The following is a 263,392-nucleotide window of genomic DNA, read 5'->3' on the forward strand; positions in this document are numbered from 1 at the left end:
GTCAAAGTGATCTAGAAAAACAATTCGAACTGTTATCTATGCCGCGATCTCAAAGAAATAAGAGAAGAAAACATATGAAAACTTTAGTATTGCGCTGAAAGTAGCTAAACAGAAAGGACCCAGAAAGGACACTAACGTCGGTTTCTGTGATGTTGGAGAAATCGGTGACGTTATGATTAAGAGGGAACTTGTTGTTAATGGTTGTACGTAAGCACGTAAGCAACAAAGTACATAAATGGCATTAAGGAGCCGAGATACGCAGTTCTTCCTTAGACAAAAGTCGTAGGAAATTTAGGACACTATAATATATAAACGAAAAATATTTTTTTTCGAAAACTGCTATTAAAAGTTGACTTTTGCGTAGTACTTAGCGACCGTCCAGGACGCAAAAGACTTTTTTGTAATTCGCGAGGGCAATGAAAGCTCTAACAGTACTCAAACGGGTGCTGTAATGAGACTCCTTACAGCATCCGATGCTGTAATGAGATTTTAGTAACATTTTATGGAACCAGTTCAAGTTGGTGACATTGGGTCAATAATTTTTCTAGTTGTCAATGTGACAATTTTTGTCTATGTATGTTTAAACACGTTCTTAGCATCGAATACAAGGTCCACAATGATGAGGACATTGAACACTGAGCAATTTCTCTTATTTTGGGAGGTGTACATGAAACATTTTTTTCAGGTGAATACACTTTGTGTTTTGACAGTTTCTAATTGTCAATTCAAATTCCTATTTTCAAGTGTTACGGTGTTACCAACTGCTGCATACCTATTTCCCTACATTGTCAAAATTTATTTTATTTCTGTTAAAAAAAAGGATAAAAACGCGAATTACAAAAAATAGCATAAAAAACACGTTTCATAAGACTTAAAGCACTCATTCATTAAAAAACTCGTGGCTTCGCCACTCGTTTTTCAACTAGAATTCGTGCATTTCAAGCGTGTCTTACGAAACTTTTTTCTAATATACTATTACGTCCAGCTACAAACAAGCTACAACAAATTATAAACACAAAATAATCAACATTTAATTGTTTTATCATTTCATTTCACGTTTAAATACAAATTTATAATAGTACATTTGTTCAATAAGTGAGGTTAAATTGATGTGACGTTAAGTTTTTGACATAACATTAAATGAATTCTAAATGTCATTATACAGAATTTGGTCTTTTTATTAATTTATAACTTTAGAATCCGCAGTTTTCGAAAAAATTTTGTTTGATACACGACAGCGAAATTCTTTTGCATTCTCGAACGATATTTTTTGCTCGCTAAAGCTCACAAAAAAAAAACTTTCGTTCTCGAATGCAAAAATGTCATTTCGCTATCTTGTATCAAAAATAACTATATACATACAGATTGTTCCATAACGACGTACTGAAATAAACATATGTTATTTTTAATGGAATGATATAGTTTTTATTGCGTATTCTGATTCAACACACAAAACTAAGTTGAGTTTGATAAGACATGTTGATACCTAGTGCTTTTAGTTTTTAAGCTATTTTAATTAGAAGCTTTTTTTAGCAATTAACACTGTGCCCTTCAAATCTGAATTTCTTGGCGATTGATCGATCTAGAAAGTAAAAATTTGTAACAGTTGCTGCTTGAATATCCTTAAATAGAGCGCCATTGGCTACATCGGTCTATCTTATGCAGGGTGTTCAAAATGTAACTACTGTTTTACCATATTCAATTGCAAAAAAATCGAAACTTTTAAATGCAACACCCCATATTTGACTAGTTAATCAAATACAGAATTTAATTCTCTCCAAATCTTCAGTATATGTCCCTATACCTATCAGTTGTAGTTTTTGAGATATTGTGGAATTAATCAATATCATGCAAAGTATGGCCGAACTTGTTCATGTTTTCATTAGTAGGCCATGAAATAAGACGATAAATAATTTTCAACCAAACGTTATTTATAAGCGTTCAAATATCTGCCATCTGTGCTTTATGCTTAAATGAAGTCGATTTACGAATTCGGCTTGCACATTATCTAGTGTTTCAGCAGAGATATTTCTAAAGCTTTCTCTTATTCTATTCTTCATATCTTCTTTCGTCGTTGGAATATTAGCGTACCACTTGAGTTTTGACATATCTCCAAAGGAAGAACTCTCGGGGAGTTAGATCAGGTAATCTTGCTGGCCACGGTATTAGACCTCCACGACCAATCGAATGTTTTCCATACTCAATATTTAAAAAGTTTTGGAAAACATCCCTGAAATAACGTGCAGGTGCCCCGTCGTGTTGAAATATCATTTCTTGCCTAGTTTCCAAATCTACATCTTCTAGCAACTCTTCTTCTAAAAAAGTTTTGCAAATTTGTCCCGCTAGTATACAAACATTTAATTATTTACGCGCCTTAGCCATAGAGGATTTTCGGTTGCATAATATGCATTATTATTATGTCGGTTTACTAACCCGTTACTTTTAAACGTAGCTTCATCACTAAATAGAATTGATGATACGAGGGTTTTCATTTATTTCATCTAAAGTTGTCGTACAGAAAGCTACGCTGTTAGCAAAATCATCACCATGAAATTCTTGATGGTAATTGTGAAGCTTTATAATTCAGTTTAGAGAGCTTTTACTCATATTTGTTGCTCTAGCGATCTGTCTAGTTCGTTGTTTTCTTTTCGAACTACATACGACTTTTTTCGACGTTTAGGTATGTCGACACTTCCAATATCTCCAATCTCCAATATCATCGTTCATTATCGAAACATCGCCTGCTCGGAAGTCGCTCAATTTGAGTATCTTTCACGATATACTCTTTGAGCAACACGAGTACAATAATAATAATAAATGCCTTTATTAGAAAATAAGCTTAATTGTACAAAAAAAAAAACATACAAAAGAAAATAGGCGAGTTCCAGCTTGTACTAGTTAGTACAGCTGCTCTAACTAACCTAAGAAACAAAAAAAGAAAAACATGACTCGGCCAAAAATTACAAAGCAACAGCTAGATACAACAACAAGATTGCAAAACATGTCAGATCAGCGTTTGCCCCCATGTAGACATTGTTCAAGAAAACAAGAATATTTCTGTGTAAATTTAAACCTTCGTAGTGAGAACCCCTTGCAATTATCGTCCACCTCATTATATTTCGAAGTTATTTGAAATAAGTATGATCTCTGAAACAAAGACAAACGATAGAAGGGTGGCGACAGTCTTCCGCGAAATCGCGTATTTATTCGGTGGACATCATTTCGGAAAGTTATCAGTTGGTAGAGATACTGTGGTTCCTTGTAGTTTATAATTTTATGGTATAGGCACAAACACTGCACTTTCCTACGATGATACATACTTATTTATTTCTTTGACATTGTCCCAAAATAAAAATCATGGTGATAAATTCGGCTTTTGTGTAATTCATAATCAAGCATTAACCAATGAACAACTGGACTATTAATAAAAATATGACATTTAAAAATTTGTTTAATTTGTCATCGTTAACTTGTTTTTTTCTTAATTTGGATCAAGTTAACGCTTACCACCTGTGAAATTACAAACATTTATGGCGGCACCACTTGAAAGCTGACAAATGCATATATTTCATGGCCTACTAAGAGAAAAAATAAATATAATCTGCCAGTCTTTGCATGATTTTGATTCATTCTGCTACATGCTTCTTCGGACATGTACTGAAGATTTGTAGATAATTAAATTCTCTATCTGATAAGCTAATCAAATATAGGGTGTTCCATTTTAAATGTTCGACTCTGTTGCAATTGAATATGGTAAAACAGTAGTTACATTTCTGGACAGCCTGTGGAAGATAAACTGATGTAGCCAATGGCGCTCTATTTAGGGATATTCAAGCAGCAACTGTTACAAATGTTTAACTTTCTAGCTCAGAAAGTCGCTAAAAAATTCAGATTTAAAGGACAGTGTTAATTGCTAAAAAAAGTTTCTAATTAAAATAATTCAAAAACTAAAATACTAGGTATCAACATGTTTTATCAAAGTCAACTTAGTTTTGTGTGTAGAATCAGAATACGCAATAAAAACTATATCAAAGCGTTTAAATAACATATGTTTATTTCAGTACGTCGTTATGGAACATCCTGTATGTATAAAAATATTTTCTATTTATAGTGTGATAAACTTCCTACAACTTTGTTTTGAAAAGTTCCAATATTAGACGCTATTATGAGACAAAACATTTTTTGAAATATACCCGATTAGAAGTAACGTCGGGAAATATAAAGTTCAGACTGTACAAATAAATGTTCAGACCCCGCATTACTTTTAGTGCTTAGTGACTTCTTGGACTCTGGACAAACATATGAAGATACAGATGCAGATATTGTCAAAGAGTGGATGCTGGAAGGCAAAACGCATACAGCTTAGCTAATTATTATGTGCGCTACTTAGATTGAACCTGTGAGCAGTTTTTTGAAGATGTCAGAAGAGGATTTGAACAAGACTATTGCAGAGTATTTTAACCAAGCTGGACATGAAAAAAGTTACACCGGTAATAACAAACAGGGCAGATATATGCAATCCAATTTTTGTCTTGATGGATTCGTCGCTAACGTCTATTTCGGATAAAGGCTATGATGATAAACGGCAACTGGTGAGTAGAGTTTCGGCAGCTCGAGATTAGTCTTTATGGTCTAGAAATAAAGATAAGTCCTTTCTTGGCAAGGTTCACAGTGATAGAAATTCGGAAGAGCAACAGGTCGTACTAAAGTTATTAATTCCTATTGCCATTATCAGATAGGCATCGGATCTGAGATGTTAAGGATTTTTGAATGTAACTCTGTAGCTACTGCATTTGAATGATAAAGATACAATTCCGTATCTTCAATCTGTTTGTAAAGAGGTCTTGAATTTTGAGTTTTTTAAATAGTTTTCAACCGACATTCCGCTAAAAAGCAGTTCACGCGTATTTGCATTACTTTGGGTTCTCTATATCAGACATTGAGAAGCCGTGTGTGTCTAAGTTATTTTGTAATGCATGCAGAACAAAGCTGTAGAAGTGATCACTTGCTGAAAAAGTGTACTTTTTATTTTCATTGCCAATTCTATGGAGAGAACCAAAAAATCATGTAGATGTATGAACGTCGTCAGTATTAATGCAAGAAAACTAGTACAATACAAATATCATGATGTATATCACGAGTAGTGACCCATTACCGAGTGTGTCCAGAGTGCCCAGCAAGATATCTCCGTCAACCAGTGATAGTAGTAATTTCGTCATGGAAGGAAACTATTTAATAACGCAAAGTGAACTGAGTGATTGGTTCCGTGATTTGAGCTTTTGGAAACAAAAGGCAGAACAGTTGCATGAATGGAAATATCTTTTCAGTGGAACACGAGTCACTGTATACAGGAAAAGAAATGAAACGCTTCAACAATTCTTCAAGCAAAAAGGAAACGTGTTTCTGCAATTACATCAAAGGCTTAATTGATGCCATGAATACGTAGTATGATGGAAAGGAATGGCGTTTGTTCATCGATGGTTCAAAATACATATATAGGCAGTTGTTGATGCAGTACAAAGGTGTCTGTGGGATAACCATGTAACTGAACATCATTATGTGAGAAAAAATTGGCCAAGTCGTAATTGTTATAAGCCAGGAAAACAGAACGCCTCCTCTGTACCAAATGTAAAATCACAAGATTCCTGCCACCACTTCAACTCAAACTTGGCCTTATTAAGAACGTATCGTAATGGTGAAGGACCGACTTTTGAGTACTTAATGATTTAGTTTTTCTAAATTATCATACACTAAAATCAAATTAATATTTGTCGGATTTAATATTGGAAAGATAATGGCTGATGGAAACTTTAAAAAATGTTTAACGCCCGATGAAGGATTTTAAAGAAAATTGGAAACTCGCATGTCTCTCAAGATTAATTTCTTGCATTCCTATCTTGATTTTTTTAAGACGGCGAAAATCGAGGATTTTGAGATGATGACATGATAAGCGATTATTGTTGAACTCTAACACGTGGATCCTAAAGAATGACTTCATTTTTGATTTATCACATTTTTTATTCAATCTTATTAAAAAGATTATAATTAATTCATTAAATATTTCAAAAACTAAAACCAATCTTAAAAAACGGGAGATTCGAATTCAGCGTTGCTAATTACCTCAGAAAGAACATTTGGTTGTTCAGGTCCAAAACCGTGTATACTTGTGTAATAAATAATAAATAAAGAAGTGAGGTTGTGGTGTATAAGTTAGACAACTTAATATACATATCGTCGGTATACAAGAGAATGACGTGATCAAGTCCAAAATTTTAGATTTTTAGGTTTCAATGCTCATGTACCGGAAATTCAATATTATTTTTCTGGAAAAAATGAACAAGTCCAAAAATGCCATAATAATGCTTATAATTTCAAATTCCATAATGACCAAGTCCATTTTGTAAAAACCTGTACAGGAGAAAATGACTAAGTGGACTTAGTCATGTCTTAGTATGGACTTGGTCACTATCTGCACGTATTACAATAATTTTGTTTTTCGGATATTTAGTTTTAAAAAATAATAAGCTAATGCAATAATACCTTATTTTAGTGGCAAAATGAGTTGTTAAAAAAAAAATTATTATAACAACGCACAAGAAATTATTAATGATCTTAGGGATGTTCCGGTAGAATTTGCTACTAATTCTAGTAATACAAGCCCTACGACTTTAATAATAAATGAACCACTAGTAAATCCTACGCAAGTTATAGAAAAACGCAGATGGGTAATAAAAAATCCTCAAGGAACAAAACGTGAGAAAAACAAGTTATTAAAAAAATCGTGTTTAGCGTATATTAATACTAAAGGCAAACAAATGCCTGCAAAGTCCCCTACAAATGTACAGAAGTATTTCCTGCAGATCGTCGACAAGATATCTGTAAACAGTATCACAGTCTATCCTATGACAGACAAAAGGACTTTATAATTAATACCGTTGCAACTTCTGAATGCCGAAGAAAACGAACGAGGGACTCTGGTAGACCTGCAAAAAATGTCTCTAAAATTTATACATTTGTTAAAAACGGAGAAAAGAAAAGAGTTTGTAAAAATTTTTACTTAAAAACCTTGTCGATAAGTCATGGAATAAATCATAAATCATAAATGGAATAAATCATTCAATTCAAGATCGACGAGGAAAAAGTTTCCCAGGAAATAAGACTAAACCTGTCATTTTGAATGAGGTGAAGAGACATATAGAATCATTTCCTGTGATGGAATCACAATATTGTAGACGTGGCACTACACGGAAGTATCTTGACTCTACCTTATCCATTCTTAAAATGTATGAATTATACAAAGATTTACAGATCAGCAATCAAAAGGATTTTGTTTCTCCAATAACATATAGGAGGGTGTTTTGTACGCAGTATAACTTATCTTTCTTCAAACCAAAGAAAGATCAATGTTTGCTGTGTGTTAAAGAAGCTAAATCTTTTTGAAAAATCAGAAGAATTTCTTTCTCACATAAAGCGAAGGGATGATGCTAATAGAGCAAAAGATTTAGATAAACAAAGAGCAATTCATGACAAAACTTTTGTATCAGTAAGTTTTGACTTACAGAGTGTCCTGCAAATTCCATGCTCCGATGTATCACCTCTTTACTACAGTCGAAAGCTATGTGCATACAATTTAGCAATTGATGAAGCAGCTCCACCAAATAAGGGATATTGTTACCTTTGGTCCGAAGTTGATGGCCAACGAGGAAGTTGTGAAATAGGTACAGCTTTATTGAAGTGGTTTAAAACTTTACCTGATACTGTCAAAGAAGTGTCACTCTTTAGCGACACATGGGGCGGCCAAAACCGAAATAAATACATTGTGGCTCTTTTGTTGTTTGTAGTCAACCAGTTACCTATAGAGATTATTACTCACAACTTTTTAGAAAAAGGTCACTCGCACATGGAGGCCGATTCGATGCATAGTGCAATTGAAAGTGTAAAAAAATACATTTCTGTATTTTGTCTTAATGATTAGAAGACAATTATGACACTAGCAATCGATCCAAGAGAGGCAAAAATAAAACTTCTGGTGCCTACATTGTAGAGCAAATGACTTACCGTGACATTATTGACTTGAAAGCACAATCCGGGATGAAGGGGGAGAAAAAATAGAATGGTTAAAGATCAAACAATTAAGGTACGAAAAAGAGAAAAAAAGTTTATAATGTTCCGATACAACTATGATGAAGAGTATAAAATGTTTAACATTAAAGGCAAAGCAAAAGGTAGGCCCAGTAATAATATTCCAAAAGAAACTGAGTTAAAGAAATGTTATACTGAACCCTTGCCTATATCGATCAAGAAGAAAAACGATTTAATTCAACTTTGCCATAAGGGGGTAATTCCGATCGAATACCATGGTTGGTACTTTTACATGACAATTCCTTGAAAGACAAGTGTCCAGAACCCTCACACAATGAATATAGTGATGAAGACATATGAAGTTGAAACTAGTTACTACTACTTGTTTAATTATAGTCTTTTTTAAGTTTAAATACATATTCTAGAATCTGCATTGTTCATAGAAACCATTACAAACCTATGCAGTTGAAATGAGTTACTGGTTTAGTATTTGCTTAAATTAGTTATAGACTTTTTTAATTTAAAATACATATTCTAAAAACTATATTATTTATAAAAATCGTTATAAACTAATCTCACGTAAAATAATTGATTTTATAATAAGAAGCAAAAATTAGAATACTAATAACTCAAAACCACTATCTGTGGACTTAGTTACTTTCTCTTGTATACCGACGATATGATAAGTTTAAAAATTAATTTTGGTAAAAAATATGTTTGTAATTTTTATTACAAAAATTACAACATTAAATAACAATAAATCTAATGCATTTTTTGTTTCCCCGAACTATTTCTCTTAAAACATTTTGATACAAAACAACAAACTTTCTTAAAAACATACAAAGTAACAAAAAGAATTACTAAACAAAACCCGAAAATATCCCAATTATCTACTTGGTACCACTTCATATACCTCGCTGAAACCGAAAGATGATCCAAATGACCATTTTTCAAAACGTAATCAACCCAAATCAAAAATTTATCAATCGGTTTTTGCGGTTGATTTTTATACAAATTTGACAACCTCATCATATTCTCCTTATATTCTGGATTCGATAAAACTTCGTTAACACCATCGAAAATAATATCGGCAGTTAATTCGGAATATTTCAAAATTATCCCACTTTTTGTCGCTTTAAATTTAGCTGCTTTATTGTATTGATCCATAAATAAAGGAATACCAACAACCGGGACGCCTCTAACGATAGTTTCTTGAGTACTAAGTCCACCACAATGAGTTATAAAAAGTTTTGTGTTTGGATGGGCTAAAATATCTCTTTGAGGGAGCCATCTTCTTAAATAAACATTTTTCGAAACTTTTAATTCATCTTCAAATTTCCATAAAATTGTTAATTTTAACCTAGAGAACGCTTCGATTAAGGCTGATTTAACATCATCACTGTAATGATCGGCTTTAAAATTAGAACCCATCGAAACTAAAATCACTCCATTTTTAGAATCGTCCATAATTTTTTGGAGATCACCTTCGAGCTTTTTAGGTTCTTTTAAATGAACCCCGCCGATGGGGATTACATTAGGCGGGAAAGCTTTAGGATAATCCATTATTGGATCGTCGTTACTAAATATTAAAGAAATACTTTTTTCGTATTCATCTAAATTGAGAATGTTTTTACCAAAAAATCTTTTCGATTCTTCAGTAACTTCTTCTAAATAATACCATTTACTTAAAAGATCTATTTTTTGATGAATGAAGCTATAAAATCTCTCAAAAAACGTCATTTTGTTTGTGTAAGGTAAATTATAATATGGTGAGTAAGATTCTATTCTTTGTCCGATTATATCGCTTATGTAAGGTTGCATTCCAAAAGCTGTGATTCCAATTACTGGTGGTTTTCCGAAATAATCGATTAGAGGAAAGAAACAGTGCGCGAAAGTAACATCGAATACTAAAAGATCAAAAAAATCTTTTGGGTAGTTTAAGATCTTTTTGTATTCGTCCGATTCAAAACAATATCTGCACATGAATGGTGTGTATTTCCAAGGTGCAAGAACTGCTAATAAGGTTGAATCTTGAGATACCTCTTTTATAAAATTTCCATCCAAATATTCCAGAAGAAGATTTGCTAAAATAGAAAATTCAAAATTATAAATTAAATAAATAAATTATTGTTATATTTATTATAGAAAAAAAATAATACCATCCACATGATGTAAGGTATAATTTTTGTGCTTTATCGTTTCATGAAAATAAGAAAACATCGTTATGTTATAATTATTTTTTAATAAACCATCCACTAAAGCTTCGTTCCAAATATGATGACTAGGTGATACAACCATAGTTACGAATAAGATATTTGTGGACGACACAATTTGTGAAAATAAAATTAATAAGAAAATTTTTAACATTTTAAAACTATTTCAAAAAATCAAGTCTGTTTAACTAAAGACGACGTTATTTTACAACTGAAACAATGTTCTTTAATGTATTATCTTTATCAAAAAATATTATCTGCGATTAGTCTAAATTTAATACTTTGTTATGAAGATAGGAGAAATTGTAAAATTCCGAAAAACTAAATTTTTCAATAAATTGGAGTCTACTGAATCATTGATGGTGTTAGAAATTTTAAAGGATTAAAAATCTTAGCAATAATTTCGCATCAAAAACTATAGCAGTCTCTCAATTATTGGAAAAGCTTCGAGCAGCTCCTACATACACTGACGATCTCCTACATATAAGGCCTCATATTACTCAACAAAACTTATAACTACAGTAAAGTTGCACGTTTTTATATGAAGTCGAAAAATATAAAAACGTGCAACTACCAAAATTTTTGTGAGACATTGCTCTACTCTGTAGAATCTGCTCCAACACCGTTGACCGAATGGAAGGTTCTTTAGTTAACTATCAGCTAGTATTAAATCATCTAACTATTACCATTTGGGTACATCCAAGAATATCTGTGGAAATAACAAAGAAAGTATGCCTTCAAGAACAGGGTCTGCCTATATGTATATGGTAAAGTAGTGACACTATTTTTGTGAAAATTTGTATACAGGATTTATCCGAGGAGCTCGTTTCAGCTAAAATATTTTCAGTTCGTTTTTTTAAATGGAATATCCAATTTTTATTGAATTTTCGAGATCCCCACTAAATTTTAATATACACTGTTGCAAATAATTCACGAGCACACCCTATATAATCTGAACGCGTGAAGATAAATCTATAATATTTGCGGAGCACAAAGATTTACTGTAGACGAGTTTATTCAGGGAGTTTCAAGTTGTTCCGTCGCGGCATTGTTGACTGAGCCGCCCTTCCAAGTGGAACATTCCGTCGCTATGGAGACCGAAGTGGATGGAAAATACCGGTCGTTTTTAGTGTGGTGTGAGGGACCACATTGTTATCGTACTCTGTGCGCAATGGATGGACGATCGCGTTACTTAAGCGAGTTTGAGCGAGGAATGTTTGTGGGTATGCACATTGAGGGTGTATCGTTCTGTGAAATTGCGCGTCGTCTCGAGCGATCGTTATCGGCATTGCAACGAGCATGGCGAGAATGGTCTGAGGTAGGACATAGGTACCTTCAGCCGCGGCCGGGACGGCCCTGCGCGTCCCCAGCACACGAGGATCGCGCTCTTGTGCTCAGCGCTTTAGCATCGTGTGTGTCCTCCTCAAGACAACTTGGAGCTGTTTTGCCACCGGCATGGGAAGGCGCACTCACTACGCGAACTGTCCGGCGTACAGTTGGCGTAGTTTGGTAGATAGTGGACTGCGAGCGCGTCGTGCGATACAGCGGATTCCAGTAACACCCAAGCACCGCAGCATACGTCACGAGTGGGTCGACGCTAGGCATTAGTAGGTTGCCGAGTAGAGGGACATTTTGTTTTCCGACGAATCAAGATTCGAATTGAGCACCGGTGATGCGCGAATTTTAGTTCGTCGGAGCCGTGGTGATCGTCTACTCGAGCAGTATGTGCAAGAACGCCCTATCCACCGACAACCGAGCATTATGGTATGGGGTGCGATTACATATGGTGGACGTACACGTCTGCTGCGTGTATAGCAGACCATGACGGGTCAACGATACGTAGATGAGGTGCTACGGTCCGTTGTGCTTCCCTACGTTCGGCGGCTCCCACGCCTGCTATACATGCACGACAACGTACGACAGCACATCGGGCGTGTTGTACAGACCTTTGTGGAAGAGCACCATATACGAATGCTTCCATGGCTAGCTCGGTTTCCGCATCTGAATCCGATCGAACATGTTTGGGACATGACTGGTCGGAGACTTCTACGTTATCCGGCTTCCTTGGCTAACGTTGAGGAGCTATGGAGGTGAGTTGAGGCGGCATGGTTGGCCATCCCTCTCGCTACAATACAGCGACTTATAGACTCCATGCCACGTCGTGTAGCGATGGTACGCGAAGCTCACGGGGGATACTCTCGCTATTGATGTTTCTCCTCCCAGCAGAGTTATGCCGCTCTCCATGTGAGAGTAAGTTACACTACTTTAGTACTACTTCCATACCAAATTGTATTGCGCTAGACACACGCGTTCAGATTATACAGGGTGTGCTCGTGAATTATTTCCAACAGTGTATATGGTAAACTAGTAACACTATTTTTGTGAAAATTAGCATACAGGATTTATCCGAGGAGCTCGTTTCAGCTAAAAAGTTCGTTATTTTAAATGGAATGTCCAATTTTTATTAAATTTTCGAGATCCCCGCTAAATTTTAATATAATTTGATATAAGTTATCATATCTCTAGATTCATCACAATAAACATAATTTTTTGATAAAACTAGACAAACACTATCACTAGACCTAGAAACTTTCGGCTTAAGCCGTGAGTCTTTCGAAAAAATTTTTGACGTTTGAGATGCCATATTGCAACCTTCTTCAGAAACAAGTTCGAAGTGTCGAAAAAGATAATTAATAACTAATTACTGTCTAATTGACAACCACGTTGTTTTTGTGAAATCCGGGTGAAGGTTTCGTTGAGTTCACTAGCATCTTTCATGTGCGGCTGACTTCCCAACCGTCTTCTCTATACATGTTATTCTCATGTTGACGAATCTCTTTCGCCTCTCTCGTCAATCTTTGGAAGTAATGTTCGTTTCTTGATAGTACTTTGGTTTTGTCAAACTCTATGGTGTGACCTCCTTTGTGGCAATGCTCTCTGACTGCAGATTGTTGGATTATACTCACTCTGACATCCCTCTCGTGTTCCTTGATGGCATTCAACGACGGCAACGATTTTGGCCAAGGTAATATTTCCTGCAACTGCATGATAGCCGATAGACTCCCTCTCCCTTTAATGGGGTAAGTTTGTCTTTGGCTATTCTTTGGTTTTTTGTATTTTGCCGACCGTACTGTATCATACCACGATACCATTCTTCTTCAGACATCTCGCAATTCGCTCCGTCACACATGAAACATAAGGAAGGCTCCTAAAACCATCCTTCTGCAGTACATCTTCTAGGAATCTTTCTTCTTTCCTCAGGTTTCCTTTAACATATATGCTCTCTGCTCGCTGGAATAACGCTTGAATCACGGACCTATTCGTATGCGTCCATGCCCCACCTGTCTTTCTAGTGATCAACACATCCAAGAATGCCAACTGTTTTGCTGTTTCTATTTTTATGGTAAATTTTATTATGGGGTGCTATGAATTGAGGTGGTCTAGAAATTCCTGGAGTTGCTCCTTTCCATGTTGCCAAATCACGAAAGTGTCATGGACGTAACGGAGCCGTAGTTTCGGTTTCCAATGACTTTTCTTTACCGCTGCCTCTTCAAACATCTCCATTTAAAAATTGGCGATCACAGGTGATAGAGGTGATCCCATGGATGCCCCTTCGCATTGCTCGTAGAACTCTTCCTTCCAGCTAAAATATGTCGACGATAGGTAATACTCATGGGATACACTTTGGCAAACCTCCCGGTCTAAGTTTCTGGCAAGACTATCCACGGCACCTTTGACTGGTACTCTGGTGAATAGAAATTCCACGTCGAAACTTATCGGGATATCCTGAGGTTCTAGCTTCATACTCCTGATTGATTCTACAAAATGTGTGGAATCTCTGACATATGACTCTATTTTACCTGTAAAAGGAGACAGAATCTTTACAAGGTGTTTTGTTAGCTGATAGGTGGAAAATTTATGGCACTGACAATAGGGCATAGTAGAACCGCTGGGTTATGGATTTTAGGTAATCCATATATCCTTGGGGGTACTGGGGCCTGTACGAATAAGCTTTTCTGTTGTTCTGCCGGATTTCCTGTGGCTTTTACCAGTTCTTTCATCTTCCTTACTACCTTAAAAAATTTGCGCCAAATTACCCTATCTCGAAAAGTCGAAAAGTTAATTTTTTTAAATGCCAACTTCACTCTTTTCCTTCACCAGCGTATTGTATGTTAAAAAATAAGGAGACTTTGTGATTGATCCCTATATGATAAATAGGGCTCGGATTTTATGCAAAATGCATCTTCTTTATTTTCTGGAATATTTTTTTCAAAATTGATTTCTGGGCAAATTACATAAAAATAAGGCAGATGATACAATAAAAAATTGCATATTTTGCATATTTTTCCAATTTTTTTGATTGTTGCATAAATTGGCCTTTTACTTTTTAATTGGACTTTGATTTGTTCTTGTTGCTTAATTAAATAAATATAATGACTACGTGATTTTTAAATATGCGAACATACCTTTTAGTTTAAAGCACAATACAGGATATTTTTTGATTGCGGGTTGATTTCTTGTTTACAACGATTCACAGAAACATGCGGGAAATCCCTAGCGTTGTTGAGTTTAAGTTTAAGGAAATCCCCAACCATAGTTACTGTGGCTGTGTTCAGTGTGAGTGAACATTAATCTACCAATCTATAACAACAACGCCTAAAGTGATATCGTGTCTTGTGTCCCAGTGGATAAAAAGTTATCCCGAACTAAATTTAATTAATGAGGAATTATTTTGTATAACTTGTGCCAAAGTTGTAAGTATTTTTTTAAAATTGTCATAGCGTTTTAGCCAAAGATTTAAGTTAAAAATTAGAGTTTTCAGAGGAGTTGCCAATGGTTTGTTCCGAAATTGTATTTCTCATAGACTTTTAAACTAGGAGTTAAAAAAAATGGAAAACTGTTAAATTAAAACTAAATAAAACTATATTAAATTTGATGTCCCATCTTCTTGAAATATGTTTTTACATATGTTTCTAGACAATGAAAAATACGAATCTGTTTTATAGGCTCAGAATTAAATTTTCATCTGTTAGTGTATCTATGGCAAACTTTTTTAATTATTCTTTTTTAAGATAACGTGTGAGAGGAAAAAAATAAATAGAACAACATGTGAAAAGTGCAAAACATATACAAAAATGTGATAGAAAGGTATTTGCATATTTTTAATAAAAAGCTTGCATATTTATGCGCATATCTCCTATAATTTGACTGCATAAAAATCCGAGCTCTAATGATAAATGGTTTTTGTAGAAAATTGAAAAAGCTGATATTTTCGTGGTTATTTGAAAATTTTAAATTATCAGTTGCATTTGGTGTGAAGGAATATGAAACAAAAGCTATTCTACGCTAGAAAGTTAGGAGACTTTGTGAATAACATCAAAATGAAGGAGTTTGCAACTGTTGAAGATACAGGCCATGGATGAGGTCTGCAACCAGAAACTCTCTTCAAAACTCGACGTCAACACATTTTGTAATTTTCTTAATTGAATAAAAACTTATAACAGCTAAAGAAAAATTAAGGTACTATATTTAAAGAATTTTTCTCGAAATCTATTTTAATTATATAATAAATTTAAGCAACTAAGAATATAAATGAAAAGTCAGAAAACAAGAAGTTAATAGAACTCATACAACAAAAATATTCATTTTTTTAAACTCCATCGACACTAAACAACGTTTTGCCTGCATTTTACACGGTGGCTTACAGAATCGCGATATTTAAGAAGTCATTATAAAAAAACTTATTCTACCGGCTATATCAAGATTTATAAAAAAATCAATTATTTTTCATTTCTTCTTCTAGCAGAACTTCTCTGAAGCTTACTATACTAATATACTTAAAATATATTAGTATAGTATATATACTTAATATACTATACTACTTACTAATAAACTTACTTAACCCTTTGTGTCCCAAGAAGTCAAACATTTTGAAACTTTGTGACAGAATCAGACAGAATTAAAACGCTATCAAAATACACTCACTAAAGGCCTTTGGAATAAAATTTTAGCAAAATATGCAATCCCCCTATTTTCGCATAGTCTAAGTGTCAAAAAAGATGCTAATTCAAAAATTCCTGGAAACCGTGTTTATTGAAATTAAGAAATAAAACTTATTTTAAATTGAAGCTTGAAGCTTTCTGTTTAAACCGATGTATAACAATCGATGGGTTGAATTAAAAAAATATTGAGAAAGAGAGTATTGAGTAAAACTCAATAAAGTAAGTAAAGTAGTAAAACTAACATTTTCGTATAACCCAAAAGTGTCAAAAAAGATGCTAATTTAAAAATTCCTGGAAGCCGTATTTATTGAAATTAAAGAATGAGACTTATTCTAAATTAAAGCTCAAAGCTTTCTTTTTAAAATGATGTATAATAATTGTTGGGTTGGATTGGAAAAATATTAACAAAAAACATGTTGAAACAAAACTAACATTTTCGTATAACCCAAAAGTGTCAAAAAAGATGCTAATTTAAAAATTCCTGGAAGCCATATTTATTGAAATTAAAGAATGAGACTTGTTCTAAATTACAGCTCAAAGCTTTCTTTTTAAAATGATGTATAATAATTGTTGGGTTGGATTGGAAAAATATTGACAAAAAACATGTTGAAACAAAACTTACATTTTCGTATAACCTAAGAGTGCCAAAAAAGATGCTAATTTAAAAATTCCTGGAAGCCGTATTTATTGAAATTAAGGAATGAAACTTATTTTAAATTAACGCTCAAAGCTTTCTCTTTAAAATGATGTATAATAATTGTTGGGTTGGATTGGAAAAATATAGAGAAAAAAAAAGTTGAAATAAAACTTACATTTTCGAATAACCTAAAAATGTTAAAAATATGCTAATTTAAAAATTCCTGTAAGCCGTATTTATTGAAATTAAGGAATGAAACTTATTTTAAATTAAAGCTCAAAGCTCTCTCTTTAAAATGATATATAATAATTGTTGGGTTGGATTGGAAAAATATTAAGAAAAAAAATGTTGAAACAACACTTACATTTAAAAGAGTCAAAAAAGATGCTAATTTAAAAATTCTTAGAAACCATGTTTATTGAAATTAAGGAATGAGACTTATTTTAAATTTAAGCTCAATGTTTTCTTTTTAAAATGATCTGTAATAATCACACTTAATAACCATTTATCAAAGAAATACCTTCTTGAACAACAAAATTCAACAGCACCACTTGACGATATTATTTTTTTTGTATTATTTTTGGTTTCGTTGCTATGGTAACCAGCTATGGCTATAAGAAAAATTTCATTTTCTAAAAATACTAAATCAGTAAATTAGAAATAGGGCCCTTTGATGGACTAGGGTCCTGGACTGCAGCCCATAAATAGGCTTTATGGTTTATTTTGTGGTAGCCTTCGTACTTGTATTTATTTAAGTTTATTTATTTAATAATTCTTCTAAATTGTTTTTAATTAAAAAAAAATAATATTACCATCAACATGATGTAACGTATAATTCTTGTGTTTTATCGTCGCTGGAAAATGAGAAACCATCGTAATATTATAATCATACTTTAATAAACCATCCACTAAAGCCTCATTCCAAATATGATGACTGGGCGATGCCAACAAAGTTACGAACAAAATGTTTGTAGATAAAACACTTTTCACAAATAAAATTAAAAAGAATATTTTTAGCATTTTCAAACTAAAACAAATTTCAACTAATTGTAAGTTCGACTCAAACCAAGGTTATTTTACAACTGCACTAATATTGTTGAATTTAGTGTTATCTACGATGATTACTCTAATCCACAAGGTCAAATCAGAACAATTCTTTACTATAAAGATAATGGGAATTGTGAAATGAAATTACAAATAATTTGAAATTTAAAAAACTAGCGTAAAAATTGTGTTAAACTTTCTAAATTTGTCCTCGACAATCTCTTTTTATTTCAGTCATCGCGTGTTCATCGCCGTCGAAAAACGAAATGTTGTTTAAGATATTCTTAATAATCAATGTACATTTCGTTTTAGCGGAAAATATTTTATTTGTGAATTTGGTGCCATCTCCGAGTCATCATATTTGGAACGAAGCTTTAATTGAGGGTTTGTTGAGTAAGAATCATAATGTTACAATGATTGGTTTTTATCCTGCGAATATAATAAGTAACAATTATTCTATTTTACAAATAAATGGTGTGTATATATTATTATTAAATTTATATTATGCAATTTATGTGTGTAATTAATTATTTTAGATGAAAAATTTACTGAAAATATATCATCAACATTAAAAAATGTAATTGATGAAACTAGTGTTAAATCAATTTTATCGATGTGGGAGTTTATTCAGAAATCGTGCGAGTTTAACATGAACTCAGAAGAATTTAAAGCACTTTTAAATTACCCAAAAAGCTTTTTTAATTTATTAATTTTCGATATAACATTTTCAGAGTGTTATTTACCCTTAATCGATCATTTTAACAATCAACCCGCAATCGGAGTAACAGCGTTTGGTTTACAAACATATTTAAATGATATCATCGGCGAATCAATCCAAATTTATACTCCTTATTACGGTTTACCTTACACCGACAAAATGAATTTATTTCAAAGATTTTGTAGCATTTTTTACACAACAATCGAGCGCTTATCCAGATTTTATTACCTCCCAAAATTAGATGAAATAAATAAAAAAGTTTTCGGCGAAAACGTTCGAAAAATTAACGAATTAGGAAACGAAATATCATTAATTTTCCCTAATGATGACCCAATATTAGATTACCCAAAACCAAACGTCCCAAATGTCATCCAAATCGGTGGGGTTCATTTAAAAGAAATAAATCAATCAGCAACAAAAATCGATGAAGATTTAGAAAAGATTTTAAATAATTCTGTTGAAGGAATCGTTTTTGTTTCATTAGGTTCAAATTTTCAACCGAAATTTTATAAAGACCACGTAAAAAGTGCTTTCATCGAAGCATTTTCGAAATTAAATCAAACTATTTTATGGAAATTTGATGATATCGTAACTTCAAAAAATGTTATCATTAAAAATTGGTTCCCTCAAAGCGATATTTTAGCCCACTCGAATACAAAACTTTTTATAACCCATTGTGGTGCTTTAAGTTCCCAAGAAACTATATTTAGGGGAATTCCGATAATCGGAATACCCCTATTTCATGATCAATATTATAGAAGCGCGAAATTTGAAGAAATTGAAGCAGGAATTATTTTAAACTATAAAGAAATTACAGCGAATAAACTTTATGAATCAATCAATGAAGTTTTGATGAATTCAAGGTTTTAATTTAATCTTTTATTGAATTAAATTTAATTTTTGTTTTTTTTAACAGATATAAAGAAAATATGATGAAGTTATCGTCTTTGTATAAAAATCAGCCTCTAAAACCGCTTGATAAGTTTTTAATGTGGTTTGATTATTTATTAAAAAATGGTGATTTACGTAATCTTTCGGTTGCGGGAAGAAAAATGAGTTGGTATCAAACGAATAATTATGATATCTTGGGATTAATTGTGGTTATTGTTGTTGTGGTAAAAATGTTGGTGAATAAATTGGTTTTTAACGGTGGAGATAAAAAAGAAAAAACTGATTAAAACGAATATTTTTTTATGACGAAAAAATGTAAATAATAAATAATCTCATTATCATTTCATTAACTTAAATCATTTTATTCACCAAAACTCCAACATTCCCAAAATAACCGAATTACAAACATCACTTAACTTAATCACATTCCATCAGCACAGCTAATTGCGTTATTGGGTTATCATGTGTAACGCCGAAATAGATTTAGAACTTCATTGGTTTTCACGGCCAATGAAGGCCAAATTTCTAAATTATGCTAAAAATTTGAAGAATTTTAAGAGAAGGACTACTAAAGTATGTATTTTAGCCATTTCTCCTCGTGAAGAAGTAGTTTTGGTGCGTGCATAAATAGATCAGGATTCGCAGGCATCGTTTATCAGTGAGGACTAGATTTTACTGTGCTTCGGATTTCGAAAAGCATAACTTCCTCATAAATAGCACCGTTTATATATAGCACTATCGAAATTAAAATTTCTTTTCATGGTATTCGTTTGTGCCACGTTTGTGCTGTTTTGTGCCGTAAACGCGGTCGTTTGTGCTGCTTTCGTTCGTGAGATATTCGAGTTTTTTGTAGGTGGGGCTGGAGACATGAAATTAAAATTGTTCCCTATGCCGCCCCTCTTGTACTGACATAAAAATGCCCTAATAGTTTTCGTTTGTGCTTCGTTTGTGCTGGTTTGTGCCGCAAACGCCAAGATTTGTGCTATTACGGTACGCCAGATATTAATTTATTTCTTATTAAGGGTGCGCGGAAATCGCCTCCGTTGCACTGATATAATATGGCCCACAATTCTTAAGAAGGAACCAGTTTAAAAACTTCCAGTTAAAGAATTCTACTCTAGTATCTGAAGTTTTTAAATAAAATAGGTCAACATCATTAATTAAGAACTGGCGATTTTTTTTTAATATTATTGTAGTAGGGTTATTTAATAAGGCCCATTGAAGCGGCTGTTTAACAGTGGGTTTTTTTAAAAAACTCATTGATGAGTCAAATTTTGTTTTTCTACTTTTTCATACACAATTTTATTACGGTTTGAAATTAAGTGGACCTTATTTGCCGCAGGTACCTTACATTTTGCAATTAATTTTATTTGACGTATACGATGGTTTGTACGTTGTTACACATTTTCTTTTTAATTGATGAGCTTTTGTTGTTTAAATCATCGTACTTTTGCCAAACACAATTTTTGTGACAATAAGACACGAAATGTCCAACACTTTTGGCTGATACACCTCCAAAATAGTTTACTAGACCCTTCAAATGGTACCTGATATTTTCCATCACAATAACTTTCGGAAAAATTTCAAAAGAAAGTTAACATGCAGTGAAGGTTTCAAAAATTATATATGGGTAAGTTACAACCGGCACTTTCATAATTTTTTCTCCACAGCAATAGTTGACCACCACAGGTTTAAGGGATTCTTGCAGAAGTTGCCCCAACTTGTGCTGAGTATAGGTGTCTGACGGTAATAATAATAACGCATTTTGTGTTTCGGTAATGTTTTTTTCGCATTTGATACATTTGGTAACTACCTTCAATGATTTTGGAAGATAATTGTCAATATTGTCTAATAACTGGGAAAGGGTATACGTGGCGTCATATAAGTAAATTCCCTGGGGTTGAGGTTTGGGGGTTAGCTTTTCAATTAATATTTTTGAATGATAAAGGTAAACTGTCTTGGAAACTCCTTCTTTCACAAGCTTTTGAAGCAACTTCATCAACAAATTATCAGTTTTGTCAAGTAGAGTTTGGAAGGAGGTACTATCACAGTATGACTGGTAAAGTACATTACATTACATTACATTACATTACATAGAATACATATCGGGTAGGCGGACCAACCAACCTTGCACCGCGACCCTAAGGATCTATTGTACCCCGATAGATATCGTTATCAAATTTCACCGTGCAGTCCAATGCTCTTAACGAACATTAATACCTTGCTCGGCGAAAGGTCATTCAGATCTTTTGAGGAGATAAACTGCGACCCAAAAATCGAGAATCTGATACGGTTAACGGCAGGGCAGTGACATAAAACATGCTCAACCGTCTCTGCTTCCTCCGCACATAGTCGGCATTCAACATCGTCGGCTAAACCCAACAAGTTGAGGTGTGCTTTTAATCGGCAGTGCCCAGTAAAAACACCCATTAGAACTTTTATGCTACTACGGACAAGTCCTAAAATATTCCTGGGTTTGACAGTGGCGATGTTAATAAACACCTTAGCATGTCTCATTCCAGGAGAACTGGTCCACAGTAGGCGAAGTCTCTCTTCAGCCCACAGTCCAATCCTATATTTGGCCATCGCAAATGATACACCAACTGCTGGTTCCGGCCCCACAAACGCTTCAGCGCTGCCATCTCGTGCTAGCTTATCTGCCGCTTCATTACCAGCAACCCCAGAGTGACCCGGGACCCAGATCAGAGAGACTCTGTTATCACAACTCAGTGTGTTTAATGTTCTCTTACAATCATTAACCAGAACCGCCACCGTTTTCACGGCTTGCAGCGCCTGGAGAGCGGCTTGACTGTCTGAGAAAATTCGTACTGTCATGTTGAACATCAAATCTGACGGCATTGATAGCACAGTATCAGTGCTTATAATGTCTTCCGCAGCCCATTGGTAGGACATGTCGGAACAGTTTTGAGCATATTGCTTAAATCTGTAAATGGTTGTTCTAGCCACTTTCTCTATATGCAAATGCAGTGGAGATAGGCCAAGCAGAACCTCCATTGCTAGAGTTGGCGTTGTGCCTATCGCACCAGAGATTGCCAATCCAGCTACTCGTTGAATTCGTGAAAGTTTACAGATAACTGAAATCTGTCGGACTTTCCTATACCAGGCTGCTGCTCCGTATGTGATCATAGGTCTAACCACAGTCACATAGAGCCAGTACAGTCTTTCAGGGGTAAGACCCCAATTTTTTCCACAAAGACTGCGACAAGTCCACAAGGATAGTCTAGCTTTGTGCAAGACTCCCTGCAAATGTCCATTCCATGACAGGGTTTTGTCTAGGATTACTCCTAGATATTTGACTTCCTTTGAGAAAGGAATTTCTTCACCTTGGATAGTTGGGCGGATTAGTCCATCCAACTTTCGCTTCCTGGTGAAGGGCACAACAAGTGTCTTTTGCGGGTTTATTGAGAGGTTCTCTCCCTTACACCAAGCGCAAATGGTATCTAGGGTCACCTGGAGGACTTTAGATATCCTCGGCAAACAGGTTCCTTTGACCATAACGACAATGTCATCAGCATAAGCTTGCATTTCCACACCAACGGCTTCGACTATCGCAATCAGATCGTCAACTAGGATGGACCAAAGCAGGGGAGATAACACCCCTCCCTGCGAGCAGCCACCTCCCGGCCTGAAGCGTATCGTATCACCGTGGAGTGAAGTAGAAACTATTCTACTATCTAGCATATTGCGGATCCAACCCGCTATAGTTGCTTCCACTCCCCTGTCAAGAGCAGCTCTTTCAAGAGATTGTGGTATTGCGTTGTTGAACGTTCCCTCTATATCCAGAAACGCACAAACCAAGATTTCTTTATCCTGCAGCGTCCTGGATACTCTACCAACTAAGTTGTGTAGAGCCAATTCTGCTGATTTTCCCGCTTGATAAGCATACTGGTGGCGACTTAGTGGACCAGATACCAATGGCACCGTACGGATATACCGTTCCAGAACTTTTTCAAGGGTTTTCAGCAGAAATGACGTTAGGCTGATGGGTCGAAAGGCATTAGAAGTAGGGACCGAACGGCCCGCTTTGGGTATGTAAGATACCCGTACCTTAGTCCATTCTGCCGGCACATATTTCCAGGCGACACTCGCTGTGAAAATTTTTACCAAAATTGGCAACAACAAAGACCTCCCCATTGCAGTTATGTCAGCTTAATACAGATACAAATCTTGGCGTTTGCGGCACAAACCAGCACAAACGAAAACTATTAGGGCATTTTTATGTCAGTACAACAGGGGCGGCATAGGGAACAATTTTAATTTCCATGTCTCCAGCCCCACCTACAAAAAACTCGAATATCTCACGAACGAAAGCAGCAGAAACGACCGCGTTTACGGCACAAAACAGCACAAACGAATACCATGAAAAGAAATTTTAATTTCGATAGTGGGGGAGCTGGCATGTCTCCAGCCCCACCTACAAAAAACGTAAATATCTCGTGAACAAAAGCAGCACAAATGATCGCGTTTGCGGCACAAAACAGCACAAACGTAGCACAAACGAATACCATAAAAAAAAATTTAATTTCGATAATGGGGGGCTGGCATGTCTCCAGCCCCACCTACAAAAAACGCAAATATCTCATGAACCAAAGCAGCAATGTGGCATTTTCACATTTTAGATATGCTGAGGTTGGCGGGCTGGGAACATGGAGCCCCGTTCGCGAATTAATACTTCGAATCGTGTCGTTTCAATTAAATTCATTACAAAAAGAGAAAACGTTTCTTTTACTTCATTTCATTTACTTGCCACAAAAATAAATTAAAAACATTCCATTGGAATCAGAAGATGTAATAAACAGGGTCTTTTCATTTGAGGGTATAACATATTTGATTTTATTCGTGAAATTTGCGCAAGAAAGTTTAACGCATACACGATAGCACAACAAAGAATAATCGGATGGATCAGTTCCCTTCTTTGGTACATTGGGTCACATTAAGTCTGCTATGAGCTCTATGACAAGTATGGAGGTTGGATTCACCTCATCATAGGGGATTTTCCAAAAGAGTTCTATGACTAAATTGCGAGTTGTGTTTAACCACCTACGGGACATCGTTAAATTAATGTGCGCATGTCAGACTTTCTTCTACTTCTGCTTTTTCTTTGAAGGAGCCGTAGAAGCTTGTTCTATCCATTCTGTTCTGCTTACATTTCTTATGATGAGGACGAGCTATCTGTTTCAAGGACAGACATGCACAAGTGACATCGGAAAGAGTCACTTTGACTAGGGGTGTTCCACAGGGTCTATCCTTGGTCCTCTTTTATTTTTGATGTTTTTCAATGACTTTCCGTGACAGTCTTATTTTAGGGACATTGACTATTTATTATATGCTGACGATGTCACTTTGATTATCCGAAGCGATGAAGCTAAAGAGGTCATTCAAGGATCAGAATTGGTTCTAGATAGAGCACGTAAATGGTGCATCGCGAATGAGTTGTGTTTGAATGATGGGAAAACAGTCAGAATAATATTAAGTCAGAGGAATTTTAATTTTACTAATTTTGGTAATCCGTTGTTTGGTAAATTCTTGGGAGTTTACATAACCACTCATAAGTAAGAAAATTTCAAAAAACAAATATGTACTAAAAGAAATTCACTCAAATGAGAAATATGCCAAGGAATAAAATAATATTATACATTTTTTTATTATACAGGATGTCTCACGTAACTGGTTCGTGAGATAGTACTATAGTATATCAGTATACTATAGCATTACATTTAAAATAACGAAGTTATGGTCTACTTCCGGTAGACCGGAAGTGGCAGCCATCTTAAAAATATGTTAAATCGAAAGATTCGAATGAATAACACATGCTACCAAAATTTCAAAACAGTACGAATAGTGGAACCTGAAAAAGTTCTAACGAATCAGTTCCGTGAGACATCCTGTATTAGTAAATTGTACTTATGTGGAAATTTAAAAAATATATTACGATACTATTTTTCACGATCAATGATGTTCCGCTTTTCCAATGTTAAAATCTGGTCACCTTACCATTTGGATGCTGATATGCAATTTTTGTAATCGTTAGAAGTCTATTCATTTGGATTCATGAAACATTATATTTCGTCGTTACTGCTTCCCTAATGGGTCACTTGTTGACCTATTTTTCAGGTTGTTCAGGTGTCCATAAGATGATATACTTATGGCCAAACAAGTGTAATCTGTTACTTCTTCTATTACGTGGTCGTTCAATTCTAGTTTACATCTCTCTCGCTAGATTCTCTAGCTATTACCATAGTTTTTGTTTGGTAACATGTTTTTTTTTCTGCTTGAATTCCTGGTGTAGCCATTATAGTCCATTCTCCGTGTTATGGTCAATTAATGATGCACTATCCGCGTGGTATATGACTTTTACTTCACCTAATTATTTTCTATTTTTCTTCTCTCCTAGTTAGTTAACTAAACCGTAAACCGTAGTAGACCGCATTGACCATTGACCTGTTTTTCAAACACCCCTGTTGTTCCTAGCATGTTGTTATATACTTCAGAATGCTGTTTGCAGGAGACGGAGAACAGCTTCATGGATATGTTTAGAAGGGAAATTCCTCGGTAATTCTCTTGGTATGAGGATATTCTTCTTTTAAAAAATGAAATAGTGATACTGGTTCTCCAGCTTTCTGGAGATTATACATTCTGCAGTATTTTATCATACAGCTTCATGATTTGTTCTGTTAGTTCTTCTCGTCTCCACTTAAGCAGCTCATAGAGATCCACACCTGATTACTTTCACTTTTTTTATTCGTCTTATCGGCAGCAAAACTTCCTCCGCTGTGAATTATTCTATTTTTTTCTCAGCATCTGCTCTCTTCATGCTTGATCTTTCGGCGAAGGTTACATACAGGTGGAGAATGAACGAATGAATTTTTAGAAATTAGGGAAGATAACCGAGAAGATATAAAAGGAGCGGATTCGTTGTTTAGAAGCGAATACTATGTCAAATATGATTCATACTCTTGATCAATTGCCTCTATATTACTAGAAATGCGACTGATTGGTGAAGATAAGTCTCCTCGTGTTCTCAGATTGATCTGCAACATCGAAATAGATTAGTTACTATTTGTAAGGAATAAAGTAGATGCAATAAATAACAGGTTCACGGTGAAGATTTTCTTCGAGGAGCATTGTCCATCCAGGGTTCATTGTTGACTCGGGATTGATTAGTGCATTCGGAGAGATGGGGCATTTTCGTCTTGATCACCTTTGGATAGTGCAAGTAGTATTAACAACTTTAAAACTCGTGTTTCCTTTTGAAACTGATTTCGATGCCGTTAAGGTACTTGTGCACTTCGGTAGCGACGTTTTGATTTATAACTGGATCGATTCAACGGTAACTATCGCGAAAATTTGCAGTCATTCAAGAAAATTAAAAGATTTTCTCCGCAACATGGTCGTAATGGTTTAACAACTTCAGAACTAATCGATGTGGTGATCTGATCCTTCTTTAAATATCACTAAATTCCCGGAATCAGCTTTGAACCAGTTCTCAAGTATTTAGAAAAGTATTCAATTATTTCCAAACATTGAAATGACTTTAAATCAATTCTTAACCATTTAGAAAACTTTTCAACGATTGCCAATCAGTTTTCTATTTAAGTACGAATGCTTTCACGGCCAGTATTAATTGAACTAACACCAGCACTATCACTAGAACTAAAACTTGACCTAGAACTAGAAACTTTCTGACGACGCACGGCTTAACCCGAAAGTTTCTAGTTCCAGGTCTAGTGTTAGTTCTAGTTATAGTGCTAGATATATGTCAACTGTCAATTATTTAAATAAGTTTTTAATGATTACTAACCAATTTTCAATTATTTTGAACAATCTTGCAATACTAGAAACTTGTACCAATTGTACTGTGAACCAAATCTTAACTATTTAGACAACTTTTTAATGATTACTAAGCAGTTTTCTACTATTTTGAATAACCTAGTCTAATTAGTTTTAAATAATTTAGACTAGTTTTCAATGAGTACCAACGAAACTTCAATTATTTGAACAACTTTGCAACACTATAAACTTAAATTAAAACAATAACTTGCAATATGGATCATTTGGATAACTATAAATTACTTTTAAACAATTTTAGACAACATTTTTAGTCAGTTTCAACAACCTGAAATAAATTTAAATCAGTGTTCAACTATTCAGAGTTTTTATTTATTTAGACAAACGTCAAAAGATTACCAACCAATTCTCCATTAATTTGGATAATTTTGCAATACTGTAAACTTGTCTTGAACAATTTTAGATGCAGTTTTCAAACAATTTAACAACATGAAATACCTACGAACCAGTTCTAAGCCATTTAGACAAGTTTTCAATAACTAGGAACCAGTGTTCGATCACTTTGAACCACCTGGAAATGGTTTGACCACTTCTCAATCACTTGCACAATTTTGCAACACAATAAACATATTCTGAACAAGCTGAACTAGTTTTCAATCATTTAGATAAATTGTTGAAGTATACCAAGCAATTTTTAATCATTTTGAACAACTTTGCAATGTTATTAACCAGCTTTCAATCATATTGTATTATCTGGAATCGATATAAACCATTTCAAAATCATAGATTTTGAATAAGCTTCCATGATAAGGTTACAGAATGATCATCACCACTAACTTGTAAGTGTTTTCTTAATTAAGAAATTTCTCGAAGCCTTAAAGGAGTCATTCAAATTCTTTTTAACACTAATTACATTTACAATTAATTAAAGATTTGTATAACTCTTTAATCTTGAAGCAGAGCTTAATATCATTCTTGAACCATAGAAGATAGTTGAAAGTAACGATTATCAATCTGATTAAATATTATCCTATTTAAGATGTAATTAAAAAGAACATTATGATAACATAATTATAATTAAAGAAATTAGTTATTAAAGATTAAAACAATAAAAATGCAATAGTTATTCGATAAGGTCTAATCCCGCATGAAAATGAATAAAATTGAATTGACCTTAAAAAGATTAGATAAATAGGTACCCACATTACACAATATAACTCTACGTTTTAAGTGCAATTATTTCTCAATGTTTTTCTATTGTATTCAGCATAGAGAACTACTCTTATAATGTTAAAGTTTTTCCTCGTTTTAATTTCAATTCAACAAATAACTTGCAAACATATTTTATTTATAAATTTGGTTCTATCTCCAAGTCATCATGGATGGAATGAAGTTTTAATCGAAGGCTTATTAAGCAAAAACCATAATGTTACAATGATCGGATATTATGAACCCAAAATAAAACATCCCAATTATAATGTTTTACAAGTTGATGGTAAGTTGAGATAAATTTAAATAATCATTTTTAATTCTTTTTATGTGTAGTGAAACCATTTGCGCAAAACGTTGATGCTATATATGAACAAGCATCAGCTGATGGTTCTGCAAGTATAAAATCAATATTCAATTTAGCAACATTTGTTGAAAATGGTTGTAAATATAGTTTAAATACGCAACAATTTAAGCAACTTTTAGGTTACCCCAAAGATTCGTTTGATTTGATTATTTTCGATATAACACTTTCAGAATGTTTTTTACCTTTAATAGATCATTTTGGGTTACCCCCAACTGTTGCTGTAACTGCTTTTGGAATGAACACTTATTACAACGATATTGTTGGCCAATCAACGGAAAATTATATTCCATATTTCGGTTTACCCTACACGGATCAAATGAGTTTTTTTGAACGAATGCACAACTTATTTTATTTAACCATGGAAAGTATAATAAGAGTAAATTCTATTAAGAAATTAAATGTTATCTCTAAAGAAAGTTTTGGAACAAAATCTAGAAGCATTGAAGATTTATTTAAAGAAATCTCATTAATTTTTCCTAATGATAACCCGATTTTGGATTATCCCAGACCAACGGCACCAAATGTTATTCCAATCGGTGGGGTTCAAGTTAAGCCACCGAAAAAACTTGATAAGGTAAGATTAGAAATTTGTTAAAAATATTCTTAACTAATTTAGTAATTGATTTTAGGATTTACAAAAAATTTTAGACGATTCCAAACAAGGTGTAATTTTCGTATCTTTAGGTTCAAACTTTTTACCAAAATTTTACGGAAAACACGTTATAAAAGCTTTCAAGGAATCGTTCTCAAAACTAAATCAAACCGTTCTATGGAAATTTGATGATGATGGTGATCTTTCTAAAAATATTATTACTCGAAAATGGTTCCCTCAAAGCGACATTTTGGCCCATCCAAACACGAAGCTTTTTATAACTCATTGTGGTGGACTAAGTACGCAAGAAACTATAATTAGGGGTGTTCCAGTTATCGGAATACCGTTATTTGCTGATCAATTTAACCGAGCCGGAAAGTATCAATCAATTAATGGAGGTGTAATTCTAAAATATTCGGAATTAACGACCGATAAAGTTTATAATTCAATTGTGGAAGTTTTATCTAATCCTGTGTAAGTTATTTTTTTTTTTAATAAAAATATTTATTAAATCACTTTTTGTAGGTATAAAAACAATATGAAACGATGTTCCATGTTGTATAATGAACAACCGGAAAAACCAATGGAAAAATTTTTGATTTGGACCGATTATATTCTTAATAATGGTCATTTAAAACATCTATCTCTTGCACGTAGAGAAATGAGATGGTATCAAGTAGATAATTGGGATATTTTTGGGTTTATTATTGGTGTATGTTTATTTTTGTATGTTTTATTAAAAAAAATATCCTGTGTAATATTAAAAATGTGCAAAACAGATCGAAAAGAGAAAATAAATTGACCTAAAATGTAAAACTTTATGTAAAATTTCAAGAATTTTTAAAATGATAGGACGTAAGAAAATTAATGTTGATGATATGCCTTAGTTTGTAATAATGTGTTACAAATGTTGTTTTCAATTTGTTGGAAACTAATTTTCAATTAATTTTGACAATTTTAGACAGGTTATCAAAGATCATCAATAAATTTAATCACTTTGAAACATGGAATATGTGAACCAGTTTTCAATCATTTAGACACGTCCTAAAAGATTGCCAACCAAATTTCAATTAATTTGGACAATCTTGCAACACCATAAACTTATTTTCAACTTTAGATACAGTTCTCATTTAGACCATTTAGATTTTTAAACAGTTATTAATTATTTTCAAAAACACGAAATAAATTTTTGAACAAGCTGAAATAGCTCCGAGCCAGTTTTTAATGATCACAAAGTAGTTAATGATAAAATATGATAAAAGGATAAATGAACAACTCAAAGATAAAATCATGAAACACAAAAAAGAATAGAGATCTTACGAAGGTGGTGAGGGCGAGAGAGAAATACTGGAAAAAGTTTCTAAGCGACAAGAACAAGATCAATATTATAATAATAATAATAATAATAATAACTTTATTATCCCAACAGAAATTTGTTTTCCAAAAAGAGAGATAATGTTATAAACAACAAAATTAAGCCTAAGAACGTACATTAATTGACATAATAAGAAGTAAATATATACAAACAAAAAGAAAAAGAAAGAAAACATATTCAATGAAAAATGAAAAATCAAATAACAACAATTTAACAAACTGCTAAGTTAAACATCGAAGAATGATACACATTCGGTCGTATTAGCAGCTCGCATTAATTTGTTGAATGGGGAATTTAAATGAATTAAATGAATGCGCGATAGGCAGTCAGTCCCAAGTTCATAATCAAAATTGATGGTGTTACGTTTCTGGCTATATGTCATTACCTGACATTTGGAAGTATTCAGAATCAATCTATTAGTAGTACACCACGAGTAGAGTTTATTTAAGTCCAACTGAAGTGAAATGCAATCCTGTTCACTACCAATAGTAGTAAACAACTTCAGATCATCTGCGTACAATAGGGCATTGGTGCTAAAGCTCATTGGTAAGTCATTCACAAAAATATTGAACAGTAGAGGGCCAAGTATGGATCCTTGTGGTACGCCACTAGTAACGCTTATTTTTCTCGATTTAATACCAGACAACTCGACGTATTGTCTTCGATTTGACACATAGGATGACAGAAGCCGTATAAGAGAACAATCACACCCAAACTTCTCCAACTTTTCCGTCAACAAGAAGAGGTCTAAACAATCGAAGGCCCGTGAGAAATCCGTGTATATGACATCCACCTGTCCACGGCGATCTAGTGCCCTAGATACGTATTCGGTAAAACTCAACAGGTTAGTGGCTGTGGATCTACCTTTGCAGAAACCATGTTGATGTTCAGACATTCGTGCTTTGGTGTAGAATTCCATCTTGTATGCTACGATTTGTTCAAACAGCTTCGCGAAGTTATTTATAATAGCTATTGGCCGATAGTTCATCACACAGCACCTATCACCTTTTTTGAAAACAGGACAAATTCTGCTCAATTTCTAGGTTTCCGGAAAATCAGAGTTCCTTACAATTAGATTGAAAATATGTTGCAGTGGTCGCAGAAATGCAGGTGCACAGTCTTTAACTATAAATGCAGGAATACCATCTGGCCCGGTTGTATTTTTTGCCTTAAATCTATTGAAGGATTCCACCATTTCGCCATAGCTAATTTCAGAGATACCGAAAGAAACCCCAGTCATAACAGGATTGATATGGTGACTATTAGAGGCAGCGAATGAGGTACGACTATACATACAATATTGATGACATTGAGAAAATATAAGGATCATAAATATATTTATCCACGAAGACTTTACTAAGGAAGGCAGGAAAAACGAGAATTTAGGTACATGGAGTAGAAGCCTAAAAGAACAAGAATTGGAGGAAGAATTTGTATGAGCAGACTTCAAGTCCTAGAAGTAAAATTGGAAAATGTCACTTCATATGGAGGAAAGTGGGCGAACACAATAGATCGAATAGGTTCTATAATCCAAAGAACCACTAAAGAAACAGTAAGACAATGCAGAGCACTATCGGAAAGAATACTGAATATAGACTTGAAAAACATGACAAATACAAAAATCATAACAGCAGTATAAGAACCAGATGAAGATAAAGGGCAAATAATAAAGAAAACTTCTGATATTCTTTAAAGTAGTAGGAACAACCAGAGACATCATCATATCTGAAGATTTTAATGGAAGAGTGGGAGTAAGAAAATATAATAATAATGGAGCTAATAGCAAATTTAAGAATAGCTGAAGAGGAAGCTCAGAAAAATGAAGTAGCAGCTTAAGGAAACACATGTGAAGAAATTATAAAATCGTACACACAAAATAATAGTAACTGGATATGAACAAAAAATAGTCGTAAATTTAATAAAAGAAATGGAAACAACAGATAGCCCTAATATAGAAAAATTATGGAAAGTATTAAAAGTGTTATAATCGGAGCGTCACATAATGTATAACAAACAAAGAAGTAAGAATAAGGGTGAAGATACTAGTTAAACAATCAAAACGAATAACATGAGAAGAATTTGAGAGAAAATTAGAGAAATATAGGAAAAGTAATCAAAAGCTGTTCTATAATGTCCGAAAAATTTGCTTTGAGAATAGCAAATGAAGTAGGCAAAATACTGACAATAGGAATATAAATAATGGAACGCTGAAAATGCAAAGATAAAGCAAGGAGCAAAGAGAAATAAATGATGGACAAGAAACATATGGGGAGTTTATTGCCTTTGATATGTTTTTGCCCTTTTGTAGTCGACTTTGTATTTCCGCCCCACATATCTTTGCATAGTTTGATTATGATGTAATCGCTCACAACCAGATCTTTTTTTTTTAATTAACAGATGCACCTGTCGTATGCATCTATTAATTTCCTTGTCATATAGTTACGGACATCTTCGTCCTCGGCCACTGCCACTTGGCCATCTGCAAAACATAGCTATACAGCGTTATCTGTTCTGCACATATATATGAAACAATGCGCAACCTTGTTCCAACTTTGCTTTTGCCCCTTTGTATAGTTCTTGTACTACCTTACTTAGTGTGTCATTTATTGATGTTTATGATAGAACTTGCCACAATTTTTTTTGAGTGATGACCTTGGTTAGATCAACAAATAGATGTATTGCTCTTTTTGCAGCTACTTTCTATTCTGAGATTTGATTTGAACTGAAAATATTATCCACGCATGTTCTTCCCGCTCTGAACCTCGCTTGTTCCTCTGTTTCAAATGGCGCCAATTCTTCCTGTATTAAGTTTTTCAATACGACTGTTAGACATCGGTAATTGTAACAGTTTTCCTGTCGCAACTTTTATGGATCGGTGTTATCCATCCTTCTTTCCAAGCCTCCGGAGTTTCTTCGCCATTCACAAAATTTCAAAAGATGTCTCTCAGACTTTCCAGCAATGCGTTGAGCACATTCTTTATTAACTCCAAGCCGCTTCCCTTGTTGTTTTTCATTTCTTTCAGTGTTTTTTATCAAGTCTACAATTATTTCTGGCGGAGGCTCTTCTAATTTATATGTTGCTGGTGATCGTATTAGGAACTATGGTCTTTGCTTTGTCAATTCCCTTTCATACTGTTCTTGTCAACTCAATACAGAAATAAGTGGTATACTTAATTTTTCATTGATGTTGTTTTTTAAGGATCGATCATCATGGTTGTTTGTATAATTAATTAATATTTTGACAGATTTATTAATATTTCATCCGATACTCGATCTTGTTCCGTATCTTGATGTAACCGTTTTTGATATGCATTTTATTTTATATCCTTTTGGTTTTGTAGGTCCTCATTTCATATAATTTTTTGTTGTTCTTTTGTGCTCTTGGTTTTTCGGCTAAGGCTTTCTTATCTGCTTCATGTATTACGTTGAGGAGTTCAGAGTACGTTTGTATTACGATTGTCCTTCTTTGCATGTTTTGTATTTCTTTGTCTAGTCTTTTTTGGTATTTTTTGTTCTTTTCTTTTGACGTTATATTGTTTGCAGGTTATTGCTTAGGAAGTAATGGTTTGATTCGTATTCAAGACTTCTAGAGACTATTTTATTTTGGATTTTTAATTTAGTGCTTGTATTTTGATGTCATGTGTATTTATGTATGTTTTTATGTTTCAAGAAGTCATTTTATGTTCTCATTCCTTTTGTTGTACATAAGTCTATTAATCAGTGCCTGTTATCGTTAGCTGTTTTTCCTCCAAACTTGCCTACAGCTTCGTTGTTTATTCTTCTATTTGTTCTTGCGTTTAAGTCCTAAAAGTAAACATTCTCGCCTAACGTACTTGCGATAGCGTGCAATGTGTTATATAAAATCTCTTTTTCTGCGGCCTTGGCATCTTCATTTGTATAATTTTTTAGGTTTTCATTTGTCAGTATGAACTTTACATCAAGATGTGCTTATATGTCTTTGAAAATGTCTTTGAAACTTAAAGAAGGTTACTGAACGACTTATTATTTATGCATTGGCTTTAATTACTGAAGCAAAGCTTTAATAATTCACCAGAAAGAAAATAACAGACCATCACCACTAACTTGTAAAGGTTTTCTTAATTGAGAAATTCCTCGAAGCCTTGAAGCAGTTATCAAAATTCTTTTTAACAGTACTTACATTTACAATTAATTCATTTCGATTTGTTTAACTCTTTAATCTTGAAGCAGAGCTTAATATCATTCTTGAACCATGGAAGATAGTTGAAAGTAACGATTATCAATCCGATTAAATATTATTCTATTTAAGATGTAATTAACAAAAACATTATGATAACATAATCCTAATTAATTATTAAAAATTAAAACAAAAAAAATGCAATTATTAGCCGATAAGGTCAAAATAACAAAATCTAATTCCGCAAACATAACGAAAACGAATAAAATTGAATTGACCTTAAAAAGATTAGATTAATAGGTACTCACATTATATAATATCACTGTACGTTTTAAGTGTCTCTGTACAATTTCTCAATACGGTCTTTTATTGTATTCAGCATAGACAACTACTCTTATAATGTTAAAGTTTTTCCTCGTCTTAACTTTAATTCAACAAATAACTTGCAAACATATTTTATTTTTAAATTTGGTTCCATCGCCAAGTCATCATGGATGGAATGAAATTTTAATCGAAGGTTTATTAAGCAGGAACCATAATGTTACAATGATCGGGTATTATGAACCCAAAATAAAACATCCCAATTATGATGTTTTACAAGTTGATGGTGAGTTGAGATAAATTTAAGTAATCTTGTTTAATTTTTTTTTATGTGTAGTGAAACCATTTACTCAAAGCGTTGATACTATAATGGAACAAATATCAGCTGATGGTTCTGCAAGTATAAAATCAATATTCCATTTAGCAACATTTGTTGAAAATAGTTGTAAATATAGTTTAAATACGCAACAATTTAAGCAACTTTTAGATTACCCCAAAGATTCGTTTGATTTGATTATTTTCGATATAACATTTTCAGAATGTTTTTTACCTTTAATAGATCATTTTGGGTTACCCCCAACGGTTGCTGTAACCGCTTTCGGAATGTACACTTATTTCAACGATATTGTTGGCCAATCAACGGAAAATTATATTCCATATTTCGGTTTACCCTACACCGATCAAATGAGCTTTTTTGAACGAATGCACAGCTTATTTTATTTAACCATGGAAAGTATAATAAGAGTAAATTCTATTAAGAAATTAAACGATATCTCTAAAGAAACTTTTGGAACAAAATCTAGAAGCATTGAAGATTTATTTAAAGAAATTTCTTTAATTTTTCCTAATGATAACCCGATTTTGGATTATCCCAAACCAACGGCACCAAATGTTATTCCAATCGGTGGGGTTCAAGTTAAGCCACCGAAAAAACTTGATAAGGTAAGATTAGAAATTTGTTAAAAATATTTTTAACTAATTTAGTAATTGATTTTAGGACTTACAAAAAATTTTAGACGATTCCAAACAAGGTGTAATTTTCGTATCTTTAGGTTCAAACTTTTTACCAAAATACTACGGAAAGCACGTTATAAAAGCTTTCAAGGAATCGTTCTCAAAACTAAATCAAACCGTTCTATGGAAATTCGATGATGATGGTGATCTTTCTAAAAATATTGTTACTCGAAAATGGTTCTCTCAAAGCGATATTTTGGCCCATCCAAACACGAAGCTTTTTATAACTCATTGTGGTGGACTAAGTACGCAAGAAACTATAATTAGGGGTGTTCCAGTTATCGGAATACCGTTATTTGCTGATCAATTTAACCGAGCCGGAAAGTATCAATCAATTAATGGAGGTGTAATTCTAAAATATTGGGAGTTAACGACCGATAAAGTTTATGATTCGATTGTGGAAGTTTTATCTAATCCTGTGTAAGTTATTTTTTTTTAAATAAAAATATTTATTAAATCACTTTTTGTAGGTATAAAAACAATATGAAACGATTTTCCATGTTGTATAATGAACAACCGCAAAAACCAATGGAAAAATTTTTGATTTGGATCGATTATATTCTTAATAATGGTCATTTAAAACATCTATCTCTTGCAAGTAGAGAAATGAGATGGTATCAAGTAGAAAATTGGGATATTTTTGGATTTATTATTGGTGTATGTTTATTTTTGTATGTTTTATTAAAAAAAATATCCTGTGTAATATTAAAAATGTGCAAAACAGATCGAAAAGAGAAAATAAATTGATCTAAAATGTAAAACTTTATGTAAATTTGCAAAAAATTTTAAAATGATAGGAAGTAAGAAAATTAATGTTGATGATTTACGATTCAGAGCGTAAAAGTCACACAATTATAAATAGAGCTTTCAAACATTTTAACAAATCTGAAATAGCTACCAATAATTTAAGCAAACTTTTAATGACTTGCAACCAGTTTCCAATTATTTAGACAAGTTTTCAATTTGTTGGGAACCAATTTTCAATTAATTTTGACAATTTTAGACAGGTTTTCAAAGATCATCAATAAACTTTCAATCGCTTTGAAACCTGGAATATGTGAACCAGTTTTCAATCATTTAGATACGTCCTAAAAGATTTCCAACCAAATTTCAATTAATTTGGGTAATCTTGCAACACTATAAACTTATTTTGAAAAACTTTAGATACAGTTCTCTATTATTTTGAATAACCTAGAATAGCTATGAACCAATTCCTATCCATTTAGGTTTTTAAGCAGTTATCAATTATTTTCAAAAATACTAAATAAATGTTTGAACAAGCTGAAATAGCTGGGAGTCAGTTCTCTAATTAGACAAATTTTCAATGATCACAAAGTATTTAATGGTATGAATGAGATAAAAAAAAATAAACAACTCAATGATAAAATCAAGAAACAGGAAAAAGAATAGAGATCTTACGAAGGTGGTGATGGCGAGAGAGAAACACTGGAAGAAGATTAATATTGATGACATTGAGAAAATTTAAGCAAATAAAATTTTTAAAATAGCCACAAATATATGGATCAACGAAGAAGACAGGAAAGCCCAGAATTTAGGTACATGGAGTATTAGAAGCGTAAAAGAACAAGAATTAGAGGAAGAATTTGTTTGGGCAGATTTGAAGTCCTGGAAGTAGAATTGGAAAATCCATGATGGACAAGAAATAATAAGATAGAAGAAATAATTACATCACATATGGGGATTTTATTGCCTTTGATATGTTTATAGTCTAGTTTTTTTCCAAGGTACATATTATATTCTTTACATGCTTTGATTATGATGTTATCTTCTTTTTTTCAATTAACAGATGCACCGTCTATTAATTTTCTTGTCATATACTCAAGGACGTCCTCGTTCTGGGCCACTACCACTTGGTGATCTGCCAAATATAGGCTATACAGCATTATCCATTCTGCACGTATATATGAAACAATGTGCAGTCTTGCTAGAGGCTTTTTGTGATCTTAAAGCTTTCTGAACTTGCAACAACTTTTTTTAGTGATGGTATCGTATGCCTTGGTTAGATCAACAAATAGATGTGTTGCTCTTTTTGCAGCTACTTTCTATTCTGAGATTTGATTTGAACTGAAAATGTTATCCACGCTTCTTCCCGCTCTGATCCTCGCTTGTTTCTCTATTTCAAATGGCCCAATTCTTCCTGTATTCAGTTTTTCAATATGACTGTTAGACATCGGTAATTGTAACAGTTTTCCTGTCGCAATTTTTATGGATCGGTGTTATCCATCCTTCTTTCCAAGCAAATTCACAAAATCTCAAAAGACAGTTCCCGCCCTTTCTAGCACTGAGTTGAGCATATTCTTTATTAACTCCAGGCCGCTTAAACGTTGTCTTTCATTTCTTTCACTGTTTTTACTTTATTATGGCTACAATTATTTCTGGCGGAGGCTCTTCTAATTTATATGTTGCTGGTGATCGTATTAGGTCTTTGTTTTGGCAATTCTCTTTCATACTGTTCTTGTCAACCCAATACAGAAATAATTGGTATACTTAATTTTTTATTGTTGTAGTTTTTTAAGGATCGCACTGCCTAGCCCGCCATTAAGACTAACGATCCTCATGGTTGTCTGTATAATTAATTTATTTTTTGACAAATTTTTTGATTTAAGCGTTTTTGATATACCTTTTATTTTATATCATTTTGTTTTTGTAGGTCTTTGTTTTTCGCCTAAGGCTTCGTTATCTGCTTACTGTGTTACGTTGAGGAGTTCAGAGTACATTTGCATTACATTTTTCCTTCTTTACATTTTTTGTATTTTTCCGTCTAGTCTTTTTTGGTATAAGTAGTTCATGCTGTCTTGTAGTATTCTATAGGTTCGTTTGATTTTTTCTCTTTTTTTGACTTTATATTGTTTGCGAGTTATCGTTAGCTGTTTCTTCTCTAAACCTGCCTACTGCTTCGCTGTTCTTGCGTTTAAATTCTAAAACTATTTATTCTCTGCCATAACCTAACGTACTTGAGATAGTGTGCAATGTGTTATATAAAATCTCTTTTTCTGCGGCCTTGGCATCATTTGTGTGAATTTTTAGGTTTCACAAAAAATTAAATTCCAAAAGTCCAGGAATATTATCATCGTGCAGGTTCTGACTTCCCAAAGATTCCTTCTCCATTCTACATAGGCCGTGTCTTCGATACATATGTACCTGGTGGTCGATCCACTTTGCTATCCCTAATAGCAAAGTTTCTTGGTCTTAGCGTTGAAAAGAAATTCTCATGAAGTTTTCGATTTTATTTCCAATGAAGTCGCCTTCATCCCTGTTATGTACCTTACACCCTCTGTAAATAAAATTTGTTGCCGAATAGCAAGAATCAAGTAAAATTCGACTTTTGTGCAAATTCAAGAAACCCTAATTTTAACCGAGGTATCCACTTGCAAGAAATGCTCTCGAGAGAAGCTGTCGAGAGTATTTTTTTTGGTGGACACGCATTTGAGAGTAACTATCAGAGAGTCCTCACCAACTTTCGGAGACTGAACAGGTTGAGACTTGTACTCAAGTGGACACGCACAATTTATCTATGATGAGAGTAACTGTCAAAAAACGAACAAGGTTCGAATTTTGCTGCGAGTTTTCTCAATATAACACGTTTAAAGATGACGCTTAAAAGAAAATAGTCCCAAGAAGACATATTTGAAATAATTGAAGTGTATGAAGAAAAATCAGTTCTTTGGAATACCAAATCTAAAGAGCATAGAAATCGGAAAGCGAGGGATGCAATTTTAACAAGTATTGGACAGAAATTTAAACGGGATTTATACCATTGGTAATATTTAGTCTTCTGACAACATAATTTGGTCTTCTGACAGTAAAATTAAGTCTTCTGCTAATAGTGTTTGGTTTTTTAGTAGTAGTGTGTAGTCTTCTGTAACAATATCTAGTCTTTCACTAGCAATACTTAGTCTTTTGCCAGCAATATCTAGTCTTCTACCAACAGTATTTCGTCTTCTGGTAGTAGTGTGAAGTCTTCTGGTTGCAACATCTAGTCTTTCATTAGTAATACTTAGTCTTCTGCCAGCAATATCTAGTCTTCTACCAACAGTATTTCGTCTTCTGGTAGTATGAAGTCTTCTATAATTCAATTTTCTAACACAGCAAATATATTTTGTAACTTCGACATGCAGTTTTAGCTTTCCCCAGCAAAGTTATTCATGTCGACCTATAGCTAATATAAAAAATTACCTACTAAATGCACTTGAATTAAGGTTATACACATTATTATAAAGAACTTTTGTAAATACATTTAAATTTTTATAATTACAACATAATTAAAACTATTTGAATTTGTTTAAATAAATAATGATGTGGCAACTGGATATTGTGGGAGAAAAATAAAACACCACTTTTGGTTAAGAATCAATGTCTCTCTCTCACTGCTAGTTACACACTGCCAACTCTCACATGAAACACTCGCATCCCCTCTTTTTCCGCTCTCTTCTAGTTCGTAACCGGTAGTTAGGGGAATTTGATCCTACAGATCGGCCATTCCTGATTTGGGAATCGCCCTCGATCCCATTTTGATTTTTTTCTAAGTCGTTCATCTTCGTTCCATGGTTTTCTTGTTCACTTTCATCTTGATCTTCATTGCTTCTTCCCTCTTCATTTTGAGACAACTCATAAATTTGATTTTCATTTAATTCTACTGTTTGGCCTTCTTCTTCTGATGTTACTTCATCCAAATAATCTTTCCAAGGTTTCATGAAATCCGCAGCGGTTGAAGTCTTCTTTGGGACTTCTGTCCTACCAACTCTCTCAACATCATATCGATCATGGTTTTTAACGGTTACAATCTTGTAAGGTCCCAAGAATTTTGATTTAAACTGACCGCAATTTGCGAATTTGGTTCGTTTTATAGCAATGAGATCACCACACTTGTACTGTGTTGAAGATTTTCTCTTTTTATTAAATTGTTTTCTGTTTTCGTCTTGGATCTTCAGTATGTTTTCCTTTGCTAATTTTCTGGATTCTTCTCGGGTTTCTACAAAAGTTTGTAGGTATTCGTCCTCGATTATTTCCTTTAATCTGATATCGTCTTTGTGTTTCAAAGGTACTCCAAATAGGATTTCACCTGGACTAGTTCGAATACTTCTCTGATACGTTTTATTTAAGAATAGTTGCACTTTACCGACATGTTTAAACCATGTTGACTCGTCATTGACAGTTAATTTAGTTAATATCGGTATTATTATACGGTTGATCCTCTCAACTTGTCCGTTGGCTCTTGGAACACCGGTAGTTATGTGGGTTAATTGAACATTTTCATCTCGACAATAAGCCCTGAACCTTTCTGCCGTGAAAGCTGTACTTTTATCGGTGACAATATGCTCGGGATTACCAAATATCATCTTCTGTTGTTCCAATTTGCTAATAGTTTTTTCTGTTGTAACAGTTTTGGTAGGATATAGCCACACAAATTTGGTAAAACTATCAATGAATACCAGCAAATACGTGTAGCCCTTAGCCGTAGTTTCAAGTGGTCCTAGATGATCCATACGATAAGTTTGTAATGGAATTTCCTCTTTTGGGATTGGGTTTAAAAAACCTTCTTGCTTTCCGTATTTTCGCTCAGCCAGGATACATCTGATGCAGTTTTTAATACATTGTTCAATTTTTGATCTAAGTTTTGGAATCCAAAAATCACGTAAAATCATATCTTCAGTTTTTCTCATGGAAAAGTGCCCGTTATCTTCGTGCGTTCTCCTTATTATTTCCATTTGCATCTTATTTGGTATTACAATCAAATCTATTCCCTGTACAGTTTTATACAATATTCCGTACTTCAACTGATAGTCTTCGTGTGGTTGATTATTTTCTAACAATTTCATCACTGTCCTGACATACTCATCATCAGTTTGAGCTCGTTTCACCTGCTCTATTAATTCGGAATTAATGGTAACAGTTAAAATATTCCTTGAAAGAGCATCACAATGCGCCATTTTTGTACCTGGTCTATGTTCAATTTCATATTGAAACTCTCCCAAAAACGTAGCCCATCTCGCTAGCTTAGGTGACAAATCATTTTTCCGCAAAGTCATGGATAACGCTGCGCAGTCAGTTAGATCCTGAACTTCTTCAAGGCTGCTATCACAGCTAATGTTTCAAGTTCGTAACTGCAATAATTTTGTTCTGCCGGAGTTGTTTTCTTACTCATGTAGTAAATAGGATGCATTTTGCAGTCTTCACCTTTTTGCAGAAATACTGCTCCATAACCAAGTTATGACGCATCCGTGTGCAATTCAGTTACCGCTTCGGGATGATAAATTCCCAACACTGGTCTGCTAGACAATACATTTTTCAACGTTGCAAATGCAACCTCCTGTGGTGTTTCAAACTTGAATTTAATATTCTTACGCAGCAAATCGCTTAATGGTTTTGCAATGTATGTATAATCCCTAATAAATTTACGGAAATACCCCGTCAAGCCGAGAAAACTCTGTACCTGTTGAACAGTTGTGGGTTTTGGAAATCTTTGGGCAGCTAACGTTTTCTCCTCTGATGGTCTGATAAGGTTATACTCAATATAATGTCCCAAATAGGTGATGTCTGTTTTGATCAGTTGACATTTTTTCCAATTTATTTGCAAACCATAACGTTCTGCCGTTTTTATTACACGGGTTAATCGATCCATAGCTTGCTCTCCATCGGATGCCACTATTACAACATCATCTAAATAAGTTAGTACTTCCCCTTCTCTGATGTGTGTCCTGAAGACCGCATTGTTAAAGCGCTGAAAAACGGATGGGGAATTGCAGAATCCAAAAGGAGTTCTCAAGAATTTGTAATGGGCATCTGGAGTTAAAAATGAAGTATATTTCCTACTTTCTCGTTCCAAAGGTACGTGGAAAAATCCATTTTTTAGATCAAGTGTGCTAAACAGCATATCTCAGGTTATCCAGTTGGTACTCTAATTAACCCGAGGGGTAAACCGCTAGTTCAAATTTTGTACACCTACTTCCCCTTTGACAAATTATTCCTTATACTTCCTACTTATATTCCTAGTATTTCCCTGTACTTCCGTGTATTTCCTCATAATTCCTTATACTTCTCGATACTTCCCCGTACTTCCGTGTACTTCCCCGTAATTCCTCTTACATACTCGTACCGCCTCTCCCTTCGGACAGCATATCCACGTGTGTATTTAAGTAAAACACCCAAATAAAAGTCAATAAAAATTAACATATATTCTTTGGCAAATAAAAACATTGAGTTTTTCTATATAAAAACAGAAAATAATAATACTGACAAAACAGATTTAAAGCTTTTTATCATTTTGTTTGAAAGCTTTGTATAATTTCTTTATTTCTACATCATCATGTCTGCTAATTTGAAATATGCCGTTACCAAGTAAATTAATGGGACCGTAAAATACATACTCTTCATCTACAACCGCGATGTCTGGTGTTTTCGGCCATACAAAAAAATCCAGCCACGGACAAATAGCCACGGACAAAACATATCAGAATGAAAATTGTTACTTCGAAATATGCATACAAGTTTTATCAAATAGTGTGCATTTAGTTCTACACAGAGGTAGGCGTTTAAAGTGATGAAATTATCGGTTAGTTTATATGTTTTGTGTTCTTTTATCCAATATCTCCATATGCGGAAGTAAAACACAGCGTACCAAATATAATACAGTCGTTTTTCTAAAGATATGTTTTTATTTAAGAATGCGTTTAATATGTACACAGCGTACCAAATATAATACAGTCGTTTTTCTAAAGATATGTTTTTATTTAAGAATGCGTTTAATATGTAACTGATGACTTTCAAATACGAGATTGTGCCTTCTGAACCTTCTACGTTCTTCGGCAATTCCAATACTTCTAAGGATGTAATTTTTTCCACTGATTTGAAGTTCATTCGGTCTGTTGGATTTAGATCGGAAATCGTTAAAAAATGTTTGTCTTTTGGTTGATTCTTCACTAGTTCTTCAATATGCGTTACGGATATAGTAAAATTTCCTATCTGCAAATAAATGTTGGCTTTAAGTAGGGGATTTCGTAGTTTAGTTCCGATATGAACTTCGTCTTGTGTAAAACATTACCAGTTTTCAGGGTTAAATTCATTGTCTATGGGTATTTGAAACCACAGCCAATTAGGCTCCTGCGTTTGTTTGAAAGGAAGTTTTGCTCTTATACGCATAGACTTTAGAAGCCGCGTATCTCCATCAGAGGAGTAACCCAATATTTTTATTCCATAACGACTAGCTTCCTTTTCTAAATATTTCCATCGTTGAAGAACGTCTTTGTATATAAATGTGTTGTCAGTGCCATATACTGATAAACAATAAGCTGGTGCGTTTTGACACAGCGGTTGCGCCATTATCACGTAGGCGCAGTTGCCCTTAGGACAATTTAGGAAATATTCCTGCATAACTCTTGATGAAGTCGCCAAATATGCATCTGTTACAGGCAAACCATTTCTAAGTGGCAGAGAAAATCCCATCACCGTATTGTTTCTAGAATTGTATTCAACTTTTCCCGTTATTCTGGTGGCGTCTTCAGCAATCCAAACAATCGAGGGAAGATTCCTTTCGACCAGAAAAACTTTAAGATTGGCAAAGTCGAAACTGCCTTCATCAAAATACTTATTCTGATTGTTAACATATCTATTCAGGGTCGAAATTCTTGGGAGTGCGCCCTTTAAATTTGTATAAAGGACTTCATACAAAAGTCTACCACCAATGTAAAATAAATAAAGACTAAATTTTTTAATAACGTCGTCAAAAGTGTGTTTATATTTTGAACGTTTTGTATTTTTTAGGGAAATTTCACAAAGAATTTTTAGCAACCCTGTCACACTCTTTCTCGCATTTTTCAATGAGAAATCGCTTTCCCCTCTAATTTTAAGAGTATCATCGATCTGATTAATTATTTCGGGATTAGCAGATAAAACATTTGTTGCGTCGTTTAGTAAAGAAAAAAAGTCTGTTATAAACAGTTGATTATTGTCAATATTGTCTCTTTTGCGTTTAGATCTTTCACTTCTTCCGTACTTTTCTAATTTCCATTTTGAAGAGCTAGTCTGGGGAGAATTATTACGAGTAACAATTTTTCGTGTAGGAACTCGTGTAAGGGTGTCAGTCGAGATTTCGGTCTTTGTTGGAGTTACACACTCGGTTACGCCGATTGATACTTCCTCGGATACTTCTGAAGAAACATTTTTTTATCGGTTTCCGAGGCGGTTTCATTAAAGTAAATATTTTCAATACTCTTCAGACATTCATGATGAGATGTGTCAGTACGGTCAACAGGTGTTACGGAAATATTTTCTAGTATAATAATCTTTTGTGAATTATTTTCAACTGAAGAACTTGCACGTGAAGAACACGGATTTGGGTTCAACGTAAAATAATCAGTAATTGATGTTTCCTTGCGTTTACTTTCAACAATAGTTGCCGGTGCATTAATTTGATCGTTCGTGCACGAAAAATGTATATCTAATCCTTTTTGAATTTTTAGGCTTATACCATTACATTTTGATTCACATATTAACCATTTTGTTCCTGACTAACTTTTGTTTTAAGCCAGCACTTAAGAGCTTTTAATATAACGCACTTTTCTGTTTCCTGATCTGTAGCTGCAGTCTCACTTAATGGTTGTGCTGAGGGGGGTGGTAATGTCTGCTCAGAAATGTTTTCAGTTATGTCGGTTTGCGTAGACTGAGTCTGGAAATTTGGAAATTAAAACTATTTGTTTTTTCGTGCCAGATAGCAATTTAAATTGCTGCGGATTATTTTTAAAAATCCCGGAAAACAAATTTTTTTCTTCCAAAGTTAGTAATTCATGGTAGTCATTTCTAATAAATGCTTCTATTTTTTCTAGATCATTTTCGTCAATCGTGCCAAGCAGCACCTCATTATCAAATCCGCTAATAATAAGAATTTCCTTAACATTTGCATTTAATTGAAATTGTAGAAAATTTTCGGCCTCTTGAAAACAGCGATAGCGATTTGCCGTCATCCTGGCGCCTAATATAAAACAGAATTTACGAGCGAATTTAGTACCATCGACTCTTCACGATATGTTAATATAAATTTAAATTTTAATATGATACTCATTCAATCTTACCTTTGAATGAAAACGATGCTTCTACTAGTAACAATTCACACACCCTTTATGAAACAGAAACTGCGCACCTAATACTAGATCTAGCTTGTTTATGGAACATCGTAACTTCGATCGTTAGATATCGTGTTTAATCGTGTTCGATCGTGTTTCAATATATCCCCAAATTTCCCTAAATAATTTCCCGTACTTCCCCAAACTTCCTCGATAATTCCCCGTAATTCCTTGTACTTCCCCGTAATTACTCGCATCTCCCCATAATTCCCCAGACTTCCCCGTAATTCGTCGAACTTCCCCATAATTCCTCCGCATTTCCCCTATTTTGTACACCTACTTCCCCAGCGGTTTACCCCTCGAATTAACCAGAATCCCGGTTGAGCCCCCAAAATTTGTGGAAACTGGATATTGTGGGAGAAAAATAAAACACGCACACACAATAAATCGATATTTAGTTCTTTACTATAACCTCAAAAATACACCACTTTTGGTTAAGAATCAATGTCTCTCTCTCACTGCTAGTTACACACTGCCAACCACAGAGTAATCTGTGCTGCCAACTCTCACATGCAACACTCGCATCCCCTCTTCTTCCACTCTCTTATAGTTCGTAACCGGTACTTAGGGGAATTTGATCCTACAATGATGTAAGTGTATCATTGCTCGAAGGACCAGAAAAAATGTTTTTAATTCACTCAATAATGAATGTCTATTGTAACGAAGAAATAACTTTTAGGATTTTTTTGATAATGAACAATCAATAAATGTTGTTTTGTTTTTTACAATTCCAATAAGCACTCTATTTTTTAAACTATTAATTTGAATAATGATTAATAAGTGAAATATAAATTTTTAAACATTCCTTAATAAATGAAATATGAATTTTAAACAAAATGAAATATGATAAATTTCATGATATTTAAACAGTTAGAATACGTATAATTTCGCATAATTGGTTGTGCGTTTTTGTGCGACACGTGAAACATTGCATGTCTTATTAATTTTCTCAATTGACGATATTACATAATATCACTTCACTTTTGCAAGTTTATTTCTCAATTTCTTTCGTATTGTATTAAGCATCCGAATAACAAGCAGCTCTTATAATGCTAACATTTCTTCTCGTTTTAATTTCATTTCAACAAATTACTTGTAAAAATATTTTATATGTTGATTTGGTTCCATCACCAAGCCATCATGGATGGAATGAAGTTCTAATTGAAGGCTTATTAAGTAGAAACCATAATGTTACAATGATTGGATATTATGATTCAAAAATAAAACATCCCAATTATGAAGTTTTACAAATCGATAGTAAGTTAAGATAAATTAAAAATTATGTTAAATTTAAACACTTCTTTTTGTGTATAGTTAAACCATTTACTCACAGTGTTGATGCAGCATTCCAACAAATGTCAGCTTCTGGTTCTGCAAGTATAAAAGGAACATTAGGTTTAGCAGCATATGTAGAAAATAGCTGTAAATATTGTTTAAAAACCCAGCAATTTAAGCAGCTTTTAGATTATCCCAAAGATTTATTTGATATGATAATTTTCGATGTAATATACGCTGAATGTTATTTACCCTTAATAGATCATTTTGGATTACCCCCAGTTGTTGCTGTTACCGCTTTTGGAATGTATTCTTACATTAATGATGTTATGGGGCAAACAACCGAAAATTATATTCCATACTTCGCTTTACCATACTCAGATCATATGAATTTTTTTGAAAGAATACACAGTTCATTTTATTTAACCATGGAAAGCATAATAAGACTAAATAATTTGAAGAATTTAAATGATATTTCTAAAGAAACTTTTGGACCAAAATCTAGAAGCATTGAAGATTTATTTAAAGAAATTTCTTTAATGTTTCCCAACGATCATCCAATTTTGGATTACCCCAAACCAACAGCGCCGAATGTTATTCCAATCGGTGGTGTTCAAGTTAAACCACCAAAAAAACTTGATAAGGTGAAATTAGAAATTTGTTAAAAATATTCTAACTAATTTAGTGATCTATTTTAGGATTTGCAAAAAATTTTAGACGATTCCAAACAAGGAGTAATTTTCGTATCTTTAGGTTCAAACTTTGTACCAAAATATTACGGAAAACATGCTATAAAATCTTTTAAAGAATCGTTCTCAAAACTAAATCAAACCATTCTTTGGAAATTTGACGATGATGATCTTCCTAAAAATGTTATTACTCGAAAATGGTTCTCTCAAACCGATATTTTAGCGCATCCAAACACGAAGCTTTTTATAACTCATTGCGGTGGATTAAGTACGCAAGAGACTATAATTAGGGGTGTTCCAGTTATTGGAATACCGTTATTTTTTGATCAATATAGTCAAGCTGGAAAGATTCAATCGATTAATGGAGGTGTAGTTCTAAAGTATTGGGAATTAACGACGGAGAATGTTTATAATTCTATTTTGGAAGTGTTGTCTAATCCTGTGTAAGTTATTTTCTTTTAAATAAAAATATTTATTAAATTAGTTTTTGCAGGTACAAAAATAATATGAAACGATTATCTACATTGTATAATGAACAACCAGAAAATCAATTGGAAAAGTTTTTACTTTGGGTTGATTACGTGCTTAAACATGGGCATTTAAATCATTTATCTCTTGGAAGTAGAGAAATGAGATGGTATCAAGTAAATAATTGGGACGTTTATGCATTTGGTGTTGGTGTATGTTTATTGTTTTATATTTTGTTTAACAAATTAAGCTGTGTAATTTTGAAAATGAATACAACAGAGAGAAAAGAGAAAATAAATTGATCTACAAATCTTACATTTTCTTATACTGTCTATTAATCCATCCAATCCCTAAATTGTACCTCTGCTTCTCCTAACTCTATACTGAGCCGCCGCTAACCAACCCTTACTCTAAACGAAATCTATCAATCCAGCCGGAATAACCCTGCCCAAAGCTTCACCTACCACCAAAGATATATAGGCTTTAGCAACCAAATCATTTTGGGTATCTTCCTCACTTCCCGATTAATTACATCCATCAAATACCTATGAATCATGTCTAACCATTCCTTCCTAGGAGAGATATTCCACGTCTTTTCCGCAACGACCACAAACATCCAACCTCACTCTGGGTCTTCAACATCCTATCCCACTTCATTCCTTGTACACTCGCCCATCCACATGGTCACATTCCTCCTTAATCTCTCCTTCTTCTCGATATTAATTGTTGATCTTGTCGTGGCTGTCCAAGTCGTTAGGGACACACCTCCGGGATTAGTGAAGATGATATCAAAAAAGATGCTAAAAAAACGCAACATAAATTGGTAAAGATGATGTCAAAATTGATACTAGAGAAGGTAAGACAGAAATATCCAAAGATTATGTCAAAAACGAAATCATGGGTGATGTCAAGATTGATGTTAAAGACGATGAGACTAAGGTTACCAAAGAAGAAATCAACAAACTTGATATCAAAAAGGATGCTAATGAAGATGTAACAGAAATTACCAAAACAGATATCGTGGAAGATGTCAAAGAAGATGGCAAAGAAATTAGCAAAGATGACAACGAAAAGGAAGTCAACGATGTTAAAAGCGATACCAAAGAAAAGGAGACAAGAGTTAGTAAAATGTAAAATAGTGGTAAAATGGATGTCAAGGAAGATGACCAAAAAGATACCGAAAAAGATGTGATGAAAGATGTCAGACTTGTTGCTGCTCTTATTCATATACAGTATGTCCGTAAAGTAGCGAATATAGGTGAAAAATCATTATAAATGGTTTTATGGAATAAAGTTTTTGCAATTTATTGATGTAGATTTTAATGTTTAACGTTTAAAAATGCCGAAAAAAAAATTAAAATCAACACCAAAAGATTGCAACAAATTTAAATCTTTAGACCCGTTTCAGGGATTTTTCCATAAACAGTTTATAACGATTTTATTCTGCTACTTTACGGATAAAGTGTATAAGCAGACAATTACCCTTATTAATTGGAACTCTCCTAAATGTGGTCCCATTTGAAGTTCCTGATCGATAGCCTCACATAAACGATTTTAAAATTGATCTTGTACGGGCAATGCTTGTTGCGGAAGAGGACTTTATGAATTTACCAGAATGTCTTACGGTTTAAGAAATTCTGCTCAAACATTCCAACTATTATTATGAAAGATAGAAAGTTGCGGCTTTCGCGAACCTGGGCTACTTTTTTGTGAAACTTACAATGGCGCAAACCAAATTTTCATAGCCCTCTTCGTTTTTGATATACAGGGAGTGTTTCAAAATTTACGATTTTCAGACACCTCCTGTATACTCCTGTATACATTTTATCTTAATCAACTTTTGTTGTACATTGCTCAGAAAGGCCACTTTACCTGCAACGGTTAACAAACTTCTTGCGTTAACTTTGGTACTTTCAGAATATTTGACGTAAAACTTGGTTATATTTCGTTTTATGACATCCAGACTTTAATTGCAAAAGATGGAATTTGAATTCAAAAATTTATCGTCAATTATACCTTACGGGGACACAATCCGGAGACACACTGTATACAGGCTTACAGTGATCGAACGTTTTACGCGTTGGCCTAAAGTTTATCCTGTCAAAAATTACTTTTACAATCGCTATTTTCTACACAATTATTTTTCGAGGTTTGTAACAAATGATCAGGAAAGGCAATTTGAATCCAAACTTTTTCGGCAATACAATAGCCTTTTAGGGACCAACCTAATTCGAACTTCCTCTTACCACCCTAAAGTAATGGTATGTTGGAGAGATTTCATAGAATTCTCAAAACAGCCATTATTGCCCGCGGAGCTGGTAACAGATAGAATAACGATCTGCCCATTATTCTTTTAGGGTTTCGGTGCTCTCTAAAAGAAGATCTTGGTTGCTCTTCTACAATGCTATTGCATGGCATTCCTCGGCAGAAATTGAACCACTCCTTTCTAGTTTACGCCTATTCAACCTATTCCATTATCCTTTCATTCTTCTTCAAAATCGTTTATTCATAAAGATTTATTTAATTCTAATTACATTTTTCTCAAAATTGAAGGTTTGAAACCTACACTTAGTGTACTTAGGTTACTTGCAATGTATCAACCTTCAAATCTGCATTCTTAAAACAAGAAACGCAATTGCCGTCATTCTTAACCCTTCAATTATATCAATCATTACACGATCCTACTATTTTCTGAAAATTCAGGAATTATGGCAACCTGGAACAACATTGAATTCCAGATTTTTGTTTAGGAACTGAATATTTTAATTTTATTTTTAGTACTAAATTTGCAATTTGTTTTCAGGAACCAGAAACTGCGACATGTTAGTAGTATCCTAGAACATTCAAATAGGGTTTATAATTATAATAAATTACTAATGGCATACACTAATGGCATTATATGTTATGTTAGTGCAATATTTTTAAAAGTAAATGTAGAATTGACTTTTCAAGAAGTAGAAACTGTATCACTCTGAAACCTAAATAAGTCCAAAACTTACAATTAAAGTTCAATTGATATATTGATTAGTTATCTGGTAAACTATAATTATATGAATCTGATGCAGATTCGAATATCTTTATCACTCTCTTAACTCACTATATTGCATCATTTTTAGATATATGTATATGCCGGAATTGTGAAAGATTTTTGGAATATCACTAAAATACAAATAAAAACAAAAATAAACTCTTTATTTATTCGGATTTATTATTACTTAAAGCATACAAACAATCAGTTTCATATTGTATTTCACTTAACTCATTTCGAAACTCTAAAATATCATGTACTTTTTTATCTTCTTTTCCATTCGAAAAATATTTTTTAATTATTGAAATCTCTCGACGTAAAGCTTCCGTTAAAGAATCATCTTCTAATTCTAAATTAATAGTTTTCGGCAAGATTTGTATTCCTTGAATATTTTTATAAAAATAATGTAGCAATTGTAATAATACTTCCTCATCTTTACATACAACAACAAATTGAAATTCATTTTCGTTCGTGGTTAACATCTCAATCAATCCACCATTTAAAACTGTTGATATGCCATCGATGTAAAACATTTTTTTATTATTTTTTAAATTAATCTCTCGAAACATACAATCGATTCCGAAAATCGTAGCAATATCTCTTTGCATAAACGAATTTAATTCGCCTTTTAAATAAAATCGTTCATAACACGAATACAAAATCAATAAGTCTTCGTAATTTCCATTCAAAATTTCGGTTGGTTTTAATTCTAATAAAACATCGGAAAAATCATTCGATTCAATTTTAAATTCGGGGATGTTTATTTGATATTCAACGCCGGTAATTTCGTAGATTAGGACAGCGTCAATTTTAAATAAGAGTTGTTTTAAAAAGTTGGGCTTCTCAATCGATAATACCACAATTCCTTCCTCATCAAACCCATTATTCACATCAAAGTTATCTTCATCGATTTTAAAAACGTTTAATTTATAAGTAATCAATGAGGAGGAATCCCAATTTAATAAAATATTCGAAACACGCATTGGTCTAAAAAAAAATAATAAATTAAGATAAGCAATTATTTATCTATTATTAACCAAAAATGATCTTTTAACATTTTCGATAAAAATCTTTGATAATCTTGTTTGATACACTTTTTTTTGATGAGTAATTTTTTCGATTTCAGATTATGAAATTTTTTTTAAAGGCGTAGTTAGTAATCCATTAACGAGTTCGATGTTTTCCTCGTCGATATGCAACGCTACACAACTAAACTCTGACGTTACCAATCAATTAATAATTTAAAGTGGTATAAAGTAGGTCGTTGCATATTAAAACAAGACGGAAGATCTTTAGGATGCATTTTATCGAAACGTTAGTATTAAGTTATGTTAGTGAGTGACGGAATGATGTGAATGATATGGGGAATAAAAAGTAAAGGATTTTTTTAAAAGTAAGTAAAAAAACCTTTTTAAATCTAACATATTGAATTTTGAAATTGGATTTTTCATTTTGATTAAATTAAAAGTAGTTGGTAACGCAAATAATTACTTTAGGTTTTTTATGAATGTGAAATAGTAATTATTAAGTTAAATTAGAGCTAAAATGTAGTAGTTTATAAATATTTATTGCAATTGACCTTTTTTAATAATTAATTTGTGTTAAATTAAGCCTAGATGCAAAAGCATCCATAATTTTAAGCTCTAAAGCACAAAAAGGACTATCTTAAACACCATCCTTGCATAGCAGATTATATTTCTAGTCTTGGTTTTTTAATAAACCAAGGATTTTTGTGCAGATTTGATAAAGAAAGTATTTAGCGTTACAATGCGACGACCAGTATGTTTCATTTCATACTGGTTAAGCAATACTTTGTTTAAAAAAGTTTTCAACAATTAATATACACAACAAACCCACATTCAGTGTTGTTGTTAAGCAAATTATATTGAAGTCAGTTTTAAAACCGTTGTTTTACAGAATTATCAGTTGGTTTTTAAGCAGAGCTTTTTAGATAACACACGTAAAAACGTTAAAAATGAAAATAAGTTATCTTAAGAGTTCTAAATATAATGACGTGAGCCGTTGTGTCCAGATCCAATTAATGGCGCTTGCAACGTTGATTTTAGTGGAAAGAAGTGTGTGGAGAAGATTGAGCAAATAAGCAAGTTCGCAACGAACAAAGAACACCACGTTGAATTCGATGGTCTGCTTGCCAAGTTTTAAAAAATTTTAATATACACAAATAGGAAGATAACAAGATCACCATAGTGCTTTATAGCAGTGTTGAGTCATCGGTAATCACGCAGAGAAGTGTACAAAAGATGTAAAAGGGAAGTATTGGCACTGAGAGAAATAGATAAAAAGAGCTAGAGTAGGTGAGATATGTTGTTAATGATAGCGAGATAAGCGACATCTAACGGTAGAAAGGAGAAATTATTACACTGTTAAGTTAGACACAAGACGAAACAAAAATACTGGCCAACTTGGTAAAAACGTATCGTTGTATGTTTTATAAAACAAGTCGTAATAAAATCTTTTAAACAAAACAGTTCAGTGAAACAGTAGTTTCATTTGAGGACCATAAAAGAATCCCAGACTAACAGGTTATGGGCCCAGAACGTAACTAGTGGGTGTTTATGGATAAACAAATAACTGAAAAAACGAAAGAAGTTAGAACAGGAATGGCTGCCGTGAATTTTTTTAGTAACGTGCCAAAATTAAAAGGTAGAATAAACTACGACGAATGGACATTCGCCATACAAAATTTTTAATATTGGATGGACTGGATAAATGCATATTAGGTACAGAAACTGACGAAGAAAAAAGCACAAACTAAGCTCATTTTATCCATTGATGGATCACTCTATGTACTTACATATTAAGGAAGCGAATACGGCGAAGAAATTTTATGACAAGTTGAAAGCTTTGTTTGATGACTCAGGATTCTCAAGAAAAAACATTTTACTTCGAAACTTGATAAACACACAATTGGAAAGCTGTGAGACAGCTCAAAAGTTAAGAGGTACTGCTTTTAAGGTAGATGAAGAGTGGGTTGGATCATTGTTATTAGCTGGATTACCGGAGAAATATGGGCCAATGACTATGGCAATTGAACATTCAGGTACAGCTATAACTGGAGATTCAATAGAAACAAAGTTATTGGACATGGAACCAACAGCAAAGGAAGCAAATACAGCTTTTGCTGGTGTGACAAAGAAACAATGGAATGCAGGAAGAAAACATCTAGGATGAAGTAATAATGTTAAGGACTTGAAGGATATAAAATGTTTCCGATGCAAGCTGATGGGCCATTATAAAAACAAATGTCCTAATATGGAAAACAAAAGAACAGTGCTACATTTGTAAATGGAAAATTTACGGACAGTGATTGGTATGTGGATTCAGGAGCTAGCATACATCTAACAGTAAAAAAGAACTGGTTAAAGGATATCTCCACAGATGATGGTATGCATGATATAGTAATTGCTGAAAACCAAAGACATTCTGTAGAGTGTAAAAGTTATGACTGTAGTGGGGGTGGTATTTATAACTTAACGATAAAAGATGTAAAATCCGTACCAGGACTAACAACAAATTTACTTTCTGTAAGCCAATTGATAAAAAATGGTAATAAAGTAAAGTTTGATGAGAATGGTTGCAAAATCTATAATAGTAAAAATAAACTGTTTGCAAAAGCAGATTTAATCAATGATGTATATAAATTGCGGATGTACAGGGTGGGCAAATTTGGGTGTTATTATAGGCTATCTCAGAAACTATAAGAGATACGAAAAAAGTAGGTGCCATGTCCCGGTTTCTTTTTCGAGACTAACCCAATCCCGCAAATACCAAACCTCTATCTTCTTTTGTTTTTAAGTTATAGCCAAAAAGTCAAATTTTCGTGATTTCAAAAAATGCTCATATTTCGTTTATTTTTGAAATTAGAGAAATGAGGTTGATACGTTCTTAAGACAGTTTTTTAAGTAGAATATACTGCCGTTGAAAAATTTTAAAAATATTTGATGATTTTTGAGATACAACACAAAGATGTATTTTTTTAAATACAAACTATACTTGATTATGATGTTAATGAAAAGAGCATATTTTTAGATTTCCAATGATGTATCGCATGTATGGTGCATTTGCGGAAAATAAGCGTTAATTTTCAATTCCAAAATAGTAAGCGCTAATGTTCAAAATTTTGATTATAGTAGGCTGGTTCGGACATTAATTACTACCTAATTGCTGTATGGTTTTGCACGAATATGACAGAAAGTTGGTCTTGTACCATTAAGCTAAGTGTCCACTTGCGAGAAATGCTCTCGAGAGAAGCTATCGAAAGTATGTTTTCTGGTGGACACGCATCTGAGAGTAACTATCACAGAGCCCCCACAAACTTTCGGAGAGTAAACAAGTTGAGATTTGTACTCAAGTGGACACGCACAATTTATCTATCGTGAGAGTAACTGTCAAAAACCGAACACGGTTCAAAATTTGCTGCTAGTAGCTGCTAGTTTTCTCAATATAACACGTTTAAAGATAACACCTAAAAGAAAATAGTCCCAAGAAGAAGTATTTGAATTAATTGAAGTGTATGAAGAAAATTCAATTCTTCGGAATATCACATCTAATGAACATAGAAATCGGGAAGCGAAGGATGCAATTTTAACAAGTATTGGACAGAAATTTAAACGGGATTTGTACCATTAGTAATAATAACTTCTGACAACATAATTTGGTTTTCTGACAGTAAAATTAAGTCTTCTGCTAAAAGTATTTGATTTTTAGTAGTAGTGTGTAGTCTTCTGTAAGAAGGACGTGCTTCATTTGCAATATCTAGTTTTTCACTAGCAATACTTAGTCTTTTGCCAGCAATATCTAGTCTTCTACCAACAGTATTTCGTCTTCTGGTAGTAGTGTGCAGTCTTCTGTAAGAAGAATCTGCTTCATTTGCAACATCTAGTCTTTCATTAGTAGTACTGAGTCTTCTGCCAGCAATATCTAGTCTCTTTCAGCAATTGAGGCGCTTAAGTTTATATTTTCTAATAATTTTCCAAAATACTGCCAAGCCACTATTAAACTATCACGGGTACGACAATAAACTTATAGTTTGCATTTATAAGTGCCATTAAAGCAATCGAGTTCACTTTCTTTGTGAATCCAGTATGCCAAATAACTAACAATTTGACAACGAATGTTGATATTTGTTAACACCCAGCTCTAATCTACGCCAAATCCATGATTTCACCCAACAGCTTCTTTTTATTTTTTCAGTTTGTTTTTTTTTTGAAATTTTGTACAACACTATTGCACTTGCAATTTTGTTTACAAACACCAAGCACTGAAAGAAAATAAATTTTACTTTCCATAGCACGGACACATTTCACTAGTGAACACGGTCCTGAGAGAACTGTCTGAGAGAAAGCTCTCGGAAGTTTTATAGAAGCTCTCGGAAAGCTAAAACAGTCTCAAGTGGACACAGAGTTGAGAGTAGATATCGAGAGTTACTCTCAGAAGTTTCTCTCAAGTGGGCACCTAACTTTATGCAGGATAAAGTTGGTTTTGTACCAACGAATAAAAACTTTGAATAGTTGATTTAAATTTCTCAGTGTCTTGTCCCTGACTTTGTTCACCAATAAAAATGATTTAGGCCCACTTTTACCATCCTCCTGATAAACTATCTAGAGGATAGTTGCCATGGTTACGGCGGTTTTAAGCGCTCTCATTGGCTAAGAATTGGATTTATCTATCGGATAAATTTATCAGGAGGTGGTAAAAGTGGGCCTAAAGTTAAGGGCATAAGATAAAGTTTGTTTATTAAAAATACAAGAAACGTATTAATTAATGAATAATTAAATATGAACAACAGCTTCAGGAACTAAACAGTCACGGACTGTGTCATCTTCTTCTACTAAACTTACTGGTTGTAAGGTTAGAACAGTTGGGTATCAATGAATGAAATCTTCGGTAGTATAGAGGAAGATTAGGGATCATAAACTGGGCAGCGGACTTTCCATTGAAACGATGTTTATATGGGATATGGAGCCTTATCTATCATTTTCAAAGAATCATTTTTTAATTTTATCGCTTTATGTATTTAAAAATAATGAGGAATTTTTAAGCGGGAAACTCGTTTCGAAAAATTCATGAATGAAATGATCAGTAATCTCACGTTACTATAGTAACTAAGTGGCATTTAAAGTTTTCCTCGCCTACTATAATTAAAATGTTGAATATTAATCTTTAATATTTTAGAATTAAAAAATAACGCTTATTTTCCCCAAATACACCATGCGTGCAATACATCATTGGAAAGCTAAAAATATGCTCTTTTCAGTAACACCATAATCTATTATAGTTTGTATTTAAAAAAATACAACTTTGTGTTGTATCTCAAAAATCATCAAATATTTTTAAAATTTTTCAACGGCAGTATATTCTACTTAAAAAAGTGTCTTAAGAACGTATCAGCCTCATTCCTCTAATTTCAAAAATAAACGAAATATGAGCATTTTTTGAAATCATGAAAATTTGATTTTTTGGCTATAACTAAAAAACAAAAGAAGATAGAGGTTTGGTGTTTGCGGGATTGAGCTGGTTTCGAAAAAAGAGACCGAGACATGGCACCTACTTTTTTCGTATCTCTTATAGTTTCTAAGATAGCCTATAATAACACCCAAATTTGCCCACCCTGTATACTAATAACAGTTATTCTTTTATGTCCACAAGTAAAGTTAGTGGAGAAATGTGGCATCGCAAGGTTGGGTCACATTAATCAAAATGACCTTTGTAACATGACTAAAAGTGTAGAAGGAATTGAAATTTTTACAAAAACAAATTTGACAAACAAATGTGTGGTTTGCTGTGAGGACAAACAGGCAAGATTGCCGTTTAAACACTTTGGAACAAGGACAAAGTCGAAACTTGAAGTGATTCATTCCGATATCTGTAGACCTATGGAAACAACATCATTAGGAGGATCTAAATATTTCTTGATATTCGAGGATGATTATAGCAGAATGACTTTTGTATATTTTATTAAGTATAAGTATGAAGTACTAGATTATTTCAAACGTTTTAAGAAACTAGTAGAAAATCAAACGGATTCTAGGATTAAAATTGTGCGTAGTGAGAACGGAGGAGAATTTTGTAATGAGGAAATGGATGACTATTTAAGAAAGAATGGTATTGTAGATCAAAAAACAAATTCTTAGACTCCAGAACTAAATGGACTTTCAGAAAGGATGAATAGATGTTTAGTAGAGAAAGCAAAGTGTTTACTTTTTGATGCTAATTTAAAGAAAAAATTTTGGGCTGAAGCTATTAACACTGCTGTGTACATCAAAAACAAGACGGCAACGACAACCTTAGCAGATAAAACTCCATATGAAATGTGGTATAACAAGAAACCAGATATTAGTTACTTAAGAATTTTTGGAAGTACAGTAATGGCACATATCCCAAAAGCTAAAAGAGAAAAATGGGATAAAAAATCAAAGAAGATGATTTTAGTAGGTTATGGGGAAAACACGAAAGGTTATAGAGTTTATAAACCGGAAAATTACTACAAGTAGATATGTGATTATAATGAAAAATGAAACTGATGATAGATTATTAGTAAAATTAGATTCAGTTGAGGATAGCAAAACCATTGAAAACACAGCATTAGAATATGTACAAGGAAAATGAATAAGAATCTAAAAAATCTACAGGTTCAGATGAAAAGGAAGAAGAAATTGTGGAAAAGAATGAACAAACACGAAGAAAATCAGAAAGAACACCAAAGCCAAAGGAATATAAAGAATATATAACATACATGTGTGGGCTAGAAGATAGTTTAAAAGAAGAACCAAGCTCATATGAACAAGCATTATCTGGGGAAGAAGCTAAATTTAAAAAACAAGCAATGGAGGAAGAAATGAAAGCATTTGACCATTGTAACGCTTGGGAATTGGTTGATATTCCAGAGAAGGCAACTTTAGTGAAAAACAAATGGGTGTTTAAAAGAAAATGTAGAAGTGATAAAAAAGTTACTTTTAGAGCAAGGTTGGTGGGTTACTCAGAAACGTGAAGTGGATTATGATGAAACTTTTTCACCTGTGGTCAGACATTCAACAATAAGACTCTTATTCGCTTTATCAGTAAAATCTAAATTGGAAATATTTCATTTAGATGTAAAAACAGCTTTCTTAAACGGTTACTTGCGGGAACAAGTTTTTATGACACAACCTGAAGGATTTATAAAAATAGGTTTCGAAAATAAGGTTTGTAAATTGCAAAGAGCTATTTATGCATTAAAGCAGTCATCTCGTGCTTGGAATAGTAGGGTTGATTCAGTTTTGAAAGAAATGGAATACAAAAATCTAATTTTGTATAATTTTTAGGTTAAAGATTTAGGAGAAATAAGTAGATGTTTAGGTATGCGTGTTACGATAATTGATGATAAAGATAAAATAATTTTAGATCAGGAAGAATATATTGATGATTTATTATTAAAATTCAGAATGGAATTTTTGCAAAACGTCAGTAACTCCTATAGAACCTAATGTAGTATTTAAAGATGATAATAAAAATGATTGTAATGTACCTTATCAACAACGTTCCACATTGGAGATGTGCAAAACGGATTTTAAAGTATTTAAAGGGAACAAAAAATTATGGTCTTACATTTAAGAAAAATGATATTGATTTGCAGGGTTTTGTAGATGCCGATTGGGCAAGTGATCAGGTAGATAGACATTCGCAAACAAGTTATATTTTTGAATTGTCAGGTGTAACAATATCTTGGGAAAGTAAAAAACAAGCTATGTCAAGTACGGAGTTTGAGTATATGGCTAAACAAAACAAAACAGTACAGTGAAACTGTAGTTTCTTGTGTATTTGAGGACCATAAAAGAATTCCAGAATAACAAGATAGAACACGATCATAATGGGGAATAGTTGAGAGAAGGAAGAGCTTTCAGGGATGATTACAAGTAATTTTAGATTCATTTGCAAAAGTTATGACGATATGGTGATAAAAGTGCAGTACAGGACGGTGAAATTAAAATAATATACAGAAATGAAATCAGTAGAAATGTAATAGAAAAAAAGGGTAAATGGAGAAATAAGTTAACGGCTTGACGGAAAGTCAGTCATGAAGTTTGCAAGGCTGTCAAGATGCGGTCACGGGATCCGAAAGAAGGAAAGCAACATGTGGAAACATAACGTAAGATAAAACAATACAAGATTTAAAATAATAAAACCTCAATAATTTGGCACTCATCAAATCTGTATATATTATAATCCTAAATGTCTAATGGAGGATGGAAGAGTAGGTAGTAAGAATAGTCAGCAGATGAGGTTTCCAAGAGATTGACTAGAAACTCGCAACAATTAATATTTTGTCATTATCAAGTACGTAACAATAACACAAAGTTTTTCCCTATAAACCAATACATTCTTCTATAGATGAGTCCCAGTCGGAACTTTTTAGTCCAGATATGTTTTCCTCAGTTTAAGTGATCGTCTTGTTGACCCAAATCCATACTAACAGGGTATGTACTTTTATTTAATGTCACCTTTATATCAAACTCGAACGGGTTTCTAAACTTTGTCAATGTGTGTGGCCAAAATTGCATTGTAAGTAGAAATGGGGATATGTGCAGTATACAGCAGATATCAAGTCGGAACCAGGACATAAGCCTGCAGAACTCCAGCTTGTACGAATTGAAGACTTGAGGACACACTTACTGAATAAGATAAACCTCCCATTGTGATAGGACTGCATTAGGAAATAATATTGATGCGACAGCCACCAATAAAGTTCACAAGTAAACTAGACCCAATCGAAAGCTGTGAGGTATCTAAATATCTCTCTCGTAGCAGCCATAGTTCCTTGATAGGTACGATTTTTCATTCTTTTAAAAATCATATTAAGGACTGATATGATATGGCGTGACTAGGATCTTTATCAGGTTTTGATATCATTTTTACCTCAACGATTTTCCACTGAACTTGAAAATTCTCAATCTGAAACACAACATTTTCAATACAGTGTGTCCATAAAGTCATCACTTTTGACCAGACACAGGAAAGCAACAAAGCAAGATAGAACTGTGAAATCACCACCATACAAAAGGAAAATTCTCCTAGTTTCATACCTGTTCATTCCAGTTCGATGTGGTGTCTATTCGTTACATACAACTAAACGATAATCAAGTTCTACCCATACATGGTTAAGAACGTCTGGTGTGACAGAGTGAATAACGTCTGTGATTCTCTGTTTTAAGTGATTAATATCATTAATATGTTCACTGTTAATATAGCCCCTATAGATTCGTTACTTACCGTTGGCCTCATCCATGATTAGTTTCTCAACGCCCGTAGAGATTTGTCTCGTGTGAGGTGGAAAGGCTGTAATTAAGTAATTTCTATCTATATTACTTCCTGTTCATTGACCATTTTACATTTTGATCGAATCTTTCATAACACGTTGGTTAATGGATTTACTTAACTTCCAAATGAAATAGTTGGTATTAAAAAATTTGTTAACTTACAAAAAAATCATTGTAAGTTCCTTCTTTTTATATACAAATAAGTTAAAATAAGATGATTTTTATGTGACGTGTGGCTCGATTTAACAGGGTTTTTATATAGACACGAGCGGATGTTTTGCCAGTTTTTCCTCAATTTTATTTTCTCTCTAATCTAAATGAATTTTCCCAAAACATTTTTTAATATTTGCCAGTTGGTAAGTTTATTCGTTATAAAAGACATTAAGATAGTGGATGCCTCTGTGTTTATAGTCACAAAGAAGAGTGAGCGATATCTTAGATTCCTATTGAAGGTCCATATACGGCTGAAAAATTTAGCAGACCATGCGATTCGTCCACACTCACAGATGTGACCTGAATATTTAAATAAGAGATTCTTTTATTATTTATAATATTACAGTGTCGCCCTGAACGTTGCTGAGGTGTGTTTCGTGACGTAAAACGAATAGTTTGGAATTTTAAAAAAGCTCTTGTTGTTTCGGAGTTCAGAGTCAAGTTTATGTTGATATAAATAATTTGTGTTCTTGAAAATAATTCATCAAGCAATTGGGGTTGTAGAATCTAATTTTGATATTATTGAATGTGCAGATAAAGAAAATCGAGACAAAAACTTCAGAGAGCAAGATCTTGAACAATGGTTTTGGGGAAAAACGGGCAAAAAATATAGTTAATAAAATCTGGTATTGTAAGAAACAGTAAGCTATAACAAAAACTCCGTATGAAATCTGGACGTGATTTATCTAGATTACAAATATTTGAATGTAAAGCATATGTAAAAGTACTAGGATACATAAAGAAATTAGATGAAAGAAGCAGAAAATATAACTTTGTAGGCTATACGTTAAATGGCTATAGATTGTGGGATAAATGAAAAACAAAAAGTTATTATACATCGTGATGTTGTTTTTAAAAAACCAGAAGATATACCTGAGCAAGTTGAATTAAGATTAGATCAAGAGGTTAATCAAATGAGGAAGGAAATTGATGAACAAATGAAAGAAAAAAACGAAACAACTCAGGAACAGCAAGATGAAGAAAATCATAATGGAAGGGGACAAAGAACCAGAAAGTCATCTGTAAAGTTCAAAGACTATGTGTACTTGACATTTGATGAAGCAATAAATGGTGATGAGCTAAGAAACAATGGCTAGGTGCAATAGAAGAAGAGAAGAAGTCATTGAAGGTAGAGCAAGTATGGGAATTAGTAAAAATCTGGACCTGATTTATCTGGAATACAAATATTTGGATGTAAAGCATATGCAAAAGTACTAGGATACATAAAGAAATTAGATGAAAGAAGCAGAAAATATAACTTTGTATGCTACACGTTAAAGGGCTATAGATTGTGGGATAATGAAAAACAAAAAGTTATACATCATGACGTTGTTTCAAAAATCCAGAAGATATACCTGAGCAAGTTGAATTAAGTCAATTTAAATAAAACTTCAATTTAAATCTTCAGTAGAATCTAGATTCTACTGAAGATGAGAATTGTTTCCTCGAAATCGATTTAGAAGCATAATAAAATAAATAGCAAGAAAGAGGAAAATTTTGTTTTATTTAAATTGACTTAAACAAAGCTTGCTAATGGATAATTTAATCAAAGTTGAATTAAGATTCAACGAGATCATGACGTTGTTTTAAAAATCCAGAAGATATACCTGAGCAAGTTGAATTAAGATTAGATCAAGAGGTTAATCAAATGAGGAACGAAATTGATGAACAAATGAAAGAAAAACAACTCAGGAAGAGCAAGATGAAGAGAATCATAATGGAAGGGGACAAAAAACCAGAAAGCCATCTGTAAAGTTCAAGGACTATGTGTACATGACATTTGATGAAGCAATAAATGGTGACGACAGGAAAAAATGGCTAGGTGCAATAGAAGAAGTCATTGAAGGTGAAGCAAGTATGGGAATTAGTAAAATGCGAAGAAATTAAGGGACAAAAAATAATGAGTAATAAATGGGTATTCAAGATCACGGAAGACTGAACTTATAAAGCCAGATTAGTGGTAAGAGGTTTTGAACAATCACAAGAACACATTGAAGAGTTATTCAGTCCTGTAGCAAGTATGAGCTGTATTAGAGCTATATTAGCAACAGCAGGTGCAGAAACATGTAAAATAACAAAATTTGATTTTTTGTATGACGAACTGAAAGAAGATACAGTGGGATATTTAGAAGGACAAGTCTATAAATTGAAAAAGGCGCTGCGTGGATTAAGACAAGTACCCGACAAAGATGGAACAAGACATTTACAGATGCTGACTATGCTAATTGTACAGATACGCGCAAAAGAGTTAGTGGTTATGTAATAATATTAAACGAAGGACCTATTAGTTGGACAACGAGATTGGTGAAGAAATACAAACAATAATACTAATAAACAGTAGAAGTGCTATAGACTTGATCAATAATGGAATCTTAAACAGAAAGACGGTTTGCTTCAGATTGTAAACTCACCTACTAGGGTAACTGCCTCTAGTTCTACGCTTATTGATCTTATTTTGGTGACGGAAAGTATTGCGGTGTTCGGGAATTTTTTAAATTCTCGAATCACTTTTTCACTTTCTGCACCATTTTGCATGAGCACTTCAAGCCCCCTCTACTCTTTAAAACTGTCTGGGATTATGGCTCTGCAGATCGGGTTGCTCTTGAGAGGGACCTGGGGATGCTGCCGTGGATGGATATTATTTATACGCAGGATGTTAACGATAAATTGAGAATTTTCAATGAGCTGCTGCTCTCAGTGTTTTATGTACACATTCCTAGTAGAGTGGTGAGAGTATCTAGCCCTCGGCCTCCTTGGTTGACGCCCACTATTAGAGAAATGATTAAACTTCGTGATAACTCGTATAAGAGATTCAAGCATACCAGGCTGGATTCTCATAAGGATTATTATAAAAGCTTGAGAAACTATGTTACAGCCGCTATCAGAAGGGAAAAAGGGGCCTACTTTGACTCGCAGCTCTCCCCAAACACTTCCTTCGAGTATTGGCGTCGCATTAGGGAAAACGTAAATATTACTAAAGGTAAGGGTATTATCCCGGAGTTGTTGGCCAATGCAAATGAGATTGCGAGTCACTTCGGCGGCGCTGTTCCTCAAACTGATATCGACTGTGATGTGTATCAATACTATAATAACAACAAGGCTACTGCTTTTCAAACTGAATTCTCCTTCTGGGCTATAACGGAGAACGATCTATACTCCACGTTGATTAGTATCTCTTCCAATGCCGTTGGAGTCGATGGCATAGCACTAAAATTTGTTAAGATGTGTTTTCCTTTTATATCTAGATATATTTTACATATCGTAAATTTCTGTTTAACAGAAAATGTATACCCTACCATCTGGAAACAGTCTATTGCAGTTGCAATACCCAAAAAACCAAATCCTTCCAATTATAGCGATTTAAGGCTCATTTGTCTTCTACCCGGCCTTTCCAAGGTTGTTGAAAAAATTGTGGATCGTCAGCTGCGAACACACCTAACTCAATATAATCTTCTGCCTGATTCCCAATCGGGTTTTCGTCCGGGTTTTTCGTGCGCTACTTCTCTTTTAAACCTTACGGATGACATTGTGCGCTCCTCTGATTCTGGCCTTGTTACGGCCCTGGTGACACTTGACTATTCTAAGGCATTTGACACTATCAATCATCAAATGTTGCTTGCTGTTCTTAGGTTTATGGGTTTTAGCCGTGAATCCGTTGATTTCTTTCGACATTATTTGGAGGGCAGAAGTATGAGGGTGCGTGTTCGTGATTCTACTTCTCGTGAATTTTACACTCCTACAGGTGTGCCGCAGGGTAGTATTTGCGGTCCTATCCTATTTGTCCTATATACTAGTGCCTTGTCGTTACACGTCCGTTACTGTAAATTACAAACTTATGCGGATGATACACAACTATATTTGAGTTTTCCGTTGTCAGAGATTGAAAGTGCAAATAGTCGTTTAAATCAAGATATCGAACGGGTGGTGAATGTATCGGAAGGGCACGGTCTATTGATTAATGGTACGAAATCATCAGCTATTATATTCGGTAGAAGTAAAGACCTTGGTCCTGCCAGAGCATCATTGAGCATTCGTGTGGGCGGCGATGAATTGCGCGTAGTTGATACTGTAAAACTCTTGGCGGTATGGCGGGGTTTTAATACACATATCAATCACTTAATTAGATGTTCGTATACCACGATAAAGTCTTTATACGCCAACCGTCACATTTTAAGCACGCAAAGTAGAGCCTTGCTCACTGACACGTTGATACTTTCTCGGTTTAATCACTGCAACGCTGTTTATGGACCTCATCTGCGTGCAGATGCTGCGGCACGAGTCCAACGAGTCCAGGGGGCGTGTCTCCGTTTGATATTCGATATACGTCGAAATCAAAGGATATCTTACAAGTTGCCCGAGGTACGGTGGCTGAGTATGAAAGCAAGGAGAATTTTTCATGAGGGAGTATTATTTTTCAAAATTATTATGTTCAAAACTCCGGCTTGCTTGCACAATAAAATCAGATTTAGAACGGACGTTCATAATATAAACGTCCGCAGAAAGAACTGCCTGTCTATCCTGCCTCATAGCACCCATTCTGTTTTCTTACAGAATTGCTGATTTTTGGAATTCTCTGCCGGAAGCTTTGCGCTCTAAACAATCAGTGCCTGCCTTCAAAAAGGCATTTAAATTACAATTTGTTTTTTGATGTTGCTTGAAAAAACAATTTTGTTTTTGTTCTTTTGTGTTTTGTCACGTTTTGCGTGTTTTCTCGATTTATCTGTTTTCTTGTTTTCTTTTATTCTTTTCTTATTTATAGTATTTTCCGGCGATTGTGAAAATCAGAGTTGTTTATCTAAACCTCCTCTGACAATCGTCCGAGTTGACTTGATTTAATTAATAATATTTTTATTTTGATATGTTATTATATGTTTGAATTAGATTTTTGTTATCAAGTCAATAAATGAATTATTATTATTAAAGACGAAGTAAACATATTGACGTTCGTTTTCATTTTATACATGATATAATCAAGTCAAAACGAATTAAATTGATCCATTGTAATAGTGAAGATAATTTAGCAGACTTTTTTATTAATTAATTAAATTTGAGAGATTCAGAGATAAACTAGTTGTTAGAATTTAAGTTATGATTTTGTAAAACTTAATAAAAAACTATAACCCAACAAGGTAATTGTGATTATTAAGTTTGAGGTCTGTCTACTCATTTAAGAGAAAATTAGGCATTTCCAAACTTTTGTTCCACTCTGTATAACTAAATTCGAAGATTTTTAGGGCTTTTACTTGATGTCTTTTTTCAACTCGGTCCTTAACTTTTTCTTCATCAATATTCAGTATTTCCCCTTCCTGCTCATTCCTTACGTCTTAAACGAAATTTTCTTGACAAAATTCCTTCATTTCCGTTTACATCGCCTTGGGCAATTTCTTATTCCCTCCTTTTCATACATTCCATCTTGAATCAAATAAATTGAACACTAAATTACTTGATTTTTACTTCGTCTACATTTTTTCATATCCGCTAATGTTTAAATCAATATATTCATTGTGACTAACTGGGGATCTAATTTTTCCTAACCAGATGGAGAGTTATAAGGATTAAAAACTTTATGTGAATCCTTTTATATAAAAATATTAAATATAAAAATAGAAAGTTTATTTTTAAATAAAATAATCCATTAAAAACATTAAAACAAACAATCCCATTTAGTACAAAAAAAAAACTAAAACATTTTTTGGACTCCCCCAAAAATAAACATTTAAAAATAAATGTAAGCAGCTCAGTTCAGTTTAAATTCTATTTCGAGTCTCACTATAAACTCATTATCGTCAAAATTGAGTGTGATATAAACCCTTTATAAACGTTTTAATCCCGGAAGAGCAGATCGAATCGACCTTGAGAAAAGGAGAACAGATTCGTGCATCCGTTTGTGAGGTTCTATTTTTGGAGGAGGAGGCTTTCATTCAAAAAGGACTCGCGAATAAGGTGGATGAAGAGAAGAGGAAATGTAGGTGGAAACCTTAATAAAACCTCGTGAAACGTAAGGAAACGATCGGTTGGTGCGCGTGCGTCCGAACAATGCAGCACGGATCGATTTGCTGCTGGTAGCATGAATCGTCGCGATGCAGTCGTCCAGGACGTGCGTTCCCTGAAACGTACATCTCTCCTGAAATGTAACCAACTCACACACACTCACACACTGAACATAACCTAGAACCGGTAATTTCAGGCCGACGTCGACGGATATGGCACTGAAAATTCAATCTAAAACTTTAAATCTAAGAAATTAAGGTCTTCCAAATTTAAAAAAAAATAGTTTCATTTTATTTTAATTCTAAATATTATATTATAAATACTCGTGTGTTTGATGTTAATTAATAAAAATTAGAAAATCAAAAATAATTGTTTAGAAAAAAAAAATCTAAATTAGATTTTTATATGAAATTGTGTACTATTCGGTGTGAGTTAAAGTAAAGGACTTTATAATGGAAAATAAAATTCCTTTGGTGAGTATAATAAAAAATAATGTTGTATAGATATTTATGTAATCAATTAAAATTTAATTTACTAAAGTGTTTGTCAAACTCAGTTAAAAATAAAAAATCATCACCTGTTATCTATTTGTTAGGTTTCTTTTCGCTGATATAACGATACAGAAAAAATAAGATTAGAAGTAAAGTGTTAAATTTTCTATTTAATTAAGATAAATACTTAGTGATAACAAAAAATAGCTCTAAAAAATTTACGTCTTTATAGTTGATGTTATAAAAACTATAAAGTTAACGTAATAATAATATTTAACGTTACTAATATATTTTTCCTGTTACATTCTTTGCCAATATTTATTTAGTGCAGACTTTATTCAACGAAAGCAAATACACGGTGAGTCACAAGTCAACTTACATCTTTAAATAGAATAATTTCGTTATATATGATGTTGGTACATTTAAAATTTTGAGTTAGTTACAAAGAATTTCAATTACAAGAACTTTTTTAATGATAAATAGAGTTTCGAAAACCTTGTACTAAATGTGATTAAATAATGCAAACCTGCATGATTTTTCCGTTGGGAGAGTGAGGAAATACTTAAGGGGGAAGACGATATCAAAACAAATTTCCTAACCGCAGATAGACGAATAGAAAAACATTTTTAATTATCGCGGTAAAGCAACGTTTATAAATAAAGGGAATCGGCGGTTAGTGCACAGGAAGTTGTACGAAATTGCGAAGTTATCGGTTGTATTGCTGAGATTGCAAACAAAAATTGAAATCAAACACCAAGATGTTGTGACAAACTTAAAACGTTTAAGACTTTAACTCTTTTAGATTGGTAATGATCATTGTTGAGTTCTAATCGCTTACGGATAACGTTTTGATGATTAATAAAACATTTCTTATCAACAAAATTTTTTCCAATTTTTAATTTTCGAGTTATACCTAACAAAGACGGCTGGTAGTTGGTAGGTAGCGCTAGTTAGCAAAAATATCACTATGTTCTATCTTCAGACACACAGCTAAACCCGAATGTTTCTAATTCTCGGTCTACTGTTAGTTCTAATTTTATACTAGCACTATCACTAGAACTAACACAAGACCTAGAACTAGAATCATTCGGGTTTAGCCGTCTTGAGAGACGTGCGGCCAAATCCGAATGTTTCTAGTTCTCGGTCTAGTGTTAGTTCTAGTTTTAATTGTTATGCAGCGCTAGATTGTTGTATATTTTTATTGAACCAAAAGTAGAACTAACACTAGATGAAAAACTAGAATCATTCGGCTTTGGCCGTCTTATGAGACACACGGTTAAACCCAAATGTTTGTAGTTCTAGGTCTAATGTTAGTTCTAGTGACAGTGCAAGCGTAAAACTAGACTATATACCGTCTTTAAAGACGTGCAGGTAAACCCAAATGATTCTAATTCTAGGTATAGTGTTAGTTCTACATAGTAATAGTGCTAGTGTAAAACTAGAACTAACACTAGACCTAGGTATAGACCTAGTGTTAGTTCTACATAATAATAGTGGTAGTGTAAAACTAGAACTAACACTAGACCTAGAACTAGAAACATTCGGGTTTAGCCGTCTTATGAGACGCACGGTTAAATCTAGGTCTAATGTTAGTTCTAGTGACGGTGCAAGTGTAAAATTAGAACTAACACTATATCTACAACTAGAATCATTCAGGTTTAGCCGTCTTTAAAGATGTGCAGCTAAACCCAAATGATTCTTTGCATAGTGTTAGTTCTAGTTTTACACTTGCACTGTCACTAGAACTAACATTAGACCTAGAACTAGAAACATTCGGGTTTAGTGTTAGTTCTAGTTTTAATTACACAAGTATACACGGTTTTGGACCTGAGCAACCAAAAGCTGTTTAATAGCTTTATCAGCGTTTAAAGCTGTTAAAGGTAAATTGGGGGGCTGAATCCAAATCAGCAGCCCGTTTTTTAAAATTGGTTCTAGTTTTTGAAATATTTAATAAATTCATTATTTTGCTATTTTTGAGCATTAACGGCCATTTATTGAATTAAATAGTAAAATCAGAGTAAATCAGAAATGAACAGAGGTTGCACTGAGTCTTTTATACTGCTTGGGATTTGTTTCACGCATTAGGGACCAACAGTAGTCGCTCATGATGCTTTCATCCCATAATCCTTGGTATCGCCTTTCGATTTTCGCTATATTTTCGTGTAGTCGCTAGTGTCGCAAAAGTTTTGTGGGAAAAAATCAAGATGTGAATGCAGAAAATGTATCTTGAGAGACATTCGAGCTCTAATCTTGTGGCAATTTTGCAAAAAAATGTCGATTACTTGCTTATAATCAGGTGATTTGTGGTTACCGAGAAAGTTACGAACAACACTTTGAAACGATGCCCATGCTGCTGCTTCATCAGGCGTTAAACATTTTGTAAACTTTGCATCAGCCATTAGTTTTCGAATATCAGGTCCGACAAATATTCCTTCTTTGATTTTTGCGTATGACAGTTTTGGAATCGACTTGATTAAGTACTGGAAAGCCGCTCCTTCGCGATTGAGCGCTTTGACAAAGTTCTTAATAAGGCCAAGTTTAATGTGAAGAGGTGGCAATAAAACGTCCTGTGGGTTCACAAGTGATACAGAGGACATGTTTTATTGTCACATTTATTCTCACATAATGATGATCAAGAACACTAATATAGGCTACAAAATCTGAAATTGTAAAATACAAATGATGAGCTACGCCAACCATGTAGTCATAACGGCTGAGAATGAAGATGATCTGCAACGTCTGCTCTTCAAACCGAAAACAACCGTAGAACAATTCAACATGCAAATTTCTACCCAGAAACACAATCAATCGTCATTTCCCAAGCTCCAACATGATGTAAATTGGAGGTCAATGGAAAGTCGATCCAATAGGTTACGCAGTTTAAATATCTTTGAGTCTATATGTATATTAAGCAATAACAACACCAGACATGAAGTGAAATCACAAACAACCAAAGAAACAGTAATATTTGGTTGCTTACGAGACATCATATGGCGGAACAAATACATGACGGTAAAAAGCAAAGAAATAACCTATGTAAGATCATTGCTAACATACGCAGCCGAGATAACAGCCGAATCATCAACAATTAAACAAGTTATAAATATTAGCCACAGAGATGAGAACTCTAAGAAGTTACAGCAACCTTGCTGCAGCCTACGTGACAGGGTAAGAAGCGATAGGAACCGCAAGATGTGCAAGGTATAGGATGTGGTCTGATGGACAAGATATTTGAGGGATCACGGATGGATGAGGAATGATTGGTAAAGAAAAATCAAACGCAAAAATCATACACCAGGCAATTTCCAGGAAGAACACATAAACACATGAGAATTGGACGCCGTCATCACAAGATAACAACCCATAGGAACGGAATTGGTAAGAGAAAATCTCATAAGTTAGTTGACGCTGGATGGTTGTCGATGGGGAACAGAAGAGTGCTTCAGACATTGGTGGTTTATCATAAACTAATGTTGAGTAAGACTCCAAGTTACTTATACAGGAAGATTAATTTTAGAAGTAACGTTCATAATCGATTGACTAGGTTTATTTCCTTTATTTCTCCACCTGTCCATCGCACGGGTTTGTTTGAGAGATCTTTCTCATACCATGTTTACAAATCCTATAATCTTATTTCGATGGCTGATAGGAAGTTAAGTGTATCGACGTTCAGGTCTCGGTTATTTGAAAGATTATTCAGATGTCAGTGTGCTTCTCTGTTGCAAGGGGTCCCCATATCGAGTTGCGTTGCGCATGTCACGGAATCGAGTTTAGTTAATTAGTTTATTATTTACAACTAATTTAATAATTTTTTTTTTGTGTTTTGTGTTTGTTACGTCTTCAATTATTAATGTTTAATACCTCTTTTTGTTATCGAGGTCCAGATGGAAGAACAGGATTTTACTTTCCTGAATCTGCGCCTCGTGAATTGCTTGCCGCACTATGCTATAATAGCTCTCTTTTGTTTAGATAGTTTTATTTTGTATCTTTTTTTTTTTCTTTCGAATCATTTATTGTTTTTATTTTTGGTTATATTATCTTGCTATATTATATTGTTTTATTTCTGTAATTGCTGTGTGGTTTGGCAATAAAGTCTATTATTATTATTATTATTAAAAGAAGAAGAGGACGGAAGAAGACAAATGGAAAAAACAGGGCTAGTCCCTAAAGTAACTGCCTTTCTGTTCCTTAGCATATTCTAGACTTTTTTCTGTGTCCCTTAGAGCTCGTGGTCTATGTTACTTGTGAACTGTCTCCAGTACTCCCTTTTGATAGTCTTGATGTCTGCGTTGGTTTTGTTTCTTGATTCTATGTACATTATACGTTGCGCTTCTGTTAGTGAGCTTTTATAGATATGTAGCTTTTCCTTTTTACTCCTGCAAGTTCTCTTATTTCTTTAAAAAATCATTATATATTTATATTAATTTCTCGTTTTTTTGTGGACTCTTTTGCAACTATACTGGTTTTTATTTGCTGCCAGCAATTCTCGATTTTACATTTGTCTGTTATGATGATTCCGGTGCTGATGCTTTTAAACTATTCGTACCGCGCAAACGAGACTTCGGAGTCAGTTTTCCGTATTGGTTCTCAAAAGATACTATAAAAGTAATTTGTGACAAACGTAAGATGCATAAGAAGGGGAAACGGTATAGAAATCACCTCAACTACATATATCACTTTTTCCCTTTTGAGGAAGTCCTGGCAAGTCACTCAAAGTTCCTTATCGATCGTGATTACCGCTATTTTATAGTCAGTGCTGAGAGTAGTATACGTTTTGGTCATTTGTTAGAGCTAAGAGCGCGTGAGTGCTAAGTGACTTGCCTGCAGAGGTTACGTTTGACGGTGTCACTGCTACCGATGGTGCTCTCGCTATTTCAACTCAGTATTTAGTAGTAGCAATGATTCCCGCTGTGGCGGCCCGCGTTTTTGGGACCTGTCTCTTCAATTTGAGCAGGTTGAGGTCTTGAAAGCTCTCCGAGCCGTTAACCCTTCCGGAGGGCCAAGTGGTGACAGTATACCTCCTATTATTATAAAAAAATTGCTGTGAATCTCTTAGTGAACCGTCATCAATTCTATTCAATAGATATATCTCTGAAAGACTCTGCCCTCCCGCTAATCTGGTAGCAGGCCTCTGTGGTGCCTATTTTTAAATCTGGCTGTAGAAGCTTAGTTGAAAACTGTAGACCAATTTCTTTGTTGCCCATTTTCGGGAAGGTCTTTGAGAGCTTAATTTACAAGCCTATTTTTTGCACTGTAAAAAATATTTTAGACCCTCGAGAACACGGATTTTTTGCTGATCGTTCGGTAGAGACCAATCTTCTCGAATATACCAATTACATTTTACATTCTTTTGATGATAACTGTCAGGTGAACTCTGTATACACTGATTTTAGTAAAGCTTTTGACCGGCGAGACGATAGCAACAAACCGCCCAGCAACAAACTTTTTCCTTTATATTTCCACCTACTTCTAAGGCCCATATCTTCGTTATCTAGAAAGATAGCGAAAAACTAAGCACATGGTTGGAAAGCTTGGTCTTTTCTCTATCTTAAACCGAGTTTTCGTCCGATATGTTGATAATGAGAGCAAGAAAAAATAAGAAACGTCGCGCTGCAGTCAATTTACCTCAAAATAACCAAACTTCACGGCCTTGTGCAGCCGTTACCAGACGAAAATTCAATAAATGGTTTACATATTCGGAAAGAGCTGACCTTGGACTATCTTATTCCGAATTTTTTTTTTTTTTATTGACGCCGTCAATATCTGCCAGAGTCTGTAAAAGAAACGCACCTGAAAGACAACCTACAGGTAGCAGAACGCAATCACTTCTTACCCTAACTTTCTTATTTGATGAAGGAAAAATTGGAACAAAGTTTTACCCGAGAGAGAATCTTAACTTCATTTCATGTTGATAGATAATTTTTCATTCACTCTTAATTTATTTAAAACCGTTTAAAAACATATAAGTACGAAGGCACTAACACTAGAACTATAAACTTTAGCACGTCGATTTGGTGGTTGGTAAGGCTTTTCGTATGCTTGGATTCGTCATGAGATCACCTACTGATTTTGCTGACACTAATTCATTAATGACTCTCTATTATACAGGGTGTCCCAGACCACCCGTACCAGCCGATTTATTCGGAAACGGTGAGTCCTAGAGAGTTGAAATAAAAAATTCGTCAACTAAAGCAGACACCCTCCTTCTAGATAGTGTGTTACGACCGACCAACAACAACCGGAAGTGGGTGCAATTGAGTAGTACTTTAATATTTTATATGTAAAGAGGGGTCAATTACGATATCATCGTAAAGAACTCTTCAATAGAAATCTCTTTTGCTTGAAAAAAATTTTTATATTGCTAATCGTGTTCGAAATAATCCACCCTAATTGTTGGTACTTTTTACCGGTGTTATTTAAGTTGACAAATAGATGTCGCTATTCGTCGTTTTGAAAAATCGTGTAATTTAGAAATGGCTGGTTAATAACAAGAAATTGTTTTTACTAACAAAATGAATAAAATAACAAGGAGTTTTTTTTACCACAGAAGAATATTACAAAACACTAAATAATAAAACTTAATAAATTAAAGTAAAAATACCAGTTCTTATTAAACAAATGAATAAAATAACTATGGAAAGGAATTATTTGGACGACAAAACGACACAAAACGCTCAATCTAATAAAAAATTAACAAAATCAAGATAATAAAGATTATAAATGTTCAAATTGTCTACCATTTTGAGCAACACATTTTTCAAGCCGGAGCCTTACACTATCTACCGCATTTAAAATTTCTCTTGCACTTAAATTCTGACACGCTTCTTGAATTCTGTTCTTCATTTCTTCCTTTGTTGTTGGTCGATGTTTATAAACTAAATTCTTAAGTCGACCCCAAAGATAGAAATCAAGAGGGGTCAAATCGGGTGATCGTGCTGGCCACGCCACACAACCTCCTCTTCCAATCCATCGCCCAGGGAATTTTTGGTCACAAATCGCACGAGATACCGCAGCATAATGTGCTGGGCAGCCATCTTGTTGTAGCCACAATCTCCTCCTTATTGCTAGTGGAATGTCACCCAACAAATCATGCTGCAATGTGCCAGCAAGAAATTCCGCATACCTGCGACCATTGAGAGTGCCATCAAACAAGGAGTTTTTTTTACCACAGAAGAATATTACAAAACACTAAATAATAAAACTTAATAAATTAAAAATTATAAAAAAAAAATAAAATTATTTAATTGTTATTGACAGAACGTCAACTTTGTGAAACTAGCAGTTATCAATTCTTCGTATTTATCTTGAACAACTAATTAGAATTTTATTTAAACATCAACATGCCTTTCAACAATGAAGAAGCGTATGACATGTTGATGTTATTGGGGGAATGCAGACAAAATTTTCGGGCTGCCGAAAGATTGTATGCCGAGCGCTTTCCTTACCGACCACAGCAAAGTCGTCATGTCTTCAGTCGTCTTGCTTGTAGAGTTAAGCGATTTGGGGTAGTTCGTCCTAATCACAACATCAGACACAGAATAAAAAGAACCGTGCAAGACAATCGAACAGCGGAAGTAATAGCCGGTGTTGAGTTATACCCTCATTTATCCGTCCGTGATATGGCAAGGGAATTCGATATCACCAAGAGCTCAGTCCAACGGATATTAAAAGAAAATAAATTTTACGCTTATCATGTAAATCTTTGCCAAGAATTAAGAGATCAAGATTTTAATAACCGATTACAATTTTGTAATTGGTTATTAGGCCAAACTCAATTTTTTCATCGGAATATCCTTTGGACAGATGAAGCGACATTTAAAAGTAATGGGCAGTTAAACCTGCACAATGCCCACTACTGGTCAGAAGTTAACCCCCATTGGATGGTTGAAATGAACAATCAAAATCTGTGGTCTCTAAATGTGTGGTGCGGGATTTTGGGCGACATCATAATTGGGCCCTTTTATTTTGATGGCACTCTCAATGGTCGCAGGTATGCGGAATTTCTTGCTGGCACATTGCAGCATGATTTGTTGGGTGACATTCCACTAGCAATAAGGAGGAGATTGTGGCTACAACAAGATGGCTGCCCAGCACATTATGCTGCGGTATCTCGTGCGATTTGTGACCAAAAATTCCCTGGGCGATGGATTGGAAGAGGAGGTTGTGTGGCGTGGCCAGCACGATCACCCGATTTGACCCCTCTTGATTTCTATCTTTGGGATCGACTTAAGAATTTAGTTTATAAACATCGACCAACAACAAAGGAAGAAATGAAGAACAGAATTCAAGAAGCGTGTCAGAATTTAAGTGCAAGAGAAATTTTAAATGCGGTAGATAGTGTAAGGCTCCGGCTTGAAAAATGTGTTGCTCAAAATGGTAGACAATTTGAACATTTATAATCTTTATTATCTTGATTTTGTTAATTTTTTATTAGATTGAGCGTTTTGTGTCGTTTTGTCGTCCAAATAATTCCTTTCCATAGTTATTTTATTCATTTGTTTAATAAGAACTGGTATTTTTACTTTAATTTATTAAGTTTTATTATTTAGTGTTTTGTAATATTCTTCTGTGGTAAAAAAACTCCTTGTTATTTTATTCATTTTGTTAGTAAAAACAATTTCTTGTTATTAACCAGCCATTTCTAAATTACACGATTTTTCAAAACGACGAATAGCGACATCTATTTGTCAACTTAAATAACACCGGTAAAAAGTACCAACAATTAGGGTGGATTATTTCGAACACGATTAGCAATATAAAAATTTTTTTCAAGCAAAAGAGATTTCTATTGAAGAGTTCTTTACGATGATATCGTAATTGACCCCTCTTTACATATAAAATATTAAAGTACTACTCAATTGCACCCACTTCCGGTTGTTGTTGGTCGGTCGTAACACACTATCTAGAAGGAGGGTGTCTGCTTTAGTTGACGAATTTTTTATTTCAACTCTCTAGGACTCACCGTTTCCGAATAAATTGGCTGGTACGGGTGGTCTGGGACACCCTGTACATACGTATTTAACATTTTGATTTACTGCACTGTTGCATGGAATCCACAATATGATATATTTGTGGATTGCTTCATTTTTTATGCTGGAAATCTCATACTACCTACCAATCGTAATGAAAAAATATCTTGAAATGCACTTATTTTTGCTCATCTAAACGTATCTCACTCCTTAATGATTTCTCATTTTTTTAAAGTTATAACCAGATTAAATTTTTGAAGTTTATACTTTTCTTTTTTATTTTATTATATGTATATAAACTTTGAAGCATTAAAATACTTGGAAACCTCATTAAACTCAACTTCAAATCTAAACACAAAACAAATCGATAAATAATAGTTTCGGCCACTAGAAATATCATTCGCCTCACCTCTCCAAACGTAGAGGTCACTTTCAACATTTGCATTAATTCTTCACTTTGTTTTGTTTTTTCATTTTGTTTTGTGTTTATTATTTATTGGTATTTAAATAAATATTAGTTTATTGTTATGTTTTTTTTTTCTTGTTTCAATAAATTCACCTTGATTTAAGAGTTAGAGTCAGACTGTTGGATTACATTCATTCCGATCAGTATAAAAATGTTAACTGACATTGAGTGGGTGTTATTAATAAAGTTTTTTACGAATCTTTAAGTACGAGTTACGAGCCAAGTTTCATTAAAAAAGTTCGAATTGAAAACGAATAGATCTATAAAGTCAATAATAGACCACTTAACCGCGTTGAAATTCTTAAAGCCACAAAAACAATTTATTTCCAACAAACAACCTTTATTCATTTACATTCTTAAAAACGAATAAAAACGAAATAGATTTTTTTCGAACACATTTACTGATAGCAACCTTAATCGCGCGCAAGGTTGGTTCAATTAGAGTTTAACTGAAATGAATTGAGTAAAATTGTCTACTCACACTTTTCGTATTTGTATGTCGTATAAATAGATATCTATTAGGATTGAAATAAACTAAATAACATCTGATAAAATATTTTTATTGCACCGTCCTGATAAGCATTATTGATTTTTAGGTAACACATTGAGTGAAGTAACTAAACCGAAAGTGGATGGCCCGGAATGAGTTTGGCTAGAAAACATCGAATTGCCTCTTGGAAGGTTCTTAGAAGATGCGTCATATTTTTTATGGCAATTTGCGTCATCCCGGTTACTTTAGTTTTACTTGTTACAACCGATCAGTATATGAAACCGAATAGAGTTGGTGAGATGGGATTTATAAGACCTCAAGTAAGCTATTTATATGATTTTTATTAGTTTATAAATTTGATTTTGTAGATTTCTGATGCTGTTATAAGTTCGCAAGTAAAGTTAACAAAAAATTTAACCGCCGTTGCGGAAAGATTAGAAAAGCGGAAAATGTTTTTAAAGAGAACTTGCTCTAATTTAGGCCTGGATATTCCTGGAAATGATTCTTTACATAAACCGAACGCTTGGGAATTTTTGGTAAATACGCAAGATCATATTATATGGTGTAACGTTTTTAAGGCAGCCTCAACATCTTGGATGTACAATTTTAATATTTTAGCGGGGTAAAATTAAAATTGAAACCATAAAAATTATTTCTTAAAGTCTATTTTTAGATATAGTCCAGGTTTTTTACAAAAAACTAAAATGGTACCTTTACATTTAGCCAGACAAAAATATCCAAGAGTCCCATTGGATGATTTAAAAAAATCTTTTAACGATTCCCTATCGTTTTTAATAGTTCGTCACCCGTTAGAGCGTTTAATGTCCGCGTACAAAGACAAATTACAACACGCTTTACCGCACAGTTACCACCAACAACTTGGAAATCAAATAATCAAAAAGTATCGATCGAAAACTTTCCGTAAAAGCGATACGCGATGGCCATCTTTTGAAGAATTTATTTTATACCTTTTCGATTGTATCAAAGACGGGGAAACGTTAGATATGCACTGGACTCCTATAACCGAGTTCTGCACGCCATGTATGTTCGATTTTGACGTCATAGCGCACACGGAAACTTTGCAGGTAAGAGAATAAGAAATTTATATTTATGCGAAGTTAGAACCCAATTGCATAGGATTTTATTTATAATAAGAGAACCTCTCAACCGATTTCGATGAACAATATCTCATTCGAAAGCTTAACCCTAGAAAGAAAAGCATTAAAGATTTATTTATTTTCATTAAAGAAAAGCTACTTTACCATAAAAAATGGAAATCTACTCGCCATAATAGTGATTACTTGGCTTTCTCTATCTTGCGCTCCAGGTCTAAGAGGCTTATTGCGGCTGATTACAGAGATTACTTAAACTCGATTCAGGCGGGGGTTATGGAAAATCCCAAAGGAATCTGGTCCTTTGTTAAGTCCAGGAAAGGGGATGTGTCTGGCTTGCCAGCCGCTATGTTTTCTGTTGATGGGTCAATGGTGACCTCAGGTCCTAATATCTCTTGTGCATTTGCAGAGTATTTCGCCTCGGTTTTCGTAGATGGTAGTATTGACCGCTCAATGGTCTTCGGTGGCCAGGGTGTTTCTTGACAAGTCCTCTAGCTCTGGTCCGGATGGTATTCCATCTTCCTTTTTGAGGGAGTTTGCTGCCGAACTATCGACCCCACTTTTTCTTATTTTTTCAAAATCCTTACTCGAAGGTACTTTTCCGCGCGCGTGGAAGACAGCTTTTGTCGTTCCAATATTTAAATCAGGGAATAGATAGTTGGTATCTAATTACCGTCCAATTTCTATTATCTCGTCTATTCCCAAGGTTTTTGAAAAAATTGTTTGCGATTACTTTAACCACTCTATTGCTCACTCTCTCATTACTGAACAACATGGATTCTTGTCTGGCCGATCGGTTGAGTCTAACTTAGTGTCTTATGTTAATTTTATTCATTCTACCTTAAATGAGGACTCACAGGTTGACGCAATTTATACCGATTACTCTAAAGCCTTCGACAAGATTGACCATGGAATTCTTATACAAAAGCTGTCCTCCTTTAACATTCCTGCCGGCATTGTGCGCTGGATGTCATATCTTTCTGACAGAAGTCAGGCAGTTAGGATGGGTAGCTTTTTGTCGGACTACAAACCCATCTCATCTGGTGTGCCTCAGGGAAGTCACCTTGGGTCCACATTATTTCTAATTTACATAAACGACATTTCTTCTTGCTTTAAATTTACCAAATTCCTGCTCTATGCGGATGATAATAAAATATTTACTAGAGTCAGCTCTAGTCATGACTGCCTAAGGCTTCAGGAGGACCTTGATCGTCTACATGATTACTGTCGCGTTAACAAACTTATATTATTTGAACTATGACAAATGCCAAAAAATAACGTTTACATGGAAACGCTATCCTATTAATTTTAATTACAACTTTAATGGTAGACCTATTATCTCTACTGACAGAGTGAAGGATCTTGGCATTTTACTTGATGCCAAATTGAGATATCACCTTCACATCGAAGTCATGGTGGCGAAAGCCCTGCGTAACCTAGGGTTTGTTATCAGAATAAGTAGACAGGTTACCAATTTTACAAGCATTAAATCTCGTTATATGGCATTTGTTAATAGCGTATTATCCTATGGTTCCATAGTGTGGAATCCTATGTACGCGGTCTATCGTGATCGCATCGAAGCGGTTCAACGACGCTTTTTTGTACGCTATCTGGCTTACAAATATCATCTTCCCTATTGCGATTACGATAGACGCTGTGTGGTTTTTAACTTATTATCCCTGCGGCAGCGTCGCGTCGGCTAGTCTCAGACTTAATTTTTCTTTTCAAACTGGTCAATGGCTTGCTGGACGCACCTGATCTTCTGTCTGTGTCGAACTTTAATGTACCACAGCGTTTCACGCGGCGGAATACTACATTCCTTTTAGGCACATCGAACACGAACGCTCATCTAAACTCGCCTATCGTTCGGCTTTTGAATACTTACAATCAGGACTTCAACCATGTTACTCTATTTGGACTCTCGTTGCGCTCATTTAGAGAATTACTATTACGTAACGTTTAGTTGTTAACTTCTGTATTGTAGTACGATTATACAGGGTGATTCATAAGTAATGGGCCAAATTATAAATGTACGTTCAGGAGGCCAAAATAATAATATTTTCATTAACAATAATGGGTCTTAGTCTGCTCCTTACTGAGATACAGGATGTTAAAGCGAAAAAAATAAAATAGATTTTTGTTAATAGATCAGCTACTTTTCTACATAATGACTCATAGTTGACTTATAGTTTTTGTAAGGGTAAACAATAATGTGTGAGAGGATTTGAGTTAACTCGTAGATGTCGCCACATGCGCCATATGAATTATGAAACGTCAATAGCTTTTACGTTTAATGAATAGTTTAAAACATTTTATTGTTAAGTAAACTGATTCCTTCTTGTCCTAACATAAATCAAAATGCCGAGACATAATCACTTTTCAAACGAAGAAATGAGAGACATGTTATGCGTTTACGCACAAGAACGTTTTTCTGGGCAAGCAGCATCCAGAAAATATCGTGAAATGTACCCTTACAGAAGGCAGCCAAACCGGAAGATATTTCAAAATATTTATAATCGATTGGGTGAAACAGGTTCATTTCGTCCAAAATATCATACAGGACGTCCTAAGATTATCACTCCGCAGCAAGAAGATGAAATTTTGGTAAGAATTGCGCAAAATTCTGAAATAAGCACTCGTCGATTGTCTGCAGCAACTGGAATAAGCCAACCATCGTTTTTAATTGGCGAAATAGTCATGCCTGGGAAACCGAAAACCCTCGTTTAAAAAAAGATAGACATTTCCAGCACGAGTTTAAAATAAATGTGTGGTGCGGTGTAATAGGCAATACATTACTGGGCTCAGTTGAATTACCTCCTAATTTAAATGGAGAGTCATATTTAATTTTTTTAAATAATGACTTAGTCGACCTCTTGGGAGATCTTCCATTACAACTAAGAAGAAATATGTGGTTCATGCAAGACGGTGCTCCTCCACATTTTTCACGTGCTGTGCGCGAACATCTGAATGAAACATTCCCTCACCGTTGGATTGGACGTGGTAGTGAATTTCAGTGGCCACCTCGCAGTCCCGATTTTAATCCACTTGATTTTTATGCTGAACCTACTATAAATACACGAGACGAGTTATGGAATAGAATTCAAGATGCAGCCAATTCAATACGAAATAATCCTGCTACATTTTTTAAAGTCAGACAATCCTTAACCAAACGGTTAAATGCGTGTATAAATGCTGGTGGTGGTCATGTTGAAAACCTTTTGCAGTAGCTCATAATTAAGCTTAAATTTAATTTAACTTCGCACAACATTAACATGTAGGTCTTGATAACAGTTGTCGTAAGTGGTCTTAGTTCAAGTCTGTTCTAATGTTGTATTTCGTTTTATTAACTGGCGTACAATAAATTGTTTTATTACGTAATTTTTTTATGGTTTCAGTTTAATATTGTTATCAATTATCAATTACGGTTAGGTAAATGTCAACATTCCATGCCATGCTTGTGTCTTAACAGATTAATGCTACGTCGACCACCGTGAAATGTAGTGTAGTGAATTAGTAAAATTCAAATATCTCGAAAATCGTTAATATTTTCAAGATCAAAGAAGTATAGCTTTTTTCTACAGAAATGATGGGGCTATCCAAATTAAACAAGTATGTTGTAAAATAATGAGCGATAAAAAATTTGTAGCTGATTTCATCTAATTCATATGGCGCATGTGGCGACATCTACGAGTTAACTCAAATCCTCTCACACATTATTGTTTACCCTTACAAAAACTATAAGTCAACTATGAGTCATTATGTAGAAAAGTAGCTGATCTATTAACAAAAATCTATTTTATTTTTTTCGCTTTAACATCCTGTATCTCAGTAAGGAGCAGACTAAGACCCATTATTGATAATGAAAATATTATTATTTTGGCCTCCTGAACGTACATTTACAATTTGGCCCATTACTTATGAATCACCCTGTATAATATTTTTCGTTTTTTTTTTGTAATTTCTTTTTTTTAATTAGCAACTATCAATGCTGTCATTATTATTTTCATAGTTAATGTTATAATTATTGTTATTTTTTTTTTCTCGTTTTTTTGCTTAGTATGTAGTTAAGTGCTTTGTTTTTATGAGGATGCTTCACTGGGGATATCCTCCCTGTTTGTGTCCCAATAATAAATAAATAAACAAATAAATAAATAAAGCTAAACTGGAAAACAAATTTAGTAAAACAATACTTCTAGAAACAAATTTTGATACAAAATATATCATTAAAAACATGTTTAGGTCAGATTCAAAAATTACAAGTCCTCAACGCAATCGACACAGCACAAATTTTCTTCTTGAAACCGGTTTCTGACTTTTCATAACATTAGTAACGTAAATGACACATGTATGTCATGCATTCACAAGTACAATGTTCAGAATGCCATACAATAGTCTTGCGAACGGCTAAAGCCGAATGATTTTAGTTCTAGATAGAGTGCTAGTTGTAGTGACAGTGTTAAGTAGTGCTAATAAGTACTAGATGGTGCTAGATTGTAAGTTGTTATTGAACTAAAACTAGAACTAACACTAAATCTAGTACTAGAAACATTTGGGACAAAAAAAAAGTTTCTGGACACTTCTGGACATCTCCGAAAATCTTCTGGAAATCTTTATAACTGTCTAGAAAGCGTTTAAACACTATTTGATAACTATAGAGACCATTAGCAAGCTTCTGGATACTTTTGGACAATATCAAAGTTCCCTAGTTTATTACTAGAAGTAGAACTAACACTAGACCTAGAACTAGAAATATTCGGGTTTAGCCGTCTTGAGAGACGAACGGCTAAAGCCGAATGATTTTAGTTCTAGATCGAGTGTTAGTTCTGGTGACAGTGTTAAGTAGTGCTAATAATCACTAGATGGTGCTAGATTGTATGTTGTCATTGGACTAAAACTAGAACTAACACTAGACCTAGAATTATAGCTCTAGGTTTATTTATTCTCGTTTTAAGTTAGTTCTAGTTTTATTTGTTATTCGGCGCCAGATTATTGTATATCTTTATTGAACTCGTAGTTTTTACGATAGTTTAGCTTTCTAGGGTTAATCATCAATATTGTTAAGAATAAAACTTGCTGCATCTAAAACTTGCTAAAACTTTTTTTCTGAAACGTTCCGACTCTCGTGCTCTTATCAATAACAATATAAAAATATGAAATCAAAAAATATTAAAAAAAAATAAAAAATTAGGGTTGGTATTAATATTTAAAAATTAAATTGCTATCGTCATTGTTGGTAACTTAGGGTTTAATGTTTTTTATTCTAACTTTTTTGTTTTTTGAGATAAGTGCGTCTTGTTTGGACTCATTTTAAAGGTTTTTTAAGGAAGATGACAAATATATCCAAATTGGCGTTGACGTTTCAAACCGGAAGTGATTGCTTTTCAGTGAAGTTGACAAATATGTCAAAATTAAAACTTTTTGGGTTTTTGAGATAAATGCGTCAAGTTTGGACTCACTTTAAAGATTATTTTATGAAGATTACGAATATAATAATAAAATTAAAGTTGATATTGACCTTAATTTTTGAGTTTTTTGTTATATTCTTGTTTTTGCGACAAATTTTAAGACATTTTATAAAAATGAACAATATATCAAAATGACATTGACATTTCAAACCGGAAATTGCTTATATCTCGCGTAATATTGGAATTAAACGTATCATGTTTGGGGTGATTTTAAAAGATTTTTTTTCACGACGTTGATATTCCCAACCGGAAGTTGACCATAACTTCCTTAATATTGAAGATAAATATGTCGTGTTTGTACTCATTTTAAAGGATTTTTAATGAAGATTATAAATATGTCAAAATTGAGGTTGACATTTTAAATCTGAAGTTAGTTATCATATATTATAATAGACAAATGGACAACTTCATGGTGTCCTTTTATGATGTATTCTTTAATTCCTAGTTTTGACATCGTCCCCGAGCAGTTTCAATGGCGTTTCTTCGTAATATCATTTTTGGCTTCACTCAACTAAGAAACTAATTAGACAAATCTAAGAATTTCTTAGGTTTCCTCAATATCGTTCTTGAGATCTTTCAAAATCGTGCTTAGTTTTCTCAACATCATCTTTGATCGCAACATCGTTTGTGACATTTCCTAATTTCGTCTTTTGACAGATAATAGATTTCAAGAGATGGCGCTTTTCGATTAAAATGTTTTAAAATGTATCAAAAATTATTGATGTCTAAAGACTCTAAATAAGTTACAACCTAACTCAAAAGGATCCCAACTTGAAAGCAACCTAACTCCAAAGGATCCTAAGAGCAACCCAACCCAGCTCAACTTTAAAGGAACACATCGCGAGGCATCTCAACCCGAAAGCAATTCAGCTAGAAACCTGCATACATCAATAATATGATATAGAGAACGGTAAATGCTCTAAAGTCTCTAAACAGAGTTATGAAATCCACCTACAGGCTAAGAGATGGAAGAAGAACGCTTATCTGTACGTCTGTAAAACATGGAGACGACAATTGCTGCAAAATGTAAGCTGTGGATTTACCAATATGAAAGCAACCCAACACAGATTCAACCTAATCCAATGATAACTCAACCCAAAAGGAACTCAACATGAAAATAATTCAATTCGAAAGGAGCTCAACTCGAAAACAACCCAACCTAAACTTACACGAAAGGAGGTTAACTTGAAAGCACCCATCTCAAACGCAACCCAACCCAAACCGACACAAAACGAATTCAACACGAGAATACCACTCCGGAGAAGTGCAAAAGATGCGGTTGACGAAGGAGTATAAACCAGAAAAGTGGCTCAAATAGGGTAAACGCACCAGTCTTTGACCTGTTAAGGACTTTTTAATGCCAGTGTTCGACCGAGCCATATTATTTTTCTTGTAGATCCCTCTGCCTATACATAAAATGATCAAAATATGATCAAATACAGATCTCATTCATTTAAAGTCACTTACCCTACATATAAAATATAACATCATGAAGTAATATTTTTTTCCGTCGACCGTGTATTTATAAGATTTATAAATGTATACAAAATCATTCATTAATGACACCTATTAATAAACGATTTTGTATTAATAAACGATTTTAAGAAAGTCCGACCGAACTAAATAGTAGTCAATTTAATAAATATTCTCCAATGAAATTTGTAATACCGACCCAACCGACCACTATATCTATTCGGTAAGACTACAAAAATAAATTATGACACATTAAAAGTGAGGTTATTTTGCCAGTGACAGAATTGGAAGATTTTTCAACGATGGATTTTCTCTGTTTTGTTGAAAAGACGGTCAACGGAAAAATATTGTAACTAACTCGTATATTAAAATGCGATTAATTATCTCAATAATTAACGCTCGCTCACGCGTTAAAATATCTCGATAATTAATCGCCTTCATTAATAGACTTGTTGGTTAAATAACTATTAAAAATTAAAAAGGAAAACAGTATTTCGCATTTAGTGTTTTACCACTTTGATTACATTACTTGACCAATAATATCTAGTCTTTGACCTTAAAACCGACAATGTTTGACCGATTCTTAATATAATATTCATTTTCATTATTTTTCCATACTATTTTGTTCACAAAAGAATATTTATATGACTCTTTAATATAATTTTGTGTTTTCCAACTGGGTTTTTGTAACAGGAAAACCCCTATCTGCTGAATGAAACAACCATTCAACCAGCAGTTTTTCTGCATCAGAATTTTAAAATGCTGGTGGGCCCATTTTCCTCTGCACTGGTGTTTTTCCTTTTTCTTTATAAAAAAGATTTTACTTCGGAACGTTAAACATCTTGGCTGCTTTTTCATAAGATAAACCCTTACTTCTTACATCGAGAGTCTTTTGAAGATCTTCTTCACTATTTTTAAACTTAGGCTTCGTTGTCATATTGGTACTGAAAAAATGTTAACCAGATTCATATTTGCTAAATTTTCCATATAGATTTTCCATTTTTTGATAATTGACTAGTATAAGAGTCAGCGTTTGACCAACCTTTTATCCTTTCAATTTTACAGACTCATTACTGCTTAAGTGCGGTCAATTACTTTTATTGTTATAAAAAAGGTTTAAAAAAATATAAAAGAATCAAACATTTACACTTATATTTATATTACGCTTAAATATTCATAAAATTTAAAATCGGTTAAAAAACTCAGTTTTGAGTGTTTGTGTCCTATAAATGACCAAAAGAGGAACCAGTAATTGACCGCATATTTAAACTGATTGTATCTTACTTTTAAAGTATAAAAGTTTTGGTCATATACTAAACAACTTAAACGGGAAGATATAAGTTTTAAGAACAGGTATTACACATTTTTCCATTTTATTAATCAAATATAAATCCTTGTGAGATTATAAAACAACCAATTCGTCTAGTATTTGACCGTTTGGTCAAACACTAATTTTTAAATAAATTTAGAACTACCAGTCATTGACCGGCTTTATTTCAACAAATAATTAATTAAAGCGGTATTTTTTTAATATAACCAATAGAAAACATTATTAGATCACTGGCAAACAAAAAAAAACATCATACGTGCAAAAACGGCTGAATAATATTACCCTGTTTGGGCGAATTTCTAAACATAAAAATTACGCTTTTTAGCACGATGCGAATAGGCCGGCAGTTAGTGCGAAATTAAACAACAAAAACTCAAGAACCATACCGGTCGTGGACTTTTTGTGTACTAGGGGGTGGAGAGGAGACTGGTGGCTATTTATGGATATATTTATATTTTTTTAGATATTCCTTGGATCCTTATTTTTTACGTTTTTTTACAAAAACGGTCAAACACTGACCAACGGTCAATTACTGGCGTTTTACCCTATCACAAAACCATAAATGCTGTATATACACTGTATATTTTTCGCTTACGCACATTCATATATTCAGCAATAATTAAAAAGGCTTAAATGAATAGGAACTCACGTGAAAAAACAATTCCTTAGTTTATTCATAACATTTTAAGCATATGTAAGCAATTGCATCTATTTTTTAAGAAAATAATTCGACTACAAGCAATTTCTACACTTTTAAGCAATTGTTAGCGGCAAGAATAATTACTTCAATTTTTATTCATTGGTTTTCAAGTATTTGCTTTGATTTTGGAAGAAAAAGCAATTGCTAAATTTTTATTCATTAGGGCCGAAGCGGGTAGGATTGACCTTCATATAACCTTGAAAATAAAGTCAAAGTTTCCCCCTTCGCACAGAACAACTGTCATTTGGTTCATTTTTATGTAAAATGAACCGTTTTCGAGCTAATCGCTTGTCTCACGTTAAATGGACCACCTGTATATACCTCTGATTGTGAGTGCAAAAATGTAAAAGAGCAATATTGTTAAGAATAAAGTTTGCTACAACTTTCATAGCAAAACTTTTTTTCTAAAATGTTCCGAATCCCATCCTCTACCAATAACAAAATGTAAAATCATGATTTCATTTAAATTTCAACATTTCGTATTTTTCTCCGTATTTATGCATCTGAGATTAAATGTGTAAAAGAGCAATATTGTTAAGAATAAAGTTTGCTACAACTTTTATACTATAATTGTTTTTAGTAAAAAATTCCCGTGCTTAGATTAATCAATTTAATTTTTTCTTATTGTGGGCTAGACCTTCGAGCCGAACACGGTGTCGTTCTGAGGGATGGGCAAGATTAACGGGAAAGAATTGAGATCAGTCAAAGATCGGATAGAAGCAACTATGGCGAATCGACTGCTGTATACATTTTGATAATCGAACACATTGTTTACAAGTTATAACCATCTAAAAATGGCAATTTTCGTATTCCTTCGCAATATTTTGATGGAATTAATTAAGAATGTAACGAAATTCAAAAGAGACTTTGTATCGGGAATTAGCCTTCGCATTGGGCTTTCGAATGAGATATCGTTAATCGAAATCGGTTAAGAGGTTCTCTTGTTATAATCAAATTACTATACATGCAAAATCTTATCTAATGGAGGGTTAATTTCGCATAGGTGAAATTCATCCAACTTTTTTATTGATCCTTTTTATTATTATAGGAGGATCAAGAATATATTATTTTTAAAGCGGGATTACAGCACAAAATCAAACCCGAATGGAAAAATTCTGGAAGAGGAGTAACAGCGCAACAAATCGAGAAATACTATTCTCAAATAACCAGAGCTCAAATCTTACAATTATATCATATTTATAGGTAAAAATGATTTGTTTATAATTAATTGAAATAACCGATTGATTTTAGATACGATTTTGAACTTTTTAATTACACGCTTAACGGCTACATAGAGGTAGGTCAAATTGATAAGGACCCATCGGCTCTTTTACAAGCAATAAACATTAAAGATTCAAACATAAAAGTTACGGATGGCTAAAACGTTAATGATGTCATAAAATAGTCCAACACAATTAGAAGGAAAATCATAGAAATGAATCTATAAAAACTTTAATGAAGCAATTAATTAACTAATTTACAAGTAGTTAACAACAATAAAATAATTGCAATTAATCAATTGTGATAGTAAACGAAACATTAAAAATTTAAACCGCGAAGAAGTTGAGGTGTTGTATATACTTTTATAAAAATTTCATTGTTAATAAATGAATTGTTATCTTAAAAAAAAATCTATTTTTACTTACACGTGTTTTACTTGATTTGACATCTTGAAAGCGATTACGTAAAAATCGTTGCAAACTCGCTTCCAAATTTTCTCGATTTTCACGTCATCCGATGATGGGGAATTATTTAAATATTCCTTAAGTAATGCCTTCTTCTTGGTTAATTCCGATTCTATTCTAGCGTTCTTGGCACGGATATCTCGCAATTTTGATGAAAGAAACTCTTGAATTGGGTTTGATATTAAATCTATGTCATCGTTAACTTCATCAATTTCCATCGTATCCATGATTTTAATAAAGAAATCTGAAACAAACATGAAAACACTTAAAAAAATTAATAAAAATCTTTGAAGTCGATAAAGACGTTGGTAAACGTGAATTGCAAAGATTTCGATAAATATTGATATGGTTGAGTTATAAGGTATTTTATAATAGCATTTTTGATAAGTAATTAGTAAAAAAAACTAAACTAAAAATGTTTTAAAACAAAGCAAACAATTATATGTTTCCTTAAAGAGGAAAGTATAACTTTCATACTTCCTCAAAGAAGACTTTAAGAAGACTCTTTAATCATCAGAAAAATGCCCTTCAAAAAATCTGCAACATCGGTATCCTCTGAAGAGTAAATAGAGTGTTTTCAATCCGAAGTGCAGGAAGTGGAACTATGTATGGGCCCCATCATACCTTGTATTTACTAATAGACTGTTTTTCCAGTGTTTTCTGGAGTTGACCTTTCATCATTTCCAAAATGGCAGTAATATCGAATACCACTTAACAATTGAAAAATCACGGATCAACGAGTTAAAGTCATGGAACCACCAGGAATTATTGATAACATTGAATTCTATCAGTGGTACATTTTACCATCGATAGAATTTTTCTTAACATTAGTTCATAAGTTCTCAGAAGCTTTATTATAAACTTTTGTACATTTAACACTAAATTAACATTAATATAGTAAACTTAATCTTTCATTTATGATACAATTTAACAAATCAAAATTTTATCTTCACTTTTGTTTGTTTTGGTGACTATTTCGGTGTTAACTGTGGCATTCCCATAATGGGACTGAGTTCGTATGCTCGTGATATTTAGTCCGTGTAATACTTCCTTGTCAAGTTGTCCCAAGCTACCCTATGCCATGTTACTCCTCCACAACTGCTCTTAAGCGGCCTACACTCGTAGACTCTTGTGGCGTCGTGCCGCACTTCTTTAACCGCTATCGACGGACCTATACCAATGCATATCTGGCCAGACAATAGCCAAGAAATTGGCTGCAGAATACCAATACTACTTGCAGAAGACTAAATACTTCCTATAGAGGACAAATAGCTTGAAAAGATAGATATCGTCTATAGAAACCTAAGTACTGCTACCAATAGACTACAAATTGGTTGCAGAATACCAGTACTACTTGTAGAAGACTAAATACTGCCAGCAAAAAACTAAAAACTCCTAAAAACTCCTTGCGGAAGACAAATACTACCTATATTACAAATATAGGTAGTACAATACTAGAAACTGTTTGCAGAAGATAGATATTGTTTATGAAAGGCTAGGTACTGCTACCAATAGCCAAGGAATTGGTCCCAGAATACTAATACTGCTTGCAGAAGACTAAATACTTCCTATAGATGATCAAAAATTCCTTGCGGAAGACAAATACTACCTATGCAACACTAGAAACTGCTTAAAAAGATAGATATTGTTTATATAAGGCTAGGTAGTGCTATCAATAGACTACAAATTGGTTCCAGAATACTAATACTGCTTGTAGAAAATTAAATATTGCTGGCAGAAAGCTAAATACTGCCAGACAATTTTACAAGCTCATTTATGGCGGTAGTTTTTCAGTTTCTGTTGATGTAATTTTTTGATTTTGAGTCCCATAAACATGGGTACATTCTATATAGGTTTATAAATTTTTTCCAAAAATCTTTTTCGGCGCTGCATGCGACGCTGCAAGAGTCGTCGTGTATGGGCCACTTTAAACTCATCTTCCCAGCTGACAGTGGGTCTTCCTTTTCTTCTCTTTTTGTCCATTGGGTAGCATTCTAAGATTTTCTTGGTCCATCTCTTGTCTTTTACTCTTATAATATGACCCGCCCAATTCCATTTTCGGTCCAATACTATTTTTCCAATATCCTCAATGTTTGACTTTTCCCTTATCCATTCTTTTGTTCTTTGTAATATTTCTTCGTAATGCCAATCATCCTTCTATGTATTGCTCTTGGTGTTACCCTAATCTTTTCAATCATTTTGCTTGTTAATATCCATGTCTCGCATCAATAAAATAAATCATGACAGGGAGGACACACATATCGCACAATTTTTTCTTTTTCTCCATTTCTATGTTTGATTTCCATATATTTTTGTATCTGTTAAACATTTGCCATCCCATTGCCATTCTCCGTGTTATTTCTTTTAGTGTGTTTTTAGTTGTAATCTTTTGTCCGAGATATACGAAATGTTCTACTTTGTCGATTTCCATTCCATTAACAATTATTTTATTTTTTATATTCTGTGTGTTTAGCCAGGTTGTAAGATAGTATGTTTCTATTTTCGACTTTCCTATTTTTGCCACGGTAGTTATATTTGAGCGTAAATTGGTATTATAATTTGACTGCTAGATATTGTTATTTTGTGTGCTTTTCGTTGCTGTCTCTGCTTTTGAATTATGCTTTTTTAAGTCCCCTGTAGTGAACGAGTGCGACTTTGGTCTCATAAAGTAACCATCAATTTACTTTTGGAGGCCAGGTGTGTTTATTCCTCTACTTTCTGTTCTCTCGTTTATTATTTTAATCTGTTGTCTCACATTTTTCGTTTCATTATTTTCATGATAATTCATTTTTTTTGTATTATTAGCCACCATTACCATGATTTTAGTTTGGTGTTCTTCTCCCTCCTCTGATCTGTGTCTTTTCTTATGAAGTATTTTTGGATGTCCTTCTCCTGTATTTCCTTTCCATTAAAATAAGCTTATAGTATTTTATGAATGCTCTTTCTCCGTTTTCTCTAGGTTTTTTCATTGTTGGGACTAGGCTCTTCTGTTTTAGTTGTATATCTTTCGGGAGATCTTTTGTTATTATTATACCACTTCCCTTTAAGTTTCTTCCATTCCTCATGATTTCCCAAACTTTCCTTAAAGCAATGAGTTTTATTAGTATAGGTCTAATTTTCCCATCTTCTTTTTTTTTCCATTCGCGTTATTAGGTCCACCTCAAACAGTTCCGTTTGTACTTTTAATTGTTTATTAATTATATTCATCACCATTTTTTCCAACTCATTGAGATTCCCCTCCTCTTCCGGTACTCCCATAATTATTACGTTTCTTCTTCTCTCCTCTCTTTCATTCTATTTTAACTTATGTTGTATTACCGCTATTTTCATCTCTTTTACTTCTTTCTCGGTCAAATCAAATCTTGCATGAAAATCTTGCCGTAGATTATTTATATTTTCATGTTCTTTTTGAAATTCATTTTAAATTTTGACTAGAGAAGCCAAGATGATGTAATCTGTTGTTTTTGCTACAGAACCTGGTGGAACAGAGAGTTTAATAAGTTCTGCACGACGTACACCTAGATTATGCTGCTATACTTACTGGATTCTCCAACTTGCTTTCCAAGCACCTAACACACTTTTCCTTGCTGATATACAGCTAACACGTTGAGCACTCGTCCACATTGGAAAAAAAAAGTGTAAAAAATGCCAAGCGACATCTCGAGCTACGCGAAAGGAAAACCCAAAAAGCAACAGAAGCCAAGAAAGCTGATACTGTCGAAAATAAAAATTTCAGAAATGTTGCTAACTACTTCTTTACTTACAGACCTGAAAAGGTCATATATATGCAACGAAACTGTTGCCTCCAGGCAATTCCTCCAGTACAATTATAAAGAATAATGAAAGATTAAAAAAGGTAAATCCCTCAAGGTTGTATTCCAGCACATTTGGAACACCGTAATAAGAGGTACATCAGCCAAATTTATTGTGTATAATATGAACAAAGACGATTTTTACTCTTTTTGTCATTTAATAAAATAATGGATGATCCCAACAAAAGTAATGGTTCCATTTAGATATAAAAGTACCCTAAATATTAATATAGTTTTGCCGTTGCATGATGGCAACCTAACAAATTTGGGAGTCTGTTTTTCTTTTATTAAAGTTTAAAAACTTGCTTAACTTGTTAGATTACATTACGCCGATTCACCACTACTTTTATAAAAGCATAAAGCACGAATTAATGATCCAGGCGAAAACATCAACACAAAAGCAAATGATAAAGTGATAACACTGTAACATTAAATTCTCATTACGAATATGAAATTTTGTTATAAAAAGATAGAAAAAGAAATACAAAAGCAAAAATAAAAAAATTGTTCGCCTTTAACTAAAGTACTTAAACAGTTTTCTAAACTTTGTCCTGGAAAATTCAAGCTAACTTCAAAGCCGTTTATCTCAGAAATATCAAAAATGATCCCCAAAATGAATAACCTCACTTTTAGTTATTCATAAAGTTATCTTAAGTTTTAATCTCTTCTAGAAAAGTAACGTACTTACAATAACTTTCCCAGTCAGATTGCTTAATCACTACCAATACTGTAAAATATTTGTTTTAACTAACAAAAAGGTAACAGACTGTGAGAACACATTAAAACACGTGACTCTAAAAAACAACACTTCCTTCAGAAGTAAAAGACTATACGAGATGGCGCCAGCAGGCAAGTTAGGATATCCTTCTATAAGATATCCTTCCACTTGAACTCTTTTACTTTCAAACCCTTCTTAAAGATATCATCTTTAATACCATATTTAATATGAGAGCGAAGGCAAAATTTGCCAACCCAAATGACCTCACCTGTTCGTGGTGCGTCTTGCTAAACAACCAAAGAGGCTCTATCGACGAAAAGAAAATCATGGATGACAGACGATATCTTAAACTGGATGAAGCAAAGAAGAATACTTAAAGGAAATAAAGAGGAATACAAAAAGAAGCAAAGACAGATCAGAAGAAGGATTAGAGTTGCCAAAAAAAAAGAAGCGGTAGAGATTAGTGTAGAAATAGAAATGCTACAAGCCAACACGAGGATGTTTTAACATTCATAAAAAAGTGAAAGAGATAACGGGAAACTTTAGGGAACGACAGGAGATGAAAATCATAGATTCAAACGGGAAATTAATTATAGACAAACAAGATATTAAGCAAATGAAAATTATATTTAGAGTCAATTTTCCATGATGAAAGATCGGAAGTCAATTACCCAAAATAGAAAAGCAATAAGACCAGATAACACCGATGTTAATTCTTAAACGAAAATCATTTCAATTTTTGCAGCAATCGTATATCTTTCAGAATGACAACTCTACCACTTCTTTCAAGTAAGCCGCAAGCTTAATATGGCTATCTCCGTTGATAAAACCAAGTCCATGACTACTGCAAAAGATCATGCAATCGAACAAGTCATGCAATTTAACTATTTTAGGCGTACAGATATCTAGCGGTCATGATCCAGTGAAAGACTTGAGGAACCAAATTAATAAAGCATCCGCAATATCAGCATGATTAAGAGACACAATCTGGTCGAACCCGTATATGCGAATAGACATTGGGGTCTGTCTTCCAAGACCTAACTTACGGTGTACTGGTTTGGTGGACTAGCACTTCCCAGTCTACCGCCACCACTGCACTTAATAGAATACAGAGACTCGCGTGTCTGTATCTTACAGGTGCGCTACGATCAACCCCCACCACGGCCATGGAAATCATGTTAAATTTACCACCACTCAACCTACATATTCAGGAAGTGGCGTTGGTAACCATGATAAGACTACAATCAGTAGGAACTATGAAGGATAAGGACGCTGGCAGCAGTTCAACACTCTGGAGGGAAGCTGTGTTAGACACACCCCTACTCGAGTATAAGACTGATCACAGACCAGAATATGTGAAAATATGTTTTCTCAAAGAAGTATCTCACCCACGTCAGTCCCACAGTAGTAGATGAACGAAGAAATTTTAAGATCTACACTGATGGTTCAAAAGGACGAAATGGTGCAAGCGCGAGGGTATTTTCTCACGATCTCCCGATTCGCCTCTCGGAACCTTTAGGGTCTAGTACCACCGTCATACAAGCGGAACTAACTGCTATTAAACTTGCTGCTGACTGCATTGTTCCAACAAGCGGGCTAAGTGTTTTACTATTTTTACAGACAGTAAAGAATTTCTGTTAACTTTAAGCAGAGTTATTATAACGTCTGCAGTAGTAATGGATTGTCACAAAGCACTGGAGGAGGCCGCGAAATACAATCGTGTCAGAATCTAGTGGATTAAGGGGCATTCTGGCTCCAAGGGTAACAACCACGCGGACAGGCTAGCCAAACGTGCTGCCGGTAGAGCGCCCTGTGTTCCCGAGCCGATAATTACCCCCTCTTTAGCTACGCATATCGAGTTAATCAAGCGCATTACCCACAAAAAATTTTTAAACGGGTGGGACCATACCCGGGCTGTCATCTCGCCAACGAATTGTGTTAAAATATCCTTCAGCCGCAACAGCCCAGTTCTTCGTAAGGTTTGGTAAAAGTGCCCTTTGCACTGCCACAGGTTTCCTCACGGGACACTGTAAGGTAAATAAGCACCTTCAAAACATGAAGCTTGCTGACTCCCTCTCTGTCGAGCCTGTGAACAGGATGACGAGACGGTTAAACACATCTTGTGTGATTGCCCCTCTCTGACCGAGCTCAGAATGAGCCTCCAGAATGATTCCTCCCTTCGGGGAGGAATGGCCAACCACAGATGACATCAGGAATGCACTTCTAGGAGCTGTCCTAGCCTTTGGCAAATCCTTACGCTGGTTGATGTGACCAGAGTGTGTAATGGGAAGATGCACAAGGGGCCCAATGGGGCCTAAGTGTGGCGTGCGGTTTTGCATGCACTCCCCAATCCATATATACATGCGAATAGACAATAAAATTCGAATATACAAGACATGTATAAGATCTATAACGACATACGGAATAGAAATGAAGGCAGTAACCAACAAAATCAAGAGCATGCTACAAATTGCCGAGATGAAGACACTAAGATCAATTGCAGGAAAAACGAGAATGAGCAGAGTGAGTAATTCGGATATTAAAGATCAATACAACGTTCTAGACATAGTCATATGGAGAAGACAGCGGAAAAGACAATAGCATAATCACGTGGGGTGTATAAGCGATGATAACGTGATGACGTCTGAAAATTGTATTTGTAAATAACCCCCCCTACTGTTTAAACCACCTGGGAGACCTCTAAAGAGATGGCGTGAGAGCTGGTAATCGACATCTCAGGAAATAGTTTAAAGGCAACGACCTCAGAATTAACAAATCGACGAATATCTAATGAGAAGAACAAGAAGCTCATGAAGGTAGATAGCATAGAGAGGTTATAAATGTTAGTAGACCAAATCACGCACTACAGTCAACCATATGGACTTAATATCAATGTCCAAAAAACAAAATAGATAATAATCAGCAAAGAAAATATCAACGGAAATCACTTTTATATTAACGGGACTCGAATAGAACGTGTAAAACAGGGAAGTTGGGAACTATAATAAATGAGCAATGAAACAATGCATGAGAAATAAAATGCTTTATAGAAAAGGCGAGAGCAGTTTTCAATATAATGAACAAAATTTTCAATAACATTTTATATAAAAATGAACCAAATGAAAGTTGTTCTGTTCGAATGGGAAAATCATATGACGATAACATTTTTTGGCCTTGACCTTATTTTCAAGGGTATATGAAGGTCACGACCAACTTTTTAAATGGCACCCTATATATTTTATTGTAAAATCTGAATCTGGATAAAAGTAAAGTAATTAAAAAAAAAATAAAAAAAATTTACTGTGTGGTTTTACCAGTAGGTACAACGGCAAAACATCTTTTGAAAAAAATGGAAACTTCTTCAGAAACAATTAACTAACGTTTATAATCTAGCAAGAACAAATAAGATTTGTGAATTTTTAAACATTTTCCTACCCGCTTCGATACATTGTCTTTACTTCTTAATTCTTAGAATACTATTTAAGAACGCTCAACAGAAAATCCAGAAGAGGTATATCGGGTGACCTGGCTCCTCGGAAATACCTTTGAAAAGAGGTCTAAAAGGTTCCGACATTTCTCCACCTTTGTCAATTTGATAATAGAATAACGCAAGAAGTAGAATAGAAAAAACAGGAGTTCGTGGAACTGCTTATGTTGGCATTTTCAGAATATCGCTTTCAGAAACTTAATTGGTTGAATTGTTTTAAAATGTAACAGGTAAAACTAAATTTACATACTTACATTCATTCCATCGTTTTACATTAAGGAAAAGTGTTTAAACTAAGTTAATGACTTAGTTTATCACGATCACGGATACTCTAAGTGTGGCAGAAAAAGTCGAAATGATTTTTATTTATGGAGAAAGTGGCAGAAAAGTTGCTGATAGTATAGCTTTGTGTCAAGAACGTTTTTCTGATCGAAATACGCCTTCGAGAAGTAGCTTTTACAGAGTTGTGAATGATTTCACTAACACTGGAAATGTGGAATCAAGAAAAAGAACTCGGCAAGCAACTGTAACTACGGAAGAAAGGAAATTGCGGTATTAGCTAGCGTAAATCCTCAAGTTAGCACTCGACGACTTGCAATTGACGCCGGAATATCGAAGACCAGCATTTTAAGAATATTAAAGCGCAACAAGTATCACCCATACCACATTTCATTGCATCAACAGTTTTACGGAGGTGATTTTGAAAATCGATTAATATTTTGTCAATGGGCACAAGAACGAATGCGGTTGGACGTCAATTTCTGAGGTAACGTGCTATTCTCGGATAAGTCTACTTTTACAAACAAAGAACAAGTCAATAGATATAACATGCACTATTGGAGCGTTGAAAATCCGAGATGGTTGCGTGAAGTAGAACATCAACGACCTTCGTCGGTTAATGTTTGGTGTGGCATAATTGGTGATAAATTGATCGGTCCATACTTTATTGATGGTATGCTGAATGGGGAGATGTACCTAAATTTTTTAGATTACGTCTTACCAACGTTACTTGTAGATTTGAGCAGGAAAGAAAGTTAAAATATGTGGCTGCAAAATGATGGGTGTCCAGCACATTTTTCACATATTGCGTGTGAAGCTTTAGATCGGGATTATGCTGGGTGATGAATTGGGATGAAGGGGAGGATCTGACATGCCAATTTTCTGGCATGTCAGATCACCTGATTTAACACCTCTTGATTTTTTTTTGGGGCGTCCTTAAGAATAATGTTTAGCGCAAAGTACCGACTACGCCAGAAAACATGAAAGAGCGGATAAGAAATGCATGCAGAAATAGTAGCCAAGAAAACCTTTTAAGATGTAAAGAAAGTTTTAGTAGAAGGGTTAATAAATGTATTCAAGTGGGTGGGGAAATATTTGAACATTTATTATAAATTTTATACTTGTTGTTGATTAATAGTATAGTTTAATCATTTTTTTATAAATAAACTATATTTAAAACTATTTCGCCGTCGTACGGGCAAAACCACACGGTAATTCTTTTTAATTATTTTACTTTCATTTATAGATTCAGATTTTGCAATCAAAAACATAGAGTGTCGTTTAAAAAGTTGGGCGTGACCTTCATATGACCTTAAAAATAAGGTCAAGGTCAAGAAACGTTATCGTCATATTGTTTCCCCCTTCGCACAGAACAACTTTTATTTGGTTCATTTTTATATAAAATAAACCGTTTTCGAGATAATCGCTTGTCTCAAGTTAAATGGACCACCTGTACAGGTATAGTTTTGAGGTTTATGTCGTCTTATCTCTGTTTGTTTATAAAGTTTGAACTCGTGTGTACTATTTAATTAAAGTGTTTTATCTTATTTAGTTAGTTTGGTGTTACGGTTGAAGTAATGATGAAGTCGATTTTATTGGTGATTTCATTACTATTTTGTAATAGTGGCTGCTATCATTTATTGGTTGCAGAAAATTTAAGAAATGATTTCTTAAAATTGCACGCTAAAATTGTCAGCAATGATACATTCCGATTAGGAAACGGTGTCACTTCAATATTACAAGCTTACAAACCGTTTCTAGATGAATTCGAACAGGTATAAAAATCAATAATAGTATATTATTCAACAAGCGTATAATGGCGGCTGTTACCCACGAAGAAGAAGTTGCAACACGAGCGAGCGAAGCGAGCGAGTGTTGTAATCTGAGTGGGTAACATCCATTATACGCAAGTTGAATACTATACTTTATCTACAACTATTTAATTTTGAAAAAAAAATCAAAAAAACGAAAAAAAAATAAACTTGATAGACATTTCAGACATAACCTCAATATAAGAAAGCTGTCATTTCTGTTAATATTTTATTTTTTGATTAGTAGGCAGTGTCAGAAGTGTGGAATAATGGCCTCATTATTCAACACTTTGTCTGTCATGGGTAATGAGTGTCATTACCCGTCAAAAATCAATTGTATAACGAATAGATAATTCAATAGTTGTAGATAAAATAATTTATTTATATGTACCTGTATCGTATTCTGATTTTTTTGTAGGCAGAAAAAAATTTATTAAATTTTGAGTTTATAATAAATAATCCAAAATATTCAAATTTGTTAAATGATGATAAAATTCATGCAATAAATGACTTTTTTAAAGTTTTTGTTGATATAGTTAACAAACCTAACAATAAAAGGAATGCCGCATATTTTGAAAAGGTAGAACAATTTAAAAAACCAAATTTTAAAAATCAATTAAAGGATCTTCGCGACAAAACTAAAAATGTCTCGTACTTTAATACATTTTTGAAAATAGACGATGAAAATATATCGGAACAATATTCAAAATATGAATTATTGTTATTTCTTTATCAATATTTAACAATAATTGATATGAAAGGACTTGTTTTGGTGAGCTTTCAAACATTACTTACAAATTTCTCACAACCATTACCGTCCATCGTTAAGTATTCTGATGTTTTATTATCAGTAAGAACATCTGACTATATATGGAAACGCGACCCCAAAGAACATGTGAAAGGAAAAACATACCTAGAAATTGAAAATTTTCAACAAAGCGTTATTGTTGATGAAAAACACATTAAACCGCATAAATGTGATAAGGAATGCAACGAATATCAATTTCCAATAATGACGAGTAAAAAATGTGATGTAAAGTCACAAGATTGTTCATTACTTTATAAAACGTATGCAAACGCGGAATTGCGTAATTGTACAGAAGTTGATACAACATTAACAACTTGTATTGATGTAAAGAAAATATGATTTCTTGTAATCTATTTTTTTATTAATTTTCTTTGCTTTCTAAGCAGACACCCCCAAGAATATACAAATATTTAAAATTCAATAATAAAATGTATGGTGATAAAAATCAGCGTTGCGAAAAAGGAGAAAAAACGTTTACTAAACATAAAGATTGTTCTTATTGTGTGTGCACTGTGACTTATAAAAGAACTTCGAAAAACCACATAAGTCTTAGAGCAGTTGTCTCAAACATTTTAAAAAATAGGTTGGTTAAAAAAGTTCAAATTATTTTTAAATTAACATTTTCTTGTTGTTTTCTAGAATAATTGTAGGTGCACGATTTCAAAATCAAAACGATATTATACACATACAAATAAAAGAAGCCACGTTAGGTCCATTTTTAACAGTTCGCGAATCTAGGTGGGTGCCAATTGAAAATTTTCAAGTTCGCGATCGAATGATCTTTGCCAATCAAGATTATATAAGAGTTTCTATTAACTCAAGATCTATACATTTGGCTGATTTTAAAATGAATTCTAAATTCGTAAACCTTAAAAATTATGTGATGACAGGTAATAAATAGTCTTTAATAATTTTATGTACGCAATAAACTTTCCTTATTTTGCAGGGGTGAGATTTCGTGAATATGAAGGTATTCTTTCATTACAAGTCCGCGTAACTCGTTTCAATTTGGAAAGTGGTTCCTTGATTATCAAAAAAGGAAGCAGTTGGACTGACTTTCGTAACATCTATCTGTATGTAAATTATTTATCGGGTTTTTCAATAAGAACTAAGAATATGAGCATTGCAAATACATGTGCACGTAACGTTTCTTTAGCCATAATTTTGCACCATTCTTTCAACTTCCTAAAAAGAATTTAACGACGTTAAATCGCATGAGTAAGGTGACTATTTCTTTGATGTCAGTCATGGACAGTGTTGTTACATACCCGGGTATTTATTTTCAAGGGAAAATTCCCTGAATATATACCCGGAGGTATTTACCCAAGATGGGTATTTAGAGGTATTTATAAAATTTGATTTAAATTGAGTTGATGGCAGTTTTGCTAGTACTTCAAGAATGCAGAGTCCATTATCGATACACCAAACTTATTTATTACATTTACAAGAATGCTACAATGACGGTAAAATTGCATGAAAGTACTGACCGAATACTCATTGGGCGTGGGGTAAGACAAGGCAATATAATGTTGAACCCAAATTGTTCATCACAGTCCTGGAGAGTGCATTTAAACAACTGGATTGTACCCAAAAAGGTATAAACATTGATGGCAATACCTAAGTAATTTGCGCTACACGGACGATATAATCCTTATTTCGGATAGTCTTGGAGAGATGAAACTGATGCTGAAGTATGCAACTGAGTCGGGCTAAATATCAACAAAATTTAGGACAAATCTTGTTCCAAGCTCTAACATCAATATTGGTGATAATGAATACTTCTATCTTGAATACTTTCGATGGTATGTCATTAATCCCGGATGCCTTTCCATGTTTTGACGCAGTGATTGCGTTTTGAACCTCACTAATTGATATAGGTTCCATGACACTATCCTTTCTTTGGTGTGACGGACTGCTGTCTATTTCCAAATCAGTTTCTATGCTTAACAGGTTTTGGAAATAATTTTTCCAAATGTCATTCATTTCACTATCACATATTATTTTTCCTGTTCCGTCTCAGCATAAAGCTACGTGCGATTTGTGCCTTTGTATTAACTGTCTAACAAATTTATACACATTCCCGGTGTTATTAGCTTTAAAGTGTACATATATTTCGGAAAAGTTTATATTTTCACTACCGGCCATTCTCCTTTACGTAATACTCTTCGAAAATATTTAACGATTTCTTTAATGCTTGAAAAACAACTTTGAATGTCCTGAATTGAGTATCAGTCTAATATTAATGACTAAATTCAGTTTTTGTGCTTCATTAATTCTTGTTGTTTGATTCTTTTCTAGTCATATTGCACTTCCATCAAATCCAAGATTCCAAGATCCATGAGATTGTTGATTTCCAATTTAAAATTAAGTAGTTCGTTTAAGATCTTATTATTCTTCTTTTTTTATTCAGGTTGTAACCTGTTTTTTACGCATCATTCATGGTGTTTCATTAGAGCTGGAAATCCAACTTCCTGGTCTCCCGGGATCTCTTAGCTAATCTTTGGTCTCTTGCTGTCTTAATCAGGTTTCTTCCATTCTTTGGAAGTACTCATTAAATTTTTTTATTTTTCCCCTAGCAAATCTCATGACATCTCCGAGTCCACACAATTCTTTTACAATTTTGTTCCTTACTCTATCTCTTCTTGTCTTTTCCACTATTGTTCTTAAAGTACTCATCTCAGTTGGTTCGCATCGTAGCCATATATCTTGGCCATGAGGTTCGTGTATCGAGAGATAATAATCAAACAAGCGAACTAAACAGAAGGATGATACTCGCATGGGCAGCCTACAGGAAAGTTAGAAACATCTTCATGAGCGATATTCCTGTAAGAATGAGCAGTGGTTACCTGATAATAATACGTCTTCGATCGTTGACAATTCCTCGGCTTCAACGCCCATTTCATCATGTTCCTCTACATTTTTGTCCGAATTTGTTATATTTTTACTTGTATCACTTTTACATGTACTGTTTGGGTATTTACCCTGAGCCGGGGTAAGTACCCATTTTATAAATACCTACCCGCCGGGTATTTGCCCAGCGCCCATCACTGGTCATGGACGATAACGATCTACACTGACCGTAACATATCACTTCATCTCCGCTGTTCTGGGGACTCTTTTTGTGGTAGTATTTTCTTGTCTCTATCGCGTATGTTATAACAGATCTTACATAGATCTTATACATGCGGACATTCCTTTCTAGGGACATATACTTGTTTCGCCATATTATATCCCTCAGATAACCTAATATCAAAGCTTCTTTTATTGTTTGAGCAATAACTTCTTCTTGAAGGTGCCTTCTGCTTAAAATATTGATGATAAGATATTTAAAATTCTAAAATCTATTCTATTATAGGCTTATTAAATACTATTAATTTGTAATGGCGTGGCATCTTCGATCATATGAGATTCCCTATCTCACATCAAAAATTTACCAGATTTGCCAAGCTGTAAGCGCTCTTAAAGTTGTGACCACCAACACAGAATTGCAATACCTGTTTGTAATAATTTCCAAACGTTAGTTCGTGATCTTCATGATGATAAAGAAATTAGTCTTCATAGACGATTTGGTGTTGAAAGATCATGAAAAACATTCAAGGGTGCATTCGTATTAATAAAAATTTGTTCTGTTCCTATTGGAAAACCCGTTATTTATTAACATTTCGTTATTTTTATTATTTTTATGTGAAAATTTTTAGTGATGAAATAGATATTAACGATGCCGATATACCAAGGAATGGAAGCAAGTCAACAATTGTAAACATACAAAATAATCAGTTCATAAACTTCACACATTCATCTTTTGAAACAGATTTTGCACAGACTACCGTACCATTTTTTGATATTCAAGAAGTGGTATCATCCGGTCCTTTACACGGACTTGGGATTTATTATAAAACAGAACGTGTAAATAACCGCAAATCTGGTGGATTTCTTGGCATTAAATTGCTAACATACGATTTTAGAGATCATCTAAGAGAAAGAACTAATAATTAAAATCAATTTATTAAGTGTTTTAATACTTATACAAATTAATTAAACCAATAATTTTAATATCTTGTTTTCATTTTATTCATTAAAATTGGTTTTCTTTCTTAAATAAACAATGGAGTAATAATAAGGGTAATAATAGGAGTAATAATATACATAATAAGAACTTTCGGATCCTTCAAAATCTTCCTTTGATGCATCACGACTTTGTGCTATACCAAAAACCTACTGTTTATTTTATCATATATTATATATTTGATCAAACTAAAAAGTTATTAATTTATCCCTGAACATGGAAAAGATCTGCGAAATCAAGCAGATCAACAACGTGTTAGTTAGAAATTAGTGCGCTATCAAAAGTACCATAACATAAGAAAAATCAATATATCCAATGCGAAAGGTGTCAAGAGTGGACACTGCAATATGTTTTGCAAAAACTTTTCAAATGCAGACAAAGTGTAAACACCCTACTGATCCTTTTAATGCTCATTCTATATCCCAGATCCAATAGTAGTAAAAACTTTTCAATTGCCTCAAGTGATTTGGCTGATGACGATATCTCGAACCGTTTTCAAATTAGTCAGGTGGAGTTACCTGTCTAATTTGAAAATCTTCCTTATGACGCTGACTATACAAACAGGGTGGTCCATTTATCGTGAGACACGTGATTATCTCGAAAACGGTTCATTTTACATAAAAATGAACGAAATTAAAGTTGTTCTGTGCGAAGGGGGAACCCATATGACGATAACATTTTTGACCTTGACCTTATTTTCAAGGTTATATGAAGGTCACGACCAATTTTTTAAAGGGCACCATATATTTTATTTTATATGTGAAGTAATTCAAAAAAAATAAAACAAAATTCCTGTGTGGTTTTGCCTTAATTAACTAACGTTTATAATCTAGCAAAAACAAATAAGATTTATGAATTTTTAAAGATTTTCCTACTCCCTTCGATACATTGTCTTTAGTTCTTAATTCTTAGAATACTGTTTAAGAATGCTCAACAAAAAAAATCCAGAAGAGGTATATCGGGAGACCTGGCTCGTCGGAAATACCTTTGGAAAGAGGTATAAAAGGTACCGATATTTCTCCGCCTTTGTCAATTTGATAATAGAATAACGCATAAAAAACATGAGTGCGTGGAACTGCTTATGTCGGCATTTTCAGAATATCGCTTTCAGAGACTTAATTGGTTGAATTGTTTTAAAATTTAACAGGTAAAACTAAATTTGCATAAAAACTGCTTGGCAACAAATTCTGAATCGTTTTACATTAAGGCAAAGTGTTTAAACTAAGTCACTAAATTATGGATACTCTAAGTGTGGCAGAAAAAGTCGAAACGATTTTTATTTATGGAGAAAGTGGCAGAAAAGTTGCTGGCAGTATAGCTTTGTATCGAGAACGTTTTCCTGATCGAAATACGAGAAGTACATTTTATAAAGTTGTGAATGATTTCACTAACACTGGAAATGTGGAATCAAGAAAAAGACTTGTAGTAACTATAACTACGGAAGAAAAGGAAATTGCGGTATTAGCTAGCGTAAATCCTCAAGTTAGCACTCGACTACTTGCAATTGACGCCGGAATATCGAAGACCAGCATTTTAAGAATATTAAAGCGTAACAAGTATCACCCATACCACATTTCATTACATCAACAGCTTTATGGAGGTGATTTTGAAAATCGATTAATATTTTGTCAACGGGCACAAGAACGAATGCGGTTGGACGTTAATTTCTTTGTGCTATTCTCGGATGAGTCTACTTTTACAAATAAAGGAGAAGTCAATAGATATAACATCCACTATTGGAGCGTTGAAAATCCGAGATGGTTACGTGAAGTAGAACATCAACGACCTTGGTCGGTGTGGCAACCACCACAATTATAAATTAAATCATAAATGAATAAATCATAGTAATAAGTTCTTTTTTAAACAAAAATTGTAAATCCATAGTGATACAAAAAGTTTGTTTATTATTATTATTATAACAAAATAAAAAGTCAAGTCACGTTGTAACGAAAATTGGTTTTAATCTCTTTTTAAATTGTCCCACAAATTGGTGACTCTTCCCACAGTCGGTTAATGTTTGGTGTAGCATAATTGGTAATAAATTGATCGGTACCATACTTTATTGATGGTATGCTGAATGGGGTATGCTGAAATACCGAAATTTTGTAGATGACGTCTTACCAACGTTATTTGTAGATTTGAGCAGGGAACAAAGACAAAATATGTGGCTGCAAAATGATGGGTGACCAGCACATTTTTCACATATTGCACGTGAAGCTTTAGTTTGGGATTATACTGGGCGATGGATTGGAAGGGGAAGTCCAATTTCCTGGTCTGCCAGATCACCTGATAATAGGATAATGTTTATCGCGAAGTACCAACTACGCCAGAAAACATGAAAGAGCGGAAATTTTTATGTAAAATGAACCGTTTTCGAGATAATCGCTTGTCTCACGTTAAATGGACCACCGTATATGGGATGAAAAGACAAGAATATACAAAATTTAAAAAATGGTAGTTTTGTAGTTTCAATGCAGATTGGTAAAAGTCATTTTGGAATTACTTTCTAGAAAAACGTTATCCAATAGGTGAGAGATAGTAAAAATGGGTTATAATATACATAATAAATGCATAGCTAAACGGTAAAATAATAAATGGCAACAGCTTTGTATACAGTATCGTAACAATTACTTAAAAAGATTTTGTTGATAAACTAAGCCTATTAGCAAAAAATTGTAAATCCTTAACAATTCTGTTTCTTCTTCTTTCTCTTAGAACTGTCGGTCTGTCAGCTATCCACCATCTTTTTGGTACAATACATGGTAGCGTATGCTCGCTTATTATTATTATTATTTTTTATATGACTGTACAAATCTCCATGCTCCCTGTCGGCCCCATCGTCCTGCATCCCGCTCTGTTTCCGGATGTCAGTGTTTCTTATTTTGTCTAAGATAATGCTTAAGTTCTTTTCAGCAACTGTCAGTATGATTTTTGTCTTCTCGATATGCTCTATACCGGATATAACATCTTATTTTGCCATCTGTTGGTTTGACCAAATTATATCTTTTAAGCATCCCGATAGAATTGCTGCTTTATTTATTTGACATTTTACTTCGCTAGTGGGGTCGTGACTGCAATAGATGTCCACACCTAGATATCTAAAGTTCCTCCACACCCAATTAAATGGAAAATGTATTGTCATATTGAGTTACATAGTCATATAGTCATATTAGCCGACTGATAGAACTTAAAGAGTTGTCGATCTCAAAGGGGCCTTGACTTTTGGCACGGTTAAAATACTCTACAAGAATACTCTAGAATAGACTCTAGTTATCATTCCAATCAATGATACTATAATAATGTGTTTCCCAACACAAATATAATTTAATTACGATTTATTAAAATTAATTACTTTAAAAAGAAAACTATATGTAATCCGAGAGAAAAGAACAACTTCTTGTACATGAGTAGCAATTAATACATTCTAACATAATTATTACATAAGATTTATTGCACGTGCAAGGAGATAACGTAATAAACATTGCAGTTTCGAAATATTAAAAAAAAATGATTTATCTAAGATGAGATAACCTTTTTTTAATGATTTGCGGTTAAGTTGCAGTTAGTTATAATACGTTGTGATAAGTGGCATAGAACACCGTTTGGTTTGACTTTTTTTAACTTTATTAACTATTAAATATTAATAGTATGAAAAGTTAAAATTTAATATAATTATTATTAGTTTAAATAGCCATGAAAATGAATTCATCAATAAGGCAATTACGGACAATGTTCTGGGAGCATTATAAAATACGAAAACGGCACTTCCTATTAACATTGTTGGAGATTTGTCTTCCAATCATTATATTTCTTGTGGTGGCAATTATACGAAGCAAACACTCTTCGTTCAAAAAAGACTACACTCCTACTAGACCCCCTTACGAAACAACGGATTCTGAACTATTAACTGCTATCAATATTGTCGATACCAAACTCTTCTATTCTCCTCAAACGAAGTTTACCTCTGACTTGGCGAGAGAAATTCAATTAAAAGTTAACTTGTATAATGAAGGTGTAAAAGGGTTTGATAGCTATAAGGATGTTATTAGGTACTATAAAAACAGTGGAGATGATGAGGTCGTAGTTTATATTAATTTTGGTGATGTTGAGGATGAAATTCCAACAAGATTAAAATACGATATACAAATCTACAAAGAAGGTGTCGACTGGAAAACCGACAAATTATTTAGATATGATTTAGTTTATGCTCCTGAAGCAGGTAGGAATAAAATGTATTAAAACTAAGAAATTGTAATTATTGCATTTTCTTTATTTTATGTTTTAGGATCACAGCAATATTTAGAAAGTGAATTTCTAATATTCCAATGGGCGTTGGATACATGTTACTTAGAAATGCTTACCAAGTCACCTTTAAACATTTCTATGAGCTTTCAAGAATTTCCACATCCACCACATTGGTTTGATAATGGCATGAACACTATGTTTGTTCACATTTTACCGCTGTTAACAATCTTAAGTTTTATTTTCTTGATCCCAGCTGTTTTAAGAATCGTTATTATTGAGAAAAAAGCAGGAATGAAGGTAAATATTATAAAGAGAGGATTCCGAATCAAAATTAAATCATTTTCTTGGATAGCCGATAAAAACATTATTAAATTTTTTGCAATTTTTTGGTGTACATTTTAATTTATTTTTGCCATTTTTAAATGAGCTATGACATCATCGCTTTTTTTAATGGGAGTCCATTATATGATGGATGAGCGATGAGGTAGCATATGAAAGATTTTTTCCCGAATATAGAGCAGCCAATATTAATATTGGTTACATAAGTAAATTACTAAAGGTTAACTACCTCAAATTTGCTTGACATGATAAACATAGCAGTAACCATGAGTAACTATGGTAACCAATTATTTTAAACAACTTCCCACGTGTCAAAAACTGATGAAGTGTGGTGGCGCACCTGTTCTTGTGGGAATAACTGCTCTCCAGTTAAGGTTTGCTCGAAAAAGTAAGAACCCAGGACAGTATTCCATACCCTTTCGCTTCTCACACTGATCTTCTGCGGATATTGGGTGTGCGACTTTCTTACCCAATGTGTCCACTCAATGTAAATGTTTCCTTGTCAGAAAAAGTATTCACTGTGTTCATAAAGTAACGTATGTTAGATGCAACGAAATATATGTGGTTGAAGTATCAACTATCATCAACTAATTCACGAACAAAGTGAAAACTGATGTCTATAATAATAATAATAATAATAAGCTTTATTTCCATCTTTACAAAAATGCACAGAAAACGTCAAATAATATTCAAACAGTCTGATTTAATCTACTGTAATGGTTCCAGAAAAAAAAATCATTTATCGAATACAAGTTTCGTTCTAAAAGATGTTGTTTGAGATAGCTTTTGAATCTCGTGGATGGATTCCACGAACCATACCATACCGCAGTCGCGACTAAACACATGCGTAATACGCACTTGTAGCCGCTTGCACTGAAACTACCCGCGAAATAGTTCTCAACGCATAGCACGCCCGATTTATCTTGATAGCTAAATCGTTAATATGCTGTTTCCATGAAAGATTCACATCAATTTTAACACCCAAGAACATCACCTCTTCTGCACGGGTAAGTTGTTTGCCATTGAATTGCAAATTGATGTCACAGTTGGTCGCTGCAGCACTCCCAATCATCATAATGTTTGTTTTTTCAATATTAAGTTGAAGGTTGTTGTTAGAAAACCAGTTATACAGTAAACTGAGGTTATTTTGTATTTGTGCTGACAATTGTTGTTCCGTTTTCGCAGTTGATACTGTAGTAGAGTCATCCGCGAATAATATTAGTAAATCATCAATTACTCCAGGAAGATCATTGATGTATAAGAGAAATAGAAACGGTCCCAATATCGATCCTTGCGGCACTCCTTGTAGAACCCGTACCCATTTTGATGCTAGTTCATTTCCCTTTTGATCATAAGTGATAACACACTGTTCCCTGTCTGAGAAGTAAGATTTGAACCACTCTAGCGCAATACCTCGAATTCCCATTGCTTCCATCTTCATTACAAGGGTGTCGTGATGAACACTATCAAACGCTTTGGTTAGATCCATCATTATGCAACCGGTAAGTTCGTTATTGTTTATTTCAGTTAGAATTTTTTCCATCAACTGAAAAATTGCTCTGGTTGTAGATCTACCCTCAATATAGCCATTTTGTGACTCATTCAGTATTTGATTTTTGTAAATGTAGCTTTTAAGTCTCATCAGTACTATCTTTTCAAAAACCTTCGCAACATTAGGTATTAAAGCGATTGGCCTATAATTCGAAAAGTCTGATTTGTCACCTTTTTTATACAATGGCCTTACTAAGGTCTTTTCAGGTGGTGTGGATAAGTTGCAGAACCAAATGACAGGTTTATAATACTACTTAAAGGTTCAGCAAGATAATCGACGCAAGCTTTTAGAACAGAGATCGGAACTTCGTCGTAACCAACTGCAGACGTATTATTTAAAGACATTATGACTGATTTTACTTCACACGGATCAGTCAGATAAAACGCAAATGATCTCTTTAAGTCGATATTTGTTTTTATAGTGTTGTGTACTTGTAGATTAATCATTTTACCAACCGCTATATTGGCAAAATAAATATTTATTGCATTCAACAGTTCATCATTACTTTTGTAATTGTGTTGAAAATCACATAAATCGAGATCTTCAGATTGCTTATTTTGTCTGAGCGTATTGATGGTATTCCATGTAGCCTTTACTTTATTTTTAGCTGTTTCTATAAAATTGGTGAAAACAGTTCTTTTTGATATCGCTATTTCGTTTCGAACATGTCGGGAGTAAATATTGTAATATTCTTTATCAATTTTACCCATTAACATTCCTTCATATAGTTGACGCTTCACACGCGTTTTGTTTTGTATTTCTTTTGTTAACCATTTATTAGTAGCCGATTTAACATTCATTTTAATTAACTTTTTCTCTGATTTTTTAATTATGCAATTATGTATTACATTTATGAACTTGTCATTTAACTTGTCAGTGTCTTTATAGCTACTTAAAAAATTTTCATCAATTATATGTATTTCAGCATGTATTTCTGAGAGAATTGTATTGCTAAATATACGTTTTTTTAGCATTTTTACTTGTGTGTTGCCATCTATAGTTGTTATTGGAAAAGATATCTTCTGCGCTGTATGATCGGAAAAAGTTGAAATGATTACTTCACTGTTACAACTTTCTATGTTCACATAAATATTGTCAATAAGTGAGCTGGAATATTCAGTTATCCGTGTTGGTTTGTTGATAGTTGGTCTAAGATTGTGTCGGTTAAACATATCTAACAATCTGAGAGTATTAGTATTTCTATTTTCTAGATTTATATTTAAATCACCAGTTAATAATAATTTAGTTTTCAATGTTTGCGGTGAACATTCTAATAGTATGTCCTCTAAAATGTTAAAAAAGTCTTCTATATCCGATTTTGGTGATCGGTATATACAGATAATCGTTACTTTTTGTACATTTAATTTTATAGCACTACATTCAATAACAAATTCTTTACTTTTGTCTTTTATATTCATCAGCTTGAGATAATTACGTACTAGTATACAGCTGCCTCCATGTTGATTATTTACCCTTGAAAATGTTGAAGCCACTTTATAACCATCCACTAGTATTACTTCATCAGCTTTCAACCAATGTTCAGTCAAAGTTATTACATTTACAGTGATATCTAAGGATTCTACGAAAACAAGCAGTTCATCAATTTTATTCCGAATACTCTGAATGTTCTGATGAATCACTGTGAAAATCATTGGATTGTTTGATTCATTGGTAGTAGTTGTGGTATTAATATAATTAGTAAAAGCAGGAGTAGTTGTTATAGATACATCATGTTCTTCTATGTTGGGTTATGTAAATCATTTCTAAAAAACGACTTATACGTACTCCTGATGGCCATAGCGTTGGTTTTTTTGTTTCATTTTGATATTCTATAGGTACTGATAGCTTAAATGAGGAATATTCATCGGGCCTCTTTGATGTAATTTTTAAACATTTAGCGTTTTTTATATTATTTTTACTAAGATATTCTGTTATAACAGTTTCAGTAGTTGTAGTTTCAAAACCACATATGTGAAAGTTAACATATTGTGGCGTTCCTTTTAATTCAATATCAGATGCCGTGCCGAGGGTTATATTTAACATTGACTTCCTTCTTGGTTTACGCATTACTGTTGTAAAGGGTGCATTTTCTTGTTGTAACGTATTTATCTCATTTTTATTTTCTTGGTGCACAGTAACATTTTTTGCACAGATTTTTTTAAAGATTCAGAATATTTTGGATATTTAAAGAAATTCTCCATCTCCTTTTTCTGTTGTTGTATTTTATTGTAGTTAGTCGGGTCAATGACTTGAAGAGGTTGTTGTTTACCGGGTTCGGTGTGTTTTTTTATTGCACCAGATGTATGCGTGTTATTAATACAAACATCGACATCTATTGGTGTTTCTTCTGTACTTAACTTAACGTTTTGTATTGCAAGTTGTTTTTTAATTTGTTTTAGTTCTGATGTTAAGTTTTTATTATTTTCTCTAAGTTTAGAGATTTCATGTTTGAATGATTCAATTAAATCGTTTCTCATGTTATCGATATACAGTGCTAGCGTAAAGTAACCCCTCCCCCCCCCCCTGTTTAACTTCCGAACAGATTGAGATATCAATATGAACAAAAAAACGTCAGTTTCTATATTTTATCAGCACAAATATTTTCTGATGGAAAATTTTGCCATCACTTTTAGTTTTTCCGGAAAATAGATCAACTTTGTTTTTTTAAATGGAACACCCAGTATATTATGGTATCTTTCGAAAGATGAAAACAATACGAATCCAACAGTACCTCACAATCAAATATCGGTTTATTAGTTTTTCGCATAAAAATTAAACAAAATGCGGAATTTCGCCGGAAAAACCAACGTAACTTCGTCGACTACCTGTCGAAATGCAATCGGCCAGGTAAATGGTGGACGGTAGGTTAACGGTCGGTATATGCTCGAGTTAAGACGGATTTAAAATTGCAACTTCAATTACTTATTTTTTTTAGAAATGAAATAAAAGTTGGGTTTTTTATCAAAAAATATTTATAAAGAAAAAAAGTCAATATAAGAAATGAAATTTTCTTATTAAAGATTTTGCTAGTATAGGTAACGGTTGAAAAATTGGCTTAGTGTTGTTATTGAATAATAAAAGAATTTTTTATTTATTAAGAACAAACTATTAAGTAAATTGTTCGATATGATTACCCTGAACTTCTAGGCAGTGGTACCATCTTTGTAGTGTTTCCTCTCTCACACGGCTTAACATGTGATGATCAATATGTTGGCAGACGTCAATAATTTTTTGTTTTAAATCCTCAATACTACCCAATGGAATTTCATATACCTTGGATTTTAAATAACCCCATAAAAAGAAATCTAAAGGTGTCAGATCTGGTGATCTTGCTGGCCATTAAAATTTTTATCAAGATAATTTCGTACCATTGGCGCATAATGTGGAGGTGCTCCGTCTTGATGAAACACTAATTCCATTTCAAAATCGTCAGGATTCTGTTGTACAATTTGCAAAAGTCTTAAAAAAAACATTTACATTCTAGGGAAATTGAGTGATAACTTCACGATATTCATGTGGATTAACATCACGCCGGTGCAATTTTCCATCCAAAAAGAAAGTACATTCATCACTGAAACAAATATGTTTCAAGTATAATCGATTTCGTTCAACCATATTTGTCATTAGCTCACAAAATTCTGTTCTTCTATATCAGGGTCATCTTCGGTTAATTCATGAAGTATTTTTATTTAAAATGGATGATATTTATTCTTCTTTAAGTATTTCCACGTCGTCCAACAACGACGCGGAAATATTTAACACATCACACGTTGATGCGATAGCAGCAGACGACATCATGGGCGCATTAACTACTTCTGTTAATATCTGACGACCATTTTATTTGCGGTCTTCGACGCTTCCAGTTTCCAAAAACTTATTCACAAGTTCTCTTAAATATTTTCGACTAATTGGATGTTCAGGAAATCGTTCCTTAAATAGTCGCTCTGTTTCATGTAGATTTCTGTCAGCACGAGCGAATATTAAAATTGCTTCGATTTTGTGCTCTAAACTCCTTCTAGCCGTTTTGATCTCGCCTTTCTTTGGTTATACTTGGTCGGGTAGAATTCAAAGATAGAAATAAAGGAAAATATTTGCATGCTGCCTTAAATACAAAATTTCAAAGTACCTACAAACTTTAAAATTGTTGTTATGACAATTTTTTCTTAGAAGTTTTAAAAAGAACTTTCTTTTTATCCTTTTCTTGTATTGATTGTTTCATAAAAACATTCTAAAAGAATTGCTGATTTTAACCCTGCTTAACCCGAGCGTAGACCGACCTTTAACTGACCGTCCACCATTTATCTGGCTCATTGTATCTCGACAGGTAGTCAACGAAGATACGTTGGTTTTTCCGGCGAAAGGCCGCATTTTGTTTAATTTTTATGTAAAAAACTAATAAACCGATATTTGATTGTGAGGTATCGTTGAATTCGTATTGTTTTATTCTTTCGAAAGATACCATAATATACTGGGTGTTCCATTTAAAAAAATAAAGCTGATCCATTTTCCGGAAAAACTAAAAGTGATAGCAAAATTTTCCATAAGAAAATATTTGTGCTAATAAAATATAGAAACTGACGTTTTTTTGTTCATATTGATATCTCAATCTGTTCAGAAGTTAAACAGGGGGGGGTTACTTTACGCTAGCACTGTATGTCTTAAATTGTTGAAAAAGCGGATTTTCTCCTTCCAACTCACCCGAGTTTGAGGTTATATCTTTAGTACAATTAGAGCAGATCCATGTTTTAATAGATCCGTCTTCTTTCATGGTGTTGAACTTTCCGACACTCACTTGTACACATTCTAGGTGGTAATTGTGACCACAATTTCCGCGACAAGCGATATAATCAGAATTTCTTTGTATGTTTTTAAAACAAAGCGCACATTCAATCGCCATGTTGAAAACATATATGTTTACTTCGTTTATGAAAAGCTGTATTTTAATCACAAAAATTTCGAAACCTTTATGTGATAACAAACGTTTCGTGTAAACTATTTCACGCCTAACTTCTGACAGAGCAACATATTCTGTTTCCATAGTTAACAGTGTAACTGACGTTTGTTTCTTGCATTTCATTACCTGAATAGGATTTTCGGTCATCAATGTGTTCTACTCAATCCGAGTTAAAACACGCTAAGCAATTAACCAATGTTCTTTTCCGGGATCAGAGCAAAACTTAACGTACTTGCCGAAAATGTAATATCAGGCCGGGTTGCATTCGCCAAGTAAATCAAACCTCCAATCAGTGTTCTGTAAGACCTATTTTTCATTTCTTGTCGTTGTTTGTCTGTCGATGGAACCATTTCTTTGGTTATTTTCATGTTAGATTCTATTGGGATAGACACGGATTTGGCCTGTTCCATGTGAAACTTTTCCAGTACGTACTTCTGCTGAGAAAGATATATCTTCCTAGTGGCGTGATCTCGACGAACGGTAATCCTCAAGATATTGTATAACGTAAATAATAATGCTTACTCGATCATCTTTTTCATCAAATACGTAAACACATGGACTTATTATTATTATCGTTGCTGGGCTGAGGGGAGCGGTCCCTCTCATTACCGCGACCTATAAGATCTATTGTAACTTTAGCCCTCCAAAAGTTTTGGGCAAATGTAGGTCCTTAATGAACCTTAGTATTGCCCCAAGGGCTTTTTCCTTAATGTCAGTAGGTGTCAAAAGAGCTTTACCGAAAATTTTGTGACGGCCTAGGCGAAGCAATTACACAGTATATGTTCAGCCGTTTCTGACTCGTCGTTGCAAAGCCGACAAGTTTGATTTTCAGCTTGTCCAAATTGGAAGCGGTGGTATTTTAGGGGCGCATGACCGGTCAGGTAACCCGAGAGCGTCCTTAATCGATCACCTTTGCTGAGGCAGAAAACCTGTTTGGTTTTTATTTTATATAATTTTTTAATTGTTAATAACACAGTTCATTCTCCTTGTGAATTTTTCCCCCTGTTTGGTTTTGTTTTGCGACGAAGTTATCATACTCTTCGCTTGTCTGTGACATGGGAGTTCTTTCCAGCGTAAGGCTAATACCTTTGAGGCCTCCCAACTGTTGATTATTTGTTTTAGGTGGCTTTTTTGTAGTCCACAACCGGGTTGGGGTCCAATGAAGGGCGTTTTCGCTGCCTCTCTGGCCAGCTTGTCCGCCTTCTCATTCCCCTCAATGTAACTGTGACCTAGAACACACCATAAAGCTACGTCATTGCCCTTAGGGAGTTCTCTCAGGTTGCTGGTACACTCTCTGATCAGTGCGGAGTCACACGTGTTGGCCTGAATTGCCTTTAGGGCGGCCCGACTGTCTGTGAAAATGTTTATGGATACACCCTTCTGTCCCTATTGTAGGTTCGAAACGATGCAAAAGTTTATAGCAACAATTTCTGCTTGAAAAACGGTTATGTCCAAGCTGAGGGGCACTTTAATGTGGCTATTTGGTCCACTGATGCCCATGCCTACTTCTGATCTAACTGTCTTTGAAGCATCGGTGTACCAGGCTGGGGCTCCTCTGTTTAGTAGAGTCCCACCCTTCGTCCGACCTTATACGGCTTGATATTGTATTCTGTCGGTATAAGATCCGTTTTAATTTCAATCAAGTGATTTAGACATGGGTCCTTGAGGATTTCCAGATGTCCTTTGAGGTTGCCCTGCATCAACTAGAGTAAAGAACCTGTTTTCAGTGATAAAGCACTTAAAGCTGCCTCCTTTTGTATATATAAATGGGGTGGTGTGAGACCAAGTAGAGCTTCAAAAGCAGCCGTCGGACAAGATCTCATTGCACCCGTTATATTAAGACATGCTAACCGCTGGATTTGTGCCAGCTGTTGTTGTGCTGTCTAATGATTTGTTTTTGGCCACCAAACCGGTGAGGCATAGGCGACTATGGGTTTGATTATTAGTACGTAGGTCCAATGAGCCATTCCCAATGGTTTGAGATCTCAGTTCCTTCCGAGGAGCCTGCCGCAGATCTGGTTAGTCATAATGCCTTTTTCCTCACCTTGTCTATATGGGAATTTAATTTACTGTCTAGTAATACCCTTAGGTATTTAACTTCTGTTTTGAGGTTAATAGTTCTGGTTTCAATGGAGGGTGCTCTTAATTGTAGCTTCTTTCTCCGAGTGAAAGGGACTATTTCGATTTTGTTTGGATTAATGGCTAGCACTCCATTCTTAAGGTATTGATCAATTACCTTTTCCATCCCTTTGAAGAGAAATGAAGTTATGCTAATTGGTATGTATGCCTTGGGATCGGCGTTTAAACGCCTACCATCTTTAGGTATGAAGACCACCTTTACTTTCTTCCATAGTGTAGGTAGATAGCTAAAGTTGTACTTAAGTATTATCAATTACACGTTATAACGTTATCAATTACGTTCTCTTCGTCTAAAATATTTTCAGATTTCTAGCACTTCCAGTTATACCGGAAGTCGCCACCTACTTTATTTTTTTTAATGGAACACCCTGTATATTTTTACATATTTGGATTTATCTGTTTTGAAGGTTTATAAATAACTTAACTTTTTGCAATTTGATTCGGCCGTTCTCAAGTTATTCATAGAAAAAAATCATAGAACACTCGATTTTTGAGATATCAATTTAGGATTCAGAACATGCTTAAACAACATGATGGAGTATGTTTTGGTGCCAAGAACGGCTGTCTAGATCGTTTGGTCACTTTACTATGACACGTAAACTTTTCGAAATTTGGAAGCACCATAACTTAATTTTTTTAAATGGCACCCCAGTCCCAACACCTCAATTCGAGATGCCAAAGAAGATCTAGGAATCATACTACGAACTTTGTCGCGCTTTTTATGCATAAAAAATAAATTAAGAATTTCTTGATTTGTGTAAATATTACTTTCGTTATTGTTATCGATTTTAACTCTTTTCAGTACTAATATTAAGGGGCATAACAGATAATTATTTGCTCACATGCATCAAGTGACGTAAACAAGTGAGACTTTGACAAGAACTCATTGAGAAGGCTTGTTTTCCATGGCACACTAGGTTAAATATGAATATGTGTGCATTTTTTCAAAAAACCCTAATTATTTCCCAAACTATTAATGTTAGGAATATCCTATTCCTATCGGATATAAAAGATGTAAAATGAGACGCCGAACACGACTAATTGTAAGTAATAAAATATGGGGAGTGCCATTTAAAAAAATGAAGTTATGGTATTTCCAAATTTTGAAAAGTTAACGTGCCATAGTAAAGTGACCAAACGTTCTAGACAGCCGTTCTCAACAACAAAACATACTCCATCATGTTGTTTAAGCATATTCTGAATCTTAAATTGATATCCCAAAAATCGAGTGTTCTCTGATTTTTTGAACAAATGTCTGCTGGAGCAGATTTTTCTAGAAAAATTCGAATAACTCGAGAACGGCCGAATCAAATTGCAAAAAGCAAAGTTATTTATAAACCCTGAAAACAGACAAATCCAAATATGTAAAAATATACAGGATGTTCCATTTAAAAAAATAAAGTAGGTGGCGACTTCCGGTATAACCGGAAGTGCAAGAAAGCTGAAAATATTTTAGACGAAGAGATCGTAATTGATAATACTTAAGTCTGAATTCTCAAATTTTTATTTTCGCCAGAACCCCTGAAACGTCTAATGACCGGTCTCGCTGAGACACCCTGTATATATAATATATAGGGATATTATTACAGAGAGCAGGTCTTCTATACCTTTTTGCAGAAAAATAGGCAGAATTCCATCCCTTCCAGGCGATTTTAAGGGCTTAAAATACACACATGGACTTACTAAATCAGTTTTTGACACTTAGGAACTTATTTAAAATAATTAGGTTTATTTTTATGAGTCTAAACATTCAGGAATTTTTCCATAAACAGTTTATAATGATTTTATCGCCTATATCCGCTACTTTACGTACTCCTGTATAAAATAATACTAGACCTTGATTTAATTTAACAAATTAATTAAAATTTCTCATAATTTTTAATATAATATGTTTTAGCAACTTATGACAATAAATGGTTTAAAATCTTGGGTATATTGGCTAGGATGGTTTCTCAACGCTTGCATTCCATGTCTAATATCTACAGTTATAATATCGATTTTATTAACGAAACGTCTTTTTACTGCTGAATACGCTCCACTTCAATACGTATCATTTCTTCAACTTTCTTTATTGATATTCTTATACTGCGCGGCTACCATTAATTTTATATTTGCTTTGAGCATCTTTTTCAAAGATGGTAATTTAATTTGTTTTTATTGCATCTCTTCATTGATTTATTGTCTTTGTTTGTCTGCAGCAATTTTAGCAATGATTACCGGTATATCAATTTGGTTCCTTGTTTATTTTGTTTACTCCAGTATAGTCGGGAATGTGGATATCATGCCTCTTAAATTAAAATTGTTAGCCTCTTTAATACCCACAATCGGTTTATATAATGGATTTCAAGTGATATCTGTGGCGGAAATTAGAGGATCACCCGTTGGATTTACTGAATACCCCCGAGCAAGTTCCGATGATATGACAATGCAAATGACTTTTATAATGTTGTTGGTAGATGGCATACTTTATTTAACAATTACTATATGTTTCGATAGCGATCATCAAGGAAAATATAAAATCTCTACTTTTCTTTCAAACTGTATAAATTTATTCCGAAGTCGGAATAATCAAGATAATTTGATCAATATGGAATTAGAACCAATAGTTTCTCATGAAAAGGGTCATGAAGTTGTGCTGGAGATAAAAGACATAACAAAAACATATGGCGATATAGTTGCTCTCAACAGATTAAACATGCAGATTTATAAGGATAATTTGACTGTTATTCTCGGTAATAACGGGGCGGGAAAATCTACAATACTATCGATACTGACAGGACTAGAGACGCAAACGAGTGGAAAAGTGACAATGAAATCAATGGAGAATATTAATTTACAAGACAGGCACCTTATATCAGTTTGCCCACAAGAAGATATGTTATTTCCCGAGTTATCCGTTGAAGAACATCTTGAATTTTTCGGAAAGGTAAAAATGAAACTTAATAACATCATAAATTATACAAAAAAATAATATATTACTTTAGTTAAAAGGTTTGCCTGACAAAGAAATAAAAAATAATGTAGAGGTGCTTTTAAAAGAGCTAAATCTTTATGATAAACGAAAAGCAAACGTTTTGGATTTATCAAGTGGAACGAAACGTAAATTATCCATTGGAATAGCTATTCTGGGAAAACCCAAATTTATAATATTAGATGAGCCAACAGCATCTATCGATTCAAATGGTCGAGCAGAGATTTGGGATATAATTTTGAAATATAAAAAAGACAGCATTATTATACTCACCACTCATTTAATGATAGAGGCAGAAGTACTAGCTGATCGTGTTGCCATTCTTGTAGACGGTTCATTACAATGCTATGGCACTCCAGCGTTATTAAAGCAAAAATTAAAAGTTAGTTATCAAATACAACTGTTCTACACAGTTAAGGAACAAAGAAAAGAAATTGAAACGTTCATTAGAAAATATATAGAAGCAAATATAAAACCAGAAATTCAAATAAACTCAAACAAATATATGATGGACTTCAGTACATTAACAGAAGAAGAAGCTAAAATACCAAGCTTTCTGAAACTGTTAGACGATCGGAAGAAAAAATTCTCCATCAACAATTACAAAATCCGTCTCAATATGTTAGAAGCCGTGTACCTCAGGTTGGTATATAATTTTATACACAATTTTGATCTACAATGTAAATAACTAAACTTCTTCGTTCGATTTCTATTACCTTTTGTCTTGCCTCTTTTCATTCTGTACAGCTTAGCAAACCTATCTCGGGATAGTAAATTGTTGAAATGAGATAGTCGAACTCGTGATATCGACGATCGTTTTAATAGTACAGCTTTTCTCAGAAATAAATATCAGGTGAAGTTGTAAATGTTTTGTATATATTTTGTTGGCCGAGGTATAATGATTAATATACATACACTGTTGGACATAATTCACGAGCACACCCTATATAATCTGAACGCGTGAAGATAAATCCATGATATTTGCGGAGCACAAAGGTTTACTGTAGACGAGTTTATTTATCGAGTTTCGAGTTGTTCCATCGCGGCATTGTTGACTGAGCCGCCCTTCCAAGTGGAACATTCCGTCGCTATGGAGACCGAAATGGATGGAAAATACCGGTCGTTTTTAGTGTGGTGTGAGGAACCACATTGTTATCGTACTCTGTGCGCAATGGATGGGCGATCGCGTTACTTAAGCGAGGAATGTTTGAGGGTATGCACATTGAGGGTGTATCGTTCCGTGAAATTGCGCGTCGTCTCGACCGGTCGTTATCGGCAGTGCAACGGGCATGGCAAGAATGGTCTGAGGTAGGACATAGGTACCTTCAGCCGCGGCCGGGAGGGCCCTGCGTGACCCCAGCACACGAGGATCGCGCTCTTGTGCTCAGCGCTTTAGCGTCGTGTGAATCCTCCTCAAGGCAACTTGGAGCTGTTTGGCCACCGGCAGGGGAAGGCACACTCACTACGCGAACTGTACGGCGGCGTTTGGTAGATAGTGCACAGCGCGTGCGTCGTGCGAAACAGCGGATTCCAATAACATCCGAGCACCGCAGCATACGTCACGAGTGGGTCAACGCTAGGCATTAGAGGGTTGCCGAGTAGAGGGACATTTTGTTTTCCGACGAATCAAGATTCGAATTGAGCACCGGTGATGCGCGAATTTTAGTTCGTCGGAGACGTGGTGATCGTCTACTCGAGCAGTGCGTGCAAGAATGCCCTATCCACCGACAACCGAGCATTATGGTTTGGGGTACTATTACACATGGTGGACGCACACGTCTGCTGCGTGTATAGCAGACCATGGCGGGTCAACGATACGTAGATGAGGTGCTACGGTCCGTTGTGCTTCCCTACATTCGGCGGCTCCCAGGTCTGCTATACATGCACGACAACGTACGACAGCACATCGGGCGTGTTGTACAGACCTTTGTGGAAGAGCACCGTATACGAATGCTTCCATGGCTAGCTCGGTTTCCGCATGTGAATCCGATCGAACATGTTTGGGAAATGAGTGGTTGGAGACTTCTACGTTATCCGGCTTCCTCGGCTAACGTTGAGGAGCTATGGAGGCGAGTTGAGGTGGCATGGTTGGCCATCCCTCTTGCTACAATACAGCGACTTATAGACTCCATGCCACGTCGTGTAGCGACGGTACGCGAAGATCACGGGGGATACTCTCGCTATTGATGTTTCTCCTCCCAGCAGAGTTGTGCCGCTCTCCATGTAAGAGTAAGTTACACTACTTTAGTACTACTTCCATACCAAATTTTATTGCACTAGACACACTCGTTCAGATTATACAGGGTGTGCTCGTGAATTATTTCCAACAGTGTATTATACTAACCTACAACTGCTCATCATTTTCTAAATCACCTTTTAAATAATTAAGCTAAAGTCACCGAGGCTCCGTGATTACGATTATATTAACCTGAAACTGGTAATCATATTGTGGCGCCTCGGTCGTAAGTGACCTCGGCTTTATCAGGGAAGATCTTTTCTGTCTCAATGTTCCATGTGAAATATATTTACGAATACTTTTGTTGGGCACTGTATACGATACGCACTCCGTGAAACGTAACAGAGAAATAGAAAATAGATTTGCCAAGCTGTAGACAAGGATAAACAACCTTTTGCCCATCTCTTTTGATTTTTCCTGATTGATTTACTGGGACCTCTATTTCTCAATATCACATCTAGGCTTTGTTCTTTTCGTTTCTGTTTTAGTTTCGATATCGTACGTTAGTACCGGTATTTCCAGAGCTTTATATGTATGTTTACCTTAGCTTCTGTTCTCATATACTTATTTGTCCAGAGTGTGTCTTTCAAGCACCCTACCATTTGTCCTGCTCTCATAGTTTGGCTTCTTGTTTCTTCGACGATATTCTGGTTATTCGTTATCATAATACCCAAATTTTAACCGCATCACATGTCCTATTATTGCATCGTCTATTTGTATCTTATATCGGATTGGTTCTTAACTTATTACGTTTGCAACGATCCTCGTTGTTCGCTATCAGTACCATGTCGTCCGCGTAGCATATTATGTTAACGTTATGTCTGCTCATTCGGTATCCTGCTTGCCTGACTGATGGAATCTCCTGGTCTTGTGTTTATACAGGGTGTTCATTTCAAAACTTTCCACCTCAATTTCTGTAAATCCGGAAGTTTAAAAAGAAAATCGCTGAAATAGGTAAAGAATAAAACCAAGGGGGACAACTTTTTATGCAAAAATTGACTCACTCACTTCAACCCCCCGCCGCCAGAAACCAACCCCTTAAAAATCTTAAATCTAAAGGGGTGTCAAGTGATACCTCATTTTAAAGGTCTTTTAAGGTACTACATGTTAGTATTTATTTTTTTAAATTGATCGATTCGTTTTCGAAATTTTTGCGAAAATCTTTGTTTTGTATTTCCTGCTTTAATTAATATTAAAACCTTTAATCACCTTCTTAAAAGCAAGAATAAGTAATCTTTTATTATTAATTTATAAAATTAAATTACCATGTTCGTTTTTACAACGACCATTAAACCTTTATTATTTCGGAGCAATCCGTAATCTTTGATATTTAGGTTATTTTAACAATGATATACCTACGTTGGCTAGCTTGCCTGGCGTCTGTCAGAGATACTTAGAAAAAACGATTTCTGTTTCATTTTTCTTTTCTTTTAGGTTTATTTGGTTATTACTTAAACAACTTTTAACTGCTTGAAACGTTCTATTTTATTTTCAGTTATTTAATTATGTACAAAAACTTTTTGCAGAGAAAATCAACTTAATAATTGTTCAAAGTGTTGTCCGTTATTAGCTAAACAATGGTATAACCGTTGTTCAAAACTACAGCGCACATTTTCAAAAACTTCCCTTTGAATTCCACGGCAGGCTGCAGTAATTCTCTGACGAAGTTCTTCTAAATTTTGAGGTTGAGGGGTAAATACAACAGACTTTAAATGACCCCATAAAAAAAGTCTAATGGCGTCAAATCTGGCGATCCATCTGTTTGGAAACGTATTATCTAACCACTGTCGTACTGGGAGAACATAGTCTTGTTGAAAATGTAATTCATTCTCATCAAGTAAGGCATTTTCTTCTCTATCCAACTGATTCTCGAGAGCTTCCGTAATTAGTGGATTGATAGTATTTTCTAACATATCCAAGTACACTTCGCCGTTTAAATTTCCATCGATAAACACTGGACCAATCACTTGGTCTCCCAAAATGCCAGCCCATACATTAACTTTTTCAGGATATTGTGTATGCTCTTCTACAGTCAGATGAGGGTTTTCATTACTCCAATATCTGCAGTTATGTTTATTTACAAATCCATTTAAAAAAAAAGTGCATTCACCACTAAAGCAGATATTTTTCACAAAAACGTTGTTATTATTAATAATAGTGGTCACTTCTTCACAAAACTGTATTCTCCTGTCAAAATCGTCTTCAGTTAGCTCTTGATGTATTTTCAATTTATAAGGATGGAATTTGTGAAGTTTTACAACTTTATGAACAGAACCCAAGGATATACCAGTTGCACGAGATACCTGACGCAATGAAGTATTGGGGTTGATACCGAAATGACCCAACACTTCCAGTTGAGCGGTTTCATTCAAAACTCTCGACTCATTATGTTTTATGTTGGCAACGGACCCAGTCTGAGTGAATTTCTTCATGATCTGGATGTCTTTCATTAAAAACTGCGGCAGTTCGTCGAGCACATTCATTTTGGGATCCATACATTAATACAATTTCAATCCTTTCCTGCAAACTGTAAACATTATTGCTGTTTTATTTAAATAACTTTGTTAAGTGTATAACACAAAGTTGTTTAAGTAATAATCAAATAAACTTATGTTTAGAATTGCGCTTTTATTTTATTCTTTTCTCGCACTGTGAGCCTGCCTATAACTCGTTTATAGAAAGAGAAAAATTTCATCTCTTTTTTTCCTTTTTTTTGGCCATTCGAGTCAAGAGTAATTTTCATACAGGTTTAATGTAAAATACTTTCAATAAAATTTAGTTTAATTCATAATTATACGTGTTTAGTTTTCTTAAATATTTCGGATTGCTCCGAAATAATAAAGTCGTTATAAAAACGAACATGGTAATTTAATTTTATAAATTAATAATAAAAGATTACTTATTCTTGCTTTTAAGAAGGTGATTAAAGTTTTTAATATTAATTAAAGCGGGAAATTTCGAAAACGAATCGATCAATTTAAAAAAAATAAATACTAACATGTATCTTAAAAGACCTTTAAAATGAGGTATCACTTGACACCCCTTTCCATTTAAGATTTTTAAGGGGTTGGTTTCTGGCGGCGGGGGGTTGAAGTGAGTGAGTCAATTTTTGCATAAAAAGTTGTCCCCCTTGGTTTTATTCCTTACCTATTTCAGCGATTTTCTTTTTAAACTTCCGGATTTACAGAAATTGAGGTGGAAAGTTTTGAAATGAACATCCTGTATGTATATCCCTACTACTTCTATTACTTGTGCTTGTATCTGTCAAAGGAATTGTATATTTATATAGAAGCCGCATCGCCTATGTTCACCCGTATACCGGTTTGAAGCCAACGCAAGAGCATTTGTTTGCAAACAAAATAAAGAGCATCCTAATTTCATATATAAAATTACAATGACAAATTAATTGTTAAACTAACTACCAATTGAAAAACTATTGCCGGAATAATTTTATAAATTGTAGAATGAATTTTTTTCTATATCTTTGTCAAGTTTTAATAAGATTTTAAAGTATTAAACACAATAAATATAATCTTGTAATCTTTTAAATTAATCAGAGGACCTAGAAACAATATACATACCTGGTAAACGATACAACATATACTATTTTGATTGATAAGTTCTATTTCTAACTAAAAGTAGTGGTATACTAAATGTATAAATATACAGTGTGTCCCCGGATAGGTGAAACGACTCTTATAAAATGTAAATTTTTTTCGATATTAATTGTCATCTTTTGGGGTTCAGCCCTGCTTGGTTAAAGACTAATTTAGAACATATTTTCAAATTTTAAAAGACAAATGTCTGTTGACACTGAAGCGAAAACTTCTTGTGCATTAAAGTGCCTTTTCTCTTTACAGTATGGTAAAATATTACTAAGAAATTTTATTCAGAATGAAAAGTTAGGGCCATATGCAAATTTTCGGAATCATCGGCCTACTTTGATAAAACCTATTTTTGGTTATTTTCGTCAATAGTAAAACAAAAAAATAGTAAACTTTTGATTAAACGCCAACAAGTTTTTAATTCCAATATTTGGAAATTTTTCACTAAATAACGCAATAGTCACATTTATCGGTTTTTCCCCGATTCCATAACACTGAATCACGTAAACTTTTTCCTCTAATGTTAACATTCCATTAAAAAATTAATTTAAATTTAAACTTTAAATTTACTAAATTACAGTTTGACAGATTACTAGTGACAGGAAAGCAATTTTGTTTTATCCATGGCAGTCTTTGTTAGAAATAAAATTGTTTGATATGGATTTTTTCAAAGAAAATTTGCATATGGCCATAGTTTTTCATTCTGAAAACTTCTTAGTAACACTTTCACGTACTGTAAACAGAAAAGATACTTTACCTGCCACAAAAAGAGTTTTTCTTTCACTGTCAAGGCTCACTTGTTTTTTAAAAATTAAAAATATGTTCAAAATTAATCGTTAATCAAGCAGGGCTAAACCTCAAAAAATAAGAATTAATATCGAAAAAAAATTACCTTTTATAAGAGTCGTTTCACCTATCCGGGGACACACTGTATATAAATAAAAATGAAGAAAAACGAATCGAAAGAAGAACGACTTAGAAGATTTATTGATTCGCAAATAGGATTCGTTATTTTATTGTATATCTTATTCTAGGAGCTAAAATAATATTCGGGAGTGTTCGGCGATAATCGGTCGATGGTCCGATCTGTGCACGTTCATTGTTTCAACTGGTTTCGATAAAGGTTGTTAGTAAACAAACCGCGTGTTGCGTTGGCTTCAAGTTTTAATGTTTACAACTGCTTCTATATATACAATTTCTTTGGTATCTGTTCTTCTGTTATTTCCATATATATACTATCTCCTATATCGCTGACTCCATATATATACTATCTTCTATATCGCTGACTAAGGCAGCAAAAGAGTGTAAACACTAGAGTGCAGATATATATATATCTGTCTCTGTCGTGCCCCCGTCTACTCAAGAGACATGCGTGAACACGTGGTGAGTACGCTTTTATCTTATTGGACGGTAAATTAAAAATTAATAGCAGCTGATGACCTTGATGTTTATAAAACACCAAATAAATGTTTGACATAAACATAACCTAAAATCTAAATATTTAGTTATATATATTATAGGTTTCATGTGTATAATAAATAATAACATAATTATTAACATATTTTAGGACTAAGCAATATAAAATGTAACTATTATTTGTTAAGAAAGTGAAGAAAATTTGTTAAAAGTAAAATAAAAAAGAAAAAGAGTAGGGGAGATATTTTTGGGGCCTAAAAATTGGTTGAGCAGGTAGAAGGAAAGATCTCAGTGTAATAAAAAAGAATTCAAAGCCCTCCTTTTCTTGAAACATTTTTCTTAAAAATTTAATTAATAATTACATCGATATGATGAAAATTTTATGATAGAATATTATGTACATTAAATAGTAAGTACCCTAAGTACATATTTTATATCTTTAATTAATGTAACAACTTCATTAAAAGGCGTATGCTCACAAATTATGTTAAAAATTAATAACTATATTTTGGTACACATTTTTAATAATTGCTATGTATATATGTATTAATTTAATTTTAAAGAATATAATGTTTAATGAACAACCTACATAAAGTTGATATTTAAAGCAATATTCAACGTCAATTTCACACAAAAGTACATATATTCTAATTTATTTGATGCATCTACGATAATTTATAATTAAAGTCAATTATCTACAATAATTGCATTTCAAAGCTGCATAAAATACGCGCGAAACACTTCAAACTCTTTAAAATTTACGATTCGCGCAAGCACCTTCACGATATGGGGGCACGACAAAGACAAAACATACATCATTCCGTCTGCTTTTGATGGAAACGCTCGCCACTCATTGCTTAGATAGGGAGTCAGCGATATAGGAGATAGTATATATATGGCTGACTATATATGGCCACTCATTGCTTAGATAGGGAGTCAGCGATATAGGAGATAGTATATATATGGCTGACTCCCTATCTAAGCAATGTGTGGCGAGCGTTTCCATCAAAAGCAGACGGAATGATATATGTTTTGTCTTTGTCGTGCCCCCATGTGGCGAAGGTGCTTGCGCGAATCGTAAATTTTAAAGAGTTTGGAGTGTTTCGCGCGTATTTTATGCAGCTTTGAAATGCAATTATTGTAGATAATTGACTTTAATTATAAATTATCGTAGATGCATCAAATAAATATTGCTTTAAATATCAACTTTATGTAGGTTGTTCATTAAACATTATATTCTTTAAAATTAAATTAATACATATATACATAGTAATTATTAAAAATGTGTACCAAAATATAGTTATTAATTTTTAACATAATTTGTGAGCTTTAATGAAGTTGTTACATTAATTAAAGATATAAAATATGTACTTAGGGTACTTACTATTTAATGTACATAATATTCTATCATAAAATGTTCATCATATCGATGTAATTATTAATTAAATTTTTAAGAAAAATGTTTCAAGAAAAGGAGGGCTTTGAATTCTTTTTTATTACACTGAGATCTTTCCTTCTACCTGCTCAACCAATTTTTAGGCCCCAAAAATATCTCCCCTACTCTTTTTCTTTTTTATTTTACTTTTAACAAATTTTCTTCACTTTCTTAACAAATAATAATTACATTTTAAATTGCTTAGTCCTAAAATATGTTAATAATTATGTTATTATACACATGAAACCTATAATATACATAACTAAATATTTAGATTTTAGGTTATGTTTATGTCAAACATTTATTTGGTGTTTTATAAACATCAAGGTCATCAGCTGCTATTAATTTTTAATTCACCGTCCAATAAGATAAAAGCGTACTCACCACGTGTTCACGCATGTCTCTTGAGTAGACGGGGGCACGACAGAGACAGATATATATATATCTGCACTCTAGTGTTTACACTCTTTTGCTGCCTTAGTCAGCGATATAGGAGATAGTATATATATGGTTATTTCTATGCTGTTTGCAACCAATCGCGCATTGTTGACGTAAACAGTTCCATGGTGGTGTTGAGAAGAGTTATTCCTCGATATTTTCAATGACTGAACGTGAAAGGAATGACTGAACATTAAGGATAAATCCTTTATAAACCTTTTAATGAAAAATTGATTGAGCAAATGAAAATGTTTGTGATGTAATAAATATCATGAACAGATCAATCAATATCATGCTTGATTAGTGATTGGGTTTTCAACTAGCTCCATGAAGCTATAGTAGCTTAATCAAATTATAATGTTAATTAAATTCTTCTGCATAAACTATTAAAATCTGTTCAACAAATAACGTGTAAAACTCCAATACTTCTTGTTGTCACATACCATAATAAAATTAAAAAAGAATTCATGTTCGTAAAAAAAAAACGTTGATAACACACTTAAAATATGATATTCACCTTTCTAATAAACCTTTCTTTGATTGAATAAAGGTGTATGGAAATATACAATGCCAAAATCAAAGCTGATGAGCACAGACAACAAGCAGGTGATCATATGTTGAGTTCTTTACCAAATGAAAATAAGAGCAATTATTGGTATAAATTTAAACTTATCGCAGACAAGAATTTGAAAATACATCGATCTATGATCACATCTTGGACAACCATGGTAAACAAGTAATAGTAATCTAAATTAAATTCTATATATTTTCCAATTTATAGGCCGTTTTTTATTTATATTCTAAATCAATGTTAAAATTTTCAAATTTATCTCATTTTCATATAGCATCGATAAAGATATAGAATTAACAAAAGGCACTTGATTCGTTGACAAAAATTCAAATATCTCGGTGATTTAAAAATGATCTCATAAAGAAAATTGTATCTTTTCTTTTTACTTTCTTTATTAATGGTTTATTAGTGGTTTCTAAATCAAGTGTTTTTTCAATTACCTTCATTTTATATTTTAGTTTATATAAATAGAGAGATGGCTGATGTCATCTACCCATTTTCTTAGTACGCCTTCTGATCTCTCTATTGCGCACTCCGTCTATGAGACTGATCCCCTGCATTGCCTTCTCCATGGCTCTTTTTGGTTTGTCCTTAGCCTATTAATTCGAACACTTTCCCTTTCTGGTTAATAGACACAGCTGGGTTTTTGAGGATGATGTCGAGTTTCCCAAACGCTGCCCATGTCAATACTATCCTTCTTGTTAATTCGGTGGTCTACTTTTCTATGCCCTGCTTATCAGTACGATGTCATCCACGAATTTCAGGTAATTTAGGTAGGTGTCCTCAATATTGATAGTCTCCACCGAAGGTAATTTCTCGAAGATGTTCTCCAGTGCTAACATGAATAGTGTAGGATCTTCTTCGTCGGCATATCTTCATCCAGTTAGTGTTGCATTGGTAAAATATAAATCTATTGGACAAGGTTAGAGTATCGTGAATCAGTTTTCATCTTGTCCATTACTTCTAGTATTGGTCATATCTCGACGAAGTCTTCTCGATTAGCATATCCATGATTTGGAGGTGATATATCGTGCTATAGCCTTTTCGAAAACCCGTTTGTTCGACTTTTCGACGTTTGCTTGAATTTCTTGGGCAATCGCCTTTTTTTGGACCGCAGGGTAACCTTCGCATTTCTCCACGCTGGCTGTTGGAATCCTCTGTTCCTACAGGCATCTGTTCCATAGGATGAGCAATGCCTCCAGTGATTTCCCTTTCATCTTGCATTTCGCCTGTAACTCTGTCTTTTCCAGGTACTTTTTCGTTCCTCATCCTCCTTAAAGCAATTCATCACTATCAATCTATAGTATCTCCTCTGAGCCCATATTTAAGATGGGATCGCCGTACTGTATTATTTGCGATAAAAGTTCTCGACGATTTTCACTACATTCACGATTTTTGTGACAATTTCTCTCGGTTCGTTTTTCATCTTGGAGATATGTGTTTTTCCTCAAGTTATCTTGAATCGTTGAATTCGCATGTTGGTATTGTTGGCGATTGCTTGTTGAGAAACCATATTGATTCTTCAATATGGTTTCTCAGATCTTTCCGGATTTCTTTCGGTATGATCTTGTTGAGGGTTTTATCGCGGTGGATGCATCCGCGTCTCTATTTGTTTGACGTCGCTCCTCTATGGGGATCATCGTATTGGCACTGAATCTTTTGCCCCTTGATTTGGTACGGGCGGATATTCTTTTGTTTGCCTCTTGAACGCTGTTGGTGATCTTCGCAGATAGTTCGTCGAGGTATATGCGACGCAAAGCTTTCGTTGATTACACCTTCGTCTGGATGGTTTCCTGATATTCGGGTTACCTTTGCTCTAGTTTTGCCAAAGTTGGATAACCACAGCTCTTTATCAGTTTGCGCCTCTCCAGCTTAGTGTCGACACTGATTTTCGCTTTATGGTTGCTGCCAATATTAAATGAGTTGAAGACACTGACATCGCTGTAGATCTCTCATGTCGTTCTCATTTTTTACCCTATTGTTTGGGCTTTCCTATGTGCACCTCCTATGGGGTGGTTTCTTTAAGTGAGTGTCGATGCAAATTAAACTTTCAGAGCTCAAGTAGTCCTGTAGCATTTGACCTCGTTCGTTCCTGTTTCCTAAGCCAAATGGCCCAATGTTCGGTACCAACCTCAAATTTTAAAATCACATAAACGATTTTGTATAGCGGGATCTGCTAAATCCAAACACCAACAATAAGAGTTTGGTTATACGTTTCCTTAATCTTGTAGATAATAATAATAATAATTTATTATGTTAATAACCCAGAGGGCATACATTCGTCACAATCGAAATAGAAATACAACATAAAAACATATATAAGAAAGAATAAATTACTAAATACATTACATTACATTAAACCCCTGATAAAATAATCGGTGTAATAAATCGGTGTCCGGTCAGTAGCAAACAAAGGCACAGTCGTAATACATCATAAAAATATCAATCGAAGGACTGTATATCGTTTAAGAAATCATCTATGGAGTAATACGCCTTCCCCACTAAAACATTTTTAATTTTGGTTACAAAAGCCTTATAAGGTAAGCTTCTATAACCACAATGCAAGACATTGAAGAACTTCACTCCATAGTAATTATATGCGTTTCTCGACCTCTCCAGTCGCAGTGCCTCCGGTCTAATGTCATTCCTCCCCCTAGTGCCATAATTGTGAAAATCACTATTTTTCCTGTGCTGACTATGATGTAAAAAAGTGAGCTTTAAACATTCCAAAATATATAATGAAGGAAGTGTTAATATTTTTAATTTGATAAAAGAAGGCCTACAGTCATCAGTATAGTTCAAGTTAGCAATATTTCTAATAGCTCTTCTTTGAATCCCAAATATTCTTTTATTGATCGGGTCCCCATTATTGATCATGTCCCCAGGCCAGTAACCCATAACTTAGATGGCTCTGAAAAAGCGCAAAATACGCGGAACGCAATACCCGAGTAGAGGAAAACTCAGACAGACGACCCAACAGAAAGGCAGTGGAGCTTAAGCGTGAAGCTAATTTCTCACCATGAACATTCCAGGTAAGCCCGGAATCCAGATGAACACCCAAAAACCTGACTCCTCTATCCGCTACATAGGATTTAATAGTAGTTTGCTTTAGTGTAAAGGTCATTACTTCTGTTTTATCAGCATTCAGTGTTAGACGATTACTTGCAAACCAATGCCTTGCCGATTTTAACATTAAATCTTGCAATCCCCTGGCATCAACGTCAGAATCATGTTTTGTCAGCAAACTTGTGTCATCCGCATACAAGATTGAACTTGAGCTTCCACCACTCAGGAAAAAAGGCAAATCATTTACATATATTAAGAATAAAATAGGACCCAAAATTGACCCCTGAGGAACACCACTTGTAATGTTCCCAGGGTTAGACATCACCTAGTTAAATTTAACAAATTGACTTCTATTTGTAAGATAAGATGACAAAAGCTTGCAAGCGTCCGGGGCGCAATTGTAAGCGTACAATTTACGCATTAAAATAGAATGGGACACGCAATCAAAAGCTTTGGTAAGATCCAAAAAACTAGCTTCAGTGTATTGCGACGCCTCAAAACCATCGACCACATACTCGATAAAATTTTGTATAGCCAGTGCCGTAGAGAGTCCTTTTCTAAAGCCAAATTGTTGTTTGTTAAAAATATTATTAGTTTCAAAATAATTGATTAATTGATTTTTCAGTAGCATTTCAAAAATTTTTGACAACACTGGCAGTATACTATAAATATAACACTGTGGAACATTTTCGGGGTCATTATCTGGGGGGTGAGAAATTCCAAGTTAGGATGAAAGTACTTGGCCAGTATAGTAAAACCTCCAAAGGGTTTGGCGTTCTCAGCCCAAACTTTTCTTTTATAACTTTTTATATCTCTTTCCTTATCTTGATGTTTGTTTGCTTAGTTTTTCAGTTATAACTTATAACTGAAGAATCATTGATGATTTCTCATTTCCTTCTTCAGCAAAGACTAAGACTTAGCTAATGCTTAAATAAATAATTTTCATTAATATATCCATGTAAAAAATGTAGTTGGACTAATTTAATCGATTGAAATCTTGAAAAAATTGTCAAATTTTGAAAAAAAAAAAAAATCTATAAAACACGTATAAGATAAGTCCAAAAGGGCTATAGACCTGAGTCTTCCTGCCCGAAGAGTATTGATTTGATGAAAATTAACAAAAATTAAGGAAAAACAAAGTTTATATGTTCATAAACATTGCTCTAGAGTCTAGGCCTTTTCGATGGTGATTGTTCGGGGCTGGGTACTGCAACTTCTGAAAATTCTGCATCATCAGGATAATCCATGTCTTCGAACACAAATCTACTCCACCAGCAAATTTCCGCAAGTATTGCTCTCGGCCACTGTTTTCCTCTGTATATGTGATTTGTTTTTTTATTAAAATGAGTTCGAAAAAAAATGCATGCTACATTTGACACATCCATTGTTGTGACAACCTGCCTGCAAATACGTCACACCATTTGCCACGCCCCGTAATGACAGCTAACAGGGCGTGGCAAATAGCCATGCCCCGCAATGACAGTTAATAGGGCAATTAACAGTCATTTATCTTTGTTTTTTTCATGGACAGTTATTTTGTTAGATTCTACTGTCCTTGGTTTAACAGCATTACTATGAAAACCTAAAATACACGTTATCATTAAAATTGAATATTTTTTATTATAACAAAATAATAAAACAATTCTTATGTGGTATACGCTCCACAATACGTATTTCACATTTTGTATGGACATAAACATTCAATTTAACGCGAAAAATGGAAGTGTGTAAGCCAGATTTAAATAGCTTTTGCTATTGCTGTGGTAAATATGTGTCAAAACATGAAAAAAAGGGAAATTTCAGTGGATATTTTGTTCAAACATACAAGATGTACTCCCACCAAAATGTTGTAGTGAACAAAAATTGGGTGTCAAATATAGTGTGTAAAAGTTGTTACAATTGTCTAATGGATTGGAAAAATAGAAGACGTGAATCTATGCCATTCGGTGTTCCAATGATTTGGACTAATCCTGGCGACGGTCACAATCCATTGAATTGCTAAGCATGTGCGAATAAAGAAGCCGCATTAAGAAAAACTGTAAGAAAATCGTATAATTACGTTGGTGTTGCAAGTGGCCAAAGACCATTGCTTCAGTCGTGCTACATTCCTGTGCCAAAATGTTTCAGCCCAGATATTCTATTCTCTGTGACTGCTCCGACTTTTGCAGCAACATATGATTCAAGTGATGATCCCGAGCCATCTGTATCCAATCAGCCTAATTTAATAAATCAACATCAGTTTGATTCCATTATTGCTAAATTGGAATTGATACAGCATAAATCAGAACAGCTGGTTTCGTTTTTGAAATCAAACAATCTTTTGGCAGCCGGTACGAAAGTCACAGCATATCGAAGTCGTCAGGCAACACTCCAAAATTTATTTGTTGTGAATGATGAAAAAACTCTGCATATTGCTCGGATGTAGGAAAATTGATGGACGCAATGGAAATAAAACATGAAGCAGATGACTGTTCAAAATTCAGCTTGAAAGAGGTTTTGCTGCATAAGACCAATGAAAAACCTTCAGTTCCAATCGCGTATAGTACAGAAACGAAAGAAACATATGATGCACTAGAACATATTTTAAAAATGGTTAACTACGCTAAACATATGTGGCGCATATGCTACGATTTAAAAGTTGTAGCATTGCTTTGCGGCCTTCGAAGCGGTTATATAAAATATATGTGCTTTTTGTGCGATTGGGACACAAGGTTTACCGGAAACCAATATGCATGCCACGAATGGAATCATAGAAACCACAGCAGGTTAGAAATGGCCAATATTATTCGTAAACCTCTGGTGCCGAAAGAGAAGATATTGCTGCCTCCATTGCACATTAAACTTGGAATTGTTAAGAAACTGGAATTGTTTCATCAAAACTGTCGCCAAACGAGATACAGTTTTCTTGTGTTTGAAATTAATTTACCGAGACTCATATTTTTTCAAACATATTTCTCATGATTTTCTATCGCAATAAATTCATTTTTTCCATTAGGCGTACTAAATGGTCCAGATATACGAAAGCTTATTAAAAGTGACGCATTTAACAATATTTTGATTAACGCTCAATTGAATGCTTGGAATGCAATTAAAGAAGTAATAGAAGGCTTGTTGGGAAAGCATCGTTCTAGCAACTACGATGTTTCTGTCGCCAGGATGTTAACATTGTTCTCGAAAATTGGCGTCACATTGAAAATTCACTATTTACATCATCTGCACTACTTCAGCAGAAAATTGGCCACTGAATCTGATGAACAAGTCTATCATCAAGTTGCTATGTCATGTAAAATTAAGTAATATCTATGAGATTTTTTTTCAAACTCATTTTAATAAAAAAAACAAATCACAGATACAGAGGAAAACAGTCGCTGAGCTGGTGGGGTAGACATGTGTTCGAAGACATGGATTATCCCGATGATGAGGAATTTTCAGAAGTTGCAGTAGGGTCAGCAATGGAGTCACAAGTTGACATTATGTGTGGCTTAGAAACTGATGACAGCGATGATTGCGATAGCGATGACACTCTAAAGCAATGTTTATGAACATATAAACTTTGTTTGTCCTTAATTTTTGTTAGTTTTCATCAAATCAATGGTCTTCGGGCAGGAAGACTCAGGTCTATAGCCCTTTTGGACGTATCTTATATTTGTTTTATATATGTAAACTGACCGGCAAAAAAAACCGGCCACTATACATTAGCCACAACTTCAAAGCTGGCTTTCTCGCGAACCGCGCATTCGATTTTGATGATTATTTTTTTAATGGAAAGGTTGATTCTTTTATAATAATCCTGCGATAGAAATTTTGATTCTGATTTTAATTTGAACATATACGGGTTGAGAAAAATGAGAAAAACTTTTCTTCTCGAAATTTGTAACACCCTGTGGGGTGCAACTGCTACAGCAGAGGGTACTACCTGGAATCAAACAGTAGCCCAATCTTTTCTGAGTATTTTCTTTTTTTATTCACTCTATTATCTTTGTTACTAACGAAGATGCAGTATTTTAAAGCGATCGCCTGTGAAAACAAGATGAGTGACAATAGTAGCTGATGACCGTTTTATTGTTCTAAGCAATCGCAGAACGACAGCTATAGAAGCTCGGCGTCGTCTTCAAATGGTGCACGTTGTTGATGTCAGTGAGAGAACCATTTGCTGAAAACTTGCTAGAAGTAATCTGGCTGCAAGAAGGCTGCCAAAGGACCGAGGCTGCTTCCAAGATATCGACGAACCCGTCTTCAATCTGCACGCTTACATGTGAATTGGGAAATCGAGCAATGGAGGAAAGTCCTTTTTACGGATGAGTAGTGGTTTTGTCTACTATCAACAATCAAATGGGAGGACACGACAGCTTCTTGCAGAATATCTTGGATATAACGTTGGGCATTTAGCGTGACATTTTCAACAAAGATGGGCGCTGTATGCGTTTCCGTCGAAATACCCGCCCATACCATGACCGAACCTCCATGGAAAGGTACTCTTTCCGAAATTGTGCAGGTCGCAAAGCTTTCATTACGACGTCTCCACACTCATACTCGACCATCAGGTGAACGGAGACAAAATCGGGACTCGTCAGTGAAGAGCACCTTACTCCATTGTTCCATTCCCCAATTTGTATGTACGCGCCCAAATTCTTCAATTTGGTGCTCGCCGATGTCTTTGGAGCAGGCGCTGTGTTTTGCAAGTCTTCGACGAATGGTTCTTTCACTTACATCAACCCCACGCACCATTTGAAGACGATGGCGAGTTTCTACAGCTGTCGTTCTACGATTTCTCAGAGTTTTTAGAATAATAAATCGGTCATCAACTGCCGTTGTCACTCATCTTCTACCGGAACCTTGCCGCCTAGTAAAATTTCCTGTTTCCACATATCGGTTCTAGGTATCCTGAACTGTTGTTCGTGGTATACCCAACGTATAGGCAACGTACCGCTGACTTTTGCCATCCTCAATTAAAGTAACAATACGGGCAACATCAGTTACTGACAACGGCATCTTTAACAACCGTCAATTTACTATTCGAAACAACTCTCATACGCTACCTAGCGCTCCACCTTAGATTTGTTATGCTTGTTTGTTTTGTTTTCACAGGCGTTCGCTCTAAAACACTGCATCTTCGTTAGTAGTAGAGATAATAGAGTGAATAAAAAAACAAACTGTTCAGAAAAGATTGGGCTACCGTTTGATTCCAGTTAACACCCTCTGCTGTAGCATCTGCACCCCACAGGGTAATAAAAATTTCGAGAAAAAAAATTATTCTCATTTTTGCACCCCATATATGCTCAAATTAATGTCCGAATAAAAATTTTTATGGCAGGATTGTTACAGAAGAATCAACCTTTCAATCAAAAAAAGAATCATCAAAATCGAATTAGTGGTTCGCGAGAAACCCTGCTTTGAAATTGTGGCTAAATTTTAGTGGCCGGTTTTTTTTGCCGGTCAGTGTATTTTTTTAATTTATTCGTATTTGTTATAGTTATTATTTTTATATTCCAAATAAATATTGTTCTATCTCTCTCTAATATAGTACCACTATATTACTATATACTTATATTAGAATACTCTTTTATAGTTACAATTCGTAGAACTCTCGAGTAAAGATGTTATTTTTCAAAGGGAATTTTTTTTTCGAAATTTGACAATTTTTTGAAAATTTCAGTCTATAAAATTAGCCCAACTTAATTTTTTACATGGATATATTAATGAAAATCATTTATTTAAGCCTTAGCTAAGCCTTAGTCTTTGCTGAAGAAGGAAATGAGAAATCATCAATGATTCTTGAGTTATAACTGAAAAACTAAGCAAACAAACATCAATAATGAAAGAAATATAAAAGGCCATAAAAAAAAAGTTTGGGCTGAGAACGCCAAACCCTTTGGAGGTTTTACTATATTGACCTAGTACTTTCACCCTGACTTAAAATTTTTTACCCCCCAGAATTGCTGTTGCACTGTGTAATCATATTGTTCGTAATCATTCCTGAATGAATATTACTCCAGGAAAACACGGTTTTAATTGATTAGATTTTAATAAAAAATGGCCTTAATCTCAATATTTGTTTTTAACTAATTCTTTGCATCAATTTCTAATTCTTTAGATTATTCTCTTTTATTTATTTTTCGTCTTAACTTTTACCATGAACGACAGCGGATATAGAAACCTTAGCAAAGATGGTAAAAGACTCCCGCTTAGTTTAGATTCATACGGGATCACAAAAGTCTATTATGAAACGAATTGTGATGGAACGAAGATAGAACGCATATTTACAAGTCTAGTCGAATCGACTTCGTCAAGAGCACATAAAGTTGAAAACATTTCGAAAAGTAAAAATTATGTGAAATTGTTAATAAATTTAATACGACTATTTTTGTTTTTTTTTAGCTGTAATCGACGTTGGATTTAATAATATTGTAGAATACAAACAGAAGCTAATAGTGGGGGCCAAGATTATTTGCGATGAAACCTCGAAACCTCTAAAAATTATGGTCATGTATGGAAATCACCCCATTCATGGAGCTCCTATATCCTTAAATTTAATTACAAACGTTCTTGTAAAATATTTAACTGACGAAAATCGTGAAATAATTGCTTCGAATACACCTTTAAGATCAGCGAAACACGGAAATCAACCCAAGAACGTATTTTTAGCGGATTACATCATATCTTGGGTGATACTTTTGTCGAACGCTTGTTTATTTTCTGTCGTTATGTTTTCTGCTTTGCCGACATTAGAAACAAGCTCATTTATAAAAACCTTATCCAGGATTTACAAATTAAATTCACTTCCTTACTGGTTTTTTAATTACGTTATAGATATACTATTGTATCTTATTATTATTATAATACCGATTATGGTTTTGGGAATAGCTTCCACTTTAAATTTCGTGATACTGCAAACAAGTGGTTATTGTAACTATTACATTTTGTAAACATGTTTATCTCGAATTTAAATTGATTATTGTTTTAGGGAATTTAGTAAGTATCCTGATTTTGTATGGGATAACTATGATTCCGCATACATATCTTTATTGCTTTTTCCAATCATCAGTTTCGAATGCAATTGCGGTATTATTAATACTGAATATGTTAAATTCGGTTCTGGTTGCTATGACGTTTGTACTCAAGGAATATTTTGGTCTAGAATTATTTCTTTACATTTTTTCGATAATCGATCCTCATGTTGTTTTTACTTACACTTTATCCGTTTTTTGCCAAAAAATGATCAACAATCACAATTGGGATGTGAAAACACCGGAACAAAAAGAAATAATCTGTTATGATACACCTTTACCTTGCTGCGGTAAATTTAAACTCTTGATATTTTAAAAACTATTACAATCTTGTGTTGGTTTTAGATCCAGAAAGTGTTAAGTGTACAGAAGAGAGAGCTTATATACCATATCCACTTTATCTTTATATAAGCACTGTATCGGCTGTGATTATATTATTTACAATCATTATAATGGATAGTGGAAATACATATTGGAAAAATATTTTCAGAAAGCCTGAAGAAAATGTTACATTTGGCGCTAAAGGAGTACAAAAAAGCTACAAAAGCGGTATATTAGGATCAATATTCAAATCGGCTCCTATAAAAGTTGTTAAAGATCAATCATTTGAGGTAATAACATTTTTATTTAAGTTAAGTTTTTTGCATTATAATGTTATGTATTATTATTTTCTTTTTGAGGTATCCAAAGGAGAATGTTGTGGTTTCATTGGAGTTAATGGATCCGGTAAAACTACATCATTTAAAATACTAACAAATCAAGAACAACCAGACGAAGGTGTAATTTATAAAGACAAACATGTATGTTTTTAGATACAACAGTATAATGCAGTGGTATTCAAACATTTTGGCTGCATGACCCCAAATGGTACACAGAGGTGACATGCCGACCCAAACTTAAAATAATAATTTAATTCTAGTTGTTCCAAAAATTGGGAGAGGTATTATTATATCAAGAAGATGTTAATTTGTTTTTATTTTTTTTGTTTCATACATAGCAAATATATTATGTTAAAACAAGTACCTACAATAAGCAGAATATCAACTCTGCAGTTAACAAATATTAGGTTCAAAATCAACATTAACGATTTATAACTATTAAAATTATAATATGGCGTACACGTAGGAACTTCATCAAAAATCAATACAAAAGAAAAAAATTTAATGAGATCTGTGAGCCTGTTTCTTATTTACAAGTGCTGATATATCTGGCTCTATTTTGCTCAATTTGAGTCTTAAAGGTGGCTCTATTGCTATTTTGTTTCGGTATTTCGATTTTAGGTAGAGAAATTGGGAAAATCCCAACTCGCACATATAAGATGACGCAAATGGTAATAATACCTTCAGAGCTTCATCAGACAGTTCTGGATATTCATTTCGAACTTTAAGCCAAAAATTGCTCAATTTAAGTTCTTTGAAAATTAATTGTAATTCTCCATCAGATGATAACTCAATTAGTTTTTCACTAAAATGAAATGGGTAATTTACATTGAAAGGGATTTCGAATCCAGTCAAAGTTAGAAAAATCTTCCGGAAAATAAGTACTAAATTGACATTTTAAATCTGTCAATTGAGATGTTATATCTTTAACAATCGATTAAATAACTTTGAACTTGTTTTCTATAACAAAACATTCTAATGTTGGAAATGCTGCAAAATTATTCTCCTTGCAGTATGAGCACCACAAATCTATTTTTTTTGTAAAGGCTTTAATTTTATCATTGGCCACTAATATATTTAATTGTTCACCTTCAAGACTTAAATTCAACTCGTTTAATTTGAGAAAAATGTCACTTAAGTAAGGTAACCTACATAGCCATTCTTCATCGGTTAAAAAGTTTGTAAATTTTTTGTCTTTATCATTATCATTTAAAAACACAAACACTTCTTTTTTAAGTTCAAATAGTCTCGTTAGAACCCTACCCCTCGAAAGCCAACGAACCTCTGTATGTAAAAGAAGATGCTGATGCTCACTACCCATTTTTTTGCATATGTGCGCAAAAATCCTTGAGTTCAGAGGACGCGCCTTTATAAAATTTATTATTTTAACTCCAGTATCTAAGACAGACATTAAGTTCGGTGGCATGTTTTTCATGTTACATTGGGTGAAACTTCTTTGATTCGGGCTAGAAGTCCGCTGTGTTTTCCAACCATGGCACGAGCTCCATCACTGTACACACCCACACAATTTTCCCAAGAAATATTGTTGTTTCCCGTGATGTAAGAGTTTACCGATTTAAAAATTTCTTCACCCGTAGTTCTTTGTAGTTCCTTGCAAAAAAGAAAGTCAACTACTTCATTTTTGTATTCATATTTTGCAAAACAAATTGGTTGTGCAGCATTTTGGCAATCCGTAGATTCATCCAATTGAAGACTAAAAAATTTACTTTTTCGAATTCTCATTATAATTTCGTTTTCCACATTTTCTGCCATTTCAAATATTCTGCGGCTAACTGTTGTATCCGAGAGTGGTATTTGAGATATTTGTTGCATTTTCTTTTCGCCAAACATAATGGCTGCTATATCTTGGGCTGCTGGAGCAATTAAGTCTTCAGCAATTGTGTACGGTTTGATAGATTTTGCTATACGATAGCTCACTCGATATGAAGCCTCCAATGCTTTTTTGTTAACGTCGGTAAAAGTAGTCATAAAATTTTGTTTACATTTCAAATGACCTACTTTTTTCTGAAAAAATTCAACGGGTTTACCTACGGATTCTGGGTGTTTCGTGTGTAGGTGTCTCTGCAGTTTATTTGGTTTCAGTGATTCGTTTGACAGCACTGTCAGACACATTACACATCTAGCCCTTGGTTCATCATCTTCAGTACATACGAAACCATATTTTATAAACTCATCATCGAACTTACGAACCCGTTTGTTTGCTTTTACTTCTTTATTTGTCGACGCTGAGGAAACAGAAGCTTCAGCACGTATTTGGTCCGTGTCGGAAGATAAATTAACCGAAATCGAAGCACTCTTCTCGATATTTGTTTCTCCATTGTCTGTTTTATCAATTATTTTACCAGTTTTTAGCCACTTATCCATGATTTTGAAATTTGTATGTTAAGTTGTCCGTTTATGACAAGTACTAATTGTAAGTTAAACACGAAATTTTATTGCTAAATAACAACTACACTCGCAAATGCGCCACGCTGAACTTGTTTGCCAAGTCATGTGATTCCCCGAAAACGAATTACTGCCGGCCCAAAGTAGATTGGCCTGTGAAGGTCAGATGCGCACTGGCAAACGGTTGAACCGTCTCTCTCTTTAACGATTAACCGTCGCACTCCCACTTCGGCGCAGTAGTGACCTTCACAGGCCAATCTACTTTTATGTCGGCTGTACGCGACGTCGTTCCATATACAGGGTGCGAGAAGTCAGTTAACCGATATTAATAAAAAAATATGAAATTGCATTAAAATATTTGTACTTATTAAATTAAATGAATAAAAAGGATTAAATTTGACTAAATTTACAATAAATTACTGATTATTAACTAATTATCTATAAATTATTAGTAGCAGTTAACTGACTTTTCCCACACCGTATATAGTTCGTTCAAAATTTGTTGATTTTAAAATTACAGTAATTTATCAAAAATTTAAAATGAAATTATACGTTTTAGAAACTAATATATGTGTATGTATTCTACTAAATTTATTTGGAATTATTTCATCCACCTTGCGACCCCGAAAAAACTTTTCGCGTCCCCATTTTGGGTCGCGACCCATAGTTTGAATACCACTGGTATAATGCATAGACTATTTGTTGTCAACTAGTATACATGTTTTTAATCTTCTTGATATTCGCATTGAGTTGTCTTCTGTTTTTCTTTCGACATAAAAAGTAGGATTTCGGATTAGAATTGTTGATATAATGTGCATAATAACACTTAAATGCAAAATTTGGAATATATCTTAAAAGAATGAAAAGTACATCCATCCAATGGCGTTATAGCCCAATAAGAGCCTTAGCCTACTCAATTTTCCTCTTCCATCCATCACTGATCTCTGATGCTCTTTTCCAGTTTACAGCTCCTAACATGTTCCTGGCATCCTTCCAAACGTCATCCGCATCATGCTTTGGATTTACCAACCGGCCATCAACCTTTAAGCAGTTCTGCTAGTATCTTCTTTGGTACTCTTCCATCCGATATTCTCTGAACATGCCCTGCTCATGTTCACCGTTTGAGCTTTATATATATATTCTGACACTCGTTGTTCCTCATGTATTTTTGATACAGTTCGTGGTTCATCCTTGATTGGTCCCTTTATTTTTCTTAAGATTTTTCTCTCTCGTTTATTTCACGCTCTTGACCTTGAATAATTTTAAGGTCAAGGTCTTGAAATTGCTGATAACTTACCTACTCATTTTTTTTTGTAGTCATTAATTGGATATTGTCCTCAACAACATTCTTTACTATATTCTTTTACTGGAAAAGAGCTACTTACTTACTTTGGCAAATTAAGAAATCCATTCATTGACGAGAAAATCATAGATGAATTACTTGAAAAATGCGATTTAGATAAATTTAAAAATAAGCCATGTGGTACTTACAGCAGAGGGAATAAGAGAAAATTAAATATCTGCATAGCACTGATAAAAGATCCCGATATTATTATAGTCGATGAACCTACATCGGGCCTTGATCCAGAAAGCAGAGAAAAACTAATGATGTTCTTAATGGAAACTAAAGCACGTTTGAAATCAGCTTTACTTTTTACGTCACATGCTATGAATGAATATGAATTACTCTGTGATAAGTAATGATAGATATATGTACTGTGCGATCAAGAATAATTGAAACTGCTTTAGTTTGAATAGTGACATTATGTTTGTTTAACTTTAAACAGAAAAACGTTTCTAACTGGTTGTAAATTTGAATCGAAGTAACTTATATTAAATAATGCCCAGATATTTCATGACACATACATCGAATTACCAACCAATCAGAAACTAATGTTATTTACTTTTATTAAAAAGTTTGAAGGCAGTAGTTACAAGTAACAAACATTTCCGATTCTTGGTCGTTAGGTATTTAATATAATACGAGCAAAAATTTACCATTTCATTTCAGATTCTTAGTAATGGGAGTGGAGGGAGTTAAACATGATGAATGTTATACGGCAAATGAATTAAAAGAAAGGTTTAACCTCGGTCATATTGTTCAAATCAAAGTAAAGACGGGTGAACCATGCGACCCAATATTACACGCTTTAATAGAGTTGCTTGTGGACGTTTCTAAAGTAACTTATAAAAATGTATAGTTCATGGATTTATTTTAAAAATATGTATTTTTAATTCCTGTATTTTTTTAGTACATTTTAACTGTTTCCATTAAGAACTCTGATTTGTGTTCAATTATAGATGCGCTGACAAAAATAAAAAGTGAAAGAACGGATGTCACTAATTTCATGGTGAAGGAATCATTTTTGGATGGACTTTTCTTAGAAATCATGAAAGGAATCAATAAATAACATTAATCGAAAAGAGATAACTTTCATTCACCTAATTTTATGGGTTACAATTTATAAGCTATCATTTATAAACATTTTATTGTACGATCATTTCTTAAATTTAATATAGTAAAGTAGAAGACAAAATATAGTAGATAAAGTATATTTTTGTAAAAAAAAACAAACATTTACAATAAATCATCACTTTTAAGAACCAGTTGCTTGCTTTTAAAGCAATCAAAATAAAACCTTTATGAAAATTTGAGAATTCACACACACAAAATCGCGGCAGAAACTTTAGTTCATAATAAAGAGCGTTTTAAAGTATACTATGATAAAACAAATAAGGATTTGATTTCGCAAGGAAAATTTAAATTCGCAAGGTTATGTAACCTTGATACTTATGTGTATTTTGAGTGCTCAATCTCATTACACCTCAGTGCTCTCAATGTCAGCAATGAAAGAAAACGCGAGAAAGGCTACCTCTCGACGATTGTAATACCTAAATACTCCGTTGATAGTGACGAAGCGAGGAAACCCAACCCCATGTGTATTTTTGATACATCGACCTATAAGATAGCATTGTATATGTTGCTTTATAGAAATATAGTATAGAAATATACATACCTTATCCTTAAGGACGCCCCGAATAATGTAATAGAGAGCGCAGGCGGACTAGCAACCAGACAGCACGGCTTCCGCATTGGCAGATCGACCATAGGAGCCGTCAAAGAAATAGTCCAAACTTTTAAGGAGGCTCAACGAAAAAACCATTACTCTAGGCCCATCGTAGTACTGATCACCTTAGACATTAGAAACGCGTTTAACTCTGCGCGCTGGGAGGAGATCCTCCATGCCTTGGAACGAAACTTCGCAACCCCGGACTATCTGATGCGGATTCTGGGAAGTTACTTCACGAATAGGATTCTATCCTACGATACCCTACAAGGCCCAAGAACAAAGAGGATGACGTGCGGAGTGACGCAGGGGTCCGTCCTCGGCCCGGTGCTGTGGAACGTCTTCTACGACGGGATTCTGCGGCTGCAGATGCCTGACGGAGTTTTTCTTGTGGGCTACGCGGACGATTTGGCTGCGGTGATCCAGGCACGGAACGAAACCGAGGCTCAGAGAAGTATAAACAGAGTAATGAGAAGGACAAGCTGTTGGATGATGGACCGCGGTCTGGCCCTTGCGGCTGATAAAACGGAAATCATCCTGCTTACTGGACGCCGCATACCACTGGAGATAGGTTTCAAAGTTCAAGAGACCGAAATCGTCAGTCGGAAAGCCCTGAAATATTTGGGGGTAACGCTCGACAATAGACTAACATTCCGAGATCATGTGAGGTGTGCCTGCGATAGAGCGGCAAAAATTACAACAATGCTGAGTCGCATAATAGGAAATGTTGGCGGACCGACTGCGACCAAGCGCAGATTACTTATGGAGGTCTCAAATACCATAATGTTATACGGCTGCGAGATCTGTACCGATGATCTAAGGCAGGATAGCCGCAAACGTCTCATATCAGTCCAAAGAAGAAGTGCCCTGCGGATTACATCTGCGTATAGAACAGTGTCAGGACCTGCGGTGCTTGTAATCGCTGGCATACCCCCCTTTGACCTACTAGCTGCGGAAAGAAAGGAGGTATATGAGACAAAAGACGCAGTGGAACCGATACAAGCGCGTAAGCAGGCTAGAATGCATACCTGTGATAAATGGCAGAAGCTATGGGACGAGGAAACCCGAGGCAGATGGACGGCTCGACTGATCCCGCGTATTCAGATTTGGCGTGATCGAAAGCACGGCGAAGTCAATTACTACATTACCCAAATCCTAACGGGGCAAGGATATTTTCGTAAATACCTCTGGAACATCGGAAAAGTAAATAGCCCTGCTTGCCCATATACGGATGGGCTGACAGATGACGCCGAACAGACAGTGTTCCACTGCCACAGATGGAAAACCGAAAGGGAAGAGTTGACGGCAAATGTAGGCCCTATAGCACCCGACACGCTAGTCAACAAAATGATTAGTGACGAAGCGACTTGGACAACAATCGTTACCTTTTTGACGAAGGTCCTCACCCAGAAGAAACTTGAAATGGATGTCGCCCTAGTCCATCTACACGAAGCTGAGTACAGAGAGGGCTCCCCGATAGGATGAATAGCCTTTTCTGATCCTTTATTCGACGCTACTACAACTACCAGCTGAAGCCGGAGGGGGGAACCCCGATGGGACGAAGAACCCCCCTCCGATGCCGTAAGTTAACGGTCTTAAATGCAAACGTAAAAGTAACCATATGTTTTTATTTTGTTATACATACCTTAACCCGACGTGGAGTCTTCGATGCCTACGTACCTGTATTTGACGTGCAGTAGATCCACTAAAGTACTGAAGAATCACTGAAGACGGATGGGGGATCCCCAAGCACACGAAATGCTCCGATGAAATACCCAGAAGAGTGGTCCCGGAACTGGGGAAAGAGGGGGAGTTTTTAGTGGGTAACTTAGGGACTAGAGTCCCACACTTTCGGCCGAAGTATTTCCCAACACCATCACCATCTACAAGCGCCAACTGTAGGCCAGGGTGCGTAAAGCATTTTCTCCTCCTCAGCGCAAAAAAAAAAAAAAATCCTTAAGGACGCCCCCAAAAAAAAATCAAGAGGTGTTAAATCAGATGATCTGGCAGGTCAGGAAATTGGACCTCCCCTTCCAATCCATCGCCCAGCATAATCCCGATCTAAAGCTAGTGCATGTTATGTCTATTGATTTGTCCTTTGTTTGTAAAAGTAGTTACAGTTGCTCGCCAAGTTCTTTTTCTAAGGGCCGGTTGTACTACCTCCCGATAAACTATCTAGCGGATAATTACCATGGTTACAGCGGTTTTAAGCGCTCTCATTGGCTAAGTGCGCCAATTTATCTATCGGATAAACTTATCGGGAGGTGGTACAACCGGCCCTTAATTCCACATTTCCAGTGTTAGTGAAATCATTCACAACTCTGTAAAAGGTACTTCTCGAAGGCGTATTTTGATCAGGAATACGTTCTCGATACAAAGCTATACCATCAGCAACTCTTCTTCCACTTTCTCCATAAATAAAAATCATTTCGACTTTTTCTGCCACCCTTAGAGTATCCATGATTTAATGACTTAGTTTAAACATTTTGCCTTAATGTAAAACGTTGGAATGAATTCAGAATTTGTTGCCAAGCAGTTTTTATGCAAATTTAGTATGTGGCTGAAGTTAGATTCACTCGCCAGACACAGATTCGAATATTTACAGTCGATCAAACAAGTAGTGGTCCTAAAATTTTATTTCAAATATGAACTTTTCTCACCACTTGGGAGCGTTTCACTCTAAAATCACGCTAAGTACTTAAGTTGAACCCTCTAGAACTCCCGTATCTAGAGATGGGGATGCTGGAGGAGGGTTTAATTTCTGATAATTTTGTAGAGTAATTTTAGGATTTTTTTCTCATCCCCGGGGGGTGCTTCACTTTGCAACTACGCTAAATAATTAAGTCGAACCCTCTAGAACCCCCGTGCACGATCAGAACCCCCGAATTTAGAGATGGGGATGCAGGGTGAGGGTTTAATTTTTGTTAATTTTGTAGGGTAACTTTAGGATTTTTTTTCTCATCCCCCGTGGAGTGCTTCACTTTGCAACCACGTTAAATAATTAAGTCGAACCCTCTAAAACCCTCGTGCACGATCAGCACCTCCGAATTTAGAGATGGGGATGCAGGGTGAGGGTTTAATTTTTGTTAATTCTGTAGGGTAACTTTAGGATTTTTTTTCTCATCCCCCGTGGAGTGCTTCACTTTGCAACCATGCTAAATAATTAAGTCGAACCCTCTAGAACCCCCCTGCACGATCAGAACCCCCGAATTTAGAGATGGGGATGCAGGGTGAGGGTTTAATTTTTGTTAATTTTGTAGGGTAACTTTAGGATTTTTTTTCTCATCCCCCGTGGAGTGCTTCACTTTGCAACCACGCTAAATAATTAAGTCGAACCCTCTAGAACCCCCGTGCACGATCACAACCCCCGAATTTAGAGATGGTGATGCAGGGTGAAGGTTTAATTTTCGTTAATTTTGTAGGGTAACTTTAGAATTTTTTTTCTCATCCCCCGTGGAGTGCTTCACTTTGCAACCACGCTAAATAATTAAGTCGAACCCTCTAGAACCCCCGTGCATGATCAGAACCCCCGAATTTAGAGATGGGGATGCAGGGTGAGGGTTTAATTTTTGTTAATTTTGTAGAGTAACTTTACAATTTTTTTTTCTCATCCTTCGTGGAGTGTTTCACTCTGCAACCACGTAAAATAACTCGGAAGGATCCTCTACAAAGCCCGTGCGCGAACAACATTTTTGCAAAGTATTGTTATACTCTCAGGGCGAAGTAAGGATTTATTTTTAATTTATTAGGAAATAAAAGAAAATATTGATGAAACAACCATAACGTTGAAACAATGATTTATTTAAAATTTAAAAGCATTGACAATGTATGATGTCTTAATAAATAATAAAATAAACAAATTAATATATTAACAAATAATAAAAGTAACACTTTGAATATATATCTATGAAAAATAACGTTTACATTCTTGCTGGTACAGAAAAATACAAATATAAGTTAATAACAGTTAAAATATGTTTTTAATATTGGAATGGGACTATGTTCGGCAAAACAAACAATTAAAAAGAAAGGAAGGATGGGAGGCAGCATCAAATGAAATGGTTTTTGGAATATCGGAACAATTGTAGAAATGGTACCAACGATGACACTGGTTACAGTTAATGTATTTTGATACATTGTACAGTCCACAACAAGGGCAATATTTCCTTATATCACTAGATTTTTCCAATAAATAATTCTGAAGGAAAATTCTGTGATTTTCGGGATCAAAGTTTTTATGGTTTAAAAACAAATCATGGATTCCACTTTCACCTATGGTGTTAATAAAGAATGTCACAAACACGCCACAGTTTACACTATCCAACTGTTTGGGATTTTTACAGTTTGGTGCCATTTTCCATTCATCCACGTCAATTTGGTTATCAGAATTGTTGAAATTGTTGTAAAGTAAAAAAAACTTTTTTACCATTTTAAAAATTTTGGATTGGGCATTTGTGTGACCTGGATCAAAAAAATATATTAAGTGGTTAGGTACACTTAAAACAATTAAAGTCCAATGCGAAAAATTAATATTATAAGGAATTAATATGTATCTGTACTTATTGAAGCATTCCGAATAAATTTGTAGCTTCAGAGAGGTATTGTTTGAAAACATAAACTGTGTTGAGACTGTGTCAACATAATATATATCAGCAAAATTTTGCAAATATGCAAACGCGAAGGCATCAATACAGGAATCTGATAGCCACCTATCAGCAGTGTCTTTTTTGCTCTCCCTGCATCCTCATCTCTAGATTCGGGGGTTCTGATCATACCCGGGGGTTCTAGAGGGTTCGACTTAATTATTTAGCGTGGTTGCAAAGTGAAGCACTCCGCGGGGGATGAGAAAAAAAATTCTAAAGTTACCCTACAAAATTAACGAAAATTAAACCCTCACCCTGCATCCCCATCTCTAAATTCGGGGGTTTTGATCGTGCACGGGGGTTCTAGAGGGTTCGACATAATTATTTAGCGTGGTTGCAAAGTGAAGCACTCCACGGGGGATGAGAAAAGAAATCCTAAAGTTACCCTACAAAATTAACAAAAATTAAATCCTCACCCTGCATCCCCATCTCTAAATTCGGGGGTTTTGATCGTGCACGGGGGTTCTAGAGGGTTCGACTTAATTATTTAGCATGATTGCAAAGTGAAGCACACCACGGGGGATGAGAAAAAAAATCCTAAAGTTACCCTACAAAATTAACAAAAATTAAATCCTCACCCTGCATCCCCATCTCTAAATTCGGGGGTTTTGATCGTGCACGGGGGTTCTAGAGGGTTCGACTTAATTATTTAGCGTGGTTGCAAAGTGAAGCACTCCACGGGGGATGAGAAAAGAAATCCTAAAGTTACCCTACAAAATTAACAAAAATTAAATCCTCACCCTGCATCCCCATCTCTAAATTCGGGGGTTTTGATCGTGTACGGGGGTTCTAGAGGGTTCGACTTAATTATTTAGCATGATTGCAAAGTGATGCACACCACGGGGGATGAGAAAAAAAATCCTAAAGTTACCCTACAAAACTAACAAAAATTAAATCCTCACCCTGCATCCCCATCTCTAAATTCGGGGGTTTTGATCGTGCACGGGGGTTCTAGAGGGTTCGACTTAATTATTTAGCGTGGTTGCAAAGTGAAGCACTCCACGGGGGATGAGAAAAGAAATCCTAAAGTTACCCTACAAAATTAACAAAAATTAAACCCTCACCTTGCATCCCCATCTCTAAATTCGGGGGTTCTGATCGTGCACGGGGGTTCTAGAGGGCTCGACTTAATTATTTAGCATGGTTGCAAAGTGAAGCACTCCGCGGGGGATGAGAAAAAAAATTCTAAAGTTACCCTACAAAATTAACGAAAATTAAACCCTCACCCTGCATCCCCATCTCTAAATTCGGGGGTTTTGATCGTGCACGGGGGTTCTAGAGGGTTCGACTTAATTATTTAGCGTGGTTGCAAAGTGAAGCACTCCACGGGGGATGAGAAAAAAAATCCTAAAGTTACCCTACAAAATTAACAAGAATTAAACCCTCACCCTGCATCCCCATCTCTAAATTCGGGGGTTTTGATCGTGCACGGGGGTTCTAGAGGGTTCGACTTAATTATTTAGCGTGGTTGCAAAGTGAAGCACTCCACGGGGGATGAGAAAACAAATCCTAAAATTACCCTACAAAATTAACAAGAATTAAACCCTCACCCTGCATCCCCATCTCTAAATTCGGGGGTTCTGATCGTGCACGGGGGTTCTAGAGGGTTCGACTTAATTATTTAGCATGGTTGCAAAGTGAAGCACACCACGGGGGATGAGAAAAAAAATCCTAAAGTTACCCTACAAAATTAACAAAAATTAAATCCTCACCCTGCATCCCCATCTCTAAATTCGGGGGTTTTGATCGTGCACGGGGGTTCTAGAGGGTTCGACTTAATTATTTAGCGTGGTTGCAAAGTGAAGCACTCCACGGGGGATGAGAAAAGAAATCCTAAAGTTACCCTACAAAATTAACAAAAATTAAACCCTCACCCTGCATCCCCATCTCTAAATTCGGGGGTTCTGATCGTGCACGGGGGTTCTAGAGGGTTCGACTTAATTATTTAGCATGGTTGCAAAGTGAAGCACTCCGCGGGGGATGAGAAAAAAAATTCTAAAGTTACCCTACAAAATTAACGAAAATTAAACCCTCACCCTGCATCTCCATCTCTAAATTCGGGGGTTTTGATCGTGCACGGGGGTTCTAGAGGATTCGACTTAATTATTTAGCGTGGTTGCAAAGTGAAGCACTCCGCGGGGGATGAGAAAAAAATGCTAAAGTTACCCTACAAAATTAACAAAAATTAACCCTCACCCTGCATCCCCATCTCTAAATTCGGAGGTGCTGATCGTGCACAAGGGTTTTAGAGGGTTCGACTTAATTATTTAGCGTAGTTGCAAAGTGAAGCACCCCCCGGGGGATGAGAAAAAAATCCTAAAATTACTCTATAAAATTATCAGAAATTAAACCCTTCTCCAGCATCCCCATCTCTAGATACGGGGGTTCTAGAGGGTTCAACTTAAGTACTTAGCGTGATTTTAGAGTGAAACGCTCCCAAGTGGTGAGAAAAGTTCATATTTGAAATAAAATTTTAGGACCACTACTTGTTTGATCGACTGTAAATATTCGAATCTGTGTCTGGCGAGTGAATCTAACTTCAGCCACATAAATTTAGTTTCACCTGTTACATTTTAAAACAATTCAACCAATTAAGTCTCTGAAAGCGATATTCTGAAAATGCCGACATAAGCAGTTCCACGAACTCTTATTTTTTATGCGTTATTCTATTATCAAATTGACAAAAGCGGAGAAATGTCGGAACCTTTTAGACCTTGAGCATTCTTAAATAGTATTCTAAGAATTAAGAACTAAAAACAATGTATCGAAGTGGGTAGGAAATGTTTAAAAATTCATAAATCTTATTTGTTCTAGCTAGATTATAAACGTTAGTTAATTGTTTCTGAAGAAGTTTCAATTTTTTTCAAAAGATGTTTTGCCGTTGTACAGGCAAAACCACACAGTAAACTTTTTTTTTTTTTAATTACTTTACTTTTATCCACAGATTCAGATTTTACAATAAACTATATAGGGTGCCATTTAAAAAATTGATCATGACCTTCATATAACCTTGAAAATAAGGTCAAGGTCAAGAAATGTTAGACGTACAGAACAACTTTCATTTACATAAATGAATTGTTTTTGAGATAATCGCTTGTCTCACGTAAAAGGGACCAGCCTGTATGTGCTACAGAAGGTTTAAACTCATCGATTTTATTAGAGTTGGCTGACGAACAAAGCAATACGCATCCTAATAGTCTTAAAACTCTAATAGAAGTATTTCTTGTATGATACAAGATTCCAGCAGAGAATACTTTAGCGTTTGAGTCAGAAATCAAGGATTTTGAGTTAGTCTCACTAACAAATAAGACGAGAAATTTAGGGCTAAGCTTATGTACTCCAAGAAAGTGTTAACGAAGACAGTAAGTTTAATAAATAAGTTTCCATCATTATTTCTTATTTAATTTAACCTAAATTTGAACGAATCGTTTATCATAAAGTTGATAAAAAACCTCGAAAAAGAACCTTTCAGTAAATTAATTTTTTTTTATCCAATAAATAACTTATGAACTATTTGCTGAAGCAATATATTTTCATTGTCACATTAAAATTGATTGTGTTAACGTGAGTGGTAAATTTCACAATGTTTTTCAACAAGAAAAATTTAAAAAACGATTTCACTAAACACAATAATATTTTATTGTGGTTCGGTAATATTTTAGGTTGTGCGTTTTTTAGAATTCAACCAGAATCGAAATTAACACTATTTTATTCAATATTAATCTATGCCCCATTATTAATCTTATCCATAACTTCATTAACAAGTGTGTTTTTAATTTTTTATAAAATAACTTACGAAAACGCGAATGGAATTGTTAAAGCAGCCGATTTGGGTGTTTATTTAACCGGTGGATATGCTACGATAATAATACCTTTGTACAACTTTGTTAAAAGAAGAAAATTCAAAGAGATTTATTTGAAAACAAACAAAATCAACGGAAATTTACACATAAATAGAAATCGAATAAACGCCTTTTTAATTATTGTTGCAATAATTGGATCTTTAACAATTATAAATTCCTTTTCTCTTGTTGAACACGTCATCGGATCGATAGCGAACGGGACGATTTTAACCCAAATCGCTTTTATTATGGGGTTCGAAGTAATTTACATGAATGATGTGATAATTTCTAACCTTTTAAAAGAAATTAATTATCAATTCGAAACTATTCATAAAAAATTAATGGATATTAATAATTTTAATAACTTAAATTACATCGTCGATCAAAATTGTCAAATTCAAGTGATATTAAAAGAATATAATTTATTATGTACTCCGTCTATTATTATTGGAATTATATTGCACTTTGTATTATTTTTATCAAATTTCCATTTTTCATTATTCTCAACGTATATGCTAATTTTACATGGAAAAAGCAACGTATTTTTAATTGCAACTAGTTTTATTTGGTGTGGTCTGACTCAGATTTATTTTGGAAGTGTTATACATCGTTGGAATAATTTTGCTAAAAAGGTATGAATTTATATTTTAGAGGTGAGTTAAATTAACACGATTTCTAGCGCGATAATTACGACAAAATATTTATGTAACATAATTTTGTATAAAATTATAAAACAATCAAGAGATTAGGTACTTTGTCAGTGTTTTAGATCATATGAAATACTAATTAACTTATCAAAACAATTTTATCCGATTGCAATGCGATCTTTTAATTGCTTCGGACACCGTATAACGTGTAGAGATCCATCTTGTATTTTGATTAACTCTGATCGTGAACCTCTGATGAGTCTGTAATAACTCTGAACTACTTTGAAGAGTCTGAAATAGATCTGGGCTAGTGTGAAACATTTTAGAATATTTGGAACAACACGAATGTCCCTTGATAATCTAGAGTAACTTTAGATCATTTAGGAGAATATCTAGTATTGGAGCTACTCTGAAGAAACTCAGAGCTATTTTGAAGAGTCTGAAATAACACTGAACTGTTATGGACAATTTGAAATAACACTAGTGTCACTTTGAGTTTCTATATTAAATGTAAGAGCTGCTCAAATTTGAGCTTTGAACTTAACTTAAAGCTATCATATAGCCTGTAATAACTCTTGGTTGCTCTGTAACGCTTCGAATAACTCAAACCCACCCTAAAGTTACTCTAAGCTGCTCTGGAGAGCCTAATAAAGCTCTAGTCAAGCCAATACAACTTTAAATAAGGAATTTAGAAATGTTTAGAATAACTCTTTACTTACTTTGCATTGACTAAATGGTCTTGATTAACTTTAAACTAGATAGGAAAAATTCAGAGGTATTCTGCAAAACCCTCAGCTATTTTGGAGAGTTTGGAATAACTCTAATCTACTCTGGAGAATCTTCAATAACTCTAAGCTAGCCATTGAGTCCGCAGTAACTCTGAGTTACTTTGAAATGCTTGAAATTACCAACTCTAAAGTAAATTTAAGCTACCCTGGAGGAACTCTGCAAAGGTCCCAAACTAATCTGGAAAAATTTGAATAATTCTATAGTACTATGGAGAATCTAGAATAAGTCTAAGCTAGCCAACGAGTCTATAGTAACTCTGGGTTACTCTCGAAAATGTTTGAATGTTTTCATGAATTTTCAGCTACTTTGGAGAGTCTGAAAAAGATTTAGTCTATGGCCTGCACAATTTGGAATAAGGAATTTAGAAGTGTTTGGAATAACTCTCACATATTTTGTCTGAATAACCTTGAGCAATTTAGGAGAATTCAGTTAGGAGAAGCTCAGAGGTGCTCTGCAAAAATCCTCAGATACCCTAGATTCTCCAGAGTAACTTTAAGCTACTCTAAAGAATCTGTAATAACTCCAAGCTAGTCTATCCGTCTGCAAAACCTCTGGAATACTCTAAAAAATGCTTTAAATTAATCAGTCCCACTTCAAAACAACTGTAAGCTACTCTAGAAAGTCTTAAAAAGTTCTAGTCTAGCCTGAACAATTTGAAATAAGGAATTTCGAAGTGTTTTGAATAACTCTTACGTACTTTACTTTGTCTGAATAACCTTGAGTAATTTTAAACCAGTTAGGAGAAGTTTTGAGATGCTTTGCAAAAATCCTCAGATACTCTAGATTCTCTAGAGTAACTTTAAGCTACTCTAGAGAATTTGGAATAACTCTAAGCTAGTCAATGAGTCTGCACCAACCTTGGGTTACTCTGGAAAATGCTTCAAATAATTAGTCTCACTCTAAAGCAATTCTAAGCTACTCTGAAGAGTTTGAAAAAGCTTTGGATTAACCTGAACATTTTGGAATAAGGAATTTAGAAGTGTGTGGAATAACTGTCACATACTTTTTGTCTGAAAAGTGTTAAGTAATTTTAAACCAGTAAGGAGAAACTCTGAAATGCTTCGCAAAAACCTCCAGCTACTCTGGAGGGCGTGGAATAGTTCTATGCTGCTCTGGACAATCTGGAATAACTCCAAGTTAGTCTATCCGTCTGCAAAAACTCTGGAATACTCTAAAAAGTGCTTCAAATTAATCAATCGCACTTCAAAACAACTTTAAGCTACTCTAGAAAGTCTTAAAAAGATCTGGTCTAGCCTGAACAATTTGAAATAAGGAATTTCGAAGTATTTTGAATAACTCTTACGTACTTTACTGTGACTGAATAACGTTGGGTAATTTTAAATCAATTAGAAGAAGCGCTGAAGTGCTTTGCTAAAATCCTCAGATAATCTAGATTTTCTAGAGTAACTTTAAGCTACTCTAGAGAATCTGGAATACCTCTAAGCTAGTCAATGAGTCTGCACCAACCCTGTGTTACTCTGGAAAATGCTTCAAATTAATTAGTCCAGCTCTAAAGCAATTCTAAGCTACTCTGAACAGTTTGAAAAAGCTTTGGACTAACCTGAACAATTTGGAATAAGAAATTTAGAAGTGTTTGGAATAACTCTCACGTACTTTGCTTTGTCTGAAAAGCCTTGAGTAATTTTAAACCAGTTAGGAGAAACTTTAAATTGCTTTGCAAAAACCTCCAGCTACTCTGGAGAGTATGGAATAGTTCTAAGCTGCTCTGGAGAATCTGGAATAATTCCAAGCTAGTCTATCCGTCTGCAAAAATTCTGGAATACTCTAAAAAATGCTTTAAATTAATCAGTCTCACTTCAAAACAACTCTAAGCTACTCTAGAAAGTCTTAAAAAGATCTGGTCTAGCCTGAACAATTTGAAATAAGGAATTTCGAAGTATTTTGAATAACTCTTACGTACTTTACTGAAACTGAACAACGTTGAGTAATTTTAAATCAGTTAGAAGAAGCGCTGAAATGCTCAGCTAAAATCCTCAGATAATCTAGATTTTCTAAAGTAACTTTAAGCTACTCTAGAGAATCTGGAATAACTCTAAACTAGTCAATGAGTCTGCCCCAACCCTGTGTTATTCTGGAAAATGCTTCAAATTAATTAGTCCCGCTCTAAAGGAATTCTAAGCTACTCTGACGAACTTGAAAAAGCTTTGGATTAACCTGAACAATTTGGAATAAGGAATTTAGAAGTGTTTGGAATAACTCTCACATACTTTGCTTTGTCTGAATAACCTTGAGTAATTTTAAACCAGTTAGAAGAAGCTCTGAGGTGCTCTGCAAAAATCCTCAGATACTCTAGATTCTCTAGAGTAACTTTAAGCTAATCTAGAGAATCTGGAATAACTCTAACCTAGGCAAGGAGTCTGCACCAACCCTGGGTTACTCTGGAAAATACTTCAAATTAATTAGTCCAACTCTAAAGCAATTCTAAGCTACTCTGAAGAGTTTGAAAAAGCTTTTGATTAACCTGAACAATTTGGAATACGGAATTTAGAAATGTTTGGAATAACTCTCACATACTTTGCTTTGTCTAAAAAGTCTTGAGTAATTTTAAATCAGGAGAAGCTCTGAGGTGCTTTGCAAAAACCTCCTGCTACTTTGGTGTGAAATAGTTTTATGCTGCTCTAGAGAATCTGGAATAATTCTAGGTTACTGTGCAGAAACTCAAAGGTGCACTTATTTGTCTAAAGTTTTTCGAATAATTCTAAGCTACTCTTCAGTAACTGCGAGATGATTTGAAATATTTGGAATGACCTACTTTAGAATAACTCTGAGACACATTGTATAGTTTGGGGTAACTTTGGAATAACTCTGAGAGTCTGAAATATCACTAAGTGAATCTCATGAAGCAGGAATAATATCAATAAAAGACTGGAAATTAAATACTTCCGATTTCGTCCAAATACCAATTTTGATTTTAAAATACTTCTTTATACGATTTTAAATCGATGTCTTTTTTGATATCTACACATTTATAAATAGTCTTTTTACTTGGTATTCGATCCAATTAAGAATGTTATAATCGATAAACACGTTGTTGTTTTATTCAATGAATTAATTTACTAAAATGAATACTTCAATAACAAAAAGTGAAAGAGTGTAGATAGATGTACACGACATGTATTATACAACGTACTTATAAAAATTAGAGTCAGAAAAAAAAATAAAGTGAGTAAATTAATAATGTTGGGAAATAAAGAAGAATCGTATTTAAGACATATCTCTAAAATGATATTTCTGGGAAGGCTACATTCGATTATATGGTTTGATACCAATAATGATACGAAAAAACTGGTTAAAATTTTGAAATTAATGATTTCATTGGTTCTTATCAGTGTTTATTTAAAATATATTTACAGCGCAATTTATAGCTCTTTAATAACTAATTATTACAATAAAACTTCTATTGGTTTATTTGGAACGATAACCCATTTATTTTTAATAACAACAGCATATATCATGAACGCTATTTATTTCTTTTTCAATAGAAATAAATTGAAACGAATTCTTGGTAAAATCGGCTATATCACTCAAAAATTATCGGATAAAAAGAAGATAAAAGCCAAAATTTCTACGTTCATATTAGCGATGATTATAATCACAACAACAACTTATTTATTCTTGCGATATAGTAAAAAAGGATCCAACATGGAAGAACTTGTGGTGTACGCCTTGGGAATTTCTCATTTAGCGAACTTATTTTTTAACGTAGAAATTATTTTATACGAATTAGAACATAATTTTATGAATATATCGAAAGAGTTGAAAAAGTTTTCGAAAGCTAGAATTTACATAAAAAGACGAAAACAGAAAATGTTAGAAAATTGGAGAAAATGTCAAAATCATCTTGTTAATCACTACGAAACTTATCGTGTAACACGAGAGTGCACCAACTTGTTTACGTTACCTATAACGTTTGCAATGGGAGTGGAATTTGCTTTTTTGGTGAAGAACGTTCAATATTGTTTATCATCAATAATGTTACTCGTTACTGATGAACAAATTGAACATGATTTTGTTTTATTTGCTTGGTCTATTTACATATCAATAGTTCCTCCAATACCAATTTGGCGATTAATTCGAAGTTATATCACGATTTGTAAAGAAGTAAGTATGTATTTTAATTTAAGTTTATATTATACAGAAAAACAGATAGCTTGATATTATTTAGAATAAGTTAAAAGAGATTGTGTTGCCAAGGCCATTTTTTTAATTTCCCATTAATCGGTGTCAATCAGAAATAATTTGAGCAATATTGAAGACTGCAATCAACAACATTTAGAACTATGTAAGAAACCGTTACCCAAACACCAAATAATATCACAAAATATACAAACATCAGCAGTCGCTACACCAACAATAACAAAATACAACAGAAAGAAAAATCTTGTCGAGTTAGAAAATCGTTTTCAAAACACGACGAATACACACTATTCAAATGTAATAATGGCCAATAAGTTAGGAGTTTTGAATTCTCCATGATTTGTATGTTCCCAGAACTCTTCGGGTGAATTTAGACCTACTACGTATGGATTGCCAAATAATCAAGGAATCACACTTGGTTATTAAACACCACGACTACGTGAAATTCAAAGTTGGTAAAGGCAAAAACAGGTTAGATGTTTTTGAAACTCAGTTCATTTGCTGTTCCAATGACTGTTGGAAGAATGTTTTAAAGTCCGATCTTATGAAGTTGTTAATCGAACCAACACCAAGGAGAGCTTACTAAATAGACATAAACCGCACTCGGTTATGATCGCGTAAATGTTACCTCTGAAAAACAGAAAGGAGTTTACTGATTCCATATCATCACAGATGCAGAGATCACATCATCTAAATATAAACATATCTATTACCATTACATTACACTAAGTTTCTGGTAGCGATAAATTTAAATAAAATTCAACATCACAGCTAATCTATGGGTCGTTTACAAAATTTAATTTTATTGTATGTAGGTCATATCCACATTATATTTTGACGTCTATCAATCATCAGCAACTCTGTATTGATGAGTCTAGTTCGACTGGGGACATATTGCCAATCAGCAATAAAACATAACCTTCCCAATAACGTGGCATGTGACAATGACACAGCAACAATACGTCAACTAATCAAAGGAAAAAGACAAGACATTATTTAAAAGACCAAATATTGCCTGCAGAGCAGGCTGTTGTCCACCAAGTATTGTGTGGTGATTTAAGTTTCATTAAATTTTGGAAGTGAGGTTTCAGGTCATAGAAAGATCTCGTTGTCATCGAACGTGTGATCCCCCGAGATCACTTCGTCGCAAAAGGAACTCTGAAAGTTCTTTGCTCCTATCACATATACCACGTTGAATTTGAATTTTTGAATGAGATATCCTTTCTAATCATATCACGTTCTATCTTCTACCTAAGGTATAAAAATCGCATCCCCCACATGACCGCTAAGAAATTTGAAACCAGCGTTGCATGACGGGCGATATATTTGCGACGGTAAGCTTTTCCCTGGTCTTAATAAAGCAAAGACTTCATATTCTTCTGGAAGGTAGTGGGAGTATTTTTAATCCGAAGTGCTTGAATCGGAATTGGTTCGAGTTCAATGTGATTACTATTAGAGGCCAGAACTCTTTCTCCAGCAAATAGAGGTTAAATATGCCTCTTTGTGTTTGATACAAAAATACAGAATAAAACATCCTTCATTTCCAAAACAGAAACAACCCAAAATGAGAATCGAATACCACTCAGTAATCGAAAAATCATGGATCAACGAGCACGAACGGAATGCTGAGCCCTTAAACTATCAACAATTATTAATATCATTGCATCCCATTGATGGTAAACTTCACCAAACTTTTTACCATCGATAGAACTTTTCTGAAAATTAATGTTGTCTGATAGTATGATGTTGTTTGTTGATTGAGAATCGAGACGTGCTAGACTTCAGTATCTAACATCCCGCACAAACCCTGCAGACAGCAATCTTCTTCGATCCTCAAGATTCTGGAGGCCATAACGTCGTAGTAGATGTACAGGGTGGGCAAATTTGGGTGTTATTATAGGCTATCTTAGAAGCTATAAGAGATACGAAAAAAGTAGGTGCCATGTCCTGGTCCCTTTTTTCGAGACTAATCCAATCCCGCAAACACCAAACCTCTATCTTCTTTTGTTTTTAAGTCATAGCAAAAAAGTCAAATTTTCGTGATTTCAAAAAATGCTCATATTTCGTTTATTTTTCAAATTAGAGAAATGAGGTTGATACGTCGTACTTGATGATTTTTGAGATACAACACAAAGTTGTGTTTTTTTAAATACAAACTATACTTGATTATGATGTTACTGAAAAGAGCATACTTTTACCTTTCCAATGATGTATCGCATGTATGGTATCTTTGCAGAAAATAATCGTTAATTTTCAATTCCAAAATAGTAAGCGCCATGGTTCAAAATTTTGATTATAGTAGGCGGGTCCGGACTATAAATACTACCTAGTGGCTATAATATATGGTTTTGCACGAATATGATAGAATAAAGTTGATTTTGTACCATTATTCAGGATAAAGTTGGTTTTGTACCAACGAATAAAAACTTTGAATAGTTAATTTAAATTTCTCAGCATCTTATCCCTGACTTTGTTCACCAATAAAAAATGGTTAGCAAGTAAAGTTTGTTTATTAAAAATACAAGAAATGTATTAATTAATGAATAATTAAATATGAACAACTTCAGGAACTAAACAGTCACAAACTGTCATCTTCTTCTACTAAACTTACTGGTTGTAAGGTTGAAACAGTTCGGAATCAATGAATGAAATCCTCGGTAGTATTTTCCCAGTTTTCCCCAAACATAAGATTTAGAAGTTTTTTGATATCAGCAATCTTTTCTTTTGAAATTAGGTGAGATAGATGAAAATTAGGGATCATAAACTGGGAGCGGACTTTCCATTGAAACACGGTTTGGGGATATGAAGACTTATGTATCATCTTCAAAGCGGACTCCAATATATTCTATATTTAATTTTATCGTTTTATTTAAAGATAATGCCGAACTTCTTAAACAAGAAACTCGTTTCGTAAAATTCATGAATGAAATGACAAGTAAACTCACGTTGCTATAGTAACTAACAAAGTAGCATTAAGCGTTTTCCTCGCCTACTATAATTAAAAATTTTTATTTTAATCTTTAATATTTTAGAATTAAAAAATAACGCTTATTTTCTACAGATACATCATGCGTGCTATACATCATTGGAAAGCTAAAAATATGCTCTTTTCAATAACATCATAATAAAGTATAGTTTGTATTTAAAAAAATACAACTTTATGGTATATCTCAAAAATTATCAGCTATGTTTAAAATTTTTCAACGACAGTTGAACACATTCTACTCAAAAAAGTGCCTGTAGAATGTATTAATCCCATTTATGTAATTTCAAAAATAAACGAAATTTGAGCATTTCTTGAAATCGCTAAAATTTGACTTTTCGGCTATAACTTAAAAACAAAAGAAGATAGAGATTGGGTCTTTGCGGCATTGGATTAGTCTCGGAAAAAGAGACCGAGACATGGTACCTATTTTTTTCGTATCTCTTATTGTTTCTGAGATAGCCTATAATAACACCTAACCTAACGAATTATTTTTGAACTTTCTCGATGGTGTGCCTGACGGTTTCTCGTGGCAATGTGTGTCAAATAAGACGGGGTCCACATTCCAAACTATTTCTTGTGATAAACCCTAGCGTTCTAAGGGCATCAGCCGATGTTCTGTTGATATGTTCATTAAAGGGCAAACCACACTCCAAGATCTTTCACTATTGAGATGCGAGACAGGTGATCCACTCCAAACACATAATCAAAAAGTATGATGTTACGTTTCTGATTGTATGTCATTACCTGGCATTTGGAAGTATTTAAAGTTAATTTGTTCTCAGAACTCCACAAATAAAGTCTAAATCTAGCTGGAGTAATTCACAATGCTGTTCACAACGAATAGTCCTAAACAGTTTTAGGTCGTCTGCGTATAGCAGTGAATTCGTATTGAAAATCGTAGATAAATCATTTATATAGATGTTGAACAGCAAATGGCCTAGGAAGGATCCCTGGGATACGCCACTAGTAACATGTATTTGCCTTCACTTCATACCAGTTAACTCAACGTATTGTCTGCGATCGGGTACATAAGAAACCAGAAGTCGTGTGAGAAAGTGATCACATCCAATCCTCTCCAACTTTTCAAACAACAAACCATGGTCCAAGCAATCCACCTATCCTCGACAATCTAGTGCATTCGACACGTACTGAGTAAAGCTAAGTAGGTTGGTGGCTGTGGATTTGCCTTTGTAAAACCCATGTTGCTGGTCAGATACACGGGCGTTTGTGTAAAATTCCATTTTGCGTGTCACGATTTGGGCACGATTTTCGATTTGGCACGATTTTGCGCAAAAAGATTGGAAAAAATATTTATAATGGCTATAGGTCTCCGCATTCTTGATTATTAAATTGAAAATATGCTGCAGAGACTGTAATAATGCAGGAGCACAGTCTTTGGCTATATATGCGGGGATACCATCTGAACCTTACGTAGTTTTTGCCTAAAATTTTTTAAAAGTTTCCATAATCTCATCATGACTCACTTCAGAGATGCCGAAAGAGATACCATCCCAGCCATTACCAACATGGGCACTATTAACATTGACATCTGGAACCAGAAGATACATACTTTCAAAATGATCGGCGAACATATCGACTACAATCGGTAGATCAGAAAGAAATATCACCATTGCGTTTGAAAATATTTGGTGAGACAGCACAGTTTTTGGTCACATTAAGAAATCTCTCTTCTAAAAACGTCATGTTTATTCGGGAAAAGCTCGCGATCAAGAACTCTTTCTTTGAGCCATGTCTCACTAAGTGCGATGATGTCGAAATATGAAGCATTAGCTGATGCGAAAAATGCGTTAATTTTGGTGTTGAAACCACGAGTATTCTGGTAGTATAGTATAATGTATACTGTGTCTGTTGGTAGGCAGATAGTTTTTTCTTTTGATATTTCGAGGATATCGTTGATCTCATTAATTACCCGTCAATCGTGTTCTCTTGAGGTGACATCTTTACACATTGTTCATCTCGCAATTCAAATAACGAATCAGATAATTTTTTCATTTTCTTTTGCTGTTTGGTGGTATCCAGAACAGGATAGTTTTTTTAATCTCCATCTAAGGCGAGGGATAGGTCAATAATTTCGATAAGATTGTTTTCAAGAAATCATTGTAAAAAAGGATAATCAACGGATTTTAATTCATTTTTGACATGGTATTTGTGCAAAGCAGACAAAGAAAAGTTTGGGAACCACTAACTTAATTAATAATTCTACTGATAAGCATCGATTAATAACGAAATTGAAATCGATAATTCCATTATCATTATTATACCTTCAACACAAATACCAACGAGATCCTTTTAACATCATCACTCGACAAAAAAATGTTTAAAAATTGTTTAAAAAGCTTAAAAGATCACATAAAAAGTTTTAACAACCCATATTTAGAAAGAATACCTTTTATAATTATACTTGGAAGATTGGCAGGAATATTTTTCTTCATCCCCGAAGAGAATCCATTAATATTACCAAAAATAATAAACACAATTGTTACAGCATTCGCAATGGGATTAATCGGGAGATTTTCTTATGTCGCTTTCAAAAACATTTTAACCCAAAACTACTACAGCATGACGTCGATCGTAAGAATCAACGATTTTGCTTATCTCGGTAGTGCTATTTCTTATTCGATTTACGCTACATTTTACTATTTTATAAATCGAAATAAAATACGGAAAATGCTGTGTAACATTGGAAAAATAGAGGGAACATTTATATCGACAAAAATCGTAAATGCAAGATTATTACTTTTTATATTTTTAATTATATGTTATATTGGGTTAATTAACGTTTTATTATACTTTAGCACGATAAGAATAACTCTCGAAGGAAATGCTGGTTACGCTGCTGTGATAATCAACATTTTATCAACATTTTTCATTATAGATACATTATTTAATGAGTTGAAACATAAATTAAATATAATGCAAAATGAATTAAAAAATTTATCGAATATTTCAAAATTACAAACTACAAAATTTTTGTGGATTTATATTGAAAAATATATTTCTATTCATAACAAATCGCTAGCCGTAGCTAAAGAATGCGCAAATATTTTCGTGCATCCCTTAATTTTTGCGATTACGGTGTCTTTTATATGCATAATAATGTCTTTTTACTTCTTCCTTTGCGCAATTAGAACTATTATAATAAATAAAAGTCTCGATTATGACCGTTTGCTTGTTGGGTGGTCTTTTTCAGTAACTGTCTGGAATGTTATATCTCTTAATTATTTAATAATATCGTATACTTCGATGATAAAAGAGGTAAGATGGTACACATATCTAAAACGAAAATAATTATAAATTAATTTCGAAGTTAATTGATAATAATTATTGTTGTAGTCTCAAAAAACAGTAACCTATATACACGATATCTGGAATAATTTGGCGAGTAGAAATGAAATTGACGATCAAGCTAAACATCTACAATTAATTTCGTTGCAATTATACAACACCAAGCTACAATTTACCGCTTATGGGTTTTTCGCTTTAGATTGGACATTATTACAAAGAGTAAGGAAAAAGAAACGTTATAAATAGAAATTTTTTGTAATAGATTTTTTATTTTATTTAGATAGTGGCAGCAGTGACAACTTACGTTGTGATACTGATTCAATTTGAAATCTCTTCAAGTTCAAGAACATTAATGAATAATAATAACACTTTAGTTGTATTTAATTCAACACATGTTTAATTTATTATTTTTATTTTTGTATATACATCAGCTCTTTAATCTCAAAAAAATAATAAAATGGTGAGTTAGTGACACTAAAGTACTGAATACAACCGAGACATTTATGTTGGATGATTAAATGTACCAATCTACTAAATTAAATAACGATTTTTAAAGTTAGAAGAAAATGTTGGGAAGAGACGTAAATATTGCTGTAAAGATAAAAAGAATATTGTAGTGTGTTAAATTAAATGGTCTACAAATTTTCAAATTAGTTCTCAAATTTCTTTGCAACATTTTCAAAGGCACCTCACAATATCAACTGTAATTCCATCCTTGCCTTCTTTCAAAATCCTTCCTAACATTTTGCAATATCTACATCATTCTTGATCTCATATTATATTGTGTTATTAACTCTTCTCAACATTGGCTCAATATGACCTTTTCTTCCCCAATTGCTCTCAATATCATCGTTAATATTACTTAATCTCAACCTTGCCCTCCTTCAACATCCATCTTAACATTTCGCAACATCCACGTAAAAATATACATCCATCGACAATAAAATGGTATATAGCCATATTGAAAAGTCGACAGATCACTGCCAGTCTGGGAACCGAGTCCTTGACTATTAAGGCGCTAAGAGGATGTCCCCACGGGAGAGTTCAGGGGTATGCTGATGACCTGATAATCCCAATCTGAGGTAAATATAACACAATCATAACTCAACTAATGCAGAAAGCCCTAGTACTTACCAGCGCTTGGTGCAGAAGCATCAATCCAAACAAAATCGAAATAGTGCCTTTCACTCGGTGAAGGAAGTTACAATTGAGAGCACCCTACATTGAAAGCAGAACTATAAACCTCAAAACAGAAGTTAAATACCTGAGTAATACTAGATAGTAAATTAAACTGGAACTCCCACATAGACAATTATGGCTAACCGGATCTGCCGCAGGCTCCTCGGAAGTAACTGGTGTCTTAAACCACGAATGGCTCATTGGGTGTACGTAACAATAATCAGACAAATGGTCGCCTATGTCTCTCTGGTTTGTTGCCGAAAAACAAATCATAAGACAACACAACAACAACTGGTACAAATCGAGCGGTTAGTATTTTTTAATTTCCGTTTTATTTCTGTTCCATTACATCAACGTTTCTGAAATTTAGCTTATATGGACGGTTTATACCGATCTTAAGATCTAAAGTATTTTCAAGATGATGGCCACTTCCGGTCCCCGGAAGTAGACCTCAACTTCGTTATTTTAAGTGGAATACTGTAGTTTTTGTTGCACCTTTTAATTGTATGCGAAAAAATATAATAATAATAATAATATTTATTGATCACAATGTACTGTAAGGAGCGGCTCTTACTTTGTTGTGTGGGCGTGCTAAAGGCGTATGCGACAAGCAGAACCTTGTCACGCCGGCTTGGATTTAGGAAGCAAAGTTAAATGAAATTAAGAAAAATAATAGAAATCAAGTTAAATTTAAATAACAAATTTAATGAATTAAAATCAAACGAAAACAATAGCACATAAGAATAAACAACTAAAAATGGTTTCCAATAAACAACTGATCAATCTTATGGTGAGGTTCAATATACAAGGTGTCTCAGCGAGACCGGTCATTAGACGTTTCTGTGGTTCTGGCCAAAATAAAAAATTGAGAATTCAGACTTAAGTATTATCAATTACGTTCTCTTCGTCTAAAATATTTTCAGATTTCTAGCACTTCCGGTTATACCGGAAGTCGCCACATACTTTATTTTTTTAAATGGAACACCCTGTATATTTTTACATATTTGGATTTGTCTGTTTTGAAGGTTTATAAATAACTTTACTTTTTGCAATTTGATTCGGCCGTTCGCGAATTATTCGATTTTTTCTAGAAAAATCTGCTCCAGCGGACATTTGTTCAAAAAATCATAGAACACTCGATTTTTGAGATATCAATTTAGGATTCAGAACATGCTTAAACAACATGATGGAGTATGTTTTGGTGCCAAGAACGGCTGTCTAGATCGTTTGGTCACTTTACTATGACACGTTAACTTTTCGAAATTTGGAACTATCATAACTTCATTTTTTTAAATGGCACCCCCCATATTTTATTACTTAGTCGTCTTCGGCGTTTCGTTTTACATCTTTTATACTCTATATGTCCTATGCCTAACATTAATAGTTTGAGAAATAATTAGGGTTTTTTGAAAAATGCTCACATATATCGATATTAACCTAGTGTGCCATGGAAAACAAATGTTTAATGACTTACTGACAAACGTCAAAGTCTGATTTACGTTGTTTGATGCTTGTGAGTCTGAAACCAGATAAAATGGATATTAATAACGTAAATAATGTTTATACAAATAAAGAAATCCATAATTTATTTTTTGTGCACGAAAAGTGCGACAAAGTTCTTAGTAGAACTTGCAGAATGTTTAATGAAAATTATCCGCATTTACCTCCGATGACAAAAGATAAATTTAGAAGAATAGAAGCAAATTTTTTGCATTTTGGACGAATTAATCACGTGTTAAACTGACCAAAAAATGTAGTAGATAATGCAACGGAAGAGGTGAATACCTTGGCTTATTTCGAGCCCAGTCCCAACACCTCAATTCGAGCTGCCAAAGAAGATCTGGGAATCATACTACGAACTTTGTCGCGCTTTTCATGCAAAAAAAATAAATTAAGAATTTCTTGATTTGTGTAAATATTACTTTCGTTATTGTTATCGATTTTAACTCGTTTCAGTACTAATATCGAAAAACCTACTGACTTTAAGCACCTGCGACCGATTTCTATTCTTCCTACCTTGAGCAAAGTACTGGAAAAAGTTATTTCCTACCAATTTAAAAACTATATCATTTCAAATGATATATTACCAGACTGTCAATCGGGTTTTGTGCCTGGACGTAGTTGCACAACTGCACTTTTAAATGTCACTGACGATATATTAAAGGCCAAAGACGGTAAAGAGTGCACCGCTTTAGTGTTGTTGGATTTTAGCAAAGCGTTCGATGTTGTTGACCATGATATTGTGCTGTCGATGCTTCACTATATTGGAGGCGGGGAGAAATTTATAAGGTTGATTAAGACGTATTTAATAGACAGATGCCAATGTGTACAGGTCAATGGCTTAATTTCTGAACCATTGAAGTTGAAGCGTGGAGTACCGCAGGGGTCGGTGTTAGGTCCTTTGCTGTTTTGTTTATACACATCTATGCTTCCAAAAGCTGTCAATTATTGTAAAATTCATATGTATGCTGACGACACTCAGCTATACTACAACTTTCCGTTTCGTGAATATGAGGGGGCAGCATGGAAAATTAATAAGGACTTAGTGAATGTCAGTGAATTTGCAAAGAATCATGCCTTGATATTAAACCCTGATAAAAGTGTAGTTATTCTGTTTGGCAGAAATGTGGAAGTCGAGAAATTGAAAGCTAATCTGATTCTTAGGTTGAACGGTTGCAATATACCTATTGTTGATCAGGCAAGGAATCTTGGGCTAGTTGTTGATAATGCCTTTAGGTACAAACAGCACATTACTAAAACATTAAGTGTTTGTTTTTTGAAATTAAAATTACTCTATTCTTTCAAAGATATTTTTAATTTAAAAATGAAAAAGGTGCTTTGTGAATGTTTTGTACTGTCTTTGCTTAATTATTGTATTCCTGTCTACTATCCATGTTTGGATTCCATGGATAGATTGAGAGTGCAAAGACTGCAGAACGCTTGTATGAGATATATATTCAAAATTAAAAAATTTGAAAGAATCTCTCATAAGCTTAAAGAGTTAACTTGGCTGAATATTCACAATCGTTATACTCTACAGGCTTCAGTGCTGTATCACAAGGTTGTCACAACTGGCTCGCCTAATTATTTGAGTAAAAAGATTCAGTTTAGAGGGGATCTACACAGTATAAATATTAGAAATAAAAATGTTGTTAATCCGCCTGCTCATATTACAGCTCTGTTTTGTCGTGCGTTTAGCTACTGTGCCTATAAGCTGTATAATTCTATCCCCGTCACCATTAGGGCCAAAAGGGAGGGTGCTTTCAGAACGTTATTGTTTAGGCATTTATTTGAGCGACAGTGACTTCTTGTTTGCTTTGTAGTGGATCAATCTAATTTTAATGCAAGTGGAATAATTTGTTTTTGTTTTATTTCATTATATTATTTTTTATTTTATTAGCTCATATATAAGATAGATTATAAGTGAAATGAAGATTATAATGCAGAATCAATTAATAGTTTTAGTTTTTAGGAGTAGGCATGTATTACGATTGAATAAAAGTGCAATTATTTTTAAGGTTAAGTGGAAGAGCAGAAGCGGGCCATATTATGGTCGCATTCTGAACTTCGCCTTAGGATTTCCACCTGTTTTGTATTTAAGTTATTTTTCTTTTTAAATATTGTTTTTTTTTTCTTTTTTGATTATCTTTATTTTGCATTATAGTAACTATAGTTACTATTATTATTGTTTGTTCTCTTTACTCTGGAAATAAAGGCAGTTTATTATTATTATTATTATATTAAGGGACATAACAGATAATTATTTGCTCACATGCATCAAGTGAGGTAAACAAGTGAGTCCTTGACAAGAACTCATTGAGAAGGCTTGTTTTTCATGGCACACTAGGCTAAATATCCATATGATATGTGTGCATTTTTCAAAAAACCCTAATTATCTCCCAAACTATTAATGTTAGGTATGGGACATATGGGATATAAAAGATATAGAATGAGACGCCGAAGACGACTAAGTAATAAAATATGGGGGGTGCCATTTAAAAAAATGAAGTTATGGTACTTCCTAGTTTTGAAAAGTTAACGTGCCATAGTAAAGTGACCAAACGTTCTAAACAGCCGTTCTCGGCACCAAAACATACTCCATCATGTTGTTTAAGCATATTCTGAATCCTAAATTGATATCCCAAAAATTGAGTGTTCTCTGATTTTTTGAACAAATGTCTGCTGGAGCAGATTTTTCTAGAAAAATTCGAATAACTCGAGAACGGCCGAATCAAATTGCAAAAAGTAAACTTATTTATAAACCATGAAAACAGACAAATCCAAATATGCAAATATATATACAGGGTGTTCCATTTAAAAAAATTAAGTAGGTGGCGACTTCCGGTATAACCGGAAGTGCAAGAAATCTGAAAATATTTTAGTCGAAGAGATCGTAATTGATAATACTTAAGTCTGAATTCTCAAATTTTTATTTTCGCCAGAACCCCAGAAACGTCTAATGACCGGTCTCGCTGAGACACCCTGTATATTGTTCTTCCACCTCACCATAAAGTATATAAACAATATGTTGACTTTGATAAAAGTTACTGGTACCAAGCATTTTTCGTTTTCGAGTTATTTTGATTTTAAGTTTTTGTTTGGTAAATTTTACCATGCTTTTAAAATGTCATATCTCAGCCAATATTTGTTCAAGAAAGCTCTAACTTGGTAAGATTACTCTCAGATGATGTCAAACAGATTGTTATTTGTTGTATCAGAGTATCTTATACAGGCTGTTCAGAAATTGAATTGTCGTTTCTCCATATTCAATGGCAAGAAAGCTGAAAATTTTAAATGGTACGCCCCATATTTTTTTAACCTACCTGTGACGGAATTAAATTTTTTATAAAACTTAATTTTTGTTTTCATTTATTTGTTCTTCTATTTGATATTTTTGTTAAATAAAAGATGGTGAACTAAAAGATTATCAATCAAAGTTAATTGTAAAAATAAATTAAACGAAAAACTGTCAAGATATGGCCTAATACAAAATATAACCGGTTTCCGGCATTTCCCTGCAAATTCCCTTTCTGGTGGGCTAATAAAATATGGGGCGTACCATTTAAAATTTTCACTTTCTTGCCATTGAATGCGGAAATAAGGTAAATGACTTTTTGACCACCTGTACAGGATACTGTGATACAGCAAATGATAATTTATTTGACAGCATATGAAGAGTAATTGTGCCAATTTAGAGCATTTTTGAATAAACGTTTGCTGAGATATGGAGTTTTAAAGAGCATGGTGAAAATTGCCAAGAAAAGTTTTAAATCAAATTAACTCGAAAACGAAAAGCGCTAGGTACCAATAACTTTTATCTAAGTCAACTTATTTTTTCGCATATAATTAAAAGGTGTAATAAAAACTATAGCATTCTATTTAAAATAACGAAGTTGTGATCTACTTCAGGGGGATCGGAAGTGGCCATCATCTTGAAAATACTTTAGATCTAAAGGTCGGTATGAAACTCCCACATAAACTAAATTTCAGAAATGTAGATGCCATGGAACAGAAATAAAACGGGTGTTGCTGACTTTTTGGCGGACATTGTATATACAAAAGGAGGCAGCTTTAACTGCCGTATCACTGAAAATGTGCTCTTCACTCAAGTTGATGCAGGGTAATCTTAGAAGACACCTCGAAATCCTCAAGTGCCCATGTCTAAATCACTTCATTGAAATTAAAACGAACCTTATACCGACAGACAGGATGATTAAATTGCCTCTCAGCTCGGACATAACCATTTTTAAGCAGAAATACTTGCTATAAACTTCTGCACCGCTTTGAACCTAAAAAGGACAGAAAGGTGTATCCATAAACATTTTCACAGACGCCGTAAAGGCAGTTCAGACCTACAAGTGTGACTCCGCACTGATCAGAGAGTGTACCAGCAACCTGGGAGAACTCGCTAGGAGCAATGATGTTACTCTACGGTGAGTTCCAGGTCACAGAAACATTGAGCGCAATGGGAAGGCGGACAAGCTGGCCAAAGAGGCAGCGAAAACGTCCTTCATTGGACCCCCACCCGGTTGTGGACTACAAAAAAGAAACCTAAAACAAGTAATGTTTTGTTGGGAGGCCTCAAAGGTAGCCTTACTCTGGAAAGAACTTCCAGGTTACAGACAAGCGACGAGCATGATAACTCCGTCGTAAAACAAAACCAAAGAGGTTTTATGCCTCTGCAAAGGGGATCTAAGGACACTCTCCGGTTTCTTGACCGGACATGTGCCACTAAAATATTAACCTCTTCCATATTGGGTAAGCTAAGGATCAAACTTGTCGACTTTACAACGACGAGTCAGAAACGGCTGAACATATACTGTGTAATTGCGTTGCCAGAGGCCGTCTAAAACACAAAATTTTCGGTAAAACTCTTTCGACACCTACCGACATAAAAGAACAAGACCTGGGAGCAATACTAAGGTTACATCCCTCATTAGGACCATTTCTTCCTCAACTGCTCTCAATATGATCCTTGATATCTCTTAATTTCAGCCTTGCCCTCCTTCAAGATCCTTCTTGACATTTTGCAACATCCACCAAGGTCTCTTTTAACATTGTTCCTAACCCTCAAAAATATTACAAGAATTTTTATTAATATTAGCGACAATACCCCTCGAGATATACTTTCCTTCTCCAACTGCTCTCAATATAATCCTTGATATGTCTTATTCTTAACTTTGCCCTCCCCCAAGAACGACCCTGCCATTTTGCAACGTCTATCGAGGCCTACTTCAACATCATTCATGACCTCGTATAACGTTACGTTTTCTCCTTCACAGTAGCGATAACATCCCTCTGTAGGAACATTCCTTCCCCAACTGTTCTCAATATGATGATTGATATCTCCTAATCTCAACCTTGCCCTCCTTCAAGATCCTTCTTGACATTTCGCAACATCCACCTCTTTGCGTCTTTCAACATTGTTCTGAACTATTTATCAACTTTATGTCTGCAAAATCTTCCACTGAGTTGACGTGTCTACTGTGATTATATAGCGCGATTAGAGAGCACGTTAATTTTAATTTTAAACGAGGTCAAATAATAGAAAAAATTTTTTGTTTAGTTAGTATTAGGCCAAATATCTTAGAATTATCAAGCTTCTACGAATTTTTCGCAGCGTCTCTTTGATGAGGTATAGTTTGAGAACCACTGATTTAATATAAACTATCCATACTGAAGAGTTTGACGATTTTCATTTTATTCCTAGATAGTGGATATACCACTAGATCATTCTGATAACAAAAAAAACTTCCAAATATATACTATACAGCTCAAAAGTGTACTATGACTTTACGGACACACTGTAATACGTTGTATTGATCTGAATATAACAACATTGTAATTTTTACTACTTCTGATATCTTCTCTTCGTTGCCTGGCTCTTAAAGAGTAACCGGCATAACCGGTTCTTAGAGTTCTTATTTTAGTAGTCGTTAAAAGCTTTTTCATGATGTTTTGAACTTACTTTTGATTCTCACATATTTGTTTCTCCTTATTATGTTACGTAGATACCCAGATAATTGTTGCTTTAGTTGTTTGGTCGTCAACTTGTATCCTCAAGTCTCTATTGTTGGTTATGCTGGCTCACAGGTATTTAAAACTCATTACCGGTTCCATACTTTGTTTGTATACCGCTTGTTTGCATATTCTTGATTCTCTAGACTCTAGACACCGAGTCCCTTCAGTATCTAGAGAACTTCGTCACTGAACTTACGAGGTTTATTCCTTGATAATTACAGAGATCAGATGTTCCCTTCTAAAATATGGGTGACGTCATTATTAGCAGTTAGTTAATTAGATTAGCAAATGTTGATAGAACTAGATTGAAGGATTGGACTAAGTTATGACAAGATAACTATTAATTTTTTGCATTAATCGACATTAACTTTTCTTTCGTTTAATTACTTAGATACTAATTAATCTAGCCCTGTATACATCAACTTATTAAAAAGAAAGAAAATATAAGAATATCTAAGTAATTGTCATTATTATTTTAAACGATCTATTACGAAAATGAATCGAGCTCGAATGAAGGAGTTGTTAAAGTTAATAATACTGTAGACAATGCGGAATAACGAAGAAACTTACTTCAAACACATTTCTAAAGTTTTAATTTTTGGAAGAATTTATTCGATAATATGGTTTGATACGAACAATAACACAAAAATGATTATTAAAGTTGTATACTTAATAATTCCCTTGATTTTCATCAGTATCTACGTTCAATGTTTTTATGGATCAACCGCTAATTTATTATGGTCTAATTATTATAATAAAACGGCTATAGTTAAAGTTGGATCATTAATACACTTATTCCTCATAACTTCAACGTACATTTTCAACGTAATTTATTTCTTTTATAACAGAAATAACTTAAAAGAAATTCTTTGTGAAATAAACAATATCGATCAAAAATTAACCGATAAAAAGAAGATAAAAATTAAATTTTACTTCCAAATCTCGACAACAATTATAATCTCAACGGTTAATTATATAATGTTATTAAACAGCAAAAGAAAAACGAAATACGAATTAATTTTGTTATATTCTTTGGGAATTAGCCATATAGCGACATCATTTTTTATTTTACACGTATTCTTGTACGAATTAGAATACAATTTCGCACAAATATCTAACGAGTTAAGAAAATTTTCAAAATCTAGGATTTTTATTAAAAGGCGTCACTTAAAAATGCTAGAAAATTGGGGAAAATGTCGAAATCATCTTCGCAATCAACAAAAAATTTATTATATAACTCAAAAATGTTACAAATTATTCAATTTACCTATTATACTAGGATTGGGGACGCAATTCGTGTATTTAGTAAAAAATGTTCATTATTTTTTAATGTCAATAATGTTACTCGTCTCCGATAAATCCACCGAGCACGATTTGGTGATCATTTCTTGGTCTGTATACGTTTGTGCTATCACTTTAATCACTAATTGGTTTTTAATTCGAAGTTATACCACGATTTCAACACAAGTAAGTCTTTAATTAATATAAAATGTGTTTCACCCATTTGCATCATAAACTCAGATATGCGCGCATTTTTCTGGCCATTATCACCGAAGCTACAATATATACACACGCTTTAAATAGGGAGCGAAATTGATAATTATTACTACTTTTAGTATAATTAATGTACAATGTGTTAATTATGGTACCCGACGTCATCGTTGCAAGTATGCAACCATTCAAGCATCCATTGGTATTGCAATACGAATACTGTGATATTGGTTGCATACTTGCAATGATGACGTCGAGTACGATAATTAATTAACACACTGTACCCTATAACCTTCTATAAAAACAACTTCGAAGTGTTCAAACTATATAACAACTTGGCGCTGAGTAACAACTAAAACTAGAATTAACATTCACACTATTACTAGAAACATTTGGGTTTACCCGTCTTGAAAGACGTACGGCTAAAAACGAATGATTCTAGTTCAAGGTTAAGTGTTAGTTCTAGTTTTAGTTATTGCTCAACATCAGGTTGTATATTTTTATTGAACGAAAACTAGAATGAACCTTATTCTGTAATTGCTGGAAGATATAGAAACTGGTGCTCATCCCCAAGAAGAAGGGCGATCACCTAAATCCCTCGACATGTCGGCTATTATCTGTTGCTCGACACAGCCGGGAAGCTATTGGAAAAGCTGCTGAGAAACAGATTAGAAAATGTGTTTAGGATGTCAGTGGTTTGTCGGACAAGCAGTATCAGTAGAGGAAAATCAACCGTTGGCGCTGTGGCAGAAGTACTGCGAGCTTTTACTAAGGCCAAACAGATAAATCATCACCCTAAACCGATTGTCATCTTGCTCACAGAAAATGACAGAAACGCGAGCTAGGACAACATCTTCGCTCAATGGAAAATTATCTTGTACCCAAATACTTGCAGCGGATGGATGGTCATCAACTATTTTATGAATAGGATGCTGACTCCCTGCACATCTGAGGGTTCTAGGTGTTCTTAGGTCAAAAATATGGAACGTTTTCTAGTTCTTCGTATGAAAATGCTTGGCAGGACATTTCTGGTGGGCCATGCTGATGATCCAGGCACGGGACACATCAATGAAGCACAAATAAGGATTAACATGGTAATTGTCATCCTGATGCTGGACCGTGGGCTGTCCTTGGCGGCAGATAAAACGGAGATTCTGTCACTCACTAATACCGTTGGAAATCACCTATAATATCATGAAAACCGCAATTACCAGCGGCGGTGGTCAAGTATCTCGGATTGTCTCTGGACAGCAAATGTACGTTTCGAAATCACATAAACACGGTTTGCGCTAAAGGGGGAAAGATCATTACCATGCTTAGCCACATAATGGCAAATGTAGGAAGCCAACTCAGAGCAGGCGCAAACTACTGATGAAGGTGCAACTTTCATAACACCACACAACTTTTGACAGGTAATTGCTACTTCTAAAACTACGTTGACGTTGGATCGATAATACCGAAAACTATTGTGGGGCGTATGATTTCTGAGGAGAGGTACTGGTCAAAAATAAGTGCTTTTGTGACCCATATACTGGGCCAGAAGAAAAAAGAAATGGATTCACTTGGCAGGTAGTTTAAAATGTAGCTACAAGACACCGGAGGGTACCTCTACGGGTCCAACAGCTTTTTCCGCCTCCCTGTAAATGCAGACTTTTTATAATGAATTAAAACGTTAATCTTTTTTATTTTTATGGGATTTCAAACTTAACCGAAGGAGAGAGGATACCTGTTGGGTCAATAATACTTGCTTACTCAACAGAAAGCTGGAAGAAGATACCCCTATGGGTGCAAGAACCCCCTCCGCCTTCTGTAAGGTGTTCTCATAATGAATTAAGAATGTTATTTTTTTATTTCTATCTGATTTTAAACCAACCTAAATGAGGCACGATACCTGCTGGGTCGGAAATACCTACCTACTCAACAGATGGATGGATAATGGTGTCGGAATTTGAAGGAGAGATGATGCTGGATGTATAACATCCGACAAGTCTATGTGTTTCTGGATAGCAAACTGATAGTCCCAGGCTGCCGTCCTATCTGACCGAATGCAGGCTGGACTGAGAATAATCGAATGCTAGTGTCGAGACAATTCTCTGTCGGTAAACCGGAAAAAACAGAGATGGTCCTCTTCACAAGGAAAAGAAGGCTGGGTACCTTTAGAGCGCCCTGACTTTGCAAAGTTCCCTTGCGCTTTGCCAATGAAGTGAAGTATCTGGGGTTAACCCTGGATAAAACGCTGACTTGGAGACCGCACTTCGAAGGTAAGATAAATGGCACGCATTGCGTTCGCTCAGTGCAGAAGGGCCGTTGGGACCTCCTGGGGTTTAACACCCAAAATATCCCTGTGGATATACACTGCAATGATACGTCCAGAAATAAAACGATTGTTTTGCAACTACAAAAATTGCAACGTCTGGCTTGTCTGTACGTTACAGGCTCGATGATAACCACACCAACAGCAGCAATGGAGAATGTACTGTGCCTTCCTCCTCTCAATTATCACGTTGAGGAGGTGGTGACAGCAATAATGATCCGGCTGCGAGCGGCTAACGATAAATGGCTTTATAAATGTGGAAAATCGACTAGCCAGCTATGAGAGGAGGCATGTAGCAAACAGCCGCTCCTGAATGGCAGGGTAGATACGATTCCAACGCGTTTTATGTTCGACCGTATGAAATAAAGGTAGGAGAACAATCTATGCCTGACGAAACTGTCCTCCAATTATGGGTGGACGGATCTCGTAGGGGGGAAACTAGCTCCGGTGCTTCGGTTTATTCTGTCGAAAAACAACAAAAGTTTCTAAACCGCTGGCAAGTTGGCCCACATATAACAAAAAAATTATGATGTATTCTGATTGCAGACAAAACCCTCCTCTTGCTCGGACGGAATCGCTGTTCATCCTCGTTGCTTCAGGACTGCCATAACAATCTTTGTGAGGCAGCCGCTAGCAATGAGATTACGATCTGCTGGACAAAGGGTCATTGAGGAAATAAGCTTCATGACATGGTGGACAAACTGGCAAGGAAAGCTGCAAGCGAACCTCCGTTATCGGCAAAACCGTTCATCGCCCCAACAATAAGGTCTTTAATAGAGCTTCAAAAAGAAGAAACACGTAAGAAGTTTCTAAGTTACTGGGACAGGACACCAGAATGTCGCCAAGCCAAGGAGACTCTGATGTACCCTGACCCTAAACGAACAGATTTATTTATGAGGCTGTCCAGGAAGAACCTACCTTTGGTCACAGGTCTAATCACTGGACACTGGCATCTACAGAAGCATTTACTCAACATGGGAATAAGTGACACCGACATCTGCAGAGGATGCGGTGAGGAGGAGGAATCGGCTGAACACATTCTATGCGACTGCGTGGCCCTCCAAACATTAAGGTTATCCATTTTTTGAGATATCCAGAGTCGCATGAGTGGAATCAGAGCAGCACAATCAGGAAAAATTCTAGCCTTTGCCTCCAAGGTAATATGGCTGGAAGGACCCTAATGCTGACCAAAAGAGGGAAGTAAGTACAAGGGATCTGCTGAGGTCAAAGTGCGGTGCAGCCTACCTTAACGCGAATCCAGAATCCAAGCTGCCGACAGCGGTAGACACCATCAGTACGTCCCTAGGTGCTAACAGTAAGCCGGCGTGCGTAAATGCATTTTCCTCTCTTCCTCGTTCTAGTTTTCGTTAAATAAAAATATACAACAACCTCGCACTGAATAAGAACTAAAACTAACACTTGCACTAGAACTAACACTAAATCTAGAACTAGAAATATTCGGGTTTAACCGTGAGTCTCTCAAGATGGATACACCCGAATATTTCTAGTTTTGTCTTCCTAGTACCCAAAACATCCAGGAAAGGTAACTGTTTAGCAGCTTCCATTTCCATGGTAGATTTGACCATAGGTGTTGCGAGTTCAGGTGGTCTATTAACTCATTTCTTCCAGAAACGCTCTTTCCCATGCTGCCGCCAGATCACAAAGGTGTTATCTATGTAACGAAACCATAACTTTAGTTTCCACGGACTGTTTCTTAACCCTTCTTTTTCAAACATCTCCATGTAGAATTTAGCAATTACCGTTGACAAAACTGATCCCATGACTGCCACATTGCTCCTAAAATTCTACCTTTTAGCCAAAGTATGTTGATGATAAACAGTATTCCACTAGCCATGGAATATACTTCGTAAACCCCCTCCGGAATGAGTTTCTGGCGAAGACCATAAATGGTATCTTTGTCTAGTAATCTAGAAAATGGAGGTTCCACATCGAAATTTAGCAGGATATCCTGAGGATTTAACTTCATAATTTTGATTAAATCTACAAAATGCGTAGAATCTCTGACATATTTTTTTGTTTTACTTGTAAAATCTAGTGTTTGTTGGCCTGTACAAACAAATTTCTCTGTTATTCTGTTTCCCTTTGTCTATTAGTAGAACAACGATGTCTATTTTTTCTCTGATCGTCCGTAAATCTATTATACTTATAATTCATTCACTTGTATATTATAAAAAATCTTTGGTGATATGGGCCACTTTGTCATTCACTTCTAAATGATACAAATGGGGGTTAATATTAATCTTTTTGTAGTGTGATAAAACAGTAACTTATATACATGATATCTGGAATAATTTTGCGAGTAGAAATGAAATTAACGATCAAGCTAAATACCTCCAATTAATTTCGCTTCAATTATACAACAACAAATTAAAATTCACAGCTTACGGCCTTTTCGCTTTAGATTGGACGTTATTACAAAGAGTATTGATCAAATCCATCAATATCTATACCGTTATTTAATAATTAATTATTTAAGATTATCGCATCTGTAACAACTTATGTTATAATCCTGATTCAATTTGAATTATCTTCATTTTCAAGAAAGTCATCAGAAAGCGCCAAAAACTCATCTTTAATTAACTCAACATTTATTACAATGTAATACATTAAATTGATAACAATAAATTTCACGAATCGAACTCATAAGCTAGCTTTCTTTTATTATTCCAATATTTAATTTCAGCTGCCAACGTTGATGAATTCAATAAACAAGCGTGTTTGCATTTTTGAATGGCAGATCGATAACGAAGTTCTCTTTTAGCGTCAAAACGACTCCGAGCAACTTTCTTTTTAAAACTGGTGGGTCCCCACGAAGGATCGGGCGCGATAACACTCGAAGCACCCTTAAAATAATATTTATTAAATCATTTTGGAAGAAAAATTGCAAATTAAAGTACTTACTCCAGTTTTATATTTAACAACAACAATAATTGCGCCGATTATGGTAGGTAAAGTAACGCTTAAAATCACGACGATATCCACCAATCTCTTTTTTATAGGCGCAAAAGTTAATCTTAAAATGACTATGACCATTATCGAAAGCATCGCGACTTTAATTCCATGTAACCAAAGTGGGTGAAGTTTTTGTCCGTAAGTAAAATGGTAATCGTTTGCGATTCTATTTAGTGAATATAAAAATATTCCGAGAAGTGTGAAGAATAGTAAAGCTACTTTGACGACGATGCAAGTATTGTGGATCCAAGTTTCGTAAATGCTTTCTAAATTAGTGCGAAGGATTAATAAGTTTAGGAGAAAACAACCCACGCAGAAAACGGAACAGATTAAAATCTTTAATTTGGCCAATTTTGGGTACTCCTCCAAAAGCGACCAAACGAACGAATTTAATGTGTAAAGGCTTCCGGCGAAACACCAAAAGAAAATTACAAAGAAATAAATCATAATGGCTAATTTTGCTATGGAGAGTGTTGATAAAAGTTCGGGGAATAAACCGAAAAATATTGGGATACCTAAAATAAAAGATTTGTGTTAAACAAGGAAAAATTTGCAGGGGAAAAGAAGCAAAAAATATTCTCTTTTTAACTTTAAGTCATTATAATGTAATTCGGTAATTTACTTATGTTGCGACTTAAATGTAGCTATTATTTTAAAATCATTTATTAAATAGGCTAAAACCTTGACAAATAAAATATAATATGGTATAGACGTAAGGAAAATGTTTGAGATCCCAGAAAGGAAAAATTGTCCAGCATTTAGTCAAACCATCTATAAATCTTGTGATCATCCCTTTAATCGCAAAATAATAGCTGTAAGAAATGATTAGAAAAAATCCATTCAGCATTAAAGATGAATTGAAAAAACATTGGACAGATTGATTGAGGATATAATCATTGAACTAATAAAGGAACTAATAGAGAAACCAATAGAGTGAGTCTGATATCTTCTAACCTCTTCTACCCTCCCAGTCTACTGGGCTTAGGATCCTCGTTGACGTTGTTCTCTGAATTTCGCTTCTTCAGATAATCTTTGATATTTCTCAATCCAATCCACTAGAAAGCACGTTTTACAATTTTCCGTTGTGATATTCTCTCAATGTGTTCCTATCTGATTAGCTAGTTTTATTGAGTGTCCTCTATTATTCATTTTTTTCCCTTATTCTTTCGTTTCTTAGCTCACCTTCGCAAATAATCCATCTCATGTGATGATAGTTTTTGTTCAAGGTTCTTTGTTAACTGCCAAGCTTCACTTCCATTTAAGACGATGCTTTTAAAGTCCGTGGAATAGAATACAATACTGTATTATATCACACTATTGTATAATAATATTATATACAGGGTGTTTCAGGAGGAAAAGGAAATATTTCGAGGACGTATACAGAAGGTTAAAATAATTCAAATAAACCCTTATGTTTAAGTCCGATTCTCAACTGTTATAGAAATAATCGGTGTAAATAAAAATTAATTTTAAAAATTTTATTTTTCACTTGACCACCAATTAACAAGGATTTAACCATATTTTTTTTTGAGGTTTGTGTTGGACAATAAAGAAAGAAAATAATAAATAGAGAATATGCCGATATGATATTTGTTTATGGCTACTGCAATGGTAGTGCAACTCAGGCAGTCAATGAATATCGTCGTCGCTTTCCAGCCAGAAGAATTCCGAATAGGAAAGTTTTCCAAAAAGTATTTGGAAGTGCTGCAGAAACTGGAACATTTCCTAGTGCCAGGATTGTTTCGGAAAGAAGTGCTGGTTTAAATGCTGAAATAGAAGAAGCTGTTTTGAATGTGGTAGAAGAGAGACCCGATGTAAGCACGACGCGTATTGCTACCCAATTTCAAATTGCACATACATCTGCCTGGAGACAACCATTTTATCTTCAATCTGTTCAAAATCTACATGATGGTGATCATGCCTCAAGATTGCAATTTTGTAATTGGTTATCTGAAAATCGGAAACTGCATAAGTACCTTTTATTTAGCGATGAGGCGCAGTTCACTCACGATGGAGTTAACAACTGCCACAATGAACATCGATGGCCAGGCGAAGATCCGCATGCCGCTTACGAACGAAATTTCCAGAATCGATTTAGTGTCAACGTATGGTGTGGTGTGTTAGGCGATCGATTATTCGGTCCATTTGTATTGGATCAGCGCCGTACTAGAGAAAGGTATTTAGAGTTTTTGGAAGTTCACGTACCAGAAATTTTGGGTGATATACCTTTGAATGTTAGACAAAGATTATACTTCCAACATGATGAAGCCCCTCCACATTTTAATCGAATAGTTAGAAACTTCTTAAATACTGACTTTCCAAATCGTTGGATTGGCCGTGGTGGTCCACACAATTGGCCTGCCCGATCACCTGATGTAAATCCCCTCGATTATTGTTTTTGGGGGTGGATGAAAAGGTTGGTTTATGCGACAAAAGTTCAAATGAGGGACGCACTGAAAGATCGAATTTTTAATACTGCAGCTACTATTCGAAACAATCGTCGTAGCATTCAACATTCTACGCCATCTGTTATTAAACGAGCCAGACTATGCATCGAAGTTGATGGTGGAATTTTTGAAAATAATTGTTAAATCCTTGTTAATTGTTCCTTACTTGAAAAATAAAATGTTTTAAATTAATTTTTATTTGCATCAATTATTTCTATAACAGTTGAGAATCGGACTTAAACATAAGAGTTGATTTGAATTATTTTAACCTTCTGAATACGTCCTCGAAATATTTCCCTTTCCTCCTGAAACACCTGTATAATAGTCTTCTTAAAATTTACTGTAAAACTCCAGATTTCATATTCGCCAAAAAGAATCCTTGACATAAATTCCAGATCCTCCTTATCCTGTGCAATAACTATTTGGTCTTAAGCAAAATAATTCCTTGGCATAATCTCCATCTTTTCAGCACTTCGTTTAAATAAATTTGGAACACTGGAATATGAAAGTCCATATAATTTTTTAATTGCACTTATTGCTGTGTTGTTGTTATGCTACTCTCGTATGATCTACAAACAGGAGATGGACATCTCGATTGGTTGCTGTCTTTTGTTTCCTTTTTTATAAATTAAACGTAAACTACTATTACGTAAACTGAACGTAATCCCAGCAAATCTGATACAGAAACATACGCACGTATACAAGCCCAACTAACAAATCTCATTTAGATCTCACACTACCTAAAACAGCGAGATTGGCACCCAACCTCTTTAACCTGGCTCTGGAATACGTAATAAGGAAAATGGATGTGAAAAGATCAGGTCTATTAAAAGCGGTGCAACTTTTGTCCATACCTTGAGGTGGAATTACCAAGACTGGGTGCTGAGAAAGGAGAAGTCAGAAAGAGGTCTATTCTATTCAATAGAGCATATTCCAAATCATCTCCTATATTTAGATCAAGAAATGTACACCGAGACACTAAAACACAGTTGTGAATCATGAATTTTGACTTAGAAGTCAGCAAAAATTGTAAATATTTTGAAAGAAAGATATTAAGGAGAACGAAAATAGCATATGGAGATCAAGATACAGTCATTAATTGTATCGTGTTTATAAGAACCCGTCATTATTGCAGCTCATCAGACTCCAGTGGTTAAGATGGGTTGGTCAAATGATTACAATGGGGAAAAAAGAGAATACCTAAGGGAGTAGTCAGTAGAAGGATGCAAAGATTGAAACCGAGGATGAGAGGAGATGAAAATGATCAGGGCAGAAATTGGAAGAGAGAGGGCAGAGGCAGTAAAAATTGAAGATAAAGGTTGAGGGAGGCCAATGCTCGATTGGGACTGTAGAGCCATAGAAAGAAAGAGGAAATAATAGTTAGCTGGTGATTGTGTCAAGTATTGTTGTCTATTTTCATTGAGCTCCTGTGCATAGTGCTGTCGCCATTCTACCAATTTAATTGGATTTAAATCTATCTTGTATCAATCGGTATGTTATTTTATCATTTTCATCCTTCGTGTTCAGCTATTATATTTAGTGTAAATAATCTGCCTAACACATAACGCTTCTCGGCTGCCGAATGCAATATTTCAACTATGTGTTTACACACATTTCTCCGATTACTTTTTTGATAAAGTATGTTGGTGCTCTAATGATCTGGTTCATCTTTTTATTAAAAACCTACCCAACGCACAATTTGATGCTCTGTATACTCATATGTCTTGGACTCTCCTGATGGCATTTTCTTTTACAATTACGAAATCGATGTAGATTGTAAGCCTCTAGCTTATTGTTGATATCTTTGTGTTTATAAGTCATTTAAAATGATTCGCAAATTAGTCCAGTCAGCCTATTATTTAGTCTTCCTCCTGGACGAGCATTAAAATAGCCCATAAGCATGTATTGTGATTGATCACCGGCTTTCAAAAGTAAATTTTTAAATTGTTCATAAAACTATCAATAATAAACGAGCAAAAAATATCAATGACAGTTGTCCTGTGCGCCCCCCTCAGATTAACTCCTAATCGAGCCATTTGTTTTTTAGTTTTGTTCTGATTAATACTCTCCTCCCTTACTTGCTCTATTGATTTTACGGACTCCACTATAAATATGGATAAATTCTCCTACATATTTGATACCAATTTACTCTTCTTCCTTTCCATAACAGCAGCCATATCGATTTTTCCCGGTTTCATAATTTTCTCGACATCTCTAAGTCCTTAAATGTTTCATGCTCGAAGAATCGTTTTCTTATGTCGATACAGTTATAGTTTTAAAATACCAACTAAGTTCTAAGATTGATTATTGAGATTTTTCGCTGGCTGCTTATTACCTTGGTCTGAGAGGACCAAGTCATTTTTACAGGGTGCTACCATCCGAGACAGATGTACCACGGGTTGGGTACTAAGCCTCGCTAGAGGCTTAGGCTGGATAGTATTTAGTAAAAAAAAGAAATGGAAAGTTGAAATTATGTATTATTACCTCTAGATTTAAACACAGCAATAATGAAAAGGCAAGTGTAATTACGAACCTTGAAGAATTGCCAAAGAAACTACATTGTGCCAGGATCCTCACAAACCTGGAAGCCAATTCAGGATATTAGTTTCTAGCTATAGATATATTGTATAACCAGTTGAAATTGTATACTTGATATACTTTGTATATCAATGTAAAAAGCATAAGACTTTCATAAATGACCGAAGATTGAAATGTATAAAGACTATGGATTCACAAGTCGTGTATATGTATACTGAGGCTTTGATTTGTGTACAAAAAGAATACATTTCTGCTTTAAGACGACTCCTTTTATGTTTTGATTTCTCATTTTTCTATTGCTTTTATTCATCGCCTTTGGATTCCTCATCTTGTTCATTCGCCCTTTATTTCTTGCATATCGTTGCAAAATGATTCACTTTTTCACAATGCTGGACAATTTTTATGCTTTTTCTGCAACTATGTTTACTCAACTACCTTTATGTTATCAGTTATCAACAAAACCACAACTTATTGCTTATGTAATAAGTTACTTAATTTACACACTACAGAATAAAATCAAATGTAGTATCATTATTATGACTTTTTGCTTCTTTTGATCTGCACAATTAATTTTTAGCATTACTTAGGTTAAAAAAATTTAATATTTACTATTAAGATCCAAACATATTGAATTCATAATGAGGTATTTCTCCCGGATTATAGAAACACTAATCGATAACCACACTGTTATAAAAACCAAAAATACAAATTTTGCAGCATAAATAATAATCGTATCAACAGTAGGACTTATTCCCGGCGTAGAAACTGAGCTAAATGTTAAAACATCACCAGCTAATTCTCTGTGTAGTGAATGAACACAAACTTCAATCCAAAACTATGATAAAAATGTTTATCTTTTAATACCAATTTAAAACAATTTAAATTTACCTCGTAATTAAAAAGATCCATCCAATCTGGTTTTAACTCCGCAAACATACTATAATCAGATGTATATAAAGTAACCAAAACCCAAGGAATGAAGATAGTAGTCAATAGAATTATACTAATAACAGTCATAAATCCCCTAATTCTTCTTAATCCACACAACATCATTATAAGAGTGGCTATCCATAATAACCCAACAGTCACAATAGTTCTCATCGGCAACAACGTCGCATTGACACCTGAATAGTTATTGCGTAACTGATATCGTTTAAAATAATCGTAAGCTTCGTATTTATAAACGGTCGCGTTCCATTTTAAATGTGTACAATCCGCCGTTCCTTTTATACAGCAATTTTCGTTATAAGGTTTTATTTTCGATTTCGATTTACAATCTCGACTTGCATGTTGAAATTTGCAATCGTGCCACGGAGTTATTGGGGCCAATATCGCTTCGAGTACATAATTTAAACTAATGGCGGCGAATGTCATCGAAAAAAGTTCGGTTATGATCGATGATAACGCAATTGAGTAAGCAACACCTAAATTAATTATTAATTTTTAATGATAATTTTGTTTAATGAATCGATTTAAACCTTTCAGTAATGGAACGCAGTCCCAAAATCTCATGTAAGATCGCCTGCTGTAGTGGCCCATAAACAATAAAATCATATAAACGGGCATTGCGATGAAAGCACCAAAAATTATGTAAACTAACAATACTAAAACTGTTTTAAAAAGAGTTATTAAAAATTTTAGTTGGTTAATTAAATTAATTTACTCGCTCCCCATTCGTAAACTAACCACATATGTTTTAATGTATAGGTGAAAGATATTTGTAAGCATAATGTGATGCATAAAAATTGGCTCCATTTCAATTCAAACGGTTTTTCAATGTACATCTAAAAGAAAGAATAATATACAGTGTTGGCCAAAAAGTTAGCAACACCTCCTTTTTTTGGTTCCATTAATCCAAAATATTTTCAAGATGTTACTTCTGGTCTATTGAAAGCACACCACAAAACGGTCAATTTTAAATTGGCCACCATATTGTTAATGCTTGGCCTCGGACTTTATTGAGTGATGTTGTAAATCTTGACTAATTAAGCCGAGAAAACAATATGCAGCACTAAACAGGGAAGGAAAAAGAATGGTTGGCAGGCATGCAATTTGTAGACGAATAGATAATTATATGAGATCAACTAGAAGGTGGAAACTAGATAGGGAAACGTGCAGAATCATTAAAAATTTAAAGACCAAAGATAGAGAAACAACTAGAATCAAAACGAGCACAATTAATGACTGGGTACATCATTACCGGGCATTTTTGCAGAATTGTGGAATTTGCAGAAATTGATGTATGTGCGGAAGAGGAATATTACTAAAGGAAGTACCTGAACAACTAGATGAGTTACATATTTACTAACTTTCTAGGAAAAGACATACCAAAAGAATGGACTACTGCGTATGTTAGTAATATTTATAAGAAAAACTACCGAGGGATAAGTGTCACTAGCACGATCACCAGAGATTATGGTAGAATCATTAAACAGCGAATTAAAAACGATGAGGAAGAATATCTATGCGGCTTCAGGGCTGGTAGGTCGTACATCGACTGATCTTCACACTTAAACTAACCAAAGAGAATGGTATACAATATGAAGACCCATCTTGTGTTTGTAGATCTAGAAAAAGCATATGACAGTGTGCTTCTTGGAAAGCTGTGGGATGCTATCAATAACCAGGGAGTACAATACACACAATATAGTACAATATGAGGACTATGGGCTCTCTATGAACCTAGAAAAATTTAGATATCTGGTGATGGGTGGAGTGGCCGAAGATTTGCCTCTATTAAAAACGTGACATCCTATAGCACCTGGGAGTGCGAGATAATGGCGATAGCAATGAAGAAATAATTAATAGAATGGGTCAAGTTAAGATAGTAATAAAGAGACTGAATAACGTTCTCTACAGTAAGAAAATACATAAAAGAAATAAAATACAGAATTATGGGAAATGAACAGGATAAATAAGTCATATTGGAGTACTGGCGAAGGTGCTGCAAAAAGGGCAAAGAGAGATAAAGTAAGGAATGTTGATATCAGGCAAGAAGTTGGAATTGACATAATTTCTTTAGAGACTATCGAGATAAAGAAACTTAATTGATATGGACATGCGAAGAGATTGCTGACAGATAGATGCCTAAATGAATGATGGAATTAGTGCCATACAATAGATCGAAGCGCAGAAGGCCCAGCAAAACATGCAAAGAGGATGTGGCGGAGGCAGTAAACTGCAAGGGATTGCCAAATGAGGATTGTCTAACCGGAAACGATGGACTCTATGGTGCGAAAAGCGATTATGGCTCAGTGATTAATACTATATCAACCTGGAACAGATTATCATTTTGCTGAGCCTCGGCTTTAATTACAATGGAAAGTCTCTGATTTTACCTGATTAAACCGAGGTCGCTTGCAGTTGCGGCTTAGTGATTAATACTACATCAACCTGAAAATGGTCATCATAATATGGCGATATGACCGTTTTGGCTTTATGAACTCAAGTTGTAGATTTTCAACTTAGCCGAGTTCACTTGCGACGGAGGTTCGATGATTAACATTATATATCAAGCAGAAATTGAACTTTTGACTTCATCAGTCAAAAATCGAGATCGATTGCGGCTGAGGCTCAGAAATTAAAATTATATCAACCTAAAACTGTGAGTGGCCTCGACTTTATCAGGTGGACTTTGCGACCGAAGCCATTAATATCATATCTACGTCAATTTTTAACTAACACAACTATCTACGTTCCATTTGAAGCGTAATTACACAAATTTTTAACTTTATTGCTTGCACAGTGGCTGATAAATATGGTTTAATACGAACTCAGGTAGGCACTCGTCTGACCATATTGTTATGGCATAACTCAAGGCATTCATTTGGGACCGCTTTTATTTATAATGTAGATAGGATATATAGCTAAATGTTTTACTAACTCCAGATATTTCATGTATGCTGATGACCTTAAAATTGTTTGGTATACCACGGGTCTGGTGTACTGCATCGTGTCAATTCTATTAAAGGCTTAGGTATTATTTTGGATAATAAATTATTTTTTGATCAACACATTGATGAAGTTGTGGCTAGAGCTAATAGGATGCTGGGATTCGTAATGCGTTCGTCCGAGTCATTTACGAACATATTGCCTATAATTTCTATGTATAATACCTTTGTAAATACTATTTTATGTTTCGGAATCACTGTTACAATCCTCACTATGATATTTATGGCAAGAGAATAGAGAGAGTCCAGGTTAGGTTTCTGAAATACCTTTCTTATCGATTCCGGCATCCTTATACAGATAATTTGTCTGCTTTCCAAATCTACCATATGCCCACGCTCCAGCAGTGTAGATTTGTAGTAATATTCGCTTCTTGTTCAGGTTAATCAATCTGACTCCCCATATCAGGCATATGATATGGGGAGTCCATATGATTCATATGATTTATTATTTTACGCACCAACAGCTTGAACCATTTCTTATAAGAATTCTCCAATCGTACGGATGGACACAGCAGTAGATCGCCATAGGTTGGACATACCTGCCGTCACGCCAAAAAATTTTAGACGTATTATTAGAAGCGCCATACTCAGTTTTGTACCCAGATATGATTAATTTTGTACATACTGTCGTGACGTAGTACCTTTTGTTAAGTTACATATGTATAGTATATACCTTAGTTGTGAGGTAGCTCCTAATGGGACTTGTCCTGTCGCTACCTCCATGTATAAATACATAAAGAAAACACATTGATAACTGGCGAATTAAAATGAAAATTAAAATAACAGGAAAACGAAAATCGCTAAGTTTCAACAATCCTTATCAAAATCAACCTATTTTTGCATTAACAATTTGAATATATATAACTATATACAGTGTGTCCCAGGATAGATGTTACAAGAGGTATAATGACTTAAAAATGTTTGAATTTTATTTCAAGGCTGAGGAATTAAGCCCTGCTTGGTGTGGAGAGAATTTTAAGTATATTTTCATATTTTGAAAATCAACTCGGCCTTGATAGTGAAGCGAAAACTATTTTGAGTTCAGGTAAAGTAAGCTTTTTGTTCATGATACGACAAAGTATCATCAAGAAAAGTTATTCAGAATGAGAAATTATGGCACTATGCAAAATTTCAGAAAGATCTACCTAGATTAATTAAACCACCATATTTCAGATTAGATCAGAGTGAAGAAAAAAAACAATGAAAAATGCCATGAAAAAAAAAATGACTGAAGTAGTCGCAAATATTGAAAAATAAATTGTATTATCCCTCAGTTTTAGTTCACATTTCAATTACTATACAATATTTATGTTATTTAAACTAAAATGTGATGGTTCAACCAAAGTAGATAGATCCTTCTGAAATTTTGTATAGGACCATAATTTCTCATTTTGAACAACTTTTCTTAATAAAATTTTTCAGTATCATGAACAAAAAGATTACTTTACCTAAACTAAAAATAGTTTTCGATTCATTGTCAAGACGGCCTTTGTTTACAAAATATGAAAATATTCTTAAAATTCTCTTTACACCAAGCAGGGCTTAATTCCTTAGCCTTAAAATAAATTTCAAAAATTTTTAAGTCATTATATCTCTTGTAACATCTATCCTGGGACATACTGTATATCTTGAAAATATTGTAGATCAAAAGATCGCTGCAATGGATCCAAAAAGAAACAGAGTGTTGCTTTAGTTGTTAGATTAAAAAGTATTATTACACTTTTAAAAAGTTTTTTCAACCAACTCATTATCCCCTCTTTTAAACCAAAGCTAGGTGTAAATGTTGAAATTTCCGAAAAACTTCTCTTCAATTTCCCAGATTCGATTATATACATTCCCATAGCATCAGAATATCCCTCGGTTTCCATTTGTTCGAGTGCCAATTGCTTCATTTTGTGTTGAGCCTCCAATCGTTTGGCCAATTTATATTTTTCCAAGGCTTTTTCGGCTTGAACTTTAAACCTCGATACCATCTCTTCATCTTGGCGGAGAGCCTTAGGGCCCAAAGGAGGATTTTCTTCATTCATTTTCTTAACTTTTAACTTTTCTTGATTAAAATTAAAATTACTTCAATTGATTTTTATAAATCAAATTGATGATATGTCAATAATAAATTGTTTGTGATATCTCGATTTTATTATGCTGTCCTTTAAAATGTATGCAATACATTTCTTTGATTATTCAATTAATCAAGTTTAGAGTTCTCGATATAAGAAAGATTTTTTAGTAACACACAAGCGTTAAAAATGAACATACATAAGATTTATTTAGGTTATTTAAAACATATTTTAAACAGAAAATATTATCGTTTATTGCTGATAGCGGAATGTTTTCTGTATGGATTAGTTTTTGTAATGGCTGCTTTTGAAATACCAAAAATTCATGATTCTTTTGGACCAAAAAGGTAACATTCATTAACCAATTTATTTTAATAAATCAAAATTTCTTATTTTCAGATACAGTTTAATTTCCCAATTACAATTCGTATCACACGTTTATGGAATGTCTGCTTTTATAATCTTTACCATTGTATACCATATAATCAAAGAGGATACCTCAACAAATTTTCTTATTCAATTGATAGAATTCAAACGACAATTAGATTTGTTACAAATCAAAAATTTGCAATCAAAAAATTTCAAAACCCTTTTCTATCTCGCAATCTATTTAATATTAAATATTTACGTGTTTATTATTGACATCGTAAATAATTTTAAAAATTATTCTCTTTTTATATGGATAAATTTATATTTAACCGGAATCATATCATCGTGCTACATCATATTTACGATTTATATCTATGTAGTATTCGATGATTTTATTCGAAACATAAATCTATATCTTACAGGGTGTATTAAAACTAATCTAAATCAAATTGAGATAATCGAATTTTCAAAGAGACGAGTTATACCCAGGCGATTAACGAAAATTTATCAAGATCATAAAACGATTTTGGAAGAATTGATCATTTTGCACGATAAATTAATTGAAACGTGCAGAAAAATCAACGAAATTAACGGATTGCCGATTGCAATTTACACCTTTTTAGGATCGATCTGCTTTTTATCAAGCTTTTACGATTATTCTTTAGATATCGCTAGAATTTCGGCTGGTTTGGAAAAACCGTTCGAATATTCGTACGCCACGAAATACTGGGGAATTAATTATATGATTGGGATTTATGCCATCGTTTATAATTGTTCCCAATTAACAAATAATGCGAATAAAACCATAATTATTTATCATAAATTAATTAATATTTTTCCTATTTTAGAAGAAAATGTAACTATTATACCTATACTGGGAATTTCATATAATTCGCAAAATACATATGAATGCAGTAACCATAGTTATAAAACTACTAGGCATTTGCACTGTCCCACATAAAATGTAACATAGCTTAATAGTACAGGCATTGGGTAGTTTTGCAAAGGAAAAGTTTTGCTTGGAAAAAGTGACATCCTTATGATAACTCTGAGTTTCCGTCTTAAGCGACGCACGACTAAACCAGAATGCTTCTGGTTATAGTATTAGTTCTAGTGATAGTGCTAGAACTAACACTATACCTTTTCAAACACAAATTGGCACTAATCAGAATCAAAATGACATTAGTCAAAATCATATTGGCAATGTCAATTTCAAATTGGCATTAGTCAAAATCAAATTGACAATAATCAAAATTAAAATGGCATTAGTCAATATCAAATTGGCAATAAACAATATCATATTGGCATTAATCAACAAATTTAGCACTAATCAAAAACAAATGGGCATTAAACAAAATCAAAATGACATTAGTCCATATCATATTGGCACTTATGAATTTTAAATTGACATGGAAATAAAATTATATATCAGCATTAAATAAAATGAAATGGGCAAAAACATTTTATTGACTTACAAACACAGTAGATAACAATTATATTACTTAAGAAAGTAGGTAACGTTATGTTTTAAATAACACTCTTAAAAATTTATATCTTGCATATTCAATGCAGAAGGGATAAATCGTTGGATGTGGGCAATAAACATTGCGCAATTGGCAACAGTAATCTTGTCCATATTATTAATCTAATTTCTGCATTCGATATTCTGTTTGAGTCAGATGATCCCGGTCAGCACCAGCCAAGATGTTATTTAGCTGTACAGCCATATCTGCTTTTACTCCTGCTTTTAATGCAGACCACGCTTGTTCAATAGGATTAAACATAGGGCTGTACGGACTTAGTCATAAAAGTGTGTGGTGTTCAAATTCGTTTTCTGCAAAACCCTCTTCAATAGTAGAGTGGCATGGAGCATTATCAATAACTAATGCAACTCCAGTTTGGTGGCATTGCCTCACAAATTCATTTGCTTCCGGCTTCTTGAAAGAGCCCCGACGTAGTTCGGAATGAATTAGCCCCATGTTTCCAATGCATCCTATTAGGTGAATATTCGACCCTCTGCAACCTGCAGACACTGTTGTGCAGCGAGTCCCTTTTTTTGAACGACCCTGAGTCCGCGATATGAACAAATTAAAGTTTGTCTCGTCCATGTATATGATAGGTATATTTTGTGCTTGAAGATCCAATAAATTTTCTACATAAATACTCCTGCTTGTTTTCGTTTGAATACTATTCGCGTTCTCTGGTTCTCTACGAGCAGTCTTCAAAGTAAACATCAATCCATTAAGATGCTATCAAACGCATTCGTTGGAGACATTGAGTGCAAAATCTTCACGGTTTTTTTCACTCAGTCCTTTAAGAGTAATTTTAGGATTTTCTTCGACTGAACGTTCCATGAATTGGCGGTGCTCATCAGTTATTTTAGCTCTACGTTTACCTCCTCGCTGCTTTTCCTGTTGTTCTTGGTTGTTAACCCATCGATACGCGGTTCTTTTTGGCACCTGTAGTACGTTTGCAAGATTACGCCAGTCACCATTGGCATTATACAAAGCGCAAATCTGTGTCCTCAGATTTGCAGCAGCATTTTTCTTTAAATAAGGCATCTCGTGTGAATATAATAGTTGAAATCTCGCAATAAATTACCATAAACTTGACAATAACCGATAAGTTAACAATTGTTTGACCATAGAAAAATTTATATATATTATGTATATAGAACGTCATCTCCCCACTATTTTTTGGTACAAACGCTACCAAGGGGATTGTGAGGGAACTAATTAGGTTAAAGCGCGAAATTTAAATATAGGTCTATACCGGTTTATACCATTACTTTATTTTGAAGAGATCAAGTGCATTTTCCAAATAAATAGGAAAAAATATGAATTTAAAGTTTTTCCAAGATAATATTCATAATTTTTAACGTACTATATTGCTCTTATTGGCAAAAAGCGTCAATTTATCTATTGGATAAACTTATCAAGAGGTGGTGAAAGTGGCCCTAACTTATTTAAATACTTAACTAATGGATATAAAACACTAAGCCAAAAAAACGTAAGGAAGAAAATTTGCTTATACAACAGGGTTATCACCAATTGATCACCAATTATCACACTAAACGATAAAACAAAAATGTCACGTTTGCTTTCACCTCTGAGTTTGACGTTATACATAAATTTTTTCTATGGTTACAAGCGCTTTGTTTGTGCAGATTGCTGCAAATTCAGTTTACAACGTCATCCAGTGGATTGTGAGGGTACTAAATCTCGGTCTACATTTTTATAATAGTAAGATTGCACAGCATGTGTTTGACACCGATTTATACATTTATTTTTCATGCCATCTTGATATTGTTTGGTGCCAATATGATATGGACTAATGTCATTTTGATTTTGTTTAATGCCAATTTGCTTTTGATTAGTGCTAAATTTGTTGATTAATGACAATATGATATTGTTTATTGCCAATTTGATATTGACTAATGCCATTTTAATTTTGATTATTGTCAATTTGATTTTGACTAATGCCAATTTGAAATTGACATTGCCAATTTGATTTTGACTAATGTCATTTTGATTCTGATTAGTGCCAATTTGAGCTTGAAAAGGTATAGAAACATTCAGCATGTTGCATTTTATGTGAGACAAAGTAAGTAGGTACGCTCTGGTTTCTATGAAAATATATTTTTGTATATTACATCTTAAATGAAATTCACTGTATACCGAAGGCCATTAAAATCTAAAAATCTATGTATTATATATTTTTTAGGCTGAATTAATATCTTTACATTTAAACGTACAAAATTTAAGATTAACAGCGTTTAATTTCTTCGATTTAAACAAAGAAATTTTATTAAAGGTAAAATTAATTGTATGTTTAGAGAAGTGGATGATTCTGATTTTCTTTTTTTTTAGATATTATTAGCTTTTACTGCATATATAATTTTGTTATTGCAATTAGATTCTTCAAATAAATAAGATTTCGGGGTTTCATAATAATCCCTTCAATTATAGTGTTATTAATTCCATTGCCTCTTTACTTATATTAATTTATTTCCATGTTATATTTTTGTTGCTTTTTGTCAATTAATTAGCTAATTTTTACATCTTATCAAACTCAAAATCTGCTGAAATACTTGACAAAATCCCCTTCTTTATTCTCTAAATGAAAGAATGATAATATTTGAGATTGTTGAGGTGATGATGCAGACCTGGTTGGCGTTTAACTCCTTGTTATGACAAAAAACACAATGTTGTATCAGGAAAGTATATATTCCAACAAGATTAACAATTTTATAAGGACTTCTCCAAGGTAGGTGTATCGGTACACTAAATCACCAATTTGGTATTTATGTTCTGTGCTATTAAAATCGTAATATTTCTTTTACTTACAAGATTTTTTCACATCATATTGAATGCAGACTCTAATCACGATCGTAACTCTTTATTTTCAGTGTTCTTAAGCCCTCTTTTATCGAGCTCTTAGCCAATGAGAGCGCTCAACCGTGTCACCGTGGTAATTATCCCCTAGATAGTTTACCAGGAAAATGGTAAAACTGTGCCATAGTGGGGTAATCAATATCTAATGGTAATCCATACTGAAGATCTTGCGGTAAACTATCTAAAATTAATGCATTTAAACGCATTAAACGTCATCACCAAATGGCCGATGACAGACAAGGTTTTAAAAGGTCGTGATGAAATTAGGTATTTCCAGAAAATAATAATGAATCACCTTGAATTCCATTTAAGCCATAGGTATGAGTTTTAGCTTGCTGTTATAGAGTCTTCTGAACTCATAGCACTTTACAACCTAGTGTACGCACTTTGAATATTAGTGCGGAGGGCAATTTTTTCTTAGTCATGTAAGCGAAAGAATTGATGAAACGCAAGAAAAGAATTGATGGGCATATCCCTTGTCTTCTTTTCCCAAGTTTAATATTGCATTAATTTTACTTTCTTCCAGTTCAAACATTTTTTTGCACATCGCCTTTTTTTCTTATGTGAGTTGATGAACGGTATGATGGGGAAAACGCTTCATCGATTCCGGCATAAGTTTGTCGACTCGCACCTTCAACCGTTATGTCGGGTATGGTGAAATCTTCCTCCAGTAAAAGTTCCCCACCATAAGACTTGAAATAATAGTGAATTCCATTAAAGTTTGAAACATTTTAGGTGGTGGATTAACACCTACACCAGAGTTTTCTAGGAGAGTTTCGTTACCTTTTTCCTAAGTCTAAGTATGATACAATCATAATCCAATTAATGCAAAAAGCCCTACTACATACATACTAGCACCTGGTGCAGGAATAATGGGCTGAGTATCTATTCGAATAAAGTAGAAATAGTCCCATTCACTCGGAGAAGGAAGCTACAGCTGAGAGCATCATCCATTGAAGAGCTATTAACCTCAAACCAGAGGCCAAATGCCTAGGGGTAGTACTAGACAGTAAATCAAACTGGAATTCCCACATCGCCAATGTGAGGAAAAAGGTCATCATGGTTAACAAGATCTGCCGTAGACTCTTTGGAAGGAATTGGGGTCTTTGGCTCTATGTGGTAATAATCAAACCCATGGTCGCCTATACTTAATTAATTTAAGGGCCAAAAACAAATCACAAGACATCAATAACTGACACAAATCCAGAGGCATGCATGTTTTTATATAAGAGGTAACCAAACAAATACAAAAAAAAGTATAAAAAAGAGAGGCAGTTTTGAATGCCTTGTCCCTGAAGACATGCTCTTCACTCAAGCTGATGCAGGGTAACCTCACTTGATCAAATTAAAACAGATTTTATACCGACAAAAAAAAAATTCGACAAGCTATATAAGGTTATGTTTAGAAGCTTGGCAGGTCGGAAGAATGGACGAGCCTCAACTCAAAAAAGGAGCCAATTGGAATTTCAAAGACAATTGGATTCTGAGTAGGAATTCTCTTAAGCTCGAATACAACCATTTTTAAGGCTGAAGATGTTGCCATAAACTTCTGCCCGTTTTGAACTTTGAGAAGGGACAGAGAGGGGCATCGATAAACATCTTTACTGACAGTCCTAACGGTCATTCAAGTTTACACGTATGAATCCGCACTGGTCAAACAATGTACCGACCTATTGTCAGTTCTAGTTCACAAAGACATTGTGGGTAATATAAAGACAGACAAGATGGCCAAACAGGCAGTGAGGACGCCCTGAATTGGACCCCAACCCGGTTGTAGACCACAAAAAAAGCCATTTAAAATAGGTGATTAACACATGAGAGGACTCAAAGCCTTGCGCTGGAAATAACTTCCATGATACAAACGCGCAAAGAGTATGATAAATGATAACTCCGTCGTAATAGAAAACCAAAGAAGTTTTATGCCTCAGCAAAGGTGCTTATGGTCAGTCTCAGATTTCAGCACTGGACAAGCTGAGGGCCAAACTTGTCGACTTTGCAACAAGTCAGAGAGTGCTGAACATATTCAGTGTGACTGCGCAGGCAGCGGTTGCCTAAGACAAAAAATTTTCGGAAAGGTTTGGCTCACACTTACTGACGTAAAGAAAGATTAAGGATCTAGATCTGCCCTAAACCTTTGCAGGACGTAACTTACAATTGATGTTATAAGTCACGGTAGGAACCTAGAGCTAGAAGCATTCGGGTTTAGCTATCTTGAGAGTTAGTTCTACTTTTAGACCAATAAAAATATACAACCTGGCGCTGAATAACAACGAAAACTAGAACAAATACTAGCACTATTACTAGAACTAACACTAGACCTAGAATTAGAAACATTCGGTTTTGGCCGTGCATCTCGCAACACGGTTAAACCCAAATGACTCTAATTCTAAGTCTTGAGACGCACGGCTAAATCCAAATGTTTCTAATTCTAGGTCTAGTGTTAGTTCTAGTAATAGTGTTAATTCTAGTTTTAGTTGTTATTCAGTGGTATTATTAGTATTAGTTCTAGTTTTAGATCAAAATTAGTAGGTACATATTTAAAGATTTTATCATTATTATCTACTTCTACGTCACACTTATAATACATATAAGTAGGAAGTTAAATAAATCCCAAAATAGTACAAATGTTAATAATATCACTGAGATTAGTGAATTACAAACAAAATTTTCTTCAAAAATTATCGTTATTATCTTATATATTTATATATAACCCTTTTAATGCGATTAAATTTTTCAACCCAATGATTTTAACTTTGTATAATTCACAACCAATTTACTTGATATAATCGCACCAGACCATAACGAATCCAATTCTAGAAATCCCACAAAAACCAACTCGCATTTCTAACATCGAAGAAGCATGAAGCATTTAAAAAAAATATTCAACTCCTCAAAATCCTTATATTTCTCATCGATGTTATTGGGTTTAATGTCGATAAGATTGGACAAAAGTGGAAACAAAATGATTCGATCGAACATTGGAAACACTTACAACATTTTAAACGCCTTGATATTCGTTGGATGTTTCATATACGCGTGTGAAGATGTTAAAATTTTATCGGATTCCTCAAACAACTCAATTTCACAAGCGACCGGTTTAGTTGATTTATACGCCGGAATTACAACGCAAACAATTTCCATATTTTTGTGCTGCATTAACGGAAAACGATTTATACAACTCACGCATGGTTTAGCAAACATCGACAAACATTTAGAGGTTCTTGGAGAAACCATTGAATATAAAAAATCAAAAAAATTTGTTGTATGGGGGTTAACTATTATAACAACGGAATTTATTATTACATTTTCGATAGATTACGCGTTATTTATTCAAGATGAATCTAAAGTGTATTTGATAACTTCGTATTACCCTATAATAACGATAGGAATTGTTAAGCTACAATTAACCGTTTTGATGTATTTTATCAAACAAAGGTTTCAAGCGTTGAATAATATCGTTAAGGAAATTAGCGGATCGAGATGTAATATTATGCACATTAAAAATCATGGGATTATAAGGAATAATATTCATATAATTCATGTTATTCATAAAGTTCATAATCAATTATGCCAAATATGCTCGTTGGTGAATTACCTTTATGGTATACCATTGGTTTTAATATCCGGATCAGCTTTTATAATCACAATAAATGAAATTTATTATTGTTACACTAAAATTAAAGAAAATATTTTACCGGATTTGATTTGCGATGTTTATTTTAGTTTGCAATGGGCTGTTTTGCAAGTGTTGGAAATGTATGTTATGATTTATTTTGCGGAAAAAACAAACTTCGAGGTATGTATATTTTATGAGCAAAAAGGAATGAATGTAGTTTCACTGTCCCACATAAAATGCAACATATTAGCTTAATAGTACAGGCATTGGGTAATTTTGCAAAGGAAAAGTTTTGCTTGGAAAAGGTGACGTCCTTATGATAACTCTGAGTTTCCGTCTAAAGAGACGCACGACTAAACCCGAATGTTTCTAGTTCTAGGTCTAGTGTTAGTTCTAGTTTTACACTAGCACTGTTACTACTAGAACTAACGCTATACGTAGAACTAGAATCATTTGGGTTTAGCCGCACGTCACTAAAGACAGCTAAACCCACATGATTCTAATTCTAGGTACACTGAGAGAAATAGCACTGTTACTATGTAGAACTAACACTATATCTAGAACTAGAATCATTTGGGTTACTTCGTACAGTTATGAGTGGGGTAGATTCGTACTGTATGAATGTACCCCACGTGAGTTCATAATGTTTTTTGACCAAGAATATGATTATTACAGCACCAAGCCGCGCATATACATATGTAAAAAGGGGGACTAGAACGGGAGTAATAAACAAAGATGCAGTGAAGTCTGCGATGAAAGAGGTTTTAGATATAACTTTATCTATTAGAAAATCTGCACAAAAATATGGTATTGTTTGATGATTTTCTTTCCATTTTATGTCTAATAAATAAAATTCGTTAAGAATTGATGTGTCATGACACATGACACATCAATTCTTAACACAATTTTTAATCCTCTTCAATCATAATTCAACAAAATTCTCTGCGTGGTTCAATAATACAAATATAAAAAGAAATACCAAATGACTCATTTTATAGGACACGTTTGTAACAAAATGACGTAATCTCCTGAAGATGCTGTAAATGTATAGCGAAACCGGTTGAGAGAAAAATTAAATAAAAATCCATTTAAGTGCAAAAACGAATTTTATTTATTACAAAAATATGGTGTCAAGCTGACAATTCTTAAAAGTCGCCTAACGAAATTCCATAAAACAGCTGCTGCCAAAAAGGAAGATAACGTCCCAGCGCATGTTTTCCATTCTAAAAAAGTGTTCACTACCGAAGACGAGAACAAGTACATCAAGGTCTGTTCCAAAATGCACTTTGAGTTGACAATTGTACAGGTGAGGAAACTCTTGAAAGTCGCCTAACGAAATTCCATAAAACAGCTGCTGCCAAACACGAAGATAACATCCCAGCGCATGTTTTCCATTCCAAAAAAGTGTTCACTACCGAAGACGAGAACAAGTACATCACGTTCTGTTCCAAAGTGCACTTTGAGTTGACAATTGTACAGGTGAGGAAACTGGCGTACGGATTTGCAAAAGTGAATCAGTTACGTTATCTATTAAGCTAGGATCTTAATAGAATGGCAGAAGAATGGCTGTACAGTTTTCGCAGGCGAAACGAAAATTTAAGCCTAAGAAAACCTGAAAAAACCAGTGTTGCAAGATCTTATGGATTCAATAAAACGGCCGTAAATGATTACTACGAGAACCAAGAAAAGGTTTTGACTAAATATAAACTCACTGCAGATCGCATCTATAATTTTGATGAGTCAGGGATATTCACAGTATTGAGCACACCAAAGGTATTGGCTAAAAAAACCAAAAATAAATTGGTCAACTTGTTTCGGCAGAAAGAGGTGAATTAGTTACATTTGGAGGGATTATTTCACCACAATTCCGCCACTATTCATCTTTCCCAGCGTACATTTCAAGGATCATTTTATGGCGAGTGCTCCAGAAGGCAGCCTGCGAGTGGCTTCTAAGACTCTCCAATCCTTAGATGTGGAAGTGTTTGGACCTTTTAAAGCCAAGCTGAAGATAGCGTTTAATGATTGGCATGTGAATAACCCGGGGAAAGCACTTACTATATACAACATTCCGAAACTAGCAAAAATTGCATATTTTGAATCATTCATTTGCAAAAATATTGCTGTCACAGTTTACCATCTTCATTAACTGTAGGATTTATAACACCAGAAATCATCCGACCCTACCCCAAAGTAGATAGGAATGCGCTTAAAAAATCGAAGAAAAACTGCCAGTAAAGTCAAGAATATACATAGATACACCCGAAAAAAATAGACTGGAAGAAATAGAGAAAGCAAAAGAGATGAAGAAACAAGAGCAAAAGAGAAAACAAAAAGTTAAGGAGATAAACTAAACCAAAGAAACAGAAAAAAACTGATAGAGACTGATAGTGAGGATGACACTGATATGAGTTTAACAGAAAGTTCTTTTTCTTCCACAGAAGAGATGTTTGAAGGATTTGATATTGAAACCGAAACACCAGTCATGACGGAAAACGTGAAAGAAGGAAGCTTTGTACTAGTTAAGTTGAAAAGAAAAAGACTGTTTTATATTATATTGGACACGTGGCAACAAAATACAACCCCACTGAATACAAAGATTCCTTTCTGAGGAAGAAGCCAGGTATCTGGAAATTTGTTTCTCCCAATACCAAAGATGAAGGATCAGTTGACATATCAGACGTGATTTGTACACTGCCACAATCCAAATCTGCTCTTATAGCAAGAACAGCTAACATCTATAGCTTCGAGAAAGTTCTGACTCTCTAGTATAGTGTTAGTTCTAGTTTTACAGTTGCACTGTCACTAGAACTAACATTAGATCTAGAAGTAGAAGCATTTGGGTTTAGCCGCACGTCTCTAAAGACGGCTACCTGAATGATTCTAGTTGTAGTGTTAGTTCTAGTTTTACACTAGCATTGTTACTATGTAGAACACTACAGCTAAAACTAGAATCATTTGGGTTTAGCCGCACGTCTCTAAAGACGGCTAAACCCGAATGATTCTAGTTCTAGGTATAGTGTTAATTCTAGTATTATACTTGCACTGTCACTAGAACTAACGTTAGACCTAGAACTAGAAACATTCAGGTTTAGCCGTCTTAAGAGACGTACGGCTAAACCCGAATATTTCTAGTTATAACTCTAATGCTGGGTCTACTTTTAGAGCAATAAAAATATATAACAATCTAGCGCTAATTTGAGTTTAGCCGCACGTCTCTAAAGACGGCTAAACCCGAATGATTCTAGTTCTAGGTATAGTGTTAGTTTTAGTTTTACAGTAGCACTGTTACTATGTAGAACTAACACTATACCTAAAACAAGAATCATTTAGGTTTAGCCGCACGTCTCTAAAGACGGCTAAACCCGAATGATTCTAGTTCTAGATATAGTGTTATTTCTAGTTTTACACTTGCACTGCCACTAGAACTAACATTAGACCATTAGTACTAGTGTTAGTCTAGTTTTATTTGTTATTCAGCACTAGATTGTTGTATATTTTTATTGAGCTACAACGGACACTGCGTTCCTAGTATTGATCCGTTATATCGAGGTTTTACTGTAATGTGAAATTATAGGGGTATGTTGCATTTTATGTGGGACAAAGTAAATAGGGCCGGTAATATAGGTATTTTTGTATATTGCATCTTAAGTGAAATTCACTGTATATAAAAATTTATTGTTGTAGATTCGAAAAATAACATCTTTTCTTCACGATATTTGTAATAAAGTTATTAATAAACGAATTATTGAGGAGGTAAAGTTTATAAAGGTAAAATATTTTTTTTAATTCCAATTAGTTTCAGATTCACAAATTTGCTTTATATATGACACACAACAAAACCAATTTCAACGCTTGCGGTTTATTTAAATTAAATTACATGTTTTTACACTCGGTATATTAATTTTTATTAATATTAATAATTTAAATACTTTGTGTACTTTCAGATGATCGCGGGTATAACCTCTTACATTATAATCATGATTCAATTTGATATTGCAAAAAATGGATTGATAAATAAATATAATCAAACGCACTTACCTAATAACACTTTGTAAATAAATTAATTTAATTTTTGTTGCTTGAAACACAATAAAAATAATAACCATGTGGGACTCAATAATAACTGTGAAGTTAGTTGTAACAAAAAATTAGGTTATGTTTCAAGAAAATAATATATTTTCTTTTTAATTAATTAAAACACTTTATATTTATTAAATTAATAACAAAATTAATTTATCTCCTATATCTATATCTTTTAAAATGAAACCATAACTGAAAAATATTATTATGAAACTGACATCTAAATCCCCGTTTATATGAATACTCCCATTCTCGATTAACAATTTTAAATGCGATGTCTTCGTACGGAGGCCCTGCGTGAAATCTTAAGATGGCAAATTCTCTATTTTCGGGACAAGGTGTCAAAAAATACTCGGGAGTATTGTTTTTATCGATTAAATCGGGGTAGAATATATTAAATTTATACCCTTGAACGATTTTTGGTGGTGGGTTATCCATGTCATAATGAGTTTGGTTGTATTTGTTCCATTCGAATCCTGTGTGTACCCTGTTGAAATATCTTGGTTTTCTTGGTCTGTATTTGTCAGACCAAAGATATACTTGATTATCTAATGCAGCTTCAACTGAAAATTGAGCTTCGTCGTCTCCCATACCTTTTCTTGCTTCGCGTTGGAGTAAAAGTTCTTCTTTTGTAACAACATTCTAAAATTAATAAAAAATAATTAGGTATACTAAAAATATTTTAAGAAATTGAATAAAAATACTCAACAATACAGATTGTATGGAGCGCAAAGGAATGTGTGGAAAATGTTTTTGAAAAATGAGGTTGTTCAAATCAAGACTGTACCAATAGAAACTTGGCAAGAGAACTCTATTCAGCCGAAGAACTAGCAGATATGACAGAATATGTGGCCGATACAATCGCTACAATCTTTGAAGATGTTTAAGCAGAACTTGCAAAATTAATGAACAAAAAGTCTTGTGGAACTGATAATAAACAAGGAGTTATTCAAGTTCGTAGGGTACAAATTGATATAGAAATTGACTGAAATATTTAACAAATTCTTCATGATTCAAAAGTACCAAAAGAATGACATCACAGCATTACCATTCCAGTATTTCAAAAAGGACAAAAACCGCGTACAGATAATCGTCACTGTTAAATATTTCCATAGTTCATCTTTTCTTCCATTCACGAGTATTTTCAACGAAAAACTAGAGAACCAAATAACTAATGACTAATGCTAAGAAAAGTCCATTGAGTTTGACAAACCTGCATTCATCTGCTTTGTAGATCTTACCAAAGTTTTTGACACAGTCCGACTGGTGGACATCATAAATATCTTAAAAGAAAAGATGATGTCTGCTAATATAACAAAGATAACATACGAGTTGAATACGAATAACAACTAAAGTAAGAGTAGGGAATTAAACAACGGATAATATTGCCACCCTGGGAGGAACTAGACACGTTCTTCATTAGACGTTAGACACGTCGTCTTAGCCCGTTTCTGATAATCTAATGGATAAAATCATAGAAATCTAAACATGGGGTACGTGATAGGCACCAATAAAGTTAGCAATAATCGCAGAAACAGAAGATTCAACATGCTTATTTCAGTTGATAAGAATCCATGATAAACATGTCAATTGAACAAAAACTTGAGGAATCTAATTAACACAGCATTCGCAGTACTAGGATGCTTAAAAGATACATCTTATGTACCGACAGTGGAAGTGGAAACACTCAAAATCACGAGCATGTTACGAGAGACGAGAAGACATTGAGATCAATAGTGGGAAAAGCAAGAATGGACAGAGTGAGAAAGTCTCTGTCTCGGATATTAAAGATCAATGCAATGTTCCCGACTCAGGAAGATGGGCAAGACAGCGGAAGAGACAATAGCATAACCACATGGGATTCATTGTAGTGGAATAACAATTAATTAGAAATTTTCTGATTTATTTATGGTTTTATTAAAACATTATTAAATAAATTAATATGAATATCCCAAAAGGACAAGTTGTGGCTCAAGATCACCTGGGAGACTCCTAAAGAGATGGCGAGATAGCTGGCATTCGACATCTCAGGAAATGGTTCAAAGGCAACAACTCCAGAATTAACAGATCGACAGATCTCCAATAAGAATAAAAAGAAGTTTTTGCAAAATGTCAAATTCGGCCATTAACAAAGTTTACATAAAAAGACTAGACAGTGATTGTGCTAAAATATTAGGTTACTGATAGTAATAATAAACACTAAAGGAATGTTCGTTGAAAGAGCAGAACAAATCAGAAACTTTGGTAGGAAAATGTTTGTAGAGTAATGAGAGCGCCGACTGTGATATTTGTGTATTTAATATATGTCATAAATACTGATGCAGCCTAAAATTTCTGTAGAAAGAGAACTGGTACAAAAGTTTTTGCAAAAACTTGAAAATTATGACATTGATAAATAAGGCCAGGAGTGTTGACAGAGAAGAAGAATTGTTACTAGCAAAGAAACCTGAAAGAAATTTTTGGGGAAAAACTAGTAGTGCATTGGCAGATATGATTTTGGACAAAGACAACAACACCAGTATTAACAGATTAGTAGAAAGAGAAGGACAGTTGTCACTATATACCAATTATATTTATTAAGGACAATGTAGATGTCACGTGATTAACTCGAGACTGCACTATACGTTGTCGTAAAGGGCGATACTTTACGTAGGCCGATATTAGTAAAACTAACAAAGGAAGGCACAAAGATGGATATCCTAAAAAACGCTAAAGAGATGAAAGGAACGAACATATGGATAGATGAGGACTATTCTAAGACAATTCACAGAGAGAGATATGATTTGATGACTGAACTAAGGGAACTCAGGAAGAAAACAGCTCCATTTATAATACAACAAAATAATTGTAAAGGATGAAGCAAACGACGAGGGGAAGATAGTGGATGAAGGAGCTGGCAGGAATAATAAACGTACAGTTTCGGAAAGATCACCGGACGATATGGAAAAAGAAAAAAGGAGACGCCCTATAAATTCAAAAAACTAAGTATAGAAAGAAGGAAGATTTACTGAGGATAAAATTGGCAAGAATATGGATAAACGCAAGGAAAAGCAAGGAAAAAATAGGAAAGGTGAATATAATTCAAATCTACGCACCAATGGAAGGAACAGAAGAAGAAGAAATACGAAATTTTTACTCAAGTCTGCAGAAAACCTTCGATAAATCCAGAGAACACGAAGAGGAAATAACTATAATGGGATACTGGAATGCGAAAATAGGTAACGAGTAATGATATACACAAAGGAGGAGGTAGTATAGGAGAATATGGCGATCAGGAAGAGGCAGGATGAATAGAAATGGGTAAAGAATGCTGCAAAATAATAGCAAATAATAGCACATGTAGAATCAAATAATATGCTTTTTGAAAACCAATTTGGATTTCAACCTGATCGGAGCACGAAGGATGCAATTATTAAAGCTTTGATACAATCAATTGCAAAATGAACAAACAAGACATGTGGTTGGATAATTTAGTCGTTAATTATGCATTGAGAATATTGGCAAAGGATAAAAATATTAAAATATTTTGTCAGGGAAAAGTAGAAAATATTATGGTTTTTTTACCAAAAACAATTAGCAAATTTCAAAAATATTTTTTCCCTATATTACGAAGGAGTCATTGGATGCTAATGGTAGCAAATGTTGAATATCAGCAAGTTTTATTTTTTGATCCAATGACTATTGAAACTAGAAAAGCACAAACTTATTATAAACAATTGTCCAATTGATTGTTGAATTGGCGATTGTTTGAAGAAAAACGATCTTTCCGGAATATAAGAAATGGTTAGGAAAATTTTCTTTTTGGATCTGAAGCAAGAGGCGACCAGGAATGCGAAGCCGTTGAAATTAGATCGATTAGAAACCCCGAACAGGCCAAAATTTGCGATTGTTTGAAGAAAAACGATTTTCCCGGAATATAAGAAATGGTTAGGAAAATTTTCTTTTCGAATTTGAAACAAGAGGCGACCATGAATACAATGCCGTTGAAATTAGATCGATTAAATACCCCGATCACGAATTTTTTTCAGTTTAAAATGTATGGCTGAAATCTATGGCCAACTTCACACGCGTTTGCTTGGGGTGGTAGTCCAGCTCGTAGTCATATATTTGGCTTGCAGCGCAAGGCGGTGAGGATCATTGCTAAACTTAACTATACAGATGACTGCCGACACGCTTTCAGACAACTTGATATTTTAATATATATCTTTGTTTATACTTTAGTGTCTTCTGTACTGTTGCGATAATAAAGACAAATACAGCACGCATGCCGACGTGCATGGTTATGGGACCAGAAACCGTGAAAACATTTACGTTGACTGAGTATAACGCAAAAAAGTCACATATATAGGGTGATTCACATAAGAACCGACAGAGCAGGGACATGTAGAGAACAATAAATTAAGATGATTTAACGATACTTACCTCTATACTAAGTTGTACACCTGAGGAGTTATAGGCCTTCAAAGTTGGGTCTTAAATTTTTAAAAAGTTCAATATCTTCGTAATAGATTAAGCTAGAAAAACCAAATTTGGTATACGTTATGAGTGTACCAACGGAATTAATTGATAGCAAATTGAACTCAATTGAGGCATTTCAAAGGGTTGATTAAGGGTGATGGTACTCTAAATTTTGACAGATCTTTTTAACCTTTTGGCAGATTTAATACATTACTACTTCATTTCATGTGGAATTTAATTCAAAAAACTTTTCTTACTCTTATTATTTTTTAAAAAACTTTGTCGTTTTCATAAAAAACTTAAATAACTAAAGACATGTATTTCGTAATGTTACTTAAAATAAGCGAAAATTCAGTAATCGGCTATGAAATTGTACGTCAAACTTGACAAATAGGTTATAAAGTTAATTGACGACAAGGTTTTATATTAGCGATATTCACCTCCAGGTTCATCTTTGTAATAGTAATATATGTGTAAAAAAGGTTTTATAACCTATTTGTCAAGTTTGACGTACAATTTCACAGCCGACTACTGAATTTTCTATGATTTTAAGTAGCGTGTCTTTAGTTATTTGAGTTTTTTATGGAAACGACAATGTTTTTTAACAAATAATAAGAGTAAAAAAAGTTTTAGAATTAAATTCCACATGAAATGAGGTAATAATGTATTAAATCCACCAAAAGGTTAAAAAAATCTGTCAAAATTTAGGAGACCATCACCCCTAATCAACCCTTTGAAATGCCTCAATTGGTTTCAACTTGCTACTAATTAATACCCTCGGTATACCCATAATGTATGCCAAATTTGGTTTTTCTAGCTTAATGTATTACGAAGATATTCAATGTTTTAAAAATTTAAGACCCAACTTTGAAGGCCTATAACTTCTCAAGGGTACAACTTGGTATAGAGATAAGTTGCATTAAATCATCTTAATTTATTGTCTTCTACATTCTACATGTCCCTGCTCTGTGTTGGTTCTTATGTGAATCACCCTGTATATTGCACAAATCTTATTTAATATATTGCCCATGGGCATTAGATCCTTGCAAAAAAATAAATATAAAATGTCATAAGAGCGTTTTTGTTGAGGAATGTGTTCTACTCACAATTAGTTGAGGAATGTCTGAAAGACAGGATTGTAATTAAGATTTGATTGTTGATTGTGAATTTACTTATTATATTAAATTATATACAGGTGTCCCGTTAAGCGTACGGAGCGGCTGTATCTCAACAACGGTAAGGCCTAGAGGTTTGGGAAAAAAATCCTTATAAGCAAAGTGGGCAAGAGAAATAGCTGGAAATTATTTTGAAGTTCGTAATTCGACCGCTAGGGGGCGTAACTGCCATAGAGAAACATAAAATTCCCGCTATCTCAGAAAGTTAGACGATGAGCTATAACTTTGACAACATCATTTAGTAGCTTGGATAATACCGCATCGCTTTTGTTTTGCGATATTTCTCATATCTCTCATAATAAGGGAGGGGAGGCCAATGCGTTTTGAAATGTTTACATTTTAATATCTCCTGGACCATTCAACCGATTGGAATATTTTTGGTCTTGTTTGAAAGAGCATTTCATGCTCTTTTAAAAGATATTTTCAGTAAGCCCGCTTGGTTTAAAACAAATAAGCTAAAGGGCGTTATCTGCAGCGGTTACATATTTTTGTGATTTTTGAAAAAAAGTTAAATGGAACGGTACTATTTACTTCATAGACCATTAATCACCATAATATTTGCTAAATATTAGTGAAAACCGCATCTCGATACCTCCATCCATTCTCGAATTATAAAAGAAAATGTTAAAAATTCGTATATCTTAATCGGATCAAGTTACCTTAGGAAACAAATAAGAGAGAACAAAAATTTTATTATCTAGAACCTTCCTTCACACTTTATCCAAGCTTAGAACCGCTTCAAAACTACTTTTGAGGCTTGTTGAAAAGCCAACGGATCAATGAAACATCAACAATGATACTAAAACAAAATAAACCAAAACACTTAGAATAACTTAAATTTTTGGCAAAAATAACTCACTAATGTGCGAAATGCCTTCCATAAACCTCGATACATTTATTTAATCTAGTTTCGACGAAAAAAAAGCGCTGCTTAAGTCTCAGCCCTGGACACGTTTCTACTGGTATTTAGTGTTTTGTCATATTTTCCCTGGTTATTGGTTTTTCTTGAAAAGTCAGGTCGTTTAGTCTACCCAATAGATAAAGGGGTGAAAGCAATGTGGGTTTTGCTCGAACCAAGAATGCATATTATGCAAGTTTACATCTGCTTGTGGACAGATGCTTCATGCATCCATAGCATTTGTGATAAAAGGTTTGGATTTGCCCAAATCATATTTAAAAGTCAATGGTAATAGTTCAGTCTGTTATCATAATCGGTATCTGTTAAGGTCTGATGTAAAACAACGTGGTGGAGATATTATTCTCTTAAGAACTCTTGTGGACAATTGTTTTCGGAGTTCCCAGATTATGTGGAATCACATTGCGCACCAATGTGATTTACGAATTCATAGAGATGTCTGAATGGGCTACACGTTGCCAGTTTTCCGTAATCGCTAAGTCAATCTTAAAAACACTTCTAGAGAAAAATGTCTTTTTTTGTCGTAATTGCATTGCACATTTTTGCCATGCATATTCGAAACATTGAAAATAAATCATCATACGCTCTATCATACGCTTCTGCGTTAGTAAATGACATGTTTACAGTTACCATGGTTATGTGATTTGTTTTTCTCGATGAGGTAACTGGATCCGATTGATCACACTCGAGTTGTTAACATTTTCTTCTATAACTCGAGAACGGGTGGCGATATCGAGATGCGCTTTTCACTAAAATTTAGCAAATTTTAAGGTGACTAAGGGTCTGTGAAGTAAATAGTATCGTTCCATTTAACTTTTCTTCAAAAATCACAAAAATATGTAATCGCTGTAGATAACGTCCTCTAGCTCATTTGTTTTAAAGCAGACGATCTTACTGAAAATATCTTTAAAAAGAGCATAAAATGCTCTTTCAAACAACACCGAAAATATTCAAATCGGTTGAATGGTCTAGGACAGTGCTATTCAAACTATGGGTCGCGACCCACAATGGGGTCTAGAAAAGTTTTTTCGGGGTCGCAAGGTGGATGAAATAATGAGCTATCGTATAGCAAAATCTGGCAAACCGTACACAATTGCTGAAGACTTAATTGCTCCAGCAGCCCAAGATATAGCAGCCATTATGTTTGGCGAAAAGGAAATGCAACAAATATCTCAAATACCACTCTCGGATACAACAGTTAGCCGCAGAATATTTGAAATGGCAGAAAATGTGGAAAACGAAATTATAATGAGAATTCGAAAAAGTAAATTTTTTAGTCTTCAATTGGATGAATCTACGGATTGCCTAAATGCTGCACAACTAATTTGTTTTGCAAAATATGAATACAAAAATGAAGTAGTTGACGACTTTCTTTTTTGCAAGGAACTACAAAGAACTATAGGTGAAGAAATTTTTAAATCGGTAAATTCTTACATCACGGGAAACCATATTTCTTGGGAAAATTGTGTGGGTGTGTGCAGTGATGGAGCTCGTGCCATGGTTGGAAAACACAGCGGACTTCTAGCCCGAATCAAAGAAGTTTCACCCAATGTAACATGGGTTCACTGTATGATTCATAGAGAAGCGCTTGTATCGAAAAACATGCCACCGAACTTAATGTCTGTCTTAGATACTGGAGTTAAAATAATAAATTTTATAAAGGCGCGTCCTCTGAACTCAAGGATTTTTGCGCACATATGCAAAGAAATGGGTAGTGGGCATCAGCATCTTCTTTTACATACAGAGGTTCGTTGGCTTTCGAGGGGTAGGGTTCTAACGAGACTATTTGAACTTAAAGAAGAAGTGTTTGTGTTTTTAAATGATAATGATAAAGACAAAAATTTACAAACTTTTTAACCGATGAAGAATGGCTATGTAGATTAGCTTACTTAAGTGACATTTTTCTCAAATTAAACGAGTTGAATTTAAGTCTTCAAGGTGAACAATTAAATATATTAGTGGCCAATGATAAAATTAAAGCCTTTACAAAAAAAATAGATTTGTGGTGCTCATACTGCAAGGAGAATAATTTTGCAGCATTTCCAACATTAGAATGTTTTGTTATAGAAAACAAGTTATTCAATCGATTGTTAAAGATATAACATCTTCACTTGACAGATTTAAAATGTCAATTTAGTACTTATTTTCCGGAAGATTTTTCTAACTTTGACTGGAGTCGAAATCCCTTTCAATGTAAATTACCCAAAAATGTGTCATTTCATTTTAGTGAAAAACTAATTGAGTTATCATCTGATGGAGAATTAAAATTAATTTTCAAAGAACTTAAATTGAGCAATTTTTGGCTTAAAGTTCGAAATGAATATCCAGAACTGTCTGATGAAGCTCTGAAGGTAGTATTACCATTTGCGTCATCTTATATGTGCGAGTTGAGATTTTCCCAATTTCTCTACCTAAAATCGAAATACCGAAACAAAATAGCAATAGAGCCACCTTTAAGACGCAAATTGAGCAAAATAGAGCCAGATATATCAGCACTTGTAAATAAGAAACAGGCTCACAGATCTCATTAAATATTTTTCTTTTGTATTGATTTTTGATGAAGTTCCTACGTGTACGCCATATTATAATTTTAATAGTTACAAATCGTTAATGTTGATTTTGAACCTAATATTTGTTAACTGCAGAGTTGATATTCTGTTTATTGTAGGTACTTGTTTTAACATAATATATTTGCTATGTATGAAACAAAAAAAATAATAACAAATTAACATCTTCTTGATATAATAATACCTCTCCCAATTTTTGGAACAACTAGAATTAAATTATTATTTTAAGTTTGGGTCGGCATGTCACCTCTGTGTACCATTTGGGGTCATGCAGCCAAAATGTTTGAATACCACTGGTCTAGGAGATATTAAAATGTAAACATATGAAAACGTATTGGCCTCCCCCTCCCTTATTATGACAGATATGAGAAATATCGCAAAACAAAAGCGATGCGGTATTATCCAAGCTATTAAATGATGTTGTCAAAGTTATAGCTCATCGTTTAAGTTTCTGAGATAGCGGGAACTTTATGTTTCTCAATGGCAGTTACGCCCCCTAGCGGTCGAATTACGAACTTCAAAATAATTTCCAGCTATTTCTCTTGGTCACTTTGCTTATAAGGATTTTTTTCCCAAACCTCTAGGCCTTACCGTTCTAAAGATACAGCCGCTCCGTACGCTTAACGGGACATCCTGTATGACGAGTGTAAGCCCTGGCATATAACACAATAAAACTTATTATTATTATATTATTAAATATCAAGCCTTAGCTTAATGACGCGATATCACATTTTTCTACCATAGTTATACTAATTGATGCATTGCAGTTAATACCATATCCATACAATATTAGATAACACAGAAAAGAAGAAATATGAAAAACCATAAAGGAAATACAGCAAATCAGCTCAGTAAACACCCCTTCATTGAGAGAAAGAAGATGGGACAAATAGTCCATTCATTTTTCCTACATTTCTACTAAAACTAGAAGTAAGCATTAGGTTAAATAAAAATATTACCTCAATTTTCCTTCCAGTCCCTAAAACTTGAGCCCTAGCAAACTCCAATCGACTCAAATCATCTTCTTCAGTCACAACAATGGTACCAGGTTCAATTTCATCGGGCGTTAAAAATTTAGGACTATAACAACCAGCTTCGTAAGCAGCAAAACATTCATTCAACAAATCATTTGCATAATCCTCATTTTTCTCATCATCACTATACTCTTCTTGGCTATCTTTACTTGTACTTGGCCCAGGTTCTTCTTTACTATCAATTAAATTACCGTCATTATTAGCAACATTTTCTTCTGTAGAAGTCGTCGCAACAGCTTGTTCAGCTCTTAAAACCTCCAATTTTCTTCTTAAACTATCTTGATGTCTATCTCTTAATCGCGCTCGAGCCATATGAGCTTTTAATTGAGACAATAAACTTTCCCAATAACCTATATCGATCCCATCAGCTTTTCCATTTATTTTTCTTTCAATTTGCGTTTGTAAGGCGGCTAATTGCCCCGAAGTTTTTCCTTTAAAAACGGTTGTAACATCACTCGCCACAGATTGATGAATCCCTTCACGTCTATTCATCCCCATATCATATTCATGTTGTTTCTCAATTTTGCGTAATTTTTGTAGTTCATCCTCAACAATTACAGTGATATCGTTCCAATAATCGAGGTTTTTTCCTCTTTCTAATTCTTTGTATACTTTTATATCTTCGACGAGGTCTTCTAAATCTTTCGAATGAAGCCCGTTTAAATAGGTGTAAGGTTCGTGCATTTCAACGGCGTCAACTTCTTCTTCTGCGCTGATATATTTAGCTAATAAATCGATGGGTTTAGCTCGACCGTCTTGAATACGAATGTGAGAGCGTAATCGAGCTTGTTCTAAATGAAATTGATCTTCTTGTCGCTCCCACTCCTCAAATTGAGCCGCCTCTTTACTTCTTTGTAATAATTGCATTTCGTCCTCGCGTTTTTGTCGGTCCAATTCGCGTTCTAATCGACGTTTTTTAACTTTTTCTAATTCACGTTTATTTTCGCCTTGTTTATGTCGATTTCTAGCCTCTAGTTCTTCTCTTCCAACGCCGATTAATCCGTCTTTCGCCAATTTTTTCGTCCAAACGAACGTTGAGAGTAAATTTGCGTCACCAAAGGGGTTATCGGTATTTGTGTAATGTAAATATTCGTTATCCCAACCCATTCGTTCTTTTCGCTTTCTTTCTTTCGCCTCTTTTTTGAGTAATCGTCTTAAACGTTTTTCTTCGGGCGTTTCTTTACTTTTCATTAATTCTTTTTGTCTCATTCGTTCCTCAGCTTGTTTTAAACGTTGCGTTTTTAATTTTTTTAATAATTTTACCGATTTATTTGAAGATGATGATGAAGAAGAATCTGAATCAGAAGATTCAGATTTTTTTGGGGATTTTGATTTGAGTTTGGAACGCGAGGAACTCCTTGAATGGTGGCTTCTATTAGACGTTTTTCTTGATTTTCGATATGATTCGTTCGATTTTGAGCGAGATCTTGATTTACGACGGTATTTTTTAACTTCTTCTGAATGTTCCCTACAAATAACCAATGCAAAAAATAAACCAAAACATCATTTTAACAAACAAACCTCTTTCTATGATCTCTAGGCATTTTTAAATCCTTTTATAACAACCACAAATATATCTAAATAAATTAATAATTACGAAAGAAATCGAACAATAACCTCAATTTTGACACACACTAATTTGACAGATTAAAACGTTTCGTTTTGGTGATATTAATAAATTCCCTAATAAAATTTAGTTATTTTTATGATTAATGTAGTGGTACCAATTTTAAGATTTCTCCAACTGTCATTAACAAAGTGTTCATCAACAAGTGGTCTAAAAGTCTTTAAAATCTTAAGAAAAGTTTCTGAAGCTTCTCGAAAATGAATCGTGAGAAGAAAATGGATGATATTACTAAAAATATTTATTATTCGGATAAATACTACGATGACGAGTACGAATACAGGTAAATATCGGTATTCTTCAATAAAAGCACGTGCTAAGAGACCTTTTGTATCGTCGTCACGTGGCGACCTATTTCTTTGGATTAGGCATGTTGCGCTGCCGAAAGAACTCGTTTCGATGATCCCAAAGACTCATTTGATGAGTGAGCAAGAGTGGAGAGGAATTGGAGTTCAAATGAGCCAAGGTTGGATGCATTACATGACACACGCACCAGGTAATTATTAATTATTACAATTCCACGTAATTTAACCTAAATTAATTTAAATTTTGTTGCAGAACCACATATTTTATTGTTTAAGCGGCTCAAACCGGGTGTTCATAAATAATTTTTAAGGAATTTTCTTTTTGTAAAGGTATTAATATTTTATTATAATAGTTTGTATTTTTTTAACATAATTTGTTATTTAAGATGTTGAGTGCCACTTAGTTTTTGTGTATTAACTCATAACATTATTTTTTAATCTCAAATGTTTCGTTCTTAAGATATTTGCTCAATCTCTCAAAGATATGTTATTTAATAGTAAATAGTACTTTCATAAAATGCAAATAAATACATTTTTTATATTAAATTGTTTTAATTTTATTCAAATCTCCTTAAAATTAATTAAACCCCTATTAATCAACTAATAAATAGGCAACCCAAATCGCACCTAAATTATATTTAATTCCAATCTTCCTAAACAATATTTATAATCAATTCATATAATTAAAATCGTTTTATTTTATACATTTATAACGAATTAAATTAAATTTCTTAAATCAAAATTGAAATAACCGAAAAATAATCAAAATCCCCATAGTTTAATTTTGAAACGTTGGTAACACTTTTGACATAGATAACCGTTATAAAATTTCTGATCCGAAACGAAAAAGGTTTTCACCAAGTTAAAATCGTTCCACAAACTCTAAAAATCTTCCGAAATGAATAAGGACGCTTTAGCTGAAATGTACAAGCACATTTACTACTCAGATAAGTACTACGACGACGAATTTGAGTACAGGTAAATTAATTCAGTTTAAAATTTATAAAAATATTTTTTTTTCTTAATTAATTTTGAAATATTACTTATTTCACGATGAAGGCATGTTGTGTTACCGAAAGAATTAGTTAAATTGGTTCCTAAATCGCATTTAATGAGCGAGAAAGAATGGAGAAGTATTGGGGTACAACAAAGTAAAGGTTGGGTTCATTATATGACGCATGCACCAGGTAAATTACTAAATAAAACTTGTATTTTAAACAAATAGAATTAATTATTAGATTTTTTAATCATAAATTAATTAAATAATTAATTTAAATATTTTGAAATATGTCATATTGGTTGCCTATACTCTAACACATTAATTTATTTTCTTGCAGAACCCCATATTTTATTATTTAAACGACCAATAAGTACCCCTCCAACTGAAAATTGCGTAGAAAATTGAAGACAATCAAGAGCTTTTTATTGTAAATAACTTTTCCTGTATTAGTTTAATATTATTAGCATTATTTATGTAATCTCACTAATGAATTAATCATTACTCATTCCATCCGAGTTATTTAAGCGAATGTATATTTTTTTATTGCACTTTCTTAGTTAAATAACAAGGGAGAATAAAATGTAATATTAATATTAAGTTTATTTTTGCCCATTAAAAAAATATTTCATCTTATTTAAATAATTTAAACTTTCGTTTTCTCCTCAGCTTCTCTCCTCTCTACAGGATTAATAACCTCTTCATCTTCGTTTTCTTCTTTAATAGTTCTATGTAAAAATCTTGGCCCTAATTGCATAATAAGTATGGCCCCTATTGGTGATGTTATTATAATTGACATCACCGCTACCACTATAACAGCATTTCCTAGATTAATTTGATCTAAATTAAGTGTTTCTCTTGCCATGTCTAAAGCAACTGGACCTAAAGCAGCCTTAAAAAAGAGGAATTAAATGGATTACAAAATTGAATAAAAGAATTTACTTGAACAGTTGCTTTTGGAGTCCAAGAGATTGCAACAAATAAGTTTTCTTTAACATTTAAATCGGTCCAAATCATTGTAACATATGAAGTTATTATTCTTAACTAAAAAATAAATGGAATGTGAAAAATTATTGCGTTTTTTTTGTGGGGATATTACCAATAATGGAATAACCATCGATATTGTGCCCCATAAAACTGTATTTCCATCTAAAATTGAAAAGTTCACTTCCATTCCTATTAAGCCAAAGGAAATTGGTTCGAAGAATTTCCATAATAATGCAAAATTCATTCTAACAGGATTCTGAAAACAAAAAGAATTAAATCAAATATATTTGTTATAATAATAAAGTGTCAGTGTTGTAAATATTGGAGTTATGTACAACATTGTATACAGGTGTCTCAGCGAGACCGGTTATTAGACGTTTCTGGGGTTCTGGCGAAAATAAAAATTTGAGAATTCACACTTAAGTATTATCAATTACGATCTCTTCGACTAAAATATTTTCAGATTTCTTGCACTTCCGGTTATACCGGAAGTCGCCACCTACTTTATTTTTTTAAATGGAACGTATATATTTTTACATATTTGGATTTGTCTGTTTTCAGGGTTTATAAATAACTTTACTTTTTGCAATTTGATTCGGCCGTTCTCGAGTTATTCGAATTTTTTAGAAAAATCTGCTCCAGCAGACATTTGTTCAAAAAATCAGAGAACACTCGATTTTTGGGATATCAATTTAGGATTCAGAATATGCTTAAACAACATGATGGAGTATGTTTTGGTGCCGAGAACGGCTGTCTAGAACGTTTGGTCACTTTACTATGGCACGTTAACTTTTCAAAATTTGGAAGTACCATAACTTCATTTTTTTAAATACCACCCATATTTCACACCCCCCATATTTTACTACTTAGTCGTCTTCGGCGTCTCATTCTACATCTTTTATATCCCATATGTCCCATACCTAACATTAATAGTTTAGGAGATAATTAGGCTTTTTTGAAAAATGCACACATATCATATGGATATTTAGCCTAGTGTGCCATGAAAAACAAGCCTTCTCAATGAGTTCTTGTCAAAGATTCACTTGTTTACGTCACTTGATGCATGTGAGTAAATATTATAATTATCTGTTATGTCCCTTAATGTTAGTACTGAAAAGAGTTAAAATCGATAACAATAACGAAAGTAATATTTACACAAATCAAGAAATTCTTAATTTATTTTTTATGCATAAAAAGCGCGACAAAGTTCGTAGTATGATTCGTAGATCTTCTTTGGCAGTTCGAATTGAGGTGTTGGGACTGGGGTCGAAATAAGCCAAGGCATTCACCTCTTCCGTTGTATTATCTACTACATCTTTTGGTCAGTTTAACACGTGATTAATTCGTCCAAAATGCAAAAAATTTGCTTCTATTCTTCTAAATTTATCTTTTGTCATCGGTGGTAAATGCGGATAATTTTCATTAAACATTCTGCAAGTTCTACTCTGCTAAGAATTTTGTCGCACTTTTGGTGCACAAAAAATAAATTATAGATTTCTTTATTTGTATAAACATTATTTACGTTATTAACATCCATTTTAACTGGTTTTAGACTCACAAGCATCAAACAACGTAAATCAGACTTTGACGTTTGTCAATAAGTCATTAAACATTTGTTTTCCATGGCACACTAGGTTAATATCGATATGATATGTGAGCATTTTTCAAAAAACCCTAATTATTTCTCAAACTATTAATGTTAGGCATAGGACATATGGAGTATAAAAGATGTAAAATAAGTAATAAAATATGGGGGGTGCCATTTAAAAAAATGAAGTTATGGTGCTTCCAAATTTCGAGAAGTTAACGTGTCATAGTAAAGTGACCAAACGATCTAGACAGCCGTTCTTGGCACCACAACATACTCCATCATGTTGTTTAAGCATATTCTGAATCCTAAATTGATATCCCAAAAATCGAGTGTTCTCTGATTTTTTGAACAAATGTTCGCTGGAGTAGATTTTTCTAGAAAAATTCGAATAACTCGAGAACGGCCGAATCAAATTGCAAAAAGTAAAGTTATTTATAAACCTTCAAAACAGACAAATCCAAATATGTAAAAATATACAGGGTGTTCCATTTAAAAAAATAAAGTAGGTATTACCGGAAGTGCTAGAAATCTGAAAATATTTTAGACGAAGAGAACGTAATTGATAATACTTAAGTCTGAATTCTCAATTTTTTATTTTGGCCAGAACCACAGAAACGTCTAATGACCGGTCTCGCTGAGACACCTGTATATAGAATTCTTAGACCATAAAAGATCTTTTATGGTAGAAGGATTATTAATTGTAGACTGACCTATAACGTTTATAGTTTTTTGAGTTAATGAAATGGCGTATTCAGACGGTTTTTTAATCATGATTGTGAATGCTAAAAATGTAGCTGAACTCCAAGATATGATCGTATATATCAGGGGGGGGCAGAGGTGAGATCAACAGGAGCCTTATGCAGGTTTAATATTTCTTTTGCAAGCCATGTCATATATCTAATAAATTTGGATTCGATAGTTATGGGAATATTTATTGAAAAGTTAAAGATTATAGGAAAACAGCTAACAAAAAACAAAATATTTAATAATTATAAAGTCAGCCGATTTTCCTTTGATAATTTTTTAAAATCCAGCGCATAATTTGTCAAGGCCGTTCGCAAGAATTCTTTTAGATGTTGATTAGTTAATTGTGGGCGATATTTTGTCTTAACTAAGTTCATGTGTGAGTATAAAGTCCCAAAAGAATATGTTGTACCAAAAATTGAAAATAGTCGACAAGCGGCTTTCTTTAAATTAGGATATTTTGTTTCTGGCACCAGTTTCCAAAAGTTGGTCAGGGAAAGAGATTTGTAATGCCTGATCCTTCTTCATTTCTAGTACTTCTAGTTCTCCCGATGCTATGTCAGATAGTAATATATCAGAAATTAAAAAACCATCTTAAATTATATCAATTGCAAATGGATTGACACAAAAGGAAATTGTTGATTCGAAATTTCTCAGATCTTCAAATCTGGTTTTAAAATTCGTTTTCAACTCTTCAGTTTTTTCTTGATATCCATTTCCGTAATATTAGAAAACCTTGCTTTTAATCGAGGAAAATGTTTAATGTTGTTGACATCAGATCATTTTAAAAAAGCTAAAATTTTGATTGAAATTTAAATACAGTTTGAGACAAATCACTTATAGTTTTTTCTTTTCCTTGCAAAGCTAAATTGAGAGTTTGTAAGTGCTACATGGTGTGAGTCAGAAACATTAAATCTTGAGGCCAGTTTTCATCTTCCAGTTTTAGACATAGCCTTCCTTGTTCTTTGAAAAATATGCAAATGGAAGTGAGTATATACCTATAATAGGTACAGTAAAATGATATATCATTCGCACATTCATCTCCTTCCTGTTTCAGTTCTTCTAAAAAATTCCTGAACTGACGATGAGTTTTTGCATTTACACGAATAAAGTTTATTATTTTCAAAACAATCCACACGTTTTCAAATTTATACTTATATTTACACTTATAACATGTTCGCGATGAATTATAAAATGAACTGGTACAAAGTTAGGAATTTTTGGATAACTTTTCAAAATTAAAAATCAAAAGGTGTTACGATGAAAAATAGTTTATTTAAAAAACTTGGCAAATCGGTGCAAAGTTTTCATCGTATCACCTTTCGATTTTTAATTTACATCTCTACGATGAATGAAGAATCTCAATTATCTAAATCACTTTTCAAAAGACCAATAAGTCCTTGGTTTTGTCCTAACATTGCAGGAGCTCCGTCAGTCGCAAGGCTTACAAGTTTATCAATAGTTTATCGATGCCGCGAGTTGTTCCTCTAATTGTAAGAGTTACAAGATTGCATTCCTCTTTTATATGTACTTCTTCAGAAACATAGCGGACGAAAATCGCTAATTCTGGAATATCTTGAATGTCTGTAGATTCGTCGGGCGATATGCTGAATGCAGTACAGGTGTCCAAATTTCGATGGGTTTACAGGGTATCTCAGTTATTATGAAAGATAGAAAGTTGTCTCCTTCTTGTTCAACGTCAACTGGAATCTACTCGAGGTACAAAACAAAATCTAGAGCATTATGAATGTAACAGGGCACCCAAGCGTTTCCACCACTTTGAAACGAAAGATAAATTCCAAGGCAAATGTTTCAACAGCGGAAAGACTGGCCATAAAAGAGATCAATGTAGAGCTGGTAAAGAGGTAGCGACACAAAGTACATCAGAAAATGTAGAGCATGTGCTACTAGCAAAAAGTTCGATTTAATTTGAACCTTAACTGGTTGTTAGTTATATTTTTTTTTGATAAATAATTATTTGAACCTTAACTGGTTGTTAATTACATTTTTGATAGTTGTTAATTGAACCTCACTGGTTGTTAGTTATACAGGGTGTATCTGAATGACATGCCCAAACTTCAGGGGGTGATTCTTTAGGCAATTTTAAGGGTACTTTGATATATAAACCATGGGCGAATTGGGCTCCCCTAAGGAGCTACACCCCTCCAAAAATGGCGGAAAATTTTGTTTAATTTCTTTTTCTCTAAAACCAAAAACGCTAGGAAAATGAAATTTGGGGAATATGTTTAACTCATAATAAATTTTTAAACAGAGGGTAAATACATTAAAAAAAAATTACATAGGTAGATGAAAGTATCCTAAAACTTTTTTGTCTCTCTAAAATTTTTCCAAAAACGACTAATTTTTGAGAAAAAAAATAATAAAGCAAACACTGCCCGTTCAACAACGGGGTTGTCGATCAAAAGTTGGAATGAATTTTTAACGAAAAAATCTTAGTAGGCTTTGCAATCTTTGTCAGAAATATTTTTGACGTTTAAATGTCAGTGGTTTTCTTACTATTATTATTGTTTTTCAAATTAATTTATGAATAAAGTTCTACCGCATTTACGCTCGTTCACTCGACGTTTCAAAATTTTAAATAAAACAATAATAATAGTAAGATAACCACTGACATTTAAACGTCAAAAATATTTTTGACAAAGATTGCTAAGCCTGCTAAGATTTTTTCTTTATAAATTCATTCCAACTTTCGATTAACAACGCTACAGCTTAACAGTTAGTGTTTGCTTAATTAATTTTTTTCTCAGAAACTATTAACTTTTCGAAGAACATCAGAGAGGCAAAAAAGTTTTAGAATATTTTCGTCTATCTAAATAAAATATTTCCAATGTATTTATCATCGCCATAAAAAAGATCTAGACAAAAATTGAACGGGGGTGGTTATGTTTAGTAACTTAGAAGGGAAGATTGAAAGTACAAATAGGCTCGAAACATGCCCTATTATAAGCTAAACATATTTCCCAAATTTCATTTTCTTGGTGTTAATGGTTTTCGGGAAAAATAAAATAAACCAAAATTTTTCGCCATTTTTGAAGGGGCGTAGCTCCGCAGGGTAGTCGAAATCGCTGATAGTTCATATGAGAAAGTACCCTTAAAATTGCCTAAAGAATCACCCCCTGAAGTTTGGGCACGTCATTCAGATACACCCTGTATTTTTTTGATAGTTATTAATTAAACCTTTACTGGATGATAGTCGTATTCTTAGTTATTATGTCCGTAATTAAGAGACAAGTCGAAAACGCTGTTTTTACGAGTAAGTAGTTTATTATAAGAGCAGTATGCGAGGACGCACACCATCAGGATGTGCGTCCGTGTTACTGTCGGTATTTACCCAAGACGGTCGGAGGTGCTCTTTGTTCGGGAGTGACTAAGAATTACTTTTTGTATAACTCTCCGGTTTACTTACGATAAAATTTACCTGAAGTGAGTTAGTTGTTCAGTGTATTTTGTATAAGGCAGTCGAATATCGTTTTTGACAAGAGCTAAAAGTCGTTTTCTTTAGTAACGTTACCTCAACGCTAACATGTATTATCCAAAAGCCTCCTGGTTTTGATTTACCACGCAAAACCTGGACAACTCTTTCTGCAAAAAGGGGACCAGACATTGACACCTTTTTGCGAATGCGGTGAAAATGGAGAGCAACCAGGTCAATCTCGTATACTAGACTTGCAAAACACTCACTCAACACTTCAAGCGAAAGATCCGTCCGTAACTTAGTATAGGCCTTTTCAAGTGATAATCAATTGCCATAAAACTCTCCATTGTAAGTGATACTCCTCGTTGAGGAATTTGAGTGTTATACACTAAACTTCTCATAGTTTTTAGTTCTTAATTTGTTTAAATCTACTAATTATTAAACAATGAATAAGTTATCGAAATTTTATACATATTTTACGTAGTAATACTTTTGATGTCATGGTTATTTTAAGCTTACCTGGTTGTCCCATCCTTGCTTTCTCCATCCAATACTAGCTACAAAAGCAGCTATAATACAACCCAAAGCCCCAGCACCTCCATAACCCAAAGCGTCACTTCCTAACGCACAAACGACACAACCCAAACCCAACAGTAACGTTCTTAACGTTACTAGATATTTCTCCTTTTTACTTGGAATGTATTGACATAATAACCCCCAGGCAATTCCATAACTTACACCCATTGCAATTACAATAGGTCCTTGTAAAATTTGCATAGTTAAAGAACCTAAAATTAATACAAATTAAGTAATGAAACCTAATAAAATGTTGTGAAAAAGTTTTTACCGGTACTAAAAATTATTCCAATGACAATTCCAAAAAAAGCAATACAAATGATGTCGTTTAAAGTTGATGCCGCAATGACTAAAGTATGGATGCCTTTATTAATTCCATATCCCATATCTTGTAGTTGAAAAAGACAAGGGATTATGACGGCTGGTGAGACGGCAGCCAATAGTAACCTTGAAGCAACGTTACAAATCTTTTCAACACCAAATTGAACATTCTTAAAACGCGATATAAGTCCCTACCCAAGAAGGATTCCCCATAACCACGGAAAATCTAATAAGAAGTAAGCCGCGACGGCTACTCCAGCCACTTCAACAGCAACAGGAACGAACGCTAAGTTTAGAACCATCCAAGACATTTTCTTTAAGGCTTTTGGATCTAAACCTAATCCAGCTGGTAACATTATATTCACAAGGGCGAGTTGACTAAAAAAAGAATTAGGAAATTTTAATAATTTTTTAATAAGAATTTTTAAAAACTTACCGAAGAATTGCTGTGAATTTTCTGTAATTACCTTCGATTTGTAAAAAACCAACGTTTCTTAAAAGAACTCCCATCAATAACATTCCAACCATAGGAGGAAGTTTTATTAAACTTGTTAGCCATCCAGTTATTTTTGCAGTTATAAATAAAATCTAAAAGTTGCATTTATTTTAGAATTTATTTTCTAAAAAAATTGGTTTTGCCGTGCGTCTTTTAAAAAATGGGTTGACGTTTCGGATGCCTTGTTGCAACCTTCTTCAGAAACTGGTTCGAAGTGTTTCTGGCACTTGTTTGAAGACGCTCGGCTAAACCGGAAATTTTCTAGTTCTAGGTCTAGTGTTAGTTCTAGTTTTAATTGTTATGCAGCTGTAGACCAAGAAGTAGAATCATTCGGGTTTAGCCGCCTTTATAGACGTATGGCTAAACCCAAATGTTTCTAGTTCTAGGTCTAATGTTAGTGCTAGTGACAGTGCATGTGTAAAACTGGAACTAACACTATACCTAGAACTAGAATCTTTCGGGTTTAGCCGTCTTTAGAGACGTGCGGCTGAACCCAAATGATTCTAGTTCTAGGTATAGTATTAGTTCTACATAATAACAGTGCTAGTTTTATTTGTTATGCAATGCTAGACCTAAAACTAGAATCATTCGGGTTTATCAGTCTTAAGAAACGTATGGCTAAACCCAAATGTTTCTAGTTCTTGGTCTATGTTAGTCCTAGTGATAGTGCATGAGTAAAACTAAAACTAACACTATACCTAGAACTAGAATTATTCATTAGAGCTCTGTGGAATCAGCTAAGACGGAAGAAAATCGTTACGAGAGAAGAACTCGTCGGCAACTTAACAAACCATAAATTATCATTGTTATTTTTTTTTGATTTTTTAAAGCATTATTTTCAAAAACCTTCTTTTTTTTAGTAAGTCGCTTCGGTTTCAAGCACTTTTTTTTCTGTAACGCTTATTTTTGTTATTCCTGCGTTATTTAGCTTTCTTTACCTTAGCATTGCTGATAATCAATTGGTACTTATTGAGCAGTTTTTTTCTTTTTTTGCTGAAATGTTCGATGGATCTGGTTCGAGGGGGATTCAAGTTTCAATTTATAACATGATGTTGAACGTAGCTCATTTGAACGTTAAATCATTAGTTTCCCAGTATAATCTAATAAAATCTTTAATCCTTGATAACATTATTGATATTTTTGCGATGACGGAAACCTGGTTAACTCTTAATATATCCAACTCTTTATTTAATATTCCTGGCTACAATCTGGTTCGTAGGGATCGTGAGGGGCGCGGTGGAGGTGTGGCTGTGTACATAAGAAGCTCAGTACGATTTCAGCTTCTAAACAGTTCCTGCTCTATTGAGCAACTATTTTTACCGTTGATGCAGGAAAAAAATTCTGTATTATTTTTGGAGTGGTTTATAGGGCCCCCTAATTTTAATTTTCTTCTTTTTATTGAAACACTGGAGAGTACCCTTTGTGAGAGTATTGTCACATCTCATTCGAGAATTATCGTGGGCGATATTAATGTTGATCTTCTTAAACTGGATTCTTCCTCAACAACACTTCTTCACTCATTTGCAACTTCTATTGGCTTACATCAGTTAGTCACCGAACCCACAAGAATTACACAAAATTCGCAAACTTTACTTGATCCAGTTTTTACAACAAATGATCAGCTGTTTACTAGTATCGATGTTGTAAATGTACCCAATATGAACTAGTAAAGTGTGAGCTGGCATTTAATACCGGTAGGCCTGCTGCAATTTATCGTGCATACAGGGATGTGAAAAACATAAATTTTCCACAATTCTTGAACGATTTAAAATCAATTCCGTGGAGAAACATATATAATCAGGAAAATGTGAATGATAAAATCACTTTAAAAACTAGACGGCTTATAAAGCCTCCCAGTCCCTGGCTAACAGATAATACTAAACTACTAATGTCTATTCGAGATGATCCGCTTAAAAAATTCAAAAAGTCTAAGCTAACTCAAGACTGGGTTCCATACAAGTTGCATCGCAATTTGATAACATCAACGGTGCGGACTGAAAAGAAGGCATACTATGATTACGCCTTTCGTAGTAACGATCCAAAAGCTCTTTGGAGAAAGATTGAACTTTTAAATATAAATAAAAAAATCGATAACAAAGTATCTAACATTTTTCTTCCAAACGATTTAAATAATTATTTTGTTCACGGCGATTCTTCACTTTATATTCAGACTGATCCCGAATTACCCATATTTTATCAAAATAATGTAAACCCTAGAGTGCAGATAATGCAAACTTTTATGCCCGTTGATGAACATGAAGTAACTATAATAATTAATAACATTAAAATTGCAGCGGTGGGTTCTGATGGTATCTCAGTCTGGATGATTGACTTGTGTACCCCTTTTCTCATTCCTTATATTACTCACGTAATAAACGCTGCTATTCATCAATCAGTTTTTTCGGATGTCTGGAGATGGCTGAAATAATTGTGTTACCTAAAGTATCTTCCCCTTCTGCCCTAAGGGATTTTAGACCGATCAGTATCCTACCAGTAATGTCAAAAATTTTAGAGAGAGTGTTGGAAAAACAATTTAGAGCACACTGCGAAAGTTATAATATACTGCCAGAGCAACAATCTGGGGTTCGTTCGGGTTTCAGCTGCGCAACAGCTTTATTGAACCTTACTGATTAGGTATTTGCCTCTAGAGGGCAAGCTGCACTTTTGTTATCGTTGGACTTCACCAAAGCATGTTCTTGAGCATTCGCAGATTCACTTGTATCCATCTAAGTCCATCTAAGTCTTCTGTTCTTCTGTTTTGCGGCAGTGTCACAAGGAGAGCAATTAAACCTTTGATAGCCGGTCTATTGGTGCTGGATGGCGAACCTCTTACTGTTTCTGATGATATAAAAAATTTAGGAGTTACATTGGATCATCAGTTGAGGTTTGAGGAGAATGTGGCCAAGTGCTTGAGGAGTGGGTATGGTCTCTTGTATGCGCATAGGGATGTCTTAAATAAAAAATTAAAAATTATGCTGTGTGATAGCTTGGTTCTAAGCAAATTAAATCACTGCGACGTTGTTTATGGTCCAAATTTAACGGGGGCGAGGGCGTCGTATCCAGAACCTCCAGAACGGTTGTCTAAGGTTTATATACGGAATTCGTAAATATGACCATATTAGTCATAAGTTGGCAGAGACTGGATGGTTAAACATGAAGAACAGACGTAAACTGCATGCAACTTGCGTTTATTTTAAAATTATTAATAGTCAACGGCCTCCTTACTTGCTGCAACACTTATATTTCAGAAGCGATGTCCATAATATTAATGTAAGAAGGAAAGATGTATAGACGATACCACGCCACGCCTCGCACCGATCGTTTTCCTACCAGATAGCCAAAACGTACAATGATCTATCAGTAAACCTTATGGGATTGAGCTGTATTTCGTTCAAGAGTAAGTTAAAATCTTCCCTCCTGCTTGAGTCATCATGATTTTTTTTTATATTCTGAGCTACTAATGCATCGCTTATTTATACTATTTATACTATATATAGTAACCCCCCCCCCTTTTAACTTCTGAACGGATTGAGATATCAATATGAACAAAAACACGTCAATTTCTATACTTTATCAGCACAAATATTTTCTTATGGAAAATTTTGCTGTCACTTTTAGTTTTTCCGGAAAGTGGAACAACTTTGTTTTTCTAAATGGAACACCCAGTATATTATGGTACCTTCCGAAAGAATAAAACAATACGAATCCAACGATACCCCACAATCAAATAACGGTTTATTAGTTTTTTGCATAAAAATTAAACAAAATGCGGAATTTCGCCGGAAAAACCAACGTATCTTCGTTGACTACCTGTCGAGATACAATGGACCAGGTAAATGGTGGACGGTCAGTTAAATGTCGGTCTACGCTCGGGTTAAGCAAGGTTAAAATCGGCAATTTTTTTAGAAATCTTTTTATGAAAGAATCAATGTAAGAAAAGAATAAAAAGAAAGTTCTTCTTAAAACTTGTAAGAAAAAATTGTCATAACAACAATTTTAAAGTTTGTAGGTACCTTGAAATTTTGTATTTAAGTCGGCATGCAAATATTTTCTTCATTTCTATCTTTGAATTCTACCCGACCAAGTATAACCAAAGAAAGGCGAGATCAAAAAGGCTAGAAGGAGTTTAGAGCATAAAATCGAAGCAATTTTAATATTCGCTCGTGCTGACACAAATCTACATGAAACAGAGCGACAATTTAATGAACGATTTCCTGAACATCCAATTAGTCGAAAATATTTAAGAGAACTTGTAAATAAGTTTTTGGAAACTGGAAGCGTCGAAGACCGCAAAAGAACTGGTCGTCGTTCGATTTCTGAAGACATACAAGTGCAGATATTAACAGAAGTAGTTAATGCGAACATGATGTCGTCTGCTGCTATCGCATCAACGTGTGATGTGAGTCCAACAACGGCACGGAAATATTTAAAGAAGAATAAATATCATCCATATAAAATTAAAATGCTTCATGAATTAACAGAAGATGACCCTGATAGAAGAACAGAATTTTGTAAGCTAATGACAAATATGGTTGAACGAAATCCATCATACTTGAAACATATTTGTTTCAGTGATGAATGTACTTTCTTTTTGGATGGAAAATTGCATCGGCAAAATGTACGTTACTGGAGTGATGTTAATCTACATGAATATCGCGTAGTTAACACTCCATTTCCTAAGAAAATAAATGTTTGGGCAGGCATATTAGGAAATCACATCGTGGGACCAATATTCCTAACCGAAAAGTTGACCGGAACATTGTATTTAAGATTATTAGAAGAAGATATTAATCCACGACTTTTGCAAATTGTGCAACAGAATCCTGACGATTTTGAAATGGAATTAGTGTTTCATCAAGACGGAGCACCTCCACATTATGCGGCAATGGTACGAAATTATTTTGATACAAATTTTAATGGACGGTGGATCGGTCGACGTGGGCCGATTGAATGGTCAACAAGATCAGCAGATCTGACACCTTTAGATTTCTTTTTATGGGGTTATTTAAAATCCAAGGTATATGAAAGTCCGCTAGACAGTATTGAGGATTTAAAACAAAAAATTATTGACGTCTGCCAAAATATTGATCATCACATGTTAAGCCGTGTGAGAGAGGAAACACTGCAAAGATGGTACCACTGCCAAGAAGTTCAGGGTAATCATATCGAACAATTTATTTAATAGTTTGTTCTTAATAAATAACATATTCAATAACAACACTAAGCCAATTTTTCAACCGTTATGTATACTAGCAAAATCTTTGATAAATTTTTTTTTATCTTATCATTTCTTATATTTACTTTGATTTTTTCTTTATAAATACTTTTTGATTAAATATGATTAATTCATAAATTTAATATAGGTACTTCCACCCAAAGTTTATTTTATTTCTAAAAAAGATAAGTAATTGAACTAGCAATTTTAAATCCGTCTTAGCTCGAGCGTATACCGACCATTAACCTACCGTCCACCATTTACCTGGTCGATTGCATTTCGACAGGTAGTCGACGAAGATACGTTGGTTTTCCGGCGAAATTCCGCATTTTGTTTAATTTTTATTCGTAAAACTAATAAATCGATATTTGATTGTGAGGTACCGTTGGATTCGTATCGTTTTCATCTTTCTGAAGATACCATTATATACTAGGTGTTCCATTAAAAAAAACGAAGTTGATCCATTTTCCGGAAAAACTAAAAGTGATAGCAAAATTTTCCGTAAGAAAATATTTGTGCTGATAAAATATAAAAACTGACGTTTTTTTGTTCATATTGATATCTCAATCTGTTTGGAGGTTAAGAAGGGGGGGGGGGGGGGTTACTTTACGCTAGCACTGTATATATTTTCTATATATTCTGGATTAAGTGGAAGAGCAGTTGGTTAATAGCCAAACGGAACTTCGTCCAGAAAATAAGTCTATTTTCTAAGAATGTATTATTATTTCTTTTCCTTTTTTGCGACTTACTAATAAAGGCATTTATTATTATTATTCGGGTTTAGCCGTCCTTACAGACGTGTGGCTAAACCCAAATGATTCTAGTTTTAGGTATAGTGTTAGGTCTACATAATAACAGTGCTAGTTTTAATTGTTATGTAATGCTAGACCTAAAACTAGAATCATTCGGTTTTAGCCGTCTTAAGAGACGTATGGCTAAATCCAAATGTTTCTAGTTCTTGGTCTAATGTTAGTTCTAGTGACAGTGCATGTGTAAAACTGGAACTAACACTATACCTTAAACTAGAATCATTTGGGTTTAGCCGTCTTTAGTGACGTGTGGCTAAACCCAAATAATTCTAGTTTTAGGTATAGTGTTAGGTCTACATAATAACAGTGCTAGTTTTAATTGTTATGTAATGCTAGACTTAAAACTAGAATCATTCGGGTTTAGCCGTCTTAAGAGACGTATGGCTAAATCCAAATGTTTCTAGTTCTTGGTCTAATGTTAGTTCTAGTGACAATGCATGTGTAAAACTGGAACTAACACTATACCTTAAACTAGAATCATTCGGGTTTAGCCGTCTTTAGTGACGTGCGGCTAAACCCAAATGATTCTAGTTCTAGGTATAGTATTAGTTCTACATAATAACTGTGCTAGTGTAAAACTAGAACTAACACTAGACCTAGAACTATAAACATTCGGATTTAGCTGCACGTCTCTTAATCAGCTAAACCCGAATGATTTTAGTTCTAGGTCTAGTGTTAGTTCTAGTTTGAATTGTTATGCAGCGCTAGACTAAGCGCTAGATTGTTGTATATTTTTATTGAAGTAGTTGAAAGGTTAAATATACGTATTAGAAAAGTACGTATATTAGATTATATAGCAGAACTAGAATATACAGATAATAAGTTGTGGTTAAGTTCATAACTTGTAAGTTGTTAAATATACATAGTTGTAGAAGAAAGAGGTGCTTTACTAACACCAAAAAAATTTAACAATTAGGATAACTTGTAGACATAAATAAGAACTTGTTAAAACTAGATATGTTAAGAAAGATAAAGTAACTACAGAACAAGATTGTGTGTAATGGAATTATAATTAAAAATTAATTTTGTATACCAACGGAGAATTTGTATTATTAAGGGTATATTAACATTAAAATTTATGAAAAAATTCATATTGATGACTTTGCAAAGTTTTGTTTGCTTAAGAATCGACTTAAAAATCGTTAAAAATAAGTTTAATAAAATATATTAATTAATTAACTTACAGCTAACTGGAAAATTTGACTTTGAACTCCAAAAACTTCGCCAAATAAAGAATATCCAATGGCCCAACAACACAAAGCCAAAAAAGTCAATACTAAAATATCGGAATTCTTTTCCCATTTTGCTAAAATATTATTTTTCGAAAATTTTTCACTTAATGAAGCCATCATCAATTATTTAAAACATTTATTAACTAAAAAAAAGAAATATTTAAACTGACTAGGTTGCTCTTTAATTCGAAACTGAAATCAAACTTACTTTAATTGAATCCTTTATACTCACAGCTTGAGTCATAACGCCGCCGCTAACATACCATCGATATCACGTGTTTATATTAATAACAACAAACAATTCTTCTTGATTATTAATAGTTAAAACAAAACGCTTGTTTTTATGGTGTTTTAGTACCTGTTTAGTGCCGTTGTAAAAAAATTATAGACGCAAAATGTGTCGATTTCTTTGTACTTAAAATTCTTGAATAAATAAAACGATTTACACATTGCAGTAGCAATGAACTGAAAGCGATAATAATACAGATATGAAGGCAAAAAATATTCTGTGACGTCAAGAAGATTGTATAACTTCGATATCTATGTATCTATTACAATATTTTAAATGTAATACTTTTGTAATACATTTTTTTGAGTTAACTAATGGGTATGATTAAGAACCGGAAAATTTGTAACACAAAAATGAAAAATATTCGCTGATATAATTTTTGACCGTTTTCAATAAGACAAATTGAAGTTGACCAAAAACATTTATACAAGAAAAAAATTAAATACCTTGGTTTTTTGATACCTTCTATTAGCATTGAAATAAATAAACGATAGTGAGAAATTAGAAATGATCCAATAATATCAAGTTGTGAAAATCTGAAATTATTTTAGGAAGTTTATTAAGAATTTCACATTGTTTGTCAAATTTTCTTGACAGAAAATTAAACAAACTTCAAATATTTGATATAACATCAAGTGTCTATAAATAAATTAAATAATTATGTCGATAACCTTTTTAATTTTGGTTCAACCCAATTCGAATTTAATCTTGATCGCGGTGTTTGATAAGTTTATCCGTTCGTTGTGCTTCCATGTCACAATAAACCATGGATTGTGCGGACAACATAAAATGCAGTTTCTATGTCTATTAAAATAAATTCGTCGTCTTCTTTACTATTAGTATTAATCATATTCTTTGTATTCTTCAGTTATTTGATTCACATTTAATTTGCCTATTATTTTTAAACTTTAGTCTCTTTTGGACAGTGACATAGGAAAATAAGACCGAAAGAAAGGGATGAATCCTTTATTTTCTTTGTGCATCAGGTAAGCAAGTTTACTAAGTATTGGCATTCTTCTTTTTGTGATCCCAATCCAACCCAACGCAACCCTTTCTTGGTTAAATAGTAGGTATCATACTAAATATTTAACATATCACCAAAAAATTCTTAACTGAATTTATAAAGATTTATAGGTCTCATACAGCTTTGTCGTCGTTGCAAAATCGAAGAAATATGTTAATAGAAACTAATGGTGGAACGGATATCCGGCAACTATCCGGTATCCGGCCTATCCGGCCATTTTATAAAATCTATGGAATTATCACCAATTATTAATTAAAGTGTCCTCTTTTTAATGCAACAAGCCGTTTTGAAAAATCACTTTCAGTTCTTGAGAAATAAATTTTTCAAATGATCGACAATTTTTTTGAATCTTGCAATTTTCTCCAATTAAATTTTAATAATTCGTATAAAATCGATTTCTCGGAATAAGAGTATGCAAATTTTCCAAAATATTAATAAAAGTGTGCTCTTTCCAATGAACCAACACGTTTTGAAAAATTACTTTTAGTTTTTGAGATAACAATATTTGAAGTTTTGATAAAACTGCCGATGTTGCAATAATTTTCATCGATAACTTTCAAAATTCGCTATAAAATTAATTTCTTGAAGGATCCTTGTGGAATTATCACCAATTATTAATTAAAGTGTCCTCTTTTTAATGCAACAAGCCGTTTTGAAAAATCACTTACAGTTCTTGAGAAATAAATTTTTCAAATGATCGAAAATTTTTTTGAATCTTGCAATTTTCTCCAATTAAATTTTAATAATTCGTATAAAATCGATTTCTCGGAATAAGAGTATGCAAATTTTCCAAAATATTAATAAAAGTGTGCTCTTTCCAATGAACCAACACGTTTTGAAAAATTACTTTTAGTTTTTGACATAACAATATTTGAAGTTTTGATAAAACTTTCGATGTTGCAATAATTTTCATCGATAACTTTCAAAATTCGCTATAAAATTAATTTCTTGAAGGATCCTTGTGGAAATATCACCAATTATTAATTAAAGTGTCCTCTTTTTAATGCAACAAGCCGTTTTGAAAAATCACTTTCAGTTCTTGAGAAATACATTTTTCAAATGATCGAAAATTTTTTCGAATTTTGCTATTTTCTCCGATTAAATTTTAATAATTCGTATAAAATCGATTTCTCGGAATCAGAACATGAAAATTTTGCAAAATATTAATAAAAGTGTGCTCTGTCCAATGAACCAACACGTTTTGAAAAATTACTTTTAGTTTTTGAGATAACAATATTTGAAATTTTGATAAAACTGTCGATGTTGCAATAATTTTCATCGATAACTTTCAAAATTCGCTATAAAATTAATTTCTTGAAGGATCCTTGTGGAATTATCACCAATTATTAATTAAAGTGTCCTCTTTTTAATGCAACAAGCCGTTTTGAAAAATCACTTTCAGTTCTTGAAAAATAAATTTTTCAAATGATCGACAATTTTTTTGAATCTTGCAATTTTCGCCGATTAAATTTTAATATTTCGTATAAAATCGATTTCTCGGAATAAGAGTATGAAAATTTTCCAAAATATTAATAAAAGTGTGCTCTTTCCAATGAACCAACACGTTTTGAAAAATTACTTTTAGTTTTTGAGATAACAATATTTGAAGTTTTGATAAAACTGTCGATGTTGCAATAATTTTCATCGATAACTTTTAAAATTCGCTATAAAATTAATTTCTTGACGGATCCTTGTAGAATTATCACCAATTATTAGTTAAAGTGTCCTCTTTTTAATGCAACAAGCTGTTTTGAAAAATCACTTTCAGTTCTTGAGAAATAAATTTTTCAAACGATCGACAATTTTTTTGAATCTTGCATTTTTCTCCGATTAAATTTTAATAATTCGTATAAAATCGATTTCTCGGAATCAGAACATGAAAATTTTGCAAAATATTAATAAAAGTGTGCTCTGTCCAATGAACCAACACGTTTTGAAAAATTACTTTTAGTTTTTGAGATAACAATATTTGAAATTTTGATAAAACTGTCGATGTTGCAATAATTTTCATCGATAACTTTCAAAATTCGCTATAAAATTAATTTCTTGAAGGATCCTTGTGGAATTATCACCAATTATTAATTAAAGTGTCCTCTTTTTAATGCAACAAGCCGTTTTGAAAAATCACTTTCAGTTCTTGAAAAATAAATTTTTCAAATGATCGACAATTTTTTTGAATCTTGCAATTTTCGCCGATTAAATTTTAATATTTCGTATAAAATCGATTTCTCGGAATAAGAGTATGAAAATTTTCCAAAATATTAATAAAAGTGTGCTCTTTCCAATGAACCAACACGTTTTGAAAAATTACTTTTAGTTTTTGAGATAACAATATTTGAAGTTTTGATAAAACTGTCGATGTTGCAATAATTTTCATCGATAACTTTTAAAATTCGCTATAAAATTAATTTCTTGACGGATCCTTGTAGAATTATCACCAATTATTAGTTAAAGTGTCCTCTTTTTAATGCAACAAGCTGTTTTGAAAAATCACTTTCAGTTCTTGAGAAATAAATTTTTCAAACGATCGACAATTTTTTTGAATCTTGCATTTTTCTCCGATTAAATTTTAATAATTCGTATAAAATCGATTTCTCGAAATAAGAGTATGAAAATTTTCCAAAATATTAATAAAAGTGTGTTCTTTCCAATGAACCAACACGTTTTGAAAAATTACTTTTAGTTTTTGAGATAACAATATTTGAAGTTTTGATAAAACTGTCGATGTTGCAATAATTTTCATCGATAACTTTTAAAATTCGCTATAAAATTAATTTCTTGAAGGATCCTTGTGGAATTATCACCAATTATTAATTAAAGTGTCCTCTTTTTAATGCAACAAGCCGTTTTGAAAAATCACTTTCAGTTCTTGAGAAAAAAATTTTTCAAATGATCGACAATTTTTTCGAATTTTGCAATTTTCTCCGATTAAATTTTAATAATTCGTATAAAATCGATTTTTTGGAATAAGAGTATGAAAATTTTCCAAAATAGTAATAAAAGTGTGCTCTTTCCAATGAACCAACATGTTTTGAAAAATTACTTTTAGTTTTTGAGATAACAATATTTGAAGTTTTGATAAAACTTTCGATGTTGCAATAATTTTCATCGATAACTTTCAAAATTCACTATAAAATTAATTTCTTGAAGGAAATATCGCCAATTATTAATTAAAGTATTCTCTTTTTAGAGTTGCTTTGTTAGTTAAATCAGCATCAAAAAAGTTAATATTTATATCTTGGATCCAAATAAGTTGACATATCTTGTCAGCTTTCTTATTAATTTCATTTTTATTGTAATATCGCAATAATGTGGTAATGTATAATGGGTATCACTTCAGAAATGCACCAGAAATTAGAACCATAATGGATATCCGGATAGATATGCCGGATAACCGTATATCCGGCCGAAGGGCATGCTGAATATCCGGTATCCGGGTTTTCGCAAAATCACAATCCGTCCATCACTAATAGAAACTTAAAAAAATTGGGTTATGATAAGTTAATGCAAATTTATCGCAAGGTGGACAAATCTGATCAAGAGCTTGTCTCTAAGTAAATCCAATCGATGAGAAGCTCGTTTCAAAAAGAGCTGAAAAAATTTGAAAAATTTAACAGAAGTGGCGCGTCTAGTGATGATCAATACGTGCCAACTCTCTGGTATTTCGATTTAGTAATGTTTACCCGAGAACATGAAACACCTACAGAGAGTTTTGATAGTATGGCAAACAGTCCCTCGTCTCCAGAAGAGATTTCCGCTTCTGAGATCGTTGACAACCTTGATATACAAAACAGCAAAACTTGTGTCGAAGAAGGATATCCACATGCTGTTCCTATAAAGAAAAAGGAAACAGGTATAAGCAATGAAATCTTGTTTAGGTCCATTACTACCATCTTTTAGTTAAATTTATCTTATAGATAAACCCATCTACTAGCCAATCAGAGCGCGTAAAATAACCGTAACCGTGGTAATAATCCTTTAGATAGCTTAACCAGAAGATGGTAGTAACGAGCCTAACGAGTGAGATAAAGTCAGAGTCATCTGGCTGGATTATTATGTTTCAAATCTCGTAAAAGCGACATGTGACAATATTTTTTTCTGTCAGTCAGCCAACTTTTCTGCCATATATGTATATCGTTTTTTCTTTTTGTCTTTAGAGACTTTCATGGCCATAACCGCACATGCAACAATACAAATTTTTCTCTTGTTATCTATCACTCAACAGTCAACAAACGACTTGAAGACGCAACGTCGGTAACGAAAATCACGTTTAAAATTTCTACATGACGACATGCCGATTCAAATGACACGATAAATTTAAATTTTTGGGCCACACATACGATTTTTTCCTTGAAACTGTTGTACCAAGCGCAATCACATGCTAAATCGTTTGAATACTTTACCAAGTGTATGGAACATGACGCTTTTTCTGTCATACCGTTCTTTCTCGCATACCAACACGCCACGATTTTGAAACGAAAGAACATGTGTGTATGGCCGGCTAATTGCGTAAGTTATGAGTTCAATGCTATTTTTTACATTTCCTTGAAAAAAATGCTCTATCAGCAACTACACTAAGATTACCGTTAATCTTTGCTCCATTATTTCGCTTTAGTTTTCAAGTTGTGTTCTTCATAAAATATATCCTTAGCAGCACTAACATTAGTACTCTTTACATGTGACATATCCCGAATGAAATATTGAGGGTGTAGATCTCTTTTCATTTTGTCCCGTTGGCAGATTCGAATTTTTGCGTGATTCTTTTACATCTTCTAGCAAAGAAATCTTTAATTAAATAGTAAAACTTTGCAGATTCTACCATCAATTTCCATGGTAGACAAGAATTTAAAAAGTTAAGCAAAGCAGTTACTTTGCTTTGCTTATTCAAAACGATTTCAATATTTAATAAAAGCAGTGTTCTTTTGTGCATCCTCTTTTATTTTCCACTCGTTTCGGTTTTGTGCTGGTTGTAGCCAATTCTTCCCAGCTTTCTCCACAACATCATCAACCCAATTCCTATGCGCCACTTGTACATTCTCAATCTCCATGTTAAAATCCCAACCCAACCCATGTCCACTTCGCAGTTCTTTCTATCACATCTTCTACTTTTATTCTTCTTCTAATTCTAATTTTACAATTACTAATAACATTATATCGATTCCATATGTTAATACCAATAGTATATACATATTTATTCCCTTTTTTCAGGTTTATTGGTATTTTTGGGATTGTAATTATGAATCCCAATTTTCCAGTAGTTGCTCATCTTAGCCGGATCCTTCTAGTTATTTCAGCCGTCTGGTTCTTTATGCCTAATTTTAATGTATAACCCAAGTATATGTATTCTTGTACATTTTCCAATGTGTACATTTCCAACTTCTATCCTGATATTTTCTGGAAACATGACTTTTGTTTTTCTTATGTTCATGGAGAGTCTTATTTCTTTCGATGCTACTTTAAGTTCACTTAATATCTTTCGTATCGGAGAGGTTATATCTCCCTGCCTCACTCCACGTTTACTAATTATTTTGTTTGTTGTCAAATCTTCTGTAATTTTAATTTGTATTGTGGCATTATGAAATATACATATATTTCAAGGTGCTTTTATATGTTAGAGTCAGTAGAGAGTTTTTAATAATAATAATAATAATAATAATAATAATAATTCACTTTATTGCCCAACAAAGATCAATTACAGGACAATATTACAAGAAAAAGAAAATAAGAAATAACACATGCCATAAAACAAATATAATTCACATAAACACTCTTACACTATTATTGATTGTTAGTTAGTTTACACATCCTCTGCACCGGGGAGTTGGCTAAAACATTGGATCTGCAATTCCTCAAATAAAACTGATTTGTACTACGTGTTGCACGCGTAGGCACCGCGAAAATGATCCGCGACAACAACCAACCACAATCCAATTCACCTTGCACTAACTTCTGCAAAAACTTGATGCACTGGTCATCTCTTCTTACGTCTAGTGCAGAAAAACTGTGACGCCGCAGCAGGGATGCGTAATCCATTCCACGATCCGGGTATGATCCGTCCAGGCGTAGAGACAAATATTTGAGAAATCTCCTCTGAATTCTCTCCAATATAAGTCTATGACACACATAATGTGGCGACCAAATTACAGAGCCATATTCCAATTTGGACAATACAAAGGTCGAAAATAGGGTCTTGTACACACCGATATCAGAAAAAGCACGCGAGGTGCGCAAAACGAAACCAAGCATCCTCGCAGCAGAAGATGCAATATTTTCGATGTGAGGTACAAAAGACAATTTGCGGTCAAAAGTTACTCCCAGATCCTTGATTGTAGATAATTTCTCAAGAAGAACACCTTCTATATAATAAGAAGATGGAAGAGGAGACAGCTTGCGTGTAAAACTAACTGCACCGCACTTATTGGCATTAATCTTTAGCTGATAACGGTTACACCATTCCACCAAGACGTCCAAATCCGACTGAAGACTGACAACATCACGGTCCGCAAAAATAGGTCGGAATAGTTTCAGATCATCCGCATAAGCTAGTACGCTTGATGAAAATTTGTCTAGAAGGTCATTCAAGAAGATAACAAATAGTAGGGGGCCTAGATTTGAGCCCTGAGGAACACCAGACCTAGCCGTAAACTCCATAGACGCATAACCGTTGTAGTACACATAATTTATACGACCCGATAGGTAAGAGGCAAATAGTTTCATAAACTTAGGAGATAAGCCAAAAGCACTAAGTTTATACAAGAGGACGTCATGATGTATCATGTCGAATGCTTTAGAAAAATCAGTGTATACCACATCTACCTGACCGCCCCTATCCAAAGATTCACAAATTACCTCAGTAACCACCGCGAGGTTGGTAATGGTCGAACGACGCTTGATAAACCCATGCTGATATGGTGACACAAATGACTGAACCTGTGGATAAATCATCTTGTAAATAATCTGTTCAAATACCTTAGCGAAATTGGACAATAACGATATTGGTCGATAATCAGTAATGTTGGTACGTTCGCCATGCTTGAATACAGGAACAATGCGTGAGCGCTTCCAAAGTTTAGGAAACGAGCAAGTGCTTAAGGATAGGTTAATTATTAAATGAAGCGGAAGTGCAAAAACTGCACAGCAATCACGAATGAAAAATGCAGGAAGATCATCATCACCAGCAGTAAATTTATTAGGTTACCTTTTTAGGAAATGAAGAACCTCTTCTTCGGTGACATCGGTAACAAATACTGGAGGATACGTAGAGTGTACATCAACCATGTTATAAGCAGAGACACCAGAATATACTCCAGAGAATTGATCTGCAAAAGCATTAACTATTTTTTCAGGATCAGTGTAGGTGGACTTATCACGCATCATTTTTCCAGGAAGTCGAGAGGTCGTTGTTTTCTGTCTTTCTGTATATAATTCCAAAAGTTACGGGGATCAGAACTAAGCGATTGTTCAGCACTAATAGTAAAAGAAGTATACGCATCAGAGATTTTCTGTTTAGTCAAACATCTCAGTCTTTTATATTCCGCTGAATAGAAAGCACTATTGCTTCTCCTCCACTTCCTCCTATAATACTCTTTCAACTTTAATAGCCGCTTAATTTCTGGGGTGTACCAAATAGGGTATGAGGATCCACGACTCAATCTCTTAGGAACAAATAAATCCAAAATCTCATACAACTTTTTATAAAAAGCTCACAAAGCATCATCCGCATTAACCTCCACATTTAGAAAAGACCAATCCGTGTAAAGTAGTTTATCATACATGCCAGGAAAGTTGGCTCTTCGAAAATTATATCGACCACCCAAAGACGGAAAGTTCGGCAAACCATCATTTGCCGTCAGTAAATTCATTGTAATATCTAAGGCAGGATGGTACTGATCCTCGTAGACGAAGGGACAATCATCATGAACAAGATCAAACTGATGGTCAGTATTTGTCAGAACCAAATCCAATAGACGATTGTCACAGTTCAGTACATGATTGAGTTGGCGAAGGTCCAGAAAATCAATTTTCTAGCTTTTAGGTAATTTATTTTTTTTAGACATTTGTTTTGTAGATTTTTCATAGCTTTTGTTGTAGGCGCTTCTCCTAGTTTTAGAATCTCAGTAGTAATACCATCTTCACTTGGTGATCTAGCGTTCTGCATCTGCATTAAAGCGTACTGTATTTCATTCGTTGTAATGTCAATCTCTCTGCGGCTTAGTTGAGATCTGCACATCAATGGAAATCGAAATATCCTACATTTTCTGAAGCTATTGGACACATTTTTCAGAAGCAGTTATTAGATCGTGTAGATTTTGAAATGTCAGTGTTATTGACTCTCAGTGAAACGAGTTCTCCTCATTGTAGTTGTTACTAAGTCGCATAATGTTTCTTAAACACAGTACTGTTTTATTTTTACTTAGTCCTAAAAATGTACAATTAATTATTTTGACAACTGTTTACCTGCATAATTTTTTTAGAAAACTTAACTCTATAACCACTTACATGCCAACTAAGAAGATGATGTGGGCCACATAATCCCAATTGTTGAAGAATTACAAATAATGCAATACAAATAATTTCTGATATCGTAATACACGTAGTTGGTATTGATACGTAAGGAATCATCTGGTTTTTGTGTATAGAATCATTTATCACCAACATCGTATCTTTTTTTTTATTTTTCCAAGATAAAGGTAAACACTATAGATCAGTCATATCCTGTATTTACTTGAATTATTAAAATTATCTTGATAATGATAACGGATTTGTTCGAATAAAACCGTTGTATTGAGTGCAGTTTATTTCATTATTTCAAAAATTTCGACATAATTTTCTAATTTAATAAACAAACTATGTCAAAAGAATCGGAACATGATAAGTAAGTTATAAAGTGATTAATCTTAACATTTTTGTATTACGCTTCTTTTGTGTCCTTCCTTAATAGCAATTTTTCAATAGAAATAGACGAGTTGGAAGATGCAAGGCGAATGGATATTAATAACGATAAAGAATCAGGAAATTTTTTACCGTACCAAGCACAGCTGGAGAACGTATTAAATATAAAAGTTAAAAAGACGGGATTGTATTATGGGTTAAACACTAAAGTTCCAACTTATAACACACAATCCCCAAACAATCGTGGAATGTTACTATTAATTAACAATATTAATTTTAAAATGGGTGGAAAGGCAGAAAACGAGGATAACGTAGATCACGAGAATATTAAGGAACTTTTTACACAACTCGGTTTTATTGTTGTAGAAGCCATAAATAAAACCAAATCAGAAATGGAAGAAATCGTAGTATCGTTGACTACTAATCGAGATTTAGAAAAATACGACATGTGTGCCACTATTGTTATGAGTCATGGTGAAACAAAAGATGGACAAACCATGATTGAAACTATTGATGGTGAAAATTTAAGTACCAAATGGATTGTAGAACAATTTTATGAAGATAAGTGTGAAGGGATGATTGATAAACCGAAAATTTTTATATTTCGGTGCTGTAGGTAAGTTTTTAAAGTGATTTCTTAAAATATGATGTTTTTTAAGTAATAAAATTATGTTTTTTTTTAAGAAAATCTTTCACAGACGGTATACATAGCGACGCATATTTGTTTAAACGAAAAATAAAGGATATCCTAATTTGTTATTGTACTATAGCAGGTAATTAATTTGAAAAACAACAATTTTATTAAAAACAAATTCTTTTCTTTGTAGATTGTAGTAGTTGTCGGGTTATAACTTCAAGTTCATGGTACATCAATGACCTTTGTCAAGTATTTATGGAGAATGCCCATGACACAGACATAGAGAGTCTTTTAAAAATGGTCGATCAGAAACTAAGTGTTCGCAATGATGGAAATTATTGGGAAACCAGCTGCTTTCGTAGCATTGGTTTTAAGGTTTGCTATTTAAATCCTTGTTGATTTCTGCTTGTTTACATTAATTTGTTTTCCTTGAAAAATAAGTACTTTCTATTATAATTGTCTTATTTTATCTTATTTTATAATCACATATTAAAATTTAATGAATGAATTTATAATTTATTAATTTTACATGTTCGTTTCTTTGTGTAACTTTGAATTTGAATAAAACTTTTTAAAAAGTAAATTTGAAAGTGAAATTGTGTTAATGTTAAATTATAGTGATGAAATTTAATATATGCATACTAGGCGAGAAGCGATTCGCCCTCATCGAACACATTTACACCAATGCAACACTACGTGTTAAATTGGGCGAGGACATTCTGACGAAAAAGATTCAGATTGAGAGAGGCGAACAGGGAGACACGATATCACCTAAACTATTCATTGGAGAATATCTTCAAGAAACTATCTTGGGAAAAGAAGGACCTACCTAAATCAACTGACATTTGCGGATGACATCATACTAAGAGGCAACTACCCAGAGAAGTTGAAGGATATGCTTGAGTAGCTCCATAAAGTATCAGCAGAAATGGGTCCAAGGATGAACCTCTAAAGGACACAGACGTTGACTCCGGACGCTCTTCAGTTTCCGATTAAAAATCATATCATAGAAGTTGTAGAACACCTTAGTTAAGATATCAAGCTGAGCAAAAAAAAACAGACCACCGAAATAACAAGAGGGATAGGTTTGACATGGGCAGCATTTGAGAAACTCGGCTTCATCTTCAAAAATCCAGCTTGCTTATTAACCCGAAGCGGAAAGTGTTCTAATCCTGCATAGTAACAAGATATAGTATTCCAACGCACTCACAAAAAAAAGTGCCAATAAGCTAAGTACAAACCAAAAAGCCAAGGAGGGTATAACGCCGGAGATCAATCTTAGAGACAGAGTGTGCGTAATGAGGAGATCTGAAGGTGCATTAAGATCACAGATGTACAGGCGAGAATTGCTGGCCTGAAGTTTCGATGGGTGATGACTAGAGCTCGGATTCTTCGGTACCTAAGTCCAGTCGACCAGTTCACGAATGTTGCGTTATTAACGAGTGACGCATAGCCAAGGTCCCGAGTTCTCTGGTTTGCAACGTTGTCATAGTAATCCATAGGCGCGCGTTAGCAAGGGTCTGTATTAACGCTAAATAACCAAGTAATTATATATTTTATCATAATTTTTCTCGACTCTCAGTTCCTATTTGGTGAAATGATTGAATAATAATGACTTTTTCTAAATTTACTTCAGAAAATGACGACCGTTTGGGTGTTAAAATGTCTTTAAATCTAGAAAATATTCTTTCGACATCACAACTGGTAACTGGCGCAAATTTAAATGTTGGAACTAACGGGCCATATTTAGAAGATATTTCTTGGTTGGAAAATGAATTGGTTGCAATTTCTTTTAAAATATTATAATTGGGATTGCGTGAAATTATTGCATGAATTTTATGCTGCAATTTTGTAGTAAAATCCGCATCTACATTTTTTAATTGGTTCAAAAGTCTCTCAATTTTAAAAATCGACGTAGCAACTTCAATATTCTGTCTTTCTAAAAACTGGTGCGTTTCTGGTATTTGTTTAAAATTTTCGTAAATAAACTTGAGATCATTGTGTAAGGTTTCCCTCTCTAAAATTTTTTTACATACTTTAATACTCATTGCAGTGTCTGTTAACTTTTTTATAAAAGATCGTATGTTCTCAAAATTTTGGTAATAAAAAAAGCAGCAACAACACAAGTTGGGGAACATTTCTTTATATAAAGATACTCGAAATGGTGCTTTAAGTAAAACTTTTTTAACATTGTTAATTAAGACGTTAACGTCTGGATATGTTTCCCTGATAAATTCGCAAATCCGATGTAATCCGTGGGCTAAACATGTTAAATGTAATGCATTGGAAAACTGTTGCTGTAAAAGCTTTCCGGCATCAGATACAAAAAGTAATATTTTTTCCGGAGAATTGGACACGTTCAAAATAGCTTCTTTAATAATCTCAAATATGACCTCTGCGTTTACGGTATTTCTGAATTCCGTCGACACTAAATAGGGCCGATAATGTCTCTGAGGATCCAAAATACCTACCACTACGTTGACCACACATCTACCTTTTATTGTTGCAATGGTTTTATCATATTCAGGTAAAAGGTACGGTTTTCTAATTGTGGATTCATCAGGAAGTTCTCGCCCGGTATATTTTTTAAATAAATCTCGTAAACTAGGATTATTGAGCTTTGAAAGAGGTATATTCGCCGATACAAAAGCTTGGCAAATGTCTTCAAAAAATTCTTTGCTCGATGGTCCCTTCATGTTTTGCTGATGTTTTTTTGGTATCTATATGCACCTGCAATTTCTGCCGCTTTGCAAGAAATCCGAACAGCAGTTGCAAAATGCTACATTATCGTCAATTAATGTGAACGTATCGCCAAAAGTCGCTATTAAGTGTGCCATTGAAATAAATTATAAAAACTAAAACAATAGGGCTGAATATGGTAATTCAGTTAATAAAAATCAAAAAATTAACTCTTAATAGAAGTAGTTTTAAACTACAAAACCCAAAACAACAAGGCACTTCTAATTAACAAAAATCAAGAAAATATTCGATGATAATTAAATAAAATAATCAATCGGTTTGAAATTATAAAAACTGAAACATTCGTACAATTCTAATTCATAAAAATAAATGGCTTTCACGAAGATAACAAGGATATTAAATGAATACTCGGAACGCAACACGGATAAATGCAGGCCTAGCGTGCTTGTAGATGTGTTAGCGATCGGAACGGTATATCGGGTGGTCGGAGTGCATTTACAATCGTGCCCCATAGGTTCTGCGCTGTCGACGCTACTGAGCCTACTGAGACGGTACCGAAATATCCGAACTTTAGTGATAACAGATAACCACGAAAAATAGGGGGAGAAATTGGCTAAAATGGGGTTAGAGAGACATGGAAAATCATGGAAGAGGCTTACATTCAAAGTGGATAGAGGTAAACTGAGAAAGAGGAAAGAAATTAGAAGATTACATCATATCTTTGATTTAATTTTTTGTTAGGAAACGTTTGAGATATTATATCTATGGTATTTTGTTTTTCTTAAAAATTCATGGGGAAAGAAATGAATTTTTAAGAAAAACAAAATACTATCGTAAAAAGAATGTTTTTAGGATCTCAATAATAAAAAAAAAATGTTGGCATTCCATTTAAAAAAAAAGGTGACAGTCGCCATTTTGAAATAATTCGTCCAATTGAAAATATGATATCACCATCGTGTAGAGAATGTCCTAAAACCTAAAACGTATTACTGCCAAATATTTTGAAAGTAGTACCCATAATGTGGCTAAAAAAAAATAAGGCGCTTACTCTGAATCAGGCTGTATACATACCCCAAGAATATTTGAATAATCAAAATTTAATCTGAACCTTTCATTACTTCTGGGTTATACAAAGTTGTTTTAAACCTGTAATTTGGAGATTTAACCATTAGGAAAGTTTGATGCTGAAACGATAAGCATTTCAGTTCCAAACACACCGTCCAATTTTCGATTAGGACATAGGCAAATTCATGAATTTTGGGAAAAATCAAAGGTGAGAAATCATTTTGTCAAATCTGCAGCTCGAAGATTTTTTCTGACACAGAACAAAGCATCTCAGCAAAATAATTCCATATATACGAATATAAAAGAGACAAGAATGATTACATTTCGCAATTTGCGAAGAAATACAACAACAACATACATATCTCGCAAAATAGTTTAAGTCCCGTATCTAAATAATAAAGAACAAAAATGAAAATCCGGTAACTGATGCAGATGATATATTATGTAGATATACTGCCAAAATTTATACAAAACAAACATCCATACAAATGAACATATGGAAATCGAAATATTAAGATCTGAAATAGCAAGAGTCATATTGTACATAAAATCTGCAAATCACCCAGACTAGATGGGATACCAGCCAAGGTCTTCAAAGCTGTCGTAAGACAAAAACCAAAAATCATGCAGATTCTATGCTTAAAAATATGGTTAAAAATCACTGGTTATAATAATTCATAAAAAAGGCTCACCAGGCTTCAATAATTACAGATCAGATGTTTTGGTTATCAATGAAGGGCTAAAAGCATTTTTGTTTCCAAGATATCAGAAGAACAAAGAAAAGAACAAATATTAAACATATGGCTGATCATCGATAGGGCAAGAGAACACAACATACGAGATACCTATGCCTCGTAGACATGAAGTCCTTCGATTCGGTAGACTGTGGAATATACTCAAGGTAATAGGCACGCCAGATCATTTAGTCATGTTGATTCAACATTTATATGCAAGGAACAACAACTATATTGAAACAAACACCACCTTCTTGCCTACACAACATATACAACGAATTTGTCATGAGCCAAGTTTTTGGTTATTGGAACGAGGGTATCTCGATTGATGGGAAGTAGTTTAGCAAACGGGAAGCCACAGTAAAACTAAGCAAAATTTTGAAAGGCAAACCGAACAGATGGAAAACTTGTAAAGGGAGACAGGTTGAGAAAATTGACGGGACACCCTATGGACCAGGCCATACAAATATTTGTATGGCTCAGGATCAGGAGGAATAAAGAAGAATAGTAAACACTTACAAGGGAAGTGTCACAACTGTGTCTCACCGATTTCGATGCAATTTGGTACAGTCATAGAATGGGCCAAAATAAGGTTCGCACATTTTTTTATACGTGCGGTAAAAGCCCCTGGGGCGAGTTATAGGGGTTGAAAGTTTGGAGAAAAAGTACGTTTTCACTTATATTTTGAAAACGAAAAGTGCTATCAAAATTTGGTAAATTGTAACTGATATTCATTTTAAAAGAGCTTTCTTTTGATGTGTCACACATATAGCAGAGGGTTAAAAAGGGCGAACTACCCCTATTTTTTTGGAATTATTTAAAAACCACCCTATCGATTTTGGCGGCATTAAGTATACTTCTAGTGCGTTCAAAAATATTAGTTAAGGGTTTTTTCCCATTCGCCCTAGATCAACCCCAGCGAAGTTACGGGGGTTAACATGTAAGCACTTTTCGTAAGAATGATGTGATAAAATTGTCAGGTATTTTGAAAATACTTTAAACAAAACCGTAAATTAGTCGCACAATAAAATGTTTAGTGTAAAATAAGGCATAATACACCATATAGGGGTTGTTGGGGTTATCCACCCCCTTAAAAATTAATTCTATCCCGGGCGTTATTTGTCGATTACGGCGAAATTTGGTACTGTGTTTGTTTTATATTTGAAGTAAAAATTTTTGAAAATGGTTATAAGGGTTACAAATTAGGGGTAGTTTTTTGTTTATACCTCGAAGATGAAAACTGCCATCGTAACTGTGGTATTGTTTTTTAAAAATCTATCTATCGATGTTCCACGAGGTAAACTACCCTCATTTTCTTTAAATAATAAATATAAAACTACTAGATAAATAAGATATTTTATTTATTTATGAGTTAAAAAGCAACTGACAAAAAAAATAGTTCAATATACCAAAGAAGTTTATTCTACATTACTAATTGACGTTTTTTATGTATTATATTAATTTTCAATATTAAATTTATTTTTATTCTACGTAGTGTTGGCAAAAATGAAAGTCGTGGAAAAAATGTTTTAAACATAAGGATTTTTTACACCATGCACATGTTATGACCGCTATATCCCCACAGATATCACACGTTGGCTTCTCACTCGAAAAGCAAACTTCCACGGGATTTTCAAAATGGTCTGGTCTCTCCTCTATATAGCCACTTGCAAACCATGCGTATTTAAAAACATTTATAAACCGAGGGGAAGCCAACTGGTTATGCGTCAACGATTGCAATTTTAATATGTTATCCCTCTGATGTAAATTGACATCATACTGGTAAAGAATAATCTGATCAGAGAATCTTCTAATAAAATTTTTCCATATTCTGAAACCAAATACATCTAGGGGCTGTATTTGACCTGTTGTCCCTGCAGGTATAGATAAATGTTTAAAATTAGTACCTGATGGAGTTATTTCACTAATAACTTCAGGACAATGGCCACTCCAAGAATCTAATAATAATAATGATTTAGAACCAGTATTTGGAAAATATACATTTTGGAGCCAATTTTTCATGTGTTCTGAAGTTAACTTTCCAGATTTTGATGCCAAAACGTATATATTGTCTGCTTTAAACATTGTATTTGCTACCCTCGGTCCAAAGCTGCCAGAGGGTTCTTTTAAAACAATAAAAAGTGGAGAAAGAAGTTTCCCATCAGCAGATATTACGGGTTGAATTGTGTAACTGTGCGTTGTAGATGACACCGACTGGACCACACTTTCTACGGTTTTAACTCCTAAATCGCTTAATGTTCTTCCCGAATGGAATTCCAAGTTAAAACCGCTCTGATCCGAATTGTAGGTGTTTTCAGGTCCATATATTTGGATTTGTAGCTTTGCCTCTTTAACGAAATCTTTTGCTAAAGTTTTTACTCGATCAACATTTCCAATTTGTTTTTGGGATAGAAATTTTGTTATTTTTCGGCTTACTAACCGATTTGCTTTCTTAAAACGTTGCACCCAGCTATGAGATGCTTTGAACAGTTGAGGAGATAAATTCTTTTCATTTCTAGCTTGTATAGCCCATCTGCGTATATCAATATCATGTAGTGGCAATTTATTATCTACGGCGGCTCTCGCTTGATTAATTACAAATTCGGTAATTTCTGCTAATTTTTCTTTGTATGTCCCTCTTTCTTCAATATATTTAGACCATCTGTGCAATTGGGTCTTTGACGTTACTTTTCGGTATTTGTTGTTTTTTGGTAGGTGTATTTTTGGCAACATTATGTAGAATAAAAATAAACTAATAAACTATATAAAACAAACACAGTACCAAATTTCGCCGTAATCAACAAGTAATGCCCGGGATAGAATTAATTTTTAAGGGGGTGGTTAACCCCAACCACCCCTAAATGGTGTATTATGCCTTATTTTACATTAAACATTTTATTGTGCGACTAATTTACGGTTTTGTTAAAGTATTTTCAAAATACCTGACAATTTTATCACATCATTCTTACGAAAAGTGGTTACATGTTAACCCCCGTAACTTCGCTGGGGATGATCTAGAGCGAATGGGAAAAAACCCTTAACTAATATTTTTGAACGTGCTGGAAGTATACTTAATGCCGCCAAAATCGATAGGGTGGTTTTTAAATAATTCCAAAAAAATAGGGGTAGTTCGCCCTTCTTAACCCTCTGGTATATGTGTGATACATCAAAAGAAAGCTCTTTTAAAATGAATATCAGTTACAATTTACCAAATTTTGATAGCACTTTTCATTTTTAAAATATAAGTGAAAACGTACTTTTTCTCCAAACTTTCAACCCCTATAACTCGCCCCAGGGGCTTTTACCGCACGTATAAAAAAATGTACGAACCTTATTTTGGCCCATTCTATGACTGTACCAAATTGCATCGAAATCGGTGAGACACAGTTGTGACACTTCCCTTGTTAGTATCACCAAAACCCTCTCAAGGGAAGAGGTGGAGTGTTAGACCCAAGATCCATGACTTTGTTCATGTTCAGTCGAAAATTAGAAAGTACGTTTAAGATTGAGACACTTATCAACCCACACACGATATGTTTGTTGTTGTGTCAAGGGTAGAAAAAGAAATTTAAATTTTTCAGTTTGTAACAGACGAATACAATTTTGTCTTTTTACCTTTTCACTCGTATCATCAAATGATTTCGATGGATGTAAAATAATTTACATTCTACATCTCTTCTCAAATTGACATTGAAATCTGTGCTTCTAATTTTTCTTTTAAAAATGTTATTTTATTCTATGAAATATTTAATTTTGAATGACATCAGGAACCTTTGTTGAATTAACATTTTCTTCAAATAGATTATAACATTCTTCGTATGATATTCATGTAGATAAATTTAACAACAAAATAAAATAACAATGAAATTATTTTAATAATAGTTTATTATTTTACTAATAAATTTTATGAGTTTATACTGAGTTTCAAATGATAGGAAATTTGAAATGTTGCAATATAAATAATCGAACAATAGATTTTCATTTAAACATTTAGTTTGTTGCATAAATTTATGCACGAGTAAATTCATTTATTTATTTACTAATAAATCATAAGTTTGCAAGATGTAGACATATTCGGAGAACATAACAACAAAATAATTCGGCCAATCATCATAAACATTGTAGTGATAAATAATTGTTGTTAATTGTAAAGGGTTTCAGGGATCAAATGTTGATAAACACTGAGATGATAAGGGTTTCAAAACATTTCATGTTTTCAATGGCAATTAAAATTACCTTGATAATATTAGCGTATTTATAAAACGTATGAGTACTGCTTATTTCAGTACCTAAAACGCTTCAATACAGTATTTTAATATATTAAACCAACTATGTCAGAAGAACTAAATCGAGACCAAACTAAGTAAGTTAGAGAATAATTTATTTTATAATCTTGCGATACTAAGATTCCATAAAATTATTTAGTATAGTTTCACCTCGAAATGTAACAACCACAACAGATGAATTCCAAACAGTAGCAATGAAAATAAAGTGTTTCCAAGACAAAATAAATCTAAGTAATAATAAAGAATCGTCATCTTCTCGACATCAATCAGACTCGAAGGACACGTTAAAAATAAAAGTTAAAAAGACGGGATTGTATAAGAATGGTTCGGATTCAAAAGTTCCAACTTATAACACACAATCGCTAAAAGACCGTGGAAAATTGCTATTGATCAACAATATTAATTTTGAGATGGAAGGAAGGACAAGAAACGGCTCTAAAGTTGACCAAGAAAATATTGTAGAACTTTTTACACAACTCGGGTTTAGTATAGTCCAAGAGAAAAATAAAACCAAATCGGAAATTGAATCTATCATAAAATCGTTCGCTTCTAATCAAGATTTAGAGAAATACGACATGTGTGTCACCATTGTTATGAGTCATGGGGGAACAATAGATGGACAAACGGTGATTGAAACTATTGACGGACAAAGTCTCAGTACCAAATGGATCGTGGAACAATTTTATGGAAGTAGGTGTGAAGGGATGATTGATAAACCGAAAATTTTTATTTTTCAATGTTGTAGGTAAGTTACTTAAAATAGTTTAATAGAAATGATAAATTCATCTTGTATAATTTAATTTTTTTGTAACTAAGAAATCCTATCGAAATTGACGTAAAAATCGATTCACAAATCTACTCATGTCCAGTTCTTCAACAAGGAAAAATAAGAGACGTCTTAATTTGTTATTCCACTTTACCAGGTAATAAATTGGAATAAATAGTAAATAGTAATTATAAATAAAAATTATCTTTGTAGGTTTTAGTGCTCATCGAGACACAATCTCAGGTTCGTGGTACATAAACGACTTGTGCCGAATATTTATGGATCATGCCCATGACACAGACGTAGAGGGTCTTTTAAAAATGGTCGATCAGAAATTAAGTAATCACGGCATAGATGGGAGTGATTTGCAAACAAGCACCTATGAAAGTTTAGGCTTTAAAGTTTGTTATTTAAATCCTCGTTGATTTTTATTGATCTGTTAATTAAATTTGCTTTAAAATGGTATTTATTTCATGATGATATCTCACTTCGTTGTTGAAATACGATGTTGTAATTATGTTTACTTACTTTAATCTCAATAACCACACAGGTGATTTAAAAGAATTGTATCACCGGGTTTAATAGGAACGAAGAAAATATTTTTGTTATGTTTAAACTAGATTAAATTTACTATAAAATGTTTTTTAAATAACCTTGATGTTTTAATTAGTTTTTGAAATATGATTTTTTTAAGATAAGGTGTTTACAATCTTAATCTGTCACAAATGGACGTATTAGAGGCAGTAGCTCAAATATAACAAAGCAATTAGTAATGGCTTTTCTTAAGTAATAATAAAGTATTTATTGCTTATTTTCAATATTTATGTATTATTAGAAGCCAAGGCAGCCAAGCTACCAGTGCTGCCGCACCGAAGAAAATAAATGTGCCAAAATTCGTACTGAAAATGAAAAAAAATGTATTAATAACTGATTGTGAGACAAGAAAGTTTTTTTTAAAATAGCAGCTAAACTAAAAGCTCCTTGTTCAAAAAAAGTGGTATTGCTGAAAAAATGTACTGATTTCAGTACAATTATAACGATTAAAAATTTTGTACTGAATTGCTACTTTCACGTACTTTATCCATAAAATCGTACTGAATTCAGTACAATTATATCAAAACGGCAACACTGCATGCTACCAAGGTAGAGGTGAGTGCTTTATTCTATAAAGAGACATGAAAGTTTTTTAGGCAGTGCGTATATTAATAGCTTCCTTCTAACAAAAATTTCTGTTTGATAGGAAACCTGCCATTTGAGTTACACATATTAAATAACGCCGTTACATTTCAACAGATTTGAGTCAATTTTGAATTATGTTTAAGTAAAAAAAATATTCAATCGTTTCTGCTTTTTGAGTTACTATCCATTATGATATCAATAATAATGTAATGTAATAGATTTACAAGTTTCAGCCCATTAGGTTGGTAAAAATCAATGATGGATGTAAATTGTTTATGAATTATGTATTTTTAGATAACTTTGGTATTTACGCAAACAAGATTATTCGTTTGTCTTTACTAGTTGAGTTTTAACTTATCTTATAAGTTATAACCCATTATTATGTCGAAAATAATTTTGATAGAATTGAAAGTTTGAGTTCGTTAGGTTGGTAAAAATAGATGATGGATGAAAATGGTTTATGGATAACAAATTTTAGGTCAACTATGAATAATATTTATGCATAAAAAATTATTTGATCACTTTTACTTTTTGAGTTATAACCCATTATAATGTTAAAAATAAAATTGGATAGATTTGAAAGTTTGAGTCCGTTAGGTTGGTAAAAATTGATTATGAATGAAATTATCGGTCAATTTTGAATGATAGTTAACCAAACAAAATAATTCCATCCTTTTTACTTTTAAACACATGCAATGTTTTGGATTTTGACTTGAAATGTCGGTGATGGATGTTAACCGTTTATGGATTATATACAGGGTGTCTCAGCGAGACCGGTCATTAGACGTTTCTGCTAAGTTCCCAGCCATCCTCTCTGTTGACGTTATTTTTATGTTGGTGAATCTCTATGGCTTCTCTTGTCAGTCTTTGGTAGTATCTGTTGTCCCTAGCCAGCACCTTTGTTTGTTCGAAGTCTATTCGGTGCCCCTCTGCATGGCAATGTTCCACAACCGCCGACTGCTGGATCTTCTTCAGCCTTACATCCCTCTCATGCTCCTTGATGCGGCACTCGACGTTGCGTCCAGTTTGGCCAACATAAACCTTCCCACAACTACACGATAGTCGATAGACTCCCGCTCCTTTTAATGGAGTTAGTTTGTCCTTGGCTATCGGGAGTGTGTTCCGAATTTTGCTGACCGTGCCGTACCGCACTACGATGTCGTTCTTCTTGAGGTGCCTAGCAATTCGTTCCGTTACACCTGAAACATAGGGAAGACAGATAAATCCAAGTGGTTTTGTACTTACCGTGTCCTCTTTCTGCTTTCGCTGCTTGATGGCCTGGTTGATGTCCCTCGAAGTGTATCCATTCTTCTGCAGCACGCCTCGTAGAAAGTGTTGCTCCTTCTTCAAGTTCTCTCCTTCACATAGTCTCGCTGCTCGCTGAAATAATGTACGGATCACGGACCTCTTCTGTTGGGGATGATGATGTGAACATGCCTGTAAATACCTGTTGGTATGGGTCTTCTTTCGGTATACACCAAGTTCTATATCTCCATTTGTCGTCCTGGTGACCAACACATCTAGGAAAGGTAGTTTTTGGGCAGTTTCTGTTTCCATGGTGAACTTAATCATAGGATGTTGAGAGTTCAAGTGATCCAAGAACTCTTGGAGCCGTTTTTGACCATATTGCTATATCACAAACGTGTCATCCACAGATCGGAGCCATAGTTTTGGTTTCCACTGGCTCTTCTTCAAAGCGTCCTCTTCGAATAATTCCATGTAGAAATTAGCTATAACTGGCGATAGTGGAGATCCCATGGCTGCCCCTTCGAACTGCTCGTAAAATTCTCCTTTCCAGCTGAAATACGTCGACGATAAGCAATACTCCACCAGATCTGGCACGTATCCTGGTAAACCCTCCGGAATGAGTTTTCGGCGAAGACCCTCTACAGCATCCTTAACTGGTACCCTAGTAAAAAGGGATTCCACATCGAAACTTACCAACATATCCCCAGCATCCAGCTTTACACCTTTTACCGATTCCACAAAATGTGTAGAATCCGTGACATACGATTCCGTGTTACCTGTGAAAGGGGACAGAATCTTTGCAAGATGTTTAGCCAGCTGGTATGTTGGGGAGTTGATGGCGCTGACGATAGGGCGGAGGGGGACGTCTGGTTTGTGAATCTTCGGTAGTCCGTAGATTCTTGGTGGTACCGGCGCCTGCACAAACAAACATTTCTGCTGTTCTGCTGGAATTCCTGTAGATTTTATCAGTTCCTTCATTTTTCTAACGATTTTGTCTGTGGGGTCCCTCTTGATCTTCCTGTAGGTGGCTGGGTCCAGTAAGTTCATCATTTTATCGTCGTATTCTTTCCTGTCCATAACAACGGTGGCATTCCCCTTGTCTGCTGGTAACACGACGATTTCTGATTTTTCTTTTATAGATCGGAGTGCCTTCTTTTCACCAATCGGCAAGTTGGATTTTGGTGGTTTTGCTGACTTCAATACTCTCGCAACTTCTTGTCGGATCTCTTCGGCTTTCAGTGCAGGCATCCCTCGAACAGCTGCTTCCACTTCGCAGATGATATCCTCCTTTGGAACCTTCTTCGGGGCGATTGCGTAGTTCAATCCTTTGGCGAGCACAGTGGTTTCGTCTTTCCTAACTTTACTTTTTGCAATTTGATTCGGCCGTTCTCGAGTTATTCGATTTTTTCTAGAAAAATCTGCTCCAGCAGACATTTGTTCAAAAAATCAGAGAACACTCGATTTTTGGGATATCAATTTAGGATTGAGAACATGCTTAAGCAACATGATGGAGTATGTTTTGGTGCCGAGAACTGCGGTCTAGAACGTTTGATCACTTTACTATGGCACGTTAACTTTTCAAAATTTGGAAGTACCATAACTTCATTTTTTTAAATGGCACCCCTCATATTTTATTTTTTAGTCGTCTTCGGTGTCTCATTCTACATCTTTTATATCGCATATGGCCCATACCTAATATTAATAGTTTGGGAGATAATTAGGGTTTTTTGAAAAATGCACACATATCATATGGATATTTAGCCTAGTGTGCCATGAAAAACAAGCCTTCTCAATGAGTTCTTGTCAAAGACTCACTTGTTTACGTCACTTGATGCATGTGAGCTAATAATTATCTGTTATGTCCCTTAATATTAGTACTGAAACGAGTTAAAATCGATAACAATAACGAAAGTAATATTTACACAAATCAAGAAATTCTTAATTTAATTTTTTTTGCATGAAATGCCCGACAAAGTTCGTAGTATGATTCCCAGATCGTCTTTGGCAGCTCGAATTGAGGTGTTGGGACTGGGCTCGAAATAAGCCAAGGTATTCACCTCTTCCGTTACATTATCTATTACATTTTTTGGCCAGTTTAACACGTGATTAATTCGTCCAAAATGCAAAAAATTTGCTTCTATTCCTCTAAATTTACCTTTTGTCATCGGAGATAAATGTGGATAATTTTCATTAAACATTCTTCAAGTTCTACTAAGAACTTTGTCGCACTTTTCGTGCACAAAAAATAAATTATGGATTTCTTCATTTGTATAAACATTATTTGCGTTATTAATATCCATTTTAACTGGTTTTAGACTCACAAGCATCAAACAACCTAAATTAGACTTTGACGTTTATCAATAAGTCATTAAACATTTGTTTTCCATGGCACACTAGGTTAATATCCATATGATATGTGTGCATTTTTCAAAAAACCCTAATTGTTTCTCAAACTATTAATGTTAGGCATAGGACATGTGGAATATAAAAGGTGTAAAATGAGACGCCGAAGACGACTAAGTAATAAAATATAGGGGGTGCCATTTAAAAAAATGAAGTTATGGTGCTTCCTAATTTCGAAAAGTTAACGTATCATAGTAAAGTGACCAAACGATCTAGACAGCCGTTCTCGGCACCAAAACATACTCCATCATGTTGTTTAAACATGTTCTGAATCCTAAATTGATATCTCAAAAATTGAGTGTTCTATGATTTTTTGAACAAATGTCCGCTGGAACAATTTTTTCTAGAAAAATTCGAATAACTCGAGAATTACCGGTTCAAATTGCAAAAAGTAAAGTTATTTATAAACCTGCAAAACAGACAAATCCAAATGTGTAAAAATGTACAGGATGTTCCATTTAAAAAAATAAAGTAGGTGGCGACTTCCGGTATAACCGGAAGTGCTAGAAATCTGAAAATATTTTAGATGAAGAGAACGTAATTGATAATACTTAAGTCTGCATTCTCAAATTTTTTGTTTGGCCAGAACCCCAGAAACGTCTAATGACCGGTCTCGCTGAGATACCCTGTATTTTTAGGCAATTCTAAATGATATTTAAACAAAAAAAATTATTACATCGTTTTTATTTTTTGAGTTATACCCTGTTATTTTCGACATAACAATAATTACAATTGCAATATTTGGCATTTTGAATCCGTTAGGTTAGTAATTATCAAGGATGGATGAATATCGTTTATAGATTATGTGCTTTACGTCAATTTTGAATAATATACAGGATGATTCAAACAACCGCTGACAGACTTCTAGGGCAGGCAATACATCAAAAATTAAGATGACAAGTCTTCAGAAATAATGTGTTTATTACTTAAACAATATGTTTATTTATGTTCTAATTTTAAATAAACTTTGATCCGCTATATCTCGCCATTTGCGACCCCATGTATATTAATTTTTACTTACTTTTCATCTTAATTTTTGATGTATTACCTGCCCTAGAAGTCTGTCAGCGGTTTTTTGAATCACCCTGTATAAACAACAAAAGTTATTAGTAGTTTCTTTCATAGTTTCTAGGTCTTGAGGTATAAACCATTATGATGTTGAAAATAATCAAATTTGATATATTTGGAATTTTGAATCAGTTAGGTTGGTAAAAATTAATAATGAATGCAAATCGTTTATGGATTACGTATTTAGGGTCAATTTTGAATGATTTGTTTTGAAAGTTATTATTTGTGTTTATTTCGGCTCCACACAGACTTGAAATTTGATAATTTCGAGGTGTATTCAGTACACTGTGACGTTCTTTATTTTTTGCCGTTTTTGATATCACCATATTGAACAAGATAAAATCCGGTTCTAGATAAAGGAAAAATCAAGCGTTCTATTAGTGTTTTTAATATTCCTCTACCTCCGAAGGCAACGAAGATATCATCAAGTAAAGTAGGAGCAAGTAAAAGAATATTATGTTTACATTATAGCACAAAGTTTTACCAAAATAGCGGAGAAAATATTAACAAAACAATTACACTTATTATTTGCGCTACAAATTGCAACTGAATTGTGTCATAAATGTAACAAAACACAGACCAGTTAAAAAGGAAAAAATTAGATTATTTTTGTTAGAATACACTAAAAAATTATTTATTGTGTTGAACACAATACAACCGGATTATAGTTGTCTAAAGAAAATATTTACACTCCAAATAATTATAGTCTTAAATGTGCCTCATTTATGTAGTAATAATGTGGGGTATTGTTTCTTTATCTAGCGTCAATCGGTTATTCTTTACACTTTGTTTACTTAAGATAAAGCATCACTCTTATAAATTCATAAATACTTTAAGTTCTATGCAATCTATTACTAAATGCCAAAGCAGCTCTGTTGCCAGGGTAGTGGCTCAAGATTCACAAAGCAATAATGCGCAAGTCACACTAGGCATGTGCAAGCCGCTACTGTCAGCCATCAATCAGCTTGGTGTGAGCATAACGCGACTAACTAGCACCCGCGCGAGCAGCAAAGTCTGATCATTCAAGCAGCGTATAAGCGGCGAGTAAACCAGCACGTGCCACGTGGTCCTTTATTTATGTTTGATGTCTGTTCTGTTAACCCACCCTTAACAACTGCTTAATTAATTGTTTACGTGAACCCACCGACGACATGGTTGCTGAAAGCGATTAAACAAAATGGCGAGTAGTAGCAGGCAGTGTGACCGTTGCTGCTTGCTGGTGCTACTACCCGCTGCTGATCAGTAGTGGTTGACAAAGAACCAACCCAACCTAACCCGCATTTAAGGCTCGTACAGACACGTTTAGTAATTTAGTCGAGTAGCGAGTAGCCACTTACCGTTGGAACCTTTACTAGATGGCAACAAGAAGTGTCTGAAAAACTTAATAAGCGTATATATGGGTTAGAAAGTGGATAGGAAGAAGAATTTCAATATGGGCATCAAATGCTCTTTTGAAGGAGTTAGAATTAGAAGATCCAGGAGAATATTCTAATACGTTCA

At 34.0% G+C, this 263,392-nt stretch overlaps 17 protein-coding genes and 1 long non-coding RNA gene across 21 annotated transcripts; 12 read left to right on the forward strand and 6 right to left on the reverse strand.

The window, feature by feature from the left end:
* Nucleotides 1-8,795: 8,795 nt before the first annotated feature.
* LOC111418249 (UDP-glucosyltransferase 2-like) lies at nucleotides 8,796-18,025 on the reverse strand. Its single transcript, XM_071198122.1, has 2 exons — nucleotides 17,747-18,025; nucleotides 8,796-10,166 (listed from the first exon to the last, which is right to left on the reverse strand). The coding sequence occupies exons 1-2, from the start codon at nucleotides 17,952-17,954 to the stop codon at nucleotides 8,845-8,847; spliced, it is 1,530 nt and encodes a 509-aa protein (XP_071054223.1). The 5' UTR covers nucleotides 17,955-18,025; the 3' UTR covers nucleotides 8,796-8,844.
* A 190-nt stretch (nucleotides 18,026-18,215) lies between these two features.
* Nucleotides 18,216-30,380, forward strand: LOC111418250 (uncharacterized). The gene is made up of 7 exons (XM_071197569.1): nucleotides 18,216-18,452; nucleotides 18,515-19,559; nucleotides 19,613-19,868; nucleotides 28,669-28,891; nucleotides 28,942-29,546; nucleotides 29,602-30,038; nucleotides 30,090-30,380. Exons 1-7 carry the CDS (start codon nucleotides 18,245-18,247, stop codon nucleotides 30,364-30,366), a joined length of 3,051 nt encoding a protein of 1,016 aa, XP_071053670.1. The 5' UTR covers nucleotides 18,216-18,244; the 3' UTR covers nucleotides 30,367-30,380.
* Nucleotides 30,381-30,464: 84 nt separating this feature from the next.
* LOC111416174 (UDP-glucosyltransferase 2-like) lies at nucleotides 30,465-37,191 on the forward strand. Its single transcript, XM_023048127.2, has 4 exons — nucleotides 30,465-35,702; nucleotides 35,754-36,358; nucleotides 36,414-36,850; nucleotides 36,901-37,191. Exons 1-4 carry the CDS (start codon nucleotides 35,495-35,497, stop codon nucleotides 37,175-37,177), a joined length of 1,527 nt encoding a protein of 508 aa, XP_022903895.2. The 5' UTR covers nucleotides 30,465-35,494; the 3' UTR covers nucleotides 37,178-37,191.
* Nucleotides 37,192-46,919: 9,728 nt separating this feature from the next.
* On the forward strand, nucleotides 46,920-49,305 carry LOC111416175 (UDP-glycosyltransferase UGT5-like). The gene is made up of 4 exons (XM_071198049.1): nucleotides 46,920-47,826; nucleotides 47,884-48,488; nucleotides 48,543-48,976; nucleotides 49,027-49,305. Exons 1-4 carry the CDS (start codon nucleotides 47,619-47,621, stop codon nucleotides 49,301-49,303), a joined length of 1,524 nt encoding a protein of 507 aa, XP_071054150.1. The 5' UTR covers nucleotides 46,920-47,618; the 3' UTR covers nucleotides 49,304-49,305.
* Nucleotides 49,306-52,174: 2,869 nt separating this feature from the next.
* On the reverse strand, nucleotides 52,175-207,161 carry LOC139430771 (uncharacterized). The gene is made up of 3 exons (XM_071198051.1): nucleotides 207,077-207,161; nucleotides 90,692-90,974; nucleotides 52,175-53,016 (listed from the first exon to the last, which is right to left on the reverse strand). Exons 2-3 carry the CDS (start codon nucleotides 90,955-90,957, stop codon nucleotides 52,197-52,199), a joined length of 1,086 nt encoding a protein of 361 aa, XP_071054152.1. The 5' UTR covers nucleotides 90,958-90,974; nucleotides 207,077-207,161; the 3' UTR covers nucleotides 52,175-52,196.
* On the forward strand, nucleotides 68,584-90,690 carry LOC111419167 (carbohydrate sulfotransferase 11). The gene is made up of 6 exons (XM_023051936.2): nucleotides 68,584-69,022; nucleotides 79,072-79,285; nucleotides 79,334-79,587; nucleotides 79,639-80,050; nucleotides 90,094-90,248; nucleotides 90,297-90,690. Exons 2-6 carry the CDS (start codon nucleotides 79,118-79,120, stop codon nucleotides 90,424-90,426), a joined length of 1,119 nt encoding a protein of 372 aa, XP_022907704.2. The 5' UTR covers nucleotides 68,584-69,022; nucleotides 79,072-79,117; the 3' UTR covers nucleotides 90,427-90,690.
* LOC139430770 (uncharacterized) lies at nucleotides 94,343-105,698 on the forward strand. The gene is made up of 6 exons (XM_071198048.1): nucleotides 94,343-100,801; nucleotides 101,256-101,969; nucleotides 102,032-102,228; nucleotides 102,285-102,535; nucleotides 102,592-102,718; nucleotides 105,344-105,698. The coding sequence occupies exons 1-6, from the start codon at nucleotides 100,604-100,606 to the stop codon at nucleotides 105,639-105,641; spliced, it is 1,785 nt and encodes a 594-aa protein (XP_071054149.1). The 5' UTR covers nucleotides 94,343-100,603; the 3' UTR covers nucleotides 105,642-105,698.
* LOC111421256 (phospholipid-transporting ATPase ABCA3-like) lies at nucleotides 105,785-147,357 on the forward strand. Its single transcript, XM_071198047.1, has 14 exons — nucleotides 105,785-109,930; nucleotides 109,997-110,253; nucleotides 120,838-121,078; nucleotides 121,139-121,866; nucleotides 121,925-122,553; nucleotides 131,592-131,769; nucleotides 140,773-140,998; nucleotides 141,057-141,584; nucleotides 141,643-141,975; nucleotides 142,031-142,296; nucleotides 142,366-142,485; nucleotides 146,068-146,447; nucleotides 146,762-146,945; nucleotides 147,003-147,357. Exons 1-14 carry the CDS (start codon nucleotides 109,405-109,407, stop codon nucleotides 147,159-147,161), a joined length of 4,755 nt encoding a protein of 1,584 aa, XP_071054148.1. The 5' UTR covers nucleotides 105,785-109,404; the 3' UTR covers nucleotides 147,162-147,357.
* On the reverse strand, nucleotides 183,289-194,680 carry LOC111421261 (sodium-dependent noradrenaline transporter-like). The gene is made up of 7 exons (XM_071198207.1): nucleotides 194,321-194,680; nucleotides 190,316-190,436; nucleotides 190,131-190,262; nucleotides 189,541-190,076; nucleotides 189,262-189,487; nucleotides 183,617-184,182; nucleotides 183,289-183,558 (listed from the first exon to the last, which is right to left on the reverse strand). The coding sequence occupies exons 1-7, from the start codon at nucleotides 194,627-194,629 to the stop codon at nucleotides 183,343-183,345; spliced, it is 2,106 nt and encodes a 701-aa protein (XP_071054308.1). The 5' UTR covers nucleotides 194,630-194,680; the 3' UTR covers nucleotides 183,289-183,342.
* On the forward strand, nucleotides 202,385-203,293 carry LOC111421260 (uncharacterized). Its single transcript, XM_071197570.1, has one exon. The coding sequence runs from the start codon at nucleotides 202,385-202,387 to the stop codon at nucleotides 203,291-203,293; it is 909 nt and encodes a 302-aa protein (XP_071053671.1).
* LOC139430773 (uncharacterized) lies at nucleotides 205,985-207,060 on the forward strand. The gene is made up of 3 exons (XR_011641147.1): nucleotides 205,985-206,791; nucleotides 206,841-206,930; nucleotides 206,983-207,060. It is a non-coding gene; the product is annotated as an uncharacterized lncRNA (long non-coding RNA).
* LOC111421264 (cactin, spliceosome C complex subunit) lies at nucleotides 206,878-218,926 on the reverse strand. Its single transcript, XM_023054408.2, has 3 exons — nucleotides 218,790-218,926; nucleotides 217,194-218,736; nucleotides 206,878-207,760 (listed from the first exon to the last, which is right to left on the reverse strand). The coding sequence occupies exons 1-3, from the start codon at nucleotides 218,810-218,812 to the stop codon at nucleotides 207,272-207,274; spliced, it is 2,055 nt and encodes a 684-aa protein (XP_022910176.2). The 5' UTR covers nucleotides 218,813-218,926; the 3' UTR covers nucleotides 206,878-207,271.
* Nucleotides 218,927-219,004: 78 nt separating this feature from the next.
* LOC139430772 (cyclin-dependent kinases regulatory subunit-like) lies at nucleotides 219,005-219,743 on the forward strand. Its single transcript, XM_071198052.1, has 3 exons — nucleotides 219,005-219,175; nucleotides 219,261-219,388; nucleotides 219,451-219,743. Exons 1-3 carry the CDS (start codon nucleotides 219,093-219,095, stop codon nucleotides 219,498-219,500), a joined length of 261 nt encoding a protein of 86 aa, XP_071054153.1. The 5' UTR covers nucleotides 219,005-219,092; the 3' UTR covers nucleotides 219,501-219,743.
* A 258-nt stretch (nucleotides 219,744-220,001) lies between these two features.
* Nucleotides 220,002-221,267, forward strand: LOC111421266 (Cyclin-dependent kinase subunit 30A). Of its 2 annotated transcripts, none has more exons than XM_071197402.1 (3): nucleotides 220,002-220,175; nucleotides 220,257-220,384; nucleotides 221,068-221,267. In XM_071197402.1, exons 1-3 carry the CDS (start codon nucleotides 220,096-220,098, stop codon nucleotides 221,103-221,105), a joined length of 246 nt encoding a protein of 81 aa, XP_071053503.1. In that variant the 5' UTR covers nucleotides 220,002-220,095; the 3' UTR covers nucleotides 221,106-221,267. The 2 variants fall into 2 exon arrangements, with proteins under 2 accessions (XP_071053503.1, XP_022910178.1); XM_023054410.2 differs by lacking the exon at nucleotides 221,068-221,267 and adding an exon at nucleotides 220,535-220,830 and having other exon boundaries at nucleotides 220,005-220,175.
* Nucleotides 220,780-236,113, reverse strand: LOC111421265 (Na[+]/H[+] hydrogen antiporter 2). 2 transcript variants are annotated; one of them, XM_071197400.1, is made up of 9 exons: nucleotides 235,810-236,113; nucleotides 235,554-235,744; nucleotides 228,286-228,437; nucleotides 228,045-228,227; nucleotides 227,800-227,975; nucleotides 227,472-227,740; nucleotides 221,294-221,437; nucleotides 221,137-221,238; nucleotides 220,780-221,086 (listed from the first exon to the last, which is right to left on the reverse strand). In XM_071197400.1, the coding sequence occupies exons 2-9, from the start codon at nucleotides 235,719-235,721 to the stop codon at nucleotides 220,841-220,843; spliced, it is 1,440 nt and encodes a 479-aa protein (XP_071053501.1). In that variant the 5' UTR covers nucleotides 235,722-235,744; nucleotides 235,810-236,113; the 3' UTR covers nucleotides 220,780-220,840. The 2 variants fall into 2 exon arrangements, with proteins under 2 accessions (XP_071053501.1, XP_071053502.1); XM_071197401.1 differs by lacking the exons at nucleotides 235,554-235,744; nucleotides 235,810-236,113 and adding an exon at nucleotides 229,044-233,693.
* Nucleotides 236,114-245,497: 9,384 nt separating this feature from the next.
* On the forward strand, nucleotides 245,498-247,026 carry LOC111420111 (caspase Dronc-like). 2 transcript variants are annotated; one of them, XM_071197803.1, is made up of 4 exons: nucleotides 245,498-245,789; nucleotides 245,856-246,422; nucleotides 246,491-246,579; nucleotides 246,634-247,026. In XM_071197803.1, the coding sequence occupies exons 1-4, from the start codon at nucleotides 245,764-245,766 to the stop codon at nucleotides 246,840-246,842; spliced, it is 891 nt and encodes a 296-aa protein (XP_071053904.1). In that variant the 5' UTR covers nucleotides 245,498-245,763; the 3' UTR covers nucleotides 246,843-247,026. The 2 variants fall into 2 exon arrangements, with proteins under 2 accessions (XP_071053904.1, XP_071053905.1); XM_071197804.1 differs by having other exon boundaries at nucleotides 245,870-246,422.
* Nucleotides 247,027-254,991: 7,965 nt separating this feature from the next.
* LOC139430756 (caspase Dronc-like) lies at nucleotides 254,992-256,633 on the forward strand. Its single transcript, XM_071198030.1, has 4 exons — nucleotides 254,992-255,305; nucleotides 255,368-255,973; nucleotides 256,045-256,151; nucleotides 256,208-256,633. Exons 1-4 carry the CDS (start codon nucleotides 255,274-255,276, stop codon nucleotides 256,417-256,419), a joined length of 957 nt encoding a protein of 318 aa, XP_071054131.1. The 5' UTR covers nucleotides 254,992-255,273; the 3' UTR covers nucleotides 256,420-256,633.
* Nucleotides 256,634-257,676: 1,043 nt separating this feature from the next.
* On the reverse strand, nucleotides 257,677-261,506 carry LOC139430698 (uncharacterized). The gene is made up of 2 exons (XM_071197913.1): nucleotides 258,419-261,506; nucleotides 257,677-258,350 (listed from the first exon to the last, which is right to left on the reverse strand). Exon 1 carries the CDS (start codon nucleotides 259,853-259,855, stop codon nucleotides 258,803-258,805), a length of 1,053 nt encoding a protein of 350 aa, XP_071054014.1. The 5' UTR covers nucleotides 259,856-261,506; the 3' UTR covers nucleotides 257,677-258,350; nucleotides 258,419-258,802.
* Between the last annotated feature and the right edge of the window lie 1,886 nt (nucleotides 261,507-263,392).

This window comes from Onthophagus taurus, chromosome 7 (genome assembly GCF_036711975.1).
Source record: "Onthophagus taurus isolate NC chromosome 7, IU_Otau_3.0, whole genome shotgun sequence".
NCBI lineage: Eukaryota > Metazoa > Arthropoda > Insecta > Coleoptera > Scarabaeidae > Onthophagus > Onthophagus taurus.

What these genes read in the sequence shown, in the direction of transcription:
- LOC111418249 (XM_071198122.1), bottom strand. Translation starts at nt 17,954, where the DNA reads ATGCTAAAAATATTCTTTTTAATTTTATTTGTGAAAAGTGTTTTATCT. An exon ending in TACGTTACATCATGTTGATG is followed by an intron (nt 10,167 to 17,746) that starts GTAATATTATTT and finishes TTTCTATTTTAG; the next exon opens with CAAATCTTCTTCTGGAATAT.
- LOC111418250 (XM_071197569.1), top strand. Translation starts at nt 18,245, where the DNA reads ATGTTGTTTAAGATATTCTTAATAATCAATGTACATTTCGTTTTAGCG. An exon ending in GAGATAAAAAAGAAAAAACT is followed by an intron (nt 19,869 to 28,668) that starts GATTAAAACGAA and finishes TATTCAGCATAG; the next exon opens with AGAACTACTCTTATAATGTT. An exon ending in GAAGTTTTATCTAATCCTGT is followed by an intron (nt 30,039 to 30,089) that starts GTAAGTTATTTT and finishes CACTTTTTGTAG; the next exon opens with GTATAAAAACAATATGAAAC.
- LOC111416174 (XM_023048127.2), top strand. Translation starts at nt 35,495, where the DNA reads ATGTTAAAGTTTTTCCTCGTCTTAACTTTAATTCAACAAATAACTTGC. An exon ending in TGATGTTTTACAAGTTGATG is followed by an intron (nt 35,703 to 35,753) that starts GTGAGTTGAGAT and finishes TTTTATGTGTAG; the next exon opens with TGAAACCATTTACTCAAAGC. An exon ending in GAAGTTTTATCTAATCCTGT is followed by an intron (nt 36,851 to 36,900) that starts GTAAGTTATTTT and finishes CACTTTTTGTAG; the next exon opens with GTATAAAAACAATATGAAAC.
- LOC111416175 (XM_071198049.1), top strand. Translation starts at nt 47,619, where the DNA reads ATGCTAACATTTCTTCTCGTTTTAATTTCATTTCAACAAATTACTTGT. An exon ending in CACCAAAAAAACTTGATAAG is followed by an intron (nt 48,489 to 48,542) that starts GTGAAATTAGAA and finishes GATCTATTTTAG; the next exon opens with GATTTGCAAAAAATTTTAGA. An exon ending in GAAGTGTTGTCTAATCCTGT is followed by an intron (nt 48,977 to 49,026) that starts GTAAGTTATTTT and finishes TAGTTTTTGCAG; the next exon opens with GTACAAAAATAATATGAAAC.
- LOC111419167 (XM_023051936.2), top strand. Translation starts at nt 79,118, where the DNA reads ATGAGTTTGGCTAGAAAACATCGAATTGCCTCTTGGAAGGTTCTTAGA. An exon ending in TGGGATTTATAAGACCTCAA is followed by an intron (nt 79,286 to 79,333) that starts GTAAGCTATTTA and finishes TTGATTTTGTAG; the next exon opens with ATTTCTGATGCTGTTATAAG. An exon ending in CGCACACGGAAACTTTGCAG is followed by an intron (nt 80,051 to 90,093) that starts GTAAGAGAATAA and finishes TTATTATTATAG; the next exon opens with GAGGATCAAGAATATATTAT.
- LOC139430771 (XM_071198051.1), bottom strand. Translation starts at nt 90,957, where the DNA reads ATGGATACGATGGAAATTGATGAAGTTAACGATGACATAGATTTAATA. An exon ending in TCAAATCAAGTAAAACACGT is followed by an intron (nt 53,017 to 90,691) that starts GTAAGTAAAAAT and finishes ATTTTTTTTTAG; the next exon opens with ACCAATGCGTGTTTCGAATA.
- LOC139430770 (XM_071198048.1), top strand. Translation starts at nt 100,604, where the DNA reads ATGATGAAGTCGATTTTATTGGTGATTTCATTACTATTTTGTAATAGT. An exon ending in TAAAAATTATGTGATGACAG is followed by an intron (nt 102,536 to 102,591) that starts GTAATAAATAGT and finishes CTTATTTTGCAG; the next exon opens with GGGTGAGATTTCGTGAATAT. An exon ending in GACTTTCGTAACATCTATCT is followed by an intron (nt 102,719 to 105,343) that starts GTATGTAAATTA and finishes GAAAATTTTTAG; the next exon opens with TGATGAAATAGATATTAACG.
- LOC111421256 (XM_071198047.1), top strand. Translation starts at nt 109,405, where the DNA reads ATGAAAATGAATTCATCAATAAGGCAATTACGGACAATGTTCTGGGAG. An exon ending in TCACATCTTGGACAACCATG is followed by an intron (nt 131,770 to 140,772) that starts GTAAACAAGTAA and finishes CTAATTCTTTAG; the next exon opens with ATTATTCTCTTTTATTTATT. An exon ending in AGTTGAAAACATTTCGAAAA is followed by an intron (nt 140,999 to 141,056) that starts GTAAAAATTATG and finishes GTTTTTTTTTAG; the next exon opens with CTGTAATCGACGTTGGATTT.
- LOC111421261 (XM_071198207.1), bottom strand. Translation starts at nt 194,629, where the DNA reads ATGAATGAAGAAAATCCTCCTTTGGGCCCTAAGGCTCTCCGCCAAGAT. An exon ending in CTGCGTTCCATTACTGAAAG is followed by an intron (nt 190,077 to 190,130) that starts GTTTAAATCGAT and finishes TAATTAATTTAG; the next exon opens with GTGTTGCTTACTCAATTGCG. An exon ending in AATATGTTTGGATCTTAATA is followed by an intron (nt 184,183 to 189,261) that starts GTAAATATTAAA and finishes CTTTTATTTTAG; the next exon opens with GTATCCCAATATTTTTCGGT.
- LOC111421260 (XM_071197570.1), top strand. Translation starts at nt 202,385, where the DNA reads ATGATTCGATCGAACATTGGAAACACTTACAACATTTTAAACGCCTTG.
- LOC111421264 (XM_023054408.2), bottom strand. Translation starts at nt 218,812, where the DNA reads ATGCCTAGAGATCATAGAAAGAG. An exon ending in CCTAGAGATCATAGAAAGAG is followed by an intron (nt 218,737 to 218,789) that starts GTTTGTTTGTTA and finishes GGTTATTTGTAG; the next exon opens with GGAACATTCAGAAGAAGTTA. An exon ending in GGACTGGAAGGAAAATTGAG is followed by an intron (nt 207,761 to 217,193) that starts GTAATATTTTTA and finishes TATTAATTTTAG; the next exon opens with AATGTTGTTACAAAAGAAGA.
- LOC139430772 (XM_071198052.1), top strand. Translation starts at nt 219,093, where the DNA reads ATGAATCGTGAGAAGAAAATGGATGATATTACTAAAAATATTTATTAT. An exon ending in GATGACGAGTACGAATACAG is followed by an intron (nt 219,176 to 219,260) that starts GTAAATATCGGT and finishes TCTTTGGATTAG; the next exon opens with GCATGTTGCGCTGCCGAAAG. An exon ending in TTACATGACACACGCACCAG is followed by an intron (nt 219,389 to 219,450) that starts GTAATTATTAAT and finishes ATTTTGTTGCAG; the next exon opens with AACCACATATTTTATTGTTT.
- LOC111421266 (XM_023054410.2), top strand. Translation starts at nt 220,096, where the DNA reads ATGAATAAGGACGCTTTAGCTGAAATGTACAAGCACATTTACTACTCA. An exon ending in GACGACGAATTTGAGTACAG is followed by an intron (nt 220,176 to 220,256) that starts GTAAATTAATTC and finishes TTCACGATGAAG; the next exon opens with GCATGTTGTGTTACCGAAAG. An exon ending in TTATATGACGCATGCACCAG is followed by an intron (nt 220,385 to 220,534) that starts GTAAATTACTAA and finishes ATTTTCTTGCAG; the next exon opens with AACCCCATATTTTATTATTT.
- LOC111421265 (XM_071197400.1), bottom strand. Translation starts at nt 235,721, where the DNA reads ATGATGGCTTCATTAAGTGAAAAATTTTCGAAAAATAATATTTTAGCA. An exon ending in AGCAAGGATGGGACAACCAG is followed by an intron (nt 221,438 to 227,471) that starts GTAAGCTTAAAA and finishes TTTTGTTTTCAG; the next exon opens with AATCCTGTTAGAATGAATTT. An exon ending in CTCCAAAAGCAACTGTTCAA is followed by an intron (nt 221,087 to 221,136) that starts GTAAATTCTTTT and finishes CTCTTTTTTAAG; the next exon opens with GCTGCTTTAGGTCCAGTTGC.
- LOC111420111 (XM_071197803.1), top strand. Translation starts at nt 245,764, where the DNA reads ATGTCAAAAGAATCGGAACATGATAA. An exon ending in TTTATATTTCGGTGCTGTAG is followed by an intron (nt 246,423 to 246,490) that starts GTAAGTTTTTAA and finishes TTTTTTTTTAAG; the next exon opens with AAAATCTTTCACAGACGGTA. An exon ending in TTGTTATTGTACTATAGCAG is followed by an intron (nt 246,580 to 246,633) that starts GTAATTAATTTG and finishes TTTTCTTTGTAG; the next exon opens with ATTGTAGTAGTTGTCGGGTT.
- LOC139430756 (XM_071198030.1), top strand. Translation starts at nt 255,274, where the DNA reads ATGTCAGAAGAACTAAATCGAGACCAAACTAA. An exon ending in TTTATTTTTCAATGTTGTAG is followed by an intron (nt 255,974 to 256,044) that starts GTAAGTTACTTA and finishes TTTGTAACTAAG; the next exon opens with AAATCCTATCGAAATTGACG. An exon ending in TTGTTATTCCACTTTACCAG is followed by an intron (nt 256,152 to 256,207) that starts GTAATAAATTGG and finishes TTATCTTTGTAG; the next exon opens with GTTTTAGTGCTCATCGAGAC.
- LOC139430698 (XM_071197913.1), bottom strand. Translation starts at nt 259,855, where the DNA reads ATGTCTGCTGGAGCAGATTTTTCTAGAAAAAATCGAATAACTCGAGAA.